Raw genomic sequence first — 243,793 nt, 5'->3', positions numbered from 1 at the left:
TGGGCTTTGCAATTCATCTGGTACCAAACAGCTTTGGGTCAGCTGCCAGGTGGTGCTGTGATAGCATACAGTAGCTGTAGATGATCTGATGGGGTTGGACTAGATGACCTCCTGAGGTCCCTTCCAACCCTGATATTCTATGAGCAGGGGAGTAACTGGAATCACTGTTGCAGAGCTGGTAATTAGTTGTGAGGGCTGGATGCTAAGGAGCCATTCTATATGAACCAGCAGATCTGGAGAGCTCTGTCCACGGCAGCCAGCAAGGTTTTCTTCCCTTGGGAAGTATCAATTTGGAGGAAAGGGAGGGTGCCCAGGCTGAAGGGAACCAACTGGTAGTGAGGAAATGTAAGGGGTGTCGGGGACGGGGAGGGCGGAGATGGATTGCAGAGAGCACAGTAGGAAATGACAGCAGAGATGAAGCATGGAGCTGAGTTGCCTTTACTCCCTCCCACCATTTTTCACTTCCTCCTGAGCAAGGGGCCGCCCAACCTCAGCGCCTCATACAAAGGTGCCGCATGCTGGTGTTGGATGCCGTTCTCTGACCCAGCCCCTTTTCAAGCAAAGGTTTGGATGTCACAGAAGCACCAAAAGTTTACATGTTTGGCTGAACCTAGAAGACTCCTGTTCCCACCCCCTGCCCAAATCTCCAAGAGGGAGGGAGGTCCAGTAATTTACTACCCTCCCACCGAACTCTTTTGTGGAGAGGAATGTCCTGCAGGCCTGTTCCCTGCTTGCGTCAAGGACCCTCATCCCCACAGTCTCCCCTTCAAAGGGCTGAATTTCTGTTGGTGGTGCTGATGAGACTAGGGTAGTTTCTCTCATGGCTAGTGTGATCCCTCAGCCTTCCTGTGCAGTCACCTTATTTGGGTCTCATTTCCCCATCACCTGCGGGTGCTGGTCTCCTTCTGTCCCCCTTGTACGCTGCCGCTGCCAGGAAAAAGGCTGATGTGCTCATTTGGATGGTGCCGTTTCAGTCACTGGCGAATGCTGCTTCTCTTTGAGAGTAAGAGACGTGCCTGGGGCCAGAATCTGACTGACCTTGTACTGAAGTAAATCCGCAATAAAGCCAGGGGTCAGATGGAGTTATATTGGAATGAGGCCCAATGCTGGTGTCTAAGCCACTGAAATGAACTGATTTTGATATGTGTAAAAAATGGCTCCTCGTCTCCACCTCTCCCATGTCTGTACGTATGGTCACTTTCCAAGTATAGACAGGACCCTAGAGAAAACAAACTAGGGACGGGAAGCTCTTCTTGGGTGGCTTAATCCAGCTTCAGCAAGTGTGAGGAAGAAAATACTGATGCCCCCTCCAAAAAGGTGTGGCTGCTTGCGGAAACTGAGCGAAAGGAGGGTCAAAATCATCTACTGACTAGAGAGCAGGCCAGAGCCAAGGCTACTAGGAGGAGGAAATTAGTAACAGTGCAGCTAGGACCCGTCTAATAGCCTTTGGAGATTGTAAACTTGGACAGGAGGCCAAGGTCTGCCCTTGTGGATAACTCTAGGGCTAAATTCATCACGGGCTTCAGCAATGTTAAAAAAGGAATTAATTTGGCCCAGTGGTGGCAAACATGCCCATAGCATTTGTGTGGCCAGGTGTACTGAGAATGGCATTGCACAGAAAGTGGCAGGAGCTTCTGTAATGACACAAATGCCAGGCCTACACTAGAATCTTCTGCTGGTATAGTAATGGCACATAGGGGTGAGTGTTTTTATGACATTTCTATCCTGGCAAAAGTCCTAGCGCAGATGCAGTTCTACCATCATAAAATGTGCTTTCGCGGTATAGCTTATTTTGTTCAGGAAACTGGTATAAGGTAAGTCAGCAAAAGAAATCATGGGCCTGTATTCCCAGGAGGAGCGTTTGCCCATATAGCTATACTGGCAAACCCTTTCTGAGGTAGATAAGGTTTTAAATAGTTTGCATTAAAGCCTCAGGCCTGTTAAAAGCCTGGCTTTTAGGAATGAGACTCCTAGCCTCCCATTATTGCATCAGGCCCAGGGGCCATATTTCACCATCTCACTTCAAGTCAACAGATCATCATAGCTATCAAAATACAGAACCTGCCCATAAAGTACAGCCAGTGTCAACTACCATGGCAAGTTTGTAAAAACAGCAGCAAACAAGAGAGAATGTTCCCAATCTTTATTACTGCAGACCCAGAGGAATCCATTGTGCATATTCCAGATACAAACATCACCCCCAAAGACTTCTCTTTCCCTGCTAGGAGAGGGAATGGAGTGTTCTCATGTCTCTTGTTGCTGAGCCTCTTTTCTTCTTCAAAGCACATTTAGCCAAGTCTGACAAAGAAACCACACATGACAATTGGAAGCAATTTCTAAAGCACTGGCAGTGGAATCTCCATCAATAAAATGACACTTCCACCACAAATCCTGCCATAGACCTAGCTTACATGTTATGTAAAAATCAGTGCAAAATGCTGCACTACCGTGATAGTGTCCCTTAAAACAAAACTAAAGACAGGACGTTTAAAGATTAGGGTTCTTACACTCCTGGACTCTACCCCCTACTGCATATACATAGTAGAGAGTACAGGAGGATGCCTTTATGATCAGAACAAGTTCTTGAACACTTTGTCCATTAAAAACTATATCACACACTGAAATAAATGCAGGCAGCATGTTTATTTCAACACATGATTTTAGGAACAAGAATTGTGAGTCTGGATCATATCCAAGATCCATCTAGTCCAGGCTCCTGTCTGACAGTGATCAGCCCCAGAAGCTTCAGAGGAGGGTGAAGGAAACCCTACTACAGGCAGATGTGGGATAATCTGCCCTCCATGAAGGCCTCATTTTAATCCCTAATAGTTAAGAGATTGATTTAAACCCTGAAGCACCAGGTTTTATATCTCTTCCAAATTTTTGTTAACACTAACTTCTGAAAGTCTGACTTTTTATTATCCATGTAAGTGTCCAATCCCTCTTTGACTCTTGCTAAATTCTTGGCTTCAAAAACAACCTGTGTCAGTGAGCTCCACATTCTAATTATGTGTTGAGTGAAAATGCTTTTTTTTTATAATTAGATTTGCATTCACTACTTTTCAGATTTCTTTGACTATCTGTTCATGTTATGAGACAGGGAGAACAGAAACTCCTGCTCTACCTTCTCTAGACCAGTCATTATTTTATGTATACTTGTATCATGTCCTCTCTTTCTTATCTTCTTTCTAAGGTAAATCCTAATCTTTTTCATCTTATTTCATAGGAGAATTTTTCCTTGTCTTTAATCATTCTCATCACCCTACTCTGAACCCCCTCTAATTCTGCAATAAAATCCAGCTATCCTTTTGGCCAGCACACATATACAGGCATAGCACCCGCAGCCCAGTGATTATTTCAGTGTGTATCACATGGCTTTGTTTTCTATTTGTTTCCTCTCCCAAGCCCCCATCTGACTCATGGCTCACAGGAATACATATAGTGTATTCACTCACCATTCTTTCATTTCTGTTTTATTCTCCCCCTAAAAAAACAAAACAAAGGAAATTTAATGCAAAAATCCTATAGTAATGCACTGTTGAGTTTCTAAACAATTGTTTATTTGTATTTCAAAAGGATAGAATTACACACTGCATTAGCAGTTACTCGGCTTGTCTTCGCTACTGTGCTAAATCGGTGCCACTGCCTTCAATGCAGCAGCGCCAATTTAGCACATCTGGTGAAGATCCATTACGTTGACAGGACAGCACTTTCCCGTCGGCGTAATTACTTCACCTCAAAAAGAGGTGGAAGCTATGTTGGCAGGAGAGTTTCTCCCACCGACATAGTGCGGCGTAGACACCGCTTTCGGTCAGTGTTACTTACGTCATTCAGGGGGGTAGTATTTTCATACCCCTGAGTGACATAACTTACATCAACTTAAGCGGTAGTGTAGACAATGCTTCATTCAGAGTATACCTGAAGTTCTACACGGAAATAATATAACCTGGTACACAGAATGGTTAGCGGGTTATACAGGTAAGTGAGGTAAAGGGGAAGTACACAGTGATGTTATAAGCTCATTGTATTATGGTGCAGTAAATGGATTTGTAAACATATAGCTAGAGCTTGGTGTGGCTTTCTTTCTTTCTACATGTGTAAGCACTTCTGATATCTAGTGTGGCTATGTTTCCATGAAAACGTTGGATGCATTTGGGGTGCATTTATTTGAGTTTAAGTTTGAGATTCTAAACCTACAAAAATTAGGAATTTTGAAAAGGAGAGGTCCAACAGCTAAGCGAGTCCCTTGCAGATCGATAATCAAATAAATGCACTGCATGCTTTTGCAGGATGTTGCTTCCGAACATTCTGAGCTTGAGCCAATCACACACTTGCAATCAAGGCAAAGTCAGCACGCAACAAAATGTAATTTATGCTCTTTCCAAATACATTCATCAGGAAAGTCAGACCAAATGGTAACATTTCAGGAAAGTTATAAGCACTTGAAAATGTGGTCTTTGCATGAATGTGTCACATCAGCCATAGCCATATTTCTGCTACCACAGCCCCAGTACATTAGGGACAGATGCTGCTTGACTTGCTCATGTGAACAGTCCAACCATAGCTAGTGGGACCACTCCTATGAGTATGGGGTTAATAACACAAGGAAGCTGGGAGTGAGCCTCCCACCCTAGGTAGACAGACGTGTGCTAGTGTAGACATTGCAGCTCAGACAGCCCCCCAGCTCAGACCCAGGGGGTCAGGTGGGCTTGAGAGGCCAACCCCAACCTCCACATGCTATGGACAATGGCAGAATAAGGAAGAGATGTAAGTAGTGCAAACTCCCAGTTCCCTGAACTAACCTTCCCACCCCTTGACAACCATAAGTGGAATTTCACTGTTTAATACTTCAACTACATCTTTAAGGTTTAGACAGTAAAAATCTCTTGGGAGTTAAACCAAATACAGTGACAGACTGCTTTGGACAGGGGCTCCTATGGCATAATGCTCAGGACTGCTTCCAGGCAGCAATGCTTAGAGTCTGCAAGAGATCCAGATGCTGCTACCCCTGAGGGACGTTCTGATGGAGACAGAGGTGCTTCTCCATCCTGTGTACAGTCAGGATGGTGCCCTGAACAAAGCGGGTGCACCTTCCTTCCCTCCCCCAGGGACTAAGCACCAATGACTGGGGCAGGGAAAACACATCTCAAACTCACCTGACTCATCTCTCTTTGCAGGGGCTACATACGCCTGAGATTGCCTGTCCGATGTAGCAGAATGGCTCACCACTAACCCTCTCTGCTGGGTCTCGTCATGCAGTGTATCATACAATACTTGGCTGGCTAGGACAACATAAGGGCTCTCTATAACCTCTGCCACACTCTGTTCAGTAGCTGTTCCACTGAGAGCAGAACTGGCTGCCACAGGAGAAGGACTCTCTGGTATCTTGCTCACAGATTCTCCATTACCCAGTGCCTGTTGTCCCACCAGTGAAGAGTTCTGAGCCACTACTATGTCCGTGCTCCTGTGGATGATCTGATGAGCAGCACTGATGTGTTTCCGCTGGAACTGCCTCACTGTACACAAAAAAGAGAGAGGATTTTCACTTGCAGCCATATTGCAAGAATTCTCTGCATGGACACCCACCCTCCCCCACTGCCCCAAAGGCAGCTCTCAGCTTACAGGAGCTATGAAAAAACCTGTCTCAGGAAAAATCACACCCTTCTGGTTTTGGCTGATAGGGTTCTACTGCCATCTAATAACAGCAAGCAACCTTGCATTTTCTTTGAAGGCAAGCTGTAGAAATGGAAAGAACTGTCAAGTGTGTTTCTTTCCTACTCAGGGCAAAAGTGAGAAAGGTATACTCCTGTATTTTAAAATCATTTTCCCGTCACTATTTGTTTATTGAAACAAATATTTGAAAGAGTGAATCTGAAATCTGTCCTCTAAACCACAGGATTTTTACTCTAGCACTGGTGCACAACTCTGGCTTTTTACAGCTTTGTTATTACAGGATTCCTTATGAGTGCTGAGCTGAGCTTACCATAGGCTACTGCTTTGTTATTGTAGGTTTGCTGATGCATGCTGAGTTCAAAGAATACCTGAAATGGGAGACAGAATAGCCCACTAAGTCACCTAGTTTATCTCCCTGGGCCCATGCAGGACGGTTCCTTACTGTACATTTTATAGTTTTCCTCCAGTCAAATACTCCCATCCTTTGCTTGGGTGACAATTCCCCAGTCTAAAGCATTCAGCCTATATTTTCCTTTCCTTAATTTTATCCCATTACTTGTAGTTCCCTCTGTGTTTATAGCTTTCAGATATTAGTACACTGTTCCCCCTCCCAATCATGATTAAAAAGGAGTTTGGTTGTGCAGGCAGGACTGAACCATGGTCTGCAAAAGTCCAAGGTTGTCCCAGGGTTTGCGTCCATCTACACTGCAAGACTGAGTCACGTTTTAACTGGAACTGAAACCCATGTTGAATCCTGTGGGTCTAACATGCTGTAACAAGCTCCCCAACATGGTAGTTGCAACAGTATAGATGGGACCACACTATCATGTCTGAATATCATTAATGTGCTGATTACTCATCTTCCAGACCCATAATGAAGATGTAAACTGAAGTAATACTGGATCTAACACTAAGCCCTGCAGCTCCTCTCTGACTCAATACACTGCCAATGACCAGCTCTCATTTGTTTTCTTGAGTCTGTTTTCAATCCACATGGCAGTGCTCCTCTTTTCCAAGGCATTTTGACTTCATTTGGCGAGATACTGCATCAAATGCTAAATCCCACAGAGCTGCTGCACTCCCTTCATCCACTTCTATTGGAATTCCATCCAAAAAAGGGGTGAGACTTGTCCTTTCTAAAGGTGCAGGAAAGATCGTACAGGCCCTGTCCCATAGGCCTATACACAATCATAGGTCCACAACCAGGGATCCAGGTATGGCTAAGGGGGTGGCGCATATGGTATGGGTGGAGGCATCCATGGGCACTTGTAGGCAGTGAGATGGTGGCTGTGGATGTCTCTCACAAGTGAGATCAATTTCCTCAAAGATCTCTGGAAAAGTGCCTCTGTTGGGATGGAGAGGAGCACCTTTGACAGATAATTGAGAGACTGAGGCAAGATGTTCATTAGAATCCTCCTCTTACAGATCACTCTGGAGCGGTGGGAGCACTGGAAGCAAAAGAAGGTAAAAATGTCAGTACCGGAAAGATGTCTGGAGATCTGGATGTCTTTGGTATCAAGAGCAGATTGGAGCTGAGCAATGGTGATCTGGGTGTCTTGGACATGTCCAATGTCTTGGACATTCTTGTGGAAAACAAAACTCCAGCAGTACGTGGCCTGAGACAAAGTAACGGCGGCTGATACAGTTGACTGTACTGAATCTCATATGCTTGGGGTGGGGAAGGGGAGAGACTCCAAATGGAGCCTGAGCAGACTTCTTTACCGATTGAGAAGAGGTAGAGCTCTTCTTGCTACCTCACTCCTCTGATGGTATTGATGGCCTATTGGAGCCCCACATTTTGAAGTCTTTAGGCTTTACAGCGTTCTCAGTATCTGAGGAACCAGCAACCTTGTGGGTAGCGAATCAGAGACCGATGGATGCCGAAGTGGCTGGCGTCATTGGGAACTATGATTTCGAGGTAGATTCCCTACCTGGAGAACTTGAGGCAAGGTCTTGGAAGTCTTATGAGAGGAATCTTTGGTCTTCCTCTTAGACACCCTCGAGGAGTGTGTCTCGGAGACAGCAGATGTAGCCAATTTACTGGAGATCAGCATACGGGGGAGTCCCCTGGACTGGATCAGAGACTGGGTGCAGTGAGCTCTCCACCATGGATAGTCCAAATTTGATCTCCCTGATTTTTTCTGAGTCTAGATTTTAATACCAGAGAGAAGTTGTACTTTTGGAAATATGAGATTCCCGAGGCAATGAATGCATGGGATTGCCTGTCGCTCACTGAGATTGCCTCCAGCCATGATAGGAAGTGTTTGAAACCAAGAGAACCAGGCATGCTCTCCCAGTAACATAAAGCTCCCAGGAGGGGAGAAACTAAGATACATACATCTAAAACTACTACTAACTACCACTAAAAACAATTATAATAAACTAACTACTATAAGAGCTAAAGGGATACAGTTGAGGTAAAACTCAACATGGAAAACTGCTAAGGCTCCATCTCAGGCCGAGGTGGTTGAGAAGGAACTGAAGGCGGTTCACTTGCACATCACTATATAACAACAGTGCGAGCATGAAACTGAGTAACATGCATGTGCTGGCCAAACAGACACTGCTATGTGAAATCTCCAATCAAAGAGTAGGTGCACCACGGGTAGAGCATCTACAGGGGCACTACTCGAAGAAGAGAAAATTACTTACCTTGTCATAAGAAAAGGAGTACTTGTGGCACCTTAGAGACTAACCAATTTATTTGAGCATAAGCTTTCGTGAGCTACAGCTCACTGCATCCGATGAAGTGAGCTGTAGCTCACGAAAGCTTATGCTCAAATAAATTGGTTAGTCTCTAAGGTGCCACAAGTACTCCTTTTCTTTTTGCGAATATAGACTAACATGGCTGTTACTCTGAAACTTACCTTGTAATTCTGCTTCTCAGAAGATATCACGATGCAGGATTCTCACTCCTGAATCTTGGCTCCATAGCCTGAGAGTGGCAGAATGCCACCAGTGCTTAAGATTTTTTGACCTCTAAGGGCAGCAGTAGCAGGTCAAAGCATGAGCCAGGCCCCCTACTGGCAGGCACATGGCTGCATAACTTTCCAATTAGTTCCTTCTTGACAATGTTCGGAGAATGAGTTTCCACAGGAGCTGCACCATATCAAGTATTGCTCCAGCTCTTCTTCGTTACCCCAGCGCATTCTTTCCTGGGTCCAACCTTGCCATCTGGTCAGGTCCTATCTGGTTTATCCCAAATTTTGGAGTCCTTTGACACTTTTACTCTGCAGTATTTCAGGGGTGCCTTGTTTATATTCAATACTTCAGTACTTGCTTTAGCATTTGTCACAATTAATATATCGGTGCCTAGATGACTGTTTGCTAGTGCCGCTCTAAAATCAGAAGTCCCAATATTTTCAGCCTCTCTTCATATGGAAGTTTTCCTATACCTTTGATCATGTGCAACCATCTCTGAACCCTCCCTTTCTGCTCTGTCCTCTTGGAGACACATGGACTAGAACTGAACACAGTATTCCAGGTTAGGGCATATCATCGAGATATATATTGTTATAAGTAAGGTTAAATCTTGTTATGGGTTGAGTTAAAACCAATGGGCGAAGGCATCCTTCATTTAAAATAGTGGTAAGAAGCAGATAAGTCACCATACCTAAAAAAAAGCCTAACAGAGTCTGCCTAAAAACTAACATCAGGTGGGCAGGGGCTCCATTGGTATTTGTTCTGACCAAAGGGTTGTGTGAGTGAAAGACAAACTGGGGTGCAGACACAGAAATTGAGATAGACAGGACACCAAATACAGACTCAGAGGCAAGAAGCAAGAAAGCCAAGAAGTACCATGTGAGCATGCTATATATGACCCTGGAAAAAGCGAAAGAGAACATTTTTTGGATCTGGTGCTGGCTAAAGAAGCTTGGGGCTGTAAGCTAAGAAACTGTTACTTTGTTTCTGGTTCCTCCTGTGTTTGGAGAAGTAGGACCTTGTACATTTCCTTGTAAATAAATGAGATTGCATCAAAGAAAAAAGGAGGTGACTTACTATAACTGGCGGTTCTTCAAGATGTGTGGCCCCTATCTGGATTCCAAACATAGCATGTGTGCCATGTGCCAGAGCTGGAACTGGAACTGTTCGTAGTAGTGTCCATTGACCTATACATGCATCATGCATCGGCCGCGTAGCACATCTGAGATTTTAAGAGGCTGTGTGTGTCGATGCCACTCCAGTTCTCCTTGTTCCAGTAAGCGATGGAGCCCATAGCAGAGGGGATGGAGGATGGGCATTGGAATCCAGTTAGAAACCACCCATCTCAAAGAACCACCAGTTACAGTAAGTAACCTCCTCCTCTTCTTCTTCGAGCGATAGTGCCTATGTCGATTCCATATGTGGGAGAGTAGCAAGCAGTGCTCAGTGTAGAGGTGGGTGCGAGGGCTCTTGAGAAGTTACGGTCTGCAGGACAGCCCGACTGACTGCTGCATCTGTTGCTGTTGCAGAGGCAATGGCATAATGGATAGAAAATATGTGGACAGAGGACCAAGTGGCCACCCTACAAATGTCCTGCCCCAGAACATCCACAAGGAAGACTGACGTGGCGGCATATGCCCATGTGGAGTGAACCGTGACTCCTGAGGGAGGGAACAGGACATGAAAGAGCACACAGAAGTCCTCAATACAATGAGAGATCCATTTGGAGAGGTATTGTGAAGAGAGGGCATGGCCCTGGCAGCTCTCTGCAATGGCGAGGAAGAGCCAGGGCAAGACCAGGAAGGCTTGGGTGCGTTGGAGATAAAAAGATAATGCCCGGTGGACGTTGAGAGGGTATAATGTGCACTCCCTGGGGGAGGCGCGTGGTTTAGGGTAGACGATTGGGAGGTTAATGCACTGGTTGAGGTGGAATGGGGAGGCCATCTTGGGGAGGAGTTTGGGGTGAAGATGCCGGGAGACCTTGTCCTTGTGGAAGACAGAAAAGGAGGGGTCCGCAATCATGGCTGCCAGCTCGCTAACTCACTGTGCAGAGGTGATGGCCACCAAAAAGGTCACCTTTGTGGAGAGATGGGTGAGGGAGCAGGTCACAAGGGGTTCAAAGGGTGGCTTAATGAGGGTGTAGAGGTCAAGGTTCAGGGCCCAAGAGAGAGTAGGTTTCTGCATAGGGGGGAAGGCCATGAAAGAAGCAGGTGGTAGTCGGGTGGATGAAGATGGAAAACAGGAGGAAGGAAGGCACTGAGCATTGCCAGGTGGACGTGGATGGAGGAGTGGGCAAGGCCTGACTTGCGGAGGTGAAGGAGGTAATCCAGGAGCATGGGGAATGGAGAAGAAGTCTAGGGGGTGGCGGTGCACCCATGCAGTGAAGCGGCGCCATTTAACCTGATAACAGGCTCTAGTGGACAGTTGTCTGCTGTGAGTGAGGCTGTCACACACGGGTCAGAGCATGCCCTGTCTACATGCAAGCCCCATCCAAATACCAAGCCATGAGGTGGAGAGGGCCTGGGTTGGGGTGCCACAGGTGACTGTGCACCTTTGTGAGGAGATTCGGGAGGCAGATTGGAGGGGGGTGAGTGGAAAGGCAAAGGAGATCTGTGAACAAATACTGGTGATGCCAGGAGGGGGCTATGAGAAAGACTATAGTATAATCCCGCTGCACCTTGTGCAGGACTTGTGGGAGCAGGGAGATGGGTGAGAAGGTGTAGCGTAGTTTGGTGGTCCAGGGAATGAGAGGGGGGTCGCCCTGTGAGCCAGGACCGAGGGCTCCTCTGGGGTAGAAGAACCTCCTGGATGAGGGCAAGCTAGTTGCCAAGGTGGCCCTCCAAGCCATGGTTGACACCAACGACACCACATCCCACTCTCTGGCATCCAGGGTGGTGCTGTGCCACAATTCGTGGCTTCAATTCAGCGGTTTTCTGAAAGAGGTCCAGACTACCTTAGAGGACGTCCCCTTTGACAACTACAAGCTCTTCAACAATAAAACGGATGAATTCCTCCACTTCCTTAAGGACTTCTGTGCCACCCTCCACTTCTGTGCCACCCTCCGCTCACTGGGCATCTATACCCCAGCCCTAACGGTAGGTGGCAGCAGTCGTCCTTTTGACCCTTTCCCCCCAACACCCCCACACACAGCGCCCTCACTACTCTGCTGCTGCTACCTGTACCGTTTCCACCTTTCCGCAACGCCTGTCCAAAGGATGTAGGATGGCCAGGAATTGGTTCTGGGGGTCCTGAACGTCTTCCACTTGCAGGCTGAGGGCTGCAGCCATACGATGAAGTAGGCCCTCGTATGGGGATGAGGGAGGAGCACATCATCTGGGGACGAAGAGGCCCCAGTAGGGATTGGCGATGTGGCAATGCCCTGGGTTTCTGCATAGACGGAGGGAGAGGCAGTGTGGGTTGGAGACAGTTGGTGATGTGGCAGAGACGGTACCCCGCAGTCCTGGTAAGGGTCCCAGTGGGGCCAGTCATACAGATCCGCAGGCATCACCAGTCCCCAAGGGTTATGGAACGATGTCGCAGCAGAGGGACTGTACACAGGTGGGTAGAGCTGGCACTGAGGGTTCAGGCTACAGGAACACAAAGGTGAGAAGGCATGTTCCAGCTCAGAGGACCTCTCCAAATCAGAAGACAGATTCGGTAGAGGCAGGGCTTGTGCAAGGTGTGGCGGTCGAGGAGCAGGAGAGGTTCAGTGGTCGACAGTGCCAGCAGAGACAGGCAGAGCGGAGCAGGATGCTGCCAGAGCAGGAGAGGTTCATCCGCCATAGATGGAAGCCTCACCGGGGCTGGAGAGCCAGAGCACTGAGGGGAACCAGCGTATGGCAGCATGAGCTCGGCCGCCGGCATCAAAGAGGACAAGCATCCCAGCATGCGTGGGACCAGGCGTGAAAGTCCGGATGGTCCTGGCCATGCCGACAGCTCCGGGGGTGATGGCAGTGGGCCATGCACCATGGCCAGAAGTGGCACTGGCGGGATGCAGTGGTGTGTGGACTTAGGCTCCGTACGAGACTTCTTTGGCGGTGGAGCGGCTGGCTCGATGCGCAACTTCTCACCCAACCTGGCACAGCTCAGGGAGGCAATGCTGCATTTGGAGGTGGTTGCCATCAGGGAGTCACCCTTACACCCACGTCTGTGGTTCTTATGCATATGGGGGGGCTTCAGCAGTACCGCTGGCGCCACATGGGAAGGGCCCGGAGAAGCGCTCACTGTTGGCAACAGCCAGTGCTCCAGTTGATCTGTCAGCACTGGATCCAATTGCTCACGTGGGTGCACAGTCTCCTACATGAGGTGTTTGCGGAGGTGAAGTTCTCCAGCTTCCCGAGTTCGAGATGGGAAGAAGTGGCAGATGGAGATATGGGCGACGATGTGAGCTTCGCTGAGGCAACAGAGACAGCATTGGTGTTCATCACTCACAAAGGAACGCGGGCATGAAGCACAGCTTTTAAAGCCAGCGTGCCGGGGCATAGCCCTGGGATGGGGAGCACCCTGTGAGGGGAAAAAAGGGGAGACCTAACAAACAACGGTGGACAACTATATACAACTAGAGGAAACTATTTACAGGAAAAAAGAGACAAAAAGTTCTCTTAGCAGGCTAAGAGCACTGAAGAACAGGGGGTTCAAACTCTGGCCATGCAGCAGTAAGAGGGAACTGGAATGGTGTCAACCCCAAAAGCCTCAGACGTACCACGTGGCCAATGCATGTGCGGGTCAACAAACACCACTACTACAAACAGTTCCAGCTCTGGTGCATGGCACGCACGTTTGGAGTCCACATAGGGACCATCATTCAAAGAAGAATTCCAGACTCCATCAATTTCTACTTTCAACTGGAACATCTGCAGGATTCTGAACTTAGACTTGCCAGGCAGGTTGAAAAGGGGCAACAATATGCATCCTACTATTTTGTTTCTTTTTCGCCTCTGCTGAATATGGAGCACAGGTTTTCACTGAGTTATTTACAATGACATTCATATCTTTTTCTTGAGTGGTTATCTCTTGTGTTCTAAATTAAATGTACATTGCTAAAATATATCAATGAAAAGGTGGCTTTTTTACATTTAAGTCTAAAAAATAACTCATTGCCATAAATTTTGCTAACTGTAACTCTCTAATGCACAGATCTACTCTGAAAAGTGGCTATGTAAAAGTGGCCATATCTGATCCCTGGATGTAGCTGCAAACTTCAGTGACCATAACTGGTTTGTACTGACTACTCTGTTAGCTATACAGAACCTGTGCAGTTAAGAGAGGGAGCTATTCTAGCTCGTGCGCCATCAACAGATTGTTTGCTAGGTCCTTAATTGTTATTGTTGGTGATACACAAGCCAGAAAGAAGCTAGCATGATTCTTAAATCCCAGAATGTGTTTGCAGGGCTTGCAGTTAGCGAATATTTATATTTTTAACCAGTAAACTGTGAGCACATTTGCTCTGGAGTCAGAGAGAGACAATAAAACATAGAACCCCTATTATGCTATTTTTTACATTTGCTTTTCAAAGTCCATACACGCTTTATGGGGAGCATGTCTGCAATCTTCTGAATGGGCCGGGCAAGAGAAGTCTCCTGATCAAGAACTGTCATTCCATCCTGATCATCATCATGACACATGGATTTCTAATGTCCTTCCAGTCTCTGAACTATGGAGCCATAATATTCAGACTTGATTAAAACAATGCCCCCTCTACAATAGCATAAGATTTTCCACTGCAAACATGATGTCACGAAATCAATCATAAGACATTATATCTGTTCCTAGTTCTGGGCAAATTAGAAAGGAACAAAGACAAAGAGAAAGAAACACAATATAAGCTTCCTTGTACATTTTCTATTTGCATAAATTAACTACAGATTAGGGACTTTTGCAGTCAGTGGGAAATTGCTACATACTCAATAATTCAGACTAATTCGGTGCTATTCAAACACTTTTTTCAGTATATTCAAGGAACAATGGACTATTTCAGCTCTAGCGTAAGTAGGTGCAGCTTCACTGATTTCAGTGGAGTTATACCTGCTTACACTAGGGTTGAATTTGAGCCACTGTGCCTAAAAAGATTAGAGCACATAAATAGCAGTGTAATTTTTCAAGCTCAGCCTGGAACCTGGGCTTCAAGACTCTCCCCACTTTCCAGGTTTCAGAGCCCAGACTCCAGCCTGAGCCTGCACAACTACATTGCCATTTTTAGCCCCGCAGTGTGAGCCCCACAAGCCCAAGTCAGTTGACCTGGGCTCTTACACTAGCTGTCATGGGTCTCTTTTTGCTGTGTAGACATATCCTCAGACTCTACAGAAACTCCTGGCAGATGGACCTTTCAGCCAATAAATCATAGTTTAAGAAGAGAACAAAGCTATTGGCCTCCTTACCTTTCTCCTTGACAGAGATTTTCTGTAATTCTGGTATCAGGAAACCATAAACCAGCTCTGCTACAATCTCTTCTGATTGCAGACGAGTTCGGCTACAGAACAAACACGGAGAGTGAAATTAACACTTATTACTTTACTTCCCACCACACCACTACCACACTCTGCTTAACATTTTAAAAAATTGTTTAACTATTTTGAAGTGAGTTTAGTGCTGGTGAAAGCAATTGTCAGCCAGGGAAAGTGAAGGCCTCCGTTTATCCACAAAAATTGGTACACAGCCATGATCCTAAGAGCATCCCCATGCCAGAAGGCAAGGGACTTCCTGGTATCTAGCACTGAATTTCAGCTGACCTGACCAGCTCAGTGTACCCCAACTCATTATTGTTATCATCTGTATCTAAAAGATGTCATGTAACATGTCACCAGAAAACTAATAACTTGCTGATCATTAATATTCTTGCATGATACTGCTATGGTCAACCCACAAAGAATTATACAGATGTGCTGGAATTATGACTAAAATGTGCTTAAATCAGGCATGTCAGGGGAGTTAAAAAACATTTTTTTCCAAAGGAATGCAGTTCTGCCTGCTTGTACGTGTTTCCCCTTTAAATTGTGCAAAGTGTGACCAAAGGCAAAGAAAAGCACATTTGCATACCCGGTAAACAAAGCCATTAGAAGATCAGGTGGGGAAAAAGTGTTCACTTAACAATGTCAACAAGGGATGGAGACTGCATTCCCAGGATACCCTCCTGCCTCTTAAAGCAGGGTCAATGAACTTTGAGATATATACTTTTCAAAGGTTTACTGGAGAAGGGCAAAGAACCCCTAAAGTTATCCTTCCCCTGAGGAGACAAGGAAAACCAGCACCTTGGACTCTGTGGGTATCCTGACTCAGAGCTAGTCAGCCGCTGTTAGAAAAGGAATACTGGTGAAGAAACTACCTTAAACAAAGACAGTAGCTTGTTATGTTAGGACTTAGCCATCAGAAAGCATATTTTTACTTGTTTGTTTGCAGGGGCGGCAGGTTTGTATAATTTTTGGTGGTACCCAGAACAGGTCCAAGTCCCGCCCCCCCCACACCTGCCTTGTAAGCCAATATATATTTTTTAAAATAATGTAAAAATGGACTGGAAACAGTAAACATTTAACAGTTTCCCTATATTGCATAATGTGGGGCGGTGTGGGGGGATGAGGGGTTTGGGGTGTGGAAGGGATTCAGGGCTAGGGCAGAGGGTTGGGGTGCCTGGGTGAGGGCTGCGGGTGGGACTGGGGATGAGGGGTTCACGGTGCAGGAGGGGGCTCAGGGCTGGGGCAGAGGGTTGGGGCGTGGGGGATGAGGGCTCTGGCTGGGAGTGAGGACTCTGGGGTGGGGCTGGGGATGAGGGATTTGGGGTGTGGGAGGGGGCTCAGGGCTAGGGCAGAGGTTTGGGGTGCAGGGGGGAGGGCTCTGGCGATGAGGAGCTTGGGGTGCAGGCAGTCTGCCCTGGGGCTGGGGCCAGAGAGGAAGACTTCACAGTCCCCCCAGCCCTCTCCCCGCTGGCAGCAGCGAGCTCCAGGGGAGGGGTCCCCCTCTGCCCCCCAGCAGCACACTCACCTGGCACTGTCACTGCATGTGCTCCTAGGGGCTAGGTCCCCCTCAGGTGCAGGAAGCCCCCTCGCCTCCCCTGTGGCGGGTCCCGGAGGGGGGAGGGCTGTCTCTCCTCCCTCCGCAGGCGGCGGCTGTGCCACCACCTCAGCCTGCCGCTGGTGCCGCTCCCTTTTGTAGCCAGCAGTGGCTGGCAAGGGAGTGCAGCACAGAGCAGCAGGGCAGCCGCCCGCTGCCCAGGGCGCAGGCAGGGACGTTCTGGGGAAGGTGCACAGGGGCGGCAGGCGGGGCTGGGGGAGAGACCCGGCACTGAACACTGGTGGAGCAGGGCCCTTGGGCCCTGAATTTGCTGGAGCCTCGGCGCCACGGTCCCATATAACTCGCTGCCCCTGTTTGTTTGTAATGCTTCTATCTTTATCCTTTACACTTGAACTCACTTATAACCTCTCTTTTTTGATTGAATAAACTTGTTTTACTTTTTATCTGCACTGGGGTTCTCAAACTTCAGTGCATCTCAACCCCCTTCTGACACTAAAAATTACTACACAACCCAGGAGTGGGGACTGAAGCCTGAGCCCGCTTGAGCTCTGCCACCCTGGTGGATGCCAAAGCTGAAGACCAAGGGCTTCAGCCCTAGGCAGGTGGCCTGTAACCTGAGCTCCGCCGCCCAGGGCTAAAGCTCTGAGGCTTGGGCTTGGGCTTTGGCCCTGGTCCCCAGCAAGTCTAAGCCAGCCCTTGTAACTCTATTAAAATGGGGTCGCAACCCACTCTAGGGTCCTGACCCACAGTTTGAGAACTGCTGATCTATACAAACCCAGTGCTTCGATTGAATTGAAGTGGTTAACTCAGTCAAGATAACATCTGCTGTTGTTATCTCTTTAAAGCAGTAGCCAACTTAACTTCTGTTAATTTTCCAGGAGAGGGCTGGAATGGATACAGCAGGGAGAGAGTTTTAGGGAAATTTGGGGGTTGCAAGGGTGTGACCTGCATGCTAATACGCTGGCTGTTGGCATCTGGGCTGTGCACCATAGCATTTAAGGCACCCAGAATTGCAGGGCAGGTGGTGACACAACCCTTATTGGTCTGGGTTGAACCCAGAAATGTCACAACAGCCCTGGCTATATACCCCTATACTGACCTGTTGATGTGTGTTACTTCTGCACTGGAGAGAGTCTCTCTACAGTGAAAGGATTGCGAAGTCTGTCAGTTTAGTCTTTGGATCCTTGCTGAATTGGCCAATTTCTTCTTTTTTGTAACTTCATTTTTGGCTAGTCCCAGTGCCATCTTCCATGCCACATCTCAGGTCAGAGTTCCTCCTTGGGGGGCTACCAACCAGTCCAGGGGCTGAATACATTATCTGCACTAGCAGAATGTTAAAGACCTGGGGAAAACTATGTGGCTACACAATGCACAGCTGCTTTGCCATGGGGATGGGCTCTGTGTCACTGTATTTTTAAGGCTAAACACCAAAAGGGGTTGGAGAGACTGAACTGGAGGCATGGCAGCTCCTAAAAGACAGTCACTTCTGAGGCAAAGCTGAACACCATACTGAGGTTTTCAGCAACATGATAAATTCAGCTCAGACCTACATAAGGAGCAGCCAATATGGCTGACCTCATTAAGATTAGCAGTTTCTTTAAAAAAAACTTGTTTTGACTTCTGAATGAAAGGTGGGTTTATTTCTAGGAGGCTCCCGTATCTGTTGTATTTCCTTTAAAGCCCATCTGCTCTAAACACTTTTAAGCCTTAGAGGACAGGCCAGTTTCCAGATTAAAGGACACCTGCATATTAGCTGTTTTCTATGCCTGGGGTTTTCAAAGGAGTACAAGGAAGTTAGGTGGACAGCTTCCATGGAATTTCCACAAGGTGTGGGTGTCTAACTCCCTTGCATGCCTTTGAAAATCCTAGTGTAAAGGCTTTGTGGGGGGACATTGGGAAACTCTCATCTTGTGGTCAGGGCACATCAGCACAGTTGCCGGGAATAGGTCCTACCTCGCCACATCTGAGCTTGACTGGGAACCACCATCTCTGCACATTTTTAGGAGTTGTTGTTACATACTTGGCTGAGCCTCCCTAGTGGATGAAAACTGCAGCATGTCTATGCAGCGTTATGAATAATATTACCCCACCCTCGGTGCCGGACCTAGACTATAAACTTAGCTAGCCAGCCAGGGTCTGAATTGTGCAAAGCAGTGTCTAACTGTGCTTTGTCCACTCCAGGACATACCGGCTTTCCATTTCATAAGCAATGTCATTGATTTCCACAGCGACCTTCTGAATCTCTTCCCTGGCTTGTTCTTCAGCTGTGCTCTCCATGCTGTTCAGGATAACATCTTCCAGGTAAGAATCAACAGTACTCTGGTGTACTTTAACCACCTGAAACAAGCATCAAGATGTCTCTCTTACTCAAGATACAAAATGTTCATTGCTGTGTAGTACCCACTTGCTGGGACTGTCTGTGGGGAGAGGCAAAGACCATGGTGTGTCAGCTGAGACTCGCCACTTAATCTGGACTATCTGAGGGCGGTTGATTTAGAAGGCATGTTCAGTCTATGAGAAGTTGTCTTAGGGTACATGTCTACACTGCACCTGGAAGCGTGCTTTTCAGCTCAGACAGACAGACACACATTAGTTCTGCTCAAGCTAGCATACTAGAAATAGCAGCGTAGCCAGGGTAGCAGAGGTAGCGGCTCAGGATAGCCGCCTGAGTACAAACCTCCCCAGTCTCCCAGGATATGTAACTCAGGCAACTTGCCGAAGATACACTGCCAAATTGTGAAGCTGCCATTTTTAGCACACTAGCTTGAGCACGCTTCCAGCTGCAGTGGAGACAAATCCATAGTGTGAGGTGTGACTCTCTACACCCCAGGGGAGCACCCTGTAACCCCCATATTCATCATTTGTATATAATTGTGATATTACATACAAAGCATGCCTTGTAAGAGATCACAGAAAAAATTATGATCTACTGGAACCCATTGTTCTATCTATCTATATAATGCATATGAAGTTATGAGAATTGTGTTGTATGGTTTTCACTAAAATATGCTGTGGGTTTAGAAAGTGCCCAGATACGAGATCCCCAAAGACAGTAATCAGGGAGATAAACAATGCCTAGGCAGGCATTGAACAACCATCAACAGCCATTGTCCAGCAAGGGAGCTACATAACAATGCAATGACTCACTTGCCCAACGCCACACCAGGAGAATTGCTCAACCTTGCCTGGTGGTGACTCAGTAATGCCCACCAGACATACCTGGACTTGTGTTGTCCAAGCACCTGGACGAAGGGTATAAAACTGAACGCAGACCCTTGCTTGGCCTTTCTCCTCCGCACATCTATGCTGCAAGCAACAAGGTCACTCAGGAGACTGAAGACTCCAACAGAGGAGACAGGCCCAGGTTTCAAGGGTGAAACCCATGTACTATGAACTGCAATATCCAGTGCGGTGAGAAAAACTGCTTAATCTAGATGTTGCCCAGTCTACTAGGGTTGAAAGTTTAGACTGCCTGCTTATATTTTATTGTCTTTGGTAACTATCTCTGACGTTTAGTCTATCACTTATATCTATCTATAATCTCCTTCCTTAGAAGTTTTTAAGGTCAGGCTTGACAAAGCCCTGGCTGGGATGATTTAGTTGGGGATTGGTCCTGCTTTGAGCAGGGGGTTGGACTAGATGACCTCCTGAGGTCCCTTCCAACCCTGATATTCTATGATTCTACCTTCTGTAATCAATAAACTTGTTTGTTTATCTTTACCAGTGAGTTTCCTTGAAGTGCTTGGTAAATTGGCTCAGGTTTACAAAGGCTGGTGTATATCCACTTTCCATTGATGAAGTGGTGAACCAATTAATAAACTTGCATTGCTCAAGAAAGGATCTTGAGCAGTGCAAGATGGCATATTCCTGAGGTACATGGCTGGGAGCTGGGTGGGATTTAACTGTTGCCTTTCTCTGTGTGATCCATGAGTGGCTCTGGGAGCATTCATGCAATCTAGCAGGGTGTGAGGCTCCCCATGCAGTTGTGCTGAGTGATAACAGGGCATGGAAGGGTTTGCTGCTTGTCACTGGCAAAGCACTGTGAGAGACAATCCAGGCTGGAGAGTTAAGGGGGCACAGCAGTCCCACAGTCCTAGGCTGCACCCCAGGGATCCCGTCACATGAGGATTCCTTTTCTAATGGCCTTTTCCTGGGGAACTAGTTGTACAGAAACAAGTACAGAAAATGACCTGTGCCAAAGGCAAAACTCTGATCTTCTACGTTTCCTATTTCCTGTACAATGTGCTAGCTCCATTAACTGAATACCAAACATCAACTCATTTCACATAGTCCTCTGAACAGCTGGCAAATAACACCTTACAGCATCAGGGCAGTTTAGATGTGATTAGAACTACCATGGCTTCAATAAATTAATCTTCTTGTAGTCACTTGAATTCTGAAGCAAAATACTTTATCAAAACAATGTGGAACAGAAGCAGGATGAACACACTGAATTTCTTATAATGCATTTAGTTCAGATGTTCCCAGACCATGATCTGCCCAGCACTTGGTAGTGGTCTGCACAGAGATGGTTTATCATACTGTGTTGGCTTTCATCATTTCGAGCTCACTGGGAAGGGTGACATGAGGCGAGTGACAGGGAGATTAGGGGAGAACAGGAGCAGGGGTGCCTATGAACCCCATGTTCTCCTCCAGTGCGTGTGCCACGATCCTGGGGGGATGTCTCTCTTAGGGGAGTGAGTCTAAGCCTCTCTCCCTACCTGCGTGTGTGCACCAGCATCTGGGGGACCCAACTCCTCTAGGGGAATCTGACATCCACCCCCATTCATGCCACCCTCATGTGAGCTCGATTCTGGTGGACTTATCAAGCCTGAGGCCCTCTCCCTGACCACCACCATATGAACAAGGATATGTGGAATCCCTGCCCCAGAGTATTGAAGCTGGAACAGGCATACAGGTGGCATGCACCAAGAATACACTCCTGCCACAGAGGAGAAGAGTTGAGCATGGGCATGTTTGATGCATGGTGCAGGTCATTCATCTCAGAGCTATTGTTTCAGGTTCTATTCATTTGCATGGGCAGTTCACATTCAGCTGAGAACACCTCATTGAGATGAATGGGCCACTTCACACCCCTTGGATTCTCCTGTGCTGCAGATGGACTTCTAGAGTCCCTTTCCTCCATTCTCCCTGTACCCTTACTAAAAAGTTCCCCTTTCAGCATTGTAATGGACCACCAAGTCTACTATAGTTAAGGTCTACATCAACTCTCTATTTACAGCTTGACTCTAAGTGCGCTAAAATTCACATTGTTACTCAAAATGCCTTCAAATTTGGTGTCCATCATCTAAATCCAAAGAAGAGATATAAGAATCGTCTTTTGGGAAAAGTGAAGCCAGTCCAGTACAAATTAGAGATCTTCTTAAGGAAAGGGTACCATGGTACAAATGTGGACAATGAAATCCAGTCAACATTGAAGGAGACGCCATTGTTGGTATCAGTCCTAGTGGTAATAATGACAGGTTTCAGAGTAGCAGCCGTGTTAGTCTGTATTCGCAAAAAGAAAAGGAGTACTTGTGGCACCTTAGAGACTAACAAATTTATTTGAGCATAAGCTTTTGTGAGCTACAGCTCGCTTCATCGGATGCATTCAGTGGAAAATAATGAAGTCGTAGAGGTAGGTAGTACTGAAGTTGAAGAAGACAGCTATAGCGATGATGGTACTGAGGTCACAGACAGGCTTATGTCCTGTGCGGAAGCCAGTACCACAGATGGTACCAAAGCAGCTGCTGATGAATAGCTGTAGATTCATATGGCACTCTCATTACTGAGGTAGGAATCAATGAAGATGGCAGTACCAGTAGCGTCTCTGAAAGTGGGTACTGAATGTATAGGCTGGGACTGAACAGATGGTCCCAGTTGCTCCAACAGTGATGAGTCCAGTACCGGGAGGTATAATGGTCCTTCGCAGTCGTAAAGGCCAGCAACATGTCAGGCACCGAGAGAGGAGGCAACATTTCAGCTGATGCCTCAGGAGACAATGCAGAAGGTGCAATCTCAATGGTACTGAGACTATCAGTACCAGAGTCAACAGCACTGTCTCATATGGTACTGGGGATTGCCCCTTGCAGCTTGTTGACTTCGTACTGGAGAACTTATGCTTGTGCTTCAGGGTGGAAGATTCAGAGATTCCCAGGCCAGAAGGGACCACTGAGATCATCTAGTCTGACTTCCTGTATAATACAGGACATAGAACTTCCCCAAAATAACTGCTAGAGCAGATCTTTTAGAAAAAACATTTAATCTTGATTTAAGTTCCCAGTGATTGAGGATCCACCATGACCCTTGGTAAATTGTTCCAATGGTTAATTACTCTCACAGTTTAAAAATTACACATTACTTTCTGTCTGAATTTGTCTAGCTTCATCTTCCAGCCATTGGATTGTTATACCTTTCTCAGTTAGATTGAAGAGCCCATTACTAAATATTTGTTCCCCAGGTAGGTATTACAGACTGTAATCAAGTCACCCCTTAGCCTTGTCTTTGTTAAGCTAAATAGTCTACAACTATAAGGCAGTGGTTCTCAAATTTTTTTACTGGTGACCCCTTTCACACAGCAAGCCTCTGAGTGCAACCCCCCTTATAAATTAAAAACAATTTTTATATATTTAACACCATTATAAATTCTGGAGGCAAAGCAGGGTTTGGGGTGGAGGCCGGCGGCTCGCGACTCCCCATGTAATAACCTTGTGACCCCTTGAGGGGTCCCAACCCCCAGTTTGATAACCCCTGCTTTAAGGCATGTTCTCTAATCCTGTAGTCATTCTCGTGGCTCTTCTCTGAACTCTCTCCAATTTATCAACATCGTTCCTGAACTTGACACAGTATTCCAGCAGCAGTTGCAGCACTGCCAAACATAGAGGTAAAATAACCTCTCTACTCCTATTCAAGATTTCCCTGTTTATGCATCCAAGGATTGCATTAGCTTTTTTGGCCTCAGCATTGCACTGGGAGCTCATGTTCAGCTGATTATTCACCATGATTCCCAAATCTTTTTCAGGTGACGAAGGGAGGATTTCTTGTCTTCTGAAAAACCCCTGTAACCCAACAGATCTGGGGAAGGAGATAAACATTTCTCCTCACCAAAGCTTTTGTGAGAGGTTTTAGGCTGAAGATGAAGAGCAATTGTGGTTGAAGGTATCTCAGATTTCTAAGCAGCTGAGTCCTCAGATGCTGAGGAAGATCTCATCACCTACTTAAGATGGTGCTCCCTCAGGCAACACACTCTGTTTCTTTTATGGGAGGGGAAGGATAAGCAGATAGAGCACTTGTATTGGAATGCCCCTCTCCCAAACAAAACAAACAGCTAGAATGTCTGTCACATCATTAGCAGGCACAGTCACTTTACAAGTGCTACAGGGAATCCAGGACATTTCTGCATAATTAATACAGACAAAAAGAGCAATAAAAGAAAAAATTCCCTTAAGGGGATGGTACTACTACTAACAACTATGACTATTTACAAAAAGCTAGTGAAAAACACTTTGTGAAGATAAAATAAGTTTCTAAGGAGAAATGGGGAGCTCCAACTTTTGCCATGGATGATAAGAAGGATCTGAGAGGGAGGTGGAGCAGCTCTGCCCTTTACACCCTTGGGCCCCAGCGCAAGGATATGCAGGGCACACCTCCACCCCACCAGTACTGCAACCAAAACTCTCTGACCTGAGTGTACTGAAGGCACACACACCTACAGTGGAATGGACATGTGCATGAGCACTCAAAGGAGAACCTCTAGTTTAAAACATCCTGACAGCAAACAGACCCAATGCTTTGACCCTGCAGGATTACTTATGACAGAGCATTAGCCTTGCAGATGATCCAGGAAGAGCCACAGCTGGGAGGAGGATAGAGGAGCTATGTGTTTCAGGGGTCTAGAGACATAGATTAATTCACGACACAGTCAAAAGATTGAGGACTTGTCTACATGTAAAATGTTACAGTGTAGACACTACCTATGATGACAGGAGGCCTTCTCCCACTGGTATAGGTCAGGGCTGGGCACACTTTTTGGGCTGAGAGCCACATCTGGGTGGGGAAATTGTATGCAGGGCAGGGGTTGGGGGTGCGGGAGGGAGTGCGGGGCGTGGGGGGAGGTGCAGTATGCAGGAACAGGCAAGGGATTGGGGCAGAGGAGGGGTGCGGGGTGTATGAGGGGGCTCAGGTGCAGGAGAGTGTGGATTGCGGGAGGGAGCTCAGGGCAGCGGGTTGGGGTGCAGAAGGGGTGTGAGGTGCAGGCAGGGGGCTCAGGGCAGGGAGTTGGGGGGCAGGGTGCAGGAGGGGTTCGGGCTCCGGCCCGGCGCCGCTTACCTAAAGTGGCTCCGGGGTGGCAGCGGTGCGCACTGGGGCCAGGGCAGGCTACCTGCATGCCTGCCCTGGCCCCACGCCGCATCGGTCCAGGAAGCGGCCGGCACCACGTCCCTGCGCGGCCCCTGGGGGAGGGGGGGCACAGGGCTCTGCGCACTGCCCTTGCCACACCTCCAGGTACCTTCCTCGAAGCTCCCATTGGCTGTAGTTCCCCGTTCCCGGCCAATGGGAGCTGCAGGGGGCGGTGACTAGAGGCAAGGGCAATGCACGGAGCCCTCTGTGCCCCCCCCAGCCCCCCGGGGCTCCAGGTATGTGGTGCTGGCCGCTTCTGAGAGTGGCGCGGGGCCTGCAGCACCACGGGGGGGGGGGGGGGGGCAAACCCCCAGGCCCGATCCAAAGCCCTGACAGGGCAGATCTGGCCCACGGGCCGTAGTTTGCCCACCCCTGGTATAGGTAATCCAGCTTCCCAAGAGGCAGTAACTAGGTCAATAGAAGAATTCTGTCTCCTCCACTTACCTGTTTGAAGATCTCATCTTCTTCCCGCCGGCGCCTCTCTTCTACCTGGCGACGTCCACTCTCCTCTGCTTCCCGGATGCGCCGTTGCCTCTCAGCCAGCATGGCAAAAGCATGGATCTTCCTTTCTTCCTGAAGCCTCACCAGCTCTTTGGACAGGAAATCGAACATGTTCACTAATACCCTTCCTTCTATCCGAGCCAAGTGGTTCTCAACCAGTGAAAGCTTAACACACAAACAAACAAGAATTGTATTAAACACCGTGAAGAATGCAAGTCTCTTTCTCATAGAACCACCACAGGCACATGAAAGAGCACAAACCCCCACTCACACACAAGGCATAAGGCTAATTTATGTGTTCTGCATTTTTCTTTTAAAAACAGTGGACTTGATTCTGGGCTCTGCCATGGCCTCTGTATGCAGGCTCTGCAGAACTAATCAGTTGGGAATACTTCTTGGGAATTCCCGGTTGCCAAAGGACCACAGGAACGGTCCTATGCTGCCCCCCTTTGCAGCCCTTGGCCTAGAGGGGTGGCCAGAGTGCACTGTATGCCAGCTATTCTGGGCTGCTGACACAATGCATAGATTGTCATTGCATCAGAGAGTAAATCACAGCAGCTTTTCAGGCTACTCTCACTTAGACTGGGGATTGCTCCTGTTCTCAGACACAGAATGTGGGAGATACAAAAGTTGCATAAAACCACCTTCAGCAGTGCTTCCCCCTCATTTCTGTGCTGAGTTTAGTTGAGCCAGAATGAAGAATCAGGGCCAGTAGTCGCAAATACAGCTTCTACCTGGGATTCAGAAAGTCAAATCTACATCTTTATAGGTCAGATGTGTGCTAGAATAAATTGTCTAGAGGGCTGCACAATCACAAGTGCAAATAAATGTCTAACACTTCAGAGGATGCAAAACGTTTGTTTTGTACTATTTGTGACATCCTGGAACTCCAATATTCATCACTATCATGTAATTAGGATATGTTTTGTACAAAGTATGCCTTGTGAGGTATCATTCTAAAAGTCGTGATCTCTTAGACAATAATATCTCATTGGATTGTATGTGCCATCATCGAACGTGAAATTATGAAGTTTGGCTATGTATGTGTTACTGAAACATGTTGTGAAGTTGAAAACACTCACAAGCAGCCTTTCAGGTGCAACAGTAAAAAGGCCAAACAATGTTAATGGCTCATTGAGGAAATGCACACCATCACAAGGATTACCCCAGGAACTGTGTACAATAGAAACCTCTCAGAGATAGCACTGTTTGACCCAGGTCACAGCAAGAGAGCTTTCCAGCAAGTGGGAAGAAGATATAAAAGGGGGACAATAGCATCATGATGGTACCTCACTCTTGCTACAACAACACACCTGAAAACACTTGAGAGGCAAGGACTGAATTGTGGGAAGTGATGATCCCAGGCTAGAGAGATTTTTAGCCTGTGTATGAAAACCTGGGAAAGCCAAGGCAACTTGTGCCTTAAGAATCTGCAAGCCTGTTTATCAAAAAAGGTGAGAATTTGCAAATGTATATCGTACCTATCTAGTGTGTTAAGCTCAGTTTGCGGTTTTGTTCATATACTAAGGTAATCTACTCCTCATTGTTTTTGCTGATACAGACTAACATGGCTACCACTTTGAAACCTGCTTTGATATGTTTCAGAGTAACAGCCGTGTTAGTCTGTATTCGCAAAAAGAAAAGTAGTACGTGTGGCACCTTCGAGACTAACCAATTTATTTGAGCATAAGCTTTCGTGAGCTACAGCTCACTTCATCGGATGCATACTCATGCATCCAAAGAAGTGAGCGTGAGCATAAGCTTTCGTGAGCTACAGCTCACTTCATCGGATGCATACTCATGCATCCAATGAAGTGAGCTGTAGCTCACGAAAGCTTATGCTCAAATAAATTGGTTAGTCTCTAAGGTGCCACAAGTACTCCTTTTCTTTCTGCTTTGATATGTTTGCTATATCTTATAATCACTTAAAATCTATCTTTTGTAGTTTTTAAACTTGTTTTGTCTACAACCAGTGTGTGTGGAAATTATAACTTGGGGCAGAAAGCTGTTACATCTCTCTCTCTCCACATTGAGGGAGGGGGTGAATTTTATGAGTTTATGCTGTACAGTTCCCCGTGCAGTGCAAGATGGTGTAATTTTGGGTTTACATTCCAGAGGGGGGGTGCGTGCCTTAGCAAGTGGGAGGTGCCTTAGCTGAGCCTTCCCATGCAGAGTTGATCTCAGCATGTGTGTGTGTGAAGCTGCAGCTTGGTGTGTCCCTGTCTGTGTGTCTCCTGGTGAAAGAGAAAGCTTGGAGAGCGTGGCAACTTATCACAGCCCCACAGTGTGAAAGGGAGCTCAGGCGGGCTCAGTGATACCCCACTTCCAAGTGGCACCTCATGGGAACCCATCACACTAGTCTCTTGCTGGGACCATCTGTGGGGACAGACAAAGACCTTTCCTTTCTCATCTGAACACTGGAGTGTAGCAAGATATAATTACTATACTTTGCCTCACTCGCAACTTTCATCCAAGGAGCTCACAACGCTTTATAAACATTAATTAATAAAACCTCACAATGCCCCTTGAAGCGAGGTAGGTCTTATCCCATTTTACAATTGGGGAAACTGAGGCACAAAGGTGCAGTGACTTGCTGAGGTCATACAGGGAGCCTGATTCTCTACTGTTTTATATATTGTGTTGTCATTTATACCTGTGCAAGATAAGTGTAATATGCTTGCAGATCCAAATGGTAGTGATTTACACTCACTTCACCTCTGAAGCAAACAACACAAGATTCCTGGTAGTGGAAACCAGATCCAGGGAATCTGTGACAGAGCTGGGAATAGAGCCCAAGTCTCCTTAACCACCTTCTACCCCCCTAACCCTAATCACATTGTTTTATGGGATTTGTGAGGATGATTGTGCTCTGGCAATGTAATGATATTGTGTAAGCTCATTATCTCCAGTATGGACTACAGGGCAATAAGTTTAGGCAAAAAGCATTTTCTGAAGCTGGTTCAGATGTTGTGCCATTGTTGCAATGTCTCAGCAGGCAGTGGAATGTGCCTGTTATAAACTCAAGTAAACAAAACAAAACAATCCTGACTAGCAGCCAGTAATAAACAGGCTTTCCTGTGTTATGTACCAGTTTCCAAGACACTACACGTTTCCAAACCAGCATCCAACAGAATGTGAAAATGTCACTGTAACACAGAGATGGAACTGAAAGTGTTCCTCTCGTGCCCCAGATGCTGTGAGGATGATGGAGGGAAGAGGATTTAATCTTCCCACTATACCAGCAGATAATATGGGACTACCATGAACTTAATACTTGGTTTTTGCTATATGTAAGGATTTCCTGGGCAGGACAGAGATACTGCTGAAGACATTCCAAGATTAATGTTCTATCAGAATTTTGCCTTAAGTCAACACTCCCTCAAAACATATGTGATCATACCCCTCTGTCCAAACTGATTACAGTCCTAGGTGCAGAATCACAAGTACTTTTATCCTCCCTATGTAGAATGCCTTGGGAAGTACTACCTGACAAAGCCAGTTTTAAACCATGATCTGCTGACATATAAAATGGCCAAAACAGCCTCCTAAAAATGAGAGTTGCTAATAGGTTTCTGAAATATGCACACAAATATAAAAATCTTTAACAGGCTTTTAGGTCAATTGGGGAGTTTTCCTTTTAAGAAGGTATAATTTAGGAAGGAGGACATTCACAAAACAGTACTGCTGTCATTAATTGTACTGCATAATGCACATCTCAGAAAGATCTTTACCCGTGTAAATTTGTTCTATTTTCCCTTAAAGAAAAGTACATGAAACTTACTACAAAGTTGTAGGTGAACCCTTTGCATGTGTTAATTAAAAGTTAAAAGGCCTGAGATTGGGAGAATTGTAGTCTCTCTTCCTCAGGTCCTGGGAAAGCAAAGCAAGGGGTGGAGGAAATGCCAGCAGGGTTAGTTCAGATTCCACAATGAGATTTCCAGATATAGTGATCTGTTTGATCTCATCTTCACCCTTTGATCTCTTTCTCTCCAAATGTCATTCTGGAAACTGAATTGACCTGCTGCTGGTATCTCCTCTATGCCTTGGCTCTGCTTTCCCAGGGCTTGAGGAAGAGACACTTCAAGTCTCCAAATCTCCGGGCTTTTAAATTTCATTTTTCCTTAGTTCAATAAAAGGGACTGTTCCCTACACCCCCGTGGTGTTGTGTGTGTGTTATGCCTAGAGTCCTACACTTCTGCCCTCTGCACATGAAGCAGCATCTAGAAATACTGAAATGCTAGAATGTCACTGCTCTGCTAAGAGGTTGGAAGTGAATAGAACGAGACTGAATGTGTCAAATCTCAAATAGGTTCTGGCCAGATGAAGAGGTCCAGGCCTATTTCTCTCTGGGAAAGGGGGACAGCGACTGCTTTAGCAAATTGACTCCACTGCTGGGGCACCATAAGGCCATTCACCTAGTATTAGTTGGTGGGTAAACCTTTCATGGCTATTTCTGCACAGCAGAGGCAGCTGAGAGGGTGTGAAGTTATAAGGGAATGGAATGCCTAAAACTAAGGGTACGTCTACACTTGAAGCTGGGGAAGTGAATCGCAAGTTGAAGAGACATACCTGCGCTAGCTCTGATCAATCTAACATACTAAAAATAGAATGTGCCCATGGCAGCATGAGCTGCAAGAGGGACTAGCTTCCCCAAGTACATAGGTAGCCTCTCTGAGGGGCAATCACTCAGGGCAGCTACTCCTCCTGCCACTCATGCTGCCATGCCTACATTCCACTTTTAGCATGCTAGCTCAATCAGAACTAGCACAAGCATGCCTCCTCAAGCTGGGAATCACACCCCCAGCTCCACATGTAGATGTACCCTAAGTATAATGACACAAAATCTGTTCAGCAAAATGGCTTACTGAGGGGGTGACATGCATGCCTCACTATGCTAACTGAAGGAAAGACTGTTATCAACTGCAGAGAAGTCAGCTGACATCAACCATGTGGATCATAATCTGGATGGACTGAGGCTTTCATGATGAGGCACATTTTTCATGAACTGAGAGACCTGGAAATTGAAGTCCTCTGTTTATCCACAAAGCAGGTACAGCATGGGCGGCAGCTATGCAAGCTTCTCAGGATGGAACCCATTATAGCAATAACAGAACACTTCAGTGCCCATGTCCATTCAGTCCTTTCCCTCAGCAAGGAAGCTAGTTTTTGTCACCTGTGATGGATTCTGCAACGTGGGCAACACATTCACTTTCTATAAATACGTTGGTATCGTTACAAGAAAAAACAGACATTTAAAAAGGGATGGAGGAATGGATGAGTGGTGGGGGGTGTTATCCTCTTTATCTTAATGGCCAAACCTTGTGCTCATGCAAGTCGCGTTGTCGCTGTAAGGCCAGCGTTACTTGCTTCTCTGCCTTCTTAAGCAGATTCCCATCCTCCTGAAGCGCGTGAGTGGTGCGCAGTTCCCGAATCAGTTCCAATCGCTTCTCCTTCCCTTCAAACATCTTTCACATAAAATGAACAGCCATGGGAATAAACAGAAGATAAAATCTGAGAGTTTTGCAAACAGAAAATATCCTTCTCCTCCAAAGTTGGAGTCAGCTGTTTCTATACCAGTTCTCTGTCTGTAGCACGTGGATCTTTGAGGAAAATCTCTGGTGCTATTGACAGGAAACCGAACTGACTGTAATGAATCCAAGGCCATATTCAGACACAAACCATAGTTGTCAGCTAAACCCCACATGTGCTGGATGAAGGACCTAACTCAGGTCCTTCTGCTCCAGAGAACAGACAGGTCTCTATTACTTACTCAAAGGAGAACCTCCATTATCTTTCAGTTGCATTAAGACCTACCCAGCCTTCTAGTCACTGGAGGGCATGACAAATAAACTTAGCAGATCTTTGTATACCCAGAAGGGGTTAGAGTTAAACACTTGCTGGACTGGACTTTAAATTGCTGGCAGAATTGCCAACGCCGTCAATTAAAAAATCAGATGTTCCCCCCTGCTCCCCCCCCCCCCCCCCAAAAAAAAAAGATTTCTTATGATGTTTAAAAGCCAAATATCATTTCTTTAGTCAGTCTACTGATTTTTGAGCTCGAAGACTGACTCTCTTGCCTCCCCTGTGGGGAGGGGGAGAAGGTGGGGCTTGTTTCAGGCAGAAAATTCAATTCAAGTATACGCTAAATACAATAAAAAATCTGGGGTGAGCCAATCTTTTCTTCCCCTTGACTAATAGGAATAGCTTTCTCCCTGATCCTTCCTCTGCCAGCTCCACCATGCACCCCCTTGGACACTCCTCAGCTCTCTCCCCATGATGCACCCTATCTCCTCCCCTGGGCCCTGTCCTTTTCTTTTCTCCCTTGTTCCAGTATCCACTGCCCCCTGCCCTTCCTCATACATGAGCCCAGCAATAGAAGGGCAGATGAACAGATAGGGTGCCTCTTCCTCACCTATCCCAGGGACTGTTCAGATTGTTTAGCACCATTCAGTGCAGAACTAAGGTTGTAGGGAGGGTGTTGATACTGCTTTTGCCCTCTGTGGTGTCCCCAGAACCAATCCCTTCCGTTCCCCCTACTTGGTTTAATGACTGCCGCCCTGCTGTGTGTGTGCAGTGGTGGGGAGTGGAGGCTCTGCGAGAGGGAGTGGTGCACTCTGGGGTGATAGGTAGGAAACGCAGTCCGAGCTACCAGCCCACATGTCCAAAAGCTTCATACCCAAGTCAGACAGAAATTTCTGAGCTGATGCTGGTGAGAAGCCTCTAAAAATGATGGGAAGCCTTGGCGGGGAAGCTCTCAAAATTTTTGTGAGAGTCAACATCTCTACAATGGAGTCAAAGACATTGTTCCTATCAGTCCACTCCGGATGGGAGAAAGACTCAGGAAACCCAATTTTCATATCAAACCATTTTCAAAACTGCATTACTTATTGATACAGAACCTATCATCTCTCACCTGGGTGTTGCATAAAAATTAGTCATCAGTAAAACAGAGCTAATCCCAATGGTACACAGAGAAGCAGCAGGTCTATAAAACAGACCCCCCCCACCCCCAAGATAGGCAAAATTATCAAAAGTGACCAAACCTGTACAGACAGGCCCAACACCAAGTCCTGAATACGGCCATAAAGGATATCAGCGAACGTTCTCAGGGAGAGAGTTCAACAGATAGGAACCTAGAAGTTCCTGTCAGAAGTTTGGGCTGGAGAGCAAGGACTTCAGCCTTGGAAGGATATGGGGTAAGGATATGAGGACATGTTGCTCAGCCACCTCAGGCCTGGATTAGTTCAGTGCTATTGGGAACAGATTTTTAATATACCCTCAATAACCACTTTCAGCATTTTGAAGACAGAAATAGTCAAAGGGACACAGAATACCATGTTCTGAATAGCTCTGCCTCGGATTAACTTCTGCAAAAAGATTACTGCCAGTTCTAGCTCCTCTTCTCTCTGCCAACACACAACAATAATCCAGTTACAATTATGTATTTATTTTAGGGAGGAAGCAGAAGGAAAACTGAATGAGCCCTCCATCTAACTAGCTTTCTCAGAATACAATTGATATAACTAGTTTCATTGCTCTTCCGATTTCCAGAGAATAGAAGATGAGTCAGAAAAATATATATTTCTATATTTTACAAAATATGGGACAGACAGACTATACAAAGATTTACACTGGGGATTCTGAGAGGGAATTCAGAGAAGAGTAACTGTAGCCTATAGGATTAACCTGCTTGCTTGTATATCTATATATATTTTTTCTTATAGTTTAAGTATTTGGTTTATTGTAATAAGTTTATAGATTTATTTTAAACAGATTGGCGAGCCTAAAACCCATACTATTAATATTAATAATTATTAATATTATTAATTAATTTAATTAAATACAAATTAAATATGAATTAAATTAATATTATTAGTACACCCTAAATCAGGCTACAGTAACATAAATGATTTGGGGGGATGGCAAGAATTACAATCTGGATTAAAAGAACTATATATATGTAGCTTGACTAAGTGGTGACTGAGATGGGAACACAATCATCATTTACATGTATTAACAGAATTAATTAACAGTATTAAGGAAGGGGAACTTTTAGGAAATTTCCCCTGAGTTTCATTCTCCTGGTAAGGCTTATTAGTGTAGCATAGTGAGTTTGAAGACCCAGTGAATGACAATTTGGAAGTAAACAAGTTGTATTATTTTGGGGTTTGTAACAGGGTGTGCTGTCCCTTTAAGGGAGGCTACAGGCCTACCACAGTTTGTTCCTGATTTCAGCTCAGAACAGGGGCTAGGATAGTGGGAAATGGGGCAGGACTATGTAAGGCAAACTCTGCTCAGACTTTAGAGCTATCACGGCATGGTTCTCCTTGCTGCCATCTCTGGAAGGGGCAAGGCTGGGACAGCTCAGGAGCTAGAAGGTCTGGGAGGAAGCCTGTGAAAGTGCTTGGTGTGGGATGGGGCAAAGGAAGCCTGGAGAGAAGAGGGGGATGGAATCCCAGAGAGGTTGTTCAGTGGAGTAAAAAACAGCTTGTGAGCCCTGCACTGTGAGGAAAAGAATCAGACTTGTGGGGAATGCAGAAGAAAGGGCCTGGGATAAGAGAAGTGGAGTGGGCTTGGGGCCTGGTGCATGCAACTGCTCTCACTTAAGGGTCTCTCCCAGCCTGGAGCTTCCAAAAAGCCCCTTCCCTTCCTTGCATCACGAGGGAAAACCCAAACAGACTGTTTTGTTACTCCAGAAAGGAAGAACTTTATAGTTTGGCTGGAAAGCTAAAGCTTAGCAAATCACCCAGCCAGCCAGAGGAAAAACTGAGGCATAAAATGCTTTAGTGGCAGAGGGAGACTGTGAACCACAGAGGGAACTAAGACAGCTGCCACGTGTTGTATTAATTAGGATGGAATATATAGTCCAAAGAGTCAAAGGTGTTAACATGGGCCTGAAACTATCCAATATTAAACAGTTTTAAATAAGGTTCGGGGTCTGGTATACAGAGAGCTCAGCCTGTTTAGCACCATGGCAAATACCCTTAAAAATCCTTTTTAACTTTAGATTAAAGATATGGAAAAGAGAGCAAAACAACATTTGAAATGTAAAGTATTAAGGGTTTCATTTTAATAGCACTCCTTATTCCCTCTCCCTTTAGCTGGGGAGAGTCTTGTTAGAAAGAAGCCCCCTCGTTTGACAGTAATGTATGGTATGTACAGTATGGTAATAACTGTTCTTATCTGGGGGTTGGGAGAAGAAACAGTTAGTTGAGATAGACTGGAGCTGTTGGAGTTGCTGGGGTTTTTAAAGTCCAATCCTGTTTTCTAAAAGACAAAACAAGATGAACACACACAAAACAGGGAGAGAAGAGAACAGCAGAGATAGACAATACAGCTTCTATCTCTGACGTTAAGTCTCACTTGCACCTCATCACCAGAGAAACACAGACACAGCACATGATCTTATCAGCCACTCTGAAACCTGGTAAACTTGTACCAAAATTGGGCTGTTTAGTGCACTGCATTTAGCTGCTTCTCTCTGGTCACAGGCTTACAGCAGTGCTGCAAAATACAGTCTTGGCTGGCTAAACCAGACTCTTATTAGAGAGAAGGAAAAAGGAGAGGGATAGGAAAGAGAAGAAATAAGGTGGAGAAGGGGAAGAACACACAAAGGGGCGGGGGATGTATGTGACAGTCTTATATCCCAGGTGGTAGCTGGGATTGAGCCGGAGCCAGTGGAGGTGACAATATCGTTTGGCTCCCTCTCTGTTGTCAGGATTAGGATGAAGAAGATCCAGAGTCCCAGGAGACAGTGGGGGATGGCAGCCACAATGGCTGCCATCTTTCAGTCAGCCAGAGTCGCAGTAGCCAGCTTTCCCCACAGTCTTTTTTTCAGGGCACTAAAAGAGATTGATGGATGGAATAGTCCACCCCCTCATTATTTTGTCCACAAATTAGGCCTAATTTCTCACACATCAGTTTTGGTTCACTGATTTCCAGTCCCATACTTTTCTTGTTTACCTGGAATGGCCTTAGCACAGTCTGTGAATTATAGCACTAGGCCTTTTTGTTTTGACTGATTCATTCTGTCTGACCTTTATACTTTTTCTCCCATCAACATTTACTAGTATAGGTAATTGTAACACTTTATACATTTTTGCTCACTTTTTACAGTTGAGCTCACAATTAGAGTAAATTTATAGGTCCAATTATTACAAACACACACAAAACGCCAGAGAAGTAAAAACAAAGCCCCACAGGGTTTATTTACATTCTTGTGGGATGGTAGATGCAGAGTTACTCCCTGAATTTGGAGCAGTACAGCTGGCAAGTTTTGTGCAATTCCACGATTTTTCTTGACAGTGAGGAAAACGTCACTGCTTTTCTCTTCTCAGCAGAGCACGTGAGGGGATGCAGAAACCTATCACGTGCACCCTGCAGAAGCAGGACGGGGAAGGGGGATCTACAGTCAGGATGGGGATTGAAGGAGCCTGGAGAAGACAGTGGGGACTGTCGGGTATTGGAGTGAGATAAAGGACAGCCTCTGAGCTTGTGAGAGTGTCACAGTTCCTGAGGTAAGTGCACCTCTGACCCTTTTATGGCCTTGTGGGCACACCCACTTAAGTCTCAAGTCTCTAGCTGTCATCTTTTGGGGGGCAATATCCCGCAATCTACTTCTTCTAGATCTGTGACTTAGAACAAAAGTATCAGAGAAATCATATCCTGAAAACAACTAACAGTTTATATGCCTGAGTGCCTTACCAGGTGTCACTCATCTCCCACAGGGAAACCCTGGTAGGTTTCAAGTACTTCAGGTCCTTTCTTGGGGCCCATATCTCTGGATCACAGTCTCATGTCAGTTCTTGGCTTGGGTTAGAATGACCTCTCTCCCTACGTCAGGGTGGTCATTTAATACAGTTTTCAGGACTTTGCCAGGCCTTCGTGAAGGAAAAGGAAGAGTTGTGGATGCCTAGATTAGTCTCTTCCATTCTGTCAGTCTTCCATTACATTCCCTTCTGTCGCTGTCATTCCAGCTTGCCAGATATAGCCTCTCGAGATGTTCATCTCTCAGCCAATGTCTCCACGATGGTTGCAACAGAAGTATCATCTTGTTCACAGAAAGCTCTGGCATCCAGGAGGGGTAACTGCAGAAGCAGCCCTACTCAGTCCCTGCATGATGGAAGATTCCAGCAGGGGACGCTTGATGAGACTGCCGCATGCATGAGTGCAATGCCTGATGCCTGATTCCCTGTACCTATCAAGGTTCTCATAGTACAGTAATTAGGTGAAAGTCTAACACTACAGTGCTTGTCAGTTTTATTTTTAAGTAAAAAACCCTGTACAGAAGACAAAACTAACTAGCTCCCATATTTTCCTGGACACTCCTTGAGTAACTTGATAGTGACTAATACAGGGCTTACAGCAAAAACTTCTAAAAACATCCAACTTACAATTGACGGTCTTAGCAGTGTTGGAGTTAGGGGCCGAGGAACAGGTTTTGTTATCTTCTGAAGGAAACGAAGGGGCTTCTTTGGCTCCTTAACTTTATTCTTCTTATCTAGCAGTGCCTGAAACAGTCATACAATTTAGGCTCTTTCCATACAGAGTTCGAAAACTGTACTAGATAGCACACGACACTAGGGCCCAGTCATGCTGTTATGGAATTACAATGGGAGTTGAGGGCATTCAGCACCTTGCAGGATTGTACCTTTAATTCTCTTACCTATTCCTTCCATCTCAGCTCAAAAGTCAGGTGTTGTACATTATTGTTCAATAGGGTGGTCAGAAGACCTTGATAGAGTTTCAAGTAAGTGTATATTTACAGTACCTTGCTGGCAAGTGCATAGACTGACACTCACTCTTGTGAAATGAGTCCAGAGAGTGTTTGATCTTAACCCCTAATACACTACATTTTGGAAAAGCACAGTTGGAGAACAATTTTACATTTCTAAAAAATGGAAATTCTGCTGAATCAATTATCTATGAATTATTTTTGCACTTTAAGTAACTACTTAGTATCAAGTACAGAGGCAACTTTCTTTGTAAACTGAAAGCAGTTAACAGCCTTTATAAACCAATCATAAATGATACACTGCCATAACTGGAATATGACCCCCTCTCTAGGCATATTTATTAAAAGTGCCAGATTTTAGAGTGCACAAAACGTCACTAACAGTGTTTGAAGACAAAGCAAAAAATGATATTCCAGGGGGTCTGTGACATACCGTACCTCAAAACAGCACCCTGTAACCCCCCATATTCATCATTCGTATATGTTTGTGATACTTTATACAAAGCATGCTATGTAAGGGGGGAGGGATAGCTCAGTGGTTTGAGCATTGGCCTGCTAAACCCGGGTTGTGAGTTCAATCCTTGAGTGGGCCATTTAGGGATCTGGAGCAAAAATTGGGGATTGGCCCTGCTTTGAGCAGGGGGTTGGACTAGATGACCTCCTGAGGTCCCTTCCAACCCTGATATTCTAAGATATGAAAGATCATGATCTGCTGAAACTCATTGTTCTGTCAATATATATATATGTTGTTAGTGTGCATGAAGTTATGAGATTTTGCTATAGGGTTGTTATTGATATATGTTGATGAGTTTTGGAGTTGCCCAGTGCTATTTCTCCAGTGACAATAAAGAAGGTGACCCACGCAGGTGTTAAATGACCATTGACCAGCAGGAGAATTGTAAACAAGAGATCTACTATTCAATAAGAGACAGTTGTGCAAGCACCATACAATGAGAATTGCTCAACTCTATGAATCAGTTGTGCAAGCACCACACAATGAGGACTGCTCGACTCTATGACTCAGTTGTCCAAACAATGGGGACTCAACAAGGCCCACCAGGACATGTCTAGGCCAGTATCCTCCCTGGGACATTAACTGAAAGTACAAGATAAGGGACAGGGGCATCATGAGGCCACCTCTCTCCTCCCCTATCCACATTGAAGGCAAAAAGAATGCTGGGAAAACAAAGACTCTGAACTGAGATTAGTCCCAGGCTAAGAAAGAAATTCAGCCTGTGTATTAAGACCTGTAACCTACCTGCAACATCCAATGAGAAAAGCTGTTTGATTCAAATCTTGCTTCGTCTAAATGTTTAGGATTTAGAATGCATATTTATTTATTATTTTCTTAAGGTAACTATCTCTGATCTTTATGCCTTCCACTTATAACCACTTAAAATCTATCTTTCTGAAGTTAACAAACTTATTTTAATGTTTTATCCTTACCAGTGAGATTATCTAAAGTGCTTGGGGAATCTGCTCAAGATTACAAAGGCTGGTGCATGTCCACTCTCCTTTGACAAAGTGGCAAACTAATTACTGAGCTTGCACTGTTCAAGAGAAGGTCTTGAGCAGTGTAAAAAGCTATATTTCTGTGGTGCAAGGCTGAGGGCTTGGGATATTTGCTGGTGTTTCCCTGTGTATAACTCATGAGTGACTTGGAGATCATTCATGCAATTTAGCTGGGTGTGCTTCTGCATGTTGGTGGCTGAGTGATAACAGCACCTGGAGGGGTTTGCTGCTTGTCACTGGCAAAGCATTATGAGAGACAGCCGCAGTTGGAGAGTTAAGGGGGGAAAGCGGTCCCACAGTTCCACATTGTACCCCGGGAATCCTGTCACAGCTTTGCAAATTTCTTCAGTCTAAATCAAATCTTAGAGTCTCATGTACACATCTCCTCCTATATAGTTTTGGAACACTTCCCCTCCCATTCACAACTGTATACTCTTGATGCTTGGAGAGCTCTAAAAATCAATATTGAATGCAGTATACAGTTCAGAAAATATCTACCTCTGTTGGTTATAATCCATATAATATTTTTAAAATACTGCTGTTATAGTTTCAGTTATTAGATGACTAAACTGGTACATTTCAGAAACTTTCAAAGATAGAAGTTATTTTCCCCTCAAATGTTCACTTATTTATTCAGAGCCACAGAAACCTGGCCTGAAGGCTCATATCCAACGTACAAAGATGTTGCGTGAAGAAAACAGAAAACAGCACAAGGAACCAGCAAAAAGAGCTGTAAACAGGGGAATCTGAGTGGGAGTTCTGTTGGAGGAGAAGGGATGAGGCAAGCTGTTCCTTCAGGACAGCATATGAGTTTGTGTGTGTTGTGTGATTTTTCTGTTTTGTGTTTTTTCTTTTTTCTCTTCAGTTTGCAGAGGCTGGTAGCGGGCAGTGTGCTTTGAGAGAAGCAGAACACTGATTAGGGGGCGGGGCTTCCCTGATTGGGGTCCTATAAAGGCAGCCAAACAGTCAGCCAGTGGCACAGGAGCCAACAAACAGAGCTGTAAACTGGGGAGTTTGAGTGGTAGTTTGTAGTGTTCTGGTTTTGTTTTGGAGCACTCACAGAGTCGGTGCCTAATCTATGTAATTGGTGACTCGCCTTGTCACCAGAGCTGATCCGGAGAACAGAAGAGTGTGCTGTCTGCCAGGAGCTAAGATAGGGGATGTAGACCTGAGGCTGAAAAGGACCCTAATGGGAGCAGGAAAAAATCCACTGATTGTCCTTAACATGGGAAACGAATCAGACAGCTAGCTAGATTCTCACTGGAACGTATCAAGGGAGACTATGCAAGGCTGGGAAGATGCTTAAGGCAGTGGCTCTCAACCTTTCCAGACTACTGTACCCCTTTCAGGAGTCTGATTTGACTTGTGTACCCGCAAGTTTCACCTCACTTAAAAATTACTTGCTTATAAAATCAGACATAAAAATACAAAGAATTGTCACAGCACACTATTACTGAAAAATTGCTTACTTTCTCATATTTACCATTCACTTACAAAATAAATCAATGGGAATATAAATATTGTAAGCACATTTCAGTGTATACTATACAGAGCCATATAAACAAGTAATTGTCTGTATGAAATTTAATTTGTACTGACTTTGCTAGTGCTTTTTATGTAGCCTGTTGTAAAACTAGGCAAATATCTAGATAAGTTGATGTACCCCCCCAGGAAGACCTCTTCATAGCCCTGCATACCCCCGTTGACTTAAGGAAATGGAGGGTCAGGTGATCTTCAGTGGGCTTCTACCTGTCCCTAAAGGAAGAGAACGAAGGCAAAAATTAAGGGAATTTAGTTAGGGAAGTGGACTGGACTGAAGAACATATACACCAGGCCCTTTAAGACACCCTGTTTGTGGGATACTTTCTCAAGGTTAAAAAGTGTAAACATCTGAATATCTCATTTTAATTAGTACTTCTCACATATTAAGTAGTTAGACAATTTTTCTGAACTTGGGTGCAAAATATTTTCCTTGAGAGTAGATCCTTCTTGTAGAGGAGACATAACTGAGTGGTGCTTGCCACCTGATTGAATATGAGAACCAAGACCTCCCTGTAAAATATGGGACCACCTAGCTCACTTGTGCCCCTTTTTTATTGTCCCGGAGAACATTGTGAACAGAAAAGGACAGCTATGCTCTTGGCCTTTAGAGAAAGTGCATGATTGTAGCTACGGATACTATATGACATCAGTGGTACATCTTGGCTGATCAGGACTGGAGTTTTACCTCTTAGGATCTATCTAATCACTCTAATCTTTTATCATTAACCTTGGATTAAGTTGTTCCATGAATGATATTCCCTGTTCTTGAAGCTGGCATAAATTTTTTGCACTACTCTAATTCCAACGAACTGTGGCCTTCTGAGTTCCCCCGGGGCAACAGCACAAAGGAGGACAGGGATGATGGGTCCTGAGAGATTAAGGAACTTCTGGAGAAGTCAACTGGAATCTCTCACAATGGTATGTTGGTGCCAGAGTCCTTCGTTCTTATCCAAGACATCAAAGACCTGACAGATGTGATCATTTGACATCTATTATTATGTCCAGAAGTGACAGACTGCATGACATCATTTAGCTGTTGGTAGTGTTGACAAATTCATGTTACTCTGGAATACAATCTGGACTGTGTGAAGGCTCCTTTAGGGGCCTTTTTCAGAAAGGGTGCTCCAATGAGCAGGTCCTCTTAGCGTGGGTATACATAAACCCTTTTTTGCCCAAGGAAAACACTTTGGAAAACATCCTTAGAGGCAGGTAGGCCAAACACAAAGCAGCATAGTGGTAACATTATGTGTTGCATGTGAAGTTGAGAGATTTTCTGTGGGAGGCTCATGTAATATGTGTAGATAGGTGTTCTTAAGATCAATTAGTAATAGCTGCTTTTCTTTAGAAATTGTTGCTATGTTGGAATTTAGGGTATCTATCCTGAACTGTGGTGACAGCAGGAATCTGTTCAAGAATTTCCAGTTGAGCACTCCTCAGTCTTCGGCATGTTTGGGCACTGGAAAGAGGACTGACTAAAGCCCTAAGCCTTCTTGTTCCCTGGGAAATCAATTATCCTAGTTTGAAACAGATGGCATTTTAGTCTTTATATGCTGAGGTTTCAACTGGAGGAAGAGGGAGAAGCCAGTAACCCTGGTTTTGGAGTGCCATTTAATTCTAAGATGTAGGCCAGGCTTCTCTCCCATTTCTTCCCACATTTCCTTTTTTACAGGAGCTTATCTGGAGGAATACAAAGTCCACCTAATACTCCTGAGAATGGTTTCAAGTTACTTCTCAAAAAACTGATTCTGAGTTTCCTCCTGTGTGGGCTCTAGCCCCAAGTCTGAAAAAAAGCTGCCTATGCTCTCAGAAAGACAACTGAGTTTCCCCTGAATTTCCTCATCCCTTTTTTGTCCCTTTAGAGCCTTTACCATGGGAAAATTTGTATTGTGGCAAACTAGAAAACGAAGAGATGGAGGAACAGAGAGTCCTTGAATGGCTTGCTCATCTTTTACTGGGAAAACCAAGCCTTCAAAATTTCCTTTGCAGAGGACTTTGAATCCTGTGCTCAGAATCTAAAGCTTCTTTCCTGATGCCTTTAATCTTTCCTTCACTGTTTCTCAGGTTCATGGGGCGGGGGGGGGGGGACGGGGGGGACGGACGGACGGGACAATATTAATTAGCCTCTCAGGACCCAACCACTGAGCGTATTCTGATCTTACAAGGTTCCCTCTCCCCCTTATTTGTAGGACAGAAGGAGACTACCACTAAAGAGGGGATCTGAAGGGAGAACTGTACTGCTGCTGTGCTAGAGAAGTAAGGGTAACATTTGAAAAGATCACTCTTAAGATGATCCCTAAGTGGTTTCCTTAAACTTTATAGCTGCTCTCTAAACCCCTTCCTGAGGAAAGGGCAGGGAAAGCTTTCACATGGCACAGCCATGGTGATTCACTGAATCCTATAGAAAGGCAGAAATAGCTCCAAAAGGGCTGACTCACACCTTGTTAAAGAAAGCAGGGGAAACAGTCAGAAATAAGTGGTAAGCCAAGAGGCCTTTTACTGCCTGCTTTCTTCATGTCTGGGTTGCTCTCTCTGTCATCCCTCCAGGGCTGTCGGTGTGGAAGAGAGTAAGAAAGGTAGGGCTTGGTCAACCCACAGCAAGTAGGGTTATGTTAACCCTGGCATTTTTGCACCCTTTTCTGCCAACTTCTCTCTCTGGCTGCCTGTGAGGCATTCCTGACAGAACAACCTGTCCAGATATGCTACGCTAGAAGCTGCTGCAGCCAGCTACCTCAGTATCAGAAAGGGGTTTCTGGCAATCTTGCTGCAGAGCCCCCCAAAGCTAAATAACAGCCCAACAATGCTTAGAATCCAATAAGCTGACTATTAAGATAAAAAGAATCCTTTTCTGATTGTTTTATTTTCTTGTTCCTTGGAGCAGAAGAACGGGTTAAGCCTCCCTGCAGTTGATGGAGCCAGTTCAAGCTGACTAGCGGGGTCTTCAGGAGCGTGGCCATCCCCATCCTGCCTTGATTGACAGGTCTGGCTCTGCCTCCAACTAACCACAGGTAGGAGTAAGACCCATTGTAATAGTTATGCAGATTTTTGTGGAAAAAAGAATGTGTATTTTAGGTGTTTTTAATTCAATAAATAAATGTTTTCCCCCTTTTGAAAAATCCATCACAGTAGACCAGATCCATGGCTGTTGTAAATCAGTGCAGCTCTACTGAAGTTATTTGAGCTATGCTGATTTATAGCAGGTAAGAATCATAGAATATCAGGGTAGGAAGGGACCTCAGGAGGTCACCTATTCCAACCCCCTGCTCAAAGCAGGACCAATCCCCAATTTTTGCTCCAGATCCATAAATGGCCCCCTCAAGGATTGAACTCACAACCCAGGGTTTAGCAGGCCAATGCTCAAACCACTGAGCTATCCCTCCCCCCCAAATCTGGCCCACTACCTCTATTTTCACTCTGAATTAAGTCTCCCCTTCTCCATCTATTTCTCTCAGCTGACACTAAGGAAAAGAGCCATCATTACTGACCAGCCAACTCTGGGGACCACTTGTAATCCATGACTACAGTTTGGGAATCTTTACTATAGTCTGTCAAAACCATGAGAAGTCCTTTAGACAGACAGACAATGCAATTGCTGAAATTGGAATTTAGCCAGAAAACCATGAGCTGACATCTCTAACTCTTGGAAGAATGCCAGGCGTATCTTGCCATCTGATCATGACCACAGGTGATCAGGACCTTGGTTTTATGCAGAAGACACATGACACCTCCAATAGCATAGAGCAGAGATGGGCAAACTATGGCCCGCAGGCCACATCCGGCCTGTCAGACCTTTTAATCTGGCCCTCAAGCTCCATTGCTCCACTCCAGCGCTCCGGTTGGGAAGCAGGGCTGGGGGCTTGCTCTGCTCCGTCTGAGGCTGGGGGCTTGCATGACGGGCATGAGGGCATGCATGTTACTCTGGCTGCAAAACCCGAATGTGCTTTACGCGCCATCAGAGCCTGGAATGTGCGAGCCCACGTGCCTGCTACTTCTTGGCTTAGGTGACGCTGATGTTTTAGTAGTGTTAATTTTCCATTGTTGAGGATAAAACAAAGAGTAGTTGGCCAGGGAGCACTCAATAGCAGTTTTCAAAGTTGTGGGCTGTCGGAACCTACGTGGGAGGAGATTTCTGAGAGCAGGGAGCTGGTGAATCTCAGTGAGTTCTAATGACTGGAAGCTGATGCCCAACAAATCCAGGCTAGAGAGAAAGGGCGTGGAAAGGGGGTAAGTTTGGTTTAATTATTGTAATACATTGTTATGATGGTATATTTATAATAGTATGTAAGGTTTTATGTTTATTTCTTCTAAAATGTATCTTTATTAAATAAAGTTTATTTGAATATCTCTGAAGTGTCAATTTCGTGAGCATTCATGGCCTGCCATACAGTTTCCATACCCAGATGTGGCCCTCAAGCCAAAAAGTCTGCCCACCCCTGGCATACAGTCTACCACCACAGGGGGCATTAGTTCAGTACTGACTCCATAAAGACAGCTCCTTAGCACTTCCTACACATCTGAAGTTTTTTCCTTGAAAATTTTCCCTCCAAGTAGTGACCAAATCCAACACTGTCTTTCATAAGATCAGATGACTGAATTTGAGGTAGTATGGTAGTTATTTCAATGCAAGATTTCAGTTCTATTAACAGAAAGTTACTGCCTGTATTAAATATATTATTGAGCTACATTAAAACAAGAAAAAAATTATATACACACACACTATGCATGACTACATATTTCTTATCAACTGGATTTGAAGAAAAAACTAATAAAACTGATGAAATGGTATGTATAACAAATAATATTCACTTTAGGAATGCCGTATCCAATAGGCCTGATTTTCAGAAACACAAGTCTGTAATTGCAACACAAGATGCATGCCTTACAATTCACCTACAATTTACAATTTCAACTGTAAACACTGTGACTGCATGTGCAGATAGGGTATTTGCTTAGACATTGGTCATTTACAGGTGTGGACAACAGATTTGCTTGCACAGATGTAGTGACAACCATGTGCATTTTATGTATTCAGACAATCAGACGATACTTATCTAAGTTGCTAGGTAACAGCAGTGATCTGCTTCCACTGATCTAATCCAATTTGGATAAGTTGGGACAATTGACCCACTTTACTTCAGATGTGCAGAATTTTGAAAATTCTGATTCTGCTTTGGTTTATTTAAATAATAATAATTTGACATTTTAACCAATAGGTTTGTCGTATTTTTAAATTTTTTTTAAAGAGATGGGGAAAGGAAGGCAAGCATAGGGAAGAGGAGAACTGCTGATTTACATCAGATTTCACAGTCTCATCACATTTTCATACGGCAGAAGAAACAAAGAGGAGGAAAAATGGACGTCCGTGAATGACTGGGGATGGGAAAGAGAGAAAGCTACTCCTTCTGCCAAACTAGGAGGCTTTCCACAGGGTATGCACAGAAGAGGGAAAATGTGGAAGAGATAGAAAAAGGGAGACTAGTTGAGTTCAGAACAGTACTCATCATGCCAAATGACAACCCACTAGTTATTAATATTTGATATGTTCTCTCCCTGAAGATGGCCTTATTTCTGTCTTTATAAAAGCATTAAGAGGGGAATTTAGGAAGTGAATTTGGAGATAGTTGACAGCTCTGCCTTCCCAATAGCATTTCCATGTAAGGTGCATCTCAAATCTAGAAAGAATTTACTTGCTCTTGGCTGCAGCACCATACCTGGTGAACCTGTGCCAGCTCCATATCTAGCCTAGCAGTCCGCTTAATAAACCCTTCTTTAGTGGTGGTGCTCTTGGGTTTCGGAGCTTTGGTCCGGGGCTGAGTGACAGAGCCTGGGAGAGATGCCTCCAGTTCAAGCAATCCTAGAAAAGATGGAGTGAGATCATGAGACAGGGCGGAAGAAGAGAGAGATATTTGAATTGTTGTACAGGCTTATGCTAATATTTTTAGTCAATAACATATAATTTGAGATTTTCCAAGCTGCCTTACCCTCGTAGGTGTTAAGAAAGTGGTTTTTTACTACATAACGTTCAGAATGGTTGTCCGGAAAATAACCAATTCTGGACAGAGGTCCATAGGGCTGTGATGCATAATCAGTATAGTCCCTGATGACATCTCGTCTCTCCAACTTCCCCTCCACATTCTTCCCTTTAGCTATCAGCTTTCTCATTGCTGAAAAGGAATTGCAACCATGAGACATTCCCTGACATGTACAGTTCTGAAAGAGTCATATCCTAAGAAATTCAGTCAGGCTGTCATTCCTCTAGTATGAAGTGTGGCTGACAGACCAATATGGCCCAAGGAGTTCTATAGTGTGGTCTGTGGATGTCCTCATCTTGAATACACAGCTGCAGCCTTGTAAAAATGGAATGGCGAGAGATAGCTTGGTATGGAAACTAAGTCCCCCTTCTACTATTTCCTTATCCTCCAAATTACCTTTTATATGTTCGTGTTTAATTTTTCTCACTCTCTCTTCTTTGTCTTGCTGACGGTTAAACCAATGGGTGTCCAAACGATTGACATCCACCTCATTCTGACCCTCCTCTCGTCTCCTCAAAAGCTTCTTTAAAACTTCTAGTCGAACATCTTGCAATCTTTAAGAGAAAAAAAGGCAAGGTATAAATGGAGGTGTTCACAGAGCTCCCAAACTGCACTGCTATATTTAAACACAACCTACCCATTGACCTATCCGTAAAATACAGTCAGACTGCAAATATCACATTTTAGTCTTTTCATTTTTAAAAGTGAGTTTATCCCTGGTGCATTTTTTCACCAAAAAACTCCCCAAAAGTCAGTGTACTTCAATTTCAGTGTGGTTCCTCCATGCCCATTCAGAATTTCATCTATTCTGAATACCCCAACAAGAGTACCATTTGTGGTGGTGGTTTTTCGGAGGAATTGGACTCAAATTACAAAAAATGATGACCTTCAGTCACTAATGAATAGGCAACCTAGAGATAAAAGTCCATGCATCCTACTGCCAATCCCCTGACCTACTTGATTTCAAACTCCACTTAGGTTCCTTACAACTGAAAGAGCAACACTGGGTCCAATTTGCACCTACTTTTCTATTTCCTGTTCTCTAAAGGCCCACTCTTTTCTCTCCATGTCATCCATCATCTTCCTCCTCTTCTCAGTTTGTGAGAGATCACCAAGTGGTGGTAGAGTTGCTTCCCAGGCACGTTTCTCCCGGGCACGTTCAATCATCTCCACCTCAGCTTGTCCCGCTGGAAGACCCCGCCCTTACAGGGACAAGAAGCAGTAGTTCTTTAGAAAGATTGTGGGGCAGGGCAATATCCATGAGTAACATATAAAGCTATTAGAGCGATAAGCACAGTCGAAAATCCTAAATAGAGAGAGAATACTTGACAGATGGAAGTTAACAAATCTGAGGCAACAAGCTCAGTGAGTTTTAAAAATGTGAATAGTCTGCAGTTACCATGATTATGGTAACAGTAAAAAGGGGGTTGTCATTCCTCCTGCTCCTGGGCATAAAGAGATCCGTTTGGGGGTGGGGAAAGGTAAGAAAGAAATTTCCCTTCCAAGGAACAGCATTCATATTTAGATGCATTTTGAGGATTGACACCTTACTCTGAAGCATCCAGCATTCATCACTGTTGGAGGCAGGTGGCATTCGTAGTAGTGGAAAGAAAAATGAAAATCATCATAATAATAATAATTTGCACTTACAATATCTTTTGCCATTTAACAAAAAGATCTCAAAACACCTTACAAAATGCCTCACAATTGGCCTGTTATGCAGGTAAATATTTTTATTACACCCATTTTAAAGCTAGATAAACTGATACATCCCAGTGAAACACAGCAAGGTAATGTCAAAGCTGAGAGAACTGACATCTGATAGAGAGAAACAGCAATTCTGCCATTCTCAAGGGAAGAGAGCACTATTATTGTAAAGAAATGTTTATGGTTCTTCCAACTCACCCCAAGTGAGAGTGGCAAGTGTCAGCAATTCAGGGATTGAACCCAGAGGTACTACATATTCTGGGGAATACGGGTCAGTCTGAGCTTCGCCATCCCGATAATCCGTCTGTGTACCCAGAGTTCGTGATGTGGGGGAGCGTGATCTGTCACTGGTGATGGAGGGGTAAACATATGGCTCTGTTCTAAAAAACAAACATGAGCCAGAACATGTTTTTGTATATGCTGTCACATTAATTTTTTAAAACTTGAGATAATATTCATTACAGATGTGATTTTCAAAAGTGCTCAGCTTTAGCTTAACTCTGCTCCCACTGAAATCAATGGAGTTGACTTCAGTGAGAGCAGTTAGGCCTTTGCTGAGCACTTCTGAAAATCCCTCCCTATGTGAACGTAAACCATGAACCTTCTGCATCAAGAAGCTGAAATTGTTACGTGCAAGTATCTAACACATATGGATATTACAGCATTGTATTTAAGGATTAAGGGCCAAATGTAGCCTGATGTAAGTAGCTGCAACTTGATGGAAGTATTTGGGCCAAATTCAACAGTGAGATAAACAATGATGTAAGTTTCATGTCTGGTGTAACAACTTGCACTGATCTGGCATTCAGTGGGTGTGCAAAATAAATCTATTGGAAAGGGGTGTAGATTGAAAAACAATTAACAGAAGAATACAAGATAAAGCAGGACTGCTGTATTTTAACTTATGCCTGTGCCATTTCAACACAAACAGGAAATAATTCAATTCCTCCATAAGTAAGCACAATTCCAGTGACTTCACTGGGAGCTGTACTCATTTATGTCACGTCTGAATTTGGTGTGTCGTCCCCCCACCCCGGAATACCAAGGATATCCTACTATAAGGATGTTGTATGCAAATAAACAGTAGCGCAAAACCATTTGATAAAATCAGCAACAAACATCTCAAAGTGTGGCTATATCAGACATTTCCTCTCCTCTAATACTTAGATGTTTGGCTCTCTGTTTCTTGCATCATGTGGTGCTGCTTACATATCCCAAGCACTGTCTGAACTAAGCTGTAGGCATCTGGCCCTAACTTGCTCTTTCTGGGATTTCATGCTGGTGGACAGATTCTTTCTGAACTTTTAAATTGCTCTCTATTGCTTCATTATTAAAAATACTAGTCTCCTGTAGTCATTTGTGGCTAAAGATTGACCTATTGTAACTGTTTTTCTAAACCTCACCACTTACTTTGCCACTGCATAAGCAATGTTTAGTGGAAATGGCTTATGAAAGGGGATGAAAGGTCTGCAAAGAGAGAAAACATGTTTAAGACAACAGCCACGAGAGTAAGATGCACAATAACAGAATATTACAGCTTAGCAAAACTGTGGACCAGATCCTCAGATGTTGTAAAACAGTGTAGCTCCACTGACTTCAGTGCTGATTTACAACAGCTGAGAATCTGTTTCTGCACATCTAAGGACACATATTAGTTAGGAGTTCTTTAATCTCTTATAGAAACTCTGTCATTACTTCTTAACTCAACATGTGAGAATTGTTGTTCTGTCCAAGTGGAAAAATTCTTCCTCATTCGAAGAGCCCAGTTTGCTTTTCATTTACACAACTTCGTACACTGGCCCAACACCATTAATTTAAAGGGAGTCACCACTGATTTACACTGGGGTGAGAAGAGGAGAATCAGGACCAACATTGTTAATTGCTTAGTTCATATATATATATATATATGTTAGGATTGAGAGAGACAATACGAAGACTGGTTGGCTCAGATGTTGGTCTACTACTATACTGTCCCACTACAAAGTTTTCCCCTTGTCCATTACTGTATATTTTTCTCCCCACCAAAAAAACACTTGCCCTGAAAACCTTCACATAACCTGAGGTGTGTGTGATGACATAGTCCAATTCACATTCACTGTTTATAAAGTTATGCACTGGTTTAATGTGATGTTCAGTGTTGTTCATACAAGTCTCACCTTTCTAGCTCACTCTTACCTTTCTAGCTCTTTTTTCCCCCCCTACAAAAAGATATTAACTCAGAAATTAGAACTTGAGAACACCTATCAGGCCATGTTGTCCCACTACCCCAGATTAGTACTTGAAGAGTTGACTGGCCTAGTTTAGCAGCCAATGTCTCAGAAATTTTTAGCATTAACAACTAATACTTTAATTCTTTGTCAGATAGAATTCCAAGCGGCTTTAAGGTGGTAGAAAAATTTTGAGTGCTAGAAGCTCTCAAGATAGCGGCTGCTAAAATCATGTTGTAATTCAAGCTGGGGTTGAACAGCAAGACAGTTACCAGAATAAGGTTACTATTGAGTTTATTCTCAGCATTGTACATATGTTTGGGTTTCTTTAAACCCTGTGGGAATCCGGAAGTGGAATTCTATGACATAAATCAGCTTCAAAGGTCAACCATATTTTAAGTTTATCTAATACGATTGTTTCCTTCAGTGCAGTAAGACAGTTTTAAAGTGAAATGTGCTTGAAGTCCTAAGTATTACTATTATTAATTAATAATTCCTGCTTAGAAACATACAATAGGAATTTCCATGTCAGATGAGACTAATATTAACCTAGTTTCATTACCAAGCTTTCCTAATAGCCTCTTTAAGAGGCTTTTAAAAGTTTAAGTTAAAATTGTGGCAGTGAACAAGCCACCCTGTATCTTCCTTTTGCTAAAATAACCCTAAACATCTTTGATTCATTTTTACCAGCCTAGCAAAATGTGAGAAATGTTGGAAAACTGGATTTAAAAGGGGCTAAATTCATTAATAGTATAAGACAAGTCCCCTGAAGTAAAGGCAGTTGAGCCTGCACACATCAGCAATGAATGTGTGCCAAACTGGAAACTCTTGTATCATGGCATTTAGCAGTTGTTTCAAGTCCTATACTAAATCTTGAAACCAATGCCAGGGCTGCAGGGTAATTCTAGGGGAGGTGTGGTTCTGAAAGAGGAGTCATTCTTCTGATGAAAAGTTAAATTGTGGTTCTCTCTGGTTGTTTCAGTGGTAGCAAAACTGAAGTTAAAAATCCCCCTTTTATATTTCCAAGAGACTGGAAAACCACAATAGCTGGGCCAGCTGCATCTCTCCCTTGGTATGACAGGGTCTAATGCCAAAGGCTATGCGTGAGCAACTGCTAAGCACAGACTGGCTGTTGCACTTGCCTATACAAGTTAAGTATTTCACATTTTTTCAGTGCTCAGTCACACAGTGGACTAGATTCTAATCTCAATGGCACCAGTGTTCCAGAGCAACTCCACTGATGTCATTGGAGTTACACCAGTGTCAGAGGCAGAGTGACTGAGATTGGAATTTGGCCTATTCCATATAAGGTAGTCGTTAATTCACTTCTTACCGTTCAAAATACTTGTAGCGGTTCCTTCCATTAATTTCAGGATCTTCATACACAATTTGAGGAATCTGAAGAGAAGGTTGAGATCTAAAAAGCCAAAAAAGATAAAAACAGATCAAAATATTTTCAGAAAGTGTGTTCAGAGAAGTTCTGAGGTTTTTTTAAAAGATAATAAATATTGAAGTATAGTTAAAAAAGTATTTCACTCTGGACTTCCACAGTTGCATCATCAAAACATACACACCTCAAACTCTATAATGAAGTAGCAGCAAACACCCTTACCTGCATAAGTAAGATCGAGATTATGCATTTACATTATTCTATAGTCTCTCATATAACACTGCAGCTCTAAACTTAATGGAAATTTCACACTGTGCATATACAAAAATCAGTCATTTATTACTTCTGCTAAAATAAAATTTGGGCCTGGAGACTATTGCTCAAATAAGATTAACCATCTGGAAAATCTGAATTTGTAAAATTCTGTTACTTTTATTTCTATGTGTGGGTGTGCAAAATAATCTGAATATATTTGTATGGCACAAAATACAAGAGAGGGGATGCAGCAAATGAAGGGGAAGAGTAACCCTGTCTAACTAAAAAATGGCTAAACAGATTTTGATCAAACCTGGAAATAACAGGCTGGCTCTAAAACTTTCATTATGCATTCTCCAACAGTAAAGAAGAATAAGGCTGACCTTGTGGACAGTTTAAGGAGTGCACTGGCTGGAATACAGCCTTTGTAAAAACAGCCAATACTCCCCCCATCTAATTTCCCATCCTGGAGACCCAACACTGAGTTTGAAGTAGGGCAATAGACTGTCTATAATTTCCTGTCCATGTCTTCTTGGAGGTTCTACATTATTTAGGAGCTCAGGAGGCCATGAATGAAAAGGGTTAGACAGGAAATAGAGTTCCCTGAAAAACCTCATGCCACAGCACCAGCTAAGTCATTCCACAAGTTCAAAAAGTCACACTTCGCCCTATTTAAGACCATCTTTGGCAACTTACCAGAAGCCTGAAACTAATTTATATAAAATGGCGCAGTTTGTTGTTGCCTTAATTTTAAATCCAGAGGTGTGGCTTACAGAGACATAGATACCAATAGGAAATGTGGTTTGACTATTTGGATTGAACAGAGCTCTGCCTGCTGTGATCTGTTGAGTCCAAGAACCTCACATCACAGGCTCAAGAGTTGCATTGTGGAACTTAGAGACCCACAGTTTAGCCAATCCCTACCACAAACACTGTACAGAATGATGTTTCATCATCCTTCTCTGGTGTACAATACATTGCAGAGGTCATTTTAAATCATCCTTTCCCAGCACCTGCCCCAGTGTATTGCAACAAAATAATATTTGGGTCAAGATGCTAGTATCTGAACCTGAAATGCTTTCTTGGCTCTGACAAACCTTTAATTGTAAAATTTTGCTAACAGTTCAAATCAGTTAATTGAGCTGATGGCTTTTGCTACTGGTATTGTCTCCACATGTCAGAGTGCTTCTCCATCCAGATGAATTCTTATTTCACTCAGCACAGGTGGGCACTTATTTTCATGATCTAACTGTGTTATCATAAGCTACTCATCTCATTATTACAATCTACATACCACACAGACTATGCTGATAGCTTGTGCCACACACTCTCAAAGAAACCGCGGAACCACCTGATCAACATCCTCTATAGCAAACAGGGAAAGATTAAGAATGAGCTCTCAAAACTGGATAGTCTCATAAAAAACCAACCTTCCACACAAACTTCCTCATGGATGGACTTTACAAAAACTAGACAAGCCATTTACAACACACACTTTGCTTCTCTACAAAAGAAAAAGGACACTAAACTATCTAAACTACTACATGCCACAAGGGGCCACAACAGTGGTTCCCTTAACCCACCCAGCAATATTGTTAATCTATCCAACTATACTCTTAGCCCAGCAGAAGAATCTGTCCTATCTCGGGGCCTCTCCTTCTGCCCCTCCACCCCCACAAACGTGATACAGTTCTGTGTGACCTAGAATCCTATTTTCGACATCTCCAACTCAAGGAATATTTCCAACACACCTCTGAACAACATACTAATCCACAGAGACCTTCCTACCAACACTACAAAAAGAAGGATTCTGGGTGGACTCCTCCTGAAGGTCGAAACAACAGACTGGACTTCTACATAGAGTGCTTCTGCTGACGTGCACAGGCTGAAATTATGGAAAAGCAGCATCACTTGCCCCATAACGTCAGCCGTGCAGAACATAATGCTATCCACGCCTCAGAAACAACTCTGACATCATAATCAAAAAGGCTGACAAAGGAGGTGCTGTCATCATCACGAATAGGTCGGAATATGAACAAGACGCTGCTAGGCAGCTCTCCAACACCACTTTCTACAAGCCATTACCCTCTGATCCCACTGAGGGTTACCAAAAGAAACTACACCATTTGCTCAAGAAACTCCCTGAAAAAGCACAAGAACAAATCCGCACAGACACACCCTTGGAACCCCGAGCAGGGGTATTCTGTCTGCTACCCAAGATCCATAAACTTGGAAATCCTGAATGCCCCATCATCTCAGGCATTAGGACCCTGACAGCAGGATTGTCTGGCTATGTAGACTCCCTCCTCAGGCCCTACGCTACCAGCACTCCCAGCTATCTTTGAGACACCACTGACTTCCTGAGGAAACTACAGTCCATCGGTGATCTTCCTGAAAACACCATCCTAGCCGCTATGGATGTAGAAGCCCTCTACACCAACATTCCACACAAAGATGGACTACAAGCCATCAGGAACAGTATCCCCGATAATGTCACGGCAAACCTGGTGGCTGAACCTTGTGACTTTGTCCTCACCCATAACTATTTCACATTTGGGGACAATGTATACCTTCAAATCAGCGGCACTGCTATGGGTACCTGCATGGCCCCACAGTATGCCAACATTTTTATGGCTGACTTCGAACAACACTTCCTCAGCTCTCATCCCCTAATGCCCCTACTCTACTTGCACTACATTGATGACATCTTCATCATCTGGACCCATGGAAAAGAAGCCCTTGAGGAATTCCACCATGATTTCAACAATTTCCATCCCACCATCAACCTCAGCCTGGACCAGTCCACACAAGAGATCCACTTCCTGGACCCTACGGTGTTAATAAGTGATGGTCACATAAACACCACCCTATACTGGAAACCTGCTGACCGCTATGCCTACCTACATGCCTCCAGCTTTCATCCAGACCACACCACATGATCCATTGTCTACAGCCAAGCTCTACAATACAACTGCATTTGCTCCAATCCCTCAGACAGAGACAAACACCTACAAGATCTCTATCAAGCATTCTTACAACTACAATACCCACGTGCAGAAGTGAAGAAACAGATTGATAGAACCAGAAGAGTACCCAGAAGTTACCTACCTCAGGACAGGCCCAACAAAGAAAATAACAGAATGCCACTAGCCATCACCTTCAGCCCCCAACTAAAACCTCTCCAACGCATCATCAAGGATCTACAGCCTATCGTGAAGGACGACCCATCAGTCTCACAGATCTTGGGAGACAGGCCAGTCCTTGCTTACAGACAGCCCCCCAACCTGAAACAAATACTCTCCAGCAACCACACACCACACAACAGAACCACTAATCCAGGAACCTATCCTTGCAACAAAGCCCGTTGCCAACTGTGTCCACATATCTATTCAGGAGACACCATCATAGGGCCTAACCACATCAGCCACACTGTCAGAGGCTCGTTCACCTGCACATCTACCAATGTGATATATGCCATCATGTGCTAGCAATGCCCCTCCGCCATGTACATTGGTCAAACTGGACAGTCTCTACGTAAAAGAATAAATGGACACAAATCAGACGTCAAGAATTATAACATTCAAAAACCAGTCGGAGAACACTTCAATCTCTTTGGTCACTCAATTACAGACCTAAAAGTGGCAATTCTTCAACAAAAAAACTTCAAAAACAGACTCCAACGAGAGACTGCTGAATTGGAATTAATTTGCAGACTGGATACAATTAACTTAGATTTGAACAAAGACTGGGAGCGGATGGGTCATTACACAAAGTAAAACTATTTCCCCATGTTTATTCCCTCCTCCCCCGGCCGTTCCTCAGACGTTCTTGTCAACTGCTGGAAATGGCCCACCTTGATTATTACTACAAAAGGTTTCCCCCACCCCCCGCCCCGCTCTCCTGCTGGTAATAGCTCACCTTACCTGATCACTCTCGTTACAGTGTGTATGTTCACACCCATTGTTTCATGTTCTCTGTGTATATAAATCTCCCCACTGTATTTTCCACTGAATGCATCCGACGAAGTGAGCTGTAGCTCACGAAAGCTTATGCTCAAATAAATTTGTTAGTCTCTAAGGTGCCACAAGTCCTCCTTTTCTTTTTGCGGATACAGACTAACACGGCTGCTACTCTGAAACCTGTTTCACTATTGTTAATTATACTTTAAAGCTCAATCACTTTCAACCATAAGGAGATACATCACAAAACCAGGTCAGAGTCTAGAGGCAGCTTGCTGACACAGTTAACGCAAGAAGTAAATGTGAGAACAGCCAGTGCTGCTGTCACCTGCTACTTTCATGCTGGTACAAAGATGATAAGATCGGAAGGCACCACTGTGATTGTCATAAATATAAAGGGAAGGGTAAACACCTTTAAAATCCCTCCTGGCCAGAGGAAAAGCCCTTTCACCTGTAAAGGGTTAAGAAGCTAGGATAACCTCGCTGGCACCTGACCAAAATGAGCAATGAGGAGACAAGATACTTTCAAAGCTGGGGGGGGGGAGAGAAACAAAGGGTCTGGGTCTGTCTGTGTGATGCTTTTGCCGGGGACAGAAAGGAATGGAGTCTTAGAACTTAGTAAGTAATCTAGCTAGATATGCGTTAGATTATGACTTCTTTAAATGGCTGAGAAAATAAGTTGTGCTGAATGGAATGGATATTCCTGTCTTTGTGTCTTTTTGTAACTTAAGTTTTTGCCTAGAGGGATTCTCTATGTTTTGAATCTAATTATCCTGTAAGGTATTTACCACCCTGATTTTACAGAGGTGATTCTTTTTACTTTTTCTTCTATTAAAATTCTTCTTGTAAGAAACTGAATGCTTTTTTCATTGTTCTTAAGATCTAAGGGTTTGGGTCTGTGGTCACCTATGCAAATTGGTGAGGATTTTTATCAAACCTTCCCCAGGAAGGGGGGTGCAAGGTTTTGGTGAGGATTTTGGGGGGAAAGACATTTCCAAACGACTCTTTCCCAATAATAAACCCGGTTAGACGTTTGGTGGTGGCAGTGAAAGTCCAAGGGCAAAAGGTAAAATCGTTTGTACCTTGGGGAAGTTTTAACCTAAGCTGGTAAAAGTAAGCTTAGGAGGTTTTCATGCAGGTCCCCACATCTGTACCCCAGAGTTCAGAGTGGGGAAGGAACCTTGACAGTGATGATCTAGTCTGATCTCCAATATAACACAGGGTATAGGAGTTCCCCCAAACTAATTCCTGTTTAAACTGGCACATATATTTTAGAAAAACATCTAATCTTGATTTAAAAGTTGCCAGCTAGTGATGGAGAATCCACCATGAGCCTTGGTAAATTGTTCCAATGGTTAATTACCCTCACTGTTAAAAATGTACATCTTATTTCCAATCTGAATCTGGCAAACTTCAACTTCTGATCAAAATAAGCTGAGAGGAAAAGAGCACAGCAGTGATATTTAAAACTTTGAAAGTATAACATAAAGACTTGATAAAGAATTAGTTCGTGTATGCTTAAAAAAAAACAAACCTGTGACGTCTTCATCCAGGCCAACATCCCTCCTTGTCTGATTACTGACTAGCCCTTCCAAATAGCCTCTCTGACTCCCAGCTCTTCCGATACTGCTGCCCATTTTCTGACAAGCTCAAGTATCTCCTCACATCACTCCATTGGCTCTCGATTCATTTCAGGATCCAATTCAAAATTGCCCTCTTTGATTTTAAACCCCTCCACGGACATGACACAGCCTATTGTACTTTTCAAAACTTGTGTTCCTTTCCCCATTCTTTCTGCATGCCTGACACTATTCTCTTTTTTATCCCTCCATGTGAGCTGGTGCAGAATCTTTCTTCCGCAGTACATATTGTCTGACTAGAACAACCTCTCTATCCTCAGCTCCCTCTTCCTCTCTACCTTAATTCTTTGAAGTGGTTTGGGAAGTAACTTTATATGCAATATGTTATTCAAAATTATGTTGTGTTATTTTGTTAACTGATATAGCACCTGTTGTACAGTGTCCCAGATGCGCACAAGGGAAAAAAATAACAAAATCATATTTAAACAACTCTAGTCCAAGTGGACCAGGTAATCAGCAACTCTAGTCAAAACAAACAAGGCGGGCTAAGGAAAAGAGACCAAACAAAATGGGGCTTCTGAAAAAGGGAAGGGAAGTGGTCAGATCCTGACCTAAATAGGAAGGCCTCACACAGAATCTTGAATACAGCTACAGAGGGACTCCAGCCCTTGATTCACTAAAGCACTTAAACACATACTGAAGTACTTTGCTGAATTGGGATCCTAATGGACATATTGGGAAAGTCTCCTGCACTAAGAAGGCCTTAGTCTAGTCCAGTCCAAATGAAACCTTGGGATGCATAGCAAGAACAATCCAGTCAGTTTCAGTCTGGGAGGGACAAAGGAGAAAGGCTATCACTTAAGTAGCTCCAGCCTGGATCACTGAAGTTTTTACATCTCACATTGAAAACAAGAGCTTTAAATAAATCTCTTGATTTATTGGCAACCAGTGCAGATAGAGTTGGATGAATGTAGAACACCCAATCCCAAAAAAGCAGATGGACGGCCATATTCCACAACAGCTGCAACCTCTGAATCAGTTTCAAGTAAGATCTAAATAGGAGCAAACTGCAGTCATCTATCCTGTATTGTTTTTTTGTTTTTTTTTCTTAATATAGTCCAATGGTAGGACACTTACCTAGCAAGCTGCTGAAGAACCTCTAGGCGCTGCTGGGCTCTGCCTCTCCATCTTCGGTCAATAAATGGGGGCACGGGATTTCTTTCCTCCAAACGCAGATTGTACCAGGGATAATGGATCAGACTGCTAAACATGGTTTTAAAAATCGGCATCTTTTTCTAAATTTTAATGTGTAGACAAGAGAAATGGCAGTTGTTATTTAGCAATTCCATGCAACACTTAAGAGATCATCGCTTCAACTAGTGTTTTTGAGTCTATATGTAAACAAGGCATGAGAAATATATAGAGATTAAACAAGTTACTGTGAATTACAGCGCTATAAACCTGGGTGGTAGAGGTGACAGCATGCTCTAATGACATCAATCAATAACAGAGTGCTTCTCAAAATGAGGAACATACAGGACTAAACAGCAGGGGCATGGAGATGCTAAGTATCAACCTATGTAGCTGCAAAGAAATCCTTGAAAATGTGGCCCAAGTATAACTGATGCAGCTACATTTGTCTAAGTCAGCAGAAAGCTTGAAATCAGCTTTAAGATATGAATTGCCCCATTTATTTCAGTGGGTGCTAACTCAGAAGCCCAATTAATGTACTGTAAGTGTATACCTGCCTACATTGTAGCTGGGAGGTGTGATTTCCAGTGCAGGTAAACAGACCCTGTGGGCCTGGCAGCAGCTCGGTCTAGCTGCCAGAGTCCAAGCCCACCTGACCACTGGAGTCTGAGCTCAGGAGACTAGCCCGAGCTGCTGCCTGTGCTGCAGCATCCACACTGCTACTTTCAGCATGCTAGCGCCAGCAGAGACAGCACAAGTCTGTATACCCATGCTGAGAATCACACTCCTCAACCACAGTACAGACATGCCCCAAATGTCAGCATTGTGCTATTTCCCTGTTCATCAAAGTATGTAAGAAAGGAAAGGAAGCGTCATACTATGAAGATCTATACAATCCACTCTAAATGATGGCTCATTATGACTAAGCCTTTAACAATAGATGGCAAAGTTGAACGGTGGCACCATTTGCTTCATTTTCCTGAAGGAAGACTCAACTTTCAAAGTTTGGGAAATGCTGTCATAAAGTTATCACAACCACCCTCACCCCATCAGATGACATTATAGCCCCAGAATTCAAAACCAGCTTGTTGTGTATTATATACTAGGCAGCTGCTTATTCAGATGGTCAGAACAGTGGATAAGCACATTTTAAACAAACCAAAAGGAAAAAATAAATAGGATGGTGGAACATGGAATTTATCTGGCTAAACAGGAATTTTGACATGAAGGGGAGATTTTCAAATAAGTGATGCACTTTGGGCCTAAATTTGGATCCTGGGGTTTTCAGACAAGAGGGAGTACACCATACATAGGCTGGACATGTAGCAGCCAATATACAAGGGCTCCCTTTCAGAAATCTAGTGTTTCTGAGACTAACCAGTATAAACAAAAAAGGCACTCAGAGCTAGAAGTGACAGACAGATTTGTGGGTATGTCTGTGCTCTTTGCTACCTGCATGGAAGCCACACCAGAAACCACAGTGACAGCAGAGTCCAACAAGGTCAAACAACTTTGTGTAACTGGTAGATTCTCATCATGCCATTTACACCCTTGACCTACAGGAATTGAGGCAATGTCTACACTACATACATTACACCAGCACAACTGTACCACTGCAGCTGCGCCGCTGTAAGGTCTCCCAGGTAGCCACTCTATGCCAGCAGGAGAGCACTCTCCCATCATCTTAATTAAACCACCCCCAACGAGCGGCAGTAGCTATGTTGGCACTTTTGTCAGTGAAACTTATGTTGGTCCGGGTGTGTTTTTTCACATCCCTGACCGACAAAAGTGCTAGTGTAGACAAAGCCTGAGTGAAAACACATCCGTGACCTTGGGCAGGTCATATTAATCTCTGTGTGCCTTAGCCGCCCATCTGTAAAATAGGGATACTAGTACTTCCCTGCCTCATTGGGGTTTTGTGAGGATAAATAAAGATTATGAGACTCTCAGATACTACAGTAATAGGGGCATACACAAACAAGATCAGGGGTCTCAAACACACGGCCCGCGGGGTTATTTTCTGCGGCCCGCCAGCTCCCTGCGGCCCCCCCAGCGTTTACCTAGAGTGACTCCGGCCCAGTGCGGCGCACACTGGGAGCAGGGCAGGCTCCTACAGGCCCCTGCCACACCCCTCCTGCACCCGGACCCTCTGCCCTGAGGCCCCTGCCGCACCCTGCACCCCTTCTGCACCCCCTGGGGCAGGGAGGGGGCAGAGTTGGGTTAGGGATTTCGGGGAAGGGGTTGGAATGGGGGCAGGGAAGGGGTGGGAAGAGGAGGGGCAGGGGCAGGGCCTCATGGAAGGGGTGGAGTGGGGGTGGGGCTGGGTCAGTGGTGGGGGGGGGTCAGTGATGTGGCCCTCATGGTCATTTGAGTTTGAGACCCCTGCACTAGATCAATTAGAGCTAGCGTGAATATAAATATTAGTGTAGTCACGGTAGCATGGGCAGCAGCAGCAGCATGGCTTAGCTGTGTTGAGTACAAACCCAGCTGAACTCCATAGGTACATACTTGGCATGGCTTAGCCCTTCTGCTGCTGGTACCTGTGCTACCGAGGCTAAACTATTTATACTCGCACTAGCTCTCATTGAGCTAGTGTAAGTACATCTAGGCAAGCTGAGAATCCCACCCTCAGAGGTACTTTGAGTACATGTAGGCAAGGTGGGAATCCCATAGAGTTGCCTACAGGATCGTCCTGGAGTCTCCAGGAATTAATGATTAATATTTAATTAAAGATTATGTCGTGTGATGAAACCTCCAGGAATCCATCCAACCAAAATTGGCAACCCTAGAATTTCACCACTAGCTACTACTGTAGACATAGCCATAGAGAACATCGAAAAACTTCAGAGAAACAGCGTTTAGGGAGGGAGGAGACAGGAAACAGGTTTTGAATAATACATTTTTATTGGCTCCACTGCATGAAAGGTGTCAGCTTGCTTTAGAAGGGCTGGGCCTCAGCGTTTAGAATACTTCCCAATCTACTCATTCAAGAGCAAAGTCTGAATAAACCGAGGAGGACAAAAAACAAAGCCCCTTGTTTGTCAAACTTTGATTCACTGGAGTTGTATCACATCCCTTTTTCATTCTGCCTAAATGGCTCACCTGCAGCTATCAAAATAAGTAAGGGGCACTGTGTGAAACACTACTTACATGTCAAGTGCTCTGTTAAAAAAACAGTGCAATAACCCAATTCTTTTATTATGTCTAAGACTTTCCTTAATGAGCCACAGACCAGTTGTCAGAGGTATCCAGGGGTGTCCCATTCTCAAGCACTGATACATGACTTAGGGGCTTAGGAACAGAACATAGAACTGTTTATTTCTAGACTATTGGTATAAAGTCAACCCAAGACAGTGGTGACCATCAGGTATTAAACTATTTTTGTGTTAGGTATAAACGATTTCCTTTCTTTACAGAGCTTGTGCTGTTCTAAGGAAGTTGCGTAAAGTTAAGATTGCTCAAGTGCAATCAAGTTTTTTACATATATATTCATATTCCTTTAATATAAGGAAGAATGTGGGAAAAACCTCTCCTGAAGACATCTCAGGCTGAAACAACCTACCATCTTGTCACACAGGACATGAGCCTGGACATTTGCCTTTGCGTGGTCCTTCTCACTTGATAACACATACAAGGGATCTGAAATATAAGCAATCCCATGGATTCACAGAAAACGAACAGAATAATAGCCTGGCTCCCCTTGACAAGAAGTCAGTTTTTCCACTTCAGAGACTAAACGAGACATAGAAATAAAAAAGAGCAAGCACACTTTTGCACATCTGACCCCCCCGAGTCAGCCTCGATGCTGCTGCTGAACAGAGTGGACCACGCTCTGGTGGGGAGAAATTAAAGGCTCATAATTGTTAAAGTACTCTTCTGGCAACCTTTAAAACCATTAAAAGGTAGCTACGGCCGTGAATGGAAGCAGCAGCAGCGAGCATTTGCTGCTTCCCTGTGGAATGAAGCGCCAGGCATGGCCTTGCACATCCGCAGGTGGCTCCCTGCTCTGCCCACGCCTTTCCCGCTAATGCTGCTTTCAGCCTTTCCATTTCACCTCCCCCCCGCGCGCTCGGAGGAGCCTCCCTGTCCTCTTCCAGATCCGCTTTTCCAGCCTCGTCCCCCAGCCCCGACTGACGGCGCCCCAGCACGCCGCAGGCTGCCTCCGCGGCTCCCCCCTGCGGCCGCCGGCTGCAGCCCGCCACGCGGGCCCCGGCCACGCTGCAGCCCAGCTCTCGCGGCGCTGGACGTGGGGGGCCGGGGCGGCCCCTGTCGCACAGCTCGAGCGACTCCCGCCCCACGCGGGCCCCGGCCACGCCCAGCCTGAGGGGAGTCCGGCCCGCCCCTCCCCCCAGCGAACCCGCCCGGCCCTGCCGGGCTGAGCACGCACGCGGGGTGACGGGAGGCGGGGGGCGGAGGAGGAGCCTCGTCGCCAACCCGCCCCCTCTGCTGCCGCCCGGGCGGGGCCTGCGGGGTTGGCACCGCCCCCGGCTCGGTCTCTGGGCCAAGCCGGCTCCGCCCCTGCTGGGGCCGCTCGCCGGTACCGTAGAGGAAGTCGAAGGCTCTGCTGGGGGCCAGGTCCGAGCGGTACCGGCCCCCGGGGCTCGGGCCCCCGGGGCTCGGGCCCCCGCCGCCCGCCGGCCCCGGCACCGTCCCGATCACCGTGTAGCTGGTCATGGCGGCCGCCGCGCCCGGGCGCTGGGTGCGTTCCCATGGCAACGGGGCCGGGCGGGGCGTCCACCCTGAGGGGCGGGGCTCGCGCCCGGCACGTGGAGGGGGGGGGACGGGGAGGCAGCGGGCGCTTCCCAGGCGGCCCCCAGCACATCCCTCCCGCCCAGCCCCCACCGCGCCCCTCCCCCGGCTACTCCAGCCGGGCTCCGACGTCTGCTCCCCCCCACCCCCCGCAACATGAATTAAATTGCGGCTCCCCGCCCCAGCAGGAAGAGATCCGGAGCAGCCAAAGCGAGACAGGGCCGCTGCAAGTGCAGTGCTGTAGGCCTGCTGCAGCACTGGGGGCAGGGCTGAGACCCAGCTCCCTGAGTGGCGGGTAGCCAAGTGCATCGCCTGGGCCTTTATTTAATTTACTTTCTTGACTTTAATATGATTAAAGATTGACTTTATTATTATGGTCAAAGTGTGCAAAGTGTTTTACATTCAATTGAAATAGACATAGCCCCTACCTACTCCAAAGAGTTTATAATGTAATCTTAGGTTTCAGAGTAGCGGCTGGTGTTAGTTTGTATCCGCAAAAAGAACAGGAGGACTTGTGGCATCTTAGAGACGAACAAATTTATTTGAGCATAAGCTTTCATGAGCTACAGCTCACTTCATCGGATGCATAGAATGGAACGTATAGTAAGAAGAGATATACATACAGAGAACATGAAAAGGTGGAGTAGGAGACTAATTAATTAAGATGAGCTATTATCAGCAGGCAAAAAAAACTTCTGTGGTGATAAACAAGATGGCCCATTTAGACAGCTGACAAGAAGGTGTGAGGATACTTAAGGAAATAGATTCACTATAGGTAATGACCCAGCCACTCCCAGTCTCTATTCAAACCCAAGTTAATGGTGTCTAGTTTGCATATTAATTCAAGCTCAGCAGTTTCTCCTTGGAGTCTATTTTTGAAGCTTTTCTGTTGCAAAATTGCCACCTTTAAATCTGTTACTGAGTGGCCAGAGCAGTTGAAGTGTTCTCCTACCGGTTTTTGAATGTTATGATTCCTGATGTCAGATTTGTGTCCATTTATTCTTTTGCGTAGAGACTGTCTGGTTTGGCCAATGTACATGGGAGAGGGGCATTGCTGGCACATGATGGCATGTATCACATTGGTAGATGTGCAGGTGAACAAGCTGCTGATGGCGTGGCTAAGGTCCTATGATGGGGTCACTTAAATAAATATGTGGACAGAGTTGGCATCGGGCTTTGTTGCAAGGATAGGTTCCTGGGTTAGTGTTTTTGTTGTGTGGTGTGTGGTTGCTGGAGAGTATTTGCTTCAGGTTGGGGGCTGTCTATAAGTAAGGACTGGTCTGTCTCCCAAGATCTGTGAGAGTGAGGAATCATTTTTCAGGATAGGTTGTAGATCTTTGATGGTGCGCTGGAGAAGTTTTAGTTGGGGGCTGAAGGTGATGGCTAGTGGCGTTCTGTTATTTTCTTTGTTGGGCCTGTCCTGTAGTAGGTGGCTTCTGGGTACTCTTCTGGCTCTGTCAATCTGTTTTTTCACTTCAGCAGGTGGGTATTGTAGTTGTAAGAATGCTTGATAGACATCTTGTAGGTGTTTGTCTCTGTCTGAGAGATTGGAGCAAATGCAGTTGTATCGTAGAGCTTGGCTGTAGACAATGGATCATGTGGTGTGTAATCTGCTAGTTTTAGCCTCATTGGTTTGTTACCCATTGTTATTACTCAGTTCTCAGGTGTTGTTTGTGAGGATTAATTATCTTTGAAGATCATCAGTTCATCTATCACCACACAGATCTAATCTAATTTAAAGAGCCTCTCACCCTTACAGCAGGGGCTGATAGTCCTGCCTCTTATTAAGGTTGTACAACGCTTCCCATTGTAAGACCCTCTTTTCAGTTGCTTATAATTTTGTCAAACTTTAACCATTTGGGCTGAAATTTTACGTCAGGTGTCTGCCTCAGTCCTGGCTTAATCATTTCTGAGACTGAGGCTCAGTGAGGATGGACAGGCAACCTTACTTCTGGTAATTCCTAGTCTTTGGGTGCCTGACTTTGCTGCCTTAATAGTGTTCTTTTAACATTATTAGTTATTATTAACAATATTGATACATATCTGTATTACCATAGTGCCTAGGAGCTCCAGTCGTGGACCAGAACCCCATTGTGCTAAGTGCTGTACAAGCAGACTAAAAAGGCCGTCCCTGCCCCAAGGAGCTCACATCTAAGTATAAAGTGAGACAACAGATGGATACAGATAGGGGTGTATAAGGAAACAATGAGACAATATTTGTCAGCGTGAAAGGAAGTGGCATCCATGCACCAGCAGCCTAACATATTTTTTGTGATTAATAGTATTTAAAGTGCTATACAAATGCTAAATATCATTGTGTAAAATCAGTACACTACTAATCGAACCATAACATAGGAAAGGCAGAAGGAACCTGTCATTTTCCAGTCTTGCCACTGGGTGTCACAGTTGTTCTACCCATTTTTCAACTAAGGCCATTACAGCAACAGGAGCCTGCTGTGGTAAGAATGCAAAACATGTTCTGGGGCCACTGCAGTCAGTTAATTTATGCCAGGGTGAATTTGGCCTAGGACGGAAGCTCAGTGCTACTTCCATTCACAGTCTACTCTTCTGTAGCTCTACCAGCTACTGAATATAATGAGTCTCATTTCCCAGATGTGTACTGGGCAATATTGGAGGGGTAAAAGGTCCAGCAGTGCACATATGGATTGCAGCTGCCATTGGCCATTCCTGCTGCTTGGCCTGACTCTCAAGACTTCCCATCAGCCAATCAGAGCCCACTGACATATCATATGGCCTATTTTTGACCAGGGAAGGAGACTGAGGCTTGATGTACACTACAGAGTTACAGAGTAGCAGCCATGTTAGTCTGTATTCGCAAAAAGAAAAGGAGTACTTGTGGCACCTTAGAAACTAACAAATTTATTTGAGCATAAGCTTTCGTGACCTAACTCTGTAAGTGTCTACACTAAAATGTAGCTCCCACTGATGTAACTCGCCCACTACACCGACTTAATAACTCCTCCTCCATGAGAGGCGTAGTGATTAGGTCAATGTTAGGGTTGTCTAATCACACAAACCCAAACACCCTTGCCCCACCCCCTGCCACAACCCTTTCCTGAGGCGCCACCCCGCTCACTCCATCCCCCTTCCCTCTGTTGCTCGCTCTTCCCCACCCTCACTCACTTTCACTAGGCTGGGGCAGGGGGTTGGGGTGTCGGAGGGGGGACAGGCTCTGGACTGGGGCTGAGGGGTTTGGAATGTGGGAGGGGCTCTTGGCTGAGCCTGGGGCAGAGGGTTGGGGTGTAGGAGAGGGTGCAGGATGCAACCTCTGAGAGAGAGTTTGGGTGCAGGAGGGGGCTCAGGGCTGGGGCATGGGGTTGGGGTGCAGGAGGGGGTGAGGGTCACGGACTCCAGCTTACCTCAGGTGGCTCCCAGTTGGCGGTGCAGTGGGGCTAAGGCAGGCTTCCTGCCTGCCCTGGCCCATGACGTGATGCTCCCAGAAGTGGCTGGCACGTCCCTGTAGTCCCTGGGGGGGCTGAAGTTCCTGGCCAATGGGAGCTGTGGATTTGGTGCTCAGGGCAGGGGCAGCATGCAGAGACACCCTTCTCTCGCCCCCCCCTCCACCCCACATACACACACCTTAGGGCTGCAGGGATGCGCTGGCCACTTCCAGGAGAGGCATGGGGTCAAGGCAGGCAGGGAGCCTGCCTTAGCCCCGCTGCACCACCAGACTTTTAGCGCCTAAAATCTCCTGGTTTGGCTTCAGTAGCCTCAGGGAGATAGGGCCTGATTCCAGGAGATTCCCGGCAAAACTGGGAGGGTTGGCAACCCTAGTCGATGTAGTTAGTTTGCTGCAGTGTCAGTGTAGACCAGTGATGGGCAACCAGCGGCCTGTTGCCCACCACTGCTGTAGACACTGTGTTGCTTACATCGACTGTTGCTGCCTTTCAGACGCCATCCCACAATGCCCCACACTGGCAGTTAAATCCATACAAGCACTCCTGGTGAGGATGCACACCGTCGACACGAGTGTAGCGTGGACATGCAAAAGCAATATAATTACTGCATTGGTTGTTCATTGATGTAACTTAGGTTGACTTAATTTTGTAGTGTAGGCTTGCCCTGAGTCAGAGTGAAGCAATCGTTTCCTGCTCTAGGGAGGAAGCAGATACATGTACAGCAGAGACAGGGAGAAGTGAATATTTCTGAGCTGTTCTCTAGGTCTTGTCATCTCATTGTCTTTGCCTCCTGCTGGCAGTTTACTGCAAAACTCTATGACTGGAAGTTAGACTCATGTAGACACCACACAGACATCACACACACTTCACTCAGGCAGCCATGGATGCAACATATGCATCACACATGTACTTCTTACCCTACACATGCACACAAACACCAAACATGCACCCACATCCTTACCAACACACCACATGTGTATGCATACACACAAGCACGCATAGTTCTGCTTTACTGTGCAGTAGAGGCTTCAGCTGGAGTAGTGTGTCCAGTTTTGGGTGCTACACTTTAAGAAAAACATGGACAAACTGAAGACATTCTCAAGGGCACCAACAAAAGTGTCAAGAGGTTTAGAAAACGTGAACCATGAAGAAAGGTTGAAAGATTTGGGCATATTTAGTCTAGACAAGAGAAGACTTAGTGGGGACAGGATAACAGCCTTCAAATATGTAAAAGATTGTTATAAAGAAGATGATGATCAATTGTTCTCCATGCCCACAGACAGTAGGGCAAGTAGTAATTGGTTTAATCTGCAGCAAGGGAGATATAGGGTTGCATATTAGAAAAAAGCTTTTTAACTGTAAGGATAGCTAGGCATAGCAACATGTTAGGGGAGGCTGCAGAATCCCCATCACTGGAGGTTTGTAAGAACAGGTTAGACAAACATCTGTCAAGGATGGTCTAGATTTGCTTCATCCTGCGTCAGTCAGGGGGAATGGAACAGACTTCTTGAGGGCCCTTCCACTAGGAAATGCAAAGTTAAGTACGTGCCGCCCTCACAACACAACCTGAATTCTGCCCCCTCTAGCTGGTAGTAGGCACTGGGAATCTCTCTCTTGAACTCATCAAAACTAGATGCCTTCCTGGAAGATACTTTCGTCAAACACAAGGCATTAGGCTAAATACAGCAGAAACTGGGTGAAAAACACAGCCACAGCACCTGGTCTTATCAGCCACTCTGAGACCTGACAAACTTGAATGAAATTCTGTGGCCTGTGTTACACAGGAGGTGAGACTAGATGATCAAATGGTCCTGTCTAGCCTTAAAATTTATAATAAATATATTTGACACCACAACCTCTGGCTAAATGCCAAAAACCACCTGGGATGTGAGACTGTCCTTTTCTTTCCCTGTTATATTTCTTTTTCCTCTCTCTTTCTCTTTCTCTCTCGCTCTCTCTTTTTCCTTCTAAGAAGAGTCCATTCTGCAGGTATGGCCTTCATTCTTTGTTCCTAGATATGTATACATGTAGCTACGTTTGGCAAAATTCAAGTTTTATTTTTTTACAATTTTGATGATTAATATAGATTTTTTTCAGGTTTTTAACTATGTTAATTTTTACAGGTGCAGGAAACTAATGGGGTTAGGGTTAGGGTTAGGGCAGCGCTGTCAGCAGGGCTGAAGGGGTTCCCAGCACTGACAATGGGGCTGCAGAGGGCTCCCTGCATGGCCAAGGGACTCAGGAAACCTGGATGCAAGGTGTGGGGGAGGCTGTGGTCCTGGCCCAGGGGAGCAGAGATCACCCAACCCCCGAGTCAGGGCTACAAAGAGGAAAAGCCCCCAGCTGCGTGGAAGGTCACCCAAATGCTGAACAGTTCCTGCCTGGGGACAGCCCCTGCAATCCTGGCTGGTGAGTGAGTGAGTGGGGTCATGACAGTGGTGCTGCAGATGGCTACCTGCACTGCTGCAGGGGTGGTGACACCTGACACCTGATGAAGGTGAGGGGGAGGCTATGGTCCTGGTGGGGCAGAGCAGAGACACCTGGGCCAGAGCCATGAGAAGGAGGATGAGCCCTTGGCTGCGTGGGAGAACATAACATAAGAACTGCCATACCAGGCTAGACCAAAGGTCCATCTAGCCCAGTATCCTGTCTCCCGACAGGGGCCAGTGCCAGGTGCTCCAGCAGGAACGAACAGAACACGGCAATCATCAAGTGATCCATCCCCTGTCACCCATTCCCAGCTTCTGGTAAACAGAGGCTAGGGACACCATCACTGCCCATCCTGGCTAATAGCCATTCATGGACCTATCCTCCATGAATCTATCTAGTTCTTTTTTTAACCCTGTTATTGTCTTGGCCTTCACAATACTCTCTGGCAAAGAGTTCCACAGACTGACTGTGTGTTGAGTATAGAAATACTTCTTTTTGTTTGTTTTAAACCTGCTGCCTATTAATTTCACTTGGTGACCCCTAGTTCTTGTATTATGAGACTGCGTAAATAACACTTCCCTATTTACTTTCTCCACACCCGTCATGATTGTACAGACCTCTGTCATATCCCCTTTAGTTGTCTCTTTTCCAAGCTGAAAAGTCCCAATTTTATTACTGTCTCCTCATACAGAAGGTGTTCCATACCCCTAATAATTTTTGTTGCCTTTTTCTGAAAACTTTTCCAATTCCAATATATATTTTTTTGAGATGGGGCAACCACATCTGCATGCAGTATTCAAGATGTAGGCATACCATGGATTTATATAGAGGTAATATGATATTTTCTGTCTTACTATCTATCCCTCCCTCAATGATTCCCAACATTCTGTTAGCTTTGTTGATTGCCACAGCACTTTGAGTGGATGTTTTCAGAGAACTATCCACGACTCCAAGATCTCTCTCTTGAGTAACAGCTAATTTCGACCCCATCATTTTATATGTATAGTTGGGATTATATTTTCCAATGTGCATTACTTCATTTATCAACACTGAATTTCATCTGCCATTTTGTTGCCCAGTCACCCAGTTTTGTGAGATCCCTTTGTAGCTCTTTGCAGTCTGCTTTGGATTTAACGATCTTGAGTATTTTTTTTATCATCTCCAAATTTTGCCACCTCACTGTTTACCCCTTTTCCAGATCATTTATGAATATGTTGAATAGTGCAGGTCCCAGTACAGACCCCTGGTGGACACCATTATTTACCTCTCTCCATTCTGAAAACTGACCATTTATTCCTACCCTTTGTTATCTGTCTTTTAACCAGTTACCAGTCCATGAGAAAACCTTCCCTCTTATCCCATGACAGCTTACTTTGCTTAAATAAAGCAGAGGCCACCCTACTGCTGAATGGTAGGCGAGAGGTCCTGGAGGCCAAATTTAGATTGCTGGGGAAGAGATTAAAGTCCAGGACTTCATGGTAACATTCTCTGAAATATTTCCAATTCTACATGCAGGGCCAGAAAGACAGGCAGAACTGCAGGGTCTCAATTAGTTGATGACACGATGATGTAAGGAGGAGGGCTTTAGGTTTATTAGGAGCTCGGGAACCACTGGGAAAGGAGTATCCCATATGGGAAGGATGGGCTCCACCTAAACCAAAACAGAACCAGACTGGTGGGATATAAAATTAAAAAGGTTGTAGAAGATTTTTTTAAATTAAAGGGCTGAGGAAAAGCCAACAGGTGTGGAAAAGCACATGGTTTGGGCTCAGACACCCCTTAGGGATGAATTTATTAAAGGGGACTCTATATCCTAGTAAAGAAGATCGGAATGAAGTTGGTAAAGTACAGGGAGGAGCTACAGAGGAACAGTCAAACAAAATAGAGTCCCATATAAATATAACTCATGAAGGCAGGCAACTGAATATTGACAAACTGTACAAATGCTTATTTAAAAATGCTAGAAGTCTACATACTAAGATGGGTGAATTACAGTGGCTGGCATTAAATGTGGACATTGATATAACAGGCACGGTGGAAACTTGGTGGAATCAAAGGACATGGTAGTACCAGGGTACAAAATAAATAGGAATGACAGAGTAGGTCACTTTGAGTAGTAGTACTATATGTGAAAGAAAGCAGAGAGTCAAATAAAGTGAAAATCTTAAATGAATTAAACTGTACCATGGAATTTTTATTCATAAAAAGTCTATGCTTGAACAGTAAAAGTATAGCAGTAGGAATATACTACCGATCACCTGCCCAGGATGTGACTGTAATTGTGAAATGTTCGGGGAGATAAGAGAGGCTACAAGGGCAGAAAATGCAATAATAATGGGGCACTTCAACTATCTTCATATTGACTGGGTAAATCTCACCCAGGAAGGGATGCAGAGATAAAATTTCTAGACACCATAAATTACTGCTTCTTGGAACAGCTTGTCCTGGAACCCAAAACGGAAGAGGCAATTCTTGATTTAGTTCTAAGTGGAGAACAGGATCTGGTCCGAGATGTGCACATAACTGAACCACTTGGTAATAGAGATCATAATGTAATTAAATTTGACATCCTCATCGGGGAGAAAATGCCAAAGAAACCCACCACACTAGCATTTAACTTCAAAAAGGGGAACTACACAAAAATGAGGAAGCTAGTTAAACGGAAATTAAAAGGCACAGTCACAAGGGGGAAATTTCTGTAAATTATTTAAAAACACTGAAAGAGAGGATCAAAGCAAATTTATACTCCAAATCAAAAAAAGTAAGAGGACCAAAATAATAATAATAATAATAACAATAATAATAATGCCAACATGGCTAAATAGCACAGTAAAAGTGACAGAGGCAAAAAGGCATCCTTTAAAAAAAAACAGGAAGTCAAATCCTACTGTGGGAAATTAGAAAGGAACATAAACTCTGGCAAGTCAAGGTAAAAGTATAATAAGGCAGGACAAGAAAGAATTTGAAGATCAACTAGCTAAAGACACAAAAACTAACAGCAACATTTTTTAAGGTACGGCAGAAGCAGGAAGCCTGCCGAACAGTCAGTGGAGCCAGTGGACAATGGAGGTGCTAAAGGAGCACTCAAGGAAGACAAGGACACTGCAGAGAAGCTAAATTAATTCTTTGCATTGGTCTTCACTACAAAGGATGTGGGGGAGATTCTTTCTTTCTTTTTGGTGACAAATCTGAAGAGCTGTTCCAGACTGAGATGTCAATAGAGGAGGTTTTGAAACAAACTGATAAATTAGACAGTAATAAGACACTAGGATCAGATGGTATTCACCCAAGAGTTCTGAAGGAATTCAAATATGAAGTTGCAGAACTACTAACTGTGATATGCAAACAGAAAAGGAGTACTTGTGGCACCTTAGAGACTAACCAATTTATTTGAGCATAAGCTTTCGTGAGCTACAGCTCACTGCATCCGATGAAGTGAGGTGTAGCTCATGAAAGCTTATGCTCAAATAAATTGGTTAGTCTCTAAGGTGCCACAAGTACTCCTTTTCTTTTTGCGAATACAGACTAACACGGCTGTTACTCTGATAACTGTGATATGTATTCTACCTCTTAAATCAGCCTCTATACCAGATGCCTGGAAGGTAGCTAATGTAAGGCAGATTTTTAAAAAGGCTTTGGAGGCAATCCTGGCAATTATAGGCCAATAAGCCTACCTTCAGTACCAGGCAAACTGGTTGAAATTATAGTAAAGAACAGAATTATCAGACACATAGTTGAACACAACTTGTTAGGGAAGATTCAACACAGCTTCTCTAAAGGGAAATAATGCTTCACCAATCTATAAGAATTCTCTGAGGGGATCAACAAGCATGTGGAAAAGGGTGATCTAGTGGATATCATGCTCTTGGACTTTCAGAAAGCTTTTGACAGTGCCTTTCACCAAAGGCTCTTCAGCAAACTAAGCAGTCATGGGCATGAAGTAACACAGGAAGCTATCTGAGCACCTGGTTGGCTGCTATTATGTACCTGATTACCTGGCTCCTGAGCCTGGTTCCTATCTTCTTTATACCAGACCCCCATCTATTCCCAGTTCCTGCTTGCCTGCCTTACTCCAGGTCCCCACTCCTATGCCTTTGCCCTGATGCTGTCTCTGGCTCTGGCCCCTGGCTTGGCACCAGACACTGTCTCCAGCTCTGACCACCCACACTCCAGTCATTGCAATTACCTCATCTCAAAAAGGATATAGTAGAATTGGAAAGGTACAGAGAAGGGCAACAAAAATGATTAGGCGTATGGAAGAGCTTCCATATGAGGAGAAATTAAAAAGACTGAGACTGTTCAGCTTAGAGAAAAGATGACTAAAGGGAATATGATAGAGGTCTATAAAATCATGAATCATGGGGAGAATGTGAATCGGGAAGTGTTATTTACCCCTTCACATAACACAAGAACCAGGGGGTCACCCAATGAAATTAATAGGCAGCAGGATTAAAATAAACATAAGGAAGTAATTCTTCACACAACACACAGTCAACTTGAGGAACACATTGCCATGGGATGCTGTGAAGGCCAAAAGTATAAATAGGTTAAAAAAAATTAGATAGGTTCATGGAGGATAGGTCCATCACTGGCTATTAGCTCAGATGGTCAGGGATGCAATCTCATGCTCCAGGTGTCCCTAAACCTCCAACTGCCAGAGGCTGGGACTGGAAAAGAAGGGATGGATCACTTGAAATTGTCCTGTTCTGTTCATTCCCTCTGAAGCATCTGGTACTGGCCACTGTCAGAGGACAAGATACCAGCCTAGATAGACCATTGGTTTGACCCAGTACGGCCATTCTTATGTTATGTTTTTAAGAATTTAACCTTCAGTGTGGATTAGAAGTTCCTTTTTATGGCAGAAGCAGAAGTTGTTTCTGCGAAACTGAAATAGGGCCAGCAAAGAGTCATCAACATTGAGTAGGCCAATCCTGGTGGGACCATGGTTGCTGCCTGCAGAGCCATTTACTCTTAATGACCCTCTGCCAGCAATCCCACTTGATGGCTGAAGCGTGGAAAATCCCACTGTAAGAAGGGAAGGAGGAAAAGGTGTCAAAAGCGGCTTTTAAATATGACATAGTCACTTGCAAGGAGAGCCAGAGCATTACCAGAGCTAGAAGACCCACCAGGAAGAGTGGGCCTGGCCTGGCCTCCCTGAAGAACACTGACCAAAGTTAGGAGTCGACAGAATTGCACTCAGGTATTTGCTGCTTTTCCGTAGATCTTTAATACTCTTGTGTGCTCTCTGAGATTAAAGTGGATGTGTGTTTAAGTTCCTTTGTAAGGCTTGAATTGTCATATGGTCCCTGAAGAGTTAAACTATCAATTGGAGTGCTCACAGAGGAAGAGCTCTGGAGAGAGCATGTATCAACTACTTGGGGAAACTATTGTGCAGCCACAATCCCTAACTTCTCGCCAGCCTTATTTGTTTTCCCATCAATCACTTTTGTACTTGCCTTTGCCCAGATGGCCACCCTGCAGTATGACACTCTTCACAGGGAGAGAGAGTGGTCTGGTTCTTCTTGATGCTTTCAAACCATGTTAAATTCACTCATTCTTAAGCCCCCCCCCCTCCATGTCCCAAAACATACTGTAACCCCCCCATTCAGACAGACACAACCCTGCCCCCCAACATCGACATCTCATCACTTTTCACTTATCTAATTACTTTTTCTGATATGTTACAAAGAGCTAATTTTTACTGTTGATCTGTCAGGGATCTAGATGGACTCTGATATTTACTTAAACCTTGTATTTTAGTTGAGTTAGTTATCGTCAATACAAAAATATTTTTGTTTCTAGTAACACTATAGATACAGTGACACTGAACATGCTGTGAAACATCCATTTCAGAAGCTGCACTACTCTCAGTCATATCACCTTCCATCACACAGAGACAATAAGCATTCTCACTCCTCTGGCCACCACGCTGGAAAGTTTGGAGTTCTAAGGGAGGTTATTTCTGTGGCTCCGAGAGCTTCACACAAGTTCCAGGCAAAATTCGATGTTCTCTGGTCCATACAGCAGAGTTTGACTAAAAGATTTCCCCCCTGCATACATGAACTTTGTGGAATTAACCATATATAGGGAAAACCGAATTCAACAAGCTCTCAGTTATTGGAGGAAATAGCACACTGGGCACTGGTATTTAAAATCCAACTCAATATAATCTGGATATGGGCCTGAGTTGAAGATTTAGGGTACATTTTTCAAAAGTGAGTTGAGGCCAGCTTTGTAAAGGCATTCAGGCACCTAAAGATACAGATAGACATTTAATGGGATTTTCACAAGTGCTGAGGCCCCTAACACCCTGGGAATTTTCAAAGTCCCACTAAGCACCCATCTGTGTCTTTAGGTGCCTAAATACCTATAAAACTCTGGCCCTTAGGAACTTAAGTCCCACTGACCTTCAAACACTTACATTACTTTTGAAAATGGGAGTTAGGCTCCCCAACTCCCTTAGGCACCTCTGAAAATTGTATCCCTAGTTCAATACTGAAAGGATGAGAGGGTCCATCTATATAAATGTCAGCAGAGAAGACAAAGGCAAGGTGATTAGGTATTTTAAAGATAGTAAGTTAGAACCTGACCTGACTTGAGGTGAAAGAAACCGCCTAAAAAAGAGCTCTGTTTTCTGCTTCATTGCTTAATTCTCCTCTCCAAATTGCCCAGTGGATAACACAACTGTATATGCTGAACAAATGCAGAAATGCAACAGAGATGTATGAGGATAATCACCTTGCAGAGCTGAACTCAAAAGAGAATTCTTCCCAGAGACTGACTTGATCTCAAAAACCTCTGAGATGTGAGATGCACTGGTTCATTCCTTCACACATCCCAGCAGCTGAAATCTGTGACATATCAGCAGTGGAATGGCTCTTGCATCTGAAGACACTGACTATTCCTTTTTGGCTCCTCTTCATCTTCAGCTCCTACAGTTTGTCATGGCTGTTATGTTTTATTCTGTTGCACAACTTCAAGTTCTGCAAAACATGATTGAGAGAGATTTTAAGACACTCAAGCAAACCAAGAGTTTGTCTACACAGGGGGTTTAAACTAGACTAAGTCAACTGGACTAGTAACTAGTCTAGTGCTTGCATACACATGATACAATTCATTATAGTACACTAACTCCATATTTATCACAAACTCTGGAATCCTATTTCAAAGTGCACTAAGTTTGATGATAAAAAGAAAAGGAGTACTTGTGGCACCTTAGAGACTAACCAATTTATTTGAGCATAAGCTTTCGTGAGCTACAGCTCACTTCATCGGATGCATACTGTGGAAAGTGTAGAAGATCTTATTATATACACACAAAACATGAAAAAATACCTCCTCCCACCCCACTCTCCTGCTGGTAATAGCTTATCTAAAGTGATCACTCTCCTTACAATGTGTATGATAATCAAGGTGGGCCATTTCCAACACAAATCCAGGTTTTCTCACCCCCCCCCCCCAACACACACACAAACTCACTCTCCTGCTGGTAATAGCTTATCCAAAGTGACCCCTCTCCTTACATTGTGTATGATAATCAAGGTGGGCCATTTCCAGCACAAATCCAGGGTTTAACAAGAACGTCTGGGGGGGCAGGGTAGGAAAAAACAAGGGGAAATAGGCTACCTTGCATAATGACTAAGCTACTCGCAGTCTCTATTCAAGCCTAAGTTAATTGTATCCAATTTGCAAATGAATTCCAATTCAGCAGTTTCTCGCTGGCGTCTGGATTTGAAGTTTTTTTGTTGTAAAATAGCGACTTTCATGTCTGTAATCACGTGACCAGATAGATTGAAGTGTTCTCCGACTGGTTTATGAATGTTATAATTCTTGACATCTGATTTGTGTCCATTTACTCTTTTATGTAGAGACTGTCCAGTTTGACCAATGTACATGGCAGAGGGGCATTGCTGGCACATGATGGCATATATCACATTGGTGGATGTGCAGGTGAACGAGCCTCTGATAGTGTGGCTGATGTTATTAGGCCCTGTGATGGTGTTCCCTGAATAGATATGTGGGCACAGTTGGCAACGGGCTTTGTTGCAAGGATAGGTTCCTGGGTTAGTGGTTCTGTTGTGTGGTATGTGGTTGTTGGTGAGTATTTGCTTCAGGTTGGGGGGCTGTCTGTAGGCAAGGACTGGCCTGTCTCCCAAGATTTGTGAGAGTGTTGGGTCATCCTTCAGGATAGGTTGTAGATCCTTAATAATGCGTTGGAGGGGTTTTAGTTGGGGGCTGAAGGTGACGGCTAGTGGTGTTCTGTTATTTTCTTTGTTAGGCCTGTCCTGTAGTAGGTGACTTCTGGGAACTCTTCTGGCTCCATCAATCTGTTTCTTCACTTCTGCAGGTGGATATTGTAGTTGTAAGAATGCTTGATAGAGATCTTGTAAGTGTCTGTCTCTGTCTGAGGGGTTGGAGCAAATGCGGTTGTATCGCAGAGCTTGGCTGTAGACAATGGATCGTGTGGTGTGGTCAGGGTGAAAGCTGGAGGCATGTAGGTAGGAATAGCGGTCAGTAGGTTTCCGGTATAGGGTGGTGTTTATGTGACCATCGTTTATTAGCACTGTAGTGTCCAGGAAATGGATCTCTTGTGTGGACTGGACCAGGCTGAGGTTGATGGTGGGATGGAAATTGTTGAAATCATGGTGGAATTCCTCAAGAGCTTCTTTTCCATGGGTCCAGATGATGAAGATGTCATCAATATAGAGCAAGTAGAGTAGGGGCATTAGGGGACGAGAGCTGAGGAAGCGTTGTTCTAAATCAGCCATAAAAATGTTGGCATACTGTGGGGCCATGCGGGTACCCATAGCAGTGCCGCTGATCTGAAGGTATACATTGTCCCCAAATGTAAAATAGTTATGGGTAAGGACAAAGTCACAAAGTTCAGCCACCAGGTTAGCCATGACATTATCGGGGATAGTGTTCTTGACGGCTTGTAGTCCATCTTTGTGTGGAATGTTGGTGTAGAGGGCTTCTACATCCATAGTGGCCAGGATGGTGTTATCAGGAAGATCACCGATGGATTGTAGTTTCCTCAGGAAGTCAGTGGTGTCTCAAAGGTAGCTGGGAGTGCTGGTAGCGTAGGGCCTGAGGAGGGAGTCTACATAGCCAGACAATCCTGCTGTCAGGGTGCCAATGCCTGAGATGATGGGGCGCCCAGGATTTCCAGGTTTATGGATCTTGGGTAGTAGATAGAATCAGGTCAGGGTTCAAGGGGTGTGTCTGTGCGGATTTGATCTTGTGCTTTTTCAGGGAGTTTCTTGAGCAAATGCTGTAGTTGCTTTTGGTAACTCTCAGTGGGATCAGAGGGTAATGGCTTGTAGAAAGTGGTGTTGGAGAGCTGCCGAGCAGCCTCTTGTTCATATTCCAACCTATTCATGATGACAACAGCACCTCCTTTGTCAGCCTATTTGATTATGATGTCAGAGTTGTTTCTGAGGCTGTGGATGGCATTGTGTTCCGCACGGCTGACGTTATGGGGCAAGTGATGCTGCTTTTCCACAATTTCAGCATGTGCACGTCGGTGGAAGCACTCTATGTAGAAGTCCAGTCTGCTGTTTCGACCTTCAGGAGGAGTCCACCTAGAATCCTTCTTTTTGTAGTGTTGGTAGGGAGGTCTCTGTGGATTAGTATGTTGTTCAGAGGTATGTTGGAAATATTCCTTGAGTCGGAGACGTCGAAAATAGGATTCCAGGTCACCACAGAACTGTATCATGTTCATGGGGTTGGAGGGGCAGAAGGAGAGGCCCCGAGATAGGACAGCTGCTTCTGCTGGGCTGAGAGTATAGTTGGATAGGTTAACAATATTGCTGGGTTGGTTGAGGGAACCATTGCTGTAGCCCCTTGTGGCATGTAGTAGTTTAGAAAGTTTAGTGTCCTTTTTCTTTTGTAGAGAAGCAAAGTGTGTGTTGTAAATGGCTTGTCTAGTTTTAGTAAAGTCCAGCCACGAGGAAGTTTGTGTGGAAGGTTGGTTTTTTATGAGAGTATCCATTTTTGAGAGCTCATTCTTAATCTTTCCCTGTTTGCTATAGAGGATGTTGATCAGGTGGTTCCGCAGTTTCTTTGAGAGCGTGTGGCACAAGCTGTCAGCATAGTCTGTGTGGTATGTAGATTGTAATGGATTTTTTACCTTCAGTCCTTTTGGTACGATGTCCATCTGTTTGCATTTGGAAAGGAAGATGATGTCTGTCTGTATCTGTACAAGTTTTTTCATGCAGTTGATAGATTTCCACTCCATACGGCTAAATGCAGTGCCTTGCATAATGACAGGTTTCAGAGTAACAGCCGTGTTAGTCTGTATTTGCAAAAAGAAAAGGAGTACTTGTGGCACCTTAGAGACTAACCAATTTATTTGAGCATAAGCTTTCATGAGCTACAGCTCACTTCATCGGATGCATACTGTGGAAAGTGTAGAAGATCTTATTATATACACACAAAGCATGAAAAAATACCTTCTCCCACCCCACTCTCCTGCTGGTAATAGCTTATCTAAAATGATCACTCTCCTTACAATGTGTATGATAATCGAGTTGGGCCATTTCCAACACAAATCCAGGTTTTCTCACACACCCCCCCCCAACACACACACAAACTCACTCTCCTGCTGGTAATAGCTTATCCAAAGTGACCCCTCTCCTTACATTGTGTATGATAATCAAGGTGGGCCATTTCCAGCACAAATCCAGGGTTTAACAAGAACGTCCAAGGTTCCTTCTCCACTCTGAACTCTAGGGTGCAGATGTGTGGACTTGCATGAAAACCTCCTAAGCTTATTTTTACCAGCTTAGATTAAAACTTCCCCAAGGTACAAACTATTTTACTTTTTGCCCTTGGACTTTATTGCTGCCACCACCAAGCGTCTAACAAATATATAATAGGGAAAGAGCCCGCTTGGAAACGTCTCTTCCCCCGCCCCCCCAGTCCTCCCCAAACCCTACACCCTCTTTCCTGGGGAAGGCTTGATAAAAATCCTCACCAATTTGCATAGGTGAACACAGATCCAAACCCTTGGATCTTAAGAACAATGAAAAAACAATCAGGTTCTTAAAAGAAGAATTTTAATTGAAGAAAAAAAGTAAAAGAATCACCTTTGTAAAATCAGGATGGTAAATACCTTACAGGGTAAACAGATTCAAAACACAGAGAATCCCTCTAGGCAAAACCTTAAGTTACAAAAAGACACAAAAACAGGAATATCCATTCCATTCAGCACAGCTTATTTTCTCAGCCATTTAAAGAAATCATAATCTAACGCATATCTAGCTAAATTACTTACTAAGTTCTAAGACTCCATTCCTTTTCTGTTCCTGGCAAAAGCATCACACAGACAGAGAGAGCCTTTGTTTCTCCCCCTCCTCCAGCTTTGAAAGTATCTTGTCTCCTCATTGGTCATTTTGGTCAGGTGCCAGTGAGGTTATCCTAGCTTCTCAACCCTTTACAGGTGAAAGGGTTTTTCCTCTGGCCAGGAGGGATTTTAAAGGTGTTTACCCTTCCCTTTATATTTATGACAGATGAGATGTGAGTTAGTTCAGTCTATTGTTTGTGTTCATGCAAAGCTGCTGCATACTGCTTTGGCAGTCTTCCAACTGCTATCCCACACAGCTTTGCAGCCACCCATTAGTGACCTGTCTGTTTACCTGCATGCCCTCCACTGCTCCGGTATCAAGTTGACTGGATGTCCCCTCCCCCGTTTAAAAACTGCAGTGTAGCCAAAATTGGCCCATTTGCTCCGGGATTTGAGTATATCAGCATGGCTGCAATAGTACTCCAGAAGCCAACATACCTCAAGCAGCCTCCTGGAGCCATCCTGAGACCCTAGATCTTCATCATCATCTGCTGAGAAACATCAGTGCAGGAAGCTCTTGTGGCCAGACAATGGAATAAAGTTCTTTTTGTGGACATTGTTAAGCAGATGTCTACAAGGGGACAACCAGGATGCTGACCAATGCAGGAGAAAGAGCAAACAGCTCGGGAGAATGTACATTAAAACCAGGGATGCTAGGATAAGTGGAAATGGGAGATGCAGAGGCAACTCCTGGAGGCAGTACAGAGCCAGAATGCTCTGCTTAGGCCAGTGAGAACAACTGCACCTGGGACCCCAGCTCTTTTCAGCCATCTAATGCCTCTGATAACTTTGAGTGTCACCAGTGAACACCAGAAGGCCCAAGAACAAGAAGAGGCAGTGTCCAGGCATATACTCACCTGTGACTTGAATCCCCACTCCCCTTGTTGTGTTCTACTCTCCACTGCAATGTGTCACTTTGAATTTTTGCTTCATTATTGTTTAATTAAAGGTTTCTTTCTGACTGCTACATAATAGACTGTTTAATAATAGAAACAATTAAAAATTCTTTCATAGTCATCAATGCATTTTACCCAGAAAAGTCATAAATTTTAAATAATTCAGCTGCATATTTTCAGGCCTGGCACTCAAAGTAAGAGCAACAGGCATCCCTGGCTGTTTTTCAATTTTCTATTGGAGGTGGTGTCTCGCCTGCTATCGCTTCTGCTCCGGGACACTCCAAGGACTGCAGCGTCCTCTTCAGGACACAGCCCTCAGCTGTGCCATACTCTGTGCTCCCCCTTTCCGGGGGACAGTATCACAGCCCACTGGTCCAGCCACTTCCTCAGTGGCGAGTGTGTGTGTTGAGGGGGTGACAACCTGCGCCCACCTACTACTCCAGGTCCTGGTCCAGGGACCTTGTAGATGGCAGCCCCATGCTGCTTTCCCTCTAATCTCTCAGTATCTTTCCCTGGGCCACTTCCCCATGGCCCTAGCACCTTCTGCACCCTTATCTCAGGGCCTCAGCATGCCAGTCTTAGCATGCAGCCAGGAGCTCGCTCTCACTCCCCTGATCCTGCCCAGCACTGATCTGTCCAGGGTGCTAGCTTTCTTCCTCCTGCAAGGCAACCATTGAGCCCTCCTCAAGCTCCAGGGAGCAACTGAACCTGCTCTGCCGTGCAGCTCTTCTTATATAGGCCTGCCCGGCCCTAATGGGCTGCTCCTCGCAGCCCCTCTCCTATTGGCTGCTTTCTGTGCAGCCTCCCTAGGACTCCATTAACCCCTTACAGGCCAGTGTGGGGCAGACGCCCCATCACACTTGTCCATTTAGCAAGGTAGAGTCTTTATTGAAGGCTTTCTACTATTTAGAACTTCCTGAACTTCCTTAGAACAACCTCCTTCCAAGGATGTTGGCCAGAAAGAATCCAGGCTGTCGGGTGGAGGGCTCTTTGACTCTTGACAAGACCTTGGGCAGGAGTGGAGTTGGAGGGAAGGCATACAGCAGGCTCTTCGACCAGGGTGGCAGGAAGGCATCTGTCAACAAACCCGGGCTGTGGCCTGCTCATGAACAAAAAAGATAACATTTTTGTATGTTCATTTTGCAGACAGGTTCACTTGGGGGGTTCCGCACAGCTGGGAAATGGATGTGATCACATCTGGATGAAGAGACCACTTGTGGTGACTTATGAATGACCTGATTAAGTGATCTACCAGAGCATTCTGAGCCCCTGGAAGGTAAGCAGCTTTCAGGATGATGGAACTGGTGGTGCAGAAATTCCAAAGCAGAAACACTTCTTGGCATAACTTTGTCAACTGGGCCCTCCATTTGTTTACACAGAAGATGGCTGCTGTGTTGTCTGTAAGCACCAACACATTCTGCCTCTTGATATGTGGAAGGAACACCATGCAAGCCAAACAGATGGCCTGAAGCTCCCTTACATTTATATGGAGCTTTAGATCTTGAATAGACCAAAGACCTTGTGCCTGTTAGGGACCTAAGTGAGCTCCCCAGCCTAGAACCAATGCATCTGTGACAAAGGTGAGTGTCTGTTGTAGAGCACCAAAGGGGACTCCCTCACAAATATTCGAGAGTTCTCTCCACCAGTCCAGGCTGTCACTTGAACCACCATGTCCATATGATGATGAGCTGGTGAGTACGCCAAAGCTAGCTCCCTGAAGTGCAGCCTGGCATCCTGTACTATCTAAGCACACGCTACCATGTGCCCTAGACGCTTCAGGCAATTTCACACTGTAGTGACAGAATGTGCGTTTAGATCTAGAGCAATGACCCGCATTGCTTGGAATCTTAACCCTAGCAGGAAAGCCCTGGCCTTTGTAGAGTCCAGGGCTGCCCCAATAAATTCTATTGTCTGTACAGGAGTAGGATATAGTTCACTGTATTGCTTAGAAGCCCCAGAGCACTGAAGGTGGACTGTATGGTGGCTATGCTGGACAGTATCGGAGACCTAGACCAGCCTCTTACTGGCCAATCATCTAGGTAAACGAATATGTGGACTCCTGATTTTTGCAAGACCCCATCTTTTATAATACAACTTATCCTAAAACCAATGCCCCAGAGGGTCATTCCTTTCTGCTATTCAAAAAGGGTGGCTGGCAGGATAAACTATGACCTTTAATACAAATATAAAATCCTACCCCTACAAAGGCTGTGATGGTGGGAGGAGCACAGATTCTATCAGCAGATATTTGAGTACGGCTGCACTGTCTTTGAGAGAAGTTTGAATCCCCTACAAATGTGACATTTGTCACTCACATCTGCCTCACACTTAGGCAGCTGGAGTTTGGGTCACTCACTGGCATGGACTTGTTACATGAGTGACAAGACTTGAAGCCTGGAGAACAAGGCATGAGTTTGGTACCAGTACCAAAATGGGAACTGGCGAATCCATGCTATTAAGTACTAATATAAACTTAATCTTATATCTTAAACTATGTACAAAAACTCTAAACTAGCCTAAAACTAACAGAACAGGTACTACAACAAAGAGGGTGGGACTGCAAATGCAAGGACAGCAGCTCCAACATCATGGGTGGTAGGAAGGAATTGAGAGGGGACGAGGGAGGCTCTGCCTTTATATCTGCATACAGTGGTATGAGGCAGTAAAGGACACTCACACTGCCCTGATGGGTACTGCTGAGGGGGAAATCTCCAATAACTGCACTTGGAGTGCACGCATCGACAGTGGAATGGACAAGTGTAATCACTTGAAGAACAACACTGAACACTGTGTAGTTCATCCAGGAACCGCTTCTCTAGTATCAGTTGCTTGGTGTTCTCCTCTTCTTCCTTGTCCTTGTCCCTCCATTGCCACTGAAGCTGCTGGAAGAGCTGCTGCCACGACAATGTCATCTGCTTGGTGATGTGTTGGGTGAAGTCCAATTCTGAGTTTCATCCAACTTTGAGTGTTGAATATAGCCCAAACAGCCTCTGTGTATTTGTGGTTGCCAGCACAGTGCTGTAGGGCACTGCTGGGTCCATGCTGGCTGACAGGAATTCAAAAACGTTGTTAGTCTGCCTAGAAAGGAAGCACGGGGTGGAGACAGCGGAAACATGGGGTATTTAAAAATGTGAACACTTGGGGCTTCTGCTATGCATCCCACAATGCAGAATGAGAAAAATCCCAGAATGCACAGTGCACAGCAGTGACGCAAAAGAGCATAGGATACTCTCTAAGCAGCAAGCTGCTATCATGTGAACACAATGATGCAAATTGAAAGAGGCATAGCCATCCCATGTGCATGCTATTAGTGCAGGTTACTTGCTGTGAGTTAAATAACATGCATGAAATCAATCTGGTTAAACACCCTTCACATATACACGCTAAGATTGCTACTGGCAGTGACACAAGCCCCAAGATTGCTACTAGCAGTGATATTGTAACTGGCAGAATAAAATTATCTGGTGTGGAATCCATGATGGGAAAACAGATACATTTTACAAGAGCAATAAAGAGCTGGACCTGGAATTATCCCTCTTTTCAGCTGGCAGATGGCAACCTTGAACCATAACCCTCAGAGCCACTTTAGATCACAGTTCTATAAAAGCACTGCCTGGTTTACAGCAGAACGCATCCAATTAAGATTTAAGTTAAAAATAGACAAGGACACAAATGGTATCACAGGCTATAAAATGGGATTAGATACTTAACTCCGGTGATCTTTACCCAGGAACCATGAGTTTGGGTTCTGAAAGGACTATTCCCTATTTTATTGGCAAGGACCTTTTGCTTTCTTTGGGACCACTAATCAAAGATCACTCATTAGGACCATTAGAAGGAAAAGGAGTACTTGTGGCACCTTAGAGACCAACAAATTTATTTGTTAGACTCTAAGGTGCCACAAGTACTCCTTTTCTTTTTACGGATACAAACTAACACGGCTGCTACTCTAGGGCCATTAGATTAGTACTCAGGGGGAAGGCTGCCATCTCTGGCATCACCAACAACAATTTCTGTGCTACCTGGGGTTTTATATGGAAGTCTCCATTTAAAATACTGACCAGGTCTGGCTCTGCTTATGTTACAAGACAACCCCAGATAGACATGTTATAGCTCCCGAGTGTCTTCTCCTTCCCCCAGTCCAGTCTTCAGTTTAGAATTAGTGTTGAGTTCAGAGGAAAAAATGTTGCTGAGTTAGTACTGTACCTGGGGGGAAAGCAGTCTTCTGGTGTACATGCTCATTTAATGTAATGGTAAAATTAAGAGACACCACAGCTGTCTGATCACTCTGTGGTTAATTCACTTCAGGGCTCCTGCTCTTATCAGAAGAGTTGCAGAAGCCTGTAACTCTTATTCGTTCGAGTCATGAAAAGTGGAAAACCAACGGATTTCCTGTGTCCATTTCTCTATTTCAGAGGAACTGTGAATCATGTGCTGACTTAGCCAATGCTAAGTTATAGAAACTACTGACAACAGCAAAACTTTCCTCTGTACAGCCATCTGCTTCCAGGGCAGCCACATGCAATGCCTTCCGTTTAAAAACACAAAGCCCCTTTCGGCATGACAGCTTTTAACAGAATTTGTAACCACTCAGCTCTGTCACACAACAGAGTTACTACTCAGTAACCGTAGGAGCTAAGTGTTGCACCCTGTTAGTAGCCTAGGAGGATACACATTTGTCTATATGTATCCAGTTCAGCACATTGTTTTGTAGTGTAGATGGGACCCCCAGCCATGCCTGTGTAAACAGTTTGGCCTTCCCTCCTTCTAGCATTCTGTGCAGTCAAACATCCCAGAGCTCATTGCCCAGTGGGCTGTTGGTGCTGCTCTGCATGCATGTCCTCTGGGAACCCTATCCCGTGATGAGGCACTATATGCTAGCTGCCCAGATAGCCCAGAATGCACTAAAAGAAATGTGGCCTGGCACATGTTTCTGTTGTGGAAAAGCTGCTGTGTGGGCAAAATTCAGCTGTGTTTGTTGTAACTGGCTCAAATGAGAGTGTCACACGCTGGTTTCTGAATACAGTTGTACCTGTAGCCCGGATGGAATGATGAACGTGGGAATTTTTAGTGATACATTCAGAATCCACGTGTGCGCCTCAGACCATTTCTACACTCGACAGAGGCTACAGCGGCACGGCTACTACAGCGCCGAAGCTATGCCGCTGTCACCCCACCCTGCAAGGGCAGAGTCCAGAGACAGAAGGGTGTTTCTGTCGCTGTAGAAGCTCTACCTCCCCGAGTGACGGTAGCTCGGTTGAGGGAAACATTCTTCCGTTGACCTAGCTACTGCCGCCTGGGGAGGTGGATTACCTACATCAATGGGGAAAAACCTCTTCCATCGATGTAGGAAGCATCTACACCACAGTACCACAGCGGCATAATTGAAGCACTACAGCTGTGCCGCTGTAGCACCCGTAGCCCATAGAGACAGGGAGACCAGATGGATGTGAGGAAGACATGGAATAAGGGGGCGATTGCTTCTGCCAGCGTGCACGCTGCCTTAAGCTTTGCTTCTCCATGAAAACCTAAAGTTTTCTCCGGTGCTGATTTCCAGTTGACTAATAAATGCTGCCTTGTTTTGAAACGGTATCTGTGTTGCTGCAGGTACTTGCTGGGTTGCATTGCTTCCAGAGAAGGTAATGCCTCTCTCAGGAGCATGTGTAATTACTGCTGAGTACACCAAATCCCTAGGGTGCCAATAGCTTGCCCGGTGTACCACAACTCAGAGGCAAGCACTGTCGATGCTTCGGCAGGTAGGCCTTGTAGGCTGGTGGGTCCCAATAGCCACTCAGAGACATGGCTAAGGGAAAAGTTATTTTACTAGGGCTGGTGAGAAAGGTGGTAAATACCCTAGGTACAGATGCCTAAACAGTTACCATTCTAAATGTGCAAGAACGGTTCCTGTTTGGATCCCTGTGGCAGTCCAACTGAGAGTCAGGGCTCTTCAGGCGTACTGCCTGGAGTGCCCTATCGAGTCCAGTCTCTATTCAAAGTAAATTGGAATTTTGCAGGTTTCCAAGCCAGACTCAGTTAGTATCTTTCACCAGGCCCCACTACACTGGCTCCCTGACCAGCTGCTGCTGCTACCCCATAAATCCCACACTGAGCTGCACCTAGCTGTGATGTCCAGCAGTCACAGCCTGTTCCCCATGTGGCTCTGCATTCGTTCCTGTTTCCAGCCTCTCTCCTGCTCCCATGTGATTGCTGCTTCAGCTTCCCTGCAGCTCCCCTTGCCATGTGCTATCCCTCCAAAACAGAGCCTGGCCACTTCTGGCTCAGGACCTTTCCCCTTACCTGGCCAGAGGAAAGGGAAGCGCAATGGCAAGTGGGCTGACGGGAGTGGTAGTCCCGTACTGAGCAAATCCATCACATTGATCTACACAATGTCTACACTGGTGAGCTTACAGCGGCGCTGCTGTAAGATCACTTGTGTAGCCGCTCTATGCCGATGTGAGAGAGCTCTCCCACTGACATCATAAAACCACCTCAGTGAGTAGCGGTAGCTATGCACGCTCTACCACTTATGCCAGTGAAATTTATGTCACTCGGAGGTGTGTTTTTTGAAACCCCTGAACAACATTTTGCCGACATAAGTGTTAGTGTAGAGATGGCCTAAGATGGACATGCTGTGAGAGCTCACGGTGAGATACAGAGGTGCTGGAGCCTGAAGGCCCAGTGTTGCAGTGGGAAAGCTACACAGCTCACCCTTGTAAAAAGTATGGATCCTTGGAATCTAGCACACTTAAGGAGTTACTCCCCACCAAAAGGTAGGGGGCGATAGTCAGACAGATGGGCCCTAACACTATTTCCTTCTCCTGCTTCTACTGACAGGGAGCTCTGACACAAGGCTCACCAATCAGGCTTTCACAGTCATGGATGGTGCACTTTGTAATCTCCTCTCCTATCTCTGGATATGCCTCCAGCAACTCCTTCAATTTATCACCAGACAGTGAGAACAAACGGCACATGGTGAGAGCTGTGACACTCATACTCCGAGCACACTCCTTAAACAGGAAGATCTCTGCACAGAAAGATGTGAGGAAGGAATTAAGGTTCTCCCTGTTCTCAGTTCTGGTACCTGGCACAACAGCAACCTGGAGCAGCAACCACAGGGAAAGTCCTGTTCAGCCCACACATGCAGCCCTGGGATGGAGCATGCTGTGGGGATGGTGCATGTGCAGTCTGGTAGGCACTAGAGGCTGTGAGAGGCTGAAGCATGCTGAGCAGAGAGGGAATCTTCAGACAATGTAGCAGCCAAACTCTAACAAGTCTCTATTGAGAACATACAAATTGCAGCTTTTCAGAAGGCTCAAAACTTGGCCAAATTTGGATCATTTTTCATGGGTCCAGCAAAGGCACATCCTTGACACTACGGTAACCGCTCTTGCCAAATTTCAAGTCCCTGCTCCAAAGCATGAAGATGTTAGAGTGTCTAAAAAAAAAAGTGTGTGTGTGGGGGGGGTTCCTTACAATGATTTTGTTAACATGGGCAAAGCAACATATTTTCCCAAATCCCATTCGTGGAATGGCTGAACCATTTTTGCTGAAACTAAAAAATCACGATAATTGTCCAAGGGATTCAGGGACAGAAATAAAACCTAAAACTTCCTGTAACTAATTATTTTGTAATTTACTAGATTTCAGTTGACATTGCCCCTTTAAGGTCAAGACAGTTTTCTCTGCCCACAGCAATGTAGCAATTTATGTGCATCTATTTAGGATTCTAGGGTCAATAAGTAATGAGGCCAAGCAGTCTCTGCCCCATTGCAGGGCAAAGGCAGATGAGGAGACCTACATTATGGCCCAAAGATGTCCTCATGTGGGGGTTGTAGACCTCAGAATACTGGTCCCAGCATTGCAATGCACCATTCTAATCCAAGAGTAAAGCCTTTCTGTTTGAAATGGAATATTATAGGCTGAGACCAGAAATCTCAGAGGGCAGCATCTTTCTTTTAAAATGAAGGTGCACCTGCATATTAGCTGCTTCCCTTGGGCTTCTGACAAATGGAAAATATGGCCACTGGTTGGGCAGAATTTTGGTGTCTTGTCTGCTCTAGACTAATGCTAGGAAAACCATTATCAAAACAGGCAGAAAAACCTCCAAAGTAATCTCCAGCCTTCAATTATTTTGTCATGGACTTGCTCTCTATGAGGACTCTCCCATATTCAAGGAAGTACATCCTATCTCCATAGGAGCCCTCTAATATGATTACCTCTGTAGGCTGGAACAGTTCAATATTGAAATGCATAATCACTGCATTCAGGAAGTTCAGATCACAATGCTGGAACAGTGACACTTTCTTCACCAGCCTGGCACAAAGATGGTGCTTCACCTCCTGAATAGATAATGCAAAAGCAAATGGTCAGATAAGCTAATGTAGGAAATAAAGGGTTAAGTTAGTGTAAAAAGTAAAAAATACATGTTTTAGTAAGGCCATGGAAAGTGCAGGTCTGTTAGAAGTCGTGGGAAGGCCTTGAAAGAAAATTGCTTAATTGGGAATGCTGGACCTGATGGGATAAAACAGAAGGACGAAGCAGCCCCAATTGTCAGAGGTAGTTAATAATGAGAAAGGATTGTGCACCTTGAACCAGCAATGTTCCCAAACTGGCCAAAACGTGTTTTGTTAGCTAAGTTAGTAAGAGGCAATCACGTCACTTGTTTATTAAAAGGTATAAAAGGGTGAATTCTTGGAGGGTTCATTGCTAATACCTGTCTGACCAAGTTAGAGGTGACCAATATGGATCTAAGCACCCCTGATTTTAGCCCTTTTGTAAGTATTTTAATCAAATGCTTATAACTGTTTTTTTATGGTTCGGAATGTAGTAAACTACTTATTATTTAGGCTATTAGACTGCAATGAGTTGGTTCAACTGCTCGTTTGGGGGACTTAAACTTTCTGTCCTCCCCTTGAGGTGAACGAACCCTGATTGTCAGTCTGAGTACTTGAATCTGTGTACTTTACACACACCTCCATTTAGACAAACACGACATTTACTGAAGGGTTTAATGCAGTGGTTCTCAACCAGGGGGTACATGTATCCCTGGGGGTATGCAGAGGTCTTCCAGGGAGTACATCAACTCATCTATATATTTGCCTAGTTCAGTGTGTCTCAACCTGGGAGTCACGACCCCCCAGGGGGGTTGCACGTTGGGTTTAGGGGGGTCACAAGTGCAGAGCCGGTGATAGGAAGTGGCAAACAGAGCTATTGTCCAGGGCCCCATGAAGCCACAGGGGGCCCCATGAAGCTAAGTTACATGCTTCAGCCCTAGTCGGCAGGGCTTGGGCTTTGGGTACACTGAAATGTAAGTACAATATTTATATTCCAATTTAGTTTATGATTGCATAGTAAAAATGAGAAAGTAAGCAATATTTCAGTAATGGTGTGCTGTGACACCTTTTTATTTTTATGTCTGATTTTGTAAGCAAGTAGTTTTTAAGTGAGGTGAAAGTTGAGGTATGCAAAACAAATCAGATATTTTAATACATTACCAGGAATGACTGTTCTCAGCTCAGGTAGGGTATGTTACACACAGCACCACGTAGTGGCTGGACAGTATAATACAGTTTAGCATTCCTTTACATCTCCCCCTTTAAGTTTTACATTCCTACCACTTACAACATTTTTTAAAATGTACATTATCATCTTTAAAGTTCAGTACGTATCACCCTGTTAAGTGTCTCTAAATCATACTGGTTTTCTAATTACACAACCCAGCGCATAAAAACTTGGTTGTCTCTGGTCATTTGGAATTCTTGCACCTTCTTCTTCTCATTTTGCTCCACCATCTGTAGAGTTTGCTCCGTCGCTTGTTCCTTCTGAGGAACAAACTGTAGATGTTGACAATTTCTGTTGAACTCTCTCTCCACTATCAGTCTCACTCACATATGATCCAGATGATTAATTATTTTTCTTTACAACAGCTGGATCTGTCCATTCTTTTTCTCCATCCAGTTTGACACAAAGATGGTCACCAGGTCCTGAATAGTCAATTCTTTAACTGAGACATTTGTTACAAAAATATCTGTAAGCTCTTTTTGCCTTTTTATCAGATTTGGCTACTCACTTCATGTCTGGCCACTTTGGAGATACCATATCTGGCAGTTTCCAAAGTCAGAACAGTAGTTCTGAGTTGTCTTCCCATCAGGAGTTGTGCTGGACTACATCCAATAGCTGCTATTGCTGTTGATCCATAGCTCAGAAGAGCAAGGAATGGATCTTCCTTCTGTAGGATTTTCTTGGCTGTTTATACAGCTCTCTCAACCTCTCTACTCATTTGTGGGTAATGTGGGCTGCTAGTAATATGATCAAAATCATATTTTGCTCAGAATGACAATTTCCACTGTTGTTTGTCACTAGTTGTTCTGGAATACCGAAATTTAAAAAAGCGTACTTCAGTTTCTCAATAACACTGCAACATATTATGTCTTTCAAGTACATTATTTCTATATACGTGGAAAAATAGTTCACTACAACCAGATAATGATGTCCTCTGAATTTGCATAAACCTGCAGCTAATCTCTTCCAAGGTCTGTCTGGTGGAGGTGTTGTTATTACAGGTTCTTTGCATAGTGTTGGGCTGTTAGTTCTGCAATGTTCTATGCAGATGCTTTGTTCTTTATGTCCTTGCTGATTCCTGGCCACTACCCTGACTGGGTGGCCTGTTCATGACATTATGGCCAGGTCTACATTTACAAGCTTACAGCAGCACAGCTCTACCCATACAGCTGTGTCGCTGTAAGAGCGCTCGTGTAACTGCATTATGCTGACGAAGAGAGCTCTCCCACCAACATAGTGTTGTGCTTATGCCAGCAAAACTTATGTTGCTTGGGGTGTGTTTTTTTCACACCCCTGAGTGATGAAAATATTGCCGACATAAGTGCTAGTGTAGACATGGCCTTAGTTAATTTTAATATCCTTCATGGATGAGGGTTAGGATTTCTCATCTCATTTCATTTGGAATTATGATGCAATCATCTTTATTCATGAGCCAATTTGACTCAATTATCCACATACCTCAAAGTAATCTCTCGTCACTTCCTTTGTGTCCTTTAGATACTTGGGCCAGCTAGCCCTAATGTAACTTAAAACTTCTTGAAGTTATGTGTCTATCAGGGTTGCTTTTAGTAGTTGGAGTAGTCTAACACTGGTCTCTATATGTCCACAGCATCCACGTATGCCCGTACATCATCTTTGAGCTCATGGGTAGTCAAGTATGATGCTGGGATTCATGACAGGGTATCTGCTACTACCAGATTTTTCCCAGGAACACATTTAACAATTGGGTTGAATTGCATTAATCTTATCAATAGACACTGGCATCTCAACAGTGCTTCATCCAGGTCTTTTCCATTGATGAGTCACAAGCAGTTTATGGTCTGTTATCAGTGTAAAAGAATCACGGACATCTGTAAAAGTTCTCACATGCCCATACGCTTGCCAGGCACCCCTTTTCAATCTGTGCATGCCATTTTTCTGCTTCTGTGAGTGTGTGAGAGCAAAATGCAACTGGCTTCCACTCGGAGCTATGTTGTTGTAACAATACACCACCTGGGCCAAGCTGCCTCCCTCACCATTGTGGTTTGTTCACATCATAGCACTTGAAAACTGGAGCTGTTGAGATAATTTCATTTACCTTTTTGAAGGCAATTTCTTGATTTGGTCCCCATAGCCACAATATGTTGGACTTTAATAGTTCATTCAGTGTTTTTTGTCACTGTAAAAATGTCTTGTAGGTATCAACCAAGATAATTTACCATCTCCAATATATGTCTCAGTTTTGGTACATTAGTTGGTGCTTTCAATTCTCAAATTGGTTTTACTTTCTCGAGGCTACCACTGATTCCATCTTTGTTTATTGCCAGTCCCAAACACTGTATTTGGGGTAGTTGGAAAATGTTCTTTTTCCTGTTTAGCTTCAGTCTAGACCAGGGGTGGGCAAAGTTTTTGGTGTGAGGCCCACACCTGGGTATGAAAATAGTATGGCGGGCCATGAATGCTCCCAGAATTAACAATTCAGAGATAGTCAAAGTTTTTTTTAAGAAAGATACATTTTAGTGGGAATAAACATAAAACCATACTTACAATTAAAAATATATCATAACAACGTATTACAATAATTAAACCAAACTTACCCCCTTTCCACGCCTTTTCTCTCTAGCCTGGATTTGTCGGGCACTGGTACTCCTGAAAGGTAATCTTTAAAAGCAAAATCTCCCAAAGAAGTGTAATCAGTTTAGCCCTCTCTTTGGCTAAAGGAATTTGCCAGAATCTGCTTCAGGCATCCATCTTGGAAAATGCTGTAGCTCCTTTCACTTTGGGGATGAAGTCATTCAGTATTGGGAGGATATATTTTTCTCTCATAACTGCTTCATTAAGTCTTTTAAGATCCACACATATTTTTCCATTTTTCTGTATAACCAGTACTAATGGGGCACACCATGCTACTGGCTCAGAGATGATCTTGGTTATGCCAATCTGTTCCATTCTCTTTAACTCAGTTTCCACTTTACAAAGCAACAGGATCAGAATCCTGCCAGGTATATGTACACTATATGGTTCAGCCTTGTCTCTTAAGGTTATTTGTACTGGATCTCTTTTCAATAGTTCAGTATCACCAACTGCTTCATAGAGTTCTTCCACCTTTCTCACTTGGCCCATCGTGGCTGTCAAGCTGCAGCTGTGAAGCTGTGGGTTTTTGATCATTTGATCACATACACTCCGAGTGCAAAGATTTTGTCTGTGTAGGTTGTTTCTGTGGTGAACAGGCTCATACAGTTCAGAATACCTCCAGGGCTAGTCAGGGCTGTGTCCGGTGATTTCAACTCTGGGAAGAGTTGAAGGTGATTGTAACTCCCTTCTGAGTCTGCTCCTGAGTCCATTTTAAAGTCAATAGCCTTTCCATGAAAGACTCCAGGCAGGCTCTGTGTTATCACACATGACAGGTCCCAGAAACAATGGCTCCCTGTCTGCCTTAATGTGAGAAACAGCTGAAAAATGTCCATATTTTGTGCATTTATTACATCTTGCACCTTTGGCTGACATACATCTCTTGGGCATTTAGTCTGAAAGGCTTTGCAGTTAGCCTGAGAGTTCTCTCTCCTTGCCTCAGTGGTTGTATAATCATAACTTTTAGAACTCATGATGTGCCTGTTTAGAGATGGTTTTTCAGGTTTGTCTTGCTGCTTCATAAGTTCACACTGCTTTGCTATTTGAATAGCTGCGTGTGGGTTAAGTCTGTTTTTAACTGGAGCTGCTATGAGAGACTTTTGTCTATATGGTCAATAGTCAATCTATTTCTGATATTTTAATGTTTTACAGTTCCAAAATCAGTTTTCTGCCAATGCCTTCAAAGCCCTGACAAAAGATTCAAACAGGTTCCCCTGTTTCCTGAATTTTCTGGTGAAACTGCCTTTTTATAAACCACATTTCTCTGAGGTATAAAGTATGCATCAAACATAGCCAGAACTCTATCACAGTCAGATTACTGACTATTGTCAGTAAAGGCAAAGGATTTAAAGATATGCTCTGCCTGCTTCCCCACAGCATAAATTAAAGAAGATAGCTTTATATCTCCAGTTTCCTGGTAGAGTTTAATAGCAATGCAAAATCTTGCAGAATGCTGCTTCCAGTCTGTCCATTCTGTCAAAACTGAAGTTCTCTGGGGCATTGAAAAGAGGCATTTTGATGTGATCCATTCTGCAGCCATTCTTGCTTTTCCCCCCTTTCTGTTTGCGACCTTTGTTGCTGCCTTCCTTCTGTTTCTGTTCTCTTCTGGCACAAGTTAGGCTGCCTTTACTTCTGACACCATGTACATGTAGATTGCAGGACTGCTACTAGCAGGCCAGGCTCTTGCGCTAGATATAGACTGGCTACAGAGCTTCCATCCCAGAGAGATACACGAGATGTGTTCCCTTTAAGATACTTTAATACACTGCGAGGTATGGCTGGTCTCAGCTCAGGTAAGGTATGTAATATATATATATTGCACTGAACAGCATAATACAGTTTAGTATTCCATACACCACTCCCCTAGGGACAGATTGAAATGCTAGTGGCAAAGGCGACACCTGGGAGGGGCAAGAAGGGTCACATGCCCCCCCCCAGATGCCTGGGGGGGCACATTTAGCAGGGAACAGCAGCGGCGAAAGCAGCAGACCATGGGGCCACCTGGCGGTCCCACATCCAGCAGCTCCTCAGGCGCAACTGTACCACCCCCAGCCCTTCCACACAGCTGTGTCTCCTGCCTGGGGTCTGTACAGCCCTGCTGAAGAATAGGGCTGGGGGCAGTACAGCTGTGCCTGGAGGAGCTGCCTGCATGGGGTCGCTTGGTGCCCCCGCTTTCTGCTCCTTTTGCCACTGCGGTTCCCGGGACAGCCCTGCAGTTCAGAAATCAGTACCCGGTGCAGCGGGAGGACAGAGCCTCCCCTCCCCGCAGGTAACCTGGGATGGGGAGGGGACAGGGAGAGCGCGGGGCCCCCAAGCTGGGGGCAGGGTGGGGAGGAGTCATGTGGGGGGGTCACATGCCCCCCCTTTATTTGGTGCCCTCTCTTGTGTCCCTCCCATGAGTTGCCGTCCACTGCTATAAGTTGTTTCATGCTGACTAAGGGTACATCTGCACTTCAAGCTGGGGGTGTAATTGCCTGCTTGAGAAGATACACCCATGCTCTGATTGAAATAGCATGCTAAAAATAGATCATAGACATCATATGCACAAGGGGCTAGCCGCCTCCAATACGCACTTGTCCAAGATGCTAGGCATGTACTAGGGTTAGTTAGCCCCTTCTGCCACGGCAGCTACACTCTATTTTTGCATGCTAGCTCTGATTGAGCTAGTGCAGGTATGTTTTCTCGAGCAGGCAATTATCCCCAACTCCAAGTGTAGACATTCCCTAAGAGGCCTGAGGCAGGCTCTCTCTCTTACCTCTTTCAGAGGTTCTGACATCTCATTGAGGATTTCCTCTTCATTGTACCACCTTCCTTGGTACCGGATATCATAGTAGGTGAAAATCCGTTGGCACAAATCCTGTGGTAGCTTTCGGTATGAAATATATTCCTGAATGTCATTCATCTGCCATTATAGAAAGGACAGGCAGCGAGTGATAGAATATCATTAAAGCAGAATGCAGTTTTCTCACCAAATGGAACAAATGTTTTACATCTCTGTCACAGGCTGGCTGGCCCTCTAAGGTAAACCAGGCTCAATCTTGCCTGTGATCTAGCAGCTAGCCCCCAGCTGAGGTGACATGGCAATTTAATGATAATTAGTGATCCCAGCTGTGAAAGTGTTAGGAAAAGATTATACAAACAGAGTAGTGGGGAACTCAGTGCGGGAGAGACTGCAGAAAAGGCAGGACCTTCATGCAGGTAGGAGAATCCACAGGGAGTAGGGTCAGGCTCTTGTGGGGGAGGCCCTGAGGTAGGGTCAGTAAATGTGCTTTAGTGGAGTCCAAGACTCCAGGAAGAGAAAAAAAATCCAGGTAGTTTGAAATGTAAAACATTTAAATAGATATCATTTTTAAAACCTAATTATAATGCATTGTTTTGAAGAGAGGTGGTATGAACAAACAATGGCCCCTGTGTGTTATGGTAGTTGGTGGTGCAGAGTGGCTATGCTGGCTTTATGTCACCTGAGGTCTCCTCTATGCCAGGGGAATACCCAGCCCAGTTACCCTTTTAGAGCAGCTTTCAGTCCTCTTTGTGCCACCAGAGCCGTGAGCACAACATCTGCAGCATGATCCAAGCTGCTCAGTTGAATTTTTTTTATCTAGTGCGTGATATACTGGATGTTTTAAAGTAGGGAAGAGGCATTTCATTCCCAGTTCCACCTGTGCTGTGTCTACATAGGTATGGCAAACACAGATTCTGGTGACCAGCATGTATAACTGGTTCATCTTTCAGCCAGTCATCCCCAAACATCTAGACTCATAATCCAGAGGTGTTAAGCTGTGAGGCCAAGAATTTCACAGCCAAGAAGGAATATTTGGTTGTGGGCCTTGGCATTAGATACTTGTGGATACTGGAATTTGCTATATGGATTGTTGGCAGGATGAATAAGGATTTCATCACACCTCTTTCAGGCCAGACGGACATGAATAGACAAGATCCTCAAAGATCTGCATTCTAAGGAACTGCATTAACATCAACCATGGAGAACTGAGTCTCTTGCATTGTAAATGGGACCACCTCATCCATCCAGCATGATCAAAGTGAGACGCTTGGGCCCAATGGAAGAGAATCAAACTTTTGCCTTCTCCTCGGTAGAAGTGAAGAGATCTAAGGAAAATCCTTTTGTCTCACCTAATCATTGTGGTAGCAAGGATCAGTTGTCTAGTCTCATCCTTGGCATTCTCCCTGAGGCTTTGGGGAGGAATAAGAACTAAATGCCTCAAGGAAAAATGGGCTTCCTTTGAGCCAGGATGCTTTGAAGGGAAGAGCACTGAGAAAGGTGATCTCCTCTGTAATGGGTTATACAGGCCTGTTAAGGTTTTTGAATGAGAACCCTCTACCCCATTCCAGATTTGGCTCCAAAAATATCTGTGGAACAGAGGATGCTGTTGCTGAGAGGTATAATGTGGTCTTGGGGAAGCAATTTGGAGTTTATAATGAACACCATATTTCAGACTCTGACTTCAGGAGCTGAGGTCAAAGTTCCATGAGTAGGGTGGGCTGGAATCCCCTACTCTCCCTTCCACATCCACTTCACTGAAGTCCTTCATGTCTCAGATACGCCTTTGAAGATCTCAAGGCAGATTATACATTACTGGTGCCCATGACTCTGCACAGCCAGGAAGCATTATCTGATTGCTTCGGCCCCTTTGCACCGGCTAGGCCCTTTTTCTCAGGGCCCGCAGCCCGGTAGGTACCGGGTGGGAGTTCCCTTCTGCTCCCCCTGCCTGCCCAGCGCTGCGCTGCGCTGTCCCTGGTGCTAGTCTCCTCACACAGGAGACAGACCTTCACCCTCTGAAGGCCAGGGAGAGACTCCCTGCTCCCTTCCTGGGCAGCCTTTATATTGGGCCTAGCCTAGCCCTGATTGGCTGGCTGTAATACTGGCCCTGATTGGCTCTCTAACAGGCCCTCCCTGATTGGCTGCTGCCTTGTGCAGCCACTCTGGCCTGCTGTAGCCCAATCTGGCATAGGGGTGGGGCACCACCCCACCACAGTCTTATACAGGGTAAACTCATAAATTGTTCACCCTCTATAACGCTGATAGAGACATATGCAGAGCTGTTTGCTCCCCCAAGTATTAATCACTTACTCTGGGTTCATTAATAAACAAAAGTGATTTTATTAAGTATAAAAAGTAGGATTTAAGTGGTTTCAAGTAATAATAGACAGAACAAAGTAAGCCACCAAGCAAAATAAAGCAAAAACATGCAAGTCCAAGCCTAATACATTAAGAAACTGATTACAGGTAATATCTTACCCTCAGAGGCGTTCCAATAAGCTTCTTTCACAGACTAGACTCCTTCTTGGTCTGGGCCCAATCCTTTCCCCTGGTACAGTCCCTGTTAGTTCCGGCAGACATCTTAGGTGGAAAGCAGGGGCTTTCTCATGACTGGCAGCCCCCTTTGTTCTGCCAGTACAAAAGTCTGAAAGCCACTTGTGTACTAACTTTCTAAGCATTTAATTTTTATGTACTTATTTTATAATTTCTCTACAGAAAATAGAAAAATTGGTGTAATGCCCCACTTGACCTCAACAATTCTTAATGCAGATACTTAGTGTCCCACTCAACTCCTTCTAGTTTAAAACACAAGAAAAATTTGAGGACCCTCAAATATCAGCTTTCTCCTGCTTCTTATAAACCATATTTTGCCCATCCTTTTTGTCGTCTTGACTGATGTAGAGAATGAGACCAGAGAAAGGTCAATGAAAGCTCTCCTCTTTTTTGAAATACAAGTGGTCTTTGCAAGTGGAAAGGCATTTAAGGCTCTATTAATGAATTTGGAAGGACGGATGAATTTTCCCATAGGGGTTATAGCTTTCGATTTTGAGGAAGAGGATATTTCCTGTTTAGCTGACCACTCACTACAGAAACAAGTAAGGCTTATAACAGACTGTCTGCCAAGTGTTAATTGCAGACACCTTAACATGGCTGGTGGTGGCTCTAGGACACAATTTTAGGTGGGGCACTGTAAATGAGTCCTCTCTAAACAAAATCCTGCTGCTGCTTGGTGCATCATACTGGAATGAGCATGATACACTACAGGGCAGTGGAGCAGCTGTCACAGCTGTTTTTCAGCTGTTGGAACTAGCCTGTTAAATTATCAGCTTTAAATGTTTAACAGACTTGGGACAAAAGAACATTGATTTTACTCTGGTTATATTTTCTTAGTGAGGCAGGTCACCATCTACTGATTCAAACACTAGTTCTCCTGGTTCCATTGTGTAACTTAAAAAGTCTCCCATCTAAGTACTCATTCAGTTCTTCCCTGGTGAGAGCTGATGGAATCCCAGAACAAGATGGTGTGGTTACAAGCCAAAACTTATTATACAAAAACATTCTAAAATGTGTGAAAGCATTCATAAACTTCTGAGCTTCTCCTGTCCCTGGTTTCTACTTACCGTAAGGTTCTGCTGGTAAATCCAAGAGTTAACTGGAAATTGAAGTAAGTTCTCAGTGTAGAACTGGATGCAGGCGTTCCAATGAACTACCATATAGAGTATTCCAAACTGGATTACAATCTCAAAAATGATGTAGGAAGTGTTCCCTATCAGATCTGTTAACTAAAGGAGCAAATGCCAATGGTTATATTTCCTTCTATGGAAGCTACAAGTTTACAGGAAGACAAGAGCAATCTCAATATTAGGGGCTGATGCTAACCTGCCATATTTTTGCAATGCTTTCCCCAAACAGCTAGTATCACTTCCATCTTACCTGGATTTAGCTTCAATTTACTCATCCCCCTTGCAAGCCCTAGTCTTGGCCAGTCACCAATAAAATAGGTCTACAAACCCCACATAAAGTACATTGAGCCCTGTCTTCAAACGGAAGGAGGTAACAGTCAGAACAAGGTATACTGTCCACCTCAAATCACTCATCCCAGTTCAAAATCAAGATCCAAAATGTGTTCTCCCACATGCATTGAGTCAGAAATCACCACAGGCTCATGATTGTCAAGGCAGCCATGAGCTCGTGAGCTAACTCTGAAGCACCATTATCCACATGGACACAGAAGTCACTGAAGATAAGAAGCGTGTCAATCCAAGACCAAACCAGATAAATATTTGATGTGTGCATTAGGGAGTCTGAAGTGTAGAACTGCAGAAGCCTGTACATCACAGCTATTCCTAATTTAATCACAGGTGAATATCAACAAACAAATCAATTTTTTGAGTCAGGCACCTCATACATTTGACATCAGATGCTAGCAACACATCTACAACATCCTTCCTCTGCTCATGCTGAACCAAATACTTGACTGAAAAATGCTACAGGCAAGGGCCCTGCAGCATTATCCAGCCAGGTCTCAGTTATATAAGCAAATCATGGGTGGTGATTAATTTATTAAATTGCTGTTCTTGGACTGAACAGTGAAGAGCAGGATCCCTGTCAGCTGATGGCATATGTTCCCAAGGTGAGACCCAAGATGGGATAAGCATCATCCTGTTTTTGTCTGGATGCTCTCTTCCCATCATGATGTCCCAAGCTCAACACAACAAGGACCAAAGAACTCTAACCCCTGAAAATGATCCTCAGCTCTGCATATATCCAGCCCATGGGGCTGAATTGCTTAACTCTTTCAGATACCCTGGACTGGTTACTGAAGAGGTGCCACTGTTGAAGCTATATGTCCAAAGAAAGGATCCACTATGACCATTCCTGTGCTCTTGCATATCAGTGGTAGCCAGTTATTTTCATCAGACATTAAACTGTCAAACTGTAGGAACAAAATATGGATAGAATGATAAAAAGAAAGGAATTTGATGGTACTGGACAACCTAAGTTTTTTTGACTCCTCCTTTAGTGTATTCTGGAATCGTCAAAGTAGAGCACATGGTGTTCTATAATGCTTCCAGAAAGCCTGCTCATCTTCAACACAACAGAGGCTACAGGTCCTAATATATGATGCTCTTAATCTGTCTGTGTGAAGATGGAGTACAGTCTGCTGGGATCTTTGGTCTTGAATGACCACAAAGCTGTATTAAAATGAGGGCAACCTGAAACTGGTTCCTGTTACCAAATGTAGCCATCAGCCGGGCAAAGTTTTGGGGACCTGACTTTAAGAACATAAAAATGGCCATACTGCGTCAGACCAAAGGTCCATATAGCCCAGTATCCTGTCTTTTGACAGTGGCCAATGCCAGATGCCCCACGGGGAATGAACAAAACAGGTAATCACCAAGTGATCCATCCCGTCACTCATTCCCAGCTTCTGGCAAACAGAGGCTAGGGACACCATCCCTGCCCATCCTGGCTAATAGCCACTGATGGACCTATCCTCCATTAATTTATCTAGTTCTTTTTTAAACCCTTGTAGCCGAGCCTGAGTGAGCGGGGCCAGACCAAGCTTACGCCAATCCCCGGAAGGGGAGGGGTGGGACAGGAAGTACAAAGGGCGGGGCCCTTTGCCCAGTGAGGAGAGCACCAGGGAGGGAGACAGACACAGGCTGCTGGCTGCTCCCTCGCGATCCTGCTGCTGACCCAGGCGAAGCCCTGGGCCAGGAGGAACCTGACCGGGAGGAAGGCCTGCGGCGACCAGGACTGCCAGCTGCTGAGTACCCAGAGGACCTGGAGGGGCCCGGCTGTAGCCTGGGCCAGCGTGAGTCCGACACAGAGGGGGAGCTGGAGCTGGAGCTGCCAGCAGTGGAATACCCGGACGAGCTAGAGGGACCAGAGAGACCCGCTTGAGAGACCGGGTAGGAAGTAGCCCAGGGGCAGAACTGCACCGTGGGTGGGTGTGTTTGGTCAGCGGGCGCAGATGGCCCCCCGCTGACCAAGCGGCGGGACCTTCAGCTCCCGCCACTGTCAGGGCCCTGGGCTGGAACGCAGTGGAGTTGGGTGGGCCTGCGTTCCCCTACCCCGGCCAACCTGCCTTGGATAGCAGAACTGTGCGCTGCAGGCTCGTGCCGGCGCTCCCCCGCCTGAGGGGCGCGCTGCAGGCTCGTGCCGGCGCTCCCCTGCCTGAGGGGCGCGCTGCAGGCTCGTGCCGGCACACCTTTCCCGCTAATTCCCCAGTGCCCGAAAGGTGTGACTAAGGCCCGCCAGTGGGACCATAGCTCTCCATCGCCCCCTAGGGGCTTGGAGGACTGACTGAAACCTGTCACAACCCTGTTATAGTCTTGGCCTTCACAACATCCTCTGGCAAAGAGTTCCACAGGTTGACTGTTCACTGTGTGAAGAAATACTTCCTTTTATTTGTTTTAAACCTGCTGCCTATTAATTTCACTTGGTGACCCCCTAGTTCTTGTGTTATGAGAAGGCGTAAATAACACTTCCTTCATACCAATCATGATTTTATAGACCACTATCATATCCCCCCTTAGTCATCTCTTTTCCAAGCTGAAAAGTTCCAGCCTTACCAATCTCTCCTCATATGGAAGCTGTTCCATACCCTTAATCATTTTTGTTTCCCTCATAATCATAAATCACACAAAATGCTGATAAGTTGGCAAGTACACTGACCTCATCCCACTCTTCAATGTACCTCTTCATTCTTACGATGTGCAAGAGCTTCAGACCACAGGCAATTAAGACAACTTGAATCACTTGCATTATAACTTGTCTGTCATGCTGAATTGTTGAACTCTACCTCAGGACAAGCATGTAACATGATGATAGAAGTGGCAAAGCTGTAATACTAATCTTTATATTAAAATTCTTATCCATATCTGGCTGACGACTAAAAACTCTTTTTCCTGTTGAACTGATCTTGATGTGCAAACACCAATCAAAAGCTCATGATCCGTCAGAGCCTTCGGTTTTTCAACTGACAACAAAAGATATAACCTAATGATCATGCAACTTTCTTGCCAGAAGAACAGTTTGCTATGTACTGTTCAGCTCAAACAAGCACAGTATAATCTATCCACACTTCCATACTGTGGCCATCACTGTAGTATCTGAGCACCTGTTTCTTTAGTAAAGCCAGACCTATGGGGGTAGGTTAAAAAAAAAGTGGTGGTTAGTAACTGGAAGAGGTTTTTTTTTTTTTCATTTTCCCTTTGTATTTATTTGCAAAGTTTTCCAGATTTACAAAAACCCACACATGAAAAAATGAAGGGTAAAGTACTGTGCACAAATAAAATATAATGGAGACACAATGAACATACACAATGGAATGCCAATATAGCAAGGATCAATCCACACAAATAGTTAATAATATGTAAGTGTAATACAACTTTACCTAATGTACCAGTATTTTGTAGACACATATCTGCTATAATAAATTTCCTTGTGAAAACCTATTGTATTTATTTTGCAGTCTTTCATAGAAGGTGTTTTCTGAAATGCTTTGCAGAATAAAAATTAAACAAGAGGGAGGGGGGAAGTAAATGGCATAGACAAGGGAATGAAGTTCTACATTCAAATGCCACCTGAAAATGAATGGAAAGACAATGAAGTGGAGGGTAGGTGTGTCTTATGTTACCTTCTATTATACTGTTTCTTCAAAAGGAGAGGGATACATGGGGGAGGAGAAAGGGGGATCTTCTCTCTCAGTCTTTTACCTTTAAGATGATTATAATGAAATCTGTAGGGAGACCAAAGAGAAAGTCCAGGACAAGCCAGGCTCTGGGGTAGTGTGACAGATTTCTGTTACCAATCTGCCTGAGGCGTCAGGTGATAAGGCTGAGGCCACAGGCTTGTTAGGGGAGTAGATGACGGAACACACCAACTATCTAAGTTTTAAAGCTGTATTGATAAAATAACAGGGTAGAGTGCTGGGGGGTTCCCCACGTCACTCAGAGGAAGGAAGAAAGCGTTAGTGCCCCAAGCCCTAACCCACTTTCATACTCACACCCGCACTACCCAAGGCTGGCCTGGGTGTAATGTAAGAAGAAAAGGGGGAGGGGTGGACAGGAGTTCTGTCCTGTGTGCACAGGTCGTCCAGGGTCTGCTGTTGATCTCCCATCTGCCTTGGCTCTCAGAAGGGTTTTTAAGTCCTGAATTCTTTTTGGGGCATTTTGTTTGGTACCTCTGTTCCCCATGCTCTTTGCACCAGTCCAAACAGGGTCTCTGTCGCCTCCTCAGCTTTCCCAAAACACATGGGCTCCAAGGAAGCAAAATTTTGTATCCCCCCCCCGGCCTTCACCGTCTCGTTCGTTTTTGCAATCTCAGCAATCCAGAGCAGAGGGGGAGTGGCACGTGCAGGGCGACGGCAGGGGGAGTGGCACGTGCAGGGCGAGGGGAGGGGTGAGAAGGGAGGGGCGAGTGGGGGCGAGCACGCGGGGAGGGGGTCGATAAGGGGGACACGCGTGGACCGACCAAAGGCGCGCGGCGGCGGGTGCGCACGCACGCACGCAGCAGAACTCCATTTCCGGGCGTGCCCCTGAATGGGCGCGCAGGCGCAGTAAGTGTCGGGCTCAGGGGAGGGAAGCCGCTGCCCGGAAGAAGTCCCGGCTCGCCAGGCGCCTGCGCATTGACGATCTGTGCGCGGGACCAGGTAGGGGCGTGCGAGGGTTGCGCATGTGAGCGGGGGCGGGGGAGGTGCCGAGGGGCCCCGCGCAGCCGGGCGTTGGGGGCCGGGCGGGCGGAGCGGGCTCTCACCGGCCCCTTGTGTCCGCAGGGATCCTGCGAAGCCGCCGCCGAAGATGTCGAGCCTGGCGTCCGCCAGCTGCGAGCCCCCGGGCCCCGAGCCGCAGGAGAAGAAGCCGCTGAAGCCCTGCTGCGCCTGCCCCGAGACCAAGAAGGCGCGGGATGCCTGGTAACCGGGGCCGCCGCCTTCCCCCCGCCGCCGCGGGGCCCAGTGACAGGGCGGGTGACGCTTCCCGCCGCAGCGCATGGGCTTTGCCCTGGGGGCCGTCGCGACTCCACCTCCCCGAGCCCGGCTGCGGGCCCCCCGCGCATCTAGTCCTCCCTCACCCTGGTTGCGTCTGCGGGGCGGGCTTGGGTCGGGCCGGCTTAACTACAGCCCCCGGGGTCGTTCGTACCGCTGAGCGAGCCAGCTGGGTCGGGCCACCTGGGAAGTGCAGACCGGGGCTGTGTCGACGGAAGCCCTCCCCTTTCCTCCGGCGTGCGGTCAGCACCGCCGCGTCTCCCGGGTGTGTGCCTTTCCCCGGCACCGCGCCCTGCCCGGCCTGTGGCTGCCCATGTCCGTTTTCAGTGTAGCCCAAGCCTCCCGCTGGTTCGCGGTGGACAGATGACCCCCTGCCAAAATCACCATGATAACGTCCGCTAATCCGTTCCCTCCCTTAGTCTGCAGGTAGGTTAGGGATTGAATAGGGCATGGAAGTTGAGCCTTATAAGAATGACGTGGCTGGATCGGGCTAATGGACTATCTAGCCCAATAGCCTGTCATCCGGCAGTGGCTGGTGCCAGTTGCTTCAGAGGGAATGAAGAGGGCTAGCATCAAGTGATCCAGCCTCCTAATCCCGGAAATGCTCATAGGATGCAGCCGAGGACTTGAAGTGGTGCTGGGGGAGCTTTCCCAGTCATTGCCTTTATTGCCGTTGCCTCGCAAATAGGGATTTCAGTTGCCAGAACTCTGCCTGGAACTTTTCTCCATTTTAATTATAGATTAGTCCAGTCCCTCAGAAACAAATAACTAACTTCCCTGTAGATGATATTTTAAAGTTCCCAGGGGATCACCTGCCTTTTTCAGGCAGTGATTACTTACTGTTTGGGATTTGTTTTGGTGGCACCATCAATTGATACAAATGATACAAGTTCTCTTTAAATTATCAGGAAACTACTTTAATCCAATGTGTTGATGTTTAAAATTCCAGCACCAATGGTGATGCAAAAATAACTCTCCAGAAAAATCCAGTGTGTGTACAGGTCTAATCATTACTTTTATTTTTCTTAATATATTGTCTTAGTCTGATTATAAATTAGCTTTCTGCCTTCTGAGGTACTCCATCCAAATAAATATCTTATGGGGGGAGGGAGTTTCAGAGAGCAAAGCTAAAAGGCCCAATCTGCTAAGCATTTTTTAGTTTTCATATACCACCACCAACAGAAATTCATACTGGGTTGAAGGAGGAGGGAGTTACTTGTTAGGTCACAATTAGCTCATCTTCTCAGCTGTGACAGGATGGTATGCTGTAGTATGTTTTGCCCTTTCTAGTTTACATGTCTAGGTGCTGGGACTTACTTTACTTCCCTTGAGAGAATAATCCATCTCAGGCTTTGTCTACACTAAAGGGAAAAGTCAATCTAAGCTATGCAATTTGAGTTACATGAATAGCATAACTCAAATCAACGTAGCTTAGATCTACTTACTGCGGGGTCCACACTACGCAACACCGATGGGAGATGCTCTCCCGTTGACTCCCCTTACTGTTCTCGATCAGGTGGAGAGTCACCGGGAGAGCGATTGGAGGTTGACTTAGCAGAACCCGCTAAATTGACCGCCGATGCATCGATTGCCACAGCGTCAATCCTCTGGTAAACGTAGACAAGCCTTAATAGCTTGCACTACTAAAGGACTCTTCCTGATATGCATCCTAATTTTTCTTAACTAAGTTTTATCCCGTTATTTATTGCTTTGGACCTCCCTACAACATTTCCTTTTTTTTCCCCATTGTTTTCACCTGTCAGTTAGTGCAAGTCATCTACAAGTTTCTCCTTTCTGTGTATCCAGCTACCAGCCTCATAGCACTTCCTCTTGAGAAATAATACACTGAGAGTCTTGTGACACTGCAAGTATTCAAAACAAGGAAGTGTGAGTTTGGGTGGGGATATTAAATGGATATACCAAATTAAAAATCTCACTTCTGCCTGAAAATTGTTTTTCTACTGTCATTACAAGTAACAGAGAGGAACACTTCTTGGTGTTACGTTTTATTTATGCATATGACAGTCCTTCCTGTATAGTCAGTTCCCTACAGTTGTCTTCTATAGTGTATATTTCACTACACTTTTTGTATCATCAGTTTCTCTTGTTGCTTTTGGGATTTGCACACGGCAGCGAATCAGAGAAACACTTAATTTACTTTTAACAGACCAAAATTGGTAAGTGGTTTCAGGACACACATAGTATCAGAAACTATTAACTTTTTAAAAAAAACCTAACTAGCTCTCTACACATTCTTATGACCCATGCAGCAGACTCTTGTTGCTTCAGACTTTAAAGACTTTTAATACAAGTTAAATCCTAATTTGTGAAGTTTTTACTACAATTTGTCTGCAAACTTGTAGAGTAGAATTATGTTTAGCATTTCATAACTTCCTCAGTGAGGCCAAGGTTCATTATCTCACTAAGTGGTATTCTACCCTTTAGAGGTGAGAGAATAGCAACAATAATTTGATACCTGGGTTAAAAATAATATATGCACCTCTACCCCGATGTAGCGCTACCCGATATAACACAAATTCGGATATAACGCGGTAAAGCAGCGCTCTGGGGGGTGGGGCTGTGCGCTCTGGCGGATCAGCGTGTCTGGCTCTGACATGCCGCTCTGAGCGGCGTGTTAAGGGTGCTGGGCTGGGGCAGAGGGTCTCGGAGGGTGGTCAGGGGACAGGGAGCGGGGGGGGTTGGATGTTTCGGAGGTTCTGGGGGCGGTGTGGTCAGGGGACGGGGAATGGGGGTGTTGGATAGGGTGTGGGAGTCCTGGGGGTCCTGTTGGGGGCGGGGGTGTGGGTAAGGGTCGGGGCAGTCAGGACAGGGAGCAGGGGGGTTGGGTAGGGGGTGCGGTCCTGGGAGGGGTGATTAGGGACGGGGGGGGGGGGGTCTCTGGAGGTGGTAGTCAGGGGACAAGGAGCGGGGGGGGTTGGATGGGTCGGGGGTTCTAAGGGGTCAGTCAGGGGCAGGAAGTGACTATTAATAACGGAAATGCTCGAGGCCAAAGTAAGTTCAATATAACACGGTTTCACCTTTAACGTGGTAAGATTTTTTTGGCTCCCGAAGACCGCGTTATATCTGGGTAGAGGTGTACAGAATTTTTAATGTCTTTAATTGTTACTAATAGCACCTTAGATTATTGCAGTAGAATTTCAGAAACCAATTTACTTTTCATCGTTTAATCATTTTAACATTTTTGAGTTGACCGTGAAAATGCTGTAGTTAAGTAGGTCTCTAATGGTCCAGGGAGAGCTTGCTGGTCCTCCTTTGGGGCTGGGACTCTGTCGGTTTGCAAGTCAGTAAATCAGTGGCTGTTAAATGAATAATAACCGTCTATGATTGCAAAGTATAAACCCCACAGTTGGAAATAGGAATTATTTAGGGTGATACAAAACAGTATATGTTACTTGGTTTTCCGTCTTGGGTAGTTAAAAATTAAAATAGGGACAATATAGGCTAAACATCAAGATAACTTCCTGATTGTGGGGCATGGTAGGCCATGGAATACTTCCTCAAGGGAAAGGGCAGGTACTCCCTTCCACTGGACATTTTAAAACTAGGGTATTTTACACAACAGATAACTATCCAGTAGCACTAACTGCCACTAGACATCTTTGAGGATAAGTTCTTAGGATATGAAAAAAGATTAGGCACTTATGTAGATAATCAGAACATCCACTGTTAAATTAGACAGCAAAAAAGTTTGTTTTGTAGAATGAATATAAAACCTGTTGCTTCAGAACATAACCCAATCACTAACTGAAGGAATTTAAACTTTCACTATGGTTGGGTTATTCCATAATTGTTCCCTATGGAGTATCTTTCTCCTTCCTCTGAATTATTTGATACTGGCTACAGACAGAGACAGAATCCTGGATTGAGTGAAGCAGTATGGCAAGTTCCATGTTATGCTTGGCCAAAGTAGAGAAGGGATATGTGGAGTTAATTTCTGAACTTCTCCATAGTTTTTTGGCTTGGAGTCCTCTCAAGACAAAGCACTGCACTGTATGGCATAATTCTGCCCTGGACAAGGATGGAGGAGAGAGGATCTCAGACTTAATAGGAGTCTTCCATTTCTGTGATAATAAAATGTGTGTGACTGCCCACGGAACTGTGGGAAACGTGACTCACAACCCCCACCACTGCAGGGGGACAGCTCCAATTCCATCCCCGGCCACGTGGGAAGGAGGAGGAGACAGCTCCCACCCTAGCCATTGGAGAGGGGTGGTGGGTGGACACTCTGGCCCTGGCTGTTGACCGCTCTGGCCACTGCCGCGGGATGGGGTGACAGCTCTGGTCACTGCAGCAGGGCTGAAGCCAAAGAAATGACTGAGATCCGATGAAGTCATGGAATCTGTGATCTCTGTAATCATATTCTTACTCATAGTCCTCCCCTGAGGTGTGTCAATATCAGACCTGTATTTTAGAGGGGAAACTGAGGCACTGGTGTGTAGTAACTAAAAATTATGGCCTAAATGACTTACCAAACATCATGCTGTGAGTTAATGACAGAACCAGGAATAGAACACAGTTCTCCTGACTGCTGGTCCCCTGCTCAAGCCACTAGAACTTGGTGGCTTGCAAAAGAGAACTGTTTTTTGTGTGCGTAAAGTACTTTGGTGCAAACATGAACATGAGGTGTGCTTGTTCCACATCACTGGAATCATTAACCCATGCATATTTTTCCCAAATAATACAATGTATTACTTGAAGTCTCTTTAGGTTTCAACTTGATAACTATTCTTAATCATATTTATGGCCTTGTAGCTGCTGGTACGACCCCTTACAGCTACAAATGTTCTACCCTAATAGGGAGATGCCAAAAGTAGCTCCATTGTTCAAAATTCTTCCAGAATTTTCCTTTTAATGGGAACTTTGCACAGACCTGGAAGGTGACAAACTTGAATACTTTTGGAGGAAAGTAAAGGTATAAATCTGAACATGTTTTAATTTTCTAAAGTAGTCTTGTGTTCTGAAGTTCTATAGTTGGCCAAGCGACTCAAGGTTTAACACTCAGATCAACTCAGTGGCATTTCTGTTTGTCTGTAATGTGATAACTTTGGAATGCTGTGTTTGATCAATTCCAAAATTTCAGGGATGCTCTAGGTATCCATGAGCATAAGCCCAGTGGATTTTGATGCAACTCAGACACTGGAAAAGCCTTACTCCGAGGAAAATCAGGGCCCCCAGACTGCCTGGTACTGTAGGCAAAAGGATCTTTCTGCCACCCCTGGCTGCTGCCTACACTTGTCAGATGCTGCAGCTTAACTATCTGTACAGGGAGTTGTCTGTAGCCTGGACCCTACAAAAATAAGAGCCTTACAGGGAGGGTTTAAAGTGTGTGTGGTGAATGGGGACCAGTGGTAGTGAGGGCATGTGGGGAGCGAAGCAGTGGGGGTGTGGGAAACAGCAACCCAGAGAGGGAGAGAAAAGTAGAGGTGGAGCTGTGAGGAAGCAGGGACCCACAGAGGACTGTGATGGTGGGGAAGCCAGGACCCAGAGGAGAGTGGGGACAGGTAGAATCTACTTTGTGATTGTGGGGGCAAGGGAGTGAACTAGGGACCTGCAAGGGAATGGACGTATGGGGAGCGTTGATGGGGGGATGCAGGAACCTAGAGAATGACACCCTGGCATGTGGTGGAGCTGTGGGAAAGTTGCAAAAAGTTCCTGGAATAGAGGGGCATGAGAGGATGGCATATAGGGAGGTTGTGGGGGGATGCAAGGTGCCCCTGATGGGTGCAATGCATATGGCCTACACAAGCTACAAAGCATGTGTCCCCGTCATTGTTAAGATCAAGTTTTCAAAGATCTTCTTCACCACCACCACCACCCCCCACCCGATTTGAGGTTTCATTTTTTTTTCAGAACCTCTTTTCATTTAAAAAAAAAAGATGGCACATAGACTCCTGGAAGAAAAAAAATACTGCCTTGGGTATAACACAGGCAAAAGTATTAACTGACTCAGTTTAATTCATTGGTGTCAAGTGCGTTTGCAGCTGTGCAGCAAAGATGAAAAGCTTAATGAGTATGCCTGTAATGTTAACTTTCCCTTGTCATCTCCTTGTATTGTCCAGGTTCTCTGAGCATAGAGCCCAGCTGGCAGCTATCTTCCTCAAAGTCAGCTTGGCTTCCATTGCAAGCTGTGACAGACAATGGCCTTCTTTACTAAGAGTAGTTTCCCTTTCCACTTGTAGGGAAATGACAGCCATCTTATCTGAGAGAAGCCTGTGGCTTCTTTCCTATGGGGAAGGACAGGAGACAGTCAATATCTTTACTAGGTGTCCTCTCATTTCCACATGCAAAAACTAGATGAGGATAGTCTCTCTGAAGTAAACCAGTTAATTCTCCCTGAGGTAAACTGTAGATTAAATTAATTTGAAACTACTGCCTTTTCAATTTATTTTTATTTTAAATATTTAAAAACAAGCAGGGAAAGTCAAACAAATCAGCTGAGTTTAAGGGCAGCCTTATATTAAATCAGATTGTTTCAAATTTTTATTTGTGTAATTGATTTTATGGCCTGCTTACTATGAAATCTGTTATACAATTTCTTCCCTTCATGAACCCTTCACCTGCAAGAGTCCATCGGTCCTGCAAATCTGAGGATTACATGGTGTCCGTTTTGCTAGCTAACCAGGGAAATCTCTTTGCCTTGCAGCATCATTGAGAAAGGGGAGGAGCACTGCGGGCCTCTTATTGAGGCTCACAAGGAGTGCATGAGAGCCTTGGGGTTTAAAGTATGAACGAGATGAGCAGCGGGGCTGTATGCATGGTGAGTATAGACTGTGGGACCACGTTCATCACTTGGTCTCTGCCTCTGCAGTGGCCCTGAGAACACAGTAGGTGTCACTAGTAGGTCTGGACTCCTTATATGTGAAAGGTGGTGTCTTAGGATGAAGAAGAGAAGGCAGGCATCTGCTGCTGGCCTCACTGGCTCAAGAGTAACTGCTGCTGGCCTCTTCAGAGTAGTGGTTTTCAAACTTTTTTTCTGGTGACTCAGTTGAAGAAAATTATTGATGCCCGTGACCCAGCGGAGCTGGGGATGAGGGGCTTGGTTGAGGTGTGGGAGGGGTTCAGGGCTGGGGCGGAGTGTTGGGGTGAGGACTGCGGGGTGGGGCCGGGGATGAGGGGTTTGGGGTGTAGGAGGGGGCTCTGGGTTGGGTTGGGGGCTCAGGGCTGGGGCAGGGGCTTGGGGTAAAGGAGGGGGTCAGGGCTCTGGGCTGAGGGTGCAGGCTCTGGGGTGGGGCCAGGAATGAGAAGTTTGGGGTGCAGGAGGGGGCCCAGGGCTGGAGCAGGGGATTGGGGCACGGGCTTACCTCGGACAGCTCCCGGTCTGCGGCACAGTAGGGGTGCTACAGCAGGCTTCTTGCCTCTCCTGGCACCGCAGACTGTGCTGAGCCCCGGAAACAGCCAGCCGCAGGTCCAGCTCCTAGGTGGAGGCATGCAAGTGACTCTGTGCAGCTCGTGCCCACAGGCACCGCTCCCCCCAGCTCCCATTGTCCAGGCACAGGTAGGGACTAGCCTGCCTTAATCGGGCAGCGTCACTGACAAGACTTTTAACGGCCTGGTCAGCGGTGTTGACCAGAGCCGCTGCGGCCCAGTGTCTTACATTCCACGACCCAGTACTGGGTCGCGACCTGCAGTTTGAAAAGATGCTGTATTGGAGGGTTTGCAGTGGTGAAAGGACGGCTGGGAGTCTGCATCCATGTTAAGTGATTCTACAATCACAAAGCACAATCCAACCCTTACTAACAGCTGTCCTGTAATAGATTTGGATTTGGAGAGGGTTATAAACAGGGAGTTTGAGAGGGTATGAAATGATTTAAATGACAGTGCCTTCTTTAAATATGGAGTTCAGCTTTCCTTCTTTCATCTTTTATTGTCTCACCATCATTACAAAGACACCATATTGTATTCTTAGAGTACCTGCAACAGGGAAACTCTGGAAGTGACTGTCACGAGTGTAGTGGTGAAATTGCTGCACATAGTGACCTTTATGACAGGAGGCTGTTGAACTGTTACTGATCGTGTCCAGTAGAAGTCTTGTCTCTTATTTGAGGTATTCTTTTTCTTCTCCTAGGTGATTTGCTGTTGGGTGACTGGTTTCTCGGGTGGCTGAACAATATTAAGTTATTTCTGCAAGCTACTTCAAAGAACAAACTTATGAGAAATCTATTTATAAAGAATTTCTAATAAAAACCATATGTATATTGCCTCTGTGGCACCTCCATTATCTGATCTTGACTGGCTGATAGAGATATATTTTCCTCTTAATAAAGGATTTTAAAATGCTCATTCCCCTTTCATTTTTAAAGCAAAGGTACCCCCACCTTCTAACCCAAACTGTTTTCTGTAGTATGTTGGGCAGCAATTGGTTAATGACTCTCCTTTCCTTTCCCTATCCACATTGGAATAAGAACCGCGATAGCTGCAATCATATTAAAATATGCTAGTTTCTAGTGAGATTTTTCTCTCTACTACTATGGATGGGGAAATCATGCTAGCGATAAGTGATCCTATTGTGGACAAAAGCAAAGATATGCTGAAGCTTGTAGCTGTTGCCTGTTGTGCAGGGATAACCAGTATTGCAGATAAGTCAGGGCATCTGCTCCTATAAGCCTGCTGCTCTTTGCACGGAACTTCCCCTAGGGTTGAAACAGGTTCTGCTGCTCCTAATGTTGTGCTGTCCACATCTCCTGAGACAGAAATTTAATAATCATTGGCACCTCTGTACCGTTGCTTGAAAAATTCACTAGCTCGTGGAAAGTTAGGAACTTTCCATGTCAAGTTGGGGAGGCTTAAGTTAACACCTTTTTAAAAATAAGTTTCTAGCCCTCATGGATGCTCAGATATACTCACAGTTAACTGATAACAGTGCTACCTTTGTCCTCCTGAGTCTTCACCCATGTTTCACTATATCTACTGGCTCAGGGCTTTCCCAAGCCTGCTGCAAAGTGAAATTAACAAGACATTTGTCAGTTTCTCTGGTGTTATTCAAAACACTTTGGGTGGCACAAATACTGACACATTTAATTTTGACTGGTGTGTTTGAAAGCTGCGAGTTGAGTCTGTTTACAAGTAAGGGACCTTAAAAATGGAAGCTGGGGAAGAGTGGGAAGAGAAGCAGACCTCCCTTCGCTAACAGCTATGGGTTGGGTGAGAGAACTCATTCTCCTTTACAGCGGCTCTAGACTGGGCCCTTCACATTTGTCCGAGACCTATCCAGAAGCTGATCCAAAAGACTGAGCCTCCTTGCAGTCATCAGAAACAACACACTGGAAGTAACCCCAATGCACTCTCACTTCCCAGAAACTTCTGTCTCTACTGGTGGTTCGTCTCTTGTGTTAGCCTGTGTTTTGTAGGTTTTGTTTTCTAGTAGAAAGCATACAGTAAGTTTTTATGTTTTGTATCTATAGCCACCTCTACCAAAGGATCTGTAAGCGCTTCATATATGTTAATTAAACCTTAACCTGCTCTGTCAGGAAGGTAAATAATATCCTCATTGTATTGAGGGGCAAACGGAGACCCAAAAGGGCAATTACTTGTTCAGGGTCACAGGTAGTGGCAAACCAGCAATAGAACTTGAATCCTCCTGGTGCATATTCCTGCCCTTTGGCCACAAGATCATCCTTTCCTCATTAGTGAGGGCCAAGAAAGAGTGAAAAAAGATGAGTATCCTCCATTTATATTTCTTAGGTTCTAGTTCTCCCTAACCACTGCAGACTACGAATAACTCCCCATCAAGACAGTAGGAGTTGCTTGGGTCGGGTGGGGGTGGGGCGGGGGAAGAACAGCTCTGTGTTTGCTAGGCACCTAATTCTAAGTGTGTCTAACTTTCTGTTGTCCTGTTTCACCCCCAAACAGACTGTGATGAAAGTGTTTTTTCAAATTGCTCTCTCCTGGTGTATGTGGCAGCCTTAACTTACACTGTTTCTTCACCCTACAGTAAGCTGCCAAAGGTATTGCTTACTTTGGTACTAATAAGTGTTCCACATGAAGCCAGTCTTCCCAGGGACAAAATCAGCCAGGGATGGTGACTGATTGACTCATTCCATCTCCTTTTTTAAAGGTGTCTTCAAGTCTCACGCTAGCCCTTTCTAGTACAAAGTGTGTTAATCCAGAATACAGTATTAGTAGAGGAGCTGCTCATGTCTCTTTAAGTGACTAGTGCCAATGGGAATGGTATGATAGGCATGACTGCTGTAAGTTTGTCCTGAAACACAACCACCCTTGTAATCCTATCTTATGCAAAGGCCTATTCCATTGGCCTGTGCAGGCTGACTTCATACTGTCGTCCTTTGCATCCATATTCTGACTTCAAAGGATGCATCTGGCCGTGAAAAGTGACTGCTTCCTGACAACCGTGAGAGTTCTCCCACCGGAGCACAGCTGATGATTGTGTTACTGATGCAGAGGATAGAACAGGATCCAGTTTGCTCTCCTAGAGTTCTGTTGACACTATAGGATGACGGAAGATGTTAAAACCCTGACTATTACTGCTGTTGTAAGGGACAGGAAGAGCCTAGATGGATCCTCAAAGCCTGAGTGCAATTTGCAGTAGTGATCACTAGAGAAAACATCTTTTTGCAGCATATTGGCTCTGGAATCATGGGGGGAAAGTAACTGCTCCCATTGAGTAACTTTAGCAGCCACTCTACTACTGTCCGTGCACTTCAAATACATGAGCAAGGGGGTATGTTTTTCTTTCTGTACTGGATGAAGCCCCTATGTGTTTGCAGCAAACTATAAAAGTTTAACATGGTGTTATGTTTCCTGTGGGGTGGGCATTCCTTCCATTGCTGTGCCTGCTGTGTAGCTGCCAGCTAACTTTGCTGACACCAGCAGTGCTGCTGCTGTAACATGGATTGTAGAAGGTGCACAACCACCGCCAGTGCTGCCTAGTGGTCAGGCAGGGGTTGGCGGGACATCTCCCTGCTGAAGCGCATGCCTGTCTTGGAGCGCTCACACCCAGTTGTTTCCAGTCCTTCCCTTTTGCACAGGAGCTTTGCGGGCTGGGCCCTTGAACATTTACTGTCTTTTCCAGCTGGCATCTCAGTAGGTGAAGGCTCTTGTTGTAGTATTGTTCCTTTCAGAGTGGGTAGGGGATTCCAGGCCCTCCCTGTTCACCAGGCTACAGTCCAGGGCCTAAATGGTGGGCAGCTCCAATCAGCACCTTGGAGCTAAAGCCACTACCCCCCAGACTACTTCCTACCCCAGCCTCCTCTAGCTCCCCAGAGTAAGTCACTCTGACCAGCGCGCTCTGTCCCATGCTTCTCTTTTATGGGTTTGCACAAGTCTATGTTGTCAGGTCCCAGGCAATGAGCTCCTAGGCAGTACTTTCCCCTTACAGCAGCTGTCTGCTCCCTTTCACTGCCCCCCCTCTGAGCTGCTTTGCTCTCCTTTTAAAAACCCTGCCTCCAGCTTGTGCAGGTTTTGCAAGTGTGTCTGAGCGGGGTGGCCTGGGCCTAAAGCTGCTCCTTAACTCCATGCTCTCCAGTGTGGGGTTTGTATACACCATCACATAGATCCAAACAGAAGAGCTGCTCACAGAGTAGACAAGTGCACCTAATTGCACAGTGCCTTCCTCCTATTTCTGGAATGGAAATACAGCTTCCCCAGAGCCTGCTAGAGATAGGAGGGAGGATCCTATGCTAGGGTAGAATTTGTCCATTGCACATTTCCAAGCAGTCCCCTTAACGTTCCCCATCCCCCTGTGCCCTGTAGCATGGTAATGTTAAACGTGTGAAAATCCTATTGGCTCCTCTACTGAAATTCACCCCTCACACATTCATGTTTGCACTGTGTTCAGAGCAGGATCATTGCCCACACTATACGCTCCAGTCTAAGTTTAAATGTCCCACATGATGGAGTTGCCACCATGTCCCCTAGGAGGCTATGCCACAGTCTGACAGGTCTCCTCCCTAGAAAGCATTTCCTGATATCCCGACTATGTTTTCCTTTGCTAGCTTCCTCCCATTGCTATTAGTTATCACCCAGCAGGGAGGTTGACTTTCTGGTTTTGTAATATGATGGACATTCCTTTGCTCCAAAACAATAGCGAGGAATGGAGTGTAAGCGCGCCCCCCCCACACACACACTGTAATAAACTAGCTACTTTTCTCCTTTCTGACCTCCATGTTGGGCTTATCTAGTTCTCTGAGTTATGTTAAGTGGCCAGTGCCTGTCTGTTCTCTGTTCCCTTCACTGGCTTCGCTCTTTGGATTTCAATTCCAAACATGGTTATCCATTTGGGGTCTCTCTTCATTCCGTTGCCAAGTGATATACATTCCAAATTCAACACAAGTGCCTGTTGCTCCCCCCTCCCTCTCTGTCTCGCTGCTGCTCTCTCTCAGTCTCTATTTTCACTCCTGGAAGGCTGGGGAGAGTGAAAGCAACAGGAGCTCTTTCCAGTTCCATTCTCTGATGAGTTCTCTAGCTGAAGCCCTCTCCTTACTCTGTGACTGAACTCTTCGGACCTCTTTCCCTGCTCCGTCTCCTGAATGCAGTTGGTGGGGGAAGCCATCTGGCAGGACCGTGCACCTCACCAACAACAAAGAGAAAAATAAGCCATTTGGATTCTCCGGCTTGGGGTTTTTTTTGGTACGAACAAGTTTAAAGTTATTTTTAAAATGTTGCTCTGAAGGGCATTCCAGTGGGACCAGTGAGCTCCAGGGAGAGGAGCTGACAGGCGGCTCCAATTACAGCTGTCCGTGTAATTTTTGTATGACAATACATTTGTAAAGCAGGACGGCGGGGAGGGTGGGGGAAAGGGGAAGGATGAGTGGAAACAGCACCCCTTGGGACCAGATACTTTTCCAGCCCCCTGTATGTGAGGGCTGGAAGCAGAACGCAGAGGGAGCAGCCTATCACCTGGGCAATTGCATCCTCCTCCTAGGCTACATGGGGGGAAGTGGGATCTTTGGCTCCATCTATATCTTCAGCCTTCTGACCACTGGCTACATCTGCTATACTCTGTGGGGCTGGCTGGATGCATGTGGACTAGACATCTTCATGTGGAACATGCTGCTGGTCATGGCCTGCTTGATTCAGCTGGCTCACCTGATTTACCGGCTCCGCAAGGACACCTTCTTGGAAGAGTTTGACCTCCTCTACAAGACCCTCTGCCAGCCCTTGCAGGTGCCCTTTGAGGTCTACAAAGAGATCGTGAAATGCTGCGAAGAACAGGTCCTGTCACTGGCGAGAGACCAGAACTATGCTGTGGAGGGCAAGACACCCATCAACCGCCTGTCTCTGCTGCTCTCTGGCAGGTAGGCTGTTCCCTGTCCTGACAAGACGTTTCCCAGCCCTCGAATGTTGATCCATCTTAATATTTAGGGATAGTTTTGTAGAATTGAGCTAGCAACAATGAATCTGCCTGGTCGGCCTTGCTGGGGATATGTGGGGAGGATTTTCATCTCTTTCCCTGCCATTTTTAAAGCAATCTTAGTGCTGGTGGGAGGTGATGATTTACAGTGCTGGAGTCTGAAGGCCTCTATCGATAGAACAGGTACAACCCTGGCAGCAGTAGTGAAGCTTCTCTCGTACCAGCCTGCTGGAGCAAGGCAGAGAGGCCTCTTTGATCCTGTGGTCTCTTGGGTACCACTTACAATGGTAATTTTTGTGACATGGATGCCTGTTTCCTAGGAACTGCTCTGCAGTTCACCAGTTTATCTCAGCCAAAAGCTTAGAAGGGAATGGTTTCATCTCTCACTCCCCATGCCCAAAGCCAGTGGTTCACAACTGGGCCGTTTGGTAAGAAAAAAATCATTTGATGTATCCCACCTCATCTGGCAGCCCTCCTACCCTGATCCATCAATGCTGCTTCATTCTGTGGGCCACCAGGAAGGGTTCCATGGACCACTGGACATCCGCAGACCTTAGTTTGAGAACCACTGCACATCATTGTGTATTCCTCCATCTGCCTGAGTCTCTGATTAGGTAGTGTAGTGCAGTAACTGTATTAATGAGGAAGGACTTTGTGATGTTTACTTGCCGTGGGCAAAGAAGTAGTTTTAGCAGCATGCCTAGTTTTCAATTCAAAATATCAAAATATAGAAAAGCAAAAGTAGCACTATGGGTCTGTCTACACAGTAATTTAAGCCAGGGTCTGAGCATGGGCTCAAAGCAGACCTCCCCCCTACACACTTTGTGTCCACACTGCAAATGTGGTAACCAAGAACTCAGAGCCAGGGCAGGAGAGTCTGAGCCCGTGATAAGCTGGGACCTAGGGTCCGAGCCCTATTGCTTTCCTGTGTGCATGTGGCCCCAGCTTGACTTGGGTCCTGGAAGTCCTCCGGATTTATCCCAGAGTTCCTGGCAGCAGAGGAGCAGTGCTGCAGGCAGCCAGCACAGTGGTCAGAAGGGTCATTACTGACTGGCTGAGCACACTCCCACTTCCCGCTCCGGTGGAGCTTGCCTGGGGCAGGGAGCAAAGCTGACAGGCAGGAGGAGGCTGCTGCTCACCAGGATGTTGGGAATCATCCCTCCTCCAGCCATGCTGAGCCGGGAGCTCTGTTGCTTCCCCTCCCTGCAGGGTGATGCTTGGTCCTGCTCTGTTCTCTGGCCCTTGCTTCTGAGCCTCCGCGGGGCTATGTGCGTGCAGGGGCATTTCGCAGTGTGTACTGCAGGGTGGTGACAGGGAGCCAGCGCCAAAACTTCCCCACAGCCTCCTGAGGATCCCTTCTTTCTGCCTCCCACAGTGTGGCAGGGGCAGGAATAAGAGATCCCAGGGGTGCTGGAGCACACTACACCCCAAGCCCTGGGTGATGCATTTCACCCTCTGCAGCCAGCACCAGCCAGGCTGGGTGGGTGTGTTTTCTGTGATACCTTCATTTTATGTCAAACTTAAAAACAAACAGACAAAGATAAATAAAAAACCAACCAAACAAAAATACCTTCATTGAACAGCCCATTTTAAAAATTACGAATTGCAAAGTTTCATTGTAACTGTTTGGCAGCCCTGGAGACTGATGGGCTAATTATCCTCAGAGCAGGTGCACATGGGCATTGTCTTGCCATGGGACTCAGCCTAGATGTGGGGAGCCCAATTCTCAGGGTAGATGGTAGTTCAGTATAAAGCCTTCTCAAACTGCTGTCATTCTACTGAGACAGCCACCAAGGGAGCTGATCATGCAGTTTATGTACTTGTGTGTTCCTTATTGGCATCAATAGCACCGACACAGTTAGGAAACAGGGTGAACAGTAGAGTTTTCCCACAGTGAGCCACATTCTTAGGGCTAGAGTGTCGACATGTGGGAGGTGCTAGGCACTTTGGGATATGTTTACTTTGATTTGGGTCTGTGCACTGCAGTGTGGATGCCAGAGCCCTAAGTTGGAGCATGGGTCAGAAAATTCACAACTTAGGGTTAAAATACAATGTAGACGCTCAAGCCCAGGGATCCCTAACACTAGGCTTACATTGCTGTGTAGATATAGCCTATGTTACCTCCCACTGCCAGCCACTCTGCAGCAACACAAAATGAAGCAGATCAAGAGAAAGGAAAGAATCAGTGGGAGCCATGTTTAGCTCCAAGAATGGCCTGCCAGAATCCCATGCATGAGGTAGTGAGCTTGGCTGGGGTAGGCTGAGAACGTTGCTTGGCATTCCAGCTGTCTGTAACTCACCAGATCATTTCTCTGGTACTGCAGACCCAACTCCTGTCCTGCTGCTCTGATGAGGATCTCAGGACTTCCAAAGGGTTCAGGACCAAATTCTTTCTATATTTATTGACTACACTAGGCCCACGTACAATCAAACCATTCACAGATCTTTCCATGATTTCTTCCTACTGGACAGGTAGGTGTGTGGGGGAAGGGCTGTTTTTCCTTCTGTTTGTCACCTTCCTCCACCATCTTGGGTGGAATTTCAGAGCATAGCAGGCTCATCAGACAACAAAGATAATATTTAATACTCTACACTTAGCTAAGACCTTTCATTTGGGGATCTCAAAGCACATCACAAACTGTCAGGGTTCCTTCCCCACCCTGAACTCTAGGGTACAGATGTGGGACTTGCATGAAAGACCCCCAAGCTTATTCTTATCCGCTTAGGTTAAAAACTTCCCCAAGGTACAAATTTTGCCTTGTTCTTGAACTGTATGCTGGCACCACCAAGCGTGTTAAACAAAGAACAGGGAAAGAGCCCACTTGGAGACGTCTTCCCCCATAATATCCCCCCAAACCCTACACTCCCTTTCCTGGGGAAGGCTTGATAAAAATCCTCACCAATTTGTACAGGTGAATGCAGACCCAAACCCTTGGATCTTAAAAACAATGAAAAATCAATCAGGTTCTTAAAAGAAGAATTTTAATTAAAGAAAAGGTAAAAGAATCACCTCTGTAAAATCAGGATGGTAAATACCTTACAGGGTAATCAGATTCAAAACATAAAGAATCCCTCTAGGCAAAACCTTAAGTTACAAAAAGACACAAAAACAGGAATAGACATTCCATCCAGCACAGCTTATTTTACCAGCCATTAATCAAAAGGAAATCTAACGCATTTCTAGCTAGATTACTTACTAACTAACAGAAGTTCTGAGACTGCATTCCTGATCTGTTCCCGGCAAAAGCATCACACAGACAGACCCTTTGTTTCCCCCCGCTCCCACTTTGAAAGTATCTTATCTCCTCATTGGTCATTTTGGTCGGGTGTCAGCAAGGTTATCTTAGCTTCTTAACCCTTTACAGGTGAAAGGGTTTTGCCTCTGGCCAGGAGGGATTTTATAGCACTGTATACAGAAAGGTGGTTACCCTTCCCTTTATTTTTATGACACAAACAGTGATTGTTAAAGCTTCCATAAGTTGCTTGGCTCATCGAACAGACCTAACCTAATCACTGTGGGCTCAAAGGGTGCCTTATGCTATGGAGCTTGTTGTTCATAGTCTGAGCTGTGTATCAAAATACTAGCGCTTGTACAGCTCTTTAGATTTTTACTTGCTTTGTAAACAATCTTTACAACCCTCTCCCACCGTGACTCCCCCCCGCACCCCACCATTTTACACAGGAAACTGAGGCGCAGAGTGGCGAAGCCCTAGTTCATTTAGGGGGTCTGTGGTGGCTGAGCTGTGACTAGAAGCTAGAAATCCTAATTCCCAGGGCTTTGCTCAGACCATGTCTCCCATTTTAACTGCGGAAGAGTTCTGGTTTAAGGTTACGCTAAGGGGGGGTTGGGGTGTGGCAGATAATCTGCTGTCTTTGAATAAGGAAAAAGTCAGTGACTAAGGCCCATATGCTCCCTTCCCCACCCTGCTTGCAGCCCCTTGCTGCACAATGTGAAGGGGAGCAAATCCACAGAGAAAATGCAGTGGGAGAAAGTGGCTAAGTGGGTACTGCCAAATATCTGTCCCCCTGCCAACGGTCTGCATCCAGCAGCCTGCTTCAAAACTGTAGCTAACCTACTGGTGAAGTCAGTGGAGAGTTAATACTGTCTTACCTCTCACTGAGGACTCTGTGACTCCCCTTCATGGGGTCAGAGTGCTGCTGAAGGAAGTTAGCTAATTACATCAAGGCTATTGGTCCTGCCATACTGCCACGGATGTGGGGGTAGCATGGAGGGTGAGTCTGAGTCATGTGCTCCACAGGTCTGGCGCTGGACCCCGAGTTCCCTCTTCTGGCCTCTCCATTGCAGACCTTGCTATCCCTGCAGGCTGTGGTGATGGGCAGGAGAATGGTGGAAAGGCTGCAGTGGAGCATTACTGTGCTCCACTCTGCATGCTGTTGTACAGAAAGGGAGTGCAGGGGCCTTGACTATTTCATTATTGTGCAGGCTATTTCAGGGTTCCACACTAGCAATAGCCTAAAAGGAGCAAGAGGGGAGGGATAGCTCAGTGGTTTGAGCATTGGCCTGGTAAACTCAGTGTTGTGAGTTCAATCCTTGAGGGGGCCTTTTAGGGATCTGGGGCAAAAATTGGGGATTGGTCCTGCTTTGAGCAGGGGGTTGGACTAGATGACCTCCTGAGGTCCCTTCCAACCCTGGTATTCTATGATCTATGAACCTCAGAAGTACAGAGTTCAGATTAGAAAGCTCAGATAACAATAGTTTGCCCTTCTCTGGCTCATTCAATCTCAAGAGCTCCAACTACTTTACAAACATGAACGAATTGAACCTCCCAGCTACCCTGGGAGACAGCAGAATCACTATGGCCATTGTTCAGATGGGAAAATTGAGGCATAGAGATGGGAAGAGACTTGCCCCAGCACACACAACTAAATGGCAGAGCCAGGAACAAAACCCAGGTCTCCAGACTCCAAATCCTGTGCCTGAACTGCAAGACCTGGCTTTCTCCCTTTTGTCGGCTTGAACCAGCGCTGGTCACAAGTTTGACCTTAACTTTGTTGGGCAGCTGCGGTGGCAATAAAGGAGACGGATACATGGAAGGCAGTGAGACCAAAAGAAACTGAATGATAGTGGACAGCAAAGTCTGAATTTGCTGTGTGATATGGCTGCAGCAACAGCCAATTTGATTTTGGGCTTTATAAATAGAGGCATCACGCCATGGAGCATGGGGGCATAGATCCTTCCTATACGGCCCTGATGCAACTACACTGGAGTTTAGTTTTGGGTATTGGTGTAGGAAAGATGTGGATAAGTTGAAAGGAGTTGAGGAAAGGGCAACAAAAATGGTCAGTGGACTGGAAGGAGAGGTGAAAAGAAATTGGTACGAAGAGTTTGTCCTGATGACGGCTGAGGGGCAGTCATACTAACCATCTCCAAGTAGCTGAAGAGGAGAAACCCCCAGGATAGGAGGAATGGTTTAGAATGGGCTAAAGGAGTAATGTGATGACAATAAGAGAGGGAAAATGGGAAAAGAGAGGACTGAGTATCAGGAAAGACATACTGGCAGTGAGCTCTATGATATTAGCCTATTAACAATTTCCCAAGAGAAGGGATATTAACTTCATTAACTGGGACATTTGTAACTAGACTGGAGAAGACACCAGACAAATATACGCTAGGGAACAATCCTGCACTGACACAGGGATGGAGTATATGTAGCTTCTTTGAGAAGATTCTGTACAGGTTACACTGGTTCACCTACCAGCCCTTTTCTGGCCTAAGCCCATCATTCTCCTGTTCTCTGTCTAGGATCAGAGTGAGCCAGGATGGACAGTTCCTGCACTATGTCTTCCCCTACCAGTTCCTGGACTCCCCAGAGTGGGAGTCACTGCGACCTTCTGAGGAGGGAACATTCCAGGTAACTCAGCGTAACCACCTGGCAGCTCTACTGCTCAGACTTGGGCTTTACTGCTTTGTACATGTGCAGGAGAGAGTGGAGAGGGGGAAGATGGAAGATAGTGGAGAGGGCCAGAGAAGCGTTGTTAATCCTCAGGCTTTGAGCTCTCAGCAGGTCACACAGCTAGGTCTGGAAGACATTCCTCCCCCACCCCCACCATGTTATAGTACAGCATTGCATGATCAGATGCATTATCATATTTCTTCCTTCCTCTGAAACACCCAGCATTGGCTGTGGTTGACCCTAGGATTCCAGAGAAGCAGCATCATTGATCTGGGTCTGATTGGCAGGGAGACAGCATGTTTGACTAGATAGATCACTGGTCTGCTTCCATTATGGCGATTTTGAATACCAGCATTAATGTGTTGCACAATGAGAGGGGAAACCTCACAAGAATTGCAGAATTGTGTGCTGCTGCTGTGGGAAAGGGTGACAGTAACAGTAAAGATTTAAATAGCTGATTTTTCAAAAATCTGAGTTTTTGATGATGATGATGACGATTCTCAGGCAGGGAAGCTCAAGGAGGGGAAGTGGGGAGAGAAAAAGGGGATGTTTTATATTCAAATCTAGTTACTGTACCTTCAAACTGCAAACAACAGATCTAATTCATTGCTCCAAAAACATTTTGGATAAAAGCGGACATTTCTATTCGGGGCCTTCCTTGAGGCTGGGGGAGAATTTCCTTGTCTAAGTTCCCCCTCCACTGTTGGGTTCAATTGTTTCACGTTGGTGCAGAATGGAGAATGGCAGAAGATTAATTAGCTGTGACAGGATCTGGTTGCCGCCTGGATTCTGACCTGGATTTGTCTTCTACTCAGAGAGCAGCTGGCTCGCAGTCTGAACTGGATCAGGTTTCATAGTTACAGTATTTCCCCAGAACATTGAACTATGAGGCCTGATGGTGCAGCGAGAGAGAGAGAGAGTGTGAGTGAGTCTGTCTGGCTGCCCTGTAAGGACCTCGGAGTGGGGGAGGGTTATTACTCCATTTCACTTTATGCATTGTGAGAGAAAGAGGGCTGTTTCAGGTGCGATTCAATTGACCGTTAGGAAAATGAGGCTCTGACACTTTAAGTTTCAGCATGACCCTGACTCACTCACAGCCCATCTCAGGGAAGTTCTCATATTCTACCTCCTATATTTCATAAGGCAGCTGCTTGCATGGCAGTGGCATTAAATATCAAACCCAAGGACGCACACTGCAGCTCAGCCTTGTTTGGCTTCCCAGCAGCCCCTGCCATGGTTCTTGGCCAAGGAGACACCTGTGTATGCAGCGCACAGGGAGGCCCCAGGATATTTTGGCCCAGCTGTAACACTTGTTCACATAGCTGTGTCTCAGTTACACTTTGACGTGCCACACTTTGCTCCAGCCTAAGAAGGCTTGGTCCTTTGACATGTTTCCCCATACCACAGCCGGAAAAAGAGCCTGTTTTCCCCTGGGCAAGATTTTAAAAAACCCCAAACTTTCTGTTAAACCCCTAATGTTCTGGCCAACTTCCAACTCAGATAATTTTGCTCTGCTTCCTGCAATACCCCCCTCAGTATCAAATGCATACGCTAGCCTTCCTCCCTCGCTGTCCTGAACTGGCGTGTGTTGCAGTGCACTGTTAAACAGCTCTTGTGTTGTACCCCAGAGGTGGTAGCCTGGGGGTATCCAATGGAATGAGTTGAGAGACCCCACTGTCTAAAACAATCTAGGAAACTTGAATGCAGCCTGCAGCACCTGCCTTCCCTCGAGCTGGTGACAAATGGAGCCGCCCTCCAAAAGAAAGCTTTGTTTCATTTTCCATTTCCCAGCCATTCTGAAACCATGCACACCTTCCATCCAGCTAACAAGTGAGGGGAAGCCCATTACAATGCTATGCAAAGGCAATACAGAGCCACCGGTTTTTATATGTAGCTCTCCCCCCTGAAATCAATTATACTCCCCAATGGTAACAGTTCTGCAGAACAGGAAGGCTCACAATGCCACTTGTGCTACTCTAGTCTTTTCAGTGGCATTGCATGGGTACAAATGGGGGCATAATTTGAAGATGAGAGGGTGGCAGGGTTGGCTCTGCACGTGGAATTCACTGAACATTTGTGTTAATGATGCACAGGAAGGAGCAGACTGCAGCTCCCTCTCTCTGAGCCGTACTGGCTCTGCATGGAGAAAACAGGACCGGAAAGCAATAAAAGCCCTATTTAGTCTGTAAACTCAGCAGCACCGACTCTCCTACACACAGGGAGCAGCTCTGTGGTGGAAAAGAGACCCCAGTTCCTTTTCAGAGCAGAACCACACTTTAAAGTGATAGAACCAAAGTCTGCTCAGTGTGGCTTGTTGTGCTCACTTCCCCGCTCCTTCTTCTGTAGGTCACGTTGACAGCAGAGACGGACTGCAATTATATCACCTGGCCAAGAAAGAAGCTCTACCTCCTGTTGGCAAAAGATCGCTACATCGCCCGCCTCTTCTCGGCCTTCCTCGGCTACGACATCTCGGAGAAGCTGTACGCCCTCAACGATAAGGTCTTCACTAAGTTCGGCCTGCGCTTTGACATCCGCTTACCCAGCCTGTACCACGTCCTGGGACCCGCCTCCTCAGATGCTGAGGGAGAGAAGGAGCTGGAAGAGTGGGAGGAGCGGGCCGTGCCCCATCGTCCGATGCCCACCTTTGTCCAGACAGCTGCCTCAGCTCCTCCTCCTGCCCACCCCAAGGTGACCCGGCCTGACAGTGCCGTGCTGGGTGAGGACTCTACCAGTCTTGTGTTGGAAGATTTTGCAGAGTTGTCAGGGTCTTTTATGGACTATGTGAGTGAAGGGGAGTATATGAAGTGAGGGCACTTCTAACGTGGGCACACGTCACCCTGTGTGGGATCCCCATGTAAGTACTTGCTTGCCCGCGGAAGGAAACACTTCCATCTCTGCCTGGGTCTTGGAGGCGATCGCTAATGGGACTGGCTGTGCAAAGCTTAGCACTAACTCTGCCTAGGGGAGGGGAGGACTAAAGTGTCCCAATCCTTGGCCAGTTTGCTTATGCTTTGATTCCTTGCAAACTTGGTAAATGGCATGAATCCTGGCAGCCTCCACTCAGTCTTTAGGGATTGGGCACCGTGTAAACAGGAACCCAATTGCTAGGTAGGAATAAAGAAAGGTGACCTGCCTGTGTCATTAACGCCCACTGGGTAGCTTCCTATCAAAGTTAACTTCATCAGCACAAGACATTGGTCCATGTAGAGCTGGGCTTTGGGTTGTGAGGGGAATCCCAGTTTCAGGGAAATCACCCAATGATCTTTTTACTTACCCAAAATAAATCAGCTGAGGTAATGCTGCCAGTAAAGGCTGCAAAGACTGTTGTGAAATTTCCACACTACAGCATTCTCAGGACACTTCCTCATTAGAATCTCATGAGATGTGCTGAGTCGGATGTATTTCCCCTGAGGAGGTTCATAACAGAATCTTTCTGAAGAACCTGGTTTAAAGGTCTGACTTCAGGCTCTGGTAGCCTCAGTTAACCATAACATTATACAGCCAGGCTACAGTATCCCTAGATCTGAGGGAATCTTAGAACAAGTAGCGTGTCTTGGGAGGAGGGTGCATGACACTGAATAATGGTGTAAAGCTGAGGCAGAATGAAGACACAACAAGGAGAGGGATTTGAAGGGTGTCAAGTCATTTTCCTAGGTGGCCTGGAACAAAACAACAGGGCAGAAAATAAACAGATTTTCTGACTCTGTCAGGGCCATAAAGAATACAGAGGAGAGTGCAGGAGAGTGAGGTATGGATACTTTTGAATTAAAGGGAGCTTGGGAAATTTCAGGGAATGCAAACACTGGCTTTCTCCGTGGTACTCCTTGAATTCTCTGTGGCTTCCAGAAAGCACGCAAGGCCAAATTCTGCCCTCAGTCACAAGAGATCAACGCCAGTGAATTCAGTAAGATTCAGGACTTCGGTGGGTTTGCATGGGTGTCACCACTGGCAAGCTGTGGCCCAGCATGCCTGATTCTGTCCTCACACTGCCTTATCCTTGTGTGACTCGGTTGACTTCAGTGGGGTTATTCCTGACTTACACTGATGTCAATGAGGGCAGGCTAAGGCCAGACACCAGGGCTCCAGACAAATTCATGGCAGGTGGAGAACTGAAACATTTCTATCTATAGGGTAGGGCTGGGCACCAAGGTGAATTAAAGAAACATCAGCTCAGGCTTTGGAACGGAGAGACTGACAGCTTACAAGAAACTCTTGGGGTTCGTTCTGGCCCCTGCCCTGTTCCCTGAATTGTCACCCTAGTGACATATAGTTGCTGAAAAGGTACCACAGCCAGTGGAAGGGAGAATCCCCCTATGCATGAACAGCATAAGGTCAGCCCCTGCTGTCCCTCTTGCAGCCTCAGCCACAGGGTGTGCTGTGGGTAGGGAGCAGGGGGGTCTATAGCACTGTGCACGGTGGAAACTCTGGGCTGCTTCAGGCTGTAGAACAGGCCACAGGCAATCTGGGTAAGTCTGCTGTAAATTGGAACAGCCCGAGGGCTGCTCTAATTTAGACTGGTGGCTGCACCATGCCCCAGCTGGCACAGGATTTGAGGGGCACAAAGATGGCGCAAAGCCACCTTTGTGCCTGCTCTCCCTGGGCTGCCTCACAGTACAGAATCTGCCCCCTTGTTTCTACCTGGACTCAACTCAGCCAGATTGAAAGGGTTTGGCCAAGGCTCCCGTGTTCCAATAGCCGTTATCTTAAAACATTCCTGGGTTGGCTGACAGGAGATGAGTGTGGTGGCCGCATGTCATGGATTCCTCCCTGCATGAGTCTCATTACAGGAATGCACTGGGCTTCCCTGCCTCACTACCACCACTGGTGCATGGGAATAACACGCTGTCTTCCTAAGATCCTTCCCCACACCCATTCCTCGCTCTGCAAAAGAAGAATTTCTGGGGTCTGTGGAGGCTAATGGGGGCTGGGAGAGATTTGTGAACAAAAAGAGATGCTGGAATAATTTGTGCTGGAACTTCTGAGCCAAAGGGTCAAGGGTTAAATTCCAGGCTGAGGTACATGTAGCCACTCGCTGAATGTAAAAACAATGAGGTGTCCTTGTGGCACAAATACATGTCTCTAAAGGGCCGCAAGGACTCCTTGTTGTTTTTGCTGATACAGACTAACATGGCTACCACTCTGATACCTGTCGCTGAATGTTGATTCCAGTCACTGCACTGCGATAGGTATCCTTTGGTTTCTCATGGCCAGTAACTAAGGGTACACCTACACCCCTAGGCCACGCGTGGGGGGGATGCAGGGGTCAAGTCCTCCCGCCCCAGGTTTCTGCTTGGCCTGCCGGGGGGCAGGGAGAGGGGCTCTGTCCTTCTCCCGCTGCACCTGCCCCCCAGCCTATTCAGTCCCTGTCCCTGACAGCTGGGCCTGGACGGGGGGTCGGCCTGCTGCTGGTGCCTCCCCACCCAGGCTCTTTCAGGCCACTGCTGCACTGCACAGAGGCAGCAATAGGATAGGGTTGCCAAATTCCTACCCGCACAAAACTGAACACCCTTGCCCCGCCCCCTGCCCCCCTCCAAACCCCTGCCCATTAGCTGATGCCCTGCCCCCAATCACTCCATTCCCCCCTCCCTCTGTCACTCTCTCCCCCCACCCTCACTCACTCACTCATTTTCACCAGGCTGGCTCAAGGGGTTGGGGTGTGGGATGGGGTGCGGGCTCCAGGGTGGGTCCAGAAATGAGGGGTTCACGGTGCAGGAGGGGGCTCTGAGCTGGGGCAGGGGGTTGAGGCACAGGGGGTGTGAGGGCTCTGGCTGGGGGTGAAGGCTCTGGTGTGGATCTGGGGATGAGGGTTTTGGGGTGCAGAAGGGTGCTCTGGGCTGGGACCGAGGGGTTCGGAGAGAGGGGGATTCGGGCTAGGGCAGGGGATTGGGGCGCAGGAGGGGGCCAGGGGGGCAGGCTCCCCTTGGGGGGAGGAGGGGGCTAACCCCATGCTGCAGCCCCCACTGCCACAGCTATGCTATTTTTAGCACACTAGCTCGATTGAAGCCAGCTTGTATATGTCTGGTCAAACTGGAAATTACTCCTCCGGCTGCAGTGTAGCCATATCGCCAGCATGCTGATCACTGCACTCTAGTGTCTGGCAACTGTGCTCTGGTAGCAATAACTTCACTCCAAGGGCCAGACGCTGCCTTCCAGCACTCAGTCTCTGTGCTCCGAAGGCCACTCACTGCATTCTGGTGGCTCTCACTGCCATCCAGTAGCCAGTCATTGCCCTTCAGTGCTAGTCCTGGCATTGTTTAGGTTTAGATAATGGCATAGAGAGAGCACTTATAAAGTTTGCTGATGATACCAAGCTGGGAGGGGCTGCAAGGGCTTTGGAGGATAGGATTAAAATTCAAAATGAGCTGGACAAATTGAGGAAATGGTCTGAAGTAAATAGGATGAAATTCAATAAGGACAAATGCAAAGTACTCCTCTTTGGAAGGAACAATCAGTTGCACACATACAAAATGGGAAATGACTGCGTAGGAAGGAGTACTGCGGAAAGGGATCTGGGGGTCATAGTGGACCACAAGCTAAATATGAGTCAACAGAGTAACACTGTTGCAAAAAAAGCAAACATAATTCTGGGATGTATTAGCAGGAGTATTGTAAGCAAGACACGAGAAGTAATTCTTCCGCTCTACTCCATGCTGATTAGGCCTCAACTGGAGTATTGTGTCCAGTTCTGGGTGCCATATTTCAGGAAAGATGTGGACACACTGGAGAAAGTCCAGAGAAGAGCAACAAAAATGATTAAAGGTCTAGAAAACATGACCTATGAAGGAAGATTGAAAAAGTTGGGTTTGTTTAGTCTGGAGAAGAGAAGACTGAGAGGGGACATGATAACAGTTTTCAAGTACATGAAAGGTTGTTACAAGGAGTGAGGAGAAAAATTGTTCTCCTTAACCTCTGAGGATAGGACAAGAAGCAAGGGTGGTTTCGTTTGGACATTAGGAAAAACTTCCTAACGGTCAGAGTGGTTAAGCACTGGAATAAATTGCCCAGGGAGGTTGTGGAATCTCCATCACTGGGGATTTTTAAGAGCAGGTTGGACAAACACCTGTCAGGGATGGTCTAGAATGATAATACTTAGTCCTGCCTTGAGTGCAGGGGACTGGACTAGATGACCTCTCGAGGTCCCTTCCAGTTCTATGATTCTATGATTGTAGTGCTACTCACTGTACTCCAGTGCAAGCCACTCAGCTCAAATAGTGATGGTACAGTGTCTTAGTTGAAGCATGAAAATGAAATGAGCCTCAGAGACCAGATGGCTGCTTTTATTTACAGAAGATGTGTGTGTTGGAGTGCGGAGGCTATTCTGGCCTAATTTCCTTACTCATTTTCAAAACCATATGAGAACAACAAAGACTTTATCTGCAGGACTGAAATCTTCCTGTTTTCCAACCTTACCTTGAATTTATGAGCCAAATGCCCATCCTTCGCCTTCCACACAATGCCCCTATATCTCCAGTGCTGCAAAGGGGCTTTGTGGGTGCCCCTTTTTGCTTCTTTATGTGGGATAAAGATGACCTGCAAAGATTTTGTCAAAAGCCACCAACCAGCAAGCCAACAACAAGCCCAAAACCCAAACCAAGTTTATTCCCTTTGCTTGTTTTTTAGCTGGGAAATTTCAGAAATGGCAAGTCTGGTAGTCCCTGTTTTTGTTGAAGGACACTTTAAAGCATGTGGAGAAGTGGATTTGAAGCTTTCTCCGTCCTTAATGCTGGATTGCTGAATTTTTCACAAAAGAGCTTTTCTTTTAACTGTCAGGCATTTGAATTAAATAGGTGTAAACTGAAATAAACAAAAATCAAAGTTTTGAACAGTCTAAATGACAATCACGTCATCTTTCATTCAGGCTTCACATGTCTGTTACCCTCATGGCAGAACGCAATCAGTTCTCCACTCATCCATGGAGTATTCTAGGATAATCAGGTTTAACAAGACCGTAAAAAGCAAGCAGGAAAAAACAAAACAACTGACTTTGATTGAAAATGTAAGGCCCTTTTCGTACATCAAAAAGAATTTAAAAAGGGGGGAGGAGGGGATAAGTGGGGTGTGATGGGAGGACGCTAACCTATTTCCCGCCACTTCAAGATTTCCTTTAAAACTTGCCTGAAGCTAAACTATCTCAGGCTTTGATCTTGCAAGCAAAGCAGCATCAGGTGGTGTTGGTACTTGGATAGGACACCTCCAGGGAAAGTCAAGGTGCTGTGGGAAGTGGTGCTGATGACTGATTAGGGGGTGCTTTCCCCTCTCAATCTGTATTGTGACAATGGCCCACTATGGTATCTATCTGCTTTTTTTAAGTGCCTATCCATTGCTGGAGGACAGAGCATCTCAAATATTTTCATAATGTGGACCACATCTTAATATAGAGATTGTTTCATGGACACCTGCTCTCCCATGTGCCATCACTGGGAACCACCTCCCCTCCCATTCACCACTGCACAGATCACCTCCCCTTCCATTCGTGAATGCATGGGGCATGCCCCCTCTCATTCACATAACATCCTTGAGACTATTACAGCAATCACCCCCCACCCCATGGAAAAGTCACATTAGAAAGTATTTAAGATGTATTTAGCTTCTATTAATGCAGTTTAGCTGGAAACAAGGAGGAGGAACAGCAGCATTCTCTGGCCAGCCAGCTCTTCATAGAGCACCTGCAAATGCTTGGCACACCACCAATGGACCAGGGATCACAGTTTGGGAGCCTCTGCTTGAGAAGCAGTATAATACATTGAAAACAGAGAAACAGGGACCTCTTCCATATACAGGGATTGCTGTGCTTCCGAGGTGTCATCGTTCATAAATAACATCAAAACTAGGTCCTGACGAGGTGTAGGAAGTAAAGATTTCCTGGTATTTTCCCATCCACAGGGCTAACCTCATTTTCCTGGCCAAATTCCAACCTAGGTAATTGCATTCTATCTCCCTAAACTCCCCCTGCAGTTTCATTCACATACCATGTTCTTTTTCATTTTCTGTTCCTAAACTGTGATGTGGTATCGCTGTGCACTATTACAACGGCACTGATGTTCTGTGGTGTATGAAATGATTTTTGTGCACAGAGTTTGCAAAACGCTTTGAGATCCTTTGGGATAGAAAGTGCTGTTGAAAGGTAAGTTATTCTCTTACGGTATTAGCTGGCTCAGCACTTGTCTCCTGAAAGAGTTTATAATCCACCCTGTGACACATGAGAAAATAAACCCAATGATGACCTGATGGTGAAAATAGCCTTTCTCTGATTATTCATATGAGATAGGCTGTGAGGTTCTGTTGATATTCAGGGTGGACGTTTAAAAGAGATACCGCCAAAAGATTCTGCATAATTTTTAAAATAATTTTAAAGATGTACTTTTGTTTAGACTAATCCCTGGGAAATTGAACTCTGCTTTCTTTAAAAAGTGATTTTCTCCTTTCCATTTGGCAGCTGCCCTGATTTGTTATTGTAAGATGGCTTGTGAGGTTATTAGGGTTTCTTCAGTGGGCTTGTGCTGTATGCATTGGGCCCAATTCTTCTCCACCTTGCAGCTTATGTAATCATGTCCACTTGGGTCAAGTGGGCCTCTAAATGACCAGGAAGCATTTTACATCCACTTTGCACCAGTGTAAATAATGACACAAAGGGCCAAAGCAATGGAGAAGCAGGCCCACTGTTGTGTTAGCATGAAGTTGCTCGTGATAGCTAAGGTTTTGTTAGTGTTGGGTTGCTCATGAAATCTGGGGCTATGCACGCTGGTTTGACTATAAATGACAAAGATTTTACAAACTGATGTTAGAGGGAAACCAGTAGGGTGCCCTGTAGGCCCCACCAGGCCCCACTATCTCCTGGGTGAGTTTGGCAAATGGATAAGAGCTGTGGCTGTAATAATAGCCTCTTTTTTTCTCCCTTTCCTCCCACAGCTTCTGGAAGCCTTATCCGGAGTTACCCCTGTGCCCTCTTCAGAGGACGAGCCCCTCTGGCTCCCACCCAGACCCCAGAACTCTAGGGTGCAACAGTCGGTTTTAATCAGGAAGCCCCACGCATGAGTGTATGCTCCCACACCTCTAACCAGAAAGACGCTCATTAACATGCACCTACGTGTCCACACAACACCCCTGCAAACACATGAAGTATACGCCTGAGACTGAAGTGTGATGGCTGGACGCTTTCCACACCACATTCTGTTCACCTACAGTGACACAAGGGATGGCTGGGTGTTCCTTTTTGTATTCTAGTCTTTCACCCCCATGGTCTGTTAACAGCTCTGTTATCAGCTCCATTAAACGTGTTGGAAACACAGCAGTATTAGCCTGTCCATGGAGTCTTTTGATTTGAGGGCACCAGTTAAAGAGAGTGTTGATTCACTAGGGTTCAGTGACTTGGAGGGGAGAAGCTGATGTTCAGAGGGTTTCACATGAGCTCTAGAAGTAGGAAAATGGGACTATAGAAAGCCTAAGAGTTTTAGTATTTGTGTATATTGGGAGTGGGGTAGGGAGGTATGGGACTTGTGCTAGTGATGTACATGGCATCCATTCCTATCAGGCTTAAAATGCCATGTCCAGGGTTTAACCCTTTTCATTTATGATAACCACAGTTACGTAATGAAGTACGTACCAGTTTCTGATGTTGGGAAAAGAGTCCCTAGGTCTTTTGGTCAATCCACTTGGAATAAGGAGGATGAGAAGAACCAGGACTGAATTTCTGTGCCCTCTTGTGATGGACTCTGGGTCTAGCCCTGGGAAAGGGGAAGGACTTAACCTGGATTTCTGTGTCCCTCTGGAAGGGAATATGGGTACCTCTCTTTGGAAGGAGAAGAAGTTGAACTGGATTTTTGTAGACTCTGGGTGTCTCCACTGAGGTAGAGATGGAGTGAAGGAACAGTCAGGTCTGAGCCCTCACAAAAGGATCTGGGAGATCGGGATAAGGAAGCAAGAAAGATGCAATATTTTAGTTAAAAACAATATGGAGAGATAGTAGGCAACTTACAAATACAGCAGTAATAATATTTCTACTGCAAGCTCACCCATCAGTGGGGGCTCGCATGGTGTGATAATAGTCACCAGGGGCCCCTTTATCCCCCCTTAGGCTGGTGCCAAGGGGCCACACGGCAGGCATAAGGCCCCCTATGCCCAGGTACAGAGGCGGCTCCACCAGCTCCATGCTGTTCCCACAGGGGCCCCAAGTGCAGGAGGCATTCTGATGTGGGCCGGGGGCATGGGTAGGGCTTGCTCCTGCAAAGCTCTATAAGGGTCACTGAAGCACGGACGCAAGTAGCCAGTGCCGGGTCTATGCCAGCCCCTGCAGCACAAACTGCCTCCTCTTTGTTACTCTGCCACAGGAGAATCAGATTCCAGCATCCTCTATCACAACACTTCTGTGTTGTTGCCCCAGACAGACGTCTCTAGCTATTCACTGCGTCTGCTTCTTTCTGACCCAGTCATCCTCTGTAGGCTAGGAAGCTCCTTCAGTGGAGAGCTGTTGGCTTCGCCTTAGCAAAGGAGTGGAGGTTTCTGTTCAGTGCCATTAAACTACACAGCAAGGTAGCCACTACTCCCTGAGCGGTCGGGTAGACCCTGGGGTAGCTGTTAATACATATTGCTACCCTGAGGTATCCACGCAAAAGACAACTGCTGTCACAGGTGAGGACTTTTATTTTTCCTGGTGAGTGCTCCACCCTGCACTCTGCCCTGAGGCCCCACCCCTTCCCCTGAGGCCCTGCCCTCGCTATGCCTCTTCCCGCCTCCCCTCCGTCCCCTACCCTGAGGCTCCCAGCCTGCCCGCCGCTCACTGCTCTCCACCTTTCCCAAGTGCCTGCTGCCAGCAGCCAGCAGCTGATTGGTGGTCCTGCCGAACAACTGTGGCTAGTGTGTGCTGAGCACCCTCTTTTTTTTTCTGTGGGTGCTCGAGCCCCTGAGCACAGCTGAGGTTGGCGCCTATGACTGCTGTCACAAGAACTGATACATGAAGCCCAGAGCGCATGCGTGGCAGGAGGGGAGCTGCCTCCTGTGCCCCCGCCACCACACCCAGCTAGGAAAAAAATCAAACCCTCAAAGGCTCTGCTGAGTCCCAGAGAGAAGCCATCAGAGGGGTGGGTGCACTCTCCCTTGTGAACTTCCCACCAGGGTGTGCCCCTCCGCATATGATTCTTACATAAAATCATCACTTATAAAGTTTGCAGATGACACAAAAATTGGGGGGGTGGTAAATAGTGAAGAGGACAGGTCACTGAGACAGAGTGATCCAGACTGCATGGTAAACTGGGTGCAAGCCAACAATATGCATTTGAATACTGCTAAATGCAAATGTTGCCATCTAAGAGGAAAGAATGTAGCCATACTTACAGAAAGGGGGTCTCTATACTGGGAAGCAGGGACTCTGAAAAAGATTCAGGGGTTGTGGTGGATAATCTGCTGAACATGCGTTCCCAGTGCAACACTGTGACCAAAGGAGCTAATGCAATCCTGGGAGGCATAAACAGGGGAATCTCGAGTAGGAGTAGAGAGGTTATTATACCTCTGTATTTGGCACTGGTGCGACTGTTGCTGGAATACTGTGTCCTGTTCTGGTGTCCACAGTTCAAGAAGATGTTGATAAGCTGGAGGGGGTTCAGGGAAGAGCCACATGAATGATTAAAGGATTAGAAAACATGCCTGATAGTGATAGACTCCTATAAACTGGATGGGCAAGTGCTGTCCCAAGGGATGAGAGCAGGACCCCAGTCTTGTAAGGTTCTTTCTTCACTCCCTTCCCTCCCCAACACAATTACCCATCTGTAGGGTTCTGAATCTTGTCATGGTGGGGAAGCCTCCTGGCTCCAGATGAAGGCCTCTCCTTTGCTTTTGTCCTGACTTGCTTCTGCTGGCCAGCTGTCCTCTTGACCTCTGTGTTCTGTTTCTTTCATGCCAGGAAGGGGCTTCTCCACCCCCTGTCTGTCTGTCTGGTGGGGTGGCCAATTCAGGGGTTAGAACCCTGATGTTCTGAGGTATTTATTAAAATATGTTTGTTTAGGAAAACCCTGTGAAAAGGGCATGGCCCTAAAAGAGACTGAGAGTCTACTGCCAGGAAAGGCCTGAGTGTCCAGGCGCAGGGGCACTCTCCCAAGGCTAGATGCAAAGCTCTTGCAGAAGAAGTTATGGAAGGACTGTCCAGCCCTTGGAGCAGAGCTCTCTCACTGGCTCCTCTGAACGTATCTCTTGATCTCCAACTGCCAGGGCTATTGGGCATCTAAATGTAGATGGGTTCCTGAATCAGGGCTGTTCCTTACTTTTCAGAGTGTTTTTGGTGTGTTTTTTTTCTTACTAATAAATGGTCTGTTTTAATATCTGAACACTGCTGGCGCTGATATATCTGAGTATCCAGGAACAGGACACATCAACTGTGCCAAAGAGACATATCACAAAATTACAATCAGATAGCCAGAATAGCAGATGGAGTCTTGTCATGATAAGAGAAAACAGATCGATGCTGATTACACTGCAGGACCACTCATGAAATCAAGAGGGCCTCAGACTCTGTAGGCATCCAGGCCTGGACTAGTTATTTTCACATGTGTGTGTGTGTGTGTGTTGCTAGGGGAATGACTCCTTCCCATAAAAAACCAGAGCCACACCGCTGCACGTTCTCTAATAACAATAATACTTTGCATGTCTGCGGCGTTTAATGGGAAGATCTCAAAGCACTTTAGAAACATTAAGGAATTAACCAACCGTCACAATCCTCCTGAGAGATGAGCATTATCAGCCCCTTTTGACAGAGGGGGAAACCAAGATTAAGCGATTTGTCCAAGGTCTCACAATGGCGCATTTGTAGAGCTGGGAATAGAGGCCACAAGTCCTTACTGCCAATCAGCTGCTCTATTTGACCATAGTCTTTCCTTTCAGCAGAGCATTTCTCTTCCCAGAGCTGTTCTTCATTCTGTCCCCAAGGTGGGTTGATGAAAAATCCAACTGGTTCTGTCCTGTTTGGAAGAAGTATCGTCCAGAGGGAGGAAGTAAATGTTGGAGCCCAGCATTGTGCCTGTGCATGCTGCACGCTCCAGGGGACTTTCCTATGCACAGGGCACCACCAGGTCATGTTCAAGGGGCCTACTTGCCGTCAGGGACAGATGCTGAGACAGGCAAAATATCTTCTCACTGTGAGAGAAGCACACAGGAGTTAGGCAAATCTTAAAACAACCAAGGGCGAGAACCTGCTGGTGTCAAAGGACTAGCCCCAGAGGGGCTCTCTCTGATCTCCACCTCTCGCAGTCGCTGCTGCATTAGTTAGGGGAGTCTCAGATTTTGTGTTTCTCTGCAAGGACAGTGTGTTGAGGAATATGGGCTTCCACAGGGTGCCAGGTCAATACACATGGAATTGGCATCACATGCTGAAGCCTCAAATTTGGCTTTGACATCGTACCCAAACATTCAGAGCCAGATTGTACCATTTAGGCACAGTCCTGACTGGGGGGTGCTGTGGAAGGGGAAGCCCAATGCTTCCCAGAACTCCAGCATGCAAGGGATCACCGCTGCTGCACCAGCCTTTAAGAAGGTGCAGCATGTGCTCCCCTGTGTATCCAGCTGGTCCTTGCAAGGTGGTGTGGAGGACATAAGGTCATGACTCTGCCACTCCCCTAGCACCTTTGTGGGTCTTTTGCTCTCCAGGGGGCACTGGAAAGGAACAGTCCTCAAAAGAACTCTGGAGGAACAATAGTACCTTCTCTCCGTGTGGGGGTCTGAGAGTGGGGAGGCTTCTTGTGTCTTCTCCAGCTTATGCACCTGTACAAAGGCCCAGCTCTGTCTAGCTTTCAGGTGAGTGGGCTCTCTAGGCATAAAATGAGGAGCATGTCGACTAATGACTATGGGGTGCACTCAAGGGGGCTGCTTATGGTATATCAAGGACTGTGTTGGAATTGCAAGCTATCACTTTAAGTGTGTGTGTGGGGGGAGGGGGGTTCCTGGTCCTGCATGTAGGCTAGTGGGCTCTGTAGCAAAGCATGCGATCAGTCAGATTGGAAAGAGCCAGCTTAAAGAAAGGTGGGGTGAAGTGTGCCTCTCTGCCTTAGGGAGGAGCCTGCTTTGCCTCACTCTGTTTTTGGGATCATGTGTGTTATTGTTCTGAATTCTAAACAATAAAGTAGTGTTACGTTGCAACCTTCCATTGAGAGTATTTACATTTATATCTAACTTCTTTGTGTGTATGCTGGGAACATAACACTGGTCGTCGGGAATGTTGCATTAGGGTGAGAACCTCATCCAGGTTAGATGGGTTTGCTTTTGGTTTCTCCTGCTTTCAAGATGCTAACTAGGGCTGGATGGTAACTACAGTTCTGCGAATAATGGATTTTTTGGCTCAGAGGCTGAATTTAAAAATTTAAAATCCAGGGAAAATAATCTAGTCTTCTTGAAATGAAACCCATTTTTTCAATTTTTTTTTTTGCCAAAAAAAAACCCCATCGAAATGCATTGTTTAGTGACAAAATAATTTGTAAAAAAAAGAAAACCCCCAAACATTTGTCCCGCTCTAATGGTTACTGGTTCACAGTCTCTGGCACAGCCGCACAGACAATGCCACCTGGCAGCAAAATGGCTGCCCTGGGCCCAGGTATCAGAAGCTCCCCCTGATTTCAGAACAATCAAGGCCCTATGCTGACAGGTGCTCAGTAGGTGCTCGCTTCTTCTCCAGATGAGACCCAAAGTGAGTGGAATAAGGTGGAGAGGGCAGATGAGGACAAAAAGAATGAGCCCTAATGGAAACAACCAGTGCAGATTTCCTTTGGCAGCTCTTCACTGTTGCTCTAAGCCTCCTGGTGGGGCTCCCATTGGAGCAGCAGCCTTTTCCCTCACAGCAGCAGGGTCTAGCTCAGCTAGATCACAGGGGATAAGTAGAGATAGGGACCATAGCTCAGGTGATTCTCTCTCACACCCATAGGGTATATAGGACAATTTCTCCAGGGACAGAGTTTTTCAGGGGCCTTTTCCTCTCCAAGAAGCAGTGGGGCTCGTCCGTTAAAATCAGGGGTTGTCTCCCATGTAATTCATTTCCTGAATTGTCTCTATGTGTGTGCATGCAAAGGAAGGGTTGGGGGCCTTTGTGGCACCTCAGCCCTTCCCCAATATTTGCTTCATTTCTGCTGTATGTGGTACCCAGCAACAGCCAGAGAAGACAAAGGGGAGAAGCTCTAACATGCTTAGCTTCTGCGTGACTCCAAGAGAAGCTGGGCTCTCACACAGGGTGAGAAGCTGAAGCATTGAGCTGGCCAATAAGGCTCTCTGGCTGGAGTGAGATAAAGGGATGTCTCCTGCTTACCGATTACCGACAGGCAGTGCGGTTGTACAGAAGTTGCCAACGATGACGGCCTTGTCCTTCTTCCAGATCTGCAACTTGGGGAGATACTTCAGCATCACCACCTTTATCTGGCACAGTGGGACTGGATGAGCTAGCACCCCTTTGCCCAGCTGCTGCTGCTTAGGTCTGCAAGGCAGAGGGAGGGATGTGATTGAGAACAAGGGGCCAAACCACAGTAGCGTGTGAGTATGCAAGGGAGGATGGAGTCACACGTGTCTACTGAAACATTGGAGATGGTGGGGTTGTTAACAGGAACCCTCATAGAACTTGGTGAGATCTAAGGATCCTTCTATGGCAATCTTACACTTCATGAGAGGTGGGAGGCTCTGCCCCAATAGACCCCTCTCCTACTCCAGGGGGATCTCTGTGTTATATGCCCTTCCTCTTCAAAGGCTAGAGAATGTGTGGGTATGGATGTGTATCTTTCTTCTTATACCACATGATTAAAGCAGCTCCCCCAGATCAGCAAATATTCACTCCTCTGTTCCTCTGTCTTGTAATCCTATCCTGACACTCCATCAAATACAGCACTAAACATTGCACAGATGGCCAGGAGCATTATGAAGTGGGCAAAGCGTGGGGTGGGGTGGGGATGTTGCCTTCTTTGAAACATCAGGTGCTGGCCACTGCCAGCAAGAGGGTAATGGACTGTAAGGACTATTGATCAGATCCACTAAGGCAAAGCCTGTTTTATAAAGAACAATGAGGCCTATTAATCCCTACTGTAATAGCACTGATTTTAGTGGAGTTACATGGGAAGGAATTTGGCTCACTGTGTCTGGTTTGCAGTTCTCAGAAAATAAAATGAGAGAAATGAATGGTAAGAAAATGTAAAACAAACCAAGGGAAATCCTTCTTTCTGCAGTATGTATTGAACATGTGGGATGCACCCCCACAAACAGGAAGAGAGTCACTGGGTTTCAAAGAGGGTTGGTTAATTGTATCACCAGTAATCCTGTGTGCGGGGAACTCTGGTTGACTTTAATGGGAGTGCTGTGGGCAGAGGCTCTGCGGGACTGAGCGCATGATGGCCAAACATTTCAAAGCTGGGTGTCTACAGTTGGGTCCTAACTCCATATTTAGGCACGAAAAAACCCCAACAGGTTTTCAGCAGTGCTAAGCACCCACAAATCCTACTGAAGTCCCTGGGAGCTGCTGAGCGTTTAGCATGCTTGAAAGTCTGGTCACCTATTTAAGTGCAGATTGGATACAGATACAAATTTTGTATTCTCAGACAGCTCTATCTGTAACCCAACCAATTCCCATGTGTCCTGTCCTTCTTGAGCTCACACGCCACCTGGTGGACATACTTAAATGACCCGAATGGCTGTTGGTCTCAAATAGTCATGACTGAGCCACCAAGGTTTAGAGTAGAGCGGGGCCCAGATCCAAGTACTCACACACACTTTGTTGGGAAATGTAGACCTGGCCTTAAACTTTCCTGGGCTGAACTTGCCTGTAACTCAGAGGTTTGATTTGCATCTGTTCAAGCTCCAGAAGGTTGGCTGCTTATCTGAATTCATCTAAACTTCTTTGGTCTGCAACGTTAGGCTGGAAATCAGTGGAGATGTAAATGCTTCTTGTTACTGGCCAGGCTGGAAATCCCCTGGAAACAGCCCCTCCCTGAGTACGTCAGACCTGCTGCTCTTGGTCCCAGGCATAGAGGCAGCATACTTCAAAAGGTCTGGACCAGACTTTGAGCTGAGCAGAAACTCCGCTCAGCACAACAGAAAGGGGCCATCTGGGAGCTAGCTCTGGTGCTGCTCTGGCCTGGGCCCCTTGCACACATCCTGCAGCATACTCTGCTCTCTTCCTCCCTGCCCCAGCTTGCCTATTGTGCTGGGGGTCGAGGGGAGGGACAAAGCTGTAGGAACCAGCAAGACTGGCTCTGTGCCTGCTGGGCACTCTTCTTTGCTGGGGAAATCCCAGAGGAGTTAGCACACAGGGCAGGGAGAGGTCAAAGAATCCGGCCCTTTAATCCAAGATACAATTTGGGGGAAGATGGCACTTTCCAGATGGATTTTACTGTCCTGAACCTGCCTCTGTCCCCAGCCTCAGTGGATTCTCCTCTCCCAGGTTCATTGCTGAGTAACTGCAGTTACAATGGATTAGTTAATCTCTGTCCTGCTGCACACAAATGCTTCTGTTTCTACAGCCATTTTCAGCTCACATCTCAGGGTCATCAGGACAGCTGCCTGATGAGTCAGGTATGTATGGCCAGAGCCTGGAAGGGAGGTTGGTATTTGCTGGATGTCCCTCTCTTTGCCAGCAGTTTGGTTATCAACTACTCAGTTACATTACCAGGACATCTGGTGGTGATTGCATGTGGTCATTTGTGCTACTGCTATGCGCATACATGGCTTAGAAAGACATCCTTGTGCCTGCAACAAGGAAGACGAGGGAGTCAAGACAGGTCAGAGGTGCACATTGTCACTCACATGGTGATCTTCACGCTGGCTGTAGAGTTGCTGCTGCGGAAGGTGATCTCAAGGTTGGTGACCAAGCTTCTCCTCTGCTGCAAGTGAAACTCCACCAGGCTGTGGTACACTGGGCAACAGACAGCACACGACAGAGTGAGGGCACAAGTCCCTGGCTGTAGGGGACAATTTCCTGGTGCAAGTACGAGAGGAGCCAACTAGGGGGGGAGCTTTTCTTGACCTGCTGCTCACAAACCAGGAAGAATTAGTGGGGGAAGCAAAAGTGGATGGGAATCTGGGAGGCAGTGACCATGAGTTGGTTGAGTTCAGGATCCTGACACGGAAGAAAGGAGAGCAGCAGAATACAGACCCTGGACTTCAGGAAAGCAGACTTCGACTCCCTCAGGGGACAGATGGGTAGGATCCCCTGGGGGACTAACATGAAGGGGAAAGGAGTCCAGGAGAGCTGGCTGTTTTTCAAGGAATCCCTATTGAGGTTACAGGGACAAACCATCCCGATATGTCAAAAGAATGGTAAATATGGCAGGAGACCAGCTTGGCTTAACGGTGAAATCCTAGCAGATCTTAAACATAAAAAAGAAGCTTACAAAAAGTGGAAGGTTGGACATATGACCAGGGAAGAGTATAAAAATATTGCTTGGGCATGTAGGAATGAAATTAGGAGGGCCAAATCGCACCTGGAGCTGCAGCTAGCAAGAGATGTCAAGAGTAACAAGAAGGGTTTCTTCAGGTATGTTGGCAACAAGAAGAAAGCCAAGGAAAGCGTGGGCCCCTTACTGAATGAGGGAGGCAACCTAGCGACAGAGGATGTGGAAAAAGCTAATGTACTCAATGCTTTTTTTGCCTCTGTCTTCACAAACAAGGTCAGCTCCCAGACTGCTGCACTGGGCATCACAGCATGGGGAGTAGATGGCCAGCTCTCTGTGGAGAAAGAGGTGGTTAGGGACTATTTAGAAAAGCTGGACGCGCACAAGTCCATGGGGCTGGACGCGTTGCATCTGAGAGTGCTAAAGGAATTGGCGGCTGTGATTGCAGAGCCATTGGCCATTATCTTTGAAAACTCGTGGCAAACGGGGGAAGTCCCGAATGACTGGAAAAAGGCTAATCTTTAAAAAAGGGAAGGAGGAGGATCCTGGGAACTACAGGCCAGTCAGCCTCACCTCAGTCCCCAGAAAAGTCATGGAGCAGGTCCTCAAGGAATCATTCCTGAAGCACTTACATGAGAGGAAAGTGATCAGGAACTGTCAGCATGTATTCACCAAGGGAAGGTCATGCCTGACTAACCTAATCGCCTTCTATGATGAGATTACTGGTTCTGTGGATGAAGGGAAAGCAGTGGATGTATTGTTTCTTGACTTTAGCAAAGCTTTTGACACGGTATCCCACAGTATTGTTGTCAGCAAGTTAAAGAAGTATGGGCTGGATGAATGCACTATAAGGTGGGTAGAAAGTTGGCTAGATTGTCGGGCTCAACGGGTAGTGATCAATGGCTCCATGTCTAGTTGGCAGCCGGTGTCAAGTGGAGTGCCCCAGGGGTCGGTCCTGGGGCCCGTTTTGTTCAATATGTTCATAAATGATCTGGAGGATGGTGCGGATTGCACTCTCAGCAAATTTGCGGATGATACTAAACTAGGAGGAGTGGTAGATACGCTGGAGGGCAGGGATAGGATACAGAGGGACCTAGACAAATTGGAGGATTGGGCCAAAAGAAATCTGATGAGGTTCAATAAGGATAAGTGCAGGGTCCTGCACTTAGGACGGAAGAACCCAATGCACCGCTACAGACTAGGGACTGAATGGCTAGGCAGCAGTTCTGCGGAAAAGGACCTAAGGGTGACAGTGGACGAGAAGCTGGATATGAGTCAGCAGTGTGCCCTTGTTGCCAAGAAGGCCAATGGCATTTTGGGATGTATAAGTAGGGGCATAGTGAGCAGATCGAGGGACGTGATCGTCCCCCTCTATTCGACATTGGTGAGGCCTCATCTGGAGTACTGTGCCCAGTTTTGGGCCCCACACTACAAGAAGGATGTGGATAAATTGGAGAGAGTCCAGCGAAGGGCAACAAAAATGATTAGGGGTCTGGAACACATGACTTATGAGGAGAGGCTGAGGGAGCTGGGATTGTTTAGTCTGCAGAAGAGAAGAATGAGGGGGGATTTGATAGCTGCTTTCAACTACCTGAGAGGTGGTTCCAGAGAGGATGGTTCTAGACTATTCTCAGTGGTAGAAGAGGACAGGACGAGGAGTAATGGTCTCAAGTTGCAGTGGGGGAGGTTTAGGTTGGATATTAGGAAAAAAATTTTCACTAGGAGGGTGGTGAAACACTGGAATGCGTTACCTAGGGAGGTGGTAGAATCTCCTTCCTTAGAAGTTTTTAAGGTCAGGCTTGACAAAACCCTGGCTGGGATGATTTAATTGGGGATTGGTCCTGCTTTGAGCAGGGGGTTGGACTAGATGACCTCCTGAGGTCCCTTCCAACCCTGATATTCTATGACCATGCCTTCAGCATAAACCCTCGCCTTGTAGCAATGGGAGGGCTGTCTGTCCTCACCCCCTGCCTGCTATGACCTCTCCAGCACTGTATGGAGAAGATTAAGCAGAGCTTTGACATAAAAAGGGAACAGGCTGCCTGGTCGATTGGACATATATTTGTTTACTGACGGGACTCCATTCCTCATCGTTATGTTCTGAGAGTGAGAGTCAGACAGACACAGACAGAGCCAGAGAGGGGGAAGGGTGGCAGAGAGAAAATGAAGGTGTCCGTGGGAGCCATTGGGCCCACGTCTCCTCTCATATTGGCATAAATCAGGGGTAACTCCACTGGTCTCACTGGTTACACCAGGTGTAACACTGGTGGAAGTGTGAGAAGAATCAGGCCTATTATCCTCGATAGTCTCTAGGAGCGTGGCACGAAATGAGGCTAAGGGCCAGATCTCAAATGCCTTCTAGGGCCAATTTCTACTCTCAGGTACACCTGTGGAAAATGGAGTCTCTGACCAGGAGTCATTGGGTATTGAACTGGATGGAGAAGCTGGCCCATAACTCAGAATAGGACAGTGGCTTGGGTTAGCCCAGTATTTGTAACAGTGATGTTCTGCAGCTGGTGAAAGCAGTGCCCCCCTGCCAATGTACAGCTGCTGAAGGAGGCCTAGGGATAGGGAGACTTGCTGAGGAGCGTGTGAGAGGGGCACAGCAATGTCTGTTGTCCCTCGCTGAGGAACATGGCACAGCACAATACAGCACTTCTGCAGCAGGTATTGAGGGATTTACAGAAGCTACCATGAAGCCAGATATCCCCTCAATCCATTTCTCAGAGCCCCCTGCAGTTTCCATGGGGAGCAGGGGAAGGACTGACACATTCCAGACAACCACAGTGACTCTCTTCAGGAGCACTGGCATAAATGGAAAGTCTCCACAGTTCATTCATGCTACCAGCCTGGCTTCCTTCTCTCTTTGCTACTTACTGCAGTACGGGGCTGAGGAGGCGGTCACCAAGTAAACCTTCACCTCCTCGGGGAGCTTTGCCACGCTGACTCCACCGCGCTCCAAGAGCCCTAGGGGAAGAAATGAAGCCAAGATGGAGGGGGAAAGGCCCTGAGGGAATGGTTGGCAGGAACACCTGATTCACTTCTCACCTATCCCACTATTTTGATGTGGATCAAAATAGTGTTTACTAACCCCCTGCATCAGTGAGATCAGGAACAGGCTCACACAGTGTCTGCATCCCAGCTACGCTCCACTGCAGGGTTCCACCAGCACACCCAGTGTCACACCACCGCAACCAAAAGGACAGCCAGCAGTAAGGAGAGTCACCAGGGCATCCAGGCATGCTCCATGATGACACCATTGTAGCCTCTGGGCCTGATTCCCCACTGCCCTGCAGCCTGTGCCATCCTATGCACCTGTCCCAAATAAAAAGGCTTCCCAGTCAGGGTGGTACAGTTTCACCCTCACTTTGTGCAGTGTGTACCTAGGGAAACCAGGCTGGCTGTGCTGGGGGGAGGGCTAGTGACTCCTCTGGTGCTGGGGGAATGCACAACAGAACATGCCATGCCTTTCAGGGGCAAAATGCTTCCAGTCAGTGGCTTTCCAGTGGCGCACCTCCTTGCACAGCTCAGCCTCAGGGGAGCGGAAGAGAGTTTTCCCAGTACTGGAATGCAGTCACCTCTGGGGTGAACAGAGCCACTGCTGACCAGCATACTGATGTAGGAGCAATGGGTGAATATCAAAGGGGTTGAAGTTTAGGTTCAGCTCAGTTTAGGGTAAACACTGGCTGCTTCTGTGAAGCAGCCAAACTTTTTGACTTCAGTGCACATTGGACAGACAGGTAAGTGAACAACGTCTCCTATTGAAACTGCAGGGGGAAATGTAAGGGCTTATCCACACAAACATTTATTATTATGTGGCAAGCTGGGGTGTAAATCTACCCTGCACTAGCCTGCTGCACACTAAGTGTCCGTGTGGACCCTGCTGATACGCACTAACGGTTCATTTGTGCACTTTGATTTACTCCCATTTCATCAAAGCGCAGTAAGGAGCTGTTGTGGACCCAGCTGATGTGCATTAACAGCTCCTTACTGCACTTTGATGAAATGGGAGTAAATCAAAGTGCACAAATGAACCGTTAGTGCGTATCAGCAGGGTCCACACGGACACTTAGTGTGCAGCAGGCTAGTGGAGGGTAGATTTACACCCCAGCTTGCTGTGAACTAAGTGTTAGTGTAGACAAGCCCTGAGCAGGAATTCAATGACTCACATTGGAATTTGGCCAGGAGACTAGGTTTAAAACTAGAGTTGGTCCCAAACCACAGAATTTGATTCCAGATCTGAACTCCAGTTTCTAACCTACCCCAAGTTCAGAGGAATTTGGATTCAGCCCATTCAGAGGGAGGGGCCAGCTGCAAATCTGACCTTTTGCAGACTTTGGCAGGGGGCTAGATTTGGGGTATTTGTTCAGATTCATTTCCTGCCCTTATGGAATGGACCATAGGGTGTTCAATGGCCGTAGGTGTTCAGAACCTTGGTTTTACATCTCACCCCACAGCTGAAACCCAGTAGTTCCTAACCATTCCCAGCTCAAAAAAATCCAATCTAAATGCCTCACCCTGCATCAAAGACCTTCAGGTTTCTACTCTCCTCTCCCTTTGGACAATGGAGTTCCCAGGCTGGTATCATACCTATTCTGGGACAGGAGAGCAGGAAAGGATTGAAACAGTCCAGGCAGTGGCCAGCAAGGAAATTTTCATGACTTGAGCATGGAAATGCCATCATAGGACAGGAATTCTCCAGGGCACTGACATAGAGATGTACCGCCCTCATATGATCACAGATCAGATAGTTATACCCTGCAAGATAAAGCAAGACTACAGGTAAGGGGATCATGAAGGGACTGACCTCGTGATCCAATATGGACTCTATGCATTTCTAAGGAGCCCAGCACAGTAATAGCTAGGGTGCAAGTTAAGAAACACTTTATTCTGTCTGCGAAGGACACACCAGGTACAATTTTCAAAAGTGCCTAAGCAATTTAGGCATCCAAGTCCCACTGAAAGTCAAGTCACTTAGGTGCTTTTGAAAATTTTATCCAAAATCCCCTCCACTCATCCTTTCCTGGGCAGCTGTGGACTAAGCAAAAGGCTGTAATTCAGGTGTCACAGGTATTAGCTCCGAATTCTGCCTCTAACTCACTGTATGACTGAGCAATTCACTTGGCCTCTGTGCCTCAGTTTCCCCAATCTAGAAAATGATGCTACAGATACTCATCCATCTTTATAAAGTGCTCTGAGACCTGTGGCTGGAGAGCCCTATATATGGTGAATTCTAAGGCCTAATCCACATTAGAAAAGGTTTGCTAGCAAAGCTGCACTGACAAGCCCTCTCAGTTTAGATGCAGCATATACCAGAAGAAAAGGTTTTTTCGCTGTTATAGCTTATACTGGTTCCCCAAATGAAATGAGATACTGGCTGTTAGGATATAGATATTCAGGCCTGTCTGCAAAGGCCTATACTTTAGGCATTTAGGTATATGTTTATAATTTAGCTAGTTATAGAGGTATAAAAAAGGAATCAAAATCACTGTCTGACTGTAAAAGGCCTTTTTCACTGTGACAGTCTGAGGCCCTGTTCTTAGGCCAAAGCCTTTGGCTAAGCAGCAGAGGCAGCCATAAGCTGGGAAGCGACCGGTCACCTCCTCACATTCCAAACTAGTCACATTGAAATAAGGTGCTATTGGGCTGTTAGGAATACACTCCTGTCCTGATAATGCCTATCGCCTCCAGAGAAAGGGAAGTGCCTAGAAGATGTAAAAGGAAACTTAGTTTGATAGCTTCCTGTCTGGCAAGACCTCACTTATCAATAGCTGGGATATGAAATCCTCATTTCTTTATTGTTCTATCACTGTAGTCCCCATTTCCGTATTGTTTGTCTGTATAATCTGTCTGGTTCTGTGATTGTCTGCTGTATAATTAATTTTGCTGGGTGTAAACTAATTAAGGTGGTGGGATATAATTGGTTAAATAATCATGCTTCAATATGTTAGGATTGGTTAGTTAAATTTCAGTAAAATGATTGGTTAAGGTATAGCTGAGAATATTACTATATAAATTAGGGGAAAACAGGAAGTAAATTGGGATTTGAAAATAAGGAAAAGGGAACTTGGATTTAAGCTTGCTGGAAGTTCACCCCAATAAACATTGAATTGTTTTCACCTTTGGACTTCGGGTATTGTTGCTCTCTGTTCATGTGAGAAGGACCAGGGAAGTGAGAAGGTGAAGGAATAAGCCCCCTTACACTGGCAAAATGACTTTTTTGCTGGTAGAACTGCATTTACACTAGGGCTTTTGCTGATAGAGAAATATCATTAAAAAAATCACGCCCTGGGTACAGGCAAAAGTTTCTAGTGGAAACCTGGCTTCAGGGTGCTTTGCGTTTCAGCTGTTTTGTTGCATAACCAATGGTAGTGTTATCTGATTATTCTTCTCTGAATGTTGAGAGGCAGCTTGGGCAAGATAGCTCATCTTGCATGATACTGTCATGCTATGGCTTGTCCTTTACACATTTACTGTCCTGCTGTAATGTCTGCCATACCCCTGCCCTGGCTCAAGTGGGAACTGTTAGTCAAGCAGTAGCTTTACAGGCTGACTGACTGGAATGAAGGGAACGTCCCTTGACAACTTGCCGTGAATCCTTCTCACCTGATGAGATGAACCGGGGGCATCCAGGTTGGTCTTTGCCTCCATTAATGAAGTAATCAATATGGCCTACAGGAATCCGGATACCAAAATCTGAAAGGAGTGAAAAAACCCCGCTGAGCTATTATTCCTGCTCCTCCTTCACTAGGGAAACATTCTAGAGGAAGCTGCTAGTTTCCATGTTCCAAGGTCCTAAGAACAGGATGTACTTAACAGTATCCTAGCTGGCCCCAGGCCCACACACAATATGGTGGTTTCTTCACCAGACTAAGGGAGAATTTTAGGTGTCTTGCCATCTGTTTTCACTGTACAGATTGCTCCATCCCTATGTACTGAAGCATGGAGGAGAGTGTTCACCTGGGCCTTTGTTTTAATGGGACTTTCACGCTGAAGGAAACTGAATGGGAGAAACCTTAATTTGGGAAATGATTCTCTGGTCACCTTTTTGCAGTTTTTCCTTTACTCTTTGCAGAGATCTGCAACTGAATTAGAAGTTGTTTCCCCCTCCCTCATGGTCTACCCTGCTTGATCCCCTGTCATGTCAGTGTCCTGGCTTTGTGACTTCACAGGGTGTTTCCCATGAAATGACTGTGAGGTCAGTCACAATTATGACTTCTCTGCAGGAGAAGGTGATGGGCTGTGATGAAGGGCAAGACTTTTTCCCTGTTCTTGTCCTGTATAATTATTTGTGAGGCAGTGATATGTAGCAGTTAGAGCACAGGAACAGGGGTCAGGAGGCCTAGATTCCATGCCTAGCCCTGCCACTGATGCTCTTTGTATTTTTGGACACATCACTTAACATCTCTGGGCATCAGTTCCCCCCCCCGCTGTAAAATGGAAATTATACTGACTTACCTCCCAGCAGTTATGAAGCTTAATTAATAAATCTCTATAAAGAGCTCTGTGGTCTTCAGGGGGAAGGTGCTACAGAAAGGTGCAAAGCATTATATTCTATAACATCTTTCATCTAAATTGACCTCTAAGCACTTTATAAAGGTTACTAAGTAATTGTACTATCTCTGGGTCTAATTCTGCTGTTGCTTACAGCAGAATAAATGTGAAGTAACTCCCCTGAAGTCAGTGGAAGTAGGAGCAGTGAGGCCCTACATACTCACAGGAATCACTGGGAGTGTCAGAGCCCATCAGCATGGCATAACAGTTTAGGAGAGGAAGTGAAGGAGAATATTGAATTGAAATCTCCAGGGGCATTTTGGGAGCAGTATGCAATGACCAGAGAGGACATAAGGTGAGGACACTGGGTCTTGCACCCCAATCTTTGCAAAAGGTGCCAGGGAAACTTTCATGGCAATATATTGTCAGGCCCTCAGGTTGCATGGAAAGTGAAAGGGAACCTTCTCTCCTGCCCAACGTTGAAGGAACTGGACTGATTGTTTCAGCTGAAACAATCTTCTCCTGGCAAAACCAGGAGCTATGTGAGCTGGTCCCACCAAAAGCTTTCTCTGTGTTCCTCCACCTGACTTGCTGCCCATTCATCGATCCTGCTGCTTTCAGATGCTGGGGGATGAAGAGACACAAAGGGAGGAGCAGTATTTGAGAATTTTTTGACATTGTAAATTTCCCTAGTGTAGACACAGACAACGTAATTCTCAGAGGTGCTATTGTTGGTGGGGCTTCTAGCATAGTAAAAATCTGGCCATGAGAATTTTGTCTATCATTTGAGTTAAGCCTTCTGGAAAGCAAATCTAACCAAAACACAACTACATCCTACTGTGAGACTTGAACCTATTATCTTCTGACCTAGAAGGAAGAGTCACCAAGGGCCAGATTAACCCAACACTGGGTCCTAGGCAAACATACACTTTCTGGGCCTGTCTAATAGACGGGAGCGCTATAGTCCACTCACCGCAGCTGGGCTGGCCATGCTATAGATCTGCCAGGACTGGCTGCTCGTCTTGCCACTGCTTGGAGCGCTGCTCAGTGACAGAGGGGCAGCCAGGCCAAACTTGAGGGGCACTACAACCCAGAGCACCAGGTTGCAATGCCACTCACTCAAGTGAGTGAAGTTCAGTTGGCACATCAATTTGCATTAGTTAAAAGAACCACACCTCCCTCCTGCCCCCTCCCCAAAATGTGGGCCCTAGGTGGGTGCCTGGTTTGCCTATGTGTGAATCTGGCCTTGGAGTTAGCCACTGGGCCACACTGACAGCTATACACTAACCATGTTCCTGGGCATTAATGATGATGGCAGGGTGGGGAGAAGCAGTAGGCTGAAAAGAATAGAAACCAGATTACTGTCTGTATCAGTGTGAATGGCTTCCACAAAGAGAGCATCTCCAGGATCCAGGCGCTCCTCACGGCTGGCTTTTGTGTACTTGGGCCCCGCAGGATCCAGTCCTGTACCAAGATAGAACTAAAGTCTTAACAGCAGACACACTGCCACCCTCTTCCCCTTAAGAGAACCAGTGCTACTCTGGACCCAGCCTTGGGTTGGCAGAGTTTAGGTTGGCACCAAGAAATCCAGATGCTGATCCAAATATTTTCAGGCTGCAAATGGAACAGGAAATTGGGTATAATTGATTGTACACTTGTGAAATCACAGGGTAGGAATGAGTGGGGAAAAGGGAATTGTCAGAAGGTATTGATGCCTATAATTGACTTGGCAGAGGTAAAAGGGGAAAGGAGGAAAGACACATTTGGCAACTGTTATAAGTTAAAGGTTCAGAAAGGGCAGAAGGCCCCGAATGTGAGATTGGTGAGCATGTAGTTACTGGGGAGCAAAATGGTGCTACTTTTATAGGCCTGGTGAAGATGTAAATAAAAATGTTACTGTTGAAGATGAATCTCAAAAGACTTGAGGAAACAGGAAGAGCAATGCCAATTTCCCCTTCTGCTAAATGCCTTGGGCCATAACATACAGACCTAACATCAGACTAAAATAATAATGTACATTTTTTAAAATGTAGAGGAAGAGGATTGTGGTGCAGGTAGCTAGACGGATTGTCTTGTATGTAATGCACCTGAGTGTAAAGTGTGCCCTGGGACCGAGCTAGCTCAACATGGCAGCTCTATAGAATGAGTCACACACACTGTGCTCTCTCCTGGGAGCTGTACTGTTCCTTCTTGTTGTTCTTCTCAATCCGAAATAAAAGCTATTCATTTGAAAGCATGTCTTTTGTATTGGAAACATAGGGGTGATCTTTGTGCTGAGGGGCCAGCAAGGACCATCTGACGCAAGCTTTTTTGTGGTTCCCTTGGTACCAGGTCCAATTAGGCTTCCCAGCCAGGACATTTTTCCTCTAAGATGGTAGAAGCTCTGAGCTGAAAGGGTCAGCTCTTTATAATTCATTCCTATTGCTGTCAGGAACACGCAATCCTTTGTTATTAGTCTGAACATACAAAACTATTCAAGCATTAATGCTTTGATTCCCATGGGGTCTAGATTTCCCCATCATTAACTGATGGTGCAGTGACAACTGGTCTCCACCCACCCAGTAAGTGGTGTGAATTCTATTATTTGACTGTGTGTGAAAATGTTTCGGGCTCTTCATGGTCTGAACAGCGAGTCCTGCAAGTGAAATCCTGTGCTCAGAGGGTTGCTGGCCATTATTCCAAGAAAAAAAAACAACACATTCCTGAACTGCTCTGTAGCTTAGAAGTACCCACAAGCCCAAGACTTCTCAGCTAAAGAACCATTATCAATCCCTTTCCATCAACCTTGACATGCTCTTTCTGTCCTCACAATTCAGGGCCATTGGGAGAATCCTGGACCCAATGTTACAATACCTGTAATCCTTCCCAGCTGGCCTCCATAGAACTGCCCCACCAGACCTGCAACATGTGCTCCAAGGCTCACTCCAATGAAGTGCACAGATGTCCGTGACACTCCAAGTACCTGAGGAGTGAATAATAGTTAATACTGTCATCCCAGGGTCTCAAAGCACTTTTCAGAGGCAAATCACTATTATTTACCCCCATTTTACAGATAGGAAATCAGAGGCACAGGGAAAAGTGATCTACCCAGTCACAGCAGATCAGTGAGTGGCAAAGCCTGGTTTGCTGACCTCCTGTCCTGTGCACTGCTCCTGGGCTGCACTGCTTTTCTTATTGCATAAGGTGGTTAACCAGAGAGAAGTGAAGAGTGGTTGATATTGTCCTTACTTAGTTCTTTTTGACACATTGATCATGGACTCAAGATCACTGCAAGTCAGAGCAGTCATCTCCTCCAGCCCCCTACATACTCTCATGTTCCCTCCCCTTGGGTTATCTTCACTCTGGAGCACTTCCCACAGAACCTCCTAGTTGGGTGACACTACCCCCAACACCTGGATGTCCCTTCAGCAGGAACAAGGACAAGGTCTCTCTCCTAGCTTTGTCACCTCCCCACCCCATGCTGATGTTGTTTTCTCTTGTTGTTTCATTGGTTTTAGTTGCATAGGTTAGATTCCATTGACTTGAATGGGACTTAAGCACTTACATCGGTGTTTTTTGAGTAACGGTCAATATGATACCACGTGCCCTAGTTAATACAATGGGATGCAACAGATACAGGGCAACACATTCTGAGGCAATACAGTATTATGGGACAGGACACACCACATTTATCCTACCACCTCGCCTTTGATAGTGTTTGAGACCCACTTTTCACAGGTGTGAACGATGACATAAGGGGAAAGCAATGGAGGATCAAGGCCAGTGCCTGCAATATGTGAGGATACAATACTGTGCAGGGCCTGTGATATAGGCAGGACAATGCAGTATGGTACAATGCAATATAGTGAAACACAACGCTATACAATAGGGTAAGTAAGAGGTGGAAAGGCAGTGTCCTTAGTACACAGACCCATGGAGTGATGGGTTGGAGCAGCAGATGAGAGCTCAATGCATAGCTGGGCTGTGATACTCAGGAGGAAGAGGATCTGGGAAGATGGAGACTGTTTGGCCACTGCAGTGAGCTTATTATGGAATAAACAGAGGTCAGAGTGGAAGCTACTGTCTGGGTTGGTTTGCATTCACACCCATTTCTGTCCCTTGGCTATGCTCCTCCCACCCACACATTCATTTCCACCTACCAGCAACTTGCTGATGAAACGAGAGATCTCTATGCTCAGCTCCATGACATTTTCCACAGCACCAGGGTAGTTTCTTGTAGCTCCATAAACCCAGTCAACTGCAACCACATTCACCTTGGCAGCTCGGAATAATGCACCAATGAGTCCATTGATCCAGGAGGGCTTTGTGCCAAGTGCTCTGGTGAGCCATCAGAAATAAATATGTCAGATGCCTTCCAAAATGGGGCAAGCACACATGCAGACTTCCTTCCCCTCTGGGGTGGTGTAGCAAGGCTATGCTTCACTGGCACAGTGCCTCCTGCTGGTCATCCTGGGAATCAGCTCTTCCAGCCCAGAGCACCCTCTGCAGGCTGGTGTCTCACCTGCCACTGGCCCCATGTCCCTCCCAGACCCCAGGGCCCTTTACCTCAGGGTTCTGCCCCAGCAGGACCCCCACACTCTGGGTTTCCCCTCCCAGGGGAACCTCCAACCCTCTAAACCCACCTTGCCTCAGTGGCTACTGCCAGTCATCATCTAGCCCCCACTCCCTGGGGAAGACTGCAGTCTGTAATAGCCACTTAACACAGGCAAGGGGGTAGGACCAGCTGCCTCTGCCTATTCCCAGGCTGCCCCTCTGCCTGCAGCCTGGGGGTTTACCAGGTTAGAGCTCCCTTTGCCCTTCTCCACCTCCAGTACCTTGCTCTCAGGCAACTAGCCCTTCCCACTCCAGGACTAGAATGAGACTCCTCTGCTTCTGGCCCACAGCCCTCTTATAAGGGCCAGCTGGGCCCTGACTGGGGCGTGGTCCCAGCTGTGGCTGCTTCCCCCAATCAGCCTAGCTTTTCCCCAGCTGTAGCCTCTCCAGGGCTGCTTTAACCCCTTCAGGGCCGGAGCAGGGTGACTACCCGGCTACAGGTGGTGTCTCAAAATCTCCCTGCTGGGACTGCCATACAGGAGGTGAAAGTTTTGTCTACTATCAGACTGCCCCAAACAGCCTTCCTTCACTGCAGTTCACAGACTCTTTTCACCTATAACCATCCTGCCCATTATGAGTCCGAAAGAAATCAGACATTTACATGACCAAAACTAACACCTGCAGTGACAACAGCTTGAGTGAAATTGCCAGAGGCATCAGTCTTGCTGTAGTGCTTAAGCTGATCACCAGCTGAGGTCAAGAAGAAATTTCCTTCCATAGAGAGAGTATAGTCTAGTGAACAATGGGATAGAGGTCTAGGCACTAGGAGTTCCTAGTCTCAGCTCTGCTACCAGCTGGCTAAGAGACCTTGGGCAAGTCACATAGGCCCAGATTTTTAAAGGCATTTAGCGCTGGAACACCCAAATTGATTTAGAAGCCTAAATCCCATTCTTAAAAGGGATTTAGGCACTTAAGAGCCAAAATCCTCTCAATTGTCCATGGTATTTGGATTTTGGCTGCCAAGTCCCTAAATCCCTTTTAAAATGAGGTTTAGTCTCCTAAATCAGTTGGGCATTACAATGCTGAGTGTAGCGATGCCTAAATACCTTGAAAAATTTGGGCTTTAAGCTCTATGTGTCACAATTCCTCTTCCATAAAATGATATGAATTTACCTCTAGGTGTATTTTATTTATTGATTTCATTTTATAATGTCTCACCCTTCACGGAAATTAAACTAACATGATTTAAAATTAACTATGGGCTGGCTGATGCTCCCACAATAAAACAAACCCACCAAATGGCCACAGCTTTAAAAACCCTGGCTCAAACTCCCTGCCTCCAGGATGAGAAGAAGAAAGGTGGGTTTGGCAGGCTTCCTAGCAGGTTAAGAAATCCATGCACTGAATGGCTGGGGGGACAGAGGGAGAAAACTCCAAAGCAAAGACTCTTCATGAATAAAACTAGTAAAAAAACACGGGGAAAGACCTAATTTTGGGAGGGGGTGGGGGGATATCCCTGTTTTTTAAAACCTGTGGATATTTGAAATTTTAACTTTTAATTGAAAAGTTGAAATTTGAGGTATTTTGACCAGCTCTGCAGCTCGTCTCAAGATGAGGGTGAAAAAGTCACAAAAAGTATATTAACATTTTCTCCCTTTTTTCCTTTGATTTAGAATTAGAAATGTTGACTAGATTTTTCACTGACATTTTGAAATTCAGCTCTTTTGACATGGAATATCTTCCCCTCTGATGTAAGCACCTTGCCTGATTGTGAATTATAAACACTTTGGGGCAGGGAATATCATTTCATTCTGGGTTTGTGCCGTGCCTAGCACCAGGGGGTTCTGGTCCATGACCAATGCTCCTAGGTGCTATGGTAATACAAATAATAAATAATAATTGCTGAGGTATGACATGAGGAGAGAGAAGGAGATCTCTGAGGTCACTGGGACTGAGTGTTCAGCTCAGTTTATGCTTACCTGAAGCCATGGATTATTATTTTGGTGTCCAGGCTAGTATTGAAGTTGGAGTTCTTGATGTCATCGCCAAGTGATATCAGCTGCCCACAGCTGGGGTTTGAGGAGGTGAACAGAAGAAACTGGACTTTAAGTTTCCTGCCCTGTAAGAAGCTTGCAGTCTGAAAGTCAGAGCAGGGCTGTGCTGGGACATAGGTCTCATGCCCTGCAGTGAGAAAGAAACAAAAACATGCATGCCTCTTCTGTGTATGCCCACTGGGAAAGAGCAAATGGAGGGGAGGGGGATGATGGGCTTGTAGTTAGGGCACTGCATTGAGACATTGGCGAGTGGGGTACAGTTCTCTACTCTACCACCTTCCAGTGTGATCTTCAGCAGGTCACTTAATTTTTCTGTGCCTCCATTTCCCATGTAAAATGAGGATAGTACTCTTGTGGCACTGAGGCTGGTTGATGGTTCGCTACTGTGTGTCAGCAACTCATCGGGTCTGACCTACTCACTGCATCTAACACACTGTTGTCATAATCTATCGTATACAAACTGATAACATGCTGGTCCCAAAAACCATTGCGTGGTATATGCACAGGGATGTACAGAGAGTTATAAATATGTGCTGGAATTATGTTCTTAAAATGTGCTTAGCAAGCAATACATAAGTCCAGTCTGCCCTAGATAAAAGAGTGTGTATTTGCTTTTCTGACCAGCCAGGCAGAGACAATGAAGGTACATCTACATAAAAGGTAAACAGAGCTGACAAGTGGGGGAGAAAACAGCCTGGCATCTACACCCTAGCAGGAAAGAGAAACTTCGTCTGGGCTTCCTTTTCAAGAATACATTTCAAAGGTTTACTGGACTATCACAAGAGGGGGAGAGAACCACTAATTTCAGTTATCCTTCACCTGAGGAGACAAAGAAACCAAGCACTTTGAGATCTGAGAAGGGTCCTGGCTAAAAAACTGGTCAGCCAGACTGGAAGAAAGATGGGTGAGAAAAACTTCTTTGAACAAAGGACTCTAGTTTGTTAAGTTAGATCGAAGTCTTAGAAGCCTATTCTTACTTTTGTTTGCTTGTAACCATTTCTAGCTTTATTCCTTATACTTTGTATCACTTAAGCTGATACCTTTTTATTAATGAATGTACCTCTTTTTTTTCCACTATAAACCATCTCCATGCTTTGGTTGAAGTGGAGGGTTTGTCAACCCCAGTTAAGTTAATAAGTTGCTGTGTACTCTCTCTTTCAAGGAGCCGTGAACTAGATAAAGTTCTGTGGGGGGCTGAGCACGTCTCTGGGGAACTTGGGAATTGGGGTTAACTGATTGTTACCTGCTAGGCAAAGTTTGGACTGGCAGGATACTAAAGAGTTTGCTGGCAAGGCAGACAAGCTGGTGTGGCAGTGAGCTGACACACACAGCTCAGCTGCAGCAAAGCTCTCATTTGCTGACGCTGCGGGGAGTAACAGTGATTCTCAGGCTTGGAAACCCCAGCAGATAGATCAGCTAGAGTTGTAACTATTCAGATTGTGACATTCTGGGGGCAGGGACAGTCTTTTGCTCCGTGTTTGTGCAGCACGTGACACAATGAAGCTCTGATCATGAATGACTGGCTTCAGAAAGGCTCAGACTATTGACATACCTCTGTGAAGCACATGTCCACTTTGGTCTGTGTAATTCTTGCATGTGTTTTTCCACCTCCACCCTCCAGCATACCTGGCTACTCTCTCTTAGTCACTGGAGATCTAGAGATGGCTCTCTCCAGATCCTATCAGCAACACAGTGAGCACCAGCCAGAGAGGATCACTCGAGATCAAAGTAAGGTCCCTCTTCAGTCCCTTAAGGCAGAGCTCCCGGCCCCCACCTCCATGACAGCACATCTGCTACAGTGCCCCAAACGGTTGTCTTTTATTCTGTGTGCTGCATTTGTCATTCTGAAAGCAATATAAGCTCCCTGTCAATGCAGGCGGTTATATTGGTCTAACTAGAGTGGTATAATTATACTGGTGTAGTTAGGCTGGTAAATTTCCCCACATAAGCAAGCCCTTAATGTTTTGTTTAGTCCATCATCATAGTATGCAATCTGCCAGGTATATTGTGAAGTTAAGTATATTATTAGTTATAAAGTGCTTTAAAATCTTTGCATGGAGAACACTACAGAAATGCTATATTTTTATATGCTCAGTGACACTTTTACTTGCATGTATATATTGTGCAGGAATGACATGGGTGACAATTTGAAATGTGCCTCATAGGTCATATTCATCCTTGGTGCAACTGTGATGCTCTGTATCTTGGAGGAACACCCTGCACCCTCATGTCCAACCTTATAATATGATTGTGTGGTATCCAGTGCAAAGTTTGTCATGTCTGGTGTCTTCAGAAGGCTCATGATGCACTGAGCATTGTTGTTATAGTAATGTTATAGATTGTAATTTCATGTATATAGTTATGAGGCTGAAAATGTGTCCTCATGGCTTAAAACAAGCCCAGGCAAAACTCTCCAGGAGCAGAGGGGCAGTTCACACCTCATCAGGGCATGTATGAGACAAACCCAGCCTAGCCTCACAGGAACAAAGGACACTGGCCTAGGCAGCAACAAAGGATCTGTTGGACTCTTGAGTGAGTCACCCCCCTTCCCTTGTCAGTTTGGGACTATGATGAGGTAATGCTAACCTGACTTGCGGGGGGGGTCAAAGCCAAGAGGGAAGAAAGAACATGATAAAAGGGAGAGATGTTTGCTATGCTCTCTCTCTTCCACCTCCATCTACAGATACCATCCCCAAGCAACTGAAGTGCTGATCAAAGAGGAGAGCCTGGATGAAGGGCAACCAGCCAGCCTCTGGTGAGAAGCATCTAAGTTTGTAAGGGCACTGAAAGTGTTAAGATCAGCTTAAAATGTGTTTTGCTTTTATTTCATTTGACCAAATCTGACTTGTGCTTTGACTTATAATCGCTTAAAATCTATCTTTTGTAGTTAATAAATTTGTTGGTTTATTCTACCTGAAGCAGTGTATTTGGTTTGAAGCATGTCAGAGACTCCACTTGGGATAACAAGCCTGGTATATATCAATTTCTTTGTTAAATTGACAAACTCATATAAGCTTGCAGCGTCCAGCGGGCATAACTGGACACTGCAAGACAAGGTTCCTAGGGTTGGGTCTAGGACCGGAGATATTGGCTAGTGCCATTTGGTTGAACATTCAGCTGGCCAAAAGTGCTCACTCACGTAGCTGGGAGCAGTTTACATGCCAGAGGCTGTGTGTGAACAGCCCAGGAGTGGGGGTTCTCACAGCAGAGCAGGGTAAGCCTGGCTCCCAGAGTCGAGGATTGGAGTGACCTAGCGGATCACCGGTTCAGATAACACCAGGGGAACATCACAGCAACCCCACTGAAAAGCTTGACTCTTTCCCATGCTCAGTCTCTCGCCACTACACCCTAAACTTTCTTTCCTTCTCTAAACAACCTTGAAGCCATGTTTAAAACAGAAACAAGAAATCCCCTTACAAATCACTCATTATCCCAACTGAGGACACTATAAAAATATCCTGGAGGGACCATTGTTGAATGATGCAAGAAACTGAGAGTCAAGAGACCGAGGGCCCAAGTCTCCCACTGCAGGATATGAGAATCTCCCACTGAAGTCTTTTTGGGACTTACCCATGCCTGTGTGAATGGGGAAGGGAGAACTGAACCCAGGGGTTGCATTTCTGACTGCAAGTGATCAATGGTATGATTGAGCAAGGCTGATTAGAAAGGACTGTCCTGTGCCTTCCATGAACGGCAATTGGCAGCAAATGAGGGAAGGAGCAGGGAGTTACAATGTAGGAAGTGCAGGTTCCATGGGATTTTAGCATAAGAGAACAGTTTTTCAGTGATTTTTTTAAAACCAACCATAGGGTCCCATATCTTCTTTCTTATTCCAGATCAGACATGCTCTGTTTTCAAGACAGAAGTCGGTTTTCTAATTTACCAAGCCTGCCAAACTGAACATCCCATCTGGCACTTTCTACCTCATACTTAGCTACTTCTAATAAAAATGTTGCAATGTAAACTTAGTTGATCATTGGGTTGCTGTAATTACTTTTGTAAAGCCAAGTTGATGGACCTGCCTCACAGACACGTGTGGTGGAACCAATATGTTGGGGTAAGAAAGGGCCATTTCTACAGTCACTTTTCTTACCAAAACTCACTTGGCTCTAGCAGGGACCTGATATACATGTTGGATTGTGTAGTGTAGGGACCATCAATTGAATTCACTGCCAGAATCTACATCTGTCAAATCTTCCAATTCCTTGCCCACCACCTCTGGCACATGAGCCTCTACCAGTACCCTCCTTACCTGCACATGCTGAGCTGAGCACCAGGACAATGGCAAGAACAAAGACAGACTTCTTCCTGGGATCCTCAGCCTTCTTCCTGCTCAATCTTCCCATGCTGTAATCCACAGGCCTTCACCAGAGGCAAGGGGAAAGCAAGCTCTCTGCAACAGGAGCCTTCTGAGCAGGTTGGGTCTGTTAATGTTTAATACAGCCTGTGTTTTTTGGAAAAACATGGGAGCCCTCACTTCTGCCCTTGCTTGATTATTGGCCAAAGTCACAGCAACAGGCATAGAACAGTATTGATTCTCACATTAAGGACATTGAACCCACTCCCCTCTCCAAACAAACAGCCTCAGAAGTCAATTACTGGCATGATTAACTGTAGCTCAGTTCCTGTCGTAGTAATGATACACTTCAATAGCCCCTCCATCCAAAGTCCTTTCGACTGTTAATGAATCAAAGCCTCAGAGCTCCCTGGTAAGGTATGGAAGTATTGTCATCTCCTTCTTATGGAGAGCGATGAAAATCAATTATTGGTTGGTCGCTTGAGATCACATATACCCAGCCCCCGAGCCAGCCCAGTGAAAATGAATGAGTGAGTGAGGGTGGGGAGAGCGAGCGACAGAGGAAGGGGGGGGATGGAGTGAGTGGGAGCAGGGCCTCAGAGAGGGGGCAGGGTATGGGCAAGGCCTCGGGGAGGGGCGGGCAGGGGGCGATGCAAGGGTGTTCGGTTTTTTGCGAGTAGAAAGTTGGCAATCCTATCTGCAGATTAGGCCACTTCCGTGGAATTCTATAATCTAAAGCAGTGGTTTTAAAACTTTTTTTCTGGCGACCCAGTTGAAGAAAATTGTTGATGCCCTGGACCCAATGGAGCTGAAGATGAAGGGTTTGGGATGTAGGAGGGGTCTCCAGATTTAGGGGGGTTCAGGGGTGGGGCAGGGGGTTGGGGTGCAGGAGGGGGTCAGGGCTCTGGGCTGGAGGTGCAGGCTCTGGGGTGGGGCTTGGGATGGGAGGTTTGGGGTGCAGGAAGGGGCTCCAGGTTTGGAGGGGGCTCAGGGCTGGGCCAGGGGATTCGGGCGCGGGCTTACCTCGGTCGGCTCCCGGTCAATGGCACAGCAGAGGTGCTGAGGCAGGCTTCCTGTCTGTCTTGGCACCACGGACCGCGCTGCGCCCTGGAAGCAGCAGCAGCAGGTCCGGTTCCTAGGCAGAAGTGCACAAATGGCTCTGCGCGGCTCTCGCCCGCAGGTACTGCCCCCCCCCAGCTCCCATTGGCTGGGCAGAGCCTGTGCTTGGGGCGGGGGCAGCACATGGAGCCCTGTGGCCTCCCCACCTAGGAGCCAAACCTGCTGCTGGCCGCTTCTGGGGTGCCGCGCAGTGTCAGAACCGGTAGGAATTAGCCAGCCTTAGCCGGGCAGAGCTGCCGACAGGACTTTTAACAGCCAAGTCGACGGTGCTGACCAGAGCTGCCGCGACCCAGTGCCTGACATTCCATGACCCAGTACTGGGTCGCGACCCATAGTTTGAAAACCACTGATCTAAAGCCAGGCACCGAAAATTCCAAAATGTTGGTGTAAGTGACTTTACAATGTTACACAGCAAATTAGAGGAAAAACATTATTGGGTTCAATACAGGGGTAACTGGGTAAAACTTGATAGACTGTGATACAGAGGGAGTGAGACTAGAAGATGATCTAATAGTCTCTTCTGTCCTTAAACTCTATGATCTATGAAACCCACGTTAGAAACCAGCCCCAGCCCCCCTCCAGTTCCCCAGCCCCCCTCCACCGCTTCAATCACTAGACCGTACTGCCTCTCAAAATATGGCAGTGACAAAGTTTTTACTTTAATGAGACCACTCCTGCTTGCCTTACACACATAGCCCCACGGACTTCAGTGGGACTGTTGATGAGTAAGGATATGAGTGAAGCTTGCAGGATTATGCTCCAAACTATTAAACTTTTATTAAACTGATCTCATAAATTAAAAATGTAGTCTCCATAGCAACTGTATGGGTGTAGCAACCCTGTGTTTATTCCTTATAATAGAACATAACAGACCACAAGAAGGAAACCAATGAACTTTTCCTTCCTTTTTCAGTTAAAACTAAGATAACTAAACCTTCCTTTTAGCAGGATTCATTAGTTAATATTTATCAAATGCTTTGAAAATATATAGTGCTATATCATAAGTGCTGAGTATTAGTATTACAACATTATGTTAATACAAACCTACAGGTGAAATGCACGGAAGAGATGTATGTGTCTTCACAGCATTGTACGTACTTTCAGAGCTGCGTAAGGAACTGATGATCGCATGCTACCAGGTTACTTTAAAGGGCCAATTTCCTTTTTTTACAGACATGTTTCTGGGGTTTTTTTTTTAAGTCATTGTGATGATTTTTGGAATTTGACTATGTACAAGCTACAAGTTCTGGTTCATTTGATGAAATTGCTGTATCATCAAATTCCTAAGAGCTTGCTTACACTAGAGAGCCTTTTTCAAGATAGTTATGTCAGCAAAGCCCCCTAATGTTAATGCAGGAGCATAAGCCAATAAAAGGTGTTCTGACAGCAAAGCTATTCCACCTCCCGGAATAACATTGTCTAAGTCAACATGCTTATGTCAGTATAGCTGTGCCTACCCCAGGGTTTTTGCAAGTATAGCTAAGTCAGCAGGGTGTGTGTGTCAGTTTCTCCCCCCTCTCCCGCAGCAGACATAGCTATGCCAGCAAAACTTTGTCGTGTAGACCAGGCCTCAACATATAGTGAGTCTGTCATGGGCTGATAAGTTCCCTGACGCACATCACCTGCCATGTCTGGAAGAAGCTACAGAACCAGGGGTGCCAGAACAAGGCCACGGCCCCCCACTTTTTACCGTCATAAGGGTGAGCGACGGGGGAGAGGAGGTAGAGAGGAATGAGCAGGGGGGAGGGCCCCAGGGGAAGGGACAGTACAGAGGCGGGGCCTCGGGCTGATGTGGCACAGGGTATGAGGCCACAGTTTGGGCATCGGTGCCTCCCCCCTTTTAGGGAGCTTCTGCCACTCCTCTACAGAACAAACAAAAAAAGTTGTTAATATAAGGACTGGGCTCTGGCTAAATGATGATATATGCCTGAGTTGGGAGAGCAAGTTCTACCAAGGTGGTTTGATGGCAGAGGGGTTTGGAGACTAGAAAATCCCCAAACAGGGAAACAAAAACCAGGTGGTAGTGCTAGCTTTTAAAAAGAGGCTGAGTAAGGGGGTGGGGAAGACACAGGCTCTTGGCAGGAGATGTAGGAGCAGCCCATGTCAAAGGAAGCGAAGAGAGACAGCAGACTCCAAATTCCAGACGGGAAGCCCAGAGGAAAGAGCTCCAGGAGCGGGGACTTGGAAACCTGAAAGGATGCTGTCTTGAAAACTGAAGCAGGAAATGGCATACAGAGGTCGTATTGTTTTGTCTGGATCTTGTGCTGTCCACAGTAAAAAGTGATTGTTTTTTGGAAACCTTACAAAGCCTATGTGTCTATTTGCTTCAGCTACCAAGTGTCCCTGGAGCTGTAACTGTAAACTAGAGTACAAAAACAGCACAAAATGTCAATTCCTCACCTATTAAAAAAAACCCCAGGTGTCCTGAAGAAATATATAGGCCTTGCAATGTGCCCAGAGTCAATACATTGAGGTGCTGTCAGAGTAAGGAGAGGGAAACAAATAATGTAGTTTGCAGAAATCAGCTAAGATTTGAAAGCTGCTTTCTCGCATGGAAACTGCTCATCAGGGAGCTAGAAGAGACTGGTTCTGATCTGAGCAAATTATGAGCATTTAAAAATTCTGTACTGTGTGCACCTGAGGGACAGGGCAAGGTGCATGCACAGCTAAATTAACTATGTGTTTAAGACTTAGATCATCAAAGGAGTTTAGGCTCCTCACTTCCACTGAAATCAGTGGATTACCTCTGTGGATCTGACCCTAAACTCCTACATCTCATTCTAGTTTGAAGTGATTCAGGTTCAAATCTTGATGTGCCAGGTACATAAGCTTTTCCACACAAACTGGTTGGAGCCCAGTACCACTTCAACTTTAGGTTCCTGGTGCCTATTTTCTCCATTTGTTGGTTTCAGCTACAATGTCTTCCCTGCTTCCTGCAGCTTCTCAGCCAGCCTGCCCTGGCAGACCTGACTGGCAGAGGCGCTTCACTTTCAAGTCACTTTGAAAATCACAGCCCTTGTCTAGAAAATGACTTTCTAAGGAGCCCAGAGGGATCCAGCTCTCTTAGGATTCTTTGGAAGTCGCAGCCTACGTCCCTAGGGCTAAAGGGTTGATAGCAGGAAGCGGAAGGGAATTGAAATTATGGCACTAATGGAGGTTCTGGGGGAACATGAGAGAAACAGAGAGGAGTCAGGAGGCTAGTGTAGCCTCTGTTTAAAATGAATAGATAGTTCTGTGTTAAACTACAGTGCCCCTAGGGAGTGAGCTCAGCTCTTGTGTTGCTCCAGTCTTAAGATCAACATGCTGAAAGATACTCTTAGTGATTTTCTTAGATTGGGAGACTCTAGGAACACACAAAGAATGAGGGCTGTGACCACAAACACAGTCACAAGTAAGGAATCTTGTCATATTATAAGTTTTACTAAGCAGATGATCAAAGTTACAGTCACAAACAATGATATAAAACCTAAGAAAGCCCCTGCAATAGCTAATGCAGTATTCATACTCACATCCCCAAAGATAGAGTTGAGTCTGATGGCTCTCTCAGCAGGTGGTCATCAACAGAGGAGTTATTCCTGCTACCGTCTTCCCACCCTGTCCGCACCACGGAACCTCTTTTATCCTGTTGTTATGACCAGTCCTAATACCTTATGCATATGCATGAAGGTTCTACAACCCTCCTTTTCTTTATCTATACTTACACACTCCAGAAATGCTGGGGCGCCCTGCTTGTCAGAGGTGGTTTTCTTATTTCCCCTTATTCTCATTAGCATCTTATTAATATTTGCGTCAACCTGTTTCCAGGACTACCTGCGATAAGAGCAGAACTTTCCATGATGTTACAATCAGGTGTCTTGTGGTTTAGATGGGCACATTGTGGTCTACTTTTGCAGAACATCAACTGTTGGCACATTCTTTACAGTAATCTTGTAATTTTTCTGGCCCAGGGTTATTCTTACGTCACCCATTTATGCCAGGCCTCCTGAAGCGTAGTGTGGCTAAGCTGAAATCTTACAGGCCTTCACCTGTAGGCTTTGCATTACAGCCATGCTTTACTTATATACCTAATACACACGTATCACTCCTGAATACTTGTGTGCAGTATTGTTATAGCCGTGTCAGTCCCAGGATATTAGAGAGGCCAAATAGGTGAAGTAATATCTTTTATTGGACCAGTTTCTGTTGGTGAGAGCATAGGCACCGACTCTTTGGGTGCTCCGGGGCTGGAGCACCCACAGGGAAAAAATGGTAGGTACTGAACACCCAATGGCAACCCCCCATCAGCTCCCCTCTTCCCCACAGCATCTCCCGCCTGCCAGCAGGCCCCCTCAGTCAGCACTTCCCCCTCTCTCCCGTGCCTCCCGCCACGGTGATCAGCTGTTTCACGGCATGCAGGAGGCTCTGAGGGGAAAGGGGGAAGAAGCGAGGGCATGGCGCATTTGGGGGAGGGGGCAGAACAGGGCAGGAAGAGTCAGGGTGGGGGTGAAGTAGGGGGCAGGAAGAGGTGGAGCAGAGTGGGGCCTTGGGGAAAGGGGTGGGGTGGGGGCAGGGCCTGGGGCAAACCAGGGGTCGAGCACCGCCCAGCACACTGTGGGTGAGAGAGAAAAGCCTTTGAGCTACACAGAGCTCTTCTTCAGGCCTGGGAAAGGTACACAAAGGCTTTGTCTACAGTGCAACTTTTGTCGGTCGGGGTGTGAAAAAGCACCTCCCTAACCGACATAAGTTTCATCAACAAAAGCGCTGGTGTGGACAGTACTGTGCCAGCAGGAGAGGCTTGCATGCCTCCATAGCTAATGCCGCTCATTGTAGATGGTAATTAGGTCGGCAGGAGAGCTCTCTCCTGCTGGCAAAGAGTGACTACACAGGAGACTTTACAGCGGCACAGCTGCAGCATAGTCTGTAGCGTAGGCATGGACTCAGGGCAGGTCTACACTGTGGGGCTAAGTCGACTTAAGTTACGCAACTCCAGCTACGTGAATAACACAGCTGGAGTCAATGTAGCTTAGGCTGACTTATTGCGGTGTTGTAACACCACGCTGGGTCGACAGGAGAAACTCCGCGCATCGATCCCCCGGTAAGTGGAGACAAGCCCTCAGTGTCACAAGCTAAATACAAGATGGAACAGATAGTTTAGTATAAATAGTTAGCACATATTTTAAGGGACCTGTAGTGGGGGGGCGGCCCCACTCCTGCAGAACAGGGGTTAAAAGCAGCCCTAGAGAGGGCTGCAGCTGGGAAAAGGAGTGAAAGCAGCTGAGTGAGTAGCTGGTCATGGGTGTGGCCAGCCCAATCAGGTGACAGCTGGCCCTATAAAGGGCTGTGAGCCAGGACCTGAGGAGTCTCTCCCCAATCCTGGAGGGAGAAGGGCTAGCTGCCTGAGAGGAAGGTACCCGAACTGGAGCAGTACTGGGGAATAGGGCAAGGGAACTGGGGAGCTCCAGCCTGGTAAAACCCCAGGCTGCAGGCCTTGTTGAAGGCCTACTGGGGCTGAAGAGATACAGCCTGGGAATAGGCAAAGGCAGCAGGTCCTAACCCCTTGCCAATGATGAGTGGCCATTACAGGCTGCCCCAGTGAGCAGGGGCTAGCTGATGACTGGCAGTAGCCACTGAGGCAAGGTGGGTTTAGAGGGTTGTGGGTTCCCCTGGGAGAGGAGACCCAGAGTGTGGGGGTCCTGCTGGGGCAGAACCCTGAGGTAAAGGGCACTGGGGTCTGGGAGGGACATGGGGCCAGCGGCAGGTGAGACACCGGCCTGCAGAGGGCCCTCCATATGCTGGAAAAGAGCTAATTCCCAAGATGATCAGCAGGAGGCACTGCACCAGTGAGGCTTCACTTCGCTACAGGACCTTTCAAGGTGAAGTGGCTCATTAACGCCCCATTAGGGGATGGTGGCAGAAGAGTACGGGGCAATAATGTGGCCACTGTGATCATTGTGGTCAACCGGCCACTTCTTTGAGTGGTCCCTTAGAATATGTGCTCACTACTTATGCTAAACTCTCTGTTTGATCTTGTATTTAGCTGTTGCTGTGACTGACACAATGAGTACAGTGTCTCAGACCTGAAGAAGAGCACAATGTAGCTCAAAAGTTTGTCTCTCTCAGGTCCAGTAAAAGATATTACCTCACTCACCTTGTCTCCTAAATACTTGTCAGTCTTAGGCCATGTCTACACTAGAAAATTGTCGATCTAAGTTACACTGGCGTATAACTGCAGCCAAGGGTGAAAGTAGGCTGGTACGGTGTACTGGTAAGAAGCCAGTACCGGCTCGTACACAGCCGATGTTAAAGCGCTGTGGAGATTTAAAAGGGCCCAGGGCTCCTGGCCGCCGCCACTGCTACCACAGCATCCGGAGCCCCGGGCCCTTTTAAATCGTTGCTGGAGCCCCGGGTGGTGCGGGCCAGGCACTGCGGATGGGTTGGCTGGGAGAGGCTGACCCCCAGCCCTGCCCCTTCTGCCCAAGGCCCCACCCCTTCTGGGGGCCCAGAGCTGGGCCCCCGTACCGATCAGTGTTTAATATTACTTTCACCCCTGGCTGCAGCAGTAATTAAATTGCTTTTGCATGTCCACTTTACATGCCTTGTGTTGGTGGTGCATGTCCTCACTTGCAGCACTTGCATTGATGCAGAAAGCAGTGCACCATGGATAGCTGTCCCACTGTGCAACTCACAACCATCTTGCGCATGGTGTTTTGACAAGGTTTTGCAATGCCTCTTGGGGTCAAATGAGTCACACTGGGGTGAGTGGTAACATGACTTCAACATTCCATAATGCAGTGTTCTCCATCCAATAATTTCATCTGCATCCCATAATGTTTTGCGTCTCTTCAAAAATCCGTGCAAACTTGCATATCCCTCCTCATTGTTTCTGTCAGACAATGGCAGACATGGATCCTTTGCAGCTCTGCACTGCTGTGATGAGCACTGCAAGCATGGATCCTGCAGTATCTGCCAAGCTGCCAGAGGAGCCGTGGGGAACATGATGATTCCATAAGGCCTGGACTGCTGTGGGATGTAGAAAGAAACAATTGAGTCATTGGTGGTGTTCACAGAGCGGCTGGAGATGGTGGAGTCCTGGGTCTGGGCCCGAGAACCAAGCACTGAGTGGTGGGAACACATCGTAATGCAGGTTTAGGATGAAAAGCAGTGACTGCAGAACTTTCCGCTGTGCAAGGTCACGTTCCTGGATCTGTGTGCTCAGCTCACCCCAGCCCTCCAGTGCAGGGACACTAGAATAAGATTAGGAGGACTTGTGGCACCTTAGAGACTAACAAATGCATTTGAGCATAAGCTTTCGTGAGCTGCAGCTCACTTCATCGGATTGGCACTGATTGGAGAAGTGAGTGTGATAGCTCTGTGGAAACTTGCAACACCCAATTGCTACTCATGATTTGGGAATCAATTTGGAGTTGGGAAATCCACCATGGGGGTTGTTGTGATGCAAGTGTGCATGGTTGTTAATTGCCTCCTGCTACAAAGGACACTGACTCTGGGCAGTGTGCAGGACATAGTGGATAGTTTTGCAGCAATGGGGTTCCTGACCTGCAGTGGAGTGACAGATGGCACACACATCCCTATTTTAGCACCAGACCACCTTGCCACAGAGTACATCAACAGAAAGAGCTACTTTTCTATGGTATTGCAAGCACTGGTGGCTCACCAGGGATGCTTTACCAACATCAGTATGGGCTGGTCAGGGAAGGTGCATGATGCATGCATCTTTAAGAACACAAGGCTGTTCAGAAAGCTGCAAGCAGGGATTTTCTTTCTACCAGACCTGTGGACTACTACTGGGGATGTTGAAATGCCTTAGGGATCTGGGAGACCCAGCCTACACTTTACTCCCGTGGCTCATGAAGCTGTACACCAGCCACCTGGACAGCACCAAGGAGCACTTCAGCGACAGGCTCAGCACATGCAGAATGGCCATTTGAAAGGTCACTGGCGCTGTCTACTCACAAGACTGGATCTCAGTGAAAAAAGTCCCAATGGTGATAGCTGCCGGCTGTGTCCTGCATATCTGCACAGCAAAAGGAGAAGGTGGAATGATTGTCTGCTAATTTAGAGCAGCTGGATAGCAAGGCTACAAAAATTGCTCAACATGAAGCTGTACAGCTCAAGGAGGCTTTGAAAGACCATTTCAATAGTGAGCCACAGTAATGTGTGTTGCTGCAATGTGCTCATGTGACATTGCTCTTTTGCACCCCAGTATGAACCTTGTAATGAGTGCTCTGTGAGTGGTAATGTAACATTGCAAATGTAACATTGCACCTATTACTATTATCTGTGAATGATATCAGCCGCAGCCTGCATATGTTGTGAACTCCATAAAGATGAATTAAATATTCCCCCAAAACAGACTTTGATTCCCTACTCATGCAAACAGACACATTTATAACAGAATAAAACTTTTGAAGGTGGGAAAGAACAGTCATTTCCATTTCAGAAACACACACTGACCTGTGAAAGACACCGTTGGTGTATATGTGCAGCTGTGAGTGACTGTACTCTCCTCTGGGGGTGGAATGGTAGAGGCAGGCATGCATGGGACTGTTGAACCTGAAGGTCAACAAGAGTCTACAGCATGTTCGTTGCTTGACAAGTGCAAGAATCTCTTGCTGCGCATATCTGTCCTTTTCATGTCCCTTTCTCCTCTCCGCTCTATCCCTGTCCATGAGGGTGAGCCTCCAAGCGGTACCGGGTTTACAATGGTGCCAGTGATGCCATGCCCCACACTCGGAAGGGGCCCATAATCCCTCCTCTGACATGTAGAGGGTGAGCCCAGCAGGCGCTGGCCCTTGGGCTGGTGCAGGAGGCCATCCCACAGAGTGCACAGAGCCACCTGCAGGGGGCAGCCCCCCAGCACTGCACCCTGGGCTCGGTGAAGTGGCTGGAGCTGCCGAGGCTTGGAAGCAGGGCAGCCAGGAGGAGCAGCAGCAAGTGTGGCCATGGGGAGGGGACCCCCAGCCTCAGGTGGCTGTGCCCCAACGCACGGTGCTGGGGGTGCTTCACTACTGGGCCCACGTTCCGCTCTCTGGGGCATGGCTCCTTCGGGCACTGGGCTCCATTCTACAGCTGTGGGGCACAGATCGTGGCTCTGTGCCCCTCCCTTTGGAGCTGCCACCACGGCTCAGCCCCCTCCCAGCCTCTGGTGGGGCGGTCATGTCCCCTCCCCCTCATCCTGGGTCCCCTATGCCCTGGGGCGGAGGGATAGCTCAGTGGTTTGAGCATTGCCCTGCTAAACCCAGGGTTGTGAGTTCAGTCCTTGAGGGGTCCATTTAGGGATCTGGGGCACAAATTGGGGATTGGTCCTGCTTTGAGCAGGGGGTTACACTAGATGACCTCCTGAGGTCCCTTCCAATCCTGATATTCTATGCAGCCCCTTTCCCAGATTAGTCTGAGGCGGGCGTGGGCTGAGCTCAGGCACCCCCTGCGGCTAGGGATTCCCCACTGCTGGGGTCAGCGCTAAGCCCGGACACTTGTCCCAACCCTTTCTGTTGCACTGTCCCTGCCAGTGCTGGCCGGTGTGGAGGTGAGCCTTGGTCCAAGCTGCAGCCAGATGAGGCCTGGCCTGGTTCAGAGAACAGGGGTGGATCGTCAGCAGGGGCTGAATCGGGAGTGGGGTGCCTCATAGCGGTCCATCTGGGATTTTGGGGTGGGGACTGGTTTGGGAGCCAGGAGCCCTGTTCTGGTAGGCAGTGGGGAGTTTTGGGTCAAGAGGGGTTGGCTCATAGAGGGGTCTGATCCAGTTTGGGCTAGAAGGGGGTCTGGTCCAGTTTGGGGGTTTCGGTCTGGGGAGGGGTCTGGGTCTGGTCCAGTCCGGGGGGAGGGATTTGGGCCAGGTCCAATTTGAAGGGTTGGCCGAGTCTTTTAGGTGCACAGCTGGTCCTGATCCTAGTCTCTGTACCTCTCTGCCTGCAGGGAAGGACTAGCAAGTAGCGTGACCAGATGTTCCATTTTTAAAGGGACAGTCCCGGTTTTTGGGACTTTTTCTTATATAATGCTATATATATAATGCTATATATATATACCTATTACGTTCCACCCTCTGTCCTGTTTTTTCACAGTTGCTGTCTGGTAACTAGCAAGTCTAGTATGAATAATGGTGCTATAAGTAAAATGTATTAAAGTTTTTCATATTTTGTGTTTTTAAAATGTTCTGAAGAGTTTTAAATCTGCCCCAATTTCATACAAAAATTTAATTCAAGCCCTGGTTGTTCATATGTGAAATGTGAAGGGTGAGATAGTGTGATGGTTCCCTTTTAGTGGGAGCAGCACATGGCTGGTGGTTTTGGCCAGCTTTGGCTTTTGTTAGTTGTTTTTACCCACTGTGTTTTATTTTGTATGTTTTCTTTTCTAATTTATTTGTTGTACACGTGTGTGTATTCTTTTGTCCAAAGGCTACCATTGCTGGTACTCTCGGGGCAGCCACCTCCACCTGTAACTTTAACTTGTGAATTTTGTAAATAAAACCTGTGCAGCTGTGTGCTGTGACAAAAACAACTTCTGTGTCGAGCTCCTGTCTTTTACAATTATACCCCATGGGGGCCCACAAATGTTTGGCACCAGGCCCACAAAAGGTTAATCCGGCCCTGCCTCTAAGCCTTCTGCTCAGTATTCGAAGCAGTGGAGGCTTGCAGGATCTCTTGGAATATGTCATCTCACGTCCTCTTCCTTCTCCTCCTTATCTCAGAGACTTTGCGGTCAGAAGGGACCATCATGATCATCTTATCTGGCTGAGCTGCTCTGCTGGTGTGGATGGAGAGACCCCCAGGCCACATTTCCAGCTGCAAAAGATACAAGGCACAGAGGTACTATTGTGAGTGTATTTGTGAGATAAATGGAAATGTGGTACACTGAATTCAGTCCCCTTGACCCACACAAGTTACAAGCACTACATTCTCAGTTCTCCTTGGGATTCATAGGCATGGCACCAGTCCCAGCCATGGTATCCCGGGAAGGTAGGGGGCGAATTGGGGAAATAAGGGGGCGATAGCTCACAGGCATAAGTATATGTGCATAAATAAGGTCCTGCTTGAATCGCAGGATGTTCTATAAATAATTGTGGCTGAGCAGTGGACAAGATGTGGGAAATCATGGAAAAGTAATGGACCTTTACTAATAATGGTAGTTTAAAAACGCCGATTTTCAGCTTGGAAAAGAGACGGCTAAGGGGATATATGATTGAGGTCTATAAAATCATGACTGGTATAAAGAAAGAAGATAAGGACGTGTTGTTTACTACTTCTCGTAACACAAGAACTAGGGGTCACCAAATGAAATGAATAAACAGCAGCTTTAAAACAAATAAAAGGAAGTATTTCTTCCCACAACGCACAGTCAGCCTATGGAACTCCTTGCCAGAGAATGTTGTGAAGGCTAAGACCATAACAGGGTTCAAAAGAGAACTATGTAAATTCATGGAGGATAGGTCCATCAATGGCTATTAGCCAGGATGGGCAGGAATGATGTCCCTAGCCTCTGTTTGCCAGAAGCTGGGAATGAGCGACAGGGGATGGATCACTTTTTCATTACCTGTTCTGTTCATTCCCTCTGGGCACCTGGCATTGGCCACTGTCAGTAGACAGGATACTGGGCTAGATGGACCCTTGGTCTGACCCAGTAGGGCCATTCTTATGTTTTTATTTCTTTAAGAAAAATTTGCTGGAATGATATAAACACTCAAGTATTATGTTATGCCTGCTAATTTTTTTGATAACCAGACATTTTTCTGCAACTATATTATATTTATTTTTTAAAAAGTGACTGGTACAATATACAATTCAGGAGATTAAAAGTCTTAACACAACTGCTGTAGAAACAAGTCCAGTCACTTTAGCCTTTTACATTTTACAGGCATTGAATATTACTGCGGTACACCCCGCTACAGGGGTCTCCTTCACGCCCTCTCTTTGCATTGTGAAGACTTGTCTGTACTGAGATACTGCACACTCGGCATCCACAGAATTAGGCAAGATTGATAGTGATCGCTTTGCTGTCCCTGCTAACTCTAGAAAATGCTGTAGAACTTTAGGTGAATCCCAAAACAAGATCATTTCATTCACATTCACTTGCAAAACATTTGTATGGGGAAAGCTGTGCTGTAGCTTCATGGTCAAACGTAAGGATTGCCTCCAGAAGAAGTGCCTGCTCTGATAACGTGTTCACTTGTTTCATATCAAATACCTGAACTGCTTTCATCAATGACAGTCCAGGCTGCATGAACCTTGATCCTTGTTAAGCAGGTCTGGCAACACTTTCCTCAGTAGTATTCTTTCAGTTTGTTTGCTGTTTTCTTGAACACTCCTTGTAAAAACACATTCCGCTCTGCATCTTCGCTGTGCTTTTCCTTTGCATTGGAGTCTGCCCAGTGTGTCAAATCCATACAGTGTTGTACCATTGATGGACAGAAATAGAACACATCTCAAAAGATTTGATGGTTTTCACCAATGGTTTGGCATTCCAAAATTAACTATAGCAAGTTCAGGGTGTTTAAAAGCGAGATCAGGCTGTCCATTATTTGAGTATCAGGTGAAAGCGCCATTTCACTTTCAACAAACTCGCCGTAGTCACTTACATGCTTCGCACAGTAAAGAACTACTTCAAAGCACGAATTCCATTGTGTCACTACTGGTTCTGGAAAGAGAGGCACTTGGTCAGGAGGATTAAGCTGTTTTTTTCCTGCAAAGAAAGTCTGGAAACACAGTTTGTGAGCTGTGCAGTGTTTAAACATTTTTTTCACAGCAGCAGTGAATTTCTTGACTTCAGAAAAATGAATGCACCACTGATTGCTGCCAGAATTACAATATGCTCATTGCACTTTACATGCATTGAATTAGGAAGTAGCCCCTGTAGAACCTGATTATATGCTCGAGTGCAGTATGTTGCATTGTCTGTCATGTCCCGTACATCTTATTAAAGTCTATATCAAAATTGGTCAGGAACTTGCCGGCCAATGGGAGCTGCGGAGCCGGTGCTCGGGGCAGGGGCAGTGCGTGGCGCCCCCATGGTGGCCCCGGAGCCGGAAGGACATGCCGGCTTCTTCCCGGGAGCCGTGTGGAGCCAGGCAGGGAGCCTGCCAGCCCTGCTGCACCACCACCGCCAAGCGGACTTTTAGCAGCCTGGTCAGCGGTGCTGACTGGAGCCACCAGGGTCCCTTTTTGACCGTGTGTCCCAGTCGGAAACCAGACACCTGGCAACCCTACCCAGCTCCAGCGTGGCCAAGGGGCAGGGCCTGGGGAGAGGAGGAGCGGGCCCCGCAGCTCTACCCAGGAGGCTCCTGCAGAGACCTCGGGTTAATCCGCCACTAGGAAGAGGGCTGCAGCGAGGGTAGAGGGTTGATGGAGACGGGGGGCTATGGGAGAGGCAGAGGGATGGAGGGGGGTACGGGGCCAGGAGAGAAGGGGGGTGATGAGGGCGATGGGGCAAGAGAGGGGGTGTGGGTTGGGGGGAGGGGGCTGGCGGAGCCCAGGGGGGCTGGGGACGGGCGCGGTGGGGAGCCAGGCGCCGACAGGAGGCGGGCTGGCTTGGAGGCGGTGCCAGGGACGCTGCCGCGCAGTAGGGGCCGGACCACGATTTAGTTTCAGTTTCGGTCTGGGGGCGGTGTCCTTGCCTGGGTTTGTGCAGCGCGGCGCCGCGGAGCAGAGTGGAGCGAACGCGCCGGGCCCGCGCAGCCCGGTCCGGCCCCGCGAGCCGACATGGGGCCCGCCGGCCGCCTCTCCGCGCTCGGGCTGCTGCTGCTGAGCGCCCTGCTGGGTAAGGGCGGCTGCCGCCTCCCTCCCTTCCCGCCTCGCCGCCGGGACCGCGTGCGAGAAGCTCCCCGCCGACCTGGGGCCCCGACCCGCACCTCCCGCAGCAGCGCTGCGCAGCGCAGAGGGGGTGGCTTTGCCCCGGGGTCCGGGCCGTGCCTGGGCTTCACTGGGGCGGGAAGTGCGAGGGAACTGGAAGGGCTGAGGCTGGGTCCCGGGGGAGCGAGACCGGGAAGCTACAGGGCGGGCCGGGCTGGCCCCGACTAGTTACTCGTGGGGGCGGGCGGAGGGTTCTTCCTGGGATTGTTTGTTATAAAAAAAAGCCTTTTCCAATCCCGGAAAAGTTGTTTTCAGTCTGAATGAAAGTGAAGGGTCTGGGCCAGCTCCCCCTGCAATTACAGGGACAGCGGGGACGCGCCCAGAAAAAGGGAGGGTGGAAATGGCTTCTTCCTTCTTCCTAGCTGCTCCCTGCCCATGCCAGTGTCTTATCTGGGGCCAGTGGTGCACACACACAAAAAGTTTATGGTTCTGGATGCTTGCCAGCCCCACAGAGGTGACACAATTGTGAGCTGAAGTCTGTTCCTCTTTGTGTCTCAGGAACAGAATTATTTGCTAAGAGCTCAAACCTCCAATTAGGGTGACCAGATGAAACGGATAAAATATCGGGACACATGGGGGAAGCAAAAAAACCCCCCAAAACAAAAACCTGCCGGAGCAGCCAAAGCTACAATATTGGGACAAATGGTGTCCCGACCGTGCATCGGTCGGGACGCGGGACAAAGAACTAAGAATCAGGACAGTCCCGATTTTATCAGGACGTCTGGTCACCCTACCTGCAATTGCCTCTACGTGGGCAAACCCAGGCAAAACGTCACTGGGTCTCAGTGTGTGTTTGTGTCCACATGGAGTCATTTGCAGGATGAAGGCCTAGGTCGGGGTAGTCAATTATTTTCTGTCAGGGTCCAAGTTTCTTGGTCAAGGTATAGTCAAGGTCCAGACTCCAGAGAAAGTAGTAATAATAGGATTTCAGGGTCTGTTCAAAAGCATCTGGTGGTTTGGATTTGGCCCATTGTCTGCTGATTGACTACCGCAGCCTAGGTTTCTATCATTTACACCTCTGTAAACCCACTGAGGAAAATGGAATTACACAGATATTGTTAAGGGCCTATCTTGGCTCAGAGAATTTTTAGTGCTCGTGATGATGCATGTGGCAGAAAGAATCCATCTGGGGTTTTGCAGGGCTGACCATCAGAAAAATAATAATAATTTGACCTGTAAACTAAGCACATTTAATCTGGAATCACTGAGGCCTGGCCTACACATAAAATGTAGGTTGACCAGGGCTGGATTGCCAATTAGGAACATTAGGCACATGCCTAGGAATGCCGTTCTAGGGGCGCCTTACCTTTTGGGTGACCAGGCAGCAAATGTGAAAAATCGGGACGGGGGTGGGGAGTAATAGGGGCCTATATAAGAAAAAGACCAAAAATTGGGACTGTCCCTATAAAATTGGGACATCTGGTCACCCTACTTACTTCTCTAAAACTGTGTGCAGCACAAAGATCAGCTGTAGGCATCAGGGTGCTGAAGATGCTGTGCCTAGGGGCGTGTAAGGTGTAAATTTGGCCCTGAGGTGGACCTAGCTATGTTGCTCAAGACTGTAAAAAATTTCACTCTCTGAGCACAGTAGTTAGGTCAGGGGCAGGCAAACTTTTTGGCCTGAGGGCCCCATCGGGTTTCTGAAATTGTATGGAGGACCGGTTAGGGGAGGCTGTGCCTCCCCAAACAGCCAGGCATGGCCTGGCTCCCGCCCTCATCCAACCCTCCTGCTTCTCGCCCCCTGACGGCCCCCCCAGGACTCCTGCCCCATCCAAACTCCCCTGTTCCCTGACGGCTCCCCGGGGACTCCTGCCCCATCCATACACCTCCTTCCCCGCTCTCGGTCCCTTGACCGCCCCCGGACCGCCCACCCCTAACTGTCCCCTGCTGCCCCATCCAACCCCCCCCTTCTTCCTGACTGCCCCCCTGAGACCCCTGCCCCATCCAACCACCCCTTTTCTTTGACTGTCCCTGGACCCCTTGCCCCTAACTGCCCCACACCACCCCATTCAACCCCCCCCCTCCCTGACTGCCCCCCCCCAGGACCCCTGCCCCATCCGTCCCCCCCGCTCCCTGTCCCCTGACCACTCCCTGCCGCCCCATCCAACCCCTCCTCTCCTTCCTCACTACCCCCCTGGGACTCCTTTTCCCATTCAACCCCCGCTCCCTGCCCTCTGACCATCCCGACCCCATCCACGCCCCTGACCACCCCCCGCCCCCGCAACTGCCCTGCCCTCTATCCAACCCCCCTCCTGCTCCCTGTCCCCTTACTGCACTGCCTGGAGCACTGGTGGCTGGCAGTGTGGCTGCACCAGGACAGGCAGCCGCGCCGCACGGCATAGAGCACTGGGTCAGGCCAGGCTCTGCAGCCCAGCCGTCCAGAGCATTGCGCTGCACTGGGGAGGGGGGACAGCCTCCCAGGCCAGGAGCTCAGGGGCAGGATGGTCCCGCGGGCCGTAGTTTGCCCACCTCTGAGTTAGGTTAACCTAACTCCTAGTGAAGACACGGCTAGGTTGATGGAAAGCTGCTTTCTATATTACCTACATTGACGAGAAAACCCCTTCGGTTGATGTAGGGAGCATCTACGCTACAGTACTGCAGCTGTGCTGCTGTCGTGTAGATTTACCCAGAGAGACAACAGGACCCCAGGATGTGAATATTTCAGAGCCACTTTTCAGATCAGAAACACACTTTAAATAATTGCACAGGTTTATAAGATTTTGGGCTTTTTCCAACAGAAGAAATACATTGGTGCTGCAGGAAAGCATCAGAAACACATGGTGATATCACAGATCTTATGATTAAATATAGTGATGTCTCATAAATGATCAGTATGAGGTAATGTGGTGGTGTTCATTCACATCCAGCCCTCCCCCAATTGCGTTCGGGACAGCAAAAATATCCTTGTTGTTTGCAAATTGGATACAATTAACTTAGGCTTGAATAGAGACTGGGAGCGGCTAAGTCATTATGCAAGGTAACCTATTTCCCCTTGTGCTGGAAATGGCCCACCTTGATTATCATACACATTGTAAGGAGAGTGATCACTTTAGATAAGCTATTACCAGCAGAAGAGTGGGGTGGGGGGAGAGAAAACCTTTTGAAGTGATAAACACCCATTTTTTCATGGTCTGTGTGTATAAAAACATCCTCACTGCATTTTCCACTTTTATGCATCCGGTGAAGTGAGCTGTAGCTCACGAAAGCTTATGCTCAAATAAATTGGTTAGTCTCTAAGGTGCCACAAGTACTCCTTTTCTTTTTGCGAATACAGACTAACATGGCTGCTACTCTGAAACTTGTTGTGTACTTTACATTTTGTCTGTCAGTAACTCTGGGGAAGTGTTGAGCTTCACTGCCTTTTGTTGATAGAAATTCTAGACATATTTGGCATTTCTTAATCAGAGTGGGATGAAAATACTGAATGTGACAGAATTATTCCTGGCTGCTTGATACCAGCATTTCCAGGATGGCCCCACAAAATTGGAGGCAGATGGCAACCTTGCATGGTTTCTTTTAGGAACAGGTGAAAGTTTGTTGTGATCATAGTAGCATTGCAGAGGCTGGCAAACTATACTTCATGCCTTCTATGGCACTGGCTCATTGGCTTTGGTTAGATTTGGTTACTGATAAAATGGTGAATGTTTTGTATTCTGGGTTTTTACTTTTCTTTGAAAAACAAAAATTATCAGTCACGAGTTCTGTCTGGTTTACCTACTTTAAAGTAAGATTTGGAATTTTGGCAGGTGCTTAAATAACTAGTAATATTTCTCATGAAATATCAGATAGGTGACATTTTCCTCCCTCTGCTTGGAGAGAGAACTCCTAAGGATAAGGAATATATATCAGGTGCCTCTCAGCCTTTAACACTAATCAAATAGAAACCTATCTGTACTGAAAATTACCCATTTGAAAATCATTCATCAGATGATAAGAAAAGGGATCGTTGCTATCAGAACATTAAGCTAACTTGACCAAAATGGATGTTTTGAAACATGAATTCTGATTCACGATTTGTATTAATTTAATTATTTTCACATAGGAGACTTGCTTGTGACTTTTTGTGTTTAATTGGGAGTTTCCTGAGTCCATAAAACGGGATATAAGAACAAAGTTACCTTTTGTTATGATGTTGTCTTTGCTCTGTTGCTAAATGTTTCAAACCATCCCTTGGGATTACATTCCCCGGGCTCCATATAAGGTCTCTGGAGATAAGCCTCCCTCATTTAATAACCGTTGTGGGCTCCTATTCTGCAACTGGATCTCTGTGGATGGACCCCTGCACTTGCACCAAATGAAGTCAGTGGTGTTCTGCATGTACTCAGGAATCCACCCTCATGCATCTAATTGCAGGGTCAGGATCTTGGTGTCTGCTTGATTTTCAGCAGTTTTTTTGGGCAATGATGTAGATCTGGATGTGTCAGTATCATAAATTATATTGCAGTATCATATTGGTTTCAGTTATTCACTTTGAAAGATAGCAAATTATCTGAATAAGTAAATATTAATTAAAATAAATTGCAGTGGCACCTACAGGCCAACCACGTCAAGGCCCCACTGTGCTAGACCCTGAAGAAACATATAGCAAATGCCATTCCATGCCCCAGAGAGCTTACATTTTAAAAGAGCACATAACAGGTGGATGAGGCAAATAAGGGGATCAGGGTGGGGGCGACAGGGTAACAAAAATAGTAGGGTGGGCACAATTATTAGCTAATCACGAACTGCAATCGCAGCTCACCAGCTGCCACCTCTATGGCCCCCCACACCATAGTATCTAAGTGCCTCCTCCTTTAAAAGAATTTAAAGCCACACTATATCTGCTTTGTCTTTCTGAGTCTGTCTATTTTTGTCCCCTGCCCTTGCCAGTGTTTGTCCAAAATGGCACTGATGATGAAAGTGGCAAGGTGATAATGCTCTAGAAATGCCAAGTGCACACAGTAGAGGCACAGTGGCATTTCTAGAGCAAATAAGGCCCTGTTCCTGCCACTTGTTCATCTACAGAGCTTCGCACACTCTCAGAACCCCACTGAATACATTTTACTCTGCATGGGTGCAAGAGTCTGTCCATGTGAAACAAGTTGCAGGATCAGAGCTCAAATGAGTATACCAAGAGTATGCATCCGATGAAGTGAGCTGTAGCTCACGAAAGCTCATGCTCAAATAAATTGGTTAGTCTCTAAGGTGCCACAAGTACTCCTTTTCTTTTTGCGAATACAGACTAACACGGCTGTTACTCTGAAATATACCAAGAGTGAAATCCTGGCTTTATTGAAGTCTCCCATTGACTTCAGCAGGGCCAGAGTTTCATGCCAAGATCACAGAGGAGAAGTAAATAGATATGTTGAAGAAGTAATGTTTCCACACACTCACACTGCGACATGTGGACACATTGGCTGGTGGATGCGCTCTCAAGAGTTAGGAAACTCTTTTTTTATTGTTCCTGGACTATTTTATCTGTCTTTTACCTGACATTTAAAAATCTTACTCTTTTCCTAAACTCATTTGACTTTTGCTATATTTCCTCAGTACTTAGGTTAGGGGAGGGAGGGTTTCCTTTTGTTTCTCCTTCAGTTTGGAGAAGAGGAGATGTGAATGTTCTTAAAATGGATGCAGCCTGTATGAAATAGAGAGGTACTTTATTCTGTGTTGTTAAGTGGACAGAAGGATAGTGGTGCGTATCTCTCATGGTAGAGCAAATACACTTTCTTTCCCCACAATTTAAAGGAGACCTGAAAAAAAAAAATTTGTCTTCTGCCCTCCTTTTGTTTTTTCATGATAGGTAAGGAAAACCTGATAATTTTTTAAACAAAACATCCAGGTTTTTTTGTTTTTTTTAATTCCGCTTGCTTTTACCTTACAAATATGAGGAACATCTGGTCTTTGATTTTGTAGGATGTTTCCCTGGGTGACTCAGCTCTATTGGGAGTTGTTTCCGTTTTTAACTGTAGGGGCAGGAAAATTGACTCTTTATTAAACAGATATTTTCTTCCAACTGAATTAAATAGGTGTTAACAAAACCAAAGAGTTTTAAACAGTCTGAATGAAAATTCCTTTCCCTCTCAATTATTCGGGTTTCATTGCTTCATATCTATGATGAAGTCATCCCATATAACCATCAATTCTCCTTTGAGTTGTCCAGGATAAACAGGGTAGACAAGACCTGAATTTCTAATGTAAAAAATATAGGCAAAAACCCCTAAACAAACCAACCAACCAACCACCTTTACAGCCTTTCTTTATAGATTAAAAAAATAAGCAAAAAGGGGCACAAATCCTTTTTTCCCCTTTGCTGGATGACAAGGGAGGGAAAAAAAACCTAATTTGGTTAATATGTCTATTGTCAAACTAACCCAGCCTTTCTGGAGTAAGTTGCTATGGGTCAATTTCTTCTCTGAGCTGCACAAACAGCTCTTTGGCCCCCATGGTTCACAGCTCTTTGCCACAAAAGCCCTGCTTTGGCCACTTGATAGGGGAGTTGCTATCTTGTGCAGTAGCTACACTGCATTTTGGAGTGAACAGGAGCAAGCCTCGCAGACAGGTTGACAGACTCAGGCTAGCCCCGGCTCATGCCTGTAGCTACAGAGACACCTCTTTTAAGCTGTGGCTCAGGCTGGAGCTTGGGCCCTAGAGTCTAGGGAGGGAGTGGGCTTCAGATCCCAAGCCACACTTGAAACGCTGTCTATACAGCTAGTTTTAGGGCACTAGCACAAGTCCCAATAGCCCAATTCTGTCGACCCAGGCTGGGAGGCTCGCTTTGTTCACACCAAAAATATAGTTAGACATATCAAGTGGCCAAAGCAGGGCTTTTGTGGCAAAGAGCTTCAACCACACTGTGAATCAGAATTCATGTTTCAAAACATCCATTTTGGTCAAATTAGCTTAATGTTCTGATAGCAATGATCCCTTTTCTTATCATCTGATGAATGATTTTCAAATGGGTAATTTTCAGTACAGATAGGTTTCTATTTGATTAGTGTTAAAGGCTGAGAGGCACCTGATATATATTCCTTATCCTTAGGAGTTCTCTCTCCAGGCAGAGGGAGGAAAATGTCACCTATCCGATATTTCATGAGAAATATTACTAGTTATTTAAGCACCTGCCAAAATTCCAAATCTTACTTTAAAGTAGGTAAACCAGACAGAACTTGTGACTGATACTTTTCTTTGAAAAACAAAAATTAAAAACCCAGAATACAAAACATTCACCATTTTATCAGTAACCAAATCTAACCAAAGCCAGTGAGCCAGTGCCATAGAAGGCATGAAGTATAGTTTGCCAGCCTCTGCTATGCTACTATGATCACAACAAACCTTCACCTGTTCCTAAAAGAAACCATGCAAGGTTGCCATCTGCCTCCAATTTTGTGGGGCCATCCTGGAAATGCTGGTATCAAGCAGCCAGGAATAATTCTGTCACATTCAGTATTTTCATCCCACTCTGATTAAGAAATGCCAAATATGTCTAGAATTTCTATCAACAAAAGGCAGTGAAGCTCAACACTTCCCCAGAGTTATTGACGGACAAAATGTAAAGTACACAGCAAGGATATTTTTGCTGTCCCGAACGCAATTGGGGGAGGGCTGGATGTGAATGACCACCCCCACATTACCTTGTACTGATCATTTATGAGACATCACTATATTTAATCATAAAATCTGTGATATCACCGTGTGTTTCTGATGCTTTCCTGCAGCACCAATATATTTCTTCTGTTGGAAAAAGCCCAAAATCTTATAAACCTGTGCAATTATTTAAAGTGTGTTTCTGATCTGAAAAGTGTCTACTTCAGGCTGAAAATTTTTGGAAGATTTTAGCCAAAATGGTTCAGATGTTTCTGAGAACAAGGCTAGTGTTTGGGGGGGGGACGATACATTGTTTTGCCCATATTAAATTCTGGTGACCTTTTCTTTGAACAGTGCTGGTGCCCCATGCTTTTGGAGTAGGGACTTGAAATTTGGCAAGGAAGAGGGGGCCTTTGTGTCAAGGATGTGCCTTTTACATCCTTGTGAAAATCAGATTGAATTTGGACAAGTTATAAGCCTTTGAAAAAAAAGTCACAATTCATACCTGGGCAACCTTAATTTGAGGACTTCCTAACTTTTATGTGCTTGACTTTGCAGTCTTAATGTTCTTTTACCATAGTTTGTGTGTAATATTATATATAATAGATACAGAATGACTCAAACAATAGTTTAGATAACTGGGGACTGATTAAATGTATTTTCTTTTTTGGCATAGTATGCACCCGGTCTCAAGATCAAGAGTCTGTGTTTGCGATTGTGGGAGAAGAGTTTACTTTTTCACCAAAATTTAAGGGTGCTATACGCGAAATTACCTGGATGAAAAGAAAAAATAAAGTGGCTGAATGGGAAAGTGGTGGGTTGCTTACGTATTTTTCTAGCTTTGAAGAAAGAGGACAGCTTGACACATCTTCTGGCAATTTGACCATCAAAAAGTTAAACCTTCATGATGCTGCAGAGTATGAGGCACAGGTTCTAACTGCTGACGATAACCAGCTCCAGTATACAAAATTTGTATTTGAAGTATTGGGTAAGTAGTGGATAAGTAGTAAAAACGATTTGCAGCTGTTGTCTCCTTAAAAAGTGAAAAGAAGTTAACTGTAAACTATCACAATGCGAAGGAAAGATAATAGTAAGAGGCCAATGTAGCTCCAGCAGGAGCTCTTTAATGACCTGAAAAATCCAAAAAAGAATATTACAAGAAGAGGAAACTTTTGTCAAACCACTAAGGAGGAGTACTAAAGAATGGTATAAGCATGTAGGGACAAAATTAGAAAGGATAAGACATAAAATGAATTATACCTAATAAGGGACAAAAAGCCAATAAGAGGTTCTTGAAATACACTTTCGTTCATCTTTCTCTTGCTCCTAACATAGGTCCTTTTACTCCTGGGGGAATTCTGCACCAAAAAATTAAATTCTTCATATTTTAATTGTCCAAATAACAAAATATAGTCACGCCAGTTTCAATTGTGTTGTTAATTTTATTTCAAGATACCTGTCTGCAAGTATGTTTGTAACAATACAGACAACAAAAAAGATTCAAATGTGTTTTGACAAATAGATTCCTTCCTCGGCATAGTAATACAGAACTTTGAGTAATAATACATTTAAACTACAACACACAAACTTATTTCCCTCACCCCTCAGAAGCAGTGCAAGGCCTGGGGGAGTCAGGTGTGACAGAGGAGTTGAGGGAAGTAATTGTTGGGAAGGAGCCTGGGTATGAACTTAGAGGGTCGTTGGGTGTGAGAAGTATGGAACATAGTTTTTTTGTGAGGGAAGGGGGAAATTGTTAGGGAGCCTCTCCCATACAGACCCTGGCTGACCCCTAACCACTCTCATTCAGTGAGACATATCTGCCCCCCGTCCCCATTGCACCTTCCTGTTCCCATGTTTCCCTGCACCTGCACTCAGCCACACTCCTCCCCCCATGTGGCCCTTCACCCCCTTCCCCTGCCCCCATGTTGCCCTGTTGCCCCCACTTGCCCTTCTGAACCCCAGTCTGTGACCCTTCAGTAACCACATATGCCCCACGCTGTCTGTCCCCCCCATCCCATGCCTCCTGACCTGGCCCCATGGGCAGGGTGCTGTGAGGAATGCAGCCTCTTCTCTTCACTATCCACAGCTGGGGCTGCTCCTGCTTGGGACTGGCTGCTCTCTGCTCTGGCACCCCAGAAACCCCTGGTGGGTGAAAGGTGTAACTGCAGCACCTCTCCAGCAGAATGTATGTTATGCTAATACAAAGCACACGGGATCTTTTTATAGGGGAGAAGGCAACACGCTGCGTTTATTGAAAATACAACAATTAGCATATGAATTCAATTACACAACACACACACACACACACGTCCTGCAGATGGTCTTTATAGTTACCAGTCTGTCGTAGCTTGAGTTAATCTAATGGCCAGTTAGATTGAGCACGAGTGAGAAGCTGGGCTCTGTTGGTCCTGCTCCGAGGCTTTGCAGGACTGAACCCAGAGTTCTATGGCAAAACACCCCAGCTTTATACTTGTAAATTTCCACTTTAGTCTATGGATTTTGCAGTGTTATTCTGTAATCGTTAGTCCTTAAATGGTGTTAATCTTGGGGTTTTCCGCTGTTATCATTTGATGGTTATTGTTGGGCTTCCCATCGTTATCTCCTATTTGTTGTCTCGCCTTCGGGGGTGCCTGCCTCACCTCTGAGGTAGTCAGTGGTGCTAACATGTTTAGCGTCAGAGACAATGGATGTTTTCTGATTGTCTCCTTGTGTTTCCAAGTCTTTCACTTTTTCTTGACCATCTGGACATTTGTGATGGCTTTCACACTCATCCTTAACCATGCACACATCCTTTACTCACAAACAATTTTACAGAGACTTTCAGGCAGGATAACATTTTGGAAAGGATTATATGGTTACTAAAGGGATTACAAAAGAACCTTACACAATTTAGTTTGCAGTCCATACAAGAAGCAAGACTTTATAGCAAATACTGTGATGAAATCTTATCCTGAAACAAAAGGTGACCATAATCAGCCATAAGGACTATTCTGGGGGGAAATGCCAAAGAAACCCACCAGAGTGGCATTAAAAAAGGAGAACTACACAAAAATGAGGAAGCTAGTTAAAAGGAAATTAAAAGGAAAAGTCACAAGGCGTGAAATGCCTGCAAACATGGAGACTATTTAAAAACACCCTTAGAGAGATTCAAACTAAATGTATACCCCAAAGAAAAAAAAAATTGTAAGAGGACCAAAAAATGCCACTATGGTTAAACAGTAAAAGAGGCAGTTAGAGGCTAAAAGGCATTCTTTAAGAATTGGAAATCAAATCCTAGTGAGGAAAATAGAAAGTATTAAACTCTGGCAAGTCAAATGTAAAAGAATAATAAGGCAGGTGTAGAAAGAATTAAGAGCACCTAGCTAAAGACACAAACTAAGAACAAAAAATTTAAGTACCTCAGAAGCAGGAAGCCTGCCAAATAGTCAGTGGAGCCACTGGAGGATCGAGGTGCTAAAGGAGCATTCAAGGAAGACAAGGACACTGCAGAGAAGCTAAATGAATTCTTTGCCTCAGTATTCACTGCAGAGGATGAGAGGGAGATTCCCACACGAGCCATTCTTTTAAGGTGTCAAATCTGAGGAACTGTTCCAGACTGAGGTGTCAAAAGAGGTGGTTTTGGAACAAATTGATAAATTAAACCATAGTAAGTTACCAGAATCAGATGGTGTTCACCTGTCATGGAATGCATCACTTACCACCGGACTGGCACTTCCTCCAGAGATTAGTTTGAGATCAACGCCCCTGTCCATTGTCCTGCACCCTGTGACTCCTTCTTCGCAGTCCTCCTGCAACCCCCTTGCAGCGTCAGGAACTGCAGCCTCCTCTTCATGGCTCGGCCCTCCGGCCGTGTCACTATCCATGTTCCCCCCTTCCAGGGGAGGTTTAGCTCCTCAGTAGTCTAGCCACTTCCCCAGTGGCAACTGCAGTCACTTATCCTGCCACTTCCCCAGTGGCAAGTGGGGGGCAGCCAGCCTCAACCACTACTCCAGATGCCAGTCCAGTGACCCTGTCGATCGCAGCCTCCTGCTACACCCCTTTGACTCTGCTATTGCTGCATTTCCCTGAGCCATTTCCCTGCAGCCACAGCACCCTCCTCAGTTGCAGCAGCCCATCTGGAGTTCCTTCTCTTCTCCCCAGGTTCCTGCCTGCATTACTCTGGTCCAAGGTGCTACAGGGTTGCAGCCTACTCCAGGGACAATTTTCCCTCCTTGAGCTCCAGGTAGCTACTGATTCTGCTCTGCCCTGAAGCTCTTCTTATATGGGGCTGCTGGGCCCTGATTGGCCGCTCCTCACAGCCCCTCTCCTATTAGCTGCTTTTCACACAGCCTCTCTACATCTCTATTCACCCTTTCCTGCCCAGTGTAGGGCGGACGCCCATCACATCACCCAAGAGTTCTGAAGGAATTCAAATATGAAATTGCAGAACTACTAACTGTAGTATGTAACCTATTGCTTAAATCATTCTCTGTACCAAATGACTTAGAGGGAAGCTAATGTAATGGTTATTTTTAAAAAAGGCTCCAGAGGTAATCGTGGCAATTACAGGCCAGTAAGCTTAACTTCAGAACCAGGCAAATTGGTTGAAACTATAGTAAAGAACAAAATTATCAGTCACACAAATGAACACGATATGTTGGGGAAGAGTCAACATGGCTTTTGTAAAGGGGAATCATGCCTCACCAATCTATTGGAATTCTCTGAGGGTGTCAGCAAGCTGATGGACAAGAGTGATCCAGTCAATATAGTGTACTTGGATTTTCAGAAAGCCTTTGAGAAGGTCCCTCACCAAAGGCTTTTAAGCAAACTAAGCTGTCATGGGATAAGAGGGAAGGTTCTCTCATGAAGGTCCACACTTCTGGAAAGACGTGGACAGATTGGAGGGAGTCCACAGGATAGCAACAAAAATTATAAAAGGTTTAGAAAACCTGATCTATGAAGAAAGATTAAAATGACTGTATGCTTAGTTTTAAGAAAAGACTGAGGGGAGCCCTGACAAGTCATCAAATATGTTAAGAGCTGTTATAAAGAGGATGGTGTTCAATTGTTTTCCATGTCTGCTCAAGATGGAACAAGAAGCAGTGGGCTTAATCTGCAGCAAGGGAGATTTAGGTTAGATATTAGGAAAAACTTTGTAATTATAAGGGTGGATAAAATTTGGAATAGGCTTCCAAGGGAGGTTGTGGAATCCCCATCACTGGAGATTTTACAGAACAGGTTGGGCCAACGCCTGTCAGAGATAGTCTAGGTTTACTTGGTCCTGCCTCAGAGCTGGAAACTGGACTTGATGATTTCTTGAAGTCCCTTCCAGCCCTATATTTCTGTGATTCAATAAGAAATAGAGGGGCAACAATATTATTGGTTTGTCAAGCGAAAGAGAATCGCTCAAATATCTGAAGAAGGGAGGGTGTGCTAATCAAAGTAGCAGACTGGGAGTCAGAACTCAAGAGATTCAATTTCCAGCTTTGCCATTAACTCACTGTGCCATCTCGACAAGTCACTGAGGCCCAAGTTTCCAAAAACAGCCTCTCATTTTATGTGCCTTAATTTTTGGGTGCCTATTTCTAGACTCCTTAGGTCTGACTTTTAGAGGTCCTAAAGAACCACAGCTCCCATTGACTTCATCAGGAGCTGTAAGTGCTCAGCACTGCTGAAAATCAAGCCCAAGGAGTCTAGAAATGGACATTGAAAAATGGAGACAAACAAATTCAAGGCCTCTTTTGGAAATTTAACCTTTAATCTCTCTGTTCTTCAGTTTTCCCCTGTGTAAAAAGGAGTTTAACACCTATCTCAGAGCGTGGTTTTGAGAATTAATGTTTGTAAATCTCCATGAAGATGAAGGATCCACACAAAGTATTATTATTCGTAGCGTAAGGAGGTTTAAGACCAACAGGGACCATTAGATCTCTAGTCTGACCTCCTTATGTCACAGGCCAGAGAATTTCATCCAGTTACCCCTGTATTGAACCCAATAACTTGTGTTTGACTAAAGTATAGCTCCCTGAAAGGCATCCAGTCTTGATCTGAAGATATCAAAGACACATGGTCCACCACTCCCCTTGGTAATTTGTTCCTAAATTAGTCACCCATTGTCTTGTAATATGACAACAGAAGTCTGAAAAGCTTAAAAATGGAGAAGAAAAAAATCAAGAAAACTTATCAGTAGCAAAAACACTTTAAGAATCCAAACTCATGGAAAAGGTGAAAGTGTCACTCTATTATCTCCAGCAGATTCATGTCTTTATGTTGTAATGAAGTACAGCGATGGGTCTAGGGAACAAAATTCACTTTGAAGAAAACAAGCTCCTCACCTTTTGTTCGTTATTTAGTTGCAAGGTGGTTAGTTCAGCTATTCAGCTAGTAAGCATGGGCCATATACAAGGCATGGCATTTTCTGAACAAAAACTAATATTTCACTGGTATTTGTGATACAGTTAAGTAAGATTAAGGACCAACCGAAAAGCAGTCCTCATGAACCCTGCTGGCTTATGTAGCCATGGCAGTTGCTTCTGATTCAGAGGGAGAAGTACTCCTATGTTAACATAGGGGATAACATAAGAAGATTCAGGGTATGTCTACACTACCCGTCTAGTCTAGATGTGATAAATCAATCCCCGAGCGCTCTCCCATCGACTCCTGTACTCCAGCGCTGCGAGAGGCACAGGCAGAGTTGACGGGGGAGCGGCAGCAGTCGATTCACCGTGGTGTAGACACCACGGTAAGTCGATCTGAGTACATCGACTTCAGCTACTTTGTTCACATAGCTGAAGTTGCGTAACTTAGATCAATCCCCCCCCTAGTGTAGACCAGGGCTCAGTGGGACAAATTCAGAGGCTATGTGGTGTAAGATATAGAGTGTAACTGAGCCTGGGGGAGTCTAAAGTAGTATACCTTGCAGACTCGGGCTGGAAGACAAATACAGCAGGAAAAACAACTAACAGGAGGGTATCAGAAGGTGTATGTAAATGTAACCCCTCTCCCCCACCACACACTTTAACTTATGTCATGTCCACTCCTCCCACAAGCTCGTAAATTACATACACCCTTTTAGCCCTCCTTTCACCCATTTCCTGGTGTGTAACTTGTACCACTTTCTACAGCATCTCTGAATTTGACCCATAAGCTTTACATTTCTCGTTTTCCCATCTGTCTCTTATCTATAGCTCTGTCATAATATTTGTTGTAATAAATAATCTGTTTCAAGTTGCTGGCTGCTGGGCCCAGAAAAGTTACTTATGACCTTTGTATCAGGTGTGTCAAGTTTCATAATCAGGCAGTCTTGACTGAGACACCCTGTCACTGGTGCTGGGGAAAGGTGTGACCAAAAGTGAAAGCACTTCCTCTTGTGTTCATCTTGCCAAGAAATCTGTTTCTGTGATAGCTGATTTCTCACTTGCTCCATTTGTGCAGTCTGCAGCTAGGACATCCTCGCAACAGGCAGCGTTTTGAGCACCACTGGTCATAAAGTGCTCCACCCTGCTTTCTTTATGGTAGCTGTCTGGAAAGTGATGGAACGGCCATTGGTTTTTTGTTTGTTTGTTTATTTTTTGGTGGTTTTTTTTTAAAGTCCTGAGTGATTTTGGCTCTGATTGTATTCAAGATCACTTCCCTGAGGCATCTACTAGTGGGTATTTGCACTCACATACACAACCTGCTTTTTTCAGTGCCACCGTTGTGACTTTTAGGTTGGTGGTGATCACACCTTTGCTGTTGTAGTGAACCCTTATGCTGTGGGCAAGAGACAAACTAAGCCAGTTTGTATCTCAGAGACACAAGTGAAAATCTGTAGCAACTAAGTAGAAGTGACTGGAATTGCTCTGAATTTCCAGTTAAGTGACTGAGACAGAAATTGGCCTGATTTAATAAATAAATCATACACACATGCACCTGAAGAGCTTGGTTCATCAAGTCTGCTTGAACTAAAGAGAAGCTTTTCTAGATGCTAGTAGCAGTCGATCCCTTATTCTTTTTGTGGACCCAGTCTCCAGAGAGCGGCAGAACAGCACCCACACACTTTTGTACCTGCCGTTCTCAGCTACATGCTTAAAATGGTGGGTGCCACATTTTGTGTTTTGTTCTGATGGTGCTACTCCAGGATTTAAAAAAAAATGCTTATAAAAATAGTATTCGATCATTAGCATCCCAAAACTGCAGAGTCAGCAGAGGCCTTTTCTCCTTATTTGTTAGTAAAATACTTAGCATGCTTTGGGCCTGGAGGCCCATATCCTACAAGTTCCGTGCAGGTGGTTCTCTGTAGCTTTGCAAAGCTCATTGGCTTTAGTGTCTGCTGTGCAGATGCAGGGGTCCACCTCCAAGGATCAACTTACAGAATTGAGGCCAGTAGAGGTAATAATTTATAATAATAGTACTTTCTATTGTAAGATGTCTTGGACCGATACTGTATTACCGTTACTATAGAATGTTGTCGTACCTTTTCGTAAGGGAAAGCAGCACCATAGGGCAGAGAAGCAGAGTCTTACCGTAGGCCTTTAAAGAGTGGAGGGTTGATCCATCAAGGCCTCCCTACAAAAGAATTCCTATGGAAATAATTGGGAATGCTGCACAGTACAGGAGACTGCACTTTCCACAGAATGGAAACGCTCATAGGATTGGTCCTATTGTGAAGTAAAAAATAGTGACATCTGCACTTGAACCTGCTACCTTGAAAGCTTTTGTCCTGTTAAAAGAGCTGGGCCCCCACTATAGTCTAAACACTTAAGTTTGTTGTGTGTGTTACAGAACTGTAAGTATTGTTATTGCTGCTTGGCAACTGAACCAAATATCCCCTATACAGCTGGACTGTGTTTTAAACTTTACACCCACAAACAGCTAGAAAAAGCGCTCTTGAAATGCAAAACAATGTGAAGTCAAACTAATGTAGATTTTTTTTTTTTCATCCAGATCCTCCTCCTCCATCGGTATTAAATTGCAGTGTCACTAATGGTCAGATTAGAATATTGTGTGCGGTACATTTCTCAAAGGATGTGCGCTACAGTTGGTATCGGGATGACATAAAAATTATTCATGCTAATAATCCTGTTCTCGAACTTAAAGAAAACGCAAACCCTTCAGAGAAAGTTTTCTGCATCAAAGAAGTCTCCAAAACAAAAATCAACGACTCAATCTCTCTGAGCGCGTGCTTCTCGGAGAGTAAGTATGTGCGTAAAAAGGTCTTTGTAACAGTGAGAGGGGACCAGGGACCGAGCTGGGAAATGGGATGTTCATTTGGACTGCAGTGTTCCTCTTGATGTCTCAGGAAATTATGCATAGAGCATAAAAGGGAACAAAATGCAAAAGTCACTATAGCAGGGTCTGTGTGGTGTTAAAAGTGACTTTAGAGCTGGTGAAAGGTTCTAGACTGATAGTTATCCCATTGCACAGAACATACAATGCAGGGATAGCAGTAGTGTAAACTGTCAGCTGCTACTTTGAATGAACTACTAAGGGAGAAGAGTGAGTTCAGTCTCCGTGGACAGAGTAAACCTTGGCCTCTCTGCTGAACCTGTCAATAAGGGGGTTTACCAATGTCAGTTATGATGATGGAACCTGTCCTGTAAAAACTGGATTGAGTCTATCAATTCATTTCACATAACCTGCCAAGCAGTCATCAGAGGCTAATGATTTCAATCACTACTGACCTGATCTGGATTTGCAGTGGTGTTTTAGAAAATTGGGGTCGGAAATATTTTCTCTCGTCGCTGCATCGGCAGATTCTGTGTTTTAATTAACTTGTGAAACTCAGGGCCACAGAGTGTCACATGGGGTTTGTCTACACTACAGAGGTACAGGTATGGTGCTGCAGCTATGCTGTTGTCGTGTAGACACATGCTGCAGCAATGGAAAGGGTTGTCCCGTTGCTGTAGTAAACGCATCCCCTCCAGAGGTGGTTGCTCGGTCAATGGGAGAATTCTTCTATTGGCCTAGCGGTGTTTACACTGGGGCTAAGGTCAGCTTAACTACATCTCTCAGGGGTGTTGACTAGGCCTGAGGCCAGGTTTAGACATTTATAGGAATAAAAAGAATATCTACAGTTCTATTGCATAGAATAAAACATGTATATAGAACATAACCACTCCTGCTTTAGGGACATAAGCCAATTACTAACTGACAGGAGTTAGGAAGAAACTTCCGCCCTGGGCAGGTTATTCCATGGCTGTCCAGCATGCTGGTTTTTTGCCCCTTTCTCTGAAGCATCAGGAACAAGCTATTGGTAAAGACAGCAGGCTGGACAGTGCACTGTGATCTGGCATGGCAATTCCTACATTAAAAAATAGAAACTTTTGTTAACTTTCTAAAGATAGGAAGCTATTAAAATATCTTAAGCATAATGTAACATACCATCATGTTGGGGAGGGATAACTCAGTGGTTTGAGCGTTGGCCTGCTAAACCCAGGGTTGTGAGTTCAGTCCTTGAGGGGGCCATTTAGGGATTGGTCCTGCTTTGAGCAGGGGGTTGGACTAGATGACCTCCTGAGGTCCCTTCCAACCCTGATATTCTATGATCATTGGGCCAAAGTCATCCATGATGTAATTCCACTGGAGCTAGTGGGGATGACACCGGTGACTGAATTTGGCCCAATAAAGTTTTCAAATTATTCCTTTTTTAAAAAAGTTTTACATTGGTATGTGCCTTTTTAAACACACTTTCTCTATAGACTTTTGACTTGAATGAGGTTGTTTACAGCACATGGAAATGTCTTTTATTAGCAATTTGTTCTTTTATTTTTCTTTAAGGTCCCAACATTCTTTCAAGAGGTAGAGATGGTTTAATAGCAATTTTTGTTGTTCTTCTTCTTCTCCTTCTATTCATGGGAGCACTCCTCTTTCTATGGAGAAAAGGTATGTAGCACTTCATTTGTTTGCATATGCTGTGTGATTTTGCTGCACTCTAAGTTTCAGTAGGATGAACATACGCTTACCTGCATTAAAATGCATTTTAGTTATGTAATCAATAAGCCCAGCTTATATCATCTCTATAGGGCTGGAGGACTTGAGAACAAATTTACTTTAAATTCCTTAGGACGAGATCCTGGGCTCTGTACGCATGCCACAACAGGCATACCCTGACAGAGAGGTGTGTGAGTAGGTGCAGTTCTTCTGGAGCTGCTGCTTTACCAGAATCTGTGGCCACTCTGTGTCCTTTCTGCATGCGTGTCTGGGGAGTCAGCCTGTAGATCAGAGGTGGGCAAACTACAGCCCGTGGGACCATCCTGCCCGGCCTCTCAGCTCCCCGCCAGGGAGGCTAGCCCCCGGCCCCTCCCCCGCTATCCCCCCTCCCCTGCAGCCATGCTGCCACCTGGGCAGCAGGGCTGTGAGCTCCTGCCACTCTGAGCGGCATGGTAAGGGGGTGGCGCATGCGTGCGTGGCAGTGGGGGGGTTGGGTAGAGGGTTCTGGGGGGCACTCAGGGGACAGGGAGCAGTTGGATGGGGTGGAGGTTCTGGGGTGGTCAGGGGTTGGGGAACGGGGCGGGGTTGGATAAGGCGTGGGAGTCCCGGGGGCCCTGTCGGGCGGTTTGGAGGGTGGATAGGGGCTGGGGGAGCAGTCAGGGGATAGGGAGCGGGGGAGGGTTGAATACGGGGTGGGATCTGGGGGGGTGGTCAGGGGACAAGGAGCAGGGGGGGGTGGATGGGTCAGGAGTTCTGAGGGGGGCAGTCAGGGGGTGGGAAGTGGGAGGGGGCAGATAGGGGGTGGGGGCCAGGCTGTTTGGGGAGGCCCTCCATACAGTTTTGCACCCCGATGTGGCCCTCGGGCTAAAAAGTTTGCCCACCCCTGCTGTAGATCCAGATAGTTGTTATGCCTCTGACCTCCATCGTCCCTACAAGTGTTTGTGTTTGGAACCTGACATGCAGGGGGTTGAACGCCCCCTTTTGGTAGAGGATCCCTGAGTCCTGTGCAGAGAGACTATACTGGTTTTGCTGCCAGTTAAATATTACATGTCTATAGCAGGAAGGGAAGGTCTTTGCCATTAGCAACATTCCCTCTCCTCTCCTCCCCTCCCCCCCTTCTGCGAACTACTTTTCAGTTAATACTATGGGCTGAATACTGGCTTGGAAAAGAAATGCCTAACCCCCCACCGTGCCCCTCAGAAGCAAGCACAGACATAGCTCCGATCCTAGGGGTGCTCTGTGTGTAGAGTGCTCATTGACTTCAGCAGGACTTCAGCATGCAGAGGAGCTCCAGTGCTGAACTCATTGGCTGCAAAAGCAGCACAGACTGCTGTTCTCATTCTGCCTCTCAACAGGGATACTCTCCATGCAGCTTACTCCTAGGAGGAATCAAATGATCAGTGTGTGTTTGGAGCAGGAGCTCTAGGTATGGATCTACAAATATGTAGATATTTATTGCTTATGGACCATATGCTCTCTTGGTCACTGCCCATTTTGGGCCCTTTCTCATAACGAAAGTGGAAGCTCCTTGGAGATGTCTCTACTTTGCTAGCTGGAGCCAGAATTAAGGCAGTTATCATTTGCTCTGCTGCTTCCGGTCAATTATATTTTGTCTGGTGTGCACTTATTGAGCCAAAATTTACCCTACTTTATGTGTCTGTCTCATTTACAGCCTATTCTCTGCACCCCCCCAACCCCCCACCATTAGATTGTGAGCTCTTTGGGGCAGGGACTGTCTTGTTGTTCTGTGTTTGTGTAACACCGAGAACAATGGTGTCCTGTTCCATGACTAGGGCTTCTAGGCACTACAATAATGCGAAGAATAATAACAAATAACACATCAGCTTTCTTTCTTTCTTTTTTTTTCCCCTTAAGGTTTGCTTTCCAATGTTCTCCATCAGATACCCACAAATCACTCAGGTAAACATTATGCTAACCTTAAGGCTCATTATACACTGTGTGCAGCTCTTCATAGTTGAGGCTTCACAACAGTGTTCTTGCTGGGAACAGAATGTGTTGACGCACTGTTGGGGGTTTGTTTATGAACCCTTGGGCTCTTGTGTTCCTGTTATGAAGAGCATGGAGAGTGACGGTAAGAGATTCCGGAGACATAGACTTATAGTTCGAGAACTTTTATTTCCCCTGTTGAGCCCATCAAAGCGTTTCATCTTGGGAGGACAGGACTTTGGCTGGCAGGAACCCTACTCTTTGGTTGATTCTATTTAATGTGTGGTCTGTGGCTGATAAATGCCCTTCACAAGCCCTGGCTGGATGATTCATCTGGCTCTTCGGTAGCTCGGTTCCCCTGGCAGGCGTTCAGTACCTGCGAGGAATGAATGTTAGGGACAGGTGTCGCTGTTTTTGTTGTATCAGGTTTCAAGTTGGGAGGGGGTCACTGGTGGGTGTGGGCCTACCTGACTTGAAGGAAAAAGAGAGAGTTGTTTTGGGGTAAAACATGGGGGGGGGGGGGGGTTAATTTGGGAATAGGTGTGATGTACAGGGTTCCTCATTGGACTTCTGAACTTTTTCCTGAACTAAGAGAGTTCTTGTCTGCTCTGGCCTTGGAATTGCCCAGGCTGCTTTTGCATTTGAAAAGCAGTGGGCTGGGATTATAATTGAATCTTGAGGTACAAAAGCCATTCTAATGCTTCTGTAGTAGCTAGATGGATCCCCCGTGTGCCACCCAGTACGTGTGAGCGGGGCCATTGTCTGATGTATCGCATGGTTTGTACCTCACCACAGTCACAATTTGGTTATTCTTTGATTTTCCATTTGTGGAGGAGATACCCACACCTTCTGAGTTTTTTCTGAATGTGGTTGGGTGCAGTCCACTGCCTCAGGGGAAGGCAGAACTCCAGGACTTTGTTAGCTGGATCTTCAGTCAGGTCTTTTTTTTTTTTTTTTTTTGAGATGTCACAAGCAGCTCATGATTCAAGCTAGCAAGAACTTGTGTTCTTTCCATTGGCCTGTAGTGTTGATGCATGGATCCAGAAGGGCTTCTTGGAGTTGAGTCAGGAGAGTGGCAGTGAATTGAGGTCTTGGTGTATCAGCAGGTCTGGAGTGGCCCGGGTCTTGTATTCCCAAACAACCTCAGCGTCTCGTGTGATGTCGGCTGCTGCAGTACCCACCATACTGAAAGCCACGGTCTTGGCATTGATTTGAGAGAGCCACTAACAAGGCTCTTATCTTAAGTGACTTTGCTGTCCACACTGATGATTACTTTTGTGGGCTTTGCTGGAATCTCATGGTTGGCATGTCAATCATAGACCTCTGTCATGAGATTTTGGCTCTGCACATGGGGTTGGGCACTTTGGATCCTGTTTGGAGACCGAGGGGTGAAAGCTGGTCCTTTGTTAGGATCAGACCATGACCATGTGCAGTTTGAGGTCAGGGCCAATCCATGTTCCCAACAAAGGCTGATGGACCCTGCTAGGTTTCAGGTTTTTCTACAGGAGAATACTCCATATCTAGTGGCTCACTCTAGCAATGTGCCAGTTGGGTATTATGATCACTTTTGTCCTTACCCATTAGTACTGAGTCTCCAAAGCATCCTCTTTGTTTGCATCATCTGCTCAGATCATTTTGGTGTACATGTGACCTACACCAGATAAAATATATGAAGTACGTGTTAGGGCATCAGGGACAGAAGCTGCACACTGTTCCAGTGCATCACTAAGAACTTCTGAGCTGCCATGTTGAGGCTGGAATGGAGACAGAGCTTTTTCTCAACCTTCGCATTCATCTGGCATAACTGTTCCAGGTGGTTGCAGCCTGGTGGTTCTCGGTTGCCTGCATTAAGATGCTGTAAAGAATGTTCTATTTACTGAACAGTCAAGTTTGATTGACTTCAAACTGGGTGGGTTGCTTTCAGGGGCAAACTCGTGTCTGAAAGTCACTGATGTCCTCAGCTCCCCATCAGGGAAATGGAGACAATTATGTCCTACCTCAGAGAGGTGTTGCAAGGATAAAGCCATATTTATGAGGCACTCAACTATTACAGTGATAAGTACATAACTAAATGGATGCCCATGCCTCTTTCTGTGAACCCTCATGGCAGTTGAGATCAGCTAGTGCACATGAGTTGACAGTCTGTTGATTTTAATTATCTGGGGAGGGAGTGGCTTGTTCCCAGTGAATGGTCCTCAGCTTTGGAATTCACTTCAACTAGTCTGATAGAGCCTAAGTTTGTTGGTGCAAGATCCATTTTTTTACTCAGCTTCTTGAGGTTGAGGTGGGTGGCTTAGGGGTAGTTGTTCTAGTTTTGTTTTTGGATCTTGTCTTGTCTTCAGTATTAGTATAGTATTTTACTGAATTACGAGTTTGCTCCTTGAGTCATATAATTGGTTTCATTTTGTGAATGGAAAATTAAATAATTCTTGATTTGAGGTTTTTGACATTTTTATGCTGATGTGCCTTGGGATTTTTTTTATACATGCAAGTTTGTATTTCATTTGTTTAGCTGTATATAAGACTGAAGAACAACATCTTACAGAAGATGACAGATTTCCAGAAGAAAGCGGCCAAAAAGGTGAGAGTGCTGGAGTATAATATATTTTACCGACCACACTGCTATCGTTAATGGTCTGTTAGCATTTCTCGTACAAACCCTTCTGTCTACAGGTGATTTATAAATCATCTGTAAAAACTGCTCCAGGCTGGAACCTGGCATACAAAGGGCCTCATCTGCCTCATGTCACAATTGACTTCATTGTGAGCAGGTTCAGTCCCAGTGTCTCAGCTGAGGAGCAAATAAAGTTTTAAAAAAATTCATACAAATCTGCTCCACTGGAATTTTGAGTTATAAATTGGCCTACAGATAGAAATGTAGACGTAGGAATTGCCAGGCTGGATCAGACCCAGCTTTGGTGATGATCTAGTTCAGAGTGCTGTCTCTGGCAATGGCTGGTACCAAATGCTTCACAGGAAGAAAGCCCATAATGGATGATTGATTACAGAATACTTGCCCATGGGGAAAGTTACTTCCTGACCTCATCAATCAGAGGTTGTCTTATGCACTGAAGCATGAGGGTTTACATCCCTTCTGATTTTTATCTGACCTAATGTAACTGTAGATGGTCTCATTATTCATAGAAATATATTCATAGAAATACAAACGCTCCCTTTTGAAAATTCTCATAATTATTAGTATTAGATAAGAAAAATATCTACAGCTACACTGGGTGACTTGGCACAGAAGTACAGGACCACAATGAGCTTTGTCCTTTCCTGAAATGTTTTATGCTATAATTGGACAGAATTAACTCTATTAATGTTTAAACCAGAGACCGGTTTTTCTCCTCCCCATGAGCATGCATCAGTTGATGCTATCATAAACATTTAAGACAACTAAGATTAAAAGAGGTACAGACACACTACAGCATAGCCTCGATATGCAGCAGGTCTTGGGAGACGCTTGAAACCCCTGGCTAATCAGGAGTACTGTAGACTCAGGTGACATGCCTGGCCCATTTTGTGAAACAGGTCACTTCAAGTTTTCCAGTTCATCATTATGTGTTGCTTGTTTGCAAACGTAGCTAGACTCCAAGGCTCAGTAGCTTGCAGCAAGATTTCCTAGATGAATTTCCACTGAACGCCTAGCCTACACAGAGAGAGGCATCACATAAATTCTGTAGGGAGAGTCCTTTCTCTGATTTCTCCCACCCCACACACACACTGGTAGTTGAACAATAACTCAGATACAGTTTTTGCTCTGCCAAGATTTAAGTATTTGCTTCTCTGTTTTTGCAAACAGTAGGTGGGTGGGTTAAGAGGCTAGTATTATAGGGCCTTATTCTTCTCGCACTTCTATTGGGTTTTCACCTGTGTAACTTCATTGACTTCAGTGGAATTATGCCTGATTGGCTAAACTATTTGTAGAAAAGTATATTAGAACAATCTGTGTGCAAATTAGTTGTGAACAGACATGGATTTTTATAAATTTGCTCAGTATTCAAAATTGTTTGAGTAGGTCATACAAACTATTGTTATGCGACCTGCTGGTCTCCTTCATGTGAATTAGCACAAGCAGGCTGAGTCCATGGAACAATGACACTGGCACAAGCGCAGTAACAGCAGGTGTACTGATTACTGGAAGAGAGTACAGAGACTGCTCTCATCCCCTCCTGCTGCGACTGCTGACTTTGCCCCCTCCAGGCGGGAAACACCCCCTGCCTTGACCTTCCTCCCCAGAGTTACTTCCAGACTCCAGAGTTCTTCCTGTCTGAGTCAAAGCCATACCCATTAGGAGCTGAGTGTCTGTAGAGGTGTCAGCCAGCACAGCGAGGGCAGGTCTGATGCAGCTGCATCGCTGTAGCGCTTAAATGAAGATGCTGTAAGCCGACGGGAGAGGTGGCAATTCTGGGAGAGGTGGTAACTATGTTGGTGCAAGAAGCTGTCCCGCTGACGTAGAGCTGTCTGTACCGGCACGTAGTTTGGTGTAACTGTGTCACTCGGGTGTGGATTATTCACACTCCTGAGTGATGTAGTTATACCGAAGTAATTCTGTAGGGTAGACCAGCGCTAAATTTATTACACTATTTTCTGCCAATGCATTCCTGATAACTATTACCTTTGAATGTCTTTTGCTACTCACTATTCATGTGGTATTGTTTGTTACCTGAATGGATGACCTTGTCTTTATAAATTACTTCTGTTCCTGCCCAAAATGAATTTTATTTCTCCATGAAGAAATTACGGGGAAAGGGCAGGCATGGGCTGCATTTCAGAGCCCTGCAGACCAGGTATAGTTCTGAGACAGCAATTTAGGTGCCCCATCCTAGATAGTCCATTAATTCATGTATTAATCAATAGTAGGTTTCCTCTTTGGGTCTGTGCTTGCTCGTACTTTTGTAACAAAATGTGAACATTTGCATCAGACCTGTACTGTTAGTTTTTCCCCTAATGTCTAAATTTTTCCCTTTGAGAGTTTGAGAACATTATTCCTTCAACTGTCGTAATCCCCTCTGATAGTATGTGGATAAAAATGTATACCTGTGTATACATGCAGTTACCTGACTAGGCTAGGCCAGTGCTTTTCAAGCTATCTGATGTGGGGGACCGGCAATTTTTTTTTCCTAATGTGCGCACAGACCGGCAGCCGATGGCTCGCAGAGCGGCACTGGTCCGCAGACCACCACTTTGAGTAGCACTGGGCTAGGCTATGTTCTCTGTGAGGAGAAACAGAGGCAAACCAAGACAAAAGGAATAATTTTTAAATGCTTAGAACTTTATAAGGGAAAACCCCAAAATTGTACCAGGCACATAAGTAATATAGAACATTACCAAGTACTTACTACTGATAATAATAAACTATAGGTTACCTACACATTAACCATTGTGAGCTTGTACATACTACTCTTCCTTACTCTGTGCAGTTAATACCAAATGCATTGTAATTGAAAGAACAGAAGAGATTACTCAACAATATACTATGTGACTTCAGAGAAGAATCAACTTTTCCTGTACTTGGCTGTAAGTCGTGCTCCACTCTACCTGTCCTGTTCTTTGCTTCTCTTTGGCATGTAGTGCTTCTTAGATTCGATGTTCCTGTGGCTTTACTTCTTTTCAGTTTATCCACAAGAAGGGTTTCTTCACCTAGTGGGCCCTCACCTGTCCATTAGGTATCTTTGAATTGTGTTCTTTCAGACCCTCCTCCCTCACAGGGTGCCATAGCTCAGGCTGCAGCCTGAGCCTGAATGTCTGTACAGCTGCGTTTCAGCCCCAAGCCCGAGCCCTGTAGGCCTAAGTCAGCTGACCAGGTCCAATCATGGGTGTTTTAGCCCTGTGTAGACGTACCCTCAGGGTCTGAGGCTTCAGAGCAACCGGCCCAAGATTCTGGAAACTCTGGGGTCTCCAGCTCTGTCCTGGAGCCACAGCCCCTTGGAGGCCGTCAAAGGATCCCCAGGCTCGCAGCCACATGGCAGGGAGCTTGGAAGCCCTGAGAGCCCACAAGTTGTTCAGGCTCCCTGCTGCAGAGCTAGGAGCTGAGTCCTAGTTAGTCGACTCTCCCAGGGCTTTCAGGCTTCTGGCTCCATGTCAGGGAGGCTGGAAACTGGGGTTGTGGGGCTACCCCGGGGCTATGGACCCTAGAAGCCTGGAGTCCCCCGTCCTGAGGCAGATGACCATAATGGAACTGACATAACCGAGATAGCCCGCCCATTCTGGCTGCATCCTGGGGCTGCCTTATGTGCCACAGCGCTGCCCAAAATTGCCCGTCCGCCAAAGCACCCATCCCACCACTTCGTTCCCTGTGCTGGGGACTGAGCAAATGTGATTGAAGGACGGCCTAAAGGCTGTGCTCTGCAGTACCTAGGCCAGGAGAATTTTTCCCCACTCAGAACTGAGGGGGGCGGGGGAGGGGGCACGTTGGGCTCCTTTACAGCACTCTAGCCCTACTAAAGAGGGGCTGGTGCAAGTATCAGGATCTCACCCAGTGCCCTTGGCATATAAAATGAGAGGATTTGATTAGTAATCTTTAAAACACTGAACCCAAAATGCCATTGTTAGCTGCTCTGTAGACTAGAACGACACTTTAAAGTGAAGCAACAGAGTCGGAGGAGAAGTGACAAGATGTGCCAGCGAGCCACCAAGACGGTAACAAAAGCCAAGCTGGGGAAGGTGTGTGTGGCTGTCAAATTTTAGCCAGAATTGAGGCACAGAAGTGAGGGAATGAGCAGCTAGAGAGAGAGAGAAGCCCCTGGTTGTAAAGATAGAAACATGGCCCTTGTGAAGGGATGGGAGGGGATGAAACTATCACTGTTGCAAAGCAGAGTGGGAGGGAGGCTTGGGGCTAGATCTACAAAGGGGCTTAGGTGTCTTTAACTAGGGTTTAGGCACCTAAGTCCTGGTTTTAGGTGCCACTGGCTCTGAGCATGCCAAGCTCCACACAGAATGGGTGTGGGGAGGAAATGGCAGTGTCCATCCTCATAAGCTTTAGCCCAGTGTTTAGGGTACTCACCCAGAAGATAGGAATGCCCACCTCTGCCTGCCATCTATAGGGCACCTAAGCCATCTGACACTAGAAGAGGGGTTCCTGGCTATGGATTGCAAGCAGGGAGAGGCGGCCTCCCTGCAGCCTGGATGTAGGTGCCAAATTGCATGAGAAGGGTGTGGTTTAGGATAAACTCCTCTCTCCCCATCTCCCATTGGCTAGCTTAAGCGCCTCCCCACCTAGCATGCTGGTTTTTGTGGCTCCCATTCTTCAGTTCTCCCCATTCATTGTATAGGATCCTTGGGTGCCTAACTCAGCCTTTGTTGATCCCATCGCTGTTTCAGTGATTTTTCTAGGCCCCCAGAAATTAGAGGTTGCACCGCTGCGTGTTGCCACCCCTCAGTCCCTTTGTGGCTCCGGCCCTTGCAGACTGGAGAAGAGGGGAGGAGAGAGGGTTTCTATTGCTGAGAGAGAAGTGGCCTGTTGCTCAGCAAGGGAATGAGGGGAAGGGAGCATGAAGCTCAGTGATGGTGAATCTGTGCGTGGGGACATGGAGAGGAGGTTTGGAAGCAAGTTTCTCGCAAAAGCAGAAACAAGACAATTCTACAGGAGGTGCCGACTGTACAGTGCGGCACTTTCTTTGATTTCTTCAGCCTGTCTCTGCTCCCCTGTCTGTTCTGGTGTGTTGATGCGGTTACTTGCTGATGTGCTTCTGCTGTGTGTACACAGGGCATTTCTGAAGCATTACTATCCTGTTTGTTAGCCTGTTGCTTTCACCATCTGTTCCACTGATGGAACTAAGGCAGTGGTTCCCAACCTTTCCAGATTACTGTACCTCGTTTAGGCATCTGATTTTTCTTGCATACCCCAAGTTTCACCAGCCTTAATAAGTACTTGCTTACAAATCAGACATAAAAATAGAAAAATGTCAGCACATTATTACTGAAAAAATGCTGTCTCATTTTTTCTGTATGATATGATAGTTTTTAGTGACTTTGTTAGTGCTCTTTATGTAGCCTGTTGTGAAACTTGGCAAATATCTAGATGAGTTGATGTAACCCCTGGAAGACTCGTACCCCTAGTTGAGAACCACTGAACTTACATCCTGAAAGCATGGTCAAAATACTAATGTCTGATAGTTGAGCCCATTGCTTCCCTTGGACAGAGGTCATTATTATTATCCCTTATTTATAGATGGGGAGATGACACTGGAGTCTGTAGCCTCTGTTAACCCTTGAAATTTTGGAGGCTTCTGGTACCATTAGATGAGATGAGCAAACTCCCAAAGGTAGTGTTCTCTTTAGTGCCAGGCCTACCAATCATATCCGTTATAGGGGTTACATAATTCTTCAGTGTGTGGATGGAGGGCAAAATTCAATCACTGTAATCCCAAAGGAAATGGAAAGATTAGTCTGAGTTCTTGCTCATGTGAATGGAAACTCCACGAAGGCTTATGAAAATGGGTTGTTACCAGTTTTGCCCGTTACTTTGGGGTATGCTCATTTATGAGGGTTACTCTTTGGGAGTGGGGGTTCTGTAATCCTATTAATGTACTGCTTGTGTCACTTGTGTGTTCATATGGAGCTCTACTCCTCCCTTCTGCAAATCCCCTCCCGATGGAGCTACCCTGCAGGACCTAGGTTCCCCAGGGCTGGGTTCCTCCAGCCCCAGAACCAGAGGAACACACACACACCCGCGCACATATTAACAGAGCAAGCCTGAGCAGGCTGGGTTGAACAGCGCTTCCAGGCTGCCACCCTCATATGCCCCGTACTCAGCAGACTGGGTCAAGCAGCACTTCCAAGCTGCCACTGTTATATGCCCCTGGACTTTGCGAACTGGGTCAAGCAGCACTTTCAAGCTGCCACCCTCGTATGTCACAGCACGTCCCTATCCCCACTTTCAAGTCACAATTGTACTGGTAGTAACCCACTTGATGAGCAAACCCCACAGGATTTTGGGTGCTACAGGGATCTTTAGCTTAGGTAAAAGAAGTGTTGCTGCAGAGTAAATGGGGAAGCTAAAAACACAAAAGAGTAAAGTTCAGAGAGAGAGAGAGAGAAGAAACCAGCTTAACCATAAAAGTTATTTTTTGAATAATAGGGATAACTACACAAGGAGAGCATAAACCAACATAACAGTTACATTATTAAAGGTCACAAAAGTCATATATAGAAAACTATACCTGATCAAACAAGTCAGGGTTAGAAAGTTATACCTGAGGTAGAAAAGAAAACAGAGAGAGAGAAAGAGAGGCATCTCACCAACTTCCATTAAGCTTGAACTGGTCAGGGTTCTCAGGTGATGGTGGTAGCTCAGGGTCCTGAGTGCTGAAGACAGCCAGAGCCCCCAGCATGATCAGTCAGGAGAAGATGAAATCCCACTGAAACTGATACAGAGTTTGGATCCATGCATCAGAACACTTACTGGAGGGTGAGTAGGGGTTTTTGTAGAGAAAATGCAATGGTTCAAGGGAGAACACTAGATTTGTTTATAGGTAAACTGATGACTCAAGGGTGTTCTTTAGGCTAGACAATAGGAGATGATCACTCTTGGCTATGGATGATGTTCCTTCCAGGGAGCTCACAATGCAATTAGGCTGCTTCAGTATTTTGGATATTAATCAAGGATTCATTATTAGAATTGGTCAGATACCTGCTGAGCTGGGTGTGTACAGGCATAGGTTCATTAACATCTGGAGCAGAGATCCCCCGTGATGCAGTGCTTCCCTGCTTTTCTGGTCCCAGAGTTCAGTGCGGTTCTCTGTTCTCCATTCTGTATGCTAATGGAGATGTCTTCCTGTCCCGTCTTTCTTGTAGATGAGGCTAGAGGAGTTGCCTTTGTTCTTGTCACCCTTGTCAGGAGGGGTCTAGGTGTGTCTCCCAATGCCCTTCACTGTGCTCTGCAAGTCTTTTCTCTGATTGGTTTTGGTTCAAGCACAGGATGGTGGGAGGGGGTGTCTTTCATGAGTCAGACAGGCTGGATACTGGGCCCCGGTTCCCCAAGAACACAGAGCTGACTGGTATCAGGGTTGAACAGTGGAAAGACTCACTAGTTAAAAACAGATGTTTTTAGCTTTCCATTAAACACATCTCAAACGGTTGAAGGCTGTCCCCTTCCAAATCTCACACTAACTTTTTTTTACATTGTCACCTCCATAGAACCATCAACTGAACCAGTAAGGAGTGTAATAAATTCTGATTATATTTAATTTTTATTTTTATTCCCAAGAAGCCACAAGGAAGATGGAAATACAGAGTTAGTGTAAGATACTGAACAGTGAAATTAATTCTGTTGTTGTATATGAAGTAGGGCTGTCTATTAATTGCTGTTAATTCACGCGATTAACTCAAAAAAATTAATTGTGATTAATCACAGTTTTAATTGCACTGTTAATAGAATACCAATTGAAATTTATTAAATATTTTGGATGTTTTTCTACATTTTTATATAAAGTGTATATTATTTTTGCTTACAAATATTTGCACTGTATAAATGATAAAAGAAATAGTATTTTTCAGTTCAGCTCATACAAGTACTGTAGTGCAATCTCTTTGTTGTGAAAGTACAACTTACAAATGTAGATTTTTTTTTTTTGTTACATAAGTGCATTCGGAAACAAAACAATGTAAAACTTCAGGGTCTACAACTCCACTCAGTCCTACTTCTTATTCTGCCAGTTGCTAAGACAAACAAGTTTGTTTACATTTACAGGAGATAATGCTGCCCTCTTCTTATTTACAATGTCACCAGAAAGTGAGGACAGGCAGTTGCATGGCACTTTTGAAGCTGGCATTGCAAGGTATTTATGTGCCAGATATGCTAAACAGTCGTACAGCCCTTCATGCTTCGGCCATCATTCCAGAGGAGATGCTTCCATGCTGATGATGCTCGTTAAAAAAAAATGTGTCAAATTTATGACTGAACTCCTTGGGGGAGAATTGTATGTCCCCTGCTCTGTTCTACCTGAATTCTGCCATATATTTCATGTTATAGTAGTCTCGGATGATGACCCAGCACATGCTGTTCATTTTAAGAACACTTTTGCTGTAGATTTCACAAAACACAAAGAAGGAATCAATGTGAGATTTCTAACTGACCCACAATTTAAGAATCTGAAGTATCTTCCAAAATCTGAGAGGGATGGGGTGTGGAGCATACTTTTAGAAGTCTTAAAAGAGCAGCACTCCGATGCGGAAACTACAGAACCCGAACCACCAATAAAGAAAATCAACCTTCTTCTGGTGGCCTCGGACTCAGATGATGAAAATGAACATGCGTCGGTCCACACTGCTTTGGATTGTTGTTGAGCAGAACCCATCATCAGCATGGACGCATGTCTTCTGGAATGGTGGTTGAAGTATGAAGGGACATGAATCTTTAGCGCATCTGGCACGTAAATATCTTGCAATGCCGGCTACAACAGTGCCATACAAACACCTGTTCTCAATTTCAGGTGACATTGTAAACAAGAAGTGGGCAGCATTATCTCCTTCAAATGTAAACAAACTTGTTTGTCTGAGCAATTGGCTGAACGAGAAAGAGGACTGAGTGGACTTGCAGGCTCTAAAATTTTACATTGTTTTATTTTTGAATGCATTTTTTTTTTTACATAATTTTACATTTGTAAGTTCAACTTTCCTGATAAAGAGATTGCACTATAGTACTTGTATTAGGTGAATTGAAAAATACTATTTCTTTTTTTTTTTACAGTGCAAATACTTGTAATCAAAAAGAAATAGAAAGTGAGCACTGTAGACTTATTTTGTGTTATAATTGAAATCAATATATTTGAAAATGTAGAAAACATCCAAAAATATTTAAATAAATGGTATTCTATTATTGTTTAACAGTGCGATTAATTGCGATTTAATTTTTTAAATCACATGATTAATCGCAATTCATTCTTTTAATCGCCCTCATATTAAGATCAACTTGCGTATGAACCAAATTAAATGGGACATTAGCTGGCCAAGGGGATTGATAAAGGTATGTAAATCCTTTCACCTGTAGATCACTAGGTCAACCCAGTTCAAATTGGTAGTGATTAAGGCCCAGATACACAAAGAGATTTAGGTACCTAACCTCCAGATTTATATGCCTTAATCCCAGATCTAGGAACCACTGCAGTCCAGCTGTGGCTAGCCATGTAGGTGCCTAAACTCGCTCAGTACTGAAGTTTTTTTTAGCAGTAAAAGTTCCCCCTGTGCCTATGTTTTTGCCCTGGGCATGGGCACTGCTGCCTCACTGTAGGCATCCAGAAGCCTATCTGCTGTCTAAGCCCCAGTGTGATTTGAAGAGAGGTGGAGGAGCGCTTGTCTTGTGTGTCTGGCCCGATCTGACCCGATTAATGTTCCCTCTAATTTTTTCCATCCATGTACAGAATAAATTTTGTTATGTGCACCGAAGTATGTGCGGATGTGCACCACCAGTAAAAACAAAAACCTTTAGATATAATACATATTTTTAAAAAGTTACCATAGGGATAATTACTCCAGTCAGGACAGGTTAGGCATTTTAGAACTCACTACTCAAAGAATTAAATTTAAGTGTAAGAGAAATAAAAATGGTGAAATGCACAGACCAGTCAAAACACTAAAATAACGTACTTTGAAAGAATTAAATTACAGAGAATATATGTGCATTGCAGGAAGTACCAAGAAGTAACAACAACAATAATACAAGTATGTGTTGGGAGGTGAGTGTGAAAGAGACTGTGTGAGAGAGAGAGAGACAGAGACACTCTGTGTGAGAGAGAGAGAGAGACACACTCTGTGTGTGTGTGTGTGTGTGTGAGGCAGAGACAGTGCATGTGCTCGCTGCTGGGGAAGTTTCTGATTGCACTGTCTCGTTAAGACACTCACTGAAAGCTCTCCTGCTCTGTCCTGAGCCCTGTTGTCTCCTCTCCCCTGCTCTGCAGAGATGGGGTACATGAGTGGGGTCGGGGGAGAGAGAGTGTGTGTGTGTGTGTGTGTGTGTGTGTGAGAGAGACAGACAGAGATGGCTGCTGGGGAAATCTCAGAAACAGTGCACTGTCTCTTTAAGAAATGTACTCAGTCACTCTCTGTTCACTGCAGCAGCCCCATGTCCTGAATGTCCCCTCTCCCCTGCTCTGAGGAGATGGGGTTACAGGGGCGGCGCAGAGGGGGACACCCTGACATCAGCACCCGCTTCCCTCCCCTCCCCCACACAGCCAGCAGGAGGGTCCTGGGAGGGGAGCAGCTGCAGGACAGAGCAACGTGGCGGGGAAGGGCACCTGAACACATGCTGCTGGATGTGCATGACCTGCATTGGAATCTCTCCTGGGCAGCTGCCCAAGCACGCAGCTTACAGGGGACATAGGCGCTGATGTGTCTGGGTGTGCTCTTAATCATGCCTAATACCACATAAAATGGTACCTAAGCCACCTGACTTCAGGAGAGGGGTTCCTGGTTGTGAATTGCTAAGCAGAGAGAGGCACAAGCTCAGAGGGGTGGGGCTTAGAACACACTTCTCTAATTGACCTCTCCCACTGGCTAGCTTAGGCGGCTCCTTGCTTGGCATAGAGATAAGACTATCTCAGGCGAACAAACTTTGTAGGATATTTATTTTAGAAAGAGTCCTGACTTCAAAAAAAAAAAAAAAAAAAAAAAAAAAAAAAGGATGCCGTATTCAGAATACTTCAGAGAAGTAATGTTCAGGGATATGTTACTAAGAGCCAAAAACTACATCGTAAAGTGGGCTTTTTTAAAACCACCCCTCTGTGCAAGGTAAAAACCTTGGTTTCAAACTATCACAAAGGATTCTAGAAAACTTCCTGTTAGTTTAATTTTTTTATAAATGCTCAAAGTCTTCATCCTTCAACTTTAAGGAAAACATTTACAGTTGGAAAATGTTTTATAGAAGATCTTTGCTGCTTCTAAATTCATGTATCCACGCAAAGGTGAAAACCTTTGTTTATTCCTTAAATGCTTAAGATGGTCAAAGCTCTTTTTGTAATGTTTATTGCAAATGTTTTGTAAAGCATCTAATGTAATTTCCTAATATCATTGCTATGCGAATGGAAAGATGTTTATATACAATATAGCAGGGTCATCTAATGCTAGAGCTGGTTATGAAATAAGAAGCCATTTGGGTATAGAGTAGTGATACTGGGGAACTAAATAGTATCTGGCAATGCTTAAGCAACTCCTGATGGAAGTCGGAAAGACACAAGTCACCTCTTCAGGAATGGTTAAGAAGAGACAGTATTTTATTGGATGACTGTTTAAATTAAAAGACTTTCTTTAAGAATATTTAAGTTTAAAAATGGTCACATTGAGAGCAAAAAGAGCGCTATATATGACATAAGGGTATTTGGACTCATGTCAAGCAGAACTTCGACTCCGGTTGAACTCTGGTGAAACTAAAGGCATATGTCAGAAAATGGACTAAATCAGGGAAAGAGGTAAAACTCTAAACTTTAAAAATATACTGAGAATTTCCTGCCACAAAGGCAGTTAGAATCCTGCTGTAAATGCTGCTACAGATTGCATGTATTTCCTGGATGCGCAAGCTCAAAATTTCCCCTCCTTACTCCACAGTTGTACAATTAGCTGTATGCTGGCGGGTTGCTGCTAGAGGTGGCTGCATTTCAGGAGCTCTGCACAGAGACAGTTTAGGAAGCTCCTCCGGGACTATCGGTCATGGAAGTTGTAAGCTGTGAAAATATTCACAGCTCCTTTTAGCCAGATAATTTCATATGAACTGTACAGAGAACCTCCAAGTGAATCAGTGCTGGTTGGGGGTGTTTGTTAGGCGCTGAAACCACCTGGGAGAAGCTGATAAATAATACGCAGCAAATCGCCTGGCAGAAATTTTTGTTTCTGTTAAAATGTATTGTGTTATGTACACCTGAAGTTTATATAATTATCTCTCCTCCTTGTAGATGAAGTGAAGAACTCAGAAGAGACTAAATCAGTGAGCCAGCATGACCTTTCCTCCACTCAAGAGAATGCAGGTGTGTGGCCATCACACTCTGGCCAGAGTTAAGTGGGGGAAGTGAGGCACATGTGCTGCATGGCAATGACTAGCTGCTTGCGCATGGCTGTGAAGTGGCCAGTGGAGGGAAATGGTTGAGAAGTGTTGGGAGGGGATGAGGTGCCCATTGCACACACAGGAAGGTAGGAGAGAGACACTGTCACGGGAGTTGGGGGAAGGAGGGAGGGTCTCTGCCTGGAGAGTAGCTTGTTCACAGGGGAAATGAAAGGAAGGGAGCATGAATGTTTCTGATGTAGCTGGAAGTGAGGACTTGGGGTGGGGACTGGAGTCAGATTTCCTGCAAAAGGAGAATCAAGACAATTCTCTGTGTGGCTCTTATAGTACAATTTTAGATCTTCTTTATTCTCCAGCCTGCCTCGGCTTGCCCTCTCAGCTCTGGCGTAATGACTTGGTTACTTGCTGATGTGCTCCTTCTCTGTGCACACAGGGCACTTGTAGAGCATTACTGCCCTGCCCATCCGCCTGTGTTTTACCATTCTGTTTGTAATAATCAGCACGTACATCCTCAAACACCACTCAACCATTGCTGCATAAATCCTCGTTGTGCCCCTTTGAGAGTGGGTATTGTTATCTCCTACTTACACCTGGGGAAACTGAGGCACAGAGAGGTGAAATGGTTTGCAAGCCACACAGGACCTGAGTCTCTACTCACATTGCTGTCAATCAGGAATCACCCTAGTGGTGTCAAGTAAGCTACAAGGGTGAAAATGCGTAGACAGTCAAGCACGGAGTATTACAGAGGACATAGAACCCAGGAGTCCTGATTCCCAGTCTTGTGCTCAGAATACTAGCCTACCCTTCTCTGTCTCAGTCATCTTATGACAAAACCGCACTTCCCAGACACAATGTCGGACTAGATGTATGATTGCTGCCCTGCAAATTTCAGGCAAAATGTTAAAATAAGGGTGACTAGAGCAGTGTCTGATTAAACCCTCTTGTACCTATGGCCCCCTCCAGACAGGACAGATTCCTATGTCCAGATCCTCAAAGGTATTTAGGCACCTATTTCAGTGGAAGTTAGGAGCCTAAATACTTTTCAGGACCTGGGCCTTGGTGCTCTCTCGAAGGCTAAGGGGAGACTTAGTTGTTGTGCTGGTCACACTGCAAGAGTCACAAGGGTTTTGAACAGCTGGCTGGGGGGCACAGCAAGCCCTTAGACCAGAGGTGCGCAAACTATGGCCCAAGGGCCACGTCCGGCTGCAGGACCCTCCTGCTCAGCCCCTGAGCTCCTGGCCTGGGAGGCTAGTCCCTGGCCCCTTCCCTGCTGTTCCCTCTCCCCCACAGCCTCAGTGTGCCACGCTGCCAGCGCAATGCTCTGGGCGTCCGGGCAGTGCGGTTGCAGAGCCGTGGCCTGACCCAGTGCTCTGGGTGGCACGGCTGTAGCACTGCCAGCCACAGGTGCTCCAGGCAGCACAGTAAGGGGGCAGGGGGAAGGGAGGGTTGGACAGAGGGCAGGGGAGTTGGGGGTGGTGGTCGGGGCGGGGCGGTTAGAGGGTGGAGAATAGGGGGTTGAATGGGGGCAGGGGTCCTGGGGGGGTAGTCAGGAAGGAGGGGGGGGTTGGATGGGGCGGCGGTGGGCGGGCAGGGGCAGAGGTTCCAGGGCGGTCAGGGGACAGGGAGAAGGGGTGGTTGGATGGGGCAGGGGTCCCGGGGAGCAAGTCAGAAATGGGTGGGGGGGGGTTTGATGGGGCGTCAGGGGGCAGTAAGGTGTGGGGGGTCCAGGGGTGGTCAGGGAGCAGGGGGTGGTGGATGGGGCAGGAGTCCTAGGGGAGCCGTCAGGGAACAAGGGGGGTTGGATGGGGCAGGAGTCCCGGGGGGAGCTGTCAGGGAGTGTGAGAAGCGGGGGTGGGGTGGGGGGGGCGGATAGGAGGCAGGGGCTGGGCCACGCCTGGCTGTCTGGGGAGACATAACTGGCCCTCCATACAATTTTGGAAACCCGATGTGGCCCTTAGGCCAAAATGTTTGCCTGCCCCTGCGCTAGGCCCCCGGCTGCGTGCTGTAGTAAGCAACAAGCCCTGGAAAAAGGGGTGAGGGAAAGAGGTGCACTGCTACCTTTTTGGAGTAGCAGTAAGGGGTGCATTTTAGCACATTATGCTTCAGCTCTCCCATTACCCATCGTTCTCTGTACCAGGGACACGCCAGCTAGCCACTACTCCTCTGTTCCCCCAGTGCTCCTTGGGTAGGTTAGGAAAGAATTTTACCCCCTCTATGATGACCATGAATGATATGTGCAATAATTGATGCTAACTCCAACTCATTTGCATCTTATTTTTCAGATTATGAAAATATCACAAAGGGGAATCAGGAGCCAGGTATGGAAAAGAACACAGGAACGTTTTAGACCCCTGTATGATCACGTCTGGGGAAAGTACGATAGATTGCTAGAGCTGGTCCCCAGCTAAAAGCTCCAAACATCCCTGAATGTTCAAGACCATACATGTGACGTGTGCGCATAGCTCCTCAGGTTATAGCACTGTTGGCGTGGCGTACAGGGGTTAATGCTGTCTGACTGGGGGGGCATTTCAAAGGTGCTTAATGGCCCTAGATGTTAGAGCTCTAGATGGCAGATGAACACAAATATCCATATAAGGACTGGGATTGGTTGGCAGGACTTGTGGTAGCAAATCAGTGGTTGTAGATCAAATGGTTAATGTGTCTAATTATCCTTGGTTACTCAGGTTCCAATTCCAGATTAAATCATGAATCAGGGATGGAATTCACAGCTCCCAGCGCTCGAAGCCTGTCCACACTAGCGCTTTAAAGCGCTCAGACTTGCTGCATCTCCACTAGTAGGATTTGCCAATATTGATAGATAGATCTGTGTAGCTATGCTAGCAAGCTCTTTCTAGTGTATATAAGGGGGAGATGTAAGTCCAAAAAACCTGAGTGAATGGTTTTGGGGAGGGGTATTATTTCACAGAGTATTTGTATTAACACTAGGTTTTGTAATAGCTACAACTAAAGCCTAAATATGAGCTCTAAACAGCCTGACAGTGTCCCAGAAGGTGTTACTCTACTCTTACTCAGGTGAGCGCCCATTATCTCTGTCTCAGTAAGACCTGAGTAAAAATCTGAATAAGTTAATCAGTATTTAGCCCTTGAGTAGTATTTATATAGCACCATATAGATACATGGGGCTCTGCTGCAAGGAGCTTGCAATCCATTTTCAACAGAAACTGTGCAAACAATTAAAGTTCAGGTACTAGATGGGAACAGTCTGGGTGTGGATCAAAACCCTGGTTTTAAACTTTAAACTGAGGTTTAAAGAGTATTGCTGAGTTCATACTAGAGGGTTGCGCTGTTTTTATTGTATTGGTCTAGTTAAAGTGGTTGTGTGTGTGTGTGTACAAGCCTTGAGTACTGTGGTATATTTTTATAAGGGTTTCTCCCTTCGCATGACATTGGTAGTACATTAAAGATTCCTAGGCTCCACAGGAATCTGGGGCTATCAGAAATATGCAGAGTTTTCTCTTCTATTTAATACCAACCAAGCTGTATTTGCTGGAGACCGAGGGAGCAGGTAAAAGGGAGGCTTAGGAGGATAGCTAGTGGGGGGGAGTACAGAGAAATGAGAGTGAAGGTGTAGGCAGGGCTGAAACAGAGGCCATGGAAGTTGAACTAAATTTGAGTGTAGACCAGGCCTAAGTGAGGGACGGGATAAGAAACCTGAACGTGATGCAGATGAAGAGAGGCAACAGTGTGACGATCTGAGGCAGGCCAGTGACATGGTCCAAGTGGCTGGAAGGGGAAGCTGATCTAAGCAGTGGCATTTTGGATCAGCTAGAAGGGGACCCAGAGCTTGTCAGTGAGCCTGATGAGTGAGGCTGAAGACGTAAGTTTTTGTGAGGTTTGCTGGCTGTTGTTCTATACAGGATGCTTTATTTGGCCATTGGGGTTTGCCATGGTGTTTGAGCCATGTTTGGAGGTTTGTAATATACAATTGCATTATTTGTGTATGCATTATTGCTACATCTCAACACAGAGGAACAAATCAGTAACAGCAACAGTTGATTTAGTGCTGTTCACAGGTTGTGTGACCTATGTCAGAACTATCTAGGGGAGAGTAAGAACTGACCCTGTCTGTCACAGCTGTAGGCAGGAGAAGTGCATTAGTTCCATGTTTGGAGGGGATCTCCACCCTACCATTTGAGCCTTGAACAAACATCTGAAACCAGAAACACCAACTCTGAGGTTCCAAAGTTGGGTTTTTTTATGCTACTCTGTCATCTTCTTTTGTCCTGTGTTCAGATGGCCTCACCAGGACATGACAAAAGCAAACAAAGCTGCTATGTATCTGGGATACAAACTTTTGCAAAGAAAATAATTTAAAATGTTCCTTTTTGAAATTTTGCCCTGGCGGTCTCACCTTTAGTTGGGTTTCCCTTATCTAAACAACCACAGTCCCCGCCAATGCCAAACCACCCACACATACAGTCGGATAACATCTCAGACAGAGGCTGCTTTGGAAATGTAACAAACACAGGAGTTACTTCCCCTTATTCAATGTAGCGTAACTGAGCTCAACAAAAAGTACCAGCGCAACTGTAGAGTTGTGCCAGCTGCTTCAGGTCTACCTGCTGCTAGACTAGCTCCCCTGCTGCGTCTGGAGTGGGTGGAAATGGTACTGTGCTGAGATTTGGTGTGGGAGGAATGGTGCCGTGGGAGGAGAGGCACAGTCTGTATGTACCAGTGCCTTGGCACATACAGACTCGTCTCTCAGTGTTGCTGTGTCTGGTTCACGAAGAAGGAAGTGTTGACTTAAGTGGCAGTTAAGTATACCTTCTGAAAATCAGCCCAGTTTTATTTAGATGCCCATCACATGATGTAAATACTTCAGATATTCTGTCTTTACACTTTTTCATTATAATTTCTCTGTCCCTCAATTTCCTTGTCTGTAAAATGAGGATAATATTTACCTACCTTAGGACAGCTCTGAGATCCTCAGATGAAAGACGCTTCAGGAATGCATAATGTTACCATAGGAAAAAAAATCCCTGCAGCATTATACCCAGGAGCGACACCGAGTATCAGCTGATGCTGCTACTAACATAAACCAAAGACGACATAGCAAAATGCTACAGTATCCTATTAATTCATATTTATTGTTAGCTAGAGTTTAAAATCTGCAGTGTTCTTGGGTAAGTGATAAAACATTGCAAACTAAAATAAAAAATATAATGAATTCATCTTTTATTCCAGATCTTAAACAGCAAAGGGACGCAGACTAACAACACAATAGACTAAACTCCATTGCGGAGTGACAAAAGAGATTGAGAGAAGAAATGGAACAAGTATCTTGTGGATGTCATCAATGAGTGCTTGAGTTCTCCCTAACAAAAGTGTTTTGAAGATTCGTGTATTTGTTCTCAAGCTTCCAGCAATGCCCACTTTTATCTTTCGAGGGCAGATGCCCTCTTTCTTCAATGTTGGTTATTTTGAAAATGGACAATGAGTCAAGGAGCAAATCCCTTTGCATCCGTGCTTTTTTTTATACTTTTGTTTTACAAGCAAGCAAACGTGAAACATAGGAGCCAGGTTTATTTATGCCAATATTTCCAGACATTAACTAACACAAGTGAATGTAGACAAATCAAAAACTAATCGACATGATATACAACTCCAACTGTAACATTATTTACATTCAAAGGAGAAGAGTATTCAGAGGGGCGACTCTCATTTTCTCCGCCTCCCTATCTGAAAGAAAAGGCCACAATGACACTGTCCATGCATAGATGAGCAACAGCTTTCCTGGCTCTTGTTTCTTCCAGAAAGCACCACCATCACCCTCCACCCCCACCACTAAGTTCTAATTTTTTTTTGAATAGCAAAAGGTGGACGCACCTTCTAGCTCAGTGGACATGGTATCAACTCGGCTAGAGTAAATGGCACAGTGGTTCTCAAACTGTGGGTCAGGCCCAAAAGTGGGTCATGACCCTGTTTTAATGAGGTCGCCTGGACTGGCGTTAGACTTGCTGGGGTCTGGGGCTGAAGCCAAAGTCTGAGTCCCACTGCGCAGGACGGGGGCTGAAGCCAAAGCCCAAGGGCTCGGGCTATAGCGCCCTCCTCCCATCCCCGCTGCCCACCCAGAGGGGCAAGGCTCAGGCTTCCGTCCCTCTTCCTGGAGTTGTGTAGTAACTTTTGTTGTCAGAAGGGGGTCGCGATGCAATGAAGTTTGAGAACCCCTGCTACCCAAACAATGTATCCTCAGACTCTAAGGTAAGTCTCAAGAGCAATTGCGTTTGTGGCGCCCACAACTGTGTCAGAACAGCTGATCTAAAAGCATCAGCACAGACACTTCATTCACTATCAGAAGGAGATTATCAACCAATGAAACCAGTACAGTCTCTGTGCCAAACCCAGGTCTCAAATCTATGCAAGTCAGGGCTTTGATGTATGAAGTTAGGCACCCAAAAAATCTACATACTTTAGAGCAGTGGTTCTCTAACTTTTTTTTTTGCGGACCACTTGAAAATTGCTGTGGGTCTCAGTGGGCCACTTCATGATCTTTCCAAATGTTGTTTGTACCGTGAGCTAACTATTGTAAAGAGCTTTGGATTAAAAAAAACCTTAATTAACATTTTTTTGTTCTACAAATAAAAGCACACAACTCATATTTTAATATCAGTAGTCTTACCTTTCTAATGTGATGGATGTGCCCTCACTCCCCCGCCGCAGCAGCCCCTGAGCTGGGGCTGGGAAGGAGGGTCGTCTCTCCCCAGCAGCTGCAGTTCTGGAGCTGGGGAAAGTTGCCTCTTTCTCTGGCCGCCGCAGCCCTGCATATCCCAAATTCCCCCTACTCACTCTTCTCACCCCACTGCCCCCTCCCACCTACCCCCTATTCCCCCCAAGGCCACCACCTCACCTTACATGTGCATCTTCTCCAGGATCTAGGCACCTAATTAGTGGAGCCACGCCTGCGCAGCTCCACTAATTGGGTGGCTGGCCTTTCATTTTCTCATGTGTGGCCGCCCAGGCGTGCATCTTAGAGGGAACTGTCCATGGACCACCTGAATGGAGCTCGCGGACCAATGGTGGTCCACGGACCCCAGTTTGAGAACCTCTGCTTTAGGGGATTCTTGCATCCAGGTGACTTACCACAGGTCCCACAGCAAATTGGTGACAGAGCTGGAAACAGAACCCACATCTTCTGATTCATAGGTTAGCACGCTAATACTGTACCATGTTTCTTCCTTACCCATTGATTATTTTTAGCGTGCTTTCATTATTTTAATAAGGGGCTTCCTCAGAAACATCCCCTTGAGCTTATGATCTACAGTGTGCAGGTGGAATGTCAATATTTGAGAATGGAAAATGGATGGTCAAAAATTGAGAATGGAAAATCGAATGTTGAAAATCAAGAGTGGAAAATGGACTGTCCAAAATTGAGTGTTATAAATGGAGAAAGAACAATCAAATGTGAAAAATTGAGTGTGGAAAATCAAAAATATTAAATTAAATGTCAAAAATGGGAGTATGTAAAATTGAATACAAAAACCGAAGTGTCAAAAATGAAGAATGTAAATTTGCACGTCAAAAGTTGAGAATGAAAAGTTGTCAAAAATACGCAGTGGAAAATTGAGTGGCAAATTATGAATGAAAAATTGCACTGTAGGGGAGAGCTCAGCCATTTGGACATTTTATGGCTGGACTTTCTAACTCCGGGGAAGGCCTTTGCCAGCTAGTTAGAAAGTGCCATTTAAAAACTGAGTAGCACCCCAAGTTTGGCTGCATAGGAATGGATTCTGGCAAGCTCTCACACCATCCAGAGCCTGAATTTGGCCAGTATACCTGGAGGCATGGTGCTTTGTCTTTGCAAGAAAAAGTGTGTCAGATGTACTATGTACTATTTCAAGTCATGTGAATGCTCACACCCCAGCTGAGGGCTTGTTGAAATGCAGTGGATTTGATTTACATGTGAACCATACAGACACGCCTGTACAGCAGTGGATGAGTTTTATGTGTGTACCACACAGACATTGCTTGCTTTTGGGAAGCAGTTGAGAACGGCTTTTTAGGCATTTGGAAATCGGATGCAATCTATCAGTTGATAGTTTGACAGACACTTTTCACAACAGGCACAAGTTTGGGCAAGTAATAAAACACATCGCTTCCCAAACTGGAACTGTACAGCGTCTGCAAAGGAACATCTTCGCTTTTACTGGAGAACTCTCTGGAGACCAATCAAAGGTGCCTGAATTTTCGGTCCCCCAGTCTCAACACCTGCAGGATTTGAACTCGGGTCATCTGAGCCTGTGGGTGAGAACCATACTACCAGGCCCTCCAGGCACTTGCAGGCTTTGTATACCTGAGAGGAAGGCTTTTGCTAGTTTCATACAAACTTTGCCAGCATCCAAAGTTTCACAAGTTATCCAGTTTTCTGCCATGCTCTCGCACTCCATAACCTGAACCAGATGCAAATACCACGGTGCGCATCCATTTTTCATTTGCAAGGAAAAGCATTGGACAATGTATTACGTCACAGAGTAGTCACGTGAGTACTCTCATCCCAGCGGAGAGCTTGCTGAAATGCGGGGATTTCATTTATATGTATACTGCACAGACACACCTCTAGAGCAGTGGATGAGTTTTACACGTCTACCACAGAGAGAGGCATCACCACCTCTCCCACCTCCAGCTGAATCCCAAACATCAGCTGAGATGAAACGGGCTCAGACTTTAATAACAATTCCAGCCCATCTCAGCTAACTTCTTCTCTTTTCCCCAGAAGGATAGTTATTACTGCGTTTTTTTCCTTCTAAAATCCCTTTCCAGCTAAAGGGAAAGGTAACAAAGGACGTTGTTAAAATGAAAGCCTTATTTAAAATTACATTTTAAAGTTACATTTCAAATGCTTTGTTGCTTTTTTCCTTCTTTTTATCTTTAATAAAAGGCTACAAGAATTGTTAATGACGTGTTTGCCATGGTATGAAGCAGGCTGAGGTCTCTGTTTATAAAATCCCAAACCTAGTTTAACATTGTTTAATGTTGGACAGTGACTGGGTTATGTTAACATCTTTGGGCCCTATATTCCATCTCAACTAATACAGCAAGTTCTGCAGACAACAGCCACTACCCAGCCCTTATCACCGTCCATCCTGTGCACTGAATGAGTCAGGGTTTCCTGTGGAAAAAAGAGCTTCTGGTCCTGCAATTAAGACGATCATAATGCATGCAAACAAGGGGGCTGAATTAAAGTTTCACAGGCAGTCTCAGTGCTGGCATTTCCTACCTTCGGATTCTTTGACAGTGCAACTTGAGTGCTCTTGTAATGTAGGTGTCTTTAGGATGTCATTTCTGAAGTATTTCCAGAAAACAGAAATTCCATCACATGGAAAAATATTGACCCCCAGTTTGGGTCATCAGGGGGCTTCAGACCTTTAGGACCACAACATAGACCTTGCCCACTTAAGCTGTCAGCGTATCTGGTAGCAGCAGTAGGCTGAGTGCACAGATCAGGCACTAGAGGAGGATGAGCTACCCACATTGCCAGGGAGTTTCACAACTATTTGCTGACAGCAGAGGGTGGCAGAGACTCAGGACTACTGGGTTCTGTTCCAGGTTCTGTAGGGCAGTGTGCTGAAGAGGTTATAGACCCCTTCTGCCCCTGTCTCCCTTACGCCCCTGAAGTCTGTCTCTATTCCCCTATCCTTCCCACCACCTGGCTCCTGCCCCTAACCAGCCTGAGGCAGACACCAGTATGGAAAATTTCAGCTTGATGTTAAAGGTGGTTAAAATTATAAGCAACTGAAAACAGGGTCTTTTAGTTACGGCTATGATTCTGTCACAGGTATTTTTAGTAAAAGTCAATAAACAAAAATCCACTGAAGCCTGGGACCTCAACCTGACTTTTACTAAAATACCCTGCGGAGGGGGCAAACAGTGCTACTGGGGCTTCTGTGGAAGGGGCTGACTATGGCTGCTGCAGCCCCAGAGGGGCTGACCCAACCCCAGCGGCTGCTCTGGCAGGCCGGGGACCGCTGTTCTGGCTGCCTGTGGGAACAACTGACTGGCAGACAGCCCGGGGCATGGAACAGCTGACCGGCAGACAGCCCCTGGACCGCGGGAACAACTGACCTGCGGCACCCTGGCTGGCCGCCGGTCAGCCGTTCCTGGGGCTGACAACTGCTCCAGCCCGGCCCCAGAAGAAATCACAGAGGTCCCGGAAAGTCATGGAATCTGTGACAGAATCGTAGCCTTACTTATAATGAAGAGTGTCAGGGACCTTTTACTACAGGCATCGCTACCCGCACTGCCTATATAACAGACAATGAGGCAGCATAGTCCAATGACAGGGCACTGGAGTGGGAATCGGGAGAGATGAATTCTGTTCCTGGTTCTGTCCCTCACAGGCTTCTGTTTCCCTCCTCCCTCTGTCTTGTCTGTTGAGACAGTAAGCTCTTTGGGGACAGTGACTGTCTCTTTCTATGTGTCTGTACATCACCCAGCATGTTGGGACCTCTTGATGCTACTGTACTATATACTGATCTTCATCCCTTTTTATCCTGTTCTTTTATAATGTCATGAATTAGACCACACGTTGTGTTTCTTCAGTTGTCCATATTTAAATGGTATTCTCAGGTTTAGATCAAAGTGCAGTTTAAATCCCGTGCCAGGCTCCATTGTTGTTCTCCGTACCAGAGTCGTCATAATGATTTTTTGTTCTCTCTCATAAGAGAGTTTGTGAACTTGGGCCATATTTGAGAGTATCTTCCCATACTAGTTCTTTTCTTGTATGTCACCTGTTCCATTTTTTTCTCATCAGATGCATAGCAACTCCTTATTTGGTTGTTAACAGAGAGAGAGATACAAAGGCTCCAACATGCAAATATTTTCCAGCCATCATGGTTAGTATACGAAGTGAGCTATAGCTCACGAAAGCTTATGCTCAAATAAATTTGTTAGTCTCTAAGGTGCCACAAGTCCTCCTTTTCTTTTTGCGAATACAGACTAACACGGCTGCTACTCTGAAACGTAGCTCTGGTGTGGCTGGTATTTCAATACCTGTCATTTTTTGTTAATGTGGCAAATATCTTGGTCAAGATTTTCAAAAGTGACTAGTGATTCTGGGTGCCTTGAGATTTGGGTGCTCAGGTTGAGACCCTTTAAAAGGGCTCAGAGTAGCAGCCGTGTTAGTCTGTATCCGCAAAAAGAACAGGAGTACTTGTGGCACCTTAGAGACTAACAAATTTATTAGAGCATCAGCTTTTGTGAGCTACAGCTCACTTCATCGGATGCATTCAGTGCTGGAGTTCCAGAAACTGCTGAGCACCAACCCTCTGAAAATGGAGCCCCTTTAAGGTGTTTCAAGCTGAGTGCCCAAAATCACTAGTCAGTTTTGAAATTCTTGGTCATATTTGTGGTTATGTTTGCATTGCATATCCGTGAAAAGATGTATCCACCTGCATATAGCATTTGGGACTGTATTTAGAGTTTCCTCCACTGATTTTTGCCAGTTTCCTTAGTATCCCTATGTACACTTGATGTTTTATAGCATATGATCACATGACATGCATTGATGGAGATGCAGAAACTAACACACAGAGAGGTAATGTGACTTGCCCAAGGTTGTGCAATGAACGAGCCAAGAACGGAATTTGATCTCTCATCATGACTTCCTATCTAGTGCCCTCTCCACTGGACTGGCTGCCCTATGCTGCTTCCCTTGCAGGAAGGGGTCCAGAGCAAAACAAAATGATTTTGTAAATGGCTAGTAAAGGGACACTGCAAAAATAACCTAATATAAAATAAAAATGTATTATTGATTATTTAACATTTTTATATAGTGCCTTCTATCATCAAAACACTTTAAAAACATTCACTGATGAATCCAGGTAAATATTATTATTTCCATTGTACAAATGGGGAAACAGAGGCACAGAGAGCCAACATGACTTGAACACACGAGTCTTCCTGTCTTTGTTGTTAATGACATCCAAAATAATTACAATTTAAAGTATTGTAAAATGCAGCATACGTTTCACCACTTGTGCTGTTTTTTAGGGGGTGTTCTCACTCTGTTTGGACGGTGCAATGGCTCAGTTTCACTTTCTGATTTTCATAACTCCTGCCCTGCGATAGCAGCTGCAGTTGTGTTTGGGTTTGTAAAGCGTTAAAAAAAGAACTCAGAACAGTATCGAAAGGCCAGGCCCTCTCCTCAGCTGCTGTAAATCATCAGGGTTCCAGCACAGTCAGTGGAGTTTCCCCAACTGACACCAGCCGCAGGGCTGGCTAGTTGGCAATGTCGCTTTCATAGCCTATTGAGTGGCAGAGTCTGTGCTGTAGTAATATGCACACAGAATGTAGCTAGTGCCCCCTGGTGACAGGTGCAATTACAGCACTCAAACAGAATGCCTGTTGGACTACACTACCTGGAATCTTTCACAGGAAGTTGTGTTTACATTCTGGTGTTTGAGCCTTTAGGGTTTGTTTTCAGCCTTTTCTCTGCAACTACTGGAGCTAGAAACATGTTTATTCTTTTTAGAGGAAAACTGAGATCCTTGTGGAGGACTCCAGGAGCTGGGGCTTTAAGAAAAATACTGTGACACTGGCACTAAAAGTGTGAGAGATGCTCGCACCATATGTGGGTGTGCCAGGAGTTTGAAAGTATAAAGACTGGTGGATTGTTAGTAGCAAATCTTAAACTCTGGGGGGTTCTTATTCAAAAATAAAACCCCACATGTGCACAATGTACACTAATGCTTAACGATCCTCATTGCAGGCACAGACTGTTGTAAGCGGGTACCATAATTTCTTTACTCTAACTGACCTGTGCACAAACCAGTCATGCAGACTATAACTTTTAACACTATTAGCCTAAATATCTCAGTTTCTCAACCAGAGGAAAGTGAGGTCTCGGGCTCTGAGCACAGGGTCAGATGCTAGGAACTCCCAGATGTTAGTTCTTCTTTGTTTCACGGTAGCACCCAGAGGTCCTAGATGAGATCAGGGCCCTACCACAAGGCATTGTATGCTAAGTTCCCTGTAAACTGCGTGGCCATGCAGTCATGCAGCAGCCTATTTAGCGCTGTGCAGGTGCTCAGGGAACCCTCCCTGGCCCAGACCTGCTGGGGGAGGGACGCCTATTCCATGGCCCCAGCCCTGGAGCTGCCGTGGTGGGGAGAGGCGTCCCTTCCCACCAGCCCAGGTGCTGCTGTGGGGAGAGAGAGCTGGGAGGAGTCCTCTCTCCCTGCTGTAGCCCCAGAGCACCCTCCCGCACCCCAGCCGGAGCTCTCATCCCCTGGATTCCAACCCTCTTCCTGAGCCCCTCATACCCAGCTCCACCCCAGAGCCCGAACCTCAACCCTCTGCCCCAGCCCTGAGCCCCTCATCCACGGCCCTGGCCCAGAGCCTGCATGTCCAGCCATAGCCCTCACACCCCTGCTCTCCAACCCTCTGCCCCAGCCCTGAGCACCCTCCCACACTCTGAACCCTTCGGCCCCACCCCCACCCCATGAATTTTGTTATGTGCACCAATACGAAGGTAATGTGTCACACATCACTTCCATATTGGTGCATATAACAAAATTAATTCTGCACATATGGGGGGAAATTAGGGGGAACACTGATTGCATGTACACATAGTAAGAGTATGGGTACCCGCGTGGCCCCACAGTATGCCAACATTTTTATGGCTGACTTAGAACAACGCTTCCTCAGCTCTCATCCCCCAATGCCCCTACTCTACTTGCGCTACACTGATGACATCTTCATCATCTGGACCCATGGAAAAGAAGCCCTTGAGGAATTCCACCATGATTTCAACAATTTCCATCCCACCATCAACCTCAGCCTGGACCAGTCCACACAAGAGATCCGCTTCCTGGACACTACAGTGCTAATAAACGATGGTCACATAAACACCACCCTATACCGGAAACCTACTGACCGCTATACTTACCTACATGCCTCCACCGTTCACCCTGACCACACCACACGATCCATTGTCTACAGCCAAGCTCTGCGATACAACCGCATTTGCTCCAACCCCTCAGACAGAGACAAACACCTACAAGATCTCTATCAAGCATTCTTACAACTACAATACCCACCTGCGGAAGTGAAGAAACAGATTGATAGAGCCAGAAGAGTACCCAGAAGTTACCTACTACAGGACAGGCCTAACAAAGAAAATAACAGAATGTCACTAGCCATCACCTTCAGCCCCCAACTAAAACCCCTCCAACGCATTATTAAGGATCTACAATCTATCCTGAAGGATGACCCAACACTCTCACAGATCTTGGGAGACAGGCCAGTCCTTCCTTACAGACAGCCCCCCAACCTGAAGCAAATACTCACCAGCAACCACATACCACACAACAGAACCACTAACCCAGGAACCTATCCTTGCAACAAAGCCCGTTGCCAACTGTGCCCACATATCTATTCAGGGGACACCATCACAGGGCCTAATAACATCAGCCACACTATCAGAGGCTCATTCACCTGCACATCCACCAATGTGATATATGCCATCATGTGCCAGCAGTGCCCCTCTGCCATGTACATTGGTCAAACTGGACAGTCTCTACGTAAAAGAATAAATGGACACAAATCAGATGTCAAGAATTATAACATTCATAAACCAGTCGGAGAACACTTCAATCTCTCTGGTCACGCGATTACAGACATGAAAGTTGCGATATTACAACAGAAAAACTTCAGAACCAGACTCCAGCGAGAAACTGTTGAATTGGAATTCATTTGCAAATTGGATACTATTAATTTAGGCTTGAATAGAGACTGGGAGTGGCTAAATCATTATGCAAGGTAGCCTATTTCCCCTTGTTTTTTCCTACCCCGCCCCCCCAGACATTCTTGTTAAACCCTGGATTTGTGCTGGAGATGGCCCACCTTGATTATCATACACATTGTAAGGAGAGTGATCACTTTAGATAAGCTATTACCAGCAGGAGAGTGGGGTGGGGGGAGAGAAAACCTTTTGTAGTGGTAAACACCCATTTTTTCATGGTTTGTGTGTATAAAAAGATCTTCTGTACTTTCCACAGTATGCATCCGATGAAGTGAGCTGTAGCTCACGAAAGCTTATGCTCAAATAAATTGGTTAGTCTCTAAGGTGCCACAAGTACTCCTTTTCTTTTTGCGAATACAGACTAACACAGCTGTTACTCTGAAACCTGACATAGTAAGAGATTGTCCCTGCCCTTAAGAGTTTATAATATAAATGAACAAAGGCAGTATTATCAACTCCATTTTATAGATGTATCAATCAGCCCCAGAGAGATTAACTGAGTTGCCCCCAAGGTCAAACAGGCCATTTGTGTGAGTTGGGAATTGAACCCAGGTTTTCTGAGTCCAACTTAGTGTCTTAATTTCAGGACTATCCAGTTCTGATTCTAGCCCTCTGTAGCCCTGGGTGAGGGGCTTAACTTCTCTTACTCACTTTTCCCATCTCAAAAATAGGAATAATACTTAAGTACATCATCTGGTTGGGCAACGCAGCATCTGCGAGCCAGACCCCTAGAACAAAGGACCCCAGTAAGTTACCACAGCAGAGATTTGAGCTGGGAGCATCCCCCTGGCTGAGTAAATAGAAACCACGCTGAGTTGGTCTGAGACCAGGTCTTCTTCCCTTTGAGCAGGTAGGAGCTATAATGAGCTGATCTCTGGCAAGGACCGAACTGGTGTCAGCTAGAAATCAGCCTTTGCAGCTCTCACAATTTTTTTTGCCAAATGAAATGGAATTTGTTCATAAATTCAACCATGAGTTAGTCACACAGACGTGCACAATGTTGTGTGATGCCTGTAATACAACTGACCACGAGGGGTCTCACTGGTATCAGTAATTATTTTGCAGCCATATCATAGCTGGAAAAGACATCTCTCTAATGTGAGGGGCTGCCTGCTGTAGCTTCTCAGGACAGGGAGCGGTGCTGTTTTTCATAGAATTACTTGGCCACACAAACTTTGCTTTTCTATTGTGCTAAACTCCTTAGCTCACAATCAGAGCAAGCCTGGGTAGCTGGGGGGGGGGGTCTATCCGGTGCTGCTCTGAAGGCAGGCGTTTGTGGGGAATTAAATACCAATGTCATTGAAGATTCCTGCACTTTTGTATTTCAGGAGATAAAAATAACACCTGGGTTTTTAGGAGAGGGGTGTGGGGGTGGATTTCATTGTACAGACCAGGTTTTAAAGGTTTCCTGCTAAAAGGCCCAGGTAATGGCTCGGTCAGAGAACTGTGGCAGTACATTTGCTGGTGAAGGGCCCTTTCATGTAAAGAATAATGCTTGTGCTTCTATAGCGCCTTCAATCCTAAGATCCCACCATGCTTTACAAGCGTTACGGGCTTGTCTACACACAGGTGGTGTTCCACGCTGTATTGTATGTTTACAGGGCTCAGCTACACTGGTATAAGCACCTTTATACCCCGTGTAACCGCATCCACGCTAGGGGGTTGTACCATTTGAACTATATCAGCTTCAGAACCCGTCGACTCAAAGGGGGGGCGCAAAAACTGGGTGTAGACCGGTCTGAAGTAAACTTCACCGCTGCAGAAGCAGTTTAAGGAGGCACTGCTGCACTGTGGGAAACCCACTCAGAGTTTCTGCTCCCCCTCCATTGTCCCTGGTCCCAGCACTGTGCAGGGGATACCTCCCCTGAGAGCAGCAGGGCCCAAGGGGCATCCTCCCCACCCCCGCCCCATAGCTTTGAGGAAAGCAACTGAGGGAGGAGCCAGCCAGGGACTGACATGGGCAGAGCTGTGGCAGTTTCAGGAGGCACTGTGGGACACTGATGATGTCCTTGGGCTGCTTCCTAAAGTTTTCAATAGACATTTGCTGCCCTGTGCTGATTGGCAGGTTGCGCCTACCTCCTCACAGTCTCTTCGCCCCAGTCTCACTCCAGTCCATACCTACCTCTCATACCCTCCTCCCTGGCCCTTGTTCCCTCCCTCCCTTCGATGTCCCCTCTCCCTTCCCTTGGCTGTGGCTACACTTGAGCGTAGGATGTCATTTCCAGCTCCAGGAAACAAACCTGCTCTCGCGCTGATCAAGCTGGAGTGCTAAAAATAGAAGTAGCAGCAGCATGGACGGTGGCACAGGCTAGCCACCCCGAGTACAGTCCCATCCACAGGCCTCAGCACCTACTCAGGGCAGCTAGCCACTTGTGCTGCTGTGGCGACACACTGTTTTTAGCAGCTTTGTGAGCTTGATTAGAGTTAGTGTGGGTATCTGGAAATCGCACCTCCAGCTCCAGTGTAGACAGGTTTTGTCTTTTGGTTTAGCTAATCCCCTCTTCCCTAGCCCCCACCCAAAGGCTTGCAATAAGCCACACAAATAAAGCTGTGGCCCTACCATGCCCTTTGCAAATCATCCCTCTGCTCACCCGGCCTTTCTCCTTTCTCTCACCCTGCCTCTGTCTGGTCTTACATATATTGTATCTCTTCAGAGCAGGGACTGGCTCTTGCTATATCTGCGGGCCGTGCCTCACTAAATAGGGCCCCTTTCTCGGCTAGCCTCTAGGCACTGCCATGATAAAGTAAATAATAATAATAATAATAACCATCTCCTGTTTGGTAGTTTAGTCAGTATCATCCCCATTTTACAGGTGGGAAAACTGAGGCCCATCAAGGGTACGTTACATGGCCAACACCCCACACTGAATCTGAGGTAAAGCCAGAGATAGCACCCACAAGTCCTCCTCTCCTTTTCTAACTTTGCCACCTCTTTCGTTTTAGGCTCTGCTTTCAGTAAGATAACTGCACACGGAGCCAGGCTGGAAAATGACCATGTGCAAAAGAAACTAATTGCACACGATGGAGATGTACTCTGCCAAATCCCCCATTACATAGGGAAAAGACCTGCTTCAGGCTTTATAGTTCAGACGAATTATTACTGACTGTCTGGATCACAAAAGGCAACTAATGCATTGCTTTGGCCAACGGAGCAAACCGAATGCACTGCCAGAGCCCCAATTGCCAGAGTGATGATAAGCAAAGAAATGGACCTTGAAAACTGTCCCCTTTTCTCCACAGATCAAACTGTGGGATGAATTAAAAGTAATCTGCAAAGAGCTTGAAAAAAAATGGCGTAGGACATTTTTGGCTTCTGTATGGTGGATAAAAGGAAGCTGCATGGGGAGCGGGGGTAGAGGAGAGGTGTCTGCTTTATTTTTATCTTAGAAATATCAGGGATATCTGACATTCCCATGTTCTGCTGGGAGATCTGCTGGCGTTCTCAGAAGGACTTAAATATTGGGATCCCTCGTATCTTAACTGAAAGGAAGGTAGTGTCGAGTCTTTTAATGAAGACATCCTTTCTCACCGGTGCTGCTTAGGCATTGGGGTTAAAGTGCAACTTACAAAACAAAACAAAACAAAAATAAGAGTTTGGCAAAGTACAAAAATTCCCTCTCCTCGCTGTTGCTCGGCTTTCACTCTCTTGTCTCTCATTTTGATACAATTTCAGGAGTTTTCTAGGCTAGATAGACTGAAGTCTTCCGATGAAGTGAGCTGTAGCTCATGAAAGCTCATGCTCAAATAAATTTGTTAGTCTCTAAGGTGCCACAAGTACTCCTGTTCTTTTTGCAGATACAGACTAACACGGCTGCTACTCTGAAACCTGAAGTCTTCCAGGTTCCTTAAGTCCTGCATTTCTAATGGAAGAAAGCAAATACAACTTATTTTTTTAAACAAACCCCTTTCAGACCATTCTAAAAAAACCAAAGAAGGGCACAAGCTCAATTTGTTTTTCTTTGGAGGCTGCCTTGAAGGGCGGGAGAGTATCTAGTAGCATGAGCAACAGATCAAGAGCCAGAACTCCTGGGTGCTCTTCTCAGTTCTGTGTGGTCAATTGCCATGTGGCCTTGGGAAAGACCCTTAACCTCTCAGTACCACTACTTATCCATCGGTAAAATAATAGCTGCTGCTGTTAGGATTTTTCCTCAGGTTTTTGCCTAAAGGGGGTGATTACAGGGAACATAACATGCTTAATGGTTGGGCTGGAGTCACTTTAATGTTACCATATTTTATGAACTTGTGTGTATTGTTTTACATTTTGTATCTGCCCCAAAAGACAGTGTGATGGGTGCATAGGATAAAATGCAAAATATATACAAGAAAGAAATATTTGTCTGCCTCCTGGGGATGATTTGAGGATTAATGGATGTTTGCAAGGCACTGAGATCCTCAAGTGAAAGGTGGTCTCCAGGGCAAGAGCATTATTAAATAATCAGGATGGGTATGAGTCAACATCCCCAATCCACCTGCCCCCCAACCCTCCCTAGCTTTGGGGAAGATCATCTCTGGATCTGAAACGTCTAACTCCGGTGCAGTGCCAATTATGTAACAATGTAAATTAAAATAACCTTTTGTTTGGTGTCAGGTCTTACCACTGGAAAATGATTTTATGCCAAATAAAGAATAACAAATGGAGGAAATTATACCCTTTCCGATGCCTTCTTCTGTCCCTGTGAAGATGTGGAGGCTAAGCAGGAATCCCTGAAAGATGTTGGAGAGAGAAGAGCAACAATATTTCTTCATGTCGTGTCACATGTGGTAGAGAAGAGACATGACTCAGATGCAACAAATATAAAGGAGACTCTTCAGTGAGGCACTGGACACAGACAGATCCTGTGGTTCTCTCTGGCTCTCTAACTGAGCTCCCAGACTAACTGTGCTGTGCTGCCCAGCAGTGTCCCACAGAGGGTCTCCTTGGCTGGATCTAGCCTTTTCGTCTTAACTATTCCACCACTTGTACAGCTCCACCACGAGTGGCAACAGTGGGTAGCAGCCATGTTGACCAGCCAGCAGCATTTGAAGCACCGTGTCATTTAAGCCTGCACCCAGGAAGCCTAGGTGACATGATGGCTGACATGCCAACAATAACCTGCAGCCTGTTTACGCTAAAGCTCTGATGAGGCCCAGAACCTTGATTTCCCCACTGAGTGGGAAATTTTAGGGGGAAAAAAATCTTGTGTAGTTACAGTGTGTAAATCCTGGCCGGGCCGCAGCAGTCAAGGAAGGACCTGCTGCCTGCAGGCACTGCTCTCTAATCTGCATGGGGGATTTTCTGTAGGTGAGGCTGTACTTCAGGAATCTGCTTAAGAACTAGTTGGATTCAGCCAGCTTGCACTTGTTTGAATCTGCTAGTGGCAGGCAAGAACTAGGCACTTGGGCAAGGGTTCTGCTGTGTGGGAGCAGCACAAGCAACTCAAGAGATTCTTAAACACAATGGCTGGGGGTGGCAGAGTGGGAAAGAATTTCACATTGTCCTTCAAGAATTCCTGGGAGTTGAAACGGGGTGGTGTGGTGTGGGGCTTTGGACATTGTTCTGAGAATGCAGAGCAGAAGCGGGTGGTTTGTGCCAAGTGACTGGAACCTCCTTGAACCAAGGCTGAGACTCACCAAGGCTGAGACTCAGTGAAATACAGAGTTATCAGCATTATTGGTCTTATGTACACTGCAGGGGCACCCCCGCAGCACCTGGCTGAGCTCCCAAAGCCCTGCCCAGTGTACACTGAGCGCAGTGTAAAATCCAACCCTGGGATGGGAGGAGTGCTGTGGGTCTGGACTGGAGGTGCTTCCCTAGGATGCTACTCCCCCTTTGATGTGCTCAGAACTTGAACCAAATCCTATGGTGCCCTCTGCAGGCAGTTACGACCCAGTAACATCTTAAAAGCCCACTTCATTGGATGCATCCGATAAAGTGAGCTGTAGCTTATGAAAGCTTATGCTCAAATAAATTGGTTAGTCTCTAAGGTGCCACAAGTCCTCCTTTTCTTTTTGCGAATACAGACTAACACGGCTGCTACTCTGAAACCTATCTTAAAAGCCATGTCAGAATGGGCAGGGCAAAGCAGCTGAGGGGAGATTTCCACAGTAATGCTCCGTTGCTTCTTGTTGAGGGAGAGAACATGGGCAAGCCAGGAGTGTGGCCGGTGGGTCTCTGAACAGTACAGATCTGCCAGGCCAAACCCCTGCGTAGGGCGGAGGAAGCAGCTAAACCCATCTGCTACCCAAGCCCTTACAACCGGTAGCAGCGCCCACAGCCTGGCTCCAGAACATCCACCCATACAGCAACGCCCTTTCTCTTGGCTTTGTTCCGTTCCCGAGGGTTTGACCCTGAGAGTGAAATCCAGCCGTAGCCCTGGGTAAGAGAGAGGACCTGAGTTTTCAGGCAGCAATAGCTGAGCAGAGGCCCTGAGCTGTCTGAAGTTCGATATAGAAAGGAACCATGGGTTTAGCAAGAGTTGTCTGAGCCTTACCCCTCACTGGGAACTTAACTGAGTCAGAACCGTTTTTGACGTTAGAAAAAGCCCAAGTTAACCTTCTTTAAGGCAAGCACCAGTCACCTGGGTGCTGACAATACCAATGGCACCAGCAATGCAAAACTAGGAGAGAGGCTGTCTGCATGACTGGCTGTGCTAGAGACACCAAAATATACCATGAGGTTGTCAGCCAGGGTTCCTACAGCAAAGGGCTACGAGGGGGTCTCAGAGAAGCTGCCAAAGCAAATCTTGAAGCCTTATGAAAATCCCTCCTCAGATTGCTGTCTGCCTCATGAGGCCTGTTTAAACACCTTGTCTTCTTTGTGTCTCTGTGAGGGCCAAGTGAAAGCATGTAGCTAGACCCATCTCTAGCAAGATTCTGTCCTTTTATGTGAGCATACCCCATCTGAACCCTGTCCTGGTGATCGCTTCCCTGGCTGCCCCATGGTCTCTCTCCTCTCTGGGTTGGCCCCTGCACTGAGGTTCCCCCCTTGGTACCCCAACATCCCCTTCCTGGTGTGGATATGCTGTCTGGTTTCTTCTCTCCCTGTGATGGAGGAGGCCTCTCCTCTCCTCTCCTAAGACCCTAGCCATACGCAAACACTTTCCTGCTAAGGGTCTTCTGGAAACAACTACTGGTACCCCGACACTCAGGGCTTCTGGAGTGCATGTCAGTACAGTACTGCACAGCCAGACAGAGGGAGGCAGAGGCTAGGACACAGAACTGGGAGATGAGACCTGGCCCTTCACGCTAGCTCTCCGTGTCTCAGTTTCCCCCATCTGTAATATGAGATGAGTGATACTGACCCACCTGAAAGAGTGACACACTGATCTCTGGATGGAAAGAGCTACAGAAGGGCTAAGTGTTACTTTGTTATTTATTCCTGTCTAAGAAAGAGTGAGAAACTGAGAGATGGGAAAAAATACAAGGGAAAGATAGAGAGAGGAAAGTAAAGTAAGTCGGAGAGTGTGCAGGAGAGAGGAAGAAACCCAAAGGGAGACAGAGAGACACAGAAGGAAAAGAAGAGAAAGAGGATGGGGGAGACTGACTAAGAGGAGAAGAACCACCCGGGGTGACCAGACAGCAAGTGTGAAAAATTGGGACTGGGGTGGGTGGTAAGAAGAGCCTATATAAGAAAAAGACCCCAAAATTGGGATTGTCCCTGTAAAATCAGAACATCTGGTCACCCTAGAACCACCTCAGCCCTGCGGAGCGGTGACAGCAGTAGGCACAGGGTTGTCTATGAGAAGCTTTCTCTGCGCAAGCTCCGTTTTCTTGGAATCTCTGATTTTTCTCCTCCAGGCAGCCATTAATCTAATATTAAGCCCCTTAACCTCTCTAATTGTTCTCTTTCAGTGTCAGCTGGTTTCCTATTAACCTTTCAATCTTTCTGTAATGCAGTTACTTCTGACTCCAGCCAGCCCTGGCTCTGAAGATTTACCTCCGGCAGTGAATTTTTCCAAGCTTTCACCTCCCCCCACCCCGCCTTCTTTTCTTTAATGATTATTACTGCTGTTAAGGAGCCAGTTTGAGCCAGAATCTAAGTGCACGAGGCTGGACAAGTGGCAGTCTATAAATAGCCCTTTGCTAACCATGCTCCTTATTTCATTAAGTTGATTGGCTTCCCTCTCCCCACTTCACTGCATCTCATTCCCCATCCTATCCATTATTGATGCTGGGTTTTTGTTGCCATCCGAGACACCTGCTGTTGATAGCAGAGTTAATTGGCCCCAGGTTCTTTCTGCTGAACAAAATAGGCATTGTTTCTAGGGGACATCATTAGATTTTTTCACAATACAGGAAAAGCATTGGCTTGGGTGGATCTGGCAGGCCTGGAGCATCAGGTAATGGCAGACTGGCACTGTGCTCACAATGGAAAAACAGTGCAGCCAGGTTACAGATGCGGGGCCACAGTCTGCCCTGGGCTGCGCTTGTGCAATTCCTCCTGCGTGCAGTGGGGCTGCCCTGAGAGCAGAGCATCGCCTGGGGTTTACACCCTGACAGTGCTAAAGCAAAGGTGCCCAGAGCATGGCCAACAGGCTGCACGCAGCCCAGTAGTGTGGCAGCCCTTCAGCTTTAATAGAGAGGTTTTGCTATGGAAGATTACAGATCCCAGCATGCAATGCAGCCTAGAGTATTGCATCCAGCACTCGTAGTTGCTGAGGGCTGCACCTCCACCCTGAACACAAGCGCACAGCCTGCCTCTGAAACTGTGCAGACTATAACTCGCCCCACTCAGGGCCAGATTAATGCAGGTGCTTTAGGGGCTGCAGCCCAGGGCCTCGGGTTTTGATGCCCCCACCCCAATATATATCGATATGTCAATTAATCACAGTTAACTCACGCGATTAACTCAAAAAATTAATCATGATTAATCGCAGTTTTAATCACACTGTTAATAGAATAACAATTGAAATGTATTAAATATTTTGGATGTTTTTCTACATTTTCATATTGATTTCAATTACAACACAGAATACAAAATGTATATTATTTTTTATTACAAATATTTGCACTGTGAAAACGATAAACAAAAGAAATAGTATGTCTCAATTCACCTCATACAAGTACTGTAGTGAAATCTCTTTGTCATGGAAGTGCAATTTACAAATGTAGATTTTTGTTGTTATATAACTGCACTCAAAAACAAAACACTGTAAAACTTTAGAGCCTACAAGTCCACTCAGTCCTACTTCTTGTTCAGCCAATCACGAAGACAAACAAGTTTGTTTACATTTACAGGAGATAATGCTGCCTGCTTCTTATTTACAATGTCACCAGAAAATGAGAACATGTGTTCACATGGCACTTTTGTAGCTGACATTGCAAGGTATTTACGTGCCAGATATGCTAAACATTTGTATGCCCCTTCATGCTTCGGCCATGATTCCAGAAGACATGCTTCCATGCTGATGATGCTCATTAACAGAATAATGCGTTAATTAAATTTGTGACTGAACTCAGGGGAGAATTGTGTGCCCTCTGCTCTGTTTTACCTGCATTCTGCCATATATTCCATGTTATAGCAGTCTCGGATGATGACCCAGCACGTGTTCGTTTTAAAAACACTTTCACAGCAGATTTGACAAAATGCAAAGAAGGTACCAATGTGAGACTTCTAAAGATAGCTACAGCACTCTACCCAAGGTTTAAGAATCTAAAGTGCCTTCCAAAATCTGAGGGATGAGGTGTGGAGCATGCTTTCAGAAGTCTTAAAAGAGCAACACTCAGATGCGGAAACTACAGAACCTGAACCACCAGAAAAGAAAATCAACCACCTGCTGGTGACATCTGACTCAGATGATGAAAATGAACATGGGTTGGTCCGCACTGTTTGGATTGTTATCGAGCAGAACCCATCATCAGCACGGACGCTTGTCCTCTGGAATGGTGGATGAAGCATGAAGGGACATATGAATCTTTAGCATGTCTGGCACATAAATATCATGCGATGCCGGGTACGACAGTGCCATGAGAACGCCTGTTCTCACTTTCAGGTGACACTGTAAACAGGAAGCGGACAGCATTATCGCCTGCAAATGTAAACAAACTTGTTTGCCTGAGCGATTGGCTGACCAAGAAGTAGGACTGAGTGGACATGCAGGCTCTAAAATTTTACATTGTTTTATTTTTGAATGCAGGGTTTTTTTGTACATAATTCTACATTTGTAAGTTCAACTTTCATGATAAAGAGATTGCACTACAATACTTGTGTTAGGTGAATTGAAAAATACTATTTCTTTTGTTTTGTTTACAATGCAAATACTTGTTATTAAAAATAAATATAAAGTGAGCATGTACACTTTGTATTCTGTGTTGTAATTGAAATCAATATACTTGAAAATGTAGAAAACATCCAACAATATTTAGTTAAATGGTATTCTATTATTGTTTAACAGTGCAATTAATTTTTTTAACCGCGCGATTAATTGCGATTAATTTTTTTAATCGCTTGACAGCCAATATATATATATATATATATACACACACACACCCCATATATACAATGCAGCCAGATCCCACGCAAAGGCCTTGACCCACTGTTAGGCATCAGCTCTTGCTTCGTGATGCCTTGTAAGCAGCAGCCAATCAGAGCAGTCCAGGAAGCAGCAGTGCTTTCTCCCCTCCCCGTGGGAGCCACGCCTGTTCTTAGTGGGAGGGAGAAGCACAGGAGCTGTCCCTGTTCACAAGAGGGGAGGAGGGAGCAGAAAGAGCCCAGGAGCTCAGGGTGGCTCCATTCCCTCTTCCCACCCCCATCCTGTGAGCAGAGATGGCTCCTCCTCCTGCCATCCCTCCCTGTAACAGCTGGCTGGGGAGCTGCGGGGGGAGTGAAGAACCCCTGTAGGAACACAGATGAGCCTGGGCAGGGCACAGAAGATGGGGGACTGGGAGCTGGGCAGATGAGGGCTGAATTGATGGGGGCTGGGCAGAAGAACTGTAGTTTATTTGCCCTCCGTTTACCATCATGCTGTGTATTTAAATTTTGGGGGACAACTTCCTGGTACAAGTGCTGGAGGAACTGACTAGGGGCTCCTCTTGACCTGCTGCTTACAAACAGGGAAGAATTGGTAGGGGAAGTAGAAGTGGGTGGCAACCTAGGCAGCAGTGACCATGAGATGGTTGAGTTCAGGATCCTCACAAAAGGAAGAAAGGAGAGTAGCAAAATATGGACCCTGGACTTCGGAAAAGCAGACCTAGACTCCCTTAGGGATCTGATGGACTGGATCCCCTGGGAGGCTAATATGAGGGGGCAAGGAGTCCAGGAGAGGTGCCTGTATTTTAAAGAAGCCTTACTGAGGGAGCAGGAACAAACCATCCCAAAGTGTAGAAAGAATAGCAAATATGGCAGGCGACCAGCTTAGTTTAACAGTGAAATCTTCGGTGAGCTTAAACTCAAAAAGGAAGCTTACAAGAAGTGGAAATTTGGACAGATGACTAGGGAGGAGTATAAATATATTGCTAGAGCATGCAGAGGTGTAATCAGGAAGGCCAAGGCACAACTGGAGTTGCAGTTAGCAAGGGATGTAAAGGGTAACAAGAAGGGTTTCTACATGTATGTTAGCAACAAGAAGAATGTCAGGGAAAGTGTGGGACTCTTACTGAATAGGGGAGGCAACACAGTAATAGATGATTTGGAAAAAGCTGAAGTACTCAATGCTTTTTTTGCCTCAGTCTTCACAGACGACAGCAGCTCCCAGACTGCTGCACTGGGCAGCACAGTATGGGGAGGAGGGGAGCAGCCCTAGGTGGTGAAAGAACAGGTTAAGGACTATTTAGAAAAGCTGGACGTGTACAAGTCCATGGGTCCAGATCTAGTGCATCCAAGGGTGCTGAGGGAGTTGGCTGATGTGATTGCAGAGCCATTGGCTGTTATCTTTGAAAATTTGTGGCAATCGGGGGAGGTCCCGGACGATTGGAAAAAGGCAAATATAGTGCCCATCTTTAAAAAAGGGAAAAAAGAGAATCTGGGGAACTATAGACCTCACTTCAGTCAGCCTCACTTCAGTCCCCGGCAAAATCATGGAGCAGGTCCTCAAGGAATCCATTTTGAAGAACTTGGAGGAGAGGAAGGTGATCAGGAACAGTCAACATGGATTCACCAAGAGCAAGTCATGTCTGACCAATCTGATTGCCTTCTATGATGAGATAACTGGCTCTGTGGATATGGGGAAAGCAGTGGATGTGATATATCTTGACTTTAGCAAAAGTTTTAATATGGTCTCCCACAGTATTTTTGCCAGCAAGTTAAAAAAGTATGGATTGGATGAATGGACTATAAGGTGGCTAGAAAGCTGGCTAGATTGTCAGGCTCAACGGGTAGTGATCAACAGCTCAATGTCTAGTTGATAGCCGGTATCAAGTGGAGTGCCCCTGGGTTCGATCCTGGGGCTGGTTTTGTTCAACATCTTTATTAATGATCTGGATGATGGGATGAATTGCACCCTCAGCAAGTTCGCAGATGATACTAAGCTGTGGGGAGAGGTAGATATGATGGAGGGTAGGGATAGGGTCCAGAGTGACCTAGACAAATTGAAGGATTGGGCCAAAAGAAATCTGATGAGGTTCAACAAGGACAAGTGCAGAGTCCTGCACTTAGGAAGGAAGAATCCCATGCACTGCTACAGGATGGGGACCGACTGGCTAAGCAGCAGTTCTGCAGAAAAGGACCTGGGGATGACAGTGGAGAAGAAGCTGGATATGAGTCAGCAGTGTGCCTTTGTTGCCAAGAAGGCCAATGGCATATTGGGCTGTATTAGTAGGAGCAGTGCCAGCAGATTGAGGGAAGTGATTATTCCCCTCTATTCGGCACTGGTGAGGCCACACCAGGAGTATTGTGTCCAGTTTTGGTCCCCCCACTACAGAAGGGATGTGGACAAATTGGAGAGTCCAGCGTAGGGCAACGAATACGATTAGGGAGCTGGGGCACATGACTTACGAGGAGAGGCTGAGGGAACTGGGGTTATTTAGTCTGCAGAAGAGAAAAGTGAGGGGGGATTTGATAGCAGCCTTCAATTACCTGAAGGGGGGTTCCAAAGAGGATGGATCTAGACTGTTCTCAGTGGTAGCAGATGACAGAACAAGAAGCAATGGTCTCAAGTTGCAGTGGGGGAGGTTTAAGTTGGATATTAGGAAAAACTTTTTCACTAGGACGGTGGTGAAGGACTTGAATGGGTTACCTAGGGAGGTGGTGGAATCTCCATCCTTAGAGGTTTTTAAGGCCCGGCTTGACAAAGCCTTGGCTGGGATGATTTAGTTGGGGTTGGTCCTGCTTTGAGCAGGGGGTTGGACTAGATGAGCTCCTGAGGTCTCTTCCAACCCTAACATTCTATGGTTCTGTGAATTGAGAACTCTTCAATTAAGTTTTAATTAACTCTTTCAATTAACTCTTCAAAAAAGTTTTTTTCTCCTGCTGATAATAGCTCATCTTAATTAATTAGCCTCTTACAGTTTGTATGGCAACTTCCACCTTCTCTGTATGTATATATATATATCTATATATATATCTATATATCTATATCTATATCTTCTTACTATATGTTCCATTCTATGCATCCGATGAAGTGGGCTGTAGCCCACAGAAGCTTATGCGCTAATAAATTTGTTAGTCTCTAAGGTGCCACAAGTACTCCTGTTCCTTTTATTGAAAAAGTGTTTCTCAAAATGTGGACACCATGGCCGCATGCGCCCACCAGGGGCTTTTCTTGTGGCCATAGCCTCCTGGGCAGTGATGGGGGAGGGGGACACACGGGCCATCAGCAGTGGTTGGGCCCTGCCCCCCTCTGGAGACAAAAGCTGGAGGAGCAGGCAGCCAGTGAGTTCCTCACCTTCCTGGCGGCAGTGGGGTCGGGCTTCAGCCCTTGGGTGGTGGGTGGCAGGCTCCAGCCATGGGGCTTCAGGCTCCGTTCCCTGGCCACGTGGTGGTGGGCTCTGGACCCAAGCTCACCCCCCCACACATAACCCTGGCCCCTGCTGCTCCCTTAGTGCCCCATTGTCATTGGCCCCTGCTGCCACCGTACCCACCTCCCCACCCAGGGCTTAATTTGTCCCCAGGCTTGCCAGGACTTAGTAAGTCTGCTGCGAAAAAGTGATATTTGTGCGTTTGTTAATAGCACTTTTCACAAGAGACTTACTCTCTAGCAAGTCTTTAAAAAAGCAACCAAAAAAGAAACAAGAAAAAAGGCAAGAACGTGCAAAGCACCTTATTTGTGTTTCTATGCTGACAATTGTACATTATTTTTAATATTGAGTCTGCAGAAAGAACCCTACATAAATAAATTACAATGATTTGGACATGTAGATGTGCATATATGTATTTGTTTTTCCAAAAGTTAATTAAGTATTTTAGGAAAAATTGTGAGAGTGGCCACCACCAAGAGTTGATGGCCGCATTCTGAGGCCACCAAAAAATTTGTCGTGAGAACCCCTGTGCGAGACTGTGTGGGTACGTTTCAACTGACAGTGGTACCCTTTGAATCAGGCGCTTAGTCACACGCTTACGCAACATAAAGCGATGAGCAATTGAAGTGATTTCATTAGTTAACTTGACTGTCTTCTGTGCAATTCTTTTCGGTGGGGGCAGGGGAAAAGGCGGTGTGAGCCAGAGTCAAAATTTCAGACAGAAAGGGAAATTAGATATCTGTTCATTTCTTGGGAGTTTAACTTCTGACATTATGTTGTAGTTTTATTAGATTAATATTAATAGCATGCTGTTTTAATAGCAGTGCCGTGTATTTGTATCATTACTGGAACATTTGCTGGAACATTGTCTGCCCGCACGCTCAACTTCTTGTTTTGGATTAATAAGTAGAATCCAGTACGCCACTCTTGAAAGGTTGTAACCTCTGACCAGTGACAGGCTCACTAGAGAGCAAACACCCCTTTGGCCCTAGAGAGAGCTAAGATTTGGGCATTGCCTTATCCAGCCTGCCAGCAAATGTAACTGAATACCACTGCTATTAAAGCCATGCCATCACTATGTGTATTAGCACGAGTTTTGTGCCCAAATCAAAGTGCCGTTCTTTGTTTTACCTTGCATCCAGCTTTACAATTGGCACATCACATTTGAAAATCAGAACTGAAATAAACAATAATTCAACAATAGTGGGTTTGGCATTGGGCGTGGGCGGTGGTAAAACAGCAAAGGGAAGGAACTGAATGTGCAAAGAGGGGTTCCCAAAACTATGACAGTCCAAGGTCCTCATGAGGCTTAATCCAGCCCTGAACACTGGCCTCCGGTCTCATCTTCCCATCTCCCAAACGACAGCACTTTAACAGGTTTCAGAGTAGCAGCCGTATTAGTCTGTATCCGCAAAAAGAACAGGAGGACTTGTGGCACCTTTATTTGAGCATAAGCTTTCATGGGCTACAGCCCACTTCATTGGATGCATGCATGCCCACGAAAGCTTATGCTCAAATAAATTTGTTAGTCTCTAAGGTGCCACAAGTACTCCAGTTCTTTTTGACAGCACTTTAGTCCTTTCCCATATCCCCTCTCCAGATCACCCCCTCCTTTTAGCTCTGGGATGATGCACAAACTTGGCTCAACTGAGGGGTGCGTTGGCCACTTGCCTGGAGCCTGTGAGTTTCTCTTCTTTCACAAAACAAAGTGATAAGCAGCGCTCATATGAAGATGGAGCATTGCATGCTGGGTCTTTTGTCTCTCTGCAGCTCGCATCTCTGCATTATGAGGTTGGCTGTGAGCTGCAATTTGAAACTGCCTTCGTGCAGCCATGATAAGGCACTAAAGAGCCACTGATGCTTCGAGAAACACTGGATACTATTACACTTCCAGACTATTTTTCTTCGCTGGGCCTTATAGTGTTTTACAAAGACGAGTGGATTAACCCATGAGGAAGCATAGTCTCATTAAAGCAGGGAGTCAGGATTCCTGGATTCTAGTCCCAACTCTGCCACAAACTGTGTGACCTTTGGCATGTCACTTTGGCCAGATCCACACAGATACCTAGGCACCTAAATCAGGGGTTTAGGTGCCTAAATCCCAGATAAAAATGCCTGGTGAACCCTGTAGGCACTTAAACTCAATTTTCAGGGTAAAAGTTCCCCAGGCTCCTAAGCCTCTTGTGACCCAAGAACCTCACAGTGCCAACCGCATGGGGGTGCAGAAGGGTTACAGAGGTCTCCCAGGTCTAGTGTGTACTTTTGAGCTCACTAAAGGGTCGGGTGAGGTCTCTAATAAAAGCTGGTGTCACATGAATCATCGAGATCCTCGTGAACCACGTTACATACCTGGTGTAAGGAGTTGTGTGCCTACACTGAAAATTATGTTCTTAAAGTCTGTTTCTAGGGACCGGTCATGGGCAAAAGTGAAAAACAGGTTTCCTGTCAGACTAGCAATGTTA

The 243,793-nt window shown here is 45.9% G+C and overlaps 6 protein-coding genes and 1 long non-coding RNA gene across 26 annotated transcripts; 3 read left to right on the top strand and 4 right to left on the bottom strand.

The window, feature by feature from the left end:
- Positions 1-2,128: 2,128 nt before the first annotated feature.
- CFAP91 (cilia and flagella associated protein 91) lies at positions 2,129-63,292 on the bottom strand. Of its 4 annotated transcripts, none has more exons than XM_037909623.2 (19): positions 63,145-63,292; positions 62,166-62,242; positions 58,550-58,707; positions 51,562-51,645; positions 49,432-49,488; positions 48,220-48,401; positions 47,339-47,516; positions 46,711-46,868; positions 46,264-46,446; positions 45,994-46,136; positions 36,891-37,007; positions 32,832-32,903; positions 30,816-30,962; positions 25,441-25,662; positions 18,788-18,936; positions 14,973-15,064; positions 5,157-5,516; positions 3,456-3,484; positions 2,129-2,298 (listed from the first exon to the last, which is right to left on the bottom strand). In XM_037909623.2, the coding sequence occupies exons 1-18, from the start codon at positions 63,275-63,277 to the stop codon at positions 3,474-3,476; spliced, it is 2,523 nt and encodes an 840-aa protein (XP_037765551.1). In that variant the 5' UTR covers positions 63,278-63,292; the 3' UTR covers positions 2,129-2,298; positions 3,456-3,473. The 4 variants fall into 4 exon arrangements, with proteins under 4 accessions (XP_037765551.1, XP_043394666.1, XP_043394664.1 ...); XM_043538731.1 differs by having other exon boundaries at positions 5,409-5,516; XM_043538729.1 differs by lacking the exon at positions 49,432-49,488.
- Positions 63,293-72,379: 9,087 nt separating this feature from the next.
- Positions 72,380-105,803, bottom strand: LOC119567126. The gene is made up of 3 exons (XR_005226906.2): positions 105,470-105,803; positions 89,658-89,780; positions 72,380-76,184 (listed from the first exon to the last, which is right to left on the bottom strand). It is a non-coding gene; the product is annotated as an uncharacterized LOC119567126 (long non-coding RNA).
- On the bottom strand, positions 95,705-104,868 carry LOC122464177 (potassium/sodium hyperpolarization-activated cyclic nucleotide-gated channel 3-like). Its single transcript, XM_043538727.1, has 3 exons — positions 103,073-104,868; positions 100,012-100,173; positions 95,705-96,514 (listed from the first exon to the last, which is right to left on the bottom strand). Exons 1-3 carry the CDS (start codon positions 103,160-103,162, stop codon positions 96,248-96,250), a joined length of 519 nt encoding a protein of 172 aa, XP_043394662.1. The 5' UTR covers positions 103,163-104,868; the 3' UTR covers positions 95,705-96,247.
- On the top strand, positions 104,910-113,684 carry LOC102944523 (cytochrome c oxidase copper chaperone). 2 transcript variants are annotated; one of them, XM_037909613.2, is made up of 4 exons: positions 104,910-105,050; positions 105,174-105,311; positions 112,048-112,161; positions 113,470-113,684. In XM_037909613.2, exons 2-3 carry the CDS (start codon positions 105,199-105,201, stop codon positions 112,130-112,132), a joined length of 198 nt encoding a protein of 65 aa, XP_037765541.1. In that variant the 5' UTR covers positions 104,910-105,050; positions 105,174-105,198; the 3' UTR covers positions 112,133-112,161; positions 113,470-113,684. The 2 variants fall into 2 exon arrangements, with proteins under 2 accessions (XP_037765541.1, XP_043394663.1); XM_043538728.1 differs by lacking the exon at positions 104,910-105,050 and adding an exon at positions 105,057-105,075.
- Positions 113,685-117,725: 4,041 nt separating this feature from the next.
- POPDC2 (popeye domain containing 2) lies at positions 117,726-134,922 on the top strand. 3 transcript variants are annotated; one of them, XR_005226905.2, is made up of 5 exons: positions 118,135-118,657; positions 124,478-124,586; positions 126,975-127,482; positions 133,703-133,752; positions 134,538-134,922. XR_005226905.2 is itself a non-coding variant. In XM_007062070.4 (4 exons), the coding sequence occupies exons 1-4, from the start codon at positions 118,167-118,169 to the stop codon at positions 134,621-134,623; spliced, it is 1,056 nt and encodes a 351-aa protein (XP_007062132.2). In that variant the 5' UTR covers positions 117,726-118,166; the 3' UTR covers positions 134,624-134,922. The 3 variants fall into 3 exon arrangements, 2 of the variants coding, with proteins under 2 accessions (XP_007062132.2, XP_037765511.1); XM_007062070.4 differs by lacking the exon at positions 133,703-133,752 and having other exon boundaries at positions 117,726-118,657; positions 126,975-127,344; XM_037909583.2 differs by lacking the exon at positions 133,703-133,752.
- Positions 134,923-138,231: 3,309 nt separating this feature from the next.
- Positions 138,232-167,173, bottom strand: PLA1A (phospholipase A1 member A). Of its 8 annotated transcripts, none has more exons than XM_037909564.2 (13): positions 166,975-167,167; positions 162,302-162,493; positions 157,975-158,176; positions 155,602-155,779; positions 154,316-154,424; positions 152,825-152,926; positions 150,575-150,664; positions 148,559-148,726; positions 146,846-146,935; positions 143,382-143,490; positions 140,905-141,069; positions 139,312-139,419; positions 138,232-138,749 (listed from the first exon to the last, which is right to left on the bottom strand). In XM_037909564.2, exons 2-13 carry the CDS (start codon positions 162,393-162,395, stop codon positions 138,665-138,667), a joined length of 1,500 nt encoding a protein of 499 aa, XP_037765492.1. In that variant the 5' UTR covers positions 162,396-162,493; positions 166,975-167,167; the 3' UTR covers positions 138,232-138,664. The 8 variants fall into 8 exon arrangements, 7 of the variants coding, with proteins under 7 accessions (XP_037765492.1, XP_037765488.1, XP_043394658.1 ...); XM_037909560.2 differs by having other exon boundaries at positions 162,302-162,473; XM_043538723.1 differs by lacking the exon at positions 139,312-139,419 and having other exon boundaries at positions 166,975-167,162.
- Positions 167,174-177,020: 9,847 nt separating this feature from the next.
- CD58 (CD58 molecule) lies at positions 177,021-219,326 on the top strand. 7 transcript variants are annotated; one of them, XR_006288106.1, is made up of 10 exons: positions 177,047-177,214; positions 185,549-185,860; positions 193,774-194,022; positions 195,607-195,711; positions 197,635-197,679; positions 200,219-200,287; positions 203,133-203,229; positions 212,595-212,666; positions 214,984-215,019; positions 217,907-217,973. XR_006288106.1 is itself a non-coding variant. In XM_037909545.2 (10 exons), exons 1-10 carry the CDS (start codon positions 177,157-177,159, stop codon positions 217,949-217,951), a joined length of 1,044 nt encoding a protein of 347 aa, XP_037765473.1. In that variant the 5' UTR covers positions 177,047-177,156; the 3' UTR covers positions 217,952-219,326. The 7 variants fall into 7 exon arrangements, 6 of the variants coding, with proteins under 6 accessions (XP_037765478.1, XP_043394655.1, XP_037765473.1 ...); XM_037909545.2 differs by lacking the exon at positions 203,133-203,229 and adding an exon at positions 216,580-216,632 and having other exon boundaries at positions 217,907-219,326; XM_037909550.2 differs by lacking the exon at positions 203,133-203,229 and having other exon boundaries at positions 177,021-177,214; positions 217,907-219,326.
- The last annotated feature ends 24,467 nt before the right edge of the window (positions 219,327-243,793 follow it).

Source organism: Chelonia mydas, chromosome 1, assembly GCF_015237465.2.
Source record: "Chelonia mydas isolate rCheMyd1 chromosome 1, rCheMyd1.pri.v2, whole genome shotgun sequence".
NCBI classification, from domain to species: Eukaryota; Metazoa; Chordata; order Testudines; family Cheloniidae; genus Chelonia; species Chelonia mydas.
This window is presented reverse-complemented; position numbering and strand designations above follow the sequence as displayed.

What these genes read in the sequence shown, in the direction of transcription:
- CFAP91 (XM_037909623.2), bottom strand. Translation starts at nt 63,277, where the DNA reads ATGACCAGCTACACGGTGATCGGGACGGTGCCGGGGCCGGCGGGCGGC. An exon ending in ATGTCCTGTGTGACAAGATG is followed by an intron (nt 58,708 to 62,165) that starts GTAGGTTGTTTC and finishes ATTAAAATTTAG; the next exon opens with AAAAAGATGCCGATTTTTAA. An exon ending in TAAACACGAACATATAAAAG is followed by an intron (nt 46,447 to 46,710) that starts GTAATTTGGAGG and finishes ATTCCTTTTCAG; the next exon opens with CAATGAGAAAGCTGATAGCT.
- LOC122464177 (XM_043538727.1), bottom strand. Translation starts at nt 103,162, where the DNA reads ATGCAAGTGATTCAAGTTGTCTTAATTGCCTGTGGTCTGAAGCTCTTG. An exon ending in ACATTGAAGAGTGGGATGAG is followed by an intron (nt 100,174 to 103,072) that starts GTCAGTGTACTT and finishes TTGCTCCTTTAG; the next exon opens with TTAACAGATCTGATAGGGAA. An exon ending in TTTACCAGCAGAACCTTACG is followed by an intron (nt 96,515 to 100,011) that starts GTAAGTAGAAAC and finishes CTATAATGGCAG; the next exon opens with ATGAATGACATTCAGGAATA.
- LOC102944523 (XM_043538728.1), top strand. An exon ending in AAGAAGGCGCGGGATGCCTG is followed by an intron (nt 105,312 to 112,047) that starts GTAACCGGGGCC and finishes TTTGCCTTGCAG; the next exon opens with CATCATTGAGAAAGGGGAGG.
- POPDC2 (XM_037909583.2), top strand. Translation starts at nt 118,167, where the DNA reads ATGAGTGGAAACAGCACCCCTTGGGACCAGATACTTTTCCAGCCCCCT. An exon ending in TCTCTGCTGCTCTCTGGCAG is followed by an intron (nt 118,658 to 124,477) that starts GTAGGCTGTTCC and finishes TTCTCTGTCTAG; the next exon opens with GATCAGAGTGAGCCAGGATG. An exon ending in CTGAGGAGGGAACATTCCAG is followed by an intron (nt 124,587 to 126,974) that starts GTAACTCAGCGT and finishes CTTCTTCTGTAG; the next exon opens with GTCACGTTGACAGCAGAGAC.
- PLA1A (XM_037909564.2), bottom strand. Translation starts at nt 162,395, where the DNA reads ATGGGAAGATTGAGCAGGAAGAAGGCTGAGGATCCCAGGAAGAAGTCT. An exon ending in ATAATAATCCATGGCTTCAG is followed by an intron (nt 155,780 to 157,974) that starts GTAAGCATAAAC and finishes ATGGCTCACCAG; the next exon opens with AGCACTTGGCACAAAGCCCT. An exon ending in CCCCCGGTTCATCTCATCAG is followed by an intron (nt 148,727 to 150,574) that starts GTGAGAAGGATT and finishes TTTATCTTGCAG; the next exon opens with GGTATAACTATCTGATCTGT.
- CD58 (XM_037909545.2), top strand. Translation starts at nt 177,157, where the DNA reads ATGGGGCCCGCCGGCCGCCTCTCCGCGCTCGGGCTGCTGCTGCTGAGC. An exon ending in GCTGCTGAGCGCCCTGCTGG is followed by an intron (nt 177,215 to 185,548) that starts GTAAGGGCGGCT and finishes TTTTTGGCATAG; the next exon opens with TATGCACCCGGTCTCAAGAT. An exon ending in GAGCGCGTGCTTCTCGGAGA is followed by an intron (nt 194,023 to 195,606) that starts GTAAGTATGTGC and finishes TTTTTCTTTAAG; the next exon opens with GTCCCAACATTCTTTCAAGA.